At 38.0% G+C, this 269,829-nt stretch overlaps 17 protein-coding genes and 1 long non-coding RNA gene across 27 annotated transcripts; 9 read left to right on the forward strand and 9 right to left on the reverse strand.

The window, feature by feature from the left end:
• Nucleotides 1-17,262: 17,262 nt before the first annotated feature.
• Nucleotides 17,263-150,446, reverse strand: LOC117392261 (MAM domain-containing glycosylphosphatidylinositol anchor protein 1). Its single transcript, XM_033990315.2, has 18 exons — nucleotides 150,010-150,446; nucleotides 149,041-149,130; nucleotides 114,618-114,757; nucleotides 97,839-98,013; nucleotides 68,192-68,388; nucleotides 66,322-66,454; nucleotides 58,919-59,188; nucleotides 57,006-57,335; nucleotides 56,452-56,748; nucleotides 51,039-51,305; nucleotides 50,767-50,915; nucleotides 39,114-39,294; nucleotides 39,017-39,040; nucleotides 37,644-37,796; nucleotides 36,907-37,068; nucleotides 32,522-32,652; nucleotides 20,580-20,688; nucleotides 17,263-18,393 (listed from the first exon to the last, which is right to left on the reverse strand). Exons 2-18 carry the CDS (start codon nucleotides 149,105-149,107, stop codon nucleotides 18,308-18,310), a joined length of 2,871 nt encoding a protein of 956 aa, XP_033846206.1. The 5' UTR covers nucleotides 149,108-149,130; nucleotides 150,010-150,446; the 3' UTR covers nucleotides 17,263-18,307.
• Nucleotides 150,447-167,064: 16,618 nt separating this feature from the next.
• Nucleotides 167,065-174,277, reverse strand: LOC117393666 (AN1-type zinc finger protein 3-like). Its single transcript, XM_033991653.2, has 6 exons — nucleotides 173,993-174,277; nucleotides 171,958-171,998; nucleotides 170,998-171,177; nucleotides 170,176-170,241; nucleotides 168,469-168,678; nucleotides 167,065-167,371 (listed from the first exon to the last, which is right to left on the reverse strand). The coding sequence occupies exons 1-6, from the start codon at nucleotides 174,073-174,075 to the stop codon at nucleotides 167,217-167,219; spliced, it is 735 nt and encodes a 244-aa protein (XP_033847544.1). The 5' UTR covers nucleotides 174,076-174,277; the 3' UTR covers nucleotides 167,065-167,216.
• Nucleotides 174,278-181,605: 7,328 nt separating this feature from the next.
• Nucleotides 181,606-185,717, reverse strand: slc7a9 (solute carrier family 7 member 9). Its single transcript, XM_033989391.2, has 13 exons — nucleotides 185,583-185,717; nucleotides 185,206-185,331; nucleotides 184,844-184,991; nucleotides 183,634-183,876; nucleotides 183,362-183,487; nucleotides 183,193-183,292; nucleotides 183,070-183,114; nucleotides 182,873-182,996; nucleotides 182,689-182,792; nucleotides 182,302-182,398; nucleotides 182,086-182,235; nucleotides 181,839-182,013; nucleotides 181,606-181,741 (listed from the first exon to the last, which is right to left on the reverse strand). Exons 2-13 carry the CDS (start codon nucleotides 185,320-185,322, stop codon nucleotides 181,680-181,682), a joined length of 1,491 nt encoding a protein of 496 aa, XP_033845282.1. The 5' UTR covers nucleotides 185,323-185,331; nucleotides 185,583-185,717; the 3' UTR covers nucleotides 181,606-181,679.
• A 1,123-nt stretch (nucleotides 185,718-186,840) lies between these two features.
• On the forward strand, nucleotides 186,841-189,921 carry nudt19 (nudix (nucleoside diphosphate linked moiety X)-type motif 19). The gene is made up of 3 exons (XM_033989404.2): nucleotides 186,841-187,680; nucleotides 187,767-187,974; nucleotides 188,262-189,921. The coding sequence occupies exons 1-3, from the start codon at nucleotides 186,931-186,933 to the stop codon at nucleotides 188,435-188,437; spliced, it is 1,134 nt and encodes a 377-aa protein (XP_033845295.1). The 5' UTR covers nucleotides 186,841-186,930; the 3' UTR covers nucleotides 188,438-189,921.
• Nucleotides 189,922-192,100: 2,179 nt separating this feature from the next.
• si:ch73-167i17.6 (regulator of G-protein signaling 9-binding protein) lies at nucleotides 192,101-193,186 on the reverse strand. The gene has a single exon (XM_033989414.2). It carries the CDS (start codon nucleotides 192,918-192,920, stop codon nucleotides 192,177-192,179), a length of 744 nt encoding a protein of 247 aa, XP_033845305.1. The 5' UTR covers nucleotides 192,921-193,186; the 3' UTR covers nucleotides 192,101-192,176.
• A 6,770-nt stretch (nucleotides 193,187-199,956) lies between these two features.
• zdhhc7 (zinc finger DHHC-type palmitoyltransferase 7) lies at nucleotides 199,957-205,118 on the forward strand. Its single transcript, XM_033984455.2, has 8 exons — nucleotides 199,957-200,132; nucleotides 201,055-201,143; nucleotides 202,281-202,631; nucleotides 202,718-202,842; nucleotides 203,240-203,336; nucleotides 203,433-203,514; nucleotides 203,699-203,829; nucleotides 203,913-205,118. Exons 3-8 carry the CDS (start codon nucleotides 202,287-202,289, stop codon nucleotides 204,093-204,095), a joined length of 963 nt encoding a protein of 320 aa, XP_033840346.1. The 5' UTR covers nucleotides 199,957-200,132; nucleotides 201,055-201,143; nucleotides 202,281-202,286; the 3' UTR covers nucleotides 204,096-205,118.
• An 827-nt stretch (nucleotides 205,119-205,945) lies between these two features.
• On the forward strand, nucleotides 205,946-210,030 carry terfa (telomeric repeat binding factor a). The gene is made up of 12 exons (XM_033991886.2): nucleotides 205,946-206,100; nucleotides 206,304-206,399; nucleotides 206,880-207,004; nucleotides 207,324-207,410; nucleotides 207,558-207,698; nucleotides 207,790-207,899; nucleotides 208,102-208,572; nucleotides 208,644-208,706; nucleotides 209,382-209,507; nucleotides 209,596-209,666; nucleotides 209,740-209,786; nucleotides 209,872-210,030. The coding sequence occupies exons 1-12, from the start codon at nucleotides 205,956-205,958 to the stop codon at nucleotides 210,028-210,030; spliced, it is 1,641 nt and encodes a 546-aa protein (XP_033847777.1). The 5' UTR covers nucleotides 205,946-205,955.
• A 696-nt stretch (nucleotides 210,031-210,726) lies between these two features.
• nip7 (NIP7 nucleolar pre-rRNA processing protein) lies at nucleotides 210,727-211,905 on the reverse strand. The gene is made up of 5 exons (XM_033984508.2): nucleotides 211,745-211,905; nucleotides 211,576-211,662; nucleotides 211,354-211,492; nucleotides 211,138-211,278; nucleotides 210,727-211,066 (listed from the first exon to the last, which is right to left on the reverse strand). The coding sequence occupies exons 1-5, from the start codon at nucleotides 211,798-211,800 to the stop codon at nucleotides 210,947-210,949; spliced, it is 543 nt and encodes a 180-aa protein (XP_033840399.1). The 5' UTR covers nucleotides 211,801-211,905; the 3' UTR covers nucleotides 210,727-210,946.
• An 800-nt stretch (nucleotides 211,906-212,705) lies between these two features.
• cdc42se2 (CDC42 small effector 2) lies at nucleotides 212,706-215,671 on the forward strand. Its single transcript, XM_033984533.2, has 4 exons — nucleotides 212,706-212,931; nucleotides 213,331-213,426; nucleotides 213,504-213,582; nucleotides 213,983-215,671. Exons 1-3 carry the CDS (start codon nucleotides 212,878-212,880, stop codon nucleotides 213,576-213,578), a joined length of 225 nt encoding a protein of 74 aa, XP_033840424.1. The 5' UTR covers nucleotides 212,706-212,877; the 3' UTR covers nucleotides 213,579-213,582; nucleotides 213,983-215,671.
• LOC117387077 (interferon regulatory factor 1-like) lies at nucleotides 215,639-218,481 on the reverse strand. The gene is made up of 7 exons (XM_033984475.2): nucleotides 218,144-218,481; nucleotides 217,955-218,054; nucleotides 217,080-217,259; nucleotides 216,872-217,003; nucleotides 216,752-216,801; nucleotides 216,570-216,660; nucleotides 215,639-216,367 (listed from the first exon to the last, which is right to left on the reverse strand). Exons 1-7 carry the CDS (start codon nucleotides 218,231-218,233, stop codon nucleotides 216,258-216,260), a joined length of 753 nt encoding a protein of 250 aa, XP_033840366.1. The 5' UTR covers nucleotides 218,234-218,481; the 3' UTR covers nucleotides 215,639-216,257.
• Nucleotides 218,482-218,631: 150 nt separating this feature from the next.
• Nucleotides 218,632-221,998, reverse strand: LOC117387008 (uncharacterized). 2 transcript variants are annotated; one of them, XM_033984404.2, is made up of 10 exons: nucleotides 221,883-221,998; nucleotides 221,725-221,788; nucleotides 221,550-221,652; nucleotides 221,293-221,447; nucleotides 220,788-220,930; nucleotides 220,554-220,713; nucleotides 220,383-220,476; nucleotides 220,135-220,213; nucleotides 219,981-220,054; nucleotides 218,632-219,716 (listed from the first exon to the last, which is right to left on the reverse strand). In XM_033984404.2, the coding sequence occupies exons 2-10, from the start codon at nucleotides 221,774-221,776 to the stop codon at nucleotides 219,077-219,079; spliced, it is 1,500 nt and encodes a 499-aa protein (XP_033840295.1). In that variant the 5' UTR covers nucleotides 221,777-221,788; nucleotides 221,883-221,998; the 3' UTR covers nucleotides 218,632-219,076. The 2 variants fall into 2 exon arrangements, with proteins under 2 accessions (XP_033840295.1, XP_055087691.1); XM_055231716.1 differs by lacking the exons at nucleotides 221,550-221,652; nucleotides 221,883-221,998 and having other exon boundaries at nucleotides 218,642-219,716; nucleotides 221,725-221,780.
• Nucleotides 221,999-222,090: 92 nt separating this feature from the next.
• On the forward strand, nucleotides 222,091-224,195 carry si:zfos-1056e6.1 (uncharacterized protein LOC107988029 homolog). Of its 3 annotated transcripts, XM_033984521.2 has the most exons (8): nucleotides 222,091-222,240; nucleotides 222,654-222,721; nucleotides 223,200-223,312; nucleotides 223,392-223,429; nucleotides 223,501-223,580; nucleotides 223,667-223,729; nucleotides 223,803-223,853; nucleotides 223,973-224,195. In XM_033984521.2, the coding sequence occupies exons 1-8, from the start codon at nucleotides 222,165-222,167 to the stop codon at nucleotides 224,024-224,026; spliced, it is 543 nt and encodes a 180-aa protein (XP_033840412.1). In that variant the 5' UTR covers nucleotides 222,091-222,164; the 3' UTR covers nucleotides 224,027-224,195. The 3 variants fall into 3 exon arrangements, with proteins under 3 accessions (XP_033840412.1, XP_055086457.1, XP_055086462.1); XM_055230482.1 differs by lacking the exon at nucleotides 223,973-224,195 and having other exon boundaries at nucleotides 223,667-223,940; XM_055230487.1 differs by lacking the exon at nucleotides 223,973-224,195 and having other exon boundaries at nucleotides 223,248-223,312; nucleotides 223,667-223,940.
• A 230-nt stretch (nucleotides 224,196-224,425) lies between these two features.
• Nucleotides 224,426-228,311, forward strand: ddias (DNA damage-induced apoptosis suppressor). Its single transcript, XM_033984399.2, has 5 exons — nucleotides 224,426-224,744; nucleotides 224,842-225,003; nucleotides 225,088-225,196; nucleotides 225,277-225,578; nucleotides 225,742-228,311. Exons 1-5 carry the CDS (start codon nucleotides 224,626-224,628, stop codon nucleotides 226,898-226,900), a joined length of 1,851 nt encoding a protein of 616 aa, XP_033840290.1. The 5' UTR covers nucleotides 224,426-224,625; the 3' UTR covers nucleotides 226,901-228,311.
• Nucleotides 228,312-228,488: 177 nt separating this feature from the next.
• Nucleotides 228,489-231,598, forward strand: LOC117393878 (zinc finger and BTB domain-containing protein 43-like). The gene is made up of 4 exons (XM_055229899.1): nucleotides 228,489-228,618; nucleotides 229,350-229,483; nucleotides 229,618-230,577; nucleotides 231,346-231,598. Exons 2-4 carry the CDS (start codon nucleotides 229,350-229,352, stop codon nucleotides 231,596-231,598), a joined length of 1,347 nt encoding a protein of 448 aa, XP_055085874.1. The 5' UTR covers nucleotides 228,489-228,618.
• A 298-nt stretch (nucleotides 231,599-231,896) lies between these two features.
• On the reverse strand, nucleotides 231,897-234,075 carry LOC117387092 (uncharacterized). The gene is made up of 7 exons (XM_033984496.2): nucleotides 234,010-234,075; nucleotides 233,428-233,550; nucleotides 233,216-233,332; nucleotides 233,076-233,132; nucleotides 232,485-232,646; nucleotides 232,297-232,410; nucleotides 231,897-232,143 (listed from the first exon to the last, which is right to left on the reverse strand). Exons 2-7 carry the CDS (start codon nucleotides 233,548-233,550, stop codon nucleotides 232,096-232,098), a joined length of 621 nt encoding a protein of 206 aa, XP_033840387.1. The 5' UTR covers nucleotides 234,010-234,075; the 3' UTR covers nucleotides 231,897-232,095.
• A 263-nt stretch (nucleotides 234,076-234,338) lies between these two features.
• On the reverse strand, nucleotides 234,339-254,408 carry LOC117386989 (phosphatidate phosphatase LPIN1-like). Of its 3 annotated transcripts, none has more exons than XM_055230463.1 (23): nucleotides 254,285-254,408; nucleotides 247,381-247,581; nucleotides 247,211-247,306; nucleotides 244,472-244,568; nucleotides 244,195-244,393; nucleotides 243,276-243,332; nucleotides 243,062-243,151; nucleotides 242,851-242,965; nucleotides 242,557-242,752; nucleotides 242,324-242,467; nucleotides 242,119-242,212; nucleotides 241,811-242,007; nucleotides 241,621-241,714; nucleotides 241,480-241,549; nucleotides 238,461-238,553; nucleotides 238,312-238,373; nucleotides 238,104-238,239; nucleotides 237,139-237,287; nucleotides 236,807-236,893; nucleotides 236,569-236,721; nucleotides 236,384-236,498; nucleotides 236,209-236,312; nucleotides 234,339-236,099 (listed from the first exon to the last, which is right to left on the reverse strand). In XM_055230463.1, the coding sequence occupies exons 1-23, from the start codon at nucleotides 254,357-254,359 to the stop codon at nucleotides 235,940-235,942; spliced, it is 2,784 nt and encodes a 927-aa protein (XP_055086438.1). In that variant the 5' UTR covers nucleotides 254,360-254,408; the 3' UTR covers nucleotides 234,339-235,939. The 3 variants fall into 3 exon arrangements, with proteins under 3 accessions (XP_055086438.1, XP_033840273.1, XP_055086442.1); XM_033984382.2 differs by lacking the exon at nucleotides 254,285-254,408 and adding an exon at nucleotides 248,994-249,181; XM_055230467.1 differs by lacking the exon at nucleotides 243,062-243,151.
• A 5,194-nt stretch (nucleotides 254,409-259,602) lies between these two features.
• LOC129457405 (uncharacterized) lies at nucleotides 259,603-260,066 on the forward strand. The gene is made up of 3 exons (XR_008649240.1): nucleotides 259,603-259,687; nucleotides 259,766-259,851; nucleotides 259,954-260,066. It is a non-coding gene; the product is annotated as an uncharacterized LOC129457405 (long non-coding RNA).
• A 1,176-nt stretch (nucleotides 260,067-261,242) lies between these two features.
• btbd10b (BTB (POZ) domain containing 10b) lies at nucleotides 261,243-266,731 on the forward strand. Of its 5 annotated transcripts, none has more exons than XM_033984415.2 (9): nucleotides 261,243-261,330; nucleotides 261,746-261,893; nucleotides 262,165-262,355; nucleotides 264,242-264,551; nucleotides 264,693-264,795; nucleotides 264,952-265,072; nucleotides 265,149-265,346; nucleotides 265,415-265,525; nucleotides 265,742-266,731. In XM_033984415.2, exons 2-9 carry the CDS (start codon nucleotides 261,793-261,795, stop codon nucleotides 266,071-266,073), a joined length of 1,467 nt encoding a protein of 488 aa, XP_033840306.1. In that variant the 5' UTR covers nucleotides 261,243-261,330; nucleotides 261,746-261,792; the 3' UTR covers nucleotides 266,074-266,731. The 5 variants fall into 5 exon arrangements, with proteins under 5 accessions (XP_033840306.1, XP_033840318.1, XP_055087994.1 ...); XM_033984427.2 differs by having other exon boundaries at nucleotides 261,279-261,355; nucleotides 262,168-262,355; XM_055232019.1 differs by having other exon boundaries at nucleotides 261,297-261,355.
• The last annotated feature ends 3,098 nt before the right edge of the window (nucleotides 266,732-269,829 follow it).

The raw sequence follows: 269,829 nt of genomic DNA on the forward strand, positions 1-269,829 counted from the left end.
CAGACTTGGACAGCAGCGGAAGATGTAAGCTCTGTGGTGTATGTGACGCAGTTATCAGGAGCCACAGCTGTTCTTCTCACTGCCTCTTGTTGCCGGGATCAGTCAGATTTGGGCTGCTGTCATGGTGCACCAAACATGTTTAAAATAAAGAGAGCAGAGATCACAGGAAGCTGCAAGCGTGTGTTGTCATTTCAAATTCTGACCTTCAAAGAGAATAAATTAAAGACTAGTGAAGTAGTGTTATTCAGTTTGGAGTTGTTAGCATATTCACTGATTTCTGATCCTGTTATTGTTTGTTTTCTGATGTTCAAAAAATATACAATACTTACATAGTTACACAACCATTTTTTCTTAAGGTAAATGTGCAATATTTTACAGAAATGTGTGTGCAATAAAGGCTAATCCTAAAGATAATCCTGATCATGTTTATAGGGGGTCTCTCAGGGCAAATGTTTCGATGTGATGTAAACAGAACTGATTCCTGTCTGAACATACAATCTGTGAATGCGCTGACTTTCCATTCTTAGTATTAAAAAAGAAACCCTTTTGAACAGACAGAAACATAGGTGTTACCCTTTCACAGGCACAGTTTAGAAGTCATGTTGTGCCAAGCTGCATAGGTCACACTGTCACTGAGCAGAGAGTGGCTCTGAGGGGGCAGGGACTGGTCTGTACAATACAATGTTTACATCACACAAGACACTTACAATGCATGTGAAAACTCCTTTACATTAGTACTACTATACATTTTTGACTTATTTTTTGATTGTGGGTTCTTTGTTTTAAACACTGTTGAGCTGGACAATAGTAACACAGGTATTTGTAGTTTTCTATGCAATGCAGTAAAGTGCAAGTGAATATGTGGAAGTCCATACATCACAACATGAATTCATATTTATATATCAAGATTTATTTATTTATTCCTGAGCTTCATACTGAAAACTCTAATGTGTGGAAAGCCGTATTGCTTTGAAATGGTTTGTATTTCTGATGCAGTGTGAGAAAGGAGGAAAAATCAATAACTGTTTGATGCAATGTTATTGCAAGAAATTCTCCAAAATATTGCTGTGGAATGGAGTAATTTTGGAGTAATAATGGAAAACACATCCACGTCAAAACTTCAGACAAAGCACTTTAGTCTAGAAATTTTCCATGCTATTCTGTTTGGTCACATTAGGGCAAAGCAGGTGAGCGTGGAATTTTGTCAGTATCTAAAGAAAGTGTACTAATTGGACTGTGATGTTAATGAGGCAGTATTCATCTGTGTTCAGTTGAATGACAGTTGAATTTAGTTGCTCCATAAACACCCAGGGGCAGAGCAGCGTGAAATGAAAAGGTGTCCTTATAAGTTCTACTTGATATCAGGGTGTGATGAGTAATTAAAAATGGAAATGTAAGGCCTATCAAATGAAGTGTAGCAGCGAGGCGGCATATAGAGGTGTAATCAGCGGCCGCTGGTCTGATGGCTCAGATATTACTTAAACATGATTTTCTCTTCATCATGTTATATTTCATTTTAGCATGTACCCTCTCTGCATTAATAAACACTGAAGCAGAAAGCCTCATTAAGTGTATGCATTTGTTGAGTGTAATGAAGGTACAGGAAATAATATAGGTCCTGTTATAAAAAGCACATTGCACAAGCGCAAACATTATTTATTTAGCCACAGTTATGTATTTAATATTGTCCAGTTTGTTGATATATTTAATTTGAGCATGTGCCTTAATAAACACAGAAACATAAAAGCACATTTGTTGAGTATAATAATAATAAAATAATAAAATAATAAAATAATAATAATAATAATAATAATAATAATAATAATAATAATAATAATAATAATAATAATAATAATAATAATAATAATAATAATAATATCTTTTTGCACAAGCGCACAATTTATTTAGCCAACTTAACCACAAAAGTGACAAACATATCAGCGCTGATAAATGATTTAGTTATTACATTTCAGAGGTGTAAGACTCTTGTGAATAAATAATAATTTGTACATCTGTACACGTGTGGCTGGAAACACATGCAGCCCTGTATTGTGAGCAGTCTAACAGAATTGTATATTTATTGTTTTGTTTACCACCGTCAAATAAATCATGCTAATCTGACTGGGGCTGTCAGAGTGGATCTGAGGCAGGGAGCACACGTATCCACAGATAACAGACACAGGGCACACATGCAGTCAGATGGAAAATTGTTTGGGAATGGTGTGCTGTTTGTATGGGAGAGTGAGAGCAGCGTGGCCTGTCTGTTTAAAGGCACTAATCCCTGACACTTACTCTCTCATCTAACTCTGCTCGGCTGCCATTTGCCATTGCACTTGAAAAATGCACCAACCTGACAGGCTCTTTCACCACCCAATACTAAAGGTGCACTATGCAACTTTTGTGGTGGAGGACCCACCACCTGATTGTCACCCTGAAGATTGTATTGCTTTGTCTAGAATGTTCCACAGTATAGAAATAGGATTAGGTGTCTTCATGTTTCTTTATTTGTTTTCTTTAGATAGATTTGTTCTTTTCTCTGATATTTTTGGCAGAATTTGCTTCAGAGTTGACAGAACAAAATGGTGATTTTGTGATTTTTAATTAAGACCGTTGGTGCTGTCTTTTGGCTTTAACATAACAGTGGCACAACTCAGATCACAGTGTAAAAAAGCAGGCGCTTCCTGGAGTTGCTTCTCATTAGAGACACTCCCGGGGCCTCATCAAAGACCTCCCTCTCCCGTGCTACTTCCCTCTATCCCTTCTCCATAATGTGCCGCTTTCCCAGTGCACAGCTCCCTACAGCTGTAGGACATGCTCGACAAACACAGCAGAACTCCTCCCTGTGCTAACTTTGCACCGTCCTTATCCAAAGGCCTGCATGTGTGTTAGCTCATTAATAAAATACTATGATGGATGTTTATGGGTGTTTGATAATGCATCAATCATGGCTAATAAAACATGCTGAAAAGGCTTAAAAGTAGCAGAAATGGATAAAAGATTCTAGTAGGATCTAATTCCAGGTTGTCTAAACCATTTCCATTAAACACAGACACAGCAGAGGATGGGGGTCAGTACACTGAATAATACTAATATGTGCAGCCTAGCCTAAGACATCACACTCGGGCTTAGAACTTCAATAGAATATTGTGATATTGGGTAATAAAGGTGTATTTTTACCCGGAGTAAAAAGTCCTGCTTATGGCAACTTGGACCTGAGGGATACAAAAAATTGGTTGCATTTGGCTCCTAGGTAATGGTTTGAGCATGCCTCTTCCACATACATATAAGTAATCGGCCTGGTTCATTGAGAATGTTCAGGCACCCGCAGCGTGTTTGTTCACCAAGGAATATCTGTTAAACTTGAGCAGAGGAAAAGGATGAGTTTATTTTTATTTATCTTTCATTTAAGGTCCCATTGACCTTCTCCCAGAGAGGATTGTTTAAGTTACTGGTTATAGAATGTTCACCCGGACACCCAAGGGTTGAAGGTTCAATCCATTCTCAGATGAGAGCATTCTGTCATTACAATGTGGATGTGTCTTTGAGCAAGACACATACAAGGATTCTTGTTGGTTGACACATGCATGACTGGGGCATATTAAAATAATCAAAAGCAGAGAATTGTTTTAGTTGTGCCTGCCTTGTGTGTTACGTTGTGTTGTAATGATCTTCAAATTGCTCTATGGGGGAGTGTGAGACAGTGATGCAAAGGCGATTGGGAGAACACAGTGCACTTTTCTTTCTCCTCCCCCTCACCTCCTCTTTATATTCGGCTCCATTCACACTAAATTGCTCTGAGACTCACCAGCTTGTGCTTGGACCCCTCACCTGGGAACTGGCCGGGTGTATGATCTATGCCTCGTGCACTTCTAACTATAAGTGCAATGCCATCAGCCAGGCCAATTAAGCCCCTTGTTCCCCAGCAGTGCTGTGTCCGCCTGCAGCAGCAGTCATTGGAAATGAAAATAAGGTAGGAGCGTTTCTAAGGAGCCACAGGGAATAGGCTCATCAGGCCTGAACTGTATCGAACACATCGGGCTTCTGAAGTGCACCGCAGCCTGGCTTTAAACAGGACCCTGCATATGAATCTTCTCTGTTCTGATCATGTGAGGTTAATATGCATGTGTCAGCTCAATGTCTGGCCTCGGGTGGAGGCAGTCATGTTATACACAAACTTAACCTCAGAATACCAAATTGAAGTCAAGTGCAGAAGAGAGAAGGAGGAAGTGCAAAAGGCTCCTGGTTTTAATAATGTCATCTGGGACACAATTGGAATTCCATTTGTTGAGTGTGGGTCACTGCTCCCTCTGCTCAAATATTTAGAAAACAACACAAATGTTGGACCAAATGCATAATGTATCTTTTATTGACCAACTCCACAGTAGTGCATTACAGAAGTATGGACTCAGCAACACAGAACAATATCATCTAATGGTTTTCTTTGAACTGGGAGAGAGTGACTCAGAGTCAAAGTATAAACAAGTAGACAATTATCAATAGCACATAGTATACTGTTTAATTACTCATTAAAATAAAACGCAGAGTGCCATTGCTTTTAAAATATTTGAACCTGTAACTGGGCATAATTTTCAGAACGCTCACAGGAGTCACAAGAATAAGTAAAATGAAATAACAATTTATCACAAAGGACACATGTAGCAAAATCATTTAGACTAGAGCCTCCATTTCCTCTCATTGTGTTGAAATATTTGCATGAATAAGTACCCTTTATACCTGGATCATGGCTGCAGTATTGGCAGTGAGCAGTGAAAGCTTACCCAGCCGAGCTCTGTGCTGTATCCATTCATTCCCCTGCACTTATCTCCCGCCTCTGCTGTGACGTTCATTTGCACCCTGTAATTAACTCAGCATATCTCTGTCATGATGTGGAAATAAACCGCAATTTAGTTCCGAAAGCAATTTAAGCCAGAGTGTGCGGGTGTGTGTGCAGTGGTAATGGTAAAACAAACGGTACCAAGAGGTTAATGGGAAGTGAATTAAAAGCCAGATTAGACACTGATTAGGTTGCATCGTGAGGCTGAAACCAGATGAAGGAGAAAGAAAAGAGAGGAACAAAGACAAAAGTAAAAAACAAGAATAGGAGTCATGGTTTAAACATGCAAACACATTTGGGTATTTCTGTGACTTAATGATGAGAACACTGCATATAGACCGTATATGTTCAAACAGCACTTTTTGAAACAGCAAACCAAAGACTGAAGTCAGTTTATAAAACATATGCTGAGTCGGATCAACTACAAACAACAGACTGAAACGGAAACAGAACGTCTCCGTTGACAGAAAAGACTGGCGTACTTTTCTGGCAAGCATATACAGTTTTATTAAAAGTGAACTATACAATACCACCTTGTTTCTACTGAGATGCTATTGTTGTGCCTGGAAAGTCCCACAGTATGGCATTAAACCTGTCAATCCTGCATGTATTTAATTATAGGTTTTCATAAATATGCATTCTGACTTTGAGAGGCGTTGCTTCTCCACAGACTTGGCCAGTAACTCTGATGTCACCTGCTTGTCTTCATATAGAGGCAAGAAATAACATCTCCATGGAGACAAGCAGGTGGCGGACCTTCCACCAGAAAAGTTGAATAGTGATCTCTGGATTTTTTCATTTTATTTTTTGTGAGTATTCTTTCCAATCAAACATTAGGCTAAGACTCTCTAATTATTAAGAAAATGCATCCTTTGTAAGTGTGAACTATGACATATAGTCATAGGCGGCAGTGACTCAGTTGGTGTAGTGTTTGTTCACTGATCTGAGGGTTGGCAGTTTGAATCACACGTTCAACATAAACATCATTGGTAGAGTAGTCAGATCCATTGGCTCACCGTCTGGAAGTGGCATTCCTGCTGTCACAGATGCTGTCGTTGTGTCCTTGGGCAAGACACTTAACCCATTTCACCCCCAGTGTCTGAATACACTGGTGTATGAATGTGTGTGTGAATGGATGAGTGGTTGATGGATGTAAAGCGCGTTGAGTACCTTGAAGGCTGAAAAGCGCTATATAAAAATCTGACCATTTCCCATGTCTATATTGTTGCATAAGCCTAATTAGATCTATTCAGGTACTTTATTTTCACCTTTTCACTCAATGAACCCTCCAAAAGTCAAAGTGAAGTGGCGTGCTGCTTCAGTCTTACTCAGTATGCACACAATGTGCTTTTATCAAGTGCATCGGAACACAATCAGCCCCAAAGCAGGTTTGTTCTTCTTATTTTATGCATGCACCGCTCTTGTTTGTCCTGTTATTTGTTGATGGGCTTTCTCTTTTGTATTACCAGAACAAATTTAATTAGAGCTAAGGAATACAAATCAGCGTTCACCCACTAAACACTATTTGCTCCACTAATAAAGGGCTGCAAGGAGGAGGACGGAATTACAAGACGGCTTTCAAGAACTCCATAGGCTCAACACGAAACCTATTTGCTGAATTGCAGATAAACCACTCTGCCTTGTCAGGTGCCACGGCTGAAATCTGTACTATAGGTCAGTATTTATCATGGTACTTTTTCTTTGTACCATTGGGAAAATTGTGGTTATTCTTCTGTACTACATTAAGTTTTGAGCTGTAGAAGGTTGAATTATTAACTTTTATGACTCATTAAAGACAAAAATAACTACTTAAGTGTTGCATTCTATTATATATTTATTGCAGCTCATACGTTTAACAATGTTCTACAGTTAGAATCTACTTTATGGTTTAGTTTTAATATGATCATTTATCTTCTGTATTTACTTCAACAATAAATCACACTTCAGAATGTGACATCGTGACAGGCCTAGAGACTACTTCAACTATAACACAGTGAACTATGTGAAAAATGTGAAATATTCTTTACTGACACTGACACAAAATAAAACAACAAACAAACAAAAAAAACGCATATTCGGTCAGTTGAGTATTTCTGACTTGTGTATCTTGATCCTAGCAGAGAGGAGAGCATGACTTTGTCTCTGAATGTTTAATAAATCGGTTCGGCCCCTCTGCGCTCTCCCTCTGCGCTTGTGTGTGTGTGTTTATGTGTGTCTCCTTTTCTCGCAGCTGCATCAACTCTGCCCAACTCGGCTCTTTCAATTCATTAGCTCCCCACTACCAACACCTTTTGTAAAAATCAACCCTAGCACTTGTTTACAACCTGACTTTTCACAAAACACTGCAGCTACATCTTATATTTTTGTAATTTTGTGACAATTTTAAGCCGAAATACACAAATTGCATATGTCATTGATATTGTATTATTCCTTATTTGGTTGTGTTTTGAACTGTGGTGATTTATTGCCTTCTTGTACTTTTAATACAGCTTACCCCTGTGGTTCAGGTACGAATAATCTTTTTAATATTGCCTCCAGCTCCCCGTCCCTCCTACCACTCCCTTCAATAAATTTGTACAAAGCAGCCAATTCCTCACCCCAAACACTCGACTTCAATGTTTGCAGAAAGTTGTAAAGCAATATATATAGAACATTATCTGAACAGGGCTTTCATCCGCTTGTATGAAATTGTCTTTGTCTGCAGTCATCTACATTTTTCTACTTGTTAGACGCTCAATTTCCTGCATGAGTAGCAGTGAGTGGCTTTACATTGGAAATTACCTCTACTATGTGGCACTGATTGAAGTTTCTGGAATACAAGGTGTCACTGATAGAATAACACTAAAATTAACTGCACTGAAATTGGTATGTTTAGGTCAACCAAATCAAGTTTATATAAGGTGAGGATAAAGGACAAGGAAAGACTTAACAACAACTATTAAGTCAAGCATACATTTGTCGCAAGAAAGTGGTTGATGTGATCTTTTGTGATATAGGGCCGGAGCAGTGGTGAAGTTGGTGTAAGCAGCGTTTGACCAGTGGATTGCAAGTTCAAATCTCATTAAATTAGCTATTTGCCATTGTGTATGGGACTAAACACATCTATCTTGCATTTATTCTATTACAGGTTACAGGTTTTTATTGCGAAAACACCTTTTTTTTTTTTACTGAGAACAGAGTTGCATCTTTACACATCTGACCTATCACCTGCATGCTTGTCTCCATGGAGATACACCTATAGCTCTTCTTAAACCTGATGTTGAATACTGTGTGTTACAACAGTGAGGTAAACTTGTTTCTCTGTAAAAATGCCAAACATGCTTATTGTAAGAATGGACACTCACACTGGAATCTGCAACTTTGATAACGTGATACAGGTATTCATTTTTAGGTTGACAAGAGGTCTTATAATACATCTTTTTAATGACTGCAAGCAACTATTAGCGACGTATTTTACCTCTCTGTGAACAGCTAATTATACATCCATTTAAGACCTTGTATGGACAGTATGTAAATTTAGTTCTTATAGGACCAGTCTTCTATAGATAGTACCTTTCTTGGGGTATAAGTACTGGATGGCTCCTTTGTATGGACACACCAACAAACCAACACACCCAACACACACCAACGTACACACAACACACACAAATATACACAGAACCACACTCAACACACACACAACTGGGGGAACACACAACCTTATACATACACACTCACACACACATATGCACGTGCCTGCTGTCTGTAACTTCATTCATTCCATGAGATAAACTTCTTTCAACTCTCTACCTGAGCTGAAATCTCTTCCTTCATGATTACATCCCGAAAAGTTGCATAGTGCATCTTCAGTGTACTTTGTTGTGCCGTATTTTACTTTTTTTTAACTTTACGTTCTCATTGTCATTGCACACTTTGCAAATTCCAGCAACAACTTTTCAATAACAATTAAATAATCCTCCTCATCGGCGACTGTATTAATGGTTATCTGGCTGTTAGCACAACCGCAGCGCAAACATCCTCAGTACAATCCGCATTTATCTGCCTCCTGCTGATTCTGTCCACATAGTTTAAACTGGCTTTATCTGCTGCCTGTGCCTAGTATTATGCAGAGTGTGAGCAAACACGGCTCTGATAAGTGCTCAACACAGTGTGAATGTGCAAGAGACTAATTGGGCAGTCATAAAACCCTGTGTAATTACTCATACAGATATTAGGCTTGTCACGAGCTGAAATCTCAATAGCAGAAAATCCACCCAAGGTCAGAACTCACCCGCCGCAACAGTTTCTTCAAAGTGTTTTACTTCAGGGTTATTACAAAAGACTATTTTCTCTCTTATATTTAGACTTTGTGAACTTCTTAAGAGCTTCTTACATCCTCTCTAGTTATGTCATGAGATACCAATCTATCAGTGTTGTATGCAAGTTAAGATTTTTGAGTCCAAGTCATTAAATAAAGTTCCAAGGCCAATCGTACCAGCTCATCCTCTAACTATCTTTGAACTTAAACCATCATTTAAAAACTTGTTTATAAAAGCATACAGAGAGCGGCAGTATAAGAACTTGAGAGGTGTAATTAGTCAAATAGTTGGAGCGAGTCCCTTTTCTCTTCCCTGAATCATGGAATTACGAGTCACTACAATCAGAGTCAAGTCCCAAGTCATTACTCGTTATGTGTGAGTCAAGTCACAAATGTCAGAAGTGACTTTCCTCATCTGTGGCCTTTTGATGAGACATATTTATACAATGATCAGGATGGAACTGAACTCTTATTTTAGCGTACTACATTTGCATACACACATGTGAGCCAAATGACATTATTATAAATATTTCATTCAGCAGTAGATACAGGTAAAGTTCCCATTTCTGCTGTTTGTGTTTGTGGAAAAGAGAACAACTGACCCCATGATGTCACACTTAAAGCTACAACATACCTGCGAGACTGGAAATAAAATGTTAAAACCCTATTTCAGAACATTTTATGCCATAGTGTCCAACATTATAGCCAAAGGAACAGCATTTCCATGGAAACAAGCAGGAGGAGGCCCTTGTCCAGGCCCAGTAAGAGACAGGTTTGTGGAGATGCAAGCCTGCTCACAGCAAGGACACATGTTTTTCTATGTTTTTCAGTGCAAAAAACACAAAGTTACATCCTGTGGCTTTTAACAACCCCACACCGCCAAAGCTCCTCTGAGTGAGCTGGTATCTGGGGTGGCCTGAGCTACCCACGATTCTCTGATAAACACCCCCCTGGTTGTTGCAGCTTCTAACTTCCTTCCTGTGTCAGTATTTGAGCCACTAGAAATCGCCATAATAATAATAATTAACATTAAGCTCAAGATGAAAGACTAAAGTCATGGTTCGGATGAGACAGCATTTGTAGCTTCCCTATTTTGCCGGATGCTGCTGATAACTTTAGTACTTCTTTGGCCAAACTGCCAGAAAGTTTTTTCGGTAAATTGCTTTCTGGGGAAGCTCTTGATGATACTGGAAGTGGGACCTTGGTCAGTCTTTTATATTTCCTTTTCATCCGCAGTCTTGATAACTAATAAGGTAAAAGGTTATGTTCAAATCCAAACCTGTTACCATAAAACCCAAATGCACCATGTCCGTTTGTGTCACGTTAAGGCTAAACAGTACAGTCTTTTTTTATATATATATAAATACAAATATGATTAAATGCTCTTTTTTCATCCCTCACTGTGGCTCTCAGATGGAAAGACGAGCTCCTTGACCTTGGCTGTGCGGCTTGTACCAATCGATAGCTGTGATTATTACAGAATGTGAGTCACTTTAATTTCAGCTGGATGCCAAGGTACATCAGTATGCACGAAGACAGGTCATACCCGTCTGTGGGCTCTATACTAGACAAACATTGTACTGATTAGCTGCCTTCCTACAAGTACACTCATATGCCACCCCGGGTTATTGGCTGGGGCTTAAGTACAATACAATACACCGATGTTTTCCTGTGGTGAAATGGGCATATTTGAGTGTAATTTTTGTGTAAATGATGTTGGATGTACGGCATGAAGTGGGCCGACAGTAGCTCAGTTGGTATAGTTTTTGTCCAGTGATCCAAAGGTTGATAATGAAAGTGGGTGTATCCTCGGGCAAGACACTTAACCCACCTTGCCCCTGGTGTCTATGTACACTGGTGTATGAATGTGTGAATGGGTGAGTAGTTTCTTGATGTAAAGCGAGTTGAGTGCCTTGAAGGTCAAAAAAACGCTATATAACCATGCAACGTTTACTATTTACCAGTGAATGTTGTCAGATTTTAATATATTTAACACGTTACATGAATATTTATTTGCAATTACTCACTAAAACCCAAACATTTTGACAATCTTTGAAACGATAAAAGCTACTACTACTACTTTATAATACCATCATTTGTCTGTACTTTTCCAAGCAACGTTTAACATTTATTTAAGAAAATGCCTATCCTTTCGCAGATTTCTTTTTCATAAGGGCTAAATTCCACCCTAATATCATGTATTTGACTGCGCTGAAGAGGGTAAGATATTTTTTGGGTATATTTGTGTGTGTAATTTTTCCAATATCATGTTGCAAGTATGAAATGAATGTTGTCAGTGTTGAATACATTTCTAATAACACACAATGCATAGGAAAAATGCACTTTCACTCACTAAACCCATAAAATAATAATAAAAAACGACTACTACTACTACTACCACAACTGCTACTTCTGTATCTCAATCAAACACCATCACTTTTTTTTGTAATTTAAGCATTTACTGGAAAAAAAAAAAAAAAAAAAAATCAATCCTTTCTCAGATTTCTATTTCATAACGGTTAAATTCCACCCTAATAACATGTGTTTTTCTGAGTGTGCTCAAGTGGGCAAGACATTTTTGGGGTATATTTGGCTGTAAATGTCCCATATTACTACGACTATTCCATCTCAATCAAACATCATCACTTTGTCTGTAATTTTCCAAGCATTTATTGGAATAAAAATGTTGATTCTTTCTCAGATTTCGTTTTTTCCTCATATTTCTTTTTCATAAGGGCTAAATTCCACCCTAATAACATGCTTGTGGTGTATCTTTTGAAGCTCTTTCAGTATTCCTCAAGAGACTGTGAAACATTTATCAGAACAATTCCCAGCATTTTTCCTCCAGATTACTGCCACGGAGAAGGCGTTTTAAAAGAACAGTATTTGATGAATAATGTACAGAGGACAGCCAAAAGGATGTCTTTTTGCTCCAAACATAAAAAAACACATAAGACCTCTGGTGGCTAAATATCAAACAATATGTAGCTCACTTTTGAAGCAGAACAGAGCGTCAATGGAGCGTATGTTATTCCTTAGAGACGTGCGCTTGCTAAGGTGCGTTTAATATTGAAATGTAAGGGCACTTGGCTGAGCGCTTAACAGGTTGTGTGAAATGTAACTCAAATTAAAGGAGCAGAAACCTAAAACTGTGATCCAAATAAATCAAGTATTTGCCAAATTTGACCTTTGGAGCTTGGTCCTTCAGTGTGGCGGTGCTGGTTCCAGGCAGATTACAATCCTCACCAAAGACCTTCTCTGCCAAATGGAGCATGCCTTGGACTGTGCGAGAGAGCTTATCCTGACCAGTTGTCTGTTTGTCTCTGCAAGTCATCCAACCATCTTTGGCCTGTGTATTTTAGTAGTTTATAACATTTTTTGTTGTGGCTTTTTGCTCTCAACTGTGTGTAGTGAGTTGAGATATGTTTGAGGTAATAATGTGTACATATTTTTGTAAATTAGTGGTAGTTGAAGTGGCATTGCTCAGTAGAAAAACACTGAAATCTATGAAACAATACAATTTGTTGCTCAACACCAACCAACGAACCACAAAACTTATTAAATCATGAACTAGTTTTCACAGTGAACACAGCTATGACATGTCTATTTTATATTTTACCATGGAGTTACAATGGATGAATGCTTTTTTTTTAACAAAGGCTTCAAACCACCAGCAGAATCAATTCACAGCAGTCACTTCCAACACGTGACAACCAGTTGACAAGCAAAGATATGAACATTTCAATATATGAACTATTTCAATATTTGAGCGTTTGTCTATTTGAAGAGCGCTTTAACACACGAGCACTTTTGGCAGATTTCAGTTTGCCAGAAAAACTACTTCTTCACGCTTGTAAACAGATTTTTTTTACACTACCGCAAAGGTCTTAAGCAGGAGAAGCCCGGCTGTCAATACTGTCAGCATAAGATAAAACAGTTTTTCTTTCTGCTGTTGGAACAAAGCCAATGCTGGACCTTAGTCAAGTGCCGCGCATACAGATGTCCAAGGGTAGCAGGGCGGACATCAAAAGTGCTTGGGATTTCTGCAGAGCACGTCGCCCATGTCAATAATGAACCTACAGTGTCTGGATACGAGCGGCCGCACATGTACAAAGGACCGCGCACCATCTTCACCGGAGCGAGTTAGAAATCCCAGCTCGCCTTTTTCAAACACAACAAATGAAGTAGAACAGGACTGCGCCGAAGCATTCAGTGGCCGGCTGGCGCTCCTTTCTGAGAGGTGGCTGTGAGGAGAGAGCACACTTTAATTAGCCTTATCTGTACATCTCTGTTTGGGTCGATGGAGAAGGAGAGGTGTGAGTGTGGGAAGGGAGAGAGGTGCAGTTAACAAAGATGGCCCTCCATTCCTCAGAAAAAATGTGCTAAAACATGTTGTTGAGAAATATATTAGCAGACTGTAAATAACAAAGCTTAGGACAGTGATGGTTCATGAAATATTTTGATGGAATGAAGATTAATCATCGCCCACAACTTTTTTTGTAAAATATTCTTTTCTGAAACTAAGATACAGAACATTTAGCCAAAAGTTTTGTTTATTTGGAACTGAAAATAACCATGTGACAGACATTAGTTACTCAGGCTTTGTTGTTAATATTTGAAAAGTCTAAAAATGAATGAGAAATTTGCTTTGAAAACCTCAGCGGGCTTCAAAGTGGGCAGGGATTTATTTGTTTAATTTTTTAGAATTAGAGTCAATTCCTTACACAGGTAATGCCTAAACGGGCCTTTTGTTTATCACGTGTATTCACTGAAGTGTGGCGTCGTGTCTGTGTCAAAAAAACGCTTATGATAAAATAAATCACTGATTGACTGTTGCAAACCTGTAATTATTGTGTAAACATACTCTCCTCTGATCACTTTTAGGGCTCTTTGCATTATTTGTGCATTTGTAAGTACTCAAATATGTTGGTCTATTAATCAGACTTAATGAGGGTGATGTGCTGCAGTAATTAGTATCTTCAGGCACCTGTAATATTGCTGTAATTAGACCCCTGTTGCTAACACGTATTCTCCAGAAAAATGTTACACCGGGCTCTTAGAGTCAGTCATTCATTTGCCTCGAGGAGACGGCTGCATATTATATAACACACTATAGCATGAAACACATTGGACAGTATATGATGTCAGATCAGTGTGATTATTCAGGTCCCTATTCTCAAAAGTAAACATAATGTGTAATGTGTAATGTGTTTTTTTTTTATTTCTTCACTTTATCATTTGGAAAGTTAGATTTCATCAAAGCTGGTAATCTAGGAGACAATACAAATATCAATAATTGTAATGTTTCTTCTCACTTCACACTAAAATTAGACATACAGAGTTACATAGGCATAAACTGATGGACAACCACATTATTTCAACTGCAAACCCAGCGGTTATAAGTAAAAAATTCTACTACCTGAGCCATTGTTGCCTCACCACATGTAAGTAGGTGTCCTGGAGGTAGCATTAATATGAGGTAGTGAGGAGATATGCCCAACCTTCTAAATTTAAGGTTGGGACGCTTATTATTTTAGGTTGAATTTCTTGGTTGAGTTTCGGCTTCAGTTTAATTTGCACAAACCTGTAGCCATGGTGATAACAGGCCCGTGACAAGTGGAAATCAATGACATCTCTGTGTGTCAGATAGCATAACGATAACTTCATTTTTGTTTCATCACTTTATTTGTTCTCCTCAGTCATTTCAAATATATTTTCTTCTAAAATATTTCAGTACATGACACAGTTACACAACAGCTGACACTGTCTTTCACTTTTCCCATATTCATCCCATTTTAAAGGTGCATTTCTCTCATCATGATGCCCTAATGTGTCCGCACATTGTTCTGTGGCATCACTATACTCTTGCCCCAAAACCTGCAAAACCACACGTACATACTGCATCCCACTGTCTGGAGTCAGTACAAAATCATCAGGGTGTGGTACAAAGTTCACTCTGAAGAGCTTAAGGCGTGTCAAAAAACTGTTCAATAGAGAAAAATCAAATATGGATTACTATTTTGTGTTTTGTGGGGCTTATAAGGAAAAAAAGGCCTTTAAGGAGTCCTAACCTCTGCCACCTGGTTGTCTCCATAGAAATGTTATTGTGATGCCTGGAATGTTCCACAGTATTGGATTAAACATATCTTTCTATACTGTGTACTAACATGCATTCTTCAAGTGAGCGGACCCACCTCTCCACAGATCTGACCTGTAACTTCATCTCGTAGCATCATCTGATAACTCCAAGGAGATTGTTAATGTGTTTAAGTGAAACTCTCCAGGCAAAGCAATAACATCTCCATTGAGACACACAGGCGGCGGACCCTCCACTAGAAAAATTACATAAAGTGGACTTTTAAAAAAATACGCCAGCAACTATTGAAACAGATGTGTTGTTTAGTAGATGTCAGCAGAAAAGACTCATGTTGTAGGACGCATTGTCAGCCCCTGCACGTACAGCCACTATTCTTTTCTTAGTCAGAACAATTCAGAACAGTGAAGCCGATGGACAGGTGACAGGTGAGTAACAGTCGACTTACAGTGTCTGAAAACTTAGCTCAGAACTGAGAATGAAAATGACAGCGCGTGGAATGAATGGCTGAAATGTACGCCCCAAAATCCAAACTCATTATTACTGTTTTACTAATATAACATTTTGAAATAAATAATAAAATCCTCTCAGTATTGTATTCAAAAGTCACTGGTGATGTTTTAATTAAAATTTAAATGGGCAGTGTTCCACTTTGTGCAAGCGCCAAGACCTGATAGAGATGTTAAATTGGCAGAGATTTTGTGTGTATGTCCAATCAATATGTGGTTTACATGGTTTGTTGATTTGTTCGGAAATTCAGAAGTGAAACGCCTAAAGTAACAGCATTATATTTTGATTTGCCCTTTCCCAGTTAAAATAAGACACATTACATTCTCTGACTGAAACTCTCACATCTAGGCCAATGTGTGCCACTGTGCAACTTTTATTGGATTTATAAAATGCTCTATGTTTACTTCCAAAAATAATACCAGTCTCTTCATTCTGGTTTATTTATTTGCTTTTTAAACATTCATTTCGCTGGAATATGTCATATTAAAGCATTTGAATTCCTTTTTGCAATAATGAGATACTGAGACCAGCCCGAGTCCATTAAAATAACAAAAATATACAGTACAACAAATCCTTATTACACCATAGAAGGTTATTGTTTTCAGTTAAAACATGCAATGTATTGCACTTTCAATATTGTGTCTCATTTCCATATTAATTTCAAAATAAATTCAAATGTATAATAGAGAACTTTTTGTATCATGGCACAAAGCCAGTCCCAGTGACTTTGGAGCTGTTGTTTACTGCCTAATGTACGTATGTCCACTGCAAATGCACAAATCTTATTGACACAATCGTCAGTTTTAATCTTGGGTGTTACTTATGGCATACACAGCAGGATTATGCACAAAATGTATCATGAATCTAAGAAATAGACCAAAAGACTGTGTTTGGTCCATCTATACATCTGTCAAAACTAAAACTAAGACTGGGACAAACACTGAAGTATCTACGGTACAGAGTATCTCTCTAAGTGAGGTGTGAGGAGGGTCTGGTTGTTGATGAGGCTGTTCAAGTTTTTGTTGTCATGTTGTACTGATTTACAGTTTAAGACAAGTCTTGTACCTGTAGCCTTACAAACCACAGTCCTGGTGTGATATTTGAGTGTTTTCTATTACTGTTAGTCCCAGCCTTCAGTCCTATAGTACGAGATACAAGCATGTGGTTTATGATAATATTTGAAACATAAAGATTAGTACATGATTTAAAGAACATGTGTATAGAATGTAAATATAAAAGGTGGCACAGATATTCTGTCATGATGCAATGTGAAGCATGAAATGATGGTTCTGCAGCATCATCTATAAAAGCATAATGAGGAAACAGACATAACATTGAATTGAAGCCCGATGACAATTTTCATCAAAGTTTAACAGAACCGTAAAACAACCAGTCTACAGTTTATTGTCGATATGTGCAATGGAGTAATCTATACAGTATGTATCAATGTACATAAACAGATCATAATGAAATGAAAATAATGAGTACTAAAAAAAATAAAAATAAAATAATGGGTTTGAACCCCCTTACTGTCATCAAGTAGAAAAATGGTTGGATCAAAAAGCAGCCCCAAACTATTATTTTATGCACTTAGACAATATGGCGTCCATTAGTAGTTGTTGGCAAAGAGAGGATGAGGCATGTACTGAGGTCTTACTGAGAAGTTATTGAGGATACAGAGTATTGGTTGTTTGTTGCCAAAGTGCACAATTCTTCACTTCCCTTTCATACCATAAAATACAGTAATCATTTTTTAACCAATTTGAATATAAATCTAAAATAAAATATCAAAAACACTGAATATGTCAAATCAACATTACATATTTAGTAGGATGGAACTCAAATGACCAGCAGAGGTTGTATAAACATTGTGCTTTTTCAAATAGACTTAACGTCCTGCACTGTCCCAGTCATGTTGCTGTTTAAACTCTCATTATATTTCATTATATATAGGTATATATAGATAAATGTACACGTATATCCGCGCTGAGGTTTGTCTCTTGTAGCAAGCAAAAAGTGGGCTTGGCACTCTCTTGCTTTCTTGTTTCCTCATTTTCTGAATTTGTCCTTTCATTTCTTGTAGTCCATAAGTGATTTCCAACAAAAATAGGAAACAGTGTCCTTGAAAAAGATTCCCAGCGTTTCTTTTCATTCATCATTCTTTTAGTCCTTCAAGGTCCATAGTCATCTTTGGTAGAGTGTCCGACACTTTGGTGTGTCTTTGGAACAGGACTTGGGATTGGGGAATTTGGGATGGGGCGTAGATGGAGACAAGACAAAGTGCATGTGGGAAGGTTAATTGTATGGAAAGTGAGACGCTGACATGGCTGAATCTAATAAGGTTATATGAAGACATTATGAAGTTCTGAAGATCATTAAGATGCTCACCTAAATACAGTTATAAGTGCGTTTGGGAAAAGAGAAGACAGAAAAGACAGACTTATTAAGTATGATAGTGTGCTATGAGAGGCCAGAGGTACATGAGGGGTACAGCATATGATTAGATAGAGGAGAGCAGGTGGAGGAGGGAAAGACAGTCCTTGTTCATATTGTCAGTGGAAACCAGTGCTCATCATCTGAAGAGAAGCGACAGGAGGCAGGTAAGGCCAAAGGTCAGCCAGCTGGCCAATGGGAGAGAGGCAGATCCACCAATCAGAACTGCAAAAAGATGGAAAAGAGCAGTATTCAATATACGTTAAAGTGCCTTCTGTGGTTTATTAGGATATATCTCGGTATATTTTATTTATATATTCTACCACTGCTGTTATGTTGGTGCGTAGGACCTACAATTTGATCAAAATATATCACTTTTCAAACTCTAAACATGTATGTTTTTCTATGAAGACAGGACCAAAAGAAGTTAGAAATTATTTCATGTTAGTGTTATAAAGAATATATCCAAAAAGTATCTAGGATTGCCCCAGTTTGCCCTAAATAATACATAGTCAAACCACCTGAGCACAGCAATGGGAGTTTTACTATATGATATATTTTGATTTTGTGCCTAATAAACCAATTACTTACAAATATGATGTTTGTTTCTAAAGGTGCTGGTATTTTTCTTTTAAACGGGAGCACTAGTTTTGCAGTTTCATATTATTTCGTACTATTACTAATATCACGTCTATTGGGAGCGACAATAAATGAATGCATGAATTATATTTGTGTGCGCAGTTACTGTCTCAGGTAAGTTGCACATAAAAGAAACAGGTGAGATTTATGATGTGAACAGCTTGGATATACTCTCAAAGGAAAGGTTCATCTTCCCTATCCTTCCAACACAAACAGCACAGATATGACAGTGTGCTGATCAAAGCTGATATTGATGTTATATGCTTTTATGTACTTTTGCATTAAAAAACCCACTCACTGTATATTTTAACCTATTTGTATCTCTTTGAGCTTGTTTTTCTGCTGTCATACCATACTACAAGACAGAATTACATTGGGAACGAGGGTTTCTCCACAAAAAGAATTATATAGAATCAAAGTAGTAAGAATATTGCAAATAAATTGTTAATAAGTAAAATGGATATGTAGACTTACTAGTATTTGTGTACATTGAAATCCCTTTTAAACATATTACTACTACATCACTAAAACTACAATATGCAAACAAATTCTACTAATCTTCTACTAATTACATCCATTCCAAATATTATAATGGATGTCACAAATCAAACTTGTACTCTTAAGTTAGTACGTTTCTGGCAAACCTAATTACATAGCCGGTTAGCAAAGTTCCAGCTCTGATATCTATTCGCACATTATCATAATTTCGCTTTAATCTATTCTTTAATCCTTATTTTATGTCTCTAAATCCTGCGTAGCTTAGCCCATAGTCTTGACAGATGTGATTGTGTTGCTAATAGCGGCACAGAGTTTTCAGTCGCCTTTGCTGATAATTACCCATCTGTCTCCACTGTACCAAACCTGCAGGACACGTGCACGCAGACTCGCAGCTCAAGAGCCTTCCTGCTTCCTGTTTACACCTTCATCCATAATTCACTCCCTCCGCCCGCGCCTTTATATGCACATATGGGCTCCAACCTTGGCGTCTCAATATGCACACAAACACCAGACAGACATCTCACAAGGCAAGATAAAAGTACTATTTAATAATTCATGTATTTTTCATTGTCGTTTTGACCAGTTTGAGCGCTGACATTTGCATCAGGTTGTTTTGTACCACAGGTTGCTCCGGTAAAATGGATATAATTTATTATTTTTTTTAAATTATAGTATTAGCCATAGCCAAGTTATATACAAAGTGATAAACAAGATCAATGGAGCCACTGCAGGTGTGTTTCTGATATTCTCTTTCATAGTTGAGCTGCTGGACCATTTCTCCCTCTGTTTCTACATCTACAGTTTTCTCACTCTTCACTGACCTTTTTCCGTCTCTTCTGCAAAAAGCTGTAGGCTACAAGATGCTTCAACACATTTGCATGGACATGAGCATCAGTGACTTGTTACACTCCTGTACCTCAGCCTTAAGGCTCGCTTGGCCCTCGCAAACATTTTACACGGCGAAATAAAGTTCTATATTTAGACAGACACCTTGGTTTGACTTGTACCTTCACGTTATGGTTAAAAAGAAATGTATGGTGAGAGTGGAGTGTGCCCTCAAATGAACTCATCAAGTGGCTCAGTGCGTGTTTGAACTAAATGTTGATGCCAGACGTGGACTTAAAACAAAAATGTCTGTACTACGCAATGCACTATTTATTCACTCATAAAAACATAATCTTAAAGTAGTTATTTGGGACTTTTACTTATGAATCAGGCTGTGTTGGCTCTGAATGCTGTCTAGTGTCCCTCTAACACTATCTTACCTGTCTTACCTGCGCTGGCTACAGTGTTCTCCTGTTTGCACTTCCCCAGGGTAATGGACACATCGTCAATGGCAATGTCGCCCTCAAAACTGGGACCACGGATGCCTTCAAACACAATCTGTGAAAAGACGAACAGACACATTTTAAAAATGACAACAGCAACTTAAAAATTGAGGAAGAGCCCAATGAGAGTAGTCAGACTGTTTTTCATGAGCGCCCTGTTAAAAAGCAGAACAAAAACAAAAACAAACAAAACAAATAACTGCATAAGTCCATTTAAAACATTAAAAACAGGTGCAGGTGTGATTATAAATGTTTATCACCAGATTATTTAAGTGCATTAATGGCAATCCAGTTTTCCGTGTCCTTGAAATGTATAACATTTTTGAGAAGCAAAACAACCAAAAGCTTTAAGTTCTATTGCAGCCAGTTTTTAGACACAGACAATCATGAGATCTTAAAAGTGTCTGTATCAAAATTCAATAAGCAAGTGAGATATTCAGGAAGCCTATCAAGTAGTGCTTTATAAATACATTTTAAAACATAAGTTGTTCTCTTTGGACAGATAACGATGGTCAACATACTTTCTCATAGCGTGTAGAGTGATGGGTTTTAAATTCATCACCTGTTATGAAACGAAGGGCTGGGTGAAAGAGTGAAGCTAAAGGTTTCAGAGAGGCTGAACTCTGCATGTTATATCTCCATAATCTAGTCCAGTAACAAAAGGTTGCTTGAACTATTTCTTTTCTCTAACTCTGTGGGATACATGATTTGTTTCTATAAAACAGTAATTGTGAATTTAAACTGTTACATAATTCCAAGATCTGTATTTTAAAGGATACGTTTTCGTCACGCCTAACTTCAAGATCTTTATATGTGGTGACTCTTTTAATCAATGTGCTATTTATTGTGTAAAGATTTATGGCTTGCACATCAAACAGGATCATCTGCATTTAATTTATGAGACTGTTTCTTTGATTGCAACCAATGGAATTAATACATATAGTAAAAAGTAGAGGCCCAAAATTTAGCCTTGTGGCACTCCTTTGCTTAAAGTTAAAACATTAGATTTAAACCCATCATCTTCTACTGCCTGGGTTCTGTTTGAAAGATCATTTTGGAACCAATCAGATGTAGCATTGTCAAATCTAATGTATTTCAGTCACTTCAATAGGATTTTATGAACTACTGAATCAAAAGCTGTAGTTAAATCAATAAACAGAGATACACAATCTTGTTTGTCATCAAGGGCTGTGAAAATGTCATTTGAAACTTTCAGTAACAGTAGTATGCCCTTTTCTGAAACCTGATTGATAAGACTTCAAAATGGAACATTTATTTAAACAAATTTAACTTTGCAACTAACTTTTCTAAAACTTTTGGAAGACAACGGACAAAGGTAAAACATGCAGTTTTCCATAATTCTGGTATAACTGCCATTTAAACTGATAAATTAAAAATATGTAACAGAGGGTGAATTAAATAGGGGGCAGCTCGTAATGAAAGTTTTGGACCAAGGTCATCAACTCCTGTGGCCTTCTTTATGGAGCGAAGTGCATTTAAGACCTGCATTTAAGTGAATGGCCTTAAAGAGAAAATCTGACCACTATCTGCTTCAGATTCAACATAATCAAGATCAGAAGGATCAATGTTATTATCCAAAGCATCACATACAGAGATGAAATGCCCATTAAAAGCATCACCTATTTCCTCTTTACAATAGCCAAATACAATAAAATATTTGTTGGTAATGTATGAAGTTTCTGAAGATCTCTTACTGTTTTTACATGTTTTGTCTTTCCAAATGTTGGTGAAAATTAATTTATTTTTTTTAAGAAAAAATGCCCAATCCAAATCTGACCTAGTTGTTTGTACGGTTTTCCAGGCAGTATTTCTTTCTCTAATTAAATTTGCGATTTCTGTGTTGAGCCAAGGATCTTTACAGTTTTTTTATTCAAATTTTTCTTTTAGGAGCATGTTGGTCTGAAATTTCATTGAATCTATTAATAAAAAAAGTTTAAGGCCATATCAGGGTCAGGGAATGCTGATGTTAGTCCAATATCACTGTAATACACGTCAGAGATGAAGGTCTGCTCACTGAAATGTTTATATGATCTTTCCCCACCCTGTTAATATTTATATTGCCCATTATTAGGACCTTGCAATTTTCCAGTTTAGAAAGCATCATGAATAGATTATGAATTTTTATCCATTGTATAAGGAGTCACTAAATAGGCCTGTTAGGTGCAGATTATAGTGTTAGTTTGATGTTGTCATTCAACATTTTTTACCAGCCCTATTTAAATGAATGTTATCACAGACAAATAGATTCCTAGAGTTTATTTGTATAACACAATTTGTACACAAAGTAATTCAAAGTGCTTTACGGAATAAGAAAGACATTAAAATCTAAACATAATAATGACAAATAATCATCACAAAATTAACATTAAAAGAGAAAAGTGCAGAATAAAAAACCTTTCAGTCATATACACAGTTTAACAGAACTGTTTTGAGCTGGATTTAAACATTGTTAAAGTAGAGGCCTGTCTCACATCTTCAGGAAGACTGTTCCAGGTTTTAACTGCATAAAACTGTGTAGTCCTGACTCTGGGCATCAGCAGGAGGCCGGTCCCTGAGGTCCTCAGAATGTGAGATGGTTCATATGGCACTAACACTGCAATAACCCTTCAGCCAGCTGTGAAGGTGGCGGATCCGACTAAACTTCATGCCATGACTTTAGCATCGTGTCTATAAGCGATTTAAAGTCACTTTCCAATGCCTCAGATGATTGGGCAGTGCATCTGCAAGCACGGCGTTTCTGCGTTATACTTAAGCTCCAGGGTGGCACTTCAGCCTGTGGGATGGCTACGTGGGGCACCAGAGACAACCCACTGGGAGCAGGTCGTACTCGGTGAAGGACAGTGTTTCCTTACCAACTGAGATCGAGCCGATTGATGATTAATCACATGTTGCGGTGAGACTTTTTGCCCTCTTTTTCACTTTGTAGCATCTTTATGGACATGGGAATTACTCTGATTTTGTTGTCGTAATGCAGGGGATGTCTCTGTGATGTCCCCCGAGGATCTAGGAGGGGATGGTAACTTCTTGTGGCTTGATAGACATGGAAACTCGTTCAGGTCAAGAATGTTAAATCTCTTTCACAGCTCCAATGGCTGCCTTTGATTAGGACTTGTATGACGATGCAAGCGCTTTCCCTGTTATTTACTATTTGTAATGAGGGACCAGTTGTGCGAGGGAATAGAGGAAGGTGGACCCTTTGGCTTAACTGCACCATAACAACCCCGTGTATCATACCGAACAGGGGTAGAGGGTGGCTGACTGCATCCTGCACCAGCAAAAGCGGAATTTACACTGGCAACAGCTACGGCCGCATTTAGTGATGGATGGGCATGAACTGAAGATTTTCCTACTGTCACCACCGAGTCAAGGAGCTGCTCAGGAGACTAGCTCTGGGTTTGAGTCCTTAAGGAGATGCAGCTATCTAGTTCGCCCAGACAGCTGTCACAGCGTGTCAAGACGGTGAGTGGCGCCCCACTGCAAAGGAAGTTAAACTCCACCAGCAAAAAGATCAGATGTAAAGAATTGTTTTTTGAACTTTGTGATCACGTCCATTTTAAAACTTCAAAAATTCCACACAAGGCCCCCAAAAAGGAACGCACTGCAAGATGAGATCCACACAGGATCGACACATTCTGCAGACCACCAGAAGGTGTATGTTTGACACATAATGTAGAAATACTTGCTCAATATTGCAGTAGCATCACAGTATAGGCTCTATATTTCTTGAGCCTGTAACTTTGATTTACTGTCACTGGCTGAGGGATTTTTGAGTAAAAATGCCCTATAGTGTTAAGACGTTTTCGTCACTGTGCTCATAACGGGGAGCCACTATCAGTAACAGTGTATATTATAAATCATAAAAGTGAAAGCATATTACATATGATTAGAGAACACAGAGGGTGAGTAATAAACACATAGAATGCCTAACACACATTATGTAAAGGTATTGGAATTCATTCTTTAGCAATCACTGCGGACCCCAAAACAAATGAAAATCATCAGCTCATGGGAAAACTTTCCCAGGCAACTTTCCCATTTTAGCCACCAGCCATCTGCTTTTGACTGACAGCCTAATTACTGTAGTGTACCAAGGCACCAAAAGCCCACTGCAACCGGCTAATCAAAAAGCAAGCATATTCTTTCTGGAGTATAAGGAGGGAAAAGGCAAAAAACAAGGAAACTTTGTCGCAAAAATAACAGCAAAACTGAGTCCCTCAGCCGTTCTTATTAACTTCAGCCTTTGAAAGCAATACGATTCAAGAACTGCAGAAGTAAAACCGTAATTATTTGTGTTGTTTTTACTGCAAATGCTTTTTAGTAATTCAAAGAGAGCCACACAAAGCAAGGTCCAGGTGTGAGTGTGTTTAAGGAAATAATTAAGCCTTTACATTTGGGTAGCAGGCAGTGTAAAGTACATGCGTGTGAAGACTGTGGAAGTACATGCATGGTTGAGTGGTGCACGCATGAGCGGCTCCACCTTAAACCTCCATCTGCTACCACCAGTACACTGCAGTACAGTTACACACAACATTTAACCAGGGATGCATGGAAAAATGCTGTTAAGATTTGGTACATTTTATGTGGCTCATTGGTTCATTGGTTGGACCAGCAGCATAATGTACAGTACAATCATGACCTAGAATTCACTCCTTCTTTCCTCCATTCAATTCTGTGCTGATAAAATAAAACATACCTTAACCTTATCTTGAATGATTGTGAAAAAGAATAAACACCATGCATGTGCAGTCATCGTCGTATTAATAAGTATAGGTTCTATTTTGTTTATAAATTGCTGTTTAAAGGTGTTATTTTCCTTCAGTCTTGGGAACAGCATTTCATCTCACTTTCAGACCTCCCATCGTCTCCCTAGAGCAGCCTCACCCATTTTCTCTCTCTCTCCTTCCTTCTGCCCATCCTTTCTCTGGGGAGGGCCTGTTTCTTTACAATCAATAATAATGATTGAGCTGTTTGCTGTTGACAATGGGAATTACCTGACACAACAGCTGCTTCCATGGTTGTTGTTTTCAGGCTATTTAGCTTCGCTTCGAGCGACCTGACAAAGATCTGAATGGGCGTGTGCTTTGTTCTATGGGTGATAGTGTTTATGAAGGAGAAGAGGACAGGTTCATATGACCATGCTTTGAGCACGGAGCGGGATATGCATAGGTAATTTAAATCAGGTGATGCAACAGGACAAAGGACGTTACTACATGACAACAGTGTGCCTGTAAATTACTAATATTACTTCTGTGTATATGATAGTAGTAGTAGTTTCAATGCTATAGAAATTTAAAAAGCATATTTCAGTAAATGTAAACCAAACACTGTACATTGTGCTTGTTACGTGTATAGCATTATCACATTTAAACATACAATAATGTTTATAGGAGTCCGATGATGTGCTCTGTAACCCTAGAAGATAAAAGACAACAAATTATACTTATGATGTAGTTTAAGCCTATTTTTTTTCTTAATTCATATTACTGTAACACTTCATAATAACACTTTAATTAGCTCCAATGAATCATGAACAAACAGTTTATTCATAAGGAACAAATAGTACATTAAGAATGACTCAGGCTTAGTGGCAGCTTAATGAATTCAAAAACCTTAACTCCCAACTCCCCTTAATTATGTATTTACTGAGCCTGAGTCATTCTTAATAGACTCGTTCTTCATTATGAATTAAGTCTTTGTTGATGCTTAAAGGCTAATTGAGGTGTAGGAATTATAAAGTGGTACAAATGTTACTAGTTGTTTTAATTGTAATCAAATTTGTCACTTCACAAAGAGATGAAACTGCTAACACAAATGGATTTTTTCAGGATGATTTTTTTTTTTTTTTTTATCTGTTACTTTTTGTGCTCATTCTGAAGTGACCAAAAGGCTGATGTAGGACATGTACCCTCCTGAGCATAGTATTTGGCCACAGTCTTGATCCTCTCTATAAAGGTTAGTGTAATCAGCCCACTGCCTGATCTGTCTAAAGGCTCTTTCCCCAGTGGGCCCATATTTTTGAAGTGCATGTTGAATGACTACATAGCGCTGCTTTTTTCATCTCTTCTTCATGTTGGGGGCATGTCCGTGGAGGGAGTAAACTTTCTGGCCGGGTGCTCCGCTCACTGCCTGCATATGCACTAAAGGGCTTTGAGGTGCTGCCACTCGGCTCTGCATTTCTGCTCGCTTTGTGATGGCTCCAACAAAAGTAATGATGTCTTTGAGAACTGGCTCTGCCTCGCTCAAAGGGGATCTGAAGTATGGCCGCAGACGTGCATTGACAAACAGCAGTGCAACAAGACACATTGAGTTTAAAAGAAATGTGTTTATGGGCGTTAAGTGAAGATTAAACTGCGCTTTTATTGAAAGAGCTTCACAAGTTTAATGCAACTAAAGACACATGCAAGAGCTGTTTGTGGCCCTGCTTACTCCATATATGTCACGAGCAATTGAGCTTTTCTGGGCCGTTCTCGAGTCCCAATAAATAGGGTTGGTTATAAGGAATGCAGAGAAACCCCATACTACACTACTCCAGGGTGACAGTTTTACACTTTGATCACCTCATACTGCACACTGCCTTAGGTTGAGCTATCACTGGTATATTTATGATTGAGTTAAAATCCCATATAGTCATACAAGTAACGCCGAACTATCACAAACAGTAAGTATTCATGTCTACACAGATCTTTGTGCTGCAGTGTTGTAGTGCAGTATGGCGCAGTTGCCTCTCAGTCACTGTAAAATCTGGACGGAGACATTTGATTAAAATATGTTTGAAGATTGTGGGCCAAACCCCTGGACAGACTGTTTGAGGCCGTGTACCATAATAACAGCATGTGACTGGCCAAGAACATCATCTCTGACCTCTACCATGTTCTAAACACAGATTATGTACTGCTACCGTCCCGGGGAGGTGCTGTGGTACTAAGCTAAATGAGGAGCTTAAGCCATAAAATCAGTGATACCATGATGAGCAGAAGAGGTTTTTGTTCAATTGTCCTGTGTGTTTATGTCTATGTGTAACGTTCTTGTATTGTGTCTATGTGATGGAGCTGCTGTTTCATCACAAAACAAATTTTGGATCTGTGATCTGACAATAAAATATTATCTATCAATCTATCTGTGTTTTAGGCTGTAACACGGTGTCTCTGAGTGTGCATGTGGATGTGTGTGAACCCTGGACTGTTGCCAAGCTGCTTCACAAATTTACATAAAAATGTGTGTTGGGGGGTGCAGGGGGGGAACATAAATAAAACAAAATGTTAACCAGGGCTGTGCAGCAACATTGTATAAATTAGACTACCATGGCCTTTTGACCAATTAGACTCTTCACTCTGCTTTCTGCAGGCTTTCCCTACAGCTACCAAGCGCCTATTAAATTAAACAAGCCCTTCCCATAACTAAGCTGAGCAGATCCAACAATCCCGACAGTGGGGATTCAGTGGCTGCGTGTATTTGACATCTTCTAGAAATATGTGGATGATGCTCTCCTCTTACACATAAATTTGTACGAACAAACTAAACCAAAGTCAAGATAAAATGCACCTAAGGCTTTACACTCACTGATCATTATTCTTTACACTTGTTTCCTCCTGAGGTAACTGTCTGAACTATATGTGATCAGAGATATTACCACTGTAGAAATCAAGCCATCCCCAGACAAAGAATGGGCAGAGTGGTAAAGCAGCTTCAGGAGGTGTGAGCCTGAACAGGATAAACACTGGTCCCAAAACTGAAGGAACATAATACGGACAATTATTGAGTAATTAAAAACAACACTGAATCTAGTTATTCCAAACAGTAATTGGCTGCATATTTAAAATGATCATTTTAAATATGTTTTGACCCGTATAATTTGTTTGTTTTTTTTGTAGCACAGCTGGAAAAAGCAGGGAAGGAGACACAGCATGAAACTGCAGAGGACTGGAAGTTTATGTGCTGCAGCTGTCCCCTTACCCACTTATAGTGACATAGCAGCACAAAATAACATTCATTTAATATAGTCCAAGATCTTAATCTGCCCAAATGGATAATATCTATTGATTATCATTATTATTAATATGTTGTCTTCTTATTGGTCCTACTTTATGTAAGCCGATATTGTTAGTACAGTCTAGTTTAGGATAGTTTATATACATTACAACAAAACTAGTTGCTATTATAGTAAGTTGCTAGTTTGCAATTTTGTGTTATAATCACTGTGCATAGACTATGGGAAACTCCTGAAATGTGTGAGCGAAGACACTGCCCAAGTTTTATGATGTAAAGGCAAAATTTTGGTTTCCGATTTGTAAAAGCAATATGTCCCTTTCACATCATTTACAGCCGGTATGTAGAGGCTGAGGGAGAGTGTGTAAACAGGAGGAAGGAGCAGCCAGCACATAACAAAGTGTGTTTATCAGCTTGCCTCCTCTGGCTGTTGCCTGGATCAAGGCTGTGTGCACTATACATTATTTAACAGCTCTATTTGTTACACCACATTGCTTTGTATAAGAAGTCTATATGTTTATACAGTGTAGAAGTAAGCCTCCTGCTACACTCTTACACGAAGCCTGGTTATTTTAAAGCAAGCATACATAAAATGTCTTCAATTCCAAACCAAGAGTCTGTTGAAGCCGTCACAGAAAGAACCATTGTTAACCTCCTCTCAGTAAATGCCACATAAATATAGCTACAATCAAAAGCAGAAAAATAAACTCGTAACCTCTGACATAAACTCTTCCCTCGGCCTCACAAGAAGATAACATGCTCTTATCACTGAATGTAATCACAAAAGGCCCAATTACCTGCCACTGCTGCTATACCTGAGCTCCACTTACCGGGATGAGCACAGCGTTTAGATTAACCACAACAAATGGCCCAAATGTGCTGTGTGAAGGTGGAGTTTAAATGGAGAGAATTTATAAGATACATTATAAAACGTTAGGAAGAACAAGAATTTTAGGGCTTGGAAATGCTATAAACACTTAGAGGAAACTAGGACTTCTTTATCTAGGCAATGTTACATGCCACTTGCTTACACAGACTCTGATAGTTAATGGCACTCTTCTTTATGGTCTAATAGAGTTCACTGTAATGGTATTCGAGCAGATATAACCTGCTCCAACGTTCTTAAATGTTTGACTGGTTTTCCTCTAAGAACCATTGCAATTGGCTTAACTTTCATTTATCAGCAAGCTTAAAATCTGCTGTTTGTGTTAGACAGTGGACCCATAATGTCACACTTAACAGCCCCACAGATGAATTGCAGAGACACAAGTGTAATCTCCACACACAATTTATTCATATTTATGTAGTTACACCATTTGACAATTCATTAAAGACCTACATAATGGCCCTTTATAGTCGTTCACATTTTAGCGGTTTTAATACACACCAGCTGCTATTATTGTACCAGGCTGAGAGGAGGACAAACAAAGTGATCAGACTGGAAGAGGTTGCCAAGGAGACAATTCCTCTTGTACTTGCTCTCCATCCATTCTTCTTCCTGTCTTCTAATCAGAATACAAATAGAGGGTGAATATTTCGCACGCATTAAGTGGATTGATGGCACGGGCACAAGTCCCATGTTTTGGTGGTTCCCAACATCATGTGTGCACCGGCTCCTCCCTCCTCTCACAGCTCCTCGCCCATACATATGCAGAACATGCTTTACATTGCTGTCATCTTTGTGACTCTATAATTCCCATTCATTAGCAGCTGGTTATGGTGTCTGAGGCGATTAGGCTTTAACATAAAATAGGCAGGACAGCGATCTCCCAGATGTATGGCTGCCCCCCTATATGTAGACTATATGTTCATTCATGTACTGTCATGTATATGCGAGTGTACTATATCATATAATCACAGATTATGTTATGTTTGATCTCTAATAATGCATAATTGATCTAAAACAAATCACAAACACTAACCATTTTGTTAACATTTTTTGTTGACATTTCTTTTTACCTTTTTGACCCCGGTGATCAGTCTTATTTTAATATTCACTTGTCATGTTTAAAGTACCCTCAGATTACCAAGTGGGGTGAAAAGTCCGCAATGACATAAATTCTAATTATAATGCTCGTTTTTTTCAATACTTTGCTGTGCTAACTTTCCTTCTTTTTTATACACATGAACCCAATTTCCGTATCATATTTGAACTGGTTTATCTCCTGCAGTCATTCATTACAAGCAAACTAGAACCACAATTTCTCTTATGTGAAGGTCCTCTCGCACTCTGAAGACCTCAGTGTTTCAGTTTTACGCAGCTGAGACAGGCCTCTACTTTAACGATGTTCAAATCATATCTCAAAACGGTTCTGTTTAGGTGTGCATTTGACTGAAAGGTTTTTATTTCTCTTCTCTTTAAATTATAACAATATTATGATGAATATTTATGTTTTAATGTGTTTGTATTGTGATTTCAATGTCTTTCTTATTCTGTAAAGCACTTTGAATTGCTTTGTATATGACCTGTGCTACACAAATAAACTTGCCTTTCCTACATTTGTTGATTGACTTGAAAAAGATGAATATCAGCACATGGAGGGACAACCTCGATTATACTGTGATCATGTTGATTTGAGAATTGATCCCTCAACTTCCTTTCTCAGTCTCAACCCCCGTGTATCAGAAAAGACCGATTTGACAATAAGGTTTAACAATAATCGAGGATCCAAAACTAACACCCCTAAGTAACCCCTTGCACAGTTGAACTAAGAAACAGCTTATTTCTACAACAGACTTCTTCATGGCCTAACTTTGAATGCAGGTGGGCAAAACTTTTTGGTAATCTTGCAATAAACACATTAAGCTGGCCCTTATTGTCCAAGATCCCAGAGGATGTGCCAAACCCACAGTCTCACTCTCGCTCAGGCGTAGTCCCCCTTGTAATGGTGGAAGACACATGCTTTTGCTGAGGCATAGTTAATGAAGAGCAAATGCTGCTCAGAGCCTTCAGCCCACATTCATCATAGATTCAATTTCCCCCATGCACATAGTACAGGGAGTATCTGGAATCATTACAACACAACTAGCAGGCATCCCCTGCTCATAAATAAGCCTGTTAATTGACCTGTCATAGCTAATTGCTGTGGGGGATAGGAGACTGGTGTGGGTTTAAAAAAGAGCTTTATGTGTGTATGCATGTCTGTTTATGTTGTTACTTTAGATGGATAAGTGTACTGGGAGTTAGTAACTTAGAAGTTATAAATATTCAGTATCTTTAGAATAATCTCTCTTCTTTATCAAAAAAGTGTTGCCCTTATAACCTCCTCTACTTCCATATAATCCAAACTAATAATCTAACAAAGACTGGGTCCTCAAAGTCACTCAGCTATAACCCAACAGAATGAGCAAACTACTCATTCAACAGTCAGGGAGCCAGAGGGACATCCAGTGTGTCAACACACTCTAATGATTAATCCCAAATTGCACTATTGATGTATTGCAGACTGTAGAGCGCCCTAAATCTGTGAGGGGAAGTCAAACACACCACAACTAATCTGACATCTGGGCTGTGACTGAGAGCTAGTGACAAAAGTACACAAATAAATAAAATGCAATGTTTAATTTGTTTCCAAGAATTATGATATGCTGTAAATAAGGATGTTTTTCAGCCCCACAGAGTATATGACCCTTCAAACCATTCCTCATAGTGTATGCAATTTCTCAGATTCTGTGGGGATATGATTGTTGCTGACATCTGGCAAAATATGAGCTGAATCTACATTTCAATATGCTCATCTATCAATACTACTGCCTGTAATCAAACACTATATAACATTTGCTGTTAATTTACAGATACACAAACAATGATTCATGGATTGTGAAAAAAAATCTTACAATACGTCTCATATCAAGCTAATAGTCTTTATAATATTTCTTACCTGAAAAGGTCCACTGGGGCTGAGGTCAAAGAAGGCTTTCTTCCAGTCTGGGCCTTGGTGACCAGATTTGGACCATAGAACAGTGTCCACAGACGCGATGCTGCGGACTCTCAACAGAACATTCAGAGTTCCTAAACAGAAAATTAAAAGTATATTTTTTAATTAATTTTAATGAGAATACAAATATTTTAGACACAAAATGTATTTACAGTCACTAAAACCACTAAGGTACTGGCTTTGAGGTACAATTGTATTTTTCCCCCAAACAACACTATTAGATCTTTGTGTTTAAGTTACACACAATTCATCATGGGTTTCGTCCACATTTGTACATTATAACATTTTATGTAAACCTGATTTGTGCACAGATACACATACTATCCTTGCAATGCGCCTGAATGTAGACTATGTAACTTTTCTGGTGGAGGTCTGCCACTTGCTTGTCTCCAATGAGACAAGCAGGTTATCGCCTTTGCCTATTGCCTGAAATCTTGGTTTGTATTTAGCTATTCATCTCTATGTTGTACTTATTCAGTTGTAAACATTTTTTATTACTTAAAAATACCTGCATTATTTCTGATAATAGGCTCTCGACCTGACCTATAACTTTGCCATGGATGTTTATTGCTATACTGCGTTATATACCTGCAAAACAATCACATCTCCATGCAGACAAGCAGGTGAAGGGAACCAGAAAAGTTACAGAGTGCACCTTTAATTGAGTTCGTGCAATAAATATTAAAATGAAGTCCGTAATGAGGGCATAGAGATGGGAGCATGCGCTGGAAGCCGTAGTGAAGTGATCGACTCTCAGATAGATCTCTAAGGTGAGAGCATGCATTTGTCTTGTTAACGACCCTCAGCCTGGGCCTAATTGGAACATTAACCAACCGCCGTTCTCTTTAAACAAATACACAACTGCAGCTCACACTAATATACTGCGCTCATAACGTGGCTCAGTCTGTGTGCTTATGGACTGCCAGAGTGCACTCTACCTAAACATGCGGTTAATTGTGATGATTACAAATGAAAAACAAGCTGCAGAAGTTCATATTACATGATTTAAATGACTGAGGTAAAGACAGATCTGTGTCTGTTTGTGCACACTTTACAGTTTAAAGATGCACTATTTAACTTTTCTGGTTGAGTGTATGACTTATCTCCACTGATACGTTATTGCAGCAATTTGGCATGTTTTTAATTGTATTTGTATGAAAACACATGGCAGGAAATGAATGTCATACTATGGAACATTCAGGCAAAGTAATAACATGTCCATGGTGACATATCCCCCATCAGAAATGTTACATAGTGAGCCTTTAAATAAGAATAGACTTTAAAGCAGTTCTGCTTGTGTACAAGTCTCTTCATGGCCTAGCACCAAAGTACATCTCCAACATGTTAGTGCCATATGAACCATCTCACACTCTGAAGACCTCAGGGACCGGCCTCCTGCTGTTGCCCAGAGTCAGGACTAAACATGGGGAATCGGCGTTTCAGTTTTATGCAGCTAAAACCTGGAACAGTCTTCCTGAAGATGTGAGACAGGCCTCTACTTTGACAATGTTTAAATCCACACTCAAAACCGTTCTGTTTAGCTGTGCACATGACTGAAATGTTTTTTATTCTGCCTCTTCTCTTTTAATAAAAAAATTATGATTATTTGTGATTAATTATGTTTTTATTTGTTTGTATTGTGATTTTAATGCCCTTTTTATTCTGAAAAGCACTTTGAATAAGCTTGTGTACAAATTGTACAATAATAAACTTGCCTTGCCTAACCAGTTTTTCTGTTATATTTAGTTTCATTTAGTTTAGAAGACAGTGAGCACAGCAGTAATGATAACCACAAAAACAAAGACAAAAACAGCAGACTTACAAAAAAACTGAAAACAAAACAAAAAAAATAAAATTTTCAAAAAAAATTATAAAATGTTCTCATAAAATCTCTGAATGGACATGGTCCTGGCAGTACTGATACTAGCTGTACATATACAGACGCTCTTCTTCTCTGCTAAACAAGCTCCATCCTGTCCACTTTGCCTCTCACCACTCCCACCTACACAGCTGCTGGCAGGGGTAAGAGAGAAGAGCACCCTGATAAGAAGTCTATTGATTGGGCTGAAGTAAAACACAATATGCTGCTGAGAGTGTCAGTGAAGCTGCAGACAAGGTATAGCTCTATCAGGGCTGTAGTCATCAAGAGAGCAGGGAGCGGGGATGTCCAACAACACAGACAAACACACAATTACATACAATTAAGCCCATTTGCTACCTCATAGACTTGCAAATAGCTGCTTGCCATGGCTTCAATTAATGTGATTATAAATGAATCAGTGAAAGATAGACAAAGGCTTTATGCTAATTATCAATGAGGCAGTAACAAGTTTTTTCAACATGAGACAAGCATATACCCAGAAAATACGTATTTTGTCAGAGGTTTAAATTAGGTTGTTACAACGTCAAAATTAATCTGATTTAGTCTTGTTTCAGTCGTTTATTTGACACATTTATCAAACATAACATGACTATATTTTCTTTTATTTAATTCTAGCAATAGTTAATTAGCATTCTCTTCAGTCCAGCTTATAGTTACACAGTTTTTCAAGGCATATAATAATCAACAGCCCCATAACAGATCTTTTAAGGCTCTGCACAATATTTCTAATCATTTATATTGCTTAACATTATGTAAAAGCGTCGTTAGTCCTTGTCTGCTCTCAGTTTACTTGCCTGTTTACAACCTGTTAAACCGTACATCAGTTGGAGATGAACACAGTCCAGGAGCCTTGTATATGATTGTGCCAATGGCTATGTGCAACCATGAGATGCTGTTGCAAAATACTAGCCAATGCCAAATACAAATTAATTAAAACCTGTTTATTGTAGCTGCCAGCCAGCAAAAAAAGAAAAAAAGAAAAACTTTTCAAAAGATAAAAAGCAGTATGATTAATTGTACAAGTTTAATTGTAAGATTAATTGTAAGTAAATCAAATTCTTAAAAAAAAGATTAACAAGATTTATAATTTCTGAGTTTTATGTATTTTTGAGGGCACTACAAACAGTCCATAGTAAAATGTCTGCCACTTACTTTGATCCACATTATTTCTGTCTGATAATGTGGGTCTGTATTTCCCACATCATCACAGATAAAGCAGTTCTGAACGAGTAATGACTCAACCTACAGTATAATGTGATGTACACCCATTATATTTTCTCACCAGCGCAGCATGTTGACAACTTGATGCCCAGTGTTGTCTGTCTTTTATCATCCTCCACTCCACCCCTCTTTCATGTTTGCTCACATTCTCACCATTTTCTTTTGCTTTAGTCCTGCCTGTCCCCTTGGCCTCTTCGTTAACCTCATGTGTTTACTTTTAAAGAGCAGGCTGCAGTACTTCCTCCTTCCTCTCCATTGTCTGATCCCGTTTCTTTGTGTCATTAAGAGTCCCCCTGTGTTTCGCCTGCACAAGTGTGTGAGATCTGCCAAGGTAAGGCAATTAAGACGACGACAGATTGGAGCAGACCGAGAGAACAGAGCGGAGCTGGCCAGAACTGTAACAGACTGAACTAATGCTGTGGTACTGGTGTTGCATTAATTATGTCAAACTAAAGCTCTTTTTAAAGCAAATATTAATATTTATAAACACACCGACTAATAATTATCAGTCTTACTTACTTCGATTGATAAGATAGATCAAATTATTTCCAAAGTGTAGGAAACGTGTTGCTACAAACCATCTAACGTGCTGGTATTGCATTGGGAAATACATATAAAAGTTACGCCAATTCTGTGTAGAACTTATATTTGAGACATTTGTAAAGCCCAACTTTTGTATTTAAGAATTTCAGAAGAAGAAGAAGAATATAGCAGGTCATTTACTTTCTATATCTGACAGGCCTATTTTTTCCCTAGAGGTTAGAAAGTGACCACACCTCCTATATAGTCCCACATACTGTATGCTGGGCCACTGTACTCCATTGCTTCTGTGTGTGCAGGTGTGTGGACTACAAGATGTATGCATTCTTGTGGTGTGACAGAGCATATTATGATGAACAGCTCCCCCCAATGACTGATTGTGTCTTGCCACTGCCATAAATCACACACCCACTGCCCCCTTCCAGCACCAAGCACCAGCAGAAATCCAACTTTGGTAATACTCCTCTCTGTGCTCTCCTTTCTAGCTTTTACAGTGTAAACTTGCACCTACAAAACTGCAGAGGACGTGTTCTAGTACAAAGGTCAAAGTTTACCGCCATTCCAAACCCCAGTAGTACCGAAAGGAAGTAGATACACCATTGTCTAATTTCAACACATGTCTGGAGGCGAGTGGAGCTGAAGTTTTGTAGGTTTTAATATTTTTGTGAGGACTTCCAGTGCTTACCTATGTGTTTGCCCTTCATGTGGTAGTAGAAGGACACGCAGTATGGGACGCGGCCAGACCCCTTGGGGCCCCTGACAGAGGTTACATTAAAAAGTGGTGACAGAAGACGGGCTCTGTCCCCTTGTACTCTGGGGCGCGACGCTTCAATGTACATGTAGTAACCTGGAAACAAAAGAAGACTGATTCAAGTTATCTGTGTCAGAAGTAGCCTGGTTTGAAAATACAATGAGAAAAATGAAATTATGATTAATAAAGTTCCCTTTTTTAAATTCAGTTAATTAAAAGTACATTTATTTTTTATAACTTTTTTTTTGCTGTAGGCAATGGCACAAATGTATTTAAGGCATTGAACAAAGAATAAAATGGCATGAATTCATGTGGCAACTGATGTATAACAACAATTACATTTAACAATATTAAGTTACTTTCAAAATATAATGCTGTGATACTGTTACAAATACACAAATATAATTGAATCTAGTCTCCTGGCAAATTATGGATATTTTTACATGTGTTTAAATGTCAGATAATGTACATCTCACATTGACAAATAAACGAATAAAAAGGTAACTTCAACTAAGTATTCACAGCAAGTCTGCTCCACTGTAAGATTTATTATGCTAAATTGTTTCTTGATTTGGTTCCTTAAATTCAAACATTATTGAGCTTATTAACATGTAGCCGCTAAAAGAATTATAGTATAAATATTTGATATCCCACTTGATGTATGTCCTTACCCTCTTTTGTTCCACTGCGGTCAGTCTCTGGGCCAGTATTGGCTGAACGTTTAGGATTCTGTGTCAGGTGATTCTGTCTCGTCCAATCAAACACATCGCCGCGGTCCTGAGAGAAGCCACATATGCGCCCGTCCTCGAAACCACAAACGTGATCTGCAATCAAAGAGAAAGCAACTTTCATGAGTAACTTTGTATATGTTATGCTCCTTATTTCCTTTTATATGACTGTTTGACTATTAAAAACAAGAATGTCCATGTAATGTATGTGGGAGGTTATTTCAATGCTGCATACACAGATGAATTAGATTATTATTATTATTATTATTATTATTATTATTATTATTATTATTATTATTATTATTATTATTATTATATATTGTAATTTGTCAGATAGGCTACATCTGGTTACCAGTTGTAGTTACTAATGCTCTTTTTCATAGTTGATAGTTTTAGCTGTGAGCTGGTTGGAGCACACTGCGGCTGCTCTCATCACTGCTGTCACCTTTCCTCCGGCCCATCTGGAGAGCAGTGGGATTATCAGACACTAAAATGATAATTGACTCAAGTGAGCCATCTTGAACAGCCTGATCCCTGAAGTTTCTGGACTTACACATAGCCAATAGTGTGTTGCAGATGCATATGGCTACTGGTCCCCAAGAGGGCAGCGCGCGCTCTTTGTTTTTCAGACCTAATCTATTACCATTCACATGCCGTTCCAATACATGCGCTGCTTTCAATTTGCACTGTTGTTTTCACAGTCTGTTCCAATCTGCTGTTGTTTTAATTGCCTCACCCTAGACGAGCCAACTGTCATCCCTGCCAGAAAATGCTGTGTGTCTCTTAATGAAGAAGATAGACAAGATGCAATTGAGTGAAGGAGGAGAGATGGTGAAGGAGACAATGAGAGGAGGGATAGAGTAAGAGCTTAGATGGACACAGACAGCACTGACATACAACAGGAGGAGATAGAGCAGGGTTTTTATAGCCTATAATGAAGAGCCTGAGCATGAAGTGATGTGAAGCCAGTCTTCATAAAATAGCTTAAACCCTTCTTCCATCCACGTGTCCTTAACCAGTCTCCTATCGTCCAATTATGACCACTCTTTCATGACATTTAAAATGTCATGGGCAAGCTTCTTCACACATCCTGCCCCTGCTCTGCACACTCCAGTCTGCTCCATAGCAACCAGATTTAATCAAAACCAAAGCTGGGTCACGGCAAAGTTTGTCTTCTTCACTTAGTTGTGTTGGATCTATTTGAAAGATATGCTCTGAATTAGCATTGAAATTAAACCAGAGGTCCTAATCTCCTTTATCATCACTTTGGGGTCACAATAACATGCAGTTGGGCTGTGACAAGGGGAGAGTCTTACCTGAAGGTCTGGGGTATGTGTAGGCTAGAAAATAAGAAACATATCCATTATAATCCAATACAAAATCCACTTCTATTTAAATGAGAAAAACACTCACGTTCTGAATACTGAATGATGCGGCTGACGTAGTCCCCCGTGCTGTAGGTGGTGATGGGGGCCAGACGGACCTCGTAGGACAGAGGGATCCTCAGGTCTGTGATGGTGTAGGACAGCAGCACACCCTTCTCTGGCTCTTTACCTTTGAGATTAATCTGTGTGGACAGCAGGTTCTGCTTGTTCTACATTTAAACACAAACATATGGACATATGTTAAAGTGGTTAGACAGATACATGGACACTATCAGTTTGACTGTGTCATTCAAGTATTGTTACGGCATATTAGTGCCATATGAACCATCTCACACTCTCACACATGGGGAATCAGCATTTCAGTTTTATGCAGCTAAAACCTGGAACAGTCTTCCTAAAGATGTGAGACAGGTCTCTACTTTGACAATGTTTAAATCCAGGTTCAAAACAGTTCTTCTTAGCTGTGCATATGACTGAAAGGTTTTTATTCTGCACTTTTCTCCTTTAATGTTAATTTTATGATGCTTATTTGTGATTATTTATGTTTCGATTTGTTGTATTGTGATTTTAATATATTTTTATTCTCTAAAGCACTCTGAATTACCTTGTGTACGAATTGTGCTATACAAATAAACTTGCCATGCCTACTGGCAAGGTGGGTGATCTCTCAACCGATAACCATTCAATCCCTTCAATTACATGCTGCACAGCAGCAGCAGAACCCTCAGCCACTCAGCCTCTCCATCACCAGGCCCAGTTTTAACTCATGGCTAATCTACCTGCACCAATCGGTGTACAAGTCTCTTGTAAATCATATATAGTTTACATAATATCCATATCTCCTTCTGAATGGTATAAGATCAGTTGTGCCTAATCAGGCCACTGGAAGCTTCATGGTGTTAAAAACAACTCAACAGCTCAGATGGACGAGTTGTTGTCTCTCACCCTGTTTTAAGAGAAGTAAGGTGAGTGCGTTTTTTGTTTGTCGCACTTTTAATGGAGCTATGGTGGTGTTATTCCATCCACAGAGAGGGGGATCCATTAGCTGTGTATCTGCGTGTGATCCCAGCTACTTAAAGACCTGACAGTGAACTCAATCTAATGCATTAGGTCAGCCACTCCGCACACTCCTCAGTACACCCACTGAACACCATTATCTGCTAATGTATGCCTGGCTGGATACTGCACATGGAACTATGAGTGTTTTGTACTTAATCTTGTTCACGTGTTGGAAATGAATAGATTTGGGTTTTTTTTTAAGCTTGCTTTAACACATGCACAAAGAATGGTTTTAAAGCCCATATGCTTTCTGTTTCATTCTGAGGATATAACAATAAGTAAGTAATAATTTCTATACAATAAGTAAGCAACTATATTTTCAAAGATGCGCTATATAACATTTTTCTATAATGTGGCACCAAATGTATCTATTTCCATGGAGACAAGTGAGCAACACCAACAGGTCAAATTCTGACCTCGCTCATGGTAAAAATGCATCTCCTGTTAAAGAATAAAGTCTGGACTGACCACTGCACTGTGGAACATTCCTGTCAAAGCAAAAACGCCTCCATAGAGACCATCAGGAAAGTTACATAGAGCAACTTTAACTGTCATTTTTACTTCTCCAGCAATTTTTGGTGTTTACTACCAACTTATTAAAATGATAGAAAAGCAATTACATCTTAAATACATCAGTTAAGTCAATGTTCTCCTGTAGGCAGCCTTGATATTACAACAGTATTTTTAGCTTTGTCTGCCCTGTTCTGGAATGTTTACAAATCCCCTGTACTCTGACATTCAAACCATAAGCTGTAATTGCCATTGATTGTCCTCTCTCGTCTAAAGCGATCATCTGTATTGACAGACCACAGTGCCTCTCCACGTGGCTGCCAACTGTCGGCTATGTTTGGTCCATCTCCAAATACTGTTGGAGCCCCAAACGCCAGAGCTGGCAGCACACACAATCACATCCTCCCCTCTTCACCAGGCTCCATGCCACTAATAGTTGCTTTTATTTATTTATTTTTATTGCTGGTTGTACTTGTTTCATTGGCAGTCTCTTTAATTGGTCCTGCTTGCACTATAGTTATAAAACATCCTTGTCACTCTTTCTGTATTTTTAAGAAACATATTTACATTTATTTTCATTTTTTTCTTTTTGATTATTTTACTAATACGTGCAGTACAGTGTGAACGTGTGAATGTTACAATACACATAAAGAAAAGTATATGAACACAATTGACATAAAATAAATAAAATGTTACACACAAAATAAAACCAGAGCCTGGAGTAGTTCCCAGAGATCTAAGCATTCGAGAGAAAACATTCACTTATTCACTTGATATAAACATTTACACACAGCTCATAGAGTGTATGAAAAGTGCATAATAATGAGGAGTATATCTGGATGGAGAGGCTAGGCTTATGTAATATGGATAGTGTTTGTGAAGCAGGAACCGCCAAACTGGGGAATAAGCCTGGAGAGCAGAAAAATGAGCTGCAAATTTTGAGTTGATCGTATCACAAGGGGCAGCTCTGCAACACTCAACTCTGCAACATTTAAGAAAAAAGTATGTTTCTAAACAGTAGTATTTCTAGTCAAACATGTTTATCTTTTTCTTGTAATATATTAAAGGCTAAATGATGTGGTTTCAAACTAGGGTTGCACAATATATTGCAATCAAACTGTAATCACAATTTGAGTGATTATTTAATCTAAAAATTATACTTGTGTAAGAAAATGTGTGATCTCCAGTGGTAGGTTTTTCAAAGGTCTTCAGAACCTCACCACTAATAGAAAGTTGCTTATGTCTGCTAAATTCTGACCTCAAGATCATACCTATAATTAAAAAAGCAAAGCCACACCTTCAGGCTAAGGCGTACATAATTATAAAAATGTTTTACATAAATAAGTTGTAGTTTTGTTTTTTCTTTGTCTTGTCAAAACCCAGTTTAAGTCCACTTTTCCTGATGATCCTCTGGGATGACCGACTCATGGAAAATGTACCAATTTGTATATATATATATATATATATATATATATATATATATATATATATATATATATATATATATATATATATATATATATATATATATATATATATATATATGTCGTGACTAGTTTTGACACTAAATTTTGTATCCATTAGTATTTTGTTTTGACACTCCCTTGTCCGTCACACTGCCCTCACCAGGTCAGCGGTTGTAATGCGGGTCTAAGTGAGTCTTGTAAAAGATGAGAGATAAGCAGACGCACAGTGAGTTACACATTTAAAGAGGCAGGGGGTTTGATGGATTGATGTGTGAGTCCATGAAGTATGGTATTTGTGACATGGTGGGGATTGAAATCTTTATACACATACTCACATCATGGGGACCTGCCTTCCTTATGGGGACAATTATCAGGTCCTCATGGTGTAAATTCTTCATTATAGAACTCCTGCAGTTGTTGTCAAGTAATACCAGCATGCACCTCCAAACCCCTTACAGGCAGGGAGAGTGGCCGAGAATTCCCATAGAAACTAATCACATCAGCCGTAATGAACAAACTTTATCGGAGTTTCAGAGATTGTGGATTATTGTTGTGTACTGAGATATACACATTATGAAGGGCACATTATGAAGACAGACTGAGCCTTTTACCGGATATACAAAACTCCAGATTAACGTGAGAAGTGAATTTCTGCAACTAAAGGTTTTATCAGCCAATCATCACGTATATTAATTGAACTGCAAATGTGTTTATTTGGTTTTATTTGAATTACTTAACCATTGTATCATAACAATTAAAAAACAGTATGGCTATTGCAGATTAGCATTAGTCAATTAATTTGACGAAAGAGAGTTTGAAGAGAAATGACCCACTTTGCAAAACGCTGCTCATTTGCATAATGATGCTGAAAAAATAAAATCACAAACCAAAGTCAAACCAGTGTTTTTCGGGGGTATATTTTTCACAAACATTGCGAGGGACTTTTTTGATGATATAGGAGGTTTGAAATAAAGCAGATATCACACATTTAGGGCACAGAACAATGACAAAGAAACCCCAAAAGCGGACTCTGTGCCATTCATTACCAATAATTCTCACCAATTCTGCATCCCTATCAAATTGAATCACATGGATGCAGGAGCTCTATCAGATCAACAACATGATTTAAAGTTAAAGGTTAGGGAAGTAGTAACCATGATTACAGTCAACAGGAAATGATTGTAAGTCAGTGTAGCATTCCCAAGACATGCGTGTGCCACACATATACACACATGAACCTGTGCCAGACACTGTTTTCACTGGTGTCTCCACTTCACTGTCAACAAGGAGCCAACGGGACAAAAAAGTGTGAAAGGGGGCGAGAGAGTGAGATCGAAAGTTCAGCTGCTCTGACAGAAAACGGATCGACAGGCTGCTTTGGACTACAAGAGAAAAATGGTCATGAGAACATGTTTACGTTTTAAAGCAGTTTTTCTACCTCCATTGAGTAGTGTATGCAGTGTATGCAAACACTGAGGCAAGATGGGTTAAGTGATGACCTTCAAGTTCATTATAGCTGTTCAGTAGTGTGTAACTGATGTCCTTTGTATGTGCAGACTTTCCTGCATGACCTGGTGTGATAACATGCTTACATTATACACATCAATAAGTAATAGGTTTGAATTATTGTTATAAGGTTCTTTGAAGTATTCCTGGAGATGAATAAGTAGGACCCCATACTTGAATTTCCACCTGTCTAAAATACTAGAGGCATTACAAAATAGGCTCCAAAGAGTTTTAATTGTATTTGTATCTATCTTTATTAATACAGGGAGAGCCCAATGAGAGTACTCAAGACTCTTTTTAATGAGCTCCTTGTTAAAGCATAGAATGATACAAACAAGACAAATAACTATATAGGTTCATTTAAAACATTAAAATTCTTTTAATCAGTGTACCATTGAAGTGTACCACTTAAATGTTTTTTGTTTGTTTGTTTGTTTGTTTTTACTTAAAAGCATATACATTTTTAAAGATTTATGAATTTCATTAAATTCTTGCTGCCGCTTTAAAATGGCCCAATCAGCAGAGGGAGCACATGCATACAAAACGGTATCATCTGCATATAAATGTATGAGGCTTTCTCCCCAATTGCAACAAATGGAATGAATAAATAGAGTAAATAGTAGTGGGCCCAAAATTGAGCCTTGGGGAGTTCCTTTTCTAAAAGTAAAAAAAATAAATAAAATTGTTGAACCGATCGGCTACTACTGCCTGAGTTCTGTTTGAAAGATCATTTTGGAACCATATAGTTTTAGTTAATCAATAAACCGTGCTACACAATCTTGTTTGTCATCAAGGGCTGTGAAATGTCCTTTAAAACTTTAGACTATGCCCTTTTCTGAAACCTGAAGACTTCAATTTAAAGAAATTGTAACTTGATTTGCAACTAACTTTTCTAAAACATTTTTCATTGTCTCACCTTTATATAAAGGTAAAATGTCTCATTTTCCATAATTATAACTACTATAATAACTATTTAAATTAAAATAATAAATTTAAAATATACAACAGAGGGTGAATTAAATAGAGGGCAGCTAGTAATCGAAGTTTAGGATCAAGGTCAGCTCCTGTGGCCTACTTTATGGAGCAAAATGCATTTAACACCTATATTTAAGTGAAAATCTGACTATCTGCCAGAAAATTTGATTCAACATAATCAAGATCAGAAGGATCACCATTATTATCCAAAGCATCACATACAGAGATAAAATGCCCATTAAAAGCATCACATATTTCCTCTTTAGAATTTACAATAGCGAAACCCAATAAAATATTGGTTGGTTATGTATGAATACTGGATTCTGAGAGGGATCTTACTGTCCTGCAGAACTCGGAACTGTCGGATTTCTGTGACTCTATCAGTGCAAAAATTATCCACAAAAAGAATTCCTAGAACACTGCAGTAACCCTTCAGTAAGACGTGAGGTTGGCGAATCTGACTAAACTTCAGGGCATGGGAAATGAAAATGGACCAGACATTACTGCATTGCATTCATCACTTTAGGACCATGTCAATAAGCAACTCTGGACTGTTGTGGTTTGATGTCATTGGAGCCGATGTGCACTATTATAGTCGATATGTCCGCAAGATTGGACAGTGTGTCTCTGAATATGGTGTTCATGTGAGATCCCTGAACTCAAGGGTGGCACTTGATTTCAGCCTGTGGGATGGCTACAGGGTGTACCATAGACTAAGCGATGAGGAGCTGGGGGCAGGCCTTAATCAATGAAGGACACTGTTCTCTCACCATCCGAGGGTGATGACGTAGGATGTGTGGGGCAGAGTTGCTGATGTTGTGCCCGTGGGCACTTGGGTGGCAGGAAGTGTAGCCTTGGCTTATTCGCACATGTCGGACAATGAACAATCCAAGAACAAGCACTGAAGGGTTTTGGCTGGACACTCTGCAAGAAAAGGTTGAGATCCCGGACACTGTGTCTTTGCACTGATCTGTTAGGTGTGTATATGCTGCGCTCACGCCTGGGCGGCGGCTGAGTGATGATGGAGATTTCCTCCCATCCAAGACAGGCTCCAATTGTAGTAATGATGCAGAGATTCGTAGGACATTGTCATGAGGCATGTATCTCTGCTCCGTTTTTGCCTCCCGTGTGCTCTCCCCCCTCCCTCACCTGGCTGTACCTGGAGCTGGGCGGAGCCCTCGGCTCCTCCCGCGCACACCTGTGTCCCATCAGGGTAATCACCACCACCTTCCGTGCTTAAGAGGAGCTGGGAGAAGACATTCTGTGCCAGACCGTCCGCGTGTCAACGTGATTATACCTGCTCTGTTTTTGCATTTTTGTCTCTTGTCCTTTTTGATGCTAATTGGAGTTTGCTGCCTCCCAGGTTCCGGTTCTCCTGGCCTCCACAGCTCCTGGCTTCTGGCCCTGTTCCTGGCTCCGCGCTCCAGCTCTGGTATTGTCTACTCCTTACCTTCACCTCCCTGTCTTGTCCTAGACCCCGGCAGTACCATGCCGGTTCCTGCTCTCCTGTCTGCTCTGGCTCGGCTTCCTCTGGTTCTGGCCCCAGTCTGGTCTGCGTCCTGCTCCCGGCGGATTCCTGTTCCCGTCTCGGCTTTTCCCCGATGCACCCCTGGCTCTTGCTCACGCTCTGCCCACGGCTCTTGTTGGATTATTGAACTATTATTTGTACTTTTCACTAACTGTAAATAAAACACTGTAAACCTGTCCTGAGTCCTGCACGTCTTTAGTCCACCCCAACCCCGCCGTTATGACAGACACGTATTCATAGTAACCAAGTGAGGCTAGGCATGGCTCAGAGAACAGACCGATTGTGGTGGAGGTGCAGGATGAGTGGACAGTGGGGGAAATGCTCAGGATCCAGAACATTAAATTTGTTTTGGAACAATAACCTATCGGCAGGAGGGGAGCAGGAATCAGGGTCTCTGCATGCCCTCTTGCTGTCACTGGGAGGAGAGATGGAGTGCCCGATTAAGATTAAATGTCCACCAGTCCTGCTGTAACGGAGTTGAGCTAACTGGAGCATTGGGTTTTGCACCCAGTGGATCCAGGGGTTCTCCAGAGAGATAGGAGTTCGAGGACCTGATCTTATGGGCTATGGACACTGCTTTCTGAGCCGTTTCCCGGATATTGTGCTGTGTCCGCTAACTGGCTGCTGGTAGTGGTGGCTGCACTTTGATCAAAGATAATGGCCAGTTCTTGCTAATCCTCCTGAATTTCTTATAGAGATTCTGCAGGAGAACACTGGTGTCGTTATTAGATGTAAGATGAATCCGAGACCTAGCTATATGCTGTTGTTGAAAATGAATGTGAGAGCTCCTGTTATGGAGCCCTCACAGCGATTAGATGGTAAAGTTGGTTTAGTACAAAATGAGCCAAATTTAATGGTAGAGGCCAAGAAACTGGGCCTGCTGTGGTTATTCAGATCCGAGTTGTAGAGAGATGGGTCACCTACACACATACTGCTTAGAATTAAGGCCAGAATGTTCTATCTTAGTCTCATTAGACCAGAGAATCTTATTGCTCACCAACCTGGAGTCCTTCAGGTGTTTTTTAGCAAACTCCATGTGGGCTTTCATGTGTCTTGCACTGAGGAGAGGCTTCCGTCAGGCCACTCTGCCATAAAGCCCGACTGGTGGAGGGCTGCAGTAATGGTTGACTTTCTAGAACTTTCTCCCATCTCCTGACTGCATCTCTGGAGCTCAGCCACAGTGATCTTTGGGTTCTTTTTTACCTCTCTCATCAAGGCTCTTCTCCCCCGATTGCTCAGTTTGGCCAGATGGCCAGCTCTAGGAAGGGTTCTGGTTGCCCCAAATTTAAGGATTATGGAGACCACTGTGCTCTTAGGAACCTTAAGTGCAGCAGATTTTTTTTTTTTGTAACCATGGCCAGATCTATGCCTTGGCACAATTCTGTCTCTGAGCTCTTCAGGAAGTTCCTTTGACCTCATGATTCTCATTTGCTGTGACATGCACTGTGAGCTGTAAGGTCTTATATAGACAGGTGTGTGGCCTTCCTAATCAAGTCCAATCAGTACAATTAAACACAGCTGGACTCCAATGAAGGTGTAGAACCATCTCAAGGATGATCAGAAGAAATGGACAGCACCCGAGTTAAATATATGAGGTTCACAGCAAAAGGTCTGAATACTTATGGCCGTGTGTTATTTCAGTTTTTCTTTTTTAATAAAGAAAAACTGTGAAAAAAACAATTCCATGTTTCTCTGTCAGTATGGGGTGTTGTGTGTACATTAATGAGGAAAAAATGAACTTAAATTATTTTATCAAATGGCTGCAATATAACAAAGAGTGAAAAATCTGGGTCTGAATACTTTCCGTACCACTGAACGTGATCAAAACACAAAACACAAATAAGTTACATTTTGGTAGTCAGTTGTTGACTTATTGAATCTGAGTCCAGATGTATTTAAGGACAAACAATAAAACCCCGTCTATGAAAGGCCAACACAAATAACAGTTTAATGGTGAAAGGGAACAGGATGTACACCTCCCTGCGTAACCTGGTGTGAACAAATGTTTCTCTGATACATCCATAATTTATACATTAGGTTTAATCTACAACTCTAATTCATTGTGTATACTGTATATTTTTAATTCCTCATATATATGATAATAGGGCTGTGTTTGTGTCCCGTCATGCAGAAAGAGAAGCTGTTGTTCGACACGAGGTACACTAAGCTCCCAGTGTAAATGATACAAACAACTCCCATCCATCCAGTAGAGGCAGGTAGAGCAAGACGGGACAACAGAGTGCAGTGAATTAAGAACGCAAAAACATTATGTATTGTTGTTGTTGTTGTTTATGTGCACTACTTTAAGGAGCCTGGTACATGCTAGTAAAATAAGAATATAAACAATGATTTTATTTCTCTATAAGATTCAAATATCTGTACGCCATCTACTGGACCAACTCTATATATTTTAATACAAGCTTGATGATTCAGTGAGGAAATGACCCAAGGTGATACAATTACAAGTTATGGATATCCAACCTGCTATAAAATAAATAGGGCTGAGGACTCTGCAAATAGAGGTCAGCGTTCTCCAAATGCTTAGCTTAGATATGTTGCAGTACATTTTTATTCAGGTATTTGTATACAGTATACATAGTAAACCATAGAAACTAGTGCAACACATGGTCACATTAGAGGTGGATTGTGCGAGGATCCTTTATAGGGCCTGATGTGTTGATTGTCTTTATAACATATTGTGCATTTGTTTGTGTATGTGGGGAGTGCGTGTGTGTGTGTGTGTGTGTGGGTGAATGCGCGCACAACTCCACTGAGACTGTGCATCATTTTGTATGTGCTAAAAAGAAGAGTGTCAGGGCGTTAAGAGGATGAGCTGTGGAAAGTGCAGCTGAAATAGATGGCTTGTGAAATTGAGACAGTATTACATTCAAATGTTCTCCTACTCTATTTAATACTCCAGAGAACCAGTGAGATCTGTTGTTTTTCTTTCATTTGCATCTTATTTATCTTTTTCACACTCTTTTATTCACTGCCTCGCCATCTGCTTTTTGCTTTTGTTTGGCTGCCTCCAATGCATACATAAAAACAGCAGGTAAAATACACGGCAGCTGAAATAGACTTTAACCAAGTTTGAGGAAAATCTTCAGAACGCATTAAATCAATTTTAGTGCTACGACTTGTGGAAAGTATTTATTAGGACCGTTTCAGCGACTTCCAACGCAAAATATCCTGGCTGCTATTGTAGATTGCTTAAAAGACAATGCAGAAAAAAGTAGAAATTGCAGAAAATTGGGAAAAGGAAGAGAAATCTTTTTGAACACATGCTGTCTTATGGCCACTGCTCATTTCTGTGTGTCTCATGAGTCTTACTTAATAAGGTAAGCAGCCAACTCTTAAAGTAGTGTGGGAATTAGCTATTCATCCGCACTAAAGCAAGCTGGCAGACCCGGCATTTCCTTCTGCTCTTCTGTCTCACACAAATGCAGGCATAAACATTCTTAGCCTGCTCTCTGCTGTATTATTCACTATTATCCTTCTGCTATTGTGATTTAAGGACATTAATCTATAAATAGATCTGGGCACAACACAGAGGTGAATTAAGGCTGCTCTGTTAACAGGGGTTTCCAATTTAATGTCAGAGGCTCAATAGGATGCAGTGATTTATTTGGAAGTTTGGTCCAAGAGGAAGAAAGAATCTGATATGTAGATAGAAGACCATAAATGTAAAAGTTCTACACAATATTTCTTTGAAATTAAAATTGTGGTAGTCAGACTGCCAGTTGGCACAGATTGGCAGCCATGTTACCATCAGTGTGTCCAAGAGCAGCTAAGGCTACAGAAGTAGATAGCAGGGTATGGACAGTGAATGAACAATGCATGGACAAGTATAGCATTTATCAAGGCCAATACAGTAATTATATTAAATGTACTCAGTGTTATTATGAATGTAATGTTCCCTATTGCACAAACTGTTTGCAATATCTTATTACTTGCTAAAAGATTGGTGATGCAATATCTACCTACAGCTAAGAGTCAAGAGAAATACAAGAGAAAACCTTAATCTTAACCCTATGGGCTAAACACGGAGATGGGAAGAACAGCAAAAGAATCTGAACAAGATGTACTTGTGAGAGAATGTGAGAGATGTAACTAGTTATTTTTACTCCTACTATTAATTTCATGGCAGTCTGTGAGACAAATCAGAAGTGAAAGTACATTTGAACCTGAGAGACAAAGGTAAGTAAGGTTAGTAATGCTGTGCATTGCGAGTACATCTCTACAGATGTGAGATTATGAGAGATGTGTGAGAGAGATGATAAATTAAACAAACCAAAACAATACAGATGGTCAATGTTCAGTCTTAATCTTGGTCATAACAGTAGTAGTGGCAATAATTCAGACTAGAGAAATGAGAGAAGATGCGCATAGTTGTAATTCAGCAGTGTACAGAGCCATTGATTGGCTGCACACACACTTGACTCTCCCTGAGCTCATAAAGCCATGTGTTTACTTAGCACTGGAGACTGGAGTGCTCACTGGCAGACCACATGCACTTGCACAAAATGAGTTCTCAACCAGACCATTCACCATTTGTACACAGACAAGACAGACATTTGCTGTGATTAAAGTCAGGTGGACATCAATTTACCATTTTGGTCAAGTAGTTACTTTATTACCTTGCGAACATTTATCCAGTAGCCAATGATGCTGTCCGTGGCCTCAGGATCTTTCTGTGTCCACTGCAGATTGTAGGAATAGTTGTTTCCTTTAAGAATTCGCACTGGATTTGGTGTGTCGAAGTAGAACTCTGCGTTATAAGGCTGTGCTGTGAACGTACAGACCAAAAAGCATTACTCTCTAGCAAGCTCTTAAATAAATAAGCAACAGGCAGAAACTGAACGTTAATTACAGTCTTTTTCATAAATTTAGCTTTGATGCTTTTACTCACCAGAGACATTAAAAGTGCATGTGGATGTTCCGGCGCTGTTGCTTACTCTGCACTCATAGGACCCATTGTTGGTAGGTTCAAGCTTTAATTTGAGTTCTGGGGTTTCCTTTAGGTCCGGCATGGGCATCCGGATGAAGTCCCCATTGCGGAACCAGCGGATATCAGTGAGGCGAGGAGGGTTTGCGCGCAGGACGTTGCATCTCAGGGTGACCATCTGGTAATTCCTAGAGCGTACGTCTTGATATACAGGATCTAAGATTGGGGGATCTGAAACACAATGGAAAACAATGAACGCCTTATTTTTATGCATGCTCTTACTTTATATTTTCACTATTATTATTCATTGTTTTATGTTGCACCGTACCACCCGAGTTCCTAGTTTGCGAATTTTGTTAACTGACAATGGCAATGCAACTTTCTGACTCTGAAAAGCTTCTTAAAGGTGAACTATGCAACTCGTCGGGTTGGAAGTCTGCCACCTGTTGTCTCCATATGTTATTGCTTGCTCCACAGATCTAGCGTTCAAGTCGGCATGGCCATAGAAATGTTTCATGCCATACAAAGAAACATTACAGAAAAGTTGATTTTTGAGGAGATATTTTTTCAACAAACAAAGTGTGATGAGTATAAAATTGTGTTATTTGTAGGTAACGTTCAATGGCAGGCTGACTTTCAAATCCAAAAAAATATAACACAACTTTTTTCACTTCCTATTTTTTGAGTTGCAGTTGCATATTTACATTTATATGAGAATTTATGAGCACCAGCATGTATTAGTAGGCAGCTCATACTACTGCCTGTCTATTTCCCGGCTTATCACCTCACGGTACCAGCCCTTATTGCTTTCCTACATGATGTGACACCGAACAAATGTTAATTGCCAGAGGGCCATCTCTTTGTGCTGCTAACCTAACCTAACCAGCCATAATTAACCTGTCAGCGCGACGCATGGCTCCCTAGCTAATAACTGACTAGCTGTTTCTGCCTCCGCCCTGGGGTCAGCCAATGCACAACACAGCCAAATTACTTTGCCACAAATCACAGCCCACACGCTTCACCCCTGGCTAATCATGAAGATAATAGACAAGATGCTAATGGCAGGAGCAGGGAAGTAATGGTGACGAGATCCAGTGTTAAGGCCCCCCGAGGAGAGGCTACACAACTGCAGTCTCTCATGAATCAGGTTCATCAGGCACAGATGTGTAATTATAGACTAATCAATGTTATGCCTCCAAATTAGACTGATAAAGATACGGAAGGATGGAAGGAAGGAAGAGAGATGAAGGGAAACAACAAGGACACTGCTGAAGATAGTGCTGAAGTTTGTAATAATAATGCCTATCTTTTAGTATTTTTTTCCAATTGTTTTACTATAGGCTACAAGTTGTATCTTAAATCTTATAAAAGTCTTGCATAAAACACATACCGACTGTACTGTAACTGTACAGCAACAACAGCAATTGTTACTGAATTTCAGCCTTTTCAACCTTCACATTTAGTTAAGAGTAACAAGAAGAAGTAGTGTACAGATAAAAGTATTTAACATTTTTCCTGATTTGCTTAATTTCGTAATAAAATGATCCTCAGGAAACTGTCTGAACTAATTTACTTGAGCAAGAGAACAATGATTGCAGTCCTATGTTGAAAGATACTCTTGGGGGTGTTGTATTTAACTTATAGAGAGTAAATCTATTCAAGGTGAGTTGATATATTTTTTTTTTACTTAGTATTTACTCATTGACATCCCAAACTATGTTACTATTCTATGTATCAGTGGCTCCTCGATACTTATGAACACCTATGTATATACTATGCATGAACAGTCAGTTTGCTGCCTTCCATGTGACAGGCCTGAGCGATGGTTCATGGTTCATAGGTCAGACTATAATCCCATAGGCTGATTAGTGTGTGGTCACATATCAGGCACACACACACACGCATACGCATAAACATGTGGCTCTGACTTTGAATACATGAGGACAGGAGGGACGTGATAAGGGTTTACTTCGATAAAGCAGCCGGGTCTGTAATCTGCGTAATAGTTGTGCTAAAAAAATGTTACAAAACTTTTTAGATTTGTTGTACTTCCTGACAAATGCAGACTGGAAGCGAGGGCAGTGGTTTTGAGGATAGTCTGACCCAGTTGTTACACCATTATGATCTGGAGAAATTACTCAAAGCTTAATTGGCCGTTTATCTTGTTGCTACATGGACTTTCAGACTAAAATGTCCACTTGGTGCCTAGATGCTTTTAACTGGCCCGAATCTGTATTGTCCCTCATGGCTGTCAACTGTCATAATGTTGTGCTTGTTGATCGTAAATACTGTCTAGTCGTAGTTTCATTCTTGCAATACAACCCCTCTTGACTTTCTCTTTTCATTTTTGTATCCACGTTGTAAGTTCAGACAGTACTCCACTGCAATGTGTCTTAGTCATAAGCCCATAAACCATGTAAAGACACAACAAATCACTCTCATCTAAAGCGGCAAAATGGAATCCGTCCAAGAACACAAGACTGACCAAGGCAAACATTTACAGTATACAACAGCAAAATCAATTTACATGAGGCTCGCGGTGGTGGGGGGGTATGGGGTGGAGGCGAGGGGGGCATCAGAAACACCTCTTTAGGAAGAAAGACAATAAAGAAGACAAATGACAAGGAAAGTGTGGTGTGAGAGAAATGGAAGATGGAGTGCGTGTGGCTGGGAGAGGGGGAAAAGGATGCAGGAAGCAACAAAAAAGAGTGACAAGACAGAGAAGGGTCCTCTCCCATGGCCGGCAACTCGCTGATTGATGATGATGAGAATGGCAATGAGGAAGAACAGTCACTCTGCTCCGAGGGAAAGATGGCACTGGGCATGTAAAGGAGGGAAGGAAAGAAGGAAGGTAGGAAGTGTGGGAGGCATATCCACTTAATTATAATCTGCAATGAAAAATGATCTTATCCCGGGATTGATCAACAGCACTAAGTGGAGGAAAGCGGATGGACAAGGGAATAAGAGGAGGAGAAGAGATGGTCATCACATTACCACTCCCATTTGGAAACTGTGTACTCTTGTGTCATGGGCATGTCTTAGTCACAAAGCTGGCAATTAAGGGCAAATTGGGGTGTTTCTGCTAAGGCTGTGCAATTAATCAAATTTTAATCAAGATTGAGATTCAGTCACTTCTAACTGTCTGGGTCTTTTTAACAGAAAGGTCTACAGCTTATCTTTTGTCAATGATAGCCTGTAGTTTAGAGGTTCATACTTTGGAAGAAGAAATGTGACTAGTTTGTGTTTGGTTTGAATGCAGTTGGAATTGTGTTTTGTTCATGTTCAGGAAATTTGTATTGAAAAATATTTGTATTTGTTTTTAAAAAGTCCAACACAAATCTAAAATTGTGATCAATCAATATGATGAAAACATTACTGTTCTATTTAATGTCACTAATTCACCTAAAACAAGCTGATAGTTGGATTTATAAAAACAAGAGAAATCGAGCAAAAGTACAGGTCCAAATTCCCCAAGAGTCAAGCAATTGCATCAGTCTTTCAGGAAACAGATTTATACAATTTCTATCAAGGCAAAGTTATCTTAAATCAGACCTATGTGCAAAATTGACTTTTTAGGGCTTTTAACCATGTTGTAGTTGTTTCCCCTTATCATTTACCCTCTTGAAGTTGTTTTTGGAGTGATTTGTGCATGTTTGAGCAGTCTTTAATTGCTTATTTTCAAGACGCCATAATGTCGATCAATCCCCGTTTTCACCGCCACCAGCACAAGTCCACTACTCTGTACTTACTTTGTTCCTCAATTTTATTTTCTTAATCAATGATACACAGAAGATTCAGCAGCATTATGTAGTCATTTTGGTACAAATGAAAAAAAATCTACTCGCTAAAGTGTTCTGCAGTTATCCATCAGAGGTGCCAACAACTTCGTGGGTCTCGGTTGTGACGTCAGCTCCCTTTGGGCACTGCAGTTTTCTAACGTGGAAATTAGCAGACTTGTTTCTGTTATTAAGTCGTTTTACATGAATATTGTGATTTAAAATTGTGATCCATGGGTAGTATTTAAACTAGTGTCAGCATTTGATGTAAAAATCCCAAATAGCTTTCAACTTCAACACTAAGATACACATTTTCCTGTCCTCGCTGTATCCTTGTAATTCAATAGATTTGAATAGTTTTATAATTATAGCCCCATAATGATATTGGTATATAATAGTTCATTATTGGACCTGAATGTACACTGCAATCAGCGGTAATAAATGCCTTGCTTGAGTGTATTTTATGAAGTGCTGTTATGACATATGCTCTTGGGCAGAAAATGTTACTCAAATGTTTCATTATTGCTAATAGATTACCTTCTATTTATTGTGAGTCCTTTAAGTGTCCTGAAATAACTGAGCTGCTTAGTCTGCTTCTGAATGTAAAAGCACGGGTTATTTTGAGCTCTTTCAACAGGTTTTCTTATTAGTTTATGTTTTTTTTTGTTTTTTTTAATACAGTTTCAGTGTAAAATATATATATTATTTTCACAGTATAAATGAAAAGTTACTTGTATGAATGTTTTTGACATTACCCAAAGCACAGAGATGGCACGATGTAACACATTTATCAGTTGCAATACACCAACCTCTATTTCCATTGCTTATTTTTACACAGCTTCCCTGCATATTTTGTGTCACCCACTGAGTTGATGTGTTCTTTTTATTTTGCCATCTCCACTCTGTTACTGTCACAACAACCACATTCCAACTTGTCTAAGATCATTAAAGATTCATACAATCACACTAGACTAGATGAAGCTAAGTATTTCAGTTGAATTTCAAAGTCGGTGTCAGTGTTTGATTTCCTGACTTGGAAAATAACTTAGGCTGATATATTTTCATACAAGTACAGTGAGGTGATTTTACTATAGGCACAGGTCTTCTACCTTTCCCCACCAACCATCTTATTGGTCAGCCTCTATGTCAGAGGAAGTATTAGGTGGATTTACATGCCAGCTCCTCCTACTATCTTTTCAAAAAGTCAGAGCAATCTAGATCCCATCTCACATCAAGTAGTTCTGCTTCGTCAAATTTATGGACAACTAATCACAGCCGTTTATCTGCAGCGCAGTTTCAAACGCAGAAGATCTCATCTCAGATATCCTTGTATGATTCAGAGCCGTAGTACTTCTCTCACTTCTATTCCAAATACTATCGCAATCAAACTGAAAGCTATTTGAGAAGGTGTAATTATCGAATCGCAAAGACTGCAATTATTACCTTTTTTTACGTCTACAGTCATGCATTGAATTATTGTATTAATTTAACAGTTAATATTCCCGTCTTCACTGCATGTGGATGTATTTAAAATGAGCGCTCTTTGGTGCACTGTAACACTGTAACAGTAATGAAAGTATGAGTGTGATTCTAGGACTTACACTGAACATTGAGCTGCACATTCATCTCTCGTTTCTTGATGTTGAGTCCGTTGTAGGGCGCAGTCTGGCAGCGGTACACTCCCATCAGGTCTCTGCTCACGTTCCTCAGCCTCAGGCGCCCATCCATGGTCTCCATTTGAGGCCTCCCATTGGGCATCAGCAGGTCCTTCTCCATGCGGGACCACAAGATCGGAGGAGGAGGCTTTCCATCCACCAAACACACCAGGTCGGTGTTACCACCTTCTCGCACGCTCACCACCTGTCCACCAGGGGGCAGAGACAGGATAGGAGGAGTCACTGAAGAAACAAAAAAAAAGAGGAGAAGAAATTAGGATTTTTCCAGCAAAAATATATGTACAAATATGTGTCTGGTTACACAGCTATCTTTAGACACTTTACACTGGATTATTCATTCTCTACATTTGAAGGGAGTAAGCTACAACTATAACTACAGTGAGGATGACTGACAGAGACTGGCTGCCAATCTAAACGCCAACATTACAATTTGTAGTATGTATTTATTTAGTGACAAAACCATGATAAACAGTTCTCACCACTGTTCTGCGAGATATTCATGTCCACTCGGAGCTCAGGCACTCGGCTGCCGGGAAAGTTGGCCACACAGCTGTAAATGGCAAGGTCTCTGAACTTCATTTCAAAGATCTCCAGACTGCTGGTGCCTGGGGCCATGTCGGGGTCAGATTTGAGCAGAGACAAACTTTCTGAGTTAAAGATGGGAGCTCCGTTCTTGTACCAGGTGTAGTTGACCTTGTCCTGGGGAGTGGCGTCCACGTGGCACGAGAGCTTCAGGTCACGGGTCATCTGAATCGACTCCCCGTCTTTGCTAGTGTCAGGCGTGATCTGGAAGGTTAAGTTGCTCATTGCTGAAAAAGGGCAGGATGAGATCCGAGCATAAATCAAATTCTGTTTTATTTATTGAGTTACAGATCATCATACATTCAGAAAATATTATTTATCTTCTCAAAATAAGCTTTCTTGTTGTGGCAAAAAAATACCCCAAGTCTCCCCCATTATCCAAGGCATATTATCACAGACCAAATGACAGATGATATGAATATTTATAGGCAAGGACAAAGATGCACAAGCTATTGTGATAAAACAGAAAGAAGGCAATGATCAAGTGCAAGAAAACATTAAAAATATAAACTTGTATGGGCATATGTAAATAGTGGGCTATGTGTGCTTGTATGAACTTATTAAAAAAGCACCATATTAAGACAATATGTGGAAAGGAAATATAGGATTCAGAGCATGAGGAGGGGATAGTCTCACAAATAAACCCACACAAAAAAAACAAAAGTGAGACAGAAATGGAGGCGGCAGGACCAAAGTGAAGGGGGAAGAGACAAAAGCAGCCGACACAATGAAATAACAGGGAACAGAATCAAGGACAAAGACTAACTCTGCTACTGTCACATTTCATTTGGGCTATCAAAGACTGCGCCTCCCCAACACATCTCCATGTTGAATACCAAACAACGCTCACGTGAGACGGGCCCCAGTGACAACCAGACTCTGCTTTGGGTTTGTTAACAAGCTGCTGCGATAGAGCCACTTTGTCCAGGCTTAAATTGATCCTGCAGCTTTTTACTCTCTATGTGTAAGTCCTCACCATGCTAACCAATGGGGGTGTGTGTGTGTGTGTGTGTGTAGCAATTTATCACACTGAGGGGAATGAAATTTGTATAGCCACTCACTGCATAGGGACCTACGTCGTCTCCATAACACAATTCAATTATAAATATTAAATGAGCAACATGGTTAAGGTGGCTTTAGATTAAAGTTAGGCAAGTAGTAACTGCTTAAGATCAAACTCCAGTAAATTAATCTGTGTATTTATCACATTATAGGGACTAAAATCTGTACACAATAAATAGATAGGAACTTGAACTCCTTTATGGGCACAAAAATCTAGTTGTAACTGGTTATGGCTTGATCAAATGAATGTAAGTCGATGTAATGTCCCAAAGAAGTATGAAAACCTAACATGTGCGTGTCTTCCCACCTGTTCTGTGTGACGATGCGTTCAGGCCCATTAAGCTAACAGGAGAAACCCATTCGGCATATGCTCGCGCAACAGTGTCTACTAACAGAAGACACTGCTGCTAATTGCTTCCACTTCGGACTAACTAATTGGAGTCAATAAAGATGATTAAAGGGGCTAAAAAAAGCTAGAGGGAGGGAGAAGGGGAAAGCCCTGGATTTAATGGCAGGCATTTTGTAGAAAGAACAAAAAGAACACGCCCATTCTGATAACACTGAGTGGAGTCGCTGTGCTGATCACGGCGCATGTACACATAGGTCTAGAAGAGAATAATTGTAATGTTAATTTTTATTTGTTTATTTTTTTTTGTCTATTGTCTTTTGCCATAGCTATAATTAACCTTCTTGAATACTTTTAGATTATCCATGCTCCCATGCATCATGTTATTTTCCAAATACTTACATCTAACAACCAGTTGGACATTCTTGCGTGCTGGGTTTCCCACATTGTTGACAGCTGAACAGTTGTAGAAGCCCGCATCTGCTGGGGTAACAGCCCTCAGGATCAGAGTTTGACCTCTGACCTGGGCACTAAGGGGGAGGGGTCCCGGTGAGCGAGACCATGTTACTGTGGGAGGGGGGAAGCCCGCTGTCACCTCACAGGTGATGATGACGTCCTGCCCAGGGTCCACCACCACTGTGTCATTCACAGACATGCGGATCATTGGAGGAGCTGCACACAAACAAAAGCAGCATTTTAATGTTAAGATGTGTGAGTTTAGTAATGTAACAACTGAAAACTTTTGATTGTTATCTCTTGTTTTGATCGTGTTCTGTGAATATGATATGTGCATGTACAGTTAAACTGACAGCCACATCCTCTATGATAAATAACAAAAATAACAAGTGGAAAAATATTTACAAAATGAAAGATGAAATAGAAGTTTGGCCATTTTTGTGTCATTTTGTGTCTCAGCTTCAACTTGTTTACACATAAGTTTTCTTATTATTTCTGTATCAGGAGAAAGACAATGGATCACACCTTTATCTATTTATCCATTTTTTGATGTATCAGATATTTTAAAGCATTTATTTCAGGTTCATTTGAGAAGCTCTGTACAAAAGCGCGATTAAAGCTTCTGGAGGTTATCCAGAGCTTAGTGTGTCTTGCTGTATGAATGACCTCACAGCACAAGAACAGGATGACCCCAAATGCAGCTGCACTGGGGGGAAAAAATCCAGTCGCAGACAAAGATCGATTCAACACAAAGTGGTTTCAAAATACAACAAGAGCCAGAGGCATGGAAGTAAGGGGCAAGCGTTACAGTTCATACATAACAGTGGACAAGCAGAATGAGAGCGTTTTCCATATAAACTTTGGGTTTGAATGCAGAATGAATAGGCTGTGTAATTGTCTCATGAACAACACTGCAGTGCACACGACTACAGAAAAGGTGGGTAAGATTATGGAAATGTGATTTTTTTCTCATTTTTTCTGAATTATACAATACACATTTGAGCTGTGAAGATTCAACAAAGATTTACACGTCTTTAGCACCTCGTTTGCTGTGATTTCCTCTCTCCAAACTGTGACTCCACTGGAACAACAAAGCAACTGTGCCATGTAATCAGAGGTCGTTTACACCATGGTAACAGATTGTGTGGATTGGCGTGTTGTTTACAGAAAATCGTGTTTATTCATAATTTTAGTATTTCATTTTTTCAATTAATTTCTTAATTTGTCTTCTTCTTAGTAAAGATTATGATGTATATGAAGAACACTTTAGTTTGTGTTTTATGGATTCAGATCTGAACATTCACATTTGCTAGACTTGTTGCTTTATAACAGAATCAAACAGAAGTTTTTCGGGACAGACTCTTACTCCATGAATGTAAATGATATATTTTAAGTAATTGTGCATTTTTCAGATTTTCATTTTAATCCTTAAAATACTCATCTTTTTACAGACCAAATGTAAAAATGCAGTTTAGAAATCTGTCAGTAACATGTTAAAATGTAATTTTGCATAACCTGCCCCGGGGGTAAACGGGGTGAAGAGGATCACTTTGAGACAAATGAGCTTGTGAGCAAAATGTCACCTGTATCAATTCCCTAAATGCTGCTCAGAGAAATGGTGAGATCTAAAGGTTGCCCCCATTCTCATCAGGTACAGTCAAAACACCCAGGGGCACAGCCGCTTAGCTTTACTGCTATACTAAAGAACAGTTTTTAATCCAGAATTCTGTAAGTGACATATCAAAACAATCATTTTAATATTGTATTATTTAATATATATTGACATATAGCAGTGGCATAGTGTTATGTTGGGTTACTTCTTTAGGGGATAAGCAGGACATGGCAACCCAAAACATAATCCTACGTGAGTGACCCAGCTATCCATTCCTCTAATAGACTTCCTGCTCTTCATCCTTTCAACTAATCTCTTTTAAAGTGATTGCAACTGCCAGAATGGAGGAGACATACAGCTCTGTATTGCCGCTGCTCATATTTCTGTAGTGGAAGGTGTCAAAATGTAAAAAACAGAGCACTAAATAAATGAATACAAATCTCTCAACCACAGATAAATACTTTAAGGTCACGTGAGCATCTCAAGGGGCTATCCTCAATAAAATATGACTATTGTTGAAGTGAACAGCTCTAAAAGATGGGTCACTGTGCCACTGAAGTTCCAGTATCTGTTGTCGACAGTGAAATAATGGTATAGTTCCGTGTATCATAACATATTTAATGGTTGCCGTGGAAAACCAGTTCACATTTTATACTATGTGTAATAATAACATCTTCTGAAATGTCATGGCTGTTACTTAAACACACCACGTAACGACAGCACAACCAAAATTCAGCTTGGTAAATTGAGGTCAATTTAGTATTAATCAAACTGATTCAATATATAAATAAAACAAAGGTATTAAAGAAGATATATTATGCTTGTGTATAGTTACAACCTATCACACATGTGGATCATTATTTTGTATTTTGGACATTTTAGTATTTCAATATTGGTCAAAAATGACTTAATTCAATAAACGGGTCCACTGACTTCTAGTCCAAAACTGCAGATCTTATTTGTACCTGCCCCTTTACGATACTAGATGATGCTGATGAATCACTTTTGTACGACCTGCTAAACATATAAAAGATCAAAGAACAGAGCAGTGTCATGATACTAAAACTGATTTCAATACTAACGAACAGACTCCATACTCAATAGTAATTCCAATACTATGATGATAATAAAACAAAAAAATAAAATAAAATCACTTTGTTTAGACAATAGAATATGATTTTCAACATTAAATAATGGCACTTTCTTTCATATTATATCTGTGTAATCCCTCGTCGTTCAGGTAGTGCTCCATTGGTTCATCATTCTAAGGCTATTCAGGAAAGGTTCATTTCTATCCTATGAATGTGACTTTTTTAGTATTGATACTGGCTCAAATGAGTATCTAGTTTCAATGGAAGTTTTAATATCTATAAGTATCTGATTTTCTTAGAACAGAGCAGTGTTGAGCGTTTATTAGGTACCTGTATTTTGAGAGCAATGGTGTCTCAAATACAGGATAATAAAGATTACTCACACGTGCATGAATCACTCAGAATACAACTTTGAATGACTTAATGATACTCATTATAACATGTAAAAAAGCTCTTATAAGTCAATTTTGCATAATATGTCTCCCTCAAAAATATGAACAGGATATAGCAGAGTGTAGTGAAGGTCTAAGCCAAGGCTAAAAAGAAAAAAGGAATAGTTTGAGTGGAGCACGAGAGGAACGGCGGATTTGAAAATTATAGCTTCAATTTCCCAGGGCTGCGTGGGTGACGTTAACGGTGGGATCAGCCAGCGCTCTTCCCAAAGTAATGGGATTTATGTGCAGCACAGCGGTTTACAACCAGGTAACAAATGCCTCTCTCTGGCGCTTAGACACTTCGCTACTCCCCCCGTCCTTTCTCTCTCTGTCATTTTGTCACCTTTATATCTTCAATATCTGTCTTTTTTACCTCCCTCCGCTTCTCTTTCTGCTTCTTGGTGAGTTTTTTGGGGCTGATGACTTGCTTGTTCCTTCGGTATCACGCTCAATAAATCTGTTGTTTTTCTATGGCTTCATCAGATAAAGGCTAAACTTGGAGGAAATGGTGTTGGCAAAAACAATTCCACAAGCCTACTGTGTACTTGCATTGTTTAGCTTTACAGATATACAAATACGTACACTGAACAAAAAAGTAATAATAGTACAATCCATTCCGAAAAACCTACATGTCTTTACACATTCAAAAAACAGCACATCAGTGTAAATACATTGGATTATTTTTCCCAAGGGAGGAAAACTATCTCTCTCTCTCTCTCTCTCTCTCTCTCTCTCTCTCTCTCTCTCTCTCTCTCTCTCTCTATCTATCTATCTATCTATCTATATATATATATATATATATATATATATATAGATATATATATAGATATATATATACACACACACACACACATACACACATATACAGCAGACACTGAGGACAGTTACAAGTATCTTGGTATTCCACGAGTAAATGGCAACCTTGAAGAGGAAACAAGGAAAGCAGCCACAACTGAATACCTCAGATGAGTACGGCAAGTCCTAAGGAGTCAGCTCAATGGTAAGAACAAGACCCACGCAATACACAGCTACACCCTGCCAGTAATCAGACACCCAACACGAATCATAAGCTGGCCAAAGGAGGAGATGTAGACCACAGACGTTAAGACTTGAAAGCTCCTGACCAAGCATGGAGGGTTCCATCCTAAATCCAGCACCCTGAGACTGTAGACGAACCGTACAAACTGTAAGAACGGAGGCCAAAGACCAGTGAGCGTAAGAGCCACTGTCCAGGATGAAACATCCATAAATATATCAAGCACAAGGCCGTCCATCAACTGCTCGTCTCCATGAAGATATTATTGCTTTGACTAGAATGTTCCACAGTACGGCATTAAAAATATCTACTCATTCACAGTGTTTCATTGATAAAATTCAATTCATTTTTGTAAATCCCCAAATTACAACAGCTGTTGCCTCTTAGGGCTTAACAAGATCATTGTCTTAACCAACAGGAAGTTAGACAATCCCACAGTGAAACGGACATGGGTCAATAACAGACAGATTAACCAACATTCATAGAATATCCGCTGTCCTTAGACTCATCTTCTCGCCAAGGAAAAAACAAAAACAGCCCAGTGGGAAAAAGAGAAACCTCAAAGAGAACCACAGTGTAGAAGAGATCCACTCCCATGGATGAGCAGGCAGCAGATGTGTCCAGGACTAACACACATCCATTTAGAAAAATACAGTTCTTGACCTGGTGGCATCACCTACTTGTTTCTAAGAAGAGGGAGGTTTAATGCCATACTATAGGACATTCCAGGGCAAAGAAATACTATCTCCATGGAGACAAACAAGGTGCACTATGTCACAGGTGAACTCTCTTGCAGTGACTTTGGTCACCTTCAATAACAAGCAGCAGCCTCTAAACGTCCACCTCAAAAAGTATGTCAGAGCGCAACATTTCAGTTGAAAATGTGTTTTAAACTTTATTTATATTAGAGAATATTCAAAACTTCAGAAGAGTCGTCCATTCTGCAGTAAAACTTCTGACTGACAATAGACTCCAGAGCAGTTCATTAACCCAGAGTGTACTCAGCCTCTTCACAGCTCCTCTGGTAATTAAAGCAATGAGTTTTAACCATGGAAAAGGTCAAACGCAAAGTCCACACAAGTTCAACCAAGATTCTTAAAAACCTCCTTCACTAACTTCCCTAGAAATGATCAAAGGCGCCTTACAAGCAAATTGATTCTTGCCAGTGGTACGGCTGGATATCCTCACCCTGATCCCTGCACTGGACTGCCCTGGGATAGGGCACAACAGACAGGAGTTTTAAAGTGCGGGAATTCCACTAGAAGGCATGACACCGGCTCGCCCAAGAGACATACAGCAGGAATCAAGCCAGTCTAAATGTTATTATGTATTGTCTAGGGAAAATTCAATATGTTTCTTTCTGATTTGGCCTTTTTCATTACGCTGAAGACATCACATATTTGAGTTATAGTCTGACATAAAAGAGAGAGAACAGATGCTGTCAGCCTCCATCCAAAGTGATTTTACAGCACTAAGGTTACTGCAGATTGGCCATTGATCCTCAACGTTTCTGAGGTAGGATTTACACACGACACAATACAGCCTTCATTGATCTCATCATGTACAGTAAACTGTAGACTATAATATAAGGATATAGAATGTATACAAAGAATGTATACATCCTAAATAAAATAAATAAAATAACATGTAGTTTTATAGTAGGTATAAGGTAACAAATATGAAAAGGAATAAGAAAAAAACACAGCAGTGTTCTAAGGACACAGTTCTTTCCACTCCCCATTTCTTTACAAATAAATAAATAATTAAATAAATAAATGTCTTATCCAACTGTGTAGCCTGCGCCCAGTTGCTTCACTAAGGATTTTGTTTTCTGGATTTTCATTCACTCGCTGCAACCTCCAAAACAAACGGTAAACCCAAATCCCAGATAGGGATTATGATGGAAAAATCAATCAATCCCCTTGTCCCTTTGTAGAGAATACACAGCCATAGCCGGACCTGCTAGGATCAACATAAGAGCTTACAAACATACAGTGGGGGAAGAATCACAAAACTATTACATTAATACTGTGTTGGACCAAATGAAATCTGCATCTATTTATCTGAGCTTCCTCAATCTTGTGTCGCTGGCCCTGTCACACACACACACACACACACACACACACACACACACACATACATATACGTACATACACACACTACAGAGAAGAGAAATAGAGCTGTGTGATCCAGACATCCAGGACCAGGAGAGCTAAACCACAGGCATTCGAATGATCATGGCCACATGGCTCCAGAAATGTACACAGGATATATAAACTATTCAGAAATCAGAATGTATAAAATAACTTACTACTGCCTGTTAGTCGAGCTGTGGACAGGAGAAAACCCTGTACTGCCCAGTCTACTCTCAGAACATTGAATAGCGAGTCCTTGTTTTAGCTGAAAGAACATAACTTTGAGAGTACAAACTCCTGCAAAGGCAGTAGCCTAATGTCGCAATGGTGAAGAATCAATAAAGGTTTCTGGATTTGATCTGGACTCAGATAGTCACACTGAAACAAAGCATGTCATATAATGCAAAATACATTTCATATATCAGTTTCATCAGTTTGACCAAAGGATCATGTTTGCTGAATACTTTAGCTTTGTCCATCTGAGTAAGTCCTGGAGTGTTGCTATCTGCTCACAACGAGGACATATCATATGAGACAGAGAGGAATGAAAACAAGGAGTCTTCAGATTTGCTCTGATGATAAACAAAGGGGCTATGCTTTCCTCTATCAAAGAGCTATAAAAAAAAACAAAAAACTATTGGAATACCAAATGCATACTTGGTTTGGAGAGAAAAATAAAGAAAATAGAACAGAAAAAGAGGTCCTTGTGGCACATCAGTCTGCCTTTAACAAAGCTGTCAGTGTTGTCACCAGCAACAACATGGTGGAGGGTTGTGCAGTTGCAGACGGTGGCGTGGAGACGGACAGAGCAGTGTCGAGTGAATTGGAGATAACAGGGACTGTGACAAGTGAATTACAGCTGACGGCCCCAGGATGAGCTCAGCTACAGAACAGACAGACAGTCAGACAGGGAGGGAGGCTCCACAGCACAGAGGGAGTCAGAGGCCAGAGAAAACACAGAGGAACAAGACAAAACACAGAAGGGGAGGGGCTGTGGAAGACGAGAGGAGGACATAATGCAACCACAAAAGGAACACTTACTTGTAGCATTAGTGAGGCGGAAGGTAACAGAGCGATCTTCAATGTTGCACACATTCCTCACAGACACTTGGCAGGTGTAGTCAGCAAAGTCCTTGGGCCGAAGGTTCTTGAGCTTCAGGACTTTAGTTTCTCCCTGACAGAAACACAAGGGTTAACACAGATACTGTTGGTGTTGTCCAAGAACAAAGATGAGCTTTGATGAGCTTTTTTCTTAGTGACACAGTTGGCACAAGGACTTGAAGACACACTGACTCATTTATCTGCGATGGACAGTTTGTTAAAGCTGCACTATGCCATTAGAGAACTAAAGACATATAGAAATCTGACAAACAACTGGAAACCAACATGCTGATTTATGGTCAAAAGTAGCTAAATGAATTGTATGTGTTTATTTTTGTTTGCTCAGAGTTTGGCCTTGAACTCAAAACCTTTAGTTTCGATGTTACTATGACAAATCGGCAAATATAATTGGCAAATAATATGAAAAGTGCTTTTTTACTTTTCAGTCCAGTTAGAAATGTTGAGGAGTAGAAAGTATATTTGCCTGCTCTCCGATGCAGTGAAGTAAAAAAGTCTGTAAAACTGTAAAACGTAACTAAATAAAGTACAGATACCAAAAGACTGTACTCAACTACAGTCCTTTGACGTTTGTACTTCGTTACTTTCCATCACTGGCACACAGACTCCATAGAGATAGGAGGGCAGAGCACTAATGTACCCTGGCCATCATAATTCTATTGCTGTAAAATACAATTTTCAGGCACAGATTCAACTACCCCTTGACCCAAATAGACAGTTTAATGGATAGTACGAACATGAACAGAATACAGTGCCTCTGGATAAAGCCTTTTCAGTTTGTTTAAACAAGCACAGTGTGTTTATGAAAACTTAAAAGAATCAAGAATAATGAAATTCAAGTGACAATAGCCCAGAGCAAGTGTAAATCAAATAAGTGATTTTAATAACACAATTTAAACAGTGCTCTCCACTATCTACTCATGTGTATTACTTTGGCTTGCCACTCACTTTGATATATACACTCCACAAAGGCAATCATATTCCTTTTATGGCCTCGGTGCTGATTTCTCAGATGGAGGCTTGTTTTAACTGTCTGTCTGTTGGAGTACTTTAGGTGCCGCTGGCTAACAATGTCTTGGCTCAGCCTTGGGAAGAGCCGTACGGCTGGGCTAATTGAACCCAAGAGGCAGCGCTCTGTAGCGGACTGATGCTTTGATAAGAGGAGAGAAAGAGCAGCAACAATTGTGCGACGAGCACGACTGACACGAGCAGCTCAGGGACAGTTTAGCCGGGTTTAGGTGGACTGTTTGACTGCGTCACGGCACAGACATGGTAAAGGACTGTTTAAAATATATAGAAAATATATAGCCCTGGAATATATAGAAAGTTTAAGCAAATGAAAAAATGAAAGCTCTTCTCCGTTTCCCGCCACTGGCCATTCAAGCATTTATTTATGATCCGATGGTTGTTGGATATGAAGTGCTGCTGTGGTAAAGTTTGGTTTTAGGTTTAATTATGACATACTCAACAGTAACTTGACTATTTCTGTTTTCTGTGAGAAGGCCTTTAAAAGAACTGTAAATATCTTACACAAGTGCAGTGGTGAGGGCATTTTAACAAAAGCAAAGCAAAGCAACCTTGGTTACTCTTTGGTAAATAGGCTACTCCTACATGAATATATCATTCGCCCCTCTACAGTAACAGCCACTCCAGTACCTCTAGGAGTACAATAACAAGCTATTCTTTTCATACTGTAAAATAACACAATATTATAAGCAATAAGATGTTCAATGTGAAGAAGAGTATATATGAGTTCAGAGAATAGTGCATTATAGTTTTGAGTTTATAGTACCTGTGTGTATAAGGGCTCGTAGATGTCCACTCCATTGTCCTTGCTTTGCTCAATAAGCATGCTGCCTCGTTTCCAGATGAAGCGCGCAGGAGGGTTAGAGTTGACGGTGCAACGCAAAAACACAGTTTTCTCCTGGTAATAACTGCCCCGCACATCACTGATGGTCTGGTGCACTGTCAGGACAGGTGTGTCAAGATCTGCACACACAAAGTGGATAGCCATGTAAAGACTCAGAGGGTATATGTATTTGGATTGTAACAGGAATACAGCTTATGTCATGAAAAGCTTTAATTATCAGTGAGCAATTGTGTATGCATGAATCTTTTTTTTTCCAAACTGGGATATAATTCTACCTTATTTTGGTGAGTATTACACAAAAAATAAATAGAAGTACTTCATTTGCTGGAATTTGAGCCTTGGTCACTTGTGCGAATTGTCATGAGCAAATATTCACATACATATTGAAAGACTAGCAATTAAAACACACATTTAAACCAATATACGCAGCTGAACCACCAAGTTGAAATTGTGTTGTCCTCTGTTAATAATTGAACCAAATATAAACCAAAACAGAGAAGCAATTGGATATATTTTTATACCTTTGTATGTGACACCATTTTGACAGAGATTACACGTGCCTCTCTGCCCTGAAATCAAACATGTCCAAACTCTGGCATGCATATCACAGCTATATAACAAAAATGGTTTCAATTTATATGTTCTGCAATGTCCTTCCATATTTTCTCATCTTTTTTTTCCACTTTCCCCACTCGCCTAGTTTTCTCAGTGCATTTTTCTAGGCAGTGTCACCCCAGTCCCTCCGGTGGATGGGATTTCTGCCTCTGTCACATTTAGGGAGGCCTGCGTGCCGTTTGTGCCATCTCTCCAGAACCCCCTGCCACCTTCACTGCTCATCAGCCTCCCCTCCTCCTCCTCCTCTTCTTCCTCTTCCTCCTTTTCCTCACTCCCTCTCCTCTACCTCTGCCACCCTGTGTCACTGTGTAATCCTGATTCTTCACACTCTAATTGAAATGATGCGGCCCCTTAACGTCATGGAAACAATTTCGAGCAGTGCCAGGGTTGGGTTGCTTTCTTTCTAGCTTTTTTCTGTGTCAACTCAGTCTCTGGGTCAAGTAAAAAGAACAACAAGGTGAGGAAACTTGCCTTTAAAAGTAAACGGTTAATTTTGACAATGCATGTATACTCGATCTACTGGGAGGTGTGATTGAATTATGAAAATATGAACTATTTCTCTACCATTACAGGTACAATTCATTGAGTTACGCAGTGTTATTGAAAGCATTAGAGGATTTTTTTTACAAAACATATGAGCATTGTAGTTAGCCTGGATTTCAAGTTCAAGTATACAATTGCAACTTAGTACTTTAATTTAGTAAAGATATATATATTTTGTAATAATAATAATAATAATAAAAATACAACAACAACAACAACAACTAAATAAAATTCACCCAGATCGTCTTCATTTCATGTTTTCAACAACAAAGCAAAGACTACTCTGGCACAATGAACGCACTGATTGGCCAGCTAAATGTGTTACTGCACTGGCTTCACTCTGCACACCTGTTCCCATATTTTACATACCCCATAAGAATTCTTACAGGAGTGCAAAACAGGACAAAAGGAGCAGAATGAATGGCCATATTGTATTGTAGCATCTGGCTTTTCTAAATACTTTGCTATGAGCCAGCCGTTGTGTACCTGGCAGCGTTCGCACTCACTGTCAAGCCCCAGGACCCAGTGCCATGTGTCAGTGCGTGTGCTAAAGAGATCTGGCAAACAGGCAAGAAATGTGCCCGCAGACCTTTGCGTGTTTGCAGCTGGTGAAGGTATTGTTGTTATTGATTGTTTGAGACTGGCGCTGGATTTGTGTATGATTTTCACAGATCATTTGCTGCATGGGGAATTCGTACTGTGCAATGCCAAGATGGATGTTCCTGTACAAATGTGAGACAGTTGGACAGGGAGGGAGCCGGGCTATCTGTTGTCACTGTCTGCTGCCTGACACTGTTGTAGGACATGGAGGAGAGGCTCAGAGTTGCATTGAAATAGGGGCTGTGGGTGCAGGGAGATTTAAAAACATTGACAAATTTCAAATCCATTTTGTGTCAATCTAAATTGTGTCTGTACTGATTTTAAGCATGTATCAAATCAAGAAATAAGAAATAGTATGAAAAACAGATGTTGTTGTTTAAAGCCCCATAACGCTTTTGTGAATAATAGACAGAAATAAAAGCAGGGTTTCTTCTTTTTTTCTTTCAGTTTTTATTACTCTGAAAAACACATAAAAACATGCATTCTTACTCTGACCAGCCTCCACCTGCTTGTCTCCATGGAAATGAGGTTGTATATTAATCCACACTATGGCATAAAACTTATCTATCTCCATGGAAATATTTCCATATGCAGGTGACGTGCCACCGCCAGAAAGTTAGGCGGAGTTACTTTAAATGTATTTGGGAAATGAAATAAATCCAATCTGATCCCGCCTGATCTAAAATAAGTAAGCTGGAGGAACAGTTAGACTTTTACACCAGCTGAGTTATCCTATTTGAAATGTCTTGCTGAAAATAAATGATGTTTGGCAATTTTGTTTGTCATTAGGGATGGTAGGGTTGTCAAAATTTGTACCCATATTCCACTTTCCAATTTAGTATACTTGGTCAATTCTACATAAAACAGTGCCTGTACGACACCTTTGTTTTTGGTTTCTTATAAGCCCAAATCCCAGGGCGAGTCTAACTTTATTCGTTTTGAAGTAAATGGAGACACAAGATGAGACTGCAAGTGTACAGAAACACAATATAAAACTTTAATGAAGCCTCTGATTTCCCTGTGGTCCTGCCTTTGCACACTCAACATCACCAGCACTCAGCTGTTATTCTGTTGTTGATGGTGGCCATGTGCTTTTAATATGGATCTAATGGGCCTGTGAATTTGGCGCTGCTTGGACTCTGAGCTTAGATACTGTTTAGTGGTGCTGATACAATAACAGCTGCTTTTTTTTTATTTACACAAGTTAAAGAAAGTCATTAGCTCTATTTAGAAATTTACCATGAGAACACACCCTGTGAGTTTGTTGCTAAGACAAAAATATGTCTTATGTTATGGCTCTTAAAGCTCGGGTAAACGGGCAAAAGACATGACTTGAGGGAAGCCAATAACAGCAAAAGGCTCTTCAAGGTTTCCACTTCATGGGGCAAATTAGTCCAAATGTTCAGCCAAGAAAAATCAAGGTCTTCCTTCTCAAGCTGGTAGTAGAAACATGTGTCAGGTGCTTGTAACACCACTGTCTAGTTACCGATTTAAAATAACCTTGAAAAACTAATGAAAATATGATGAAAATATAAATTTAAAATAACAATGATGTACATAATATTAACTCTAACTCTCTTTGTAACGATGTAGGGGGTGCCAGATCATGTCTCCAGAGAATAAGACAAACTCAATTTACAACATTTTCTTTCTATTAAAACTTCACCTTTACACCTAAGAACCTTAATGGAGAACTTATTATAAACATCTTCATGTAATATAGAACTTAGCATGGCTAGATGCATTGGTGTGTGTGTGTGCCACCTGCCAAAATGTATACATTATACATTTTATATATATATATATATATATATATATATATATATATATATATATATATATATATATATATGGTGAGATACCGGGGGGGGCACGTATGACTCCGCGTATGACACTGTAGTACTGTACGCAGCGTACAGCAAAGAGCAGGAGAGAGCGAACAGATCGTGACACAGGGCAGTGAACAAGAAACACTTTGGCTAAAGAGACACTATGGAAAACATTTTAACAGGGATGAAAAGAAAGGCAGATATAGACGGAGGTAAAGTCACCCGAAAAATAAGACGAGGAAGTCTGATGAAGCGTATTTAGCACTTGTGTAACCCACTTCAGGGTATGCACATGTCTGGACCTCTAGGTTCGTAGGAGCTGAGATATAGCAACAACAACAGACTCAGTACATGTAATTAAATGTGAACTTTTAGTTATAAAAACATTAAAGAAGTGCAAAATACAATTTTAAATACATTTACACATTTGGCCCAAAAACTAAAATAAAAGTATCCCATGGGAATTGTTCATTTCCGAAATGTTTCTTTGCAACTTAGATCAATGTTCAAGTCAAAAAGTCAGGGGATAGTCAGTCATGGAATGTATCCGGAGTAGGCTCGTTGGTATTGGTCAGTGGGACTGGCACAAATCCTACCACAGGATCCGTTGTATGGGATGATAGGGCTCACGATTCGATTGGGAGGCTCGCCATCAAACGGATTTCATCAACGTCGTTATACACCAAGGTTGGAACATCACTTTTCCAGTGAAGTACAAAAACCTGACCTGTATTAGCAAACAGGTTTTACAATCCAATTCTCAATCTGTGCAATTGCAAATAGGTTCATATCAAACTCACATAAGATATCAACATACGTAGTGTTGTACAACATAAATTTATCCTATCAAATGGAAAAATAACTTAATATAGTTAACATGTAGGTAACTACAATTACTTTCCAATTAACTGTCTCATATTCAAATAAATGTCTTATATTGTTAAAATATATCATTTTAACCAGAGTAATTTCAATGGAATTTCACAACATAATCACATTTTACCAATGTGTTCACTTATGTATGGAAAACACATTAACTTGTACAGTATAATGCATATTTATATTTTCTATGTATCAACTCTTTTTAACACAAGGTTTTAGATAAATTAAATGAAATATAACAAAAAATCACAACTTTGCTGGTTATACGTATTTTAGATAACTTAATTAACTGAAAATGACCATTTTTATCTTCAATTCCTTTTAACAATATATTTTTTTATAAAATGAACTTAAAATGTACAAAATACTCAAAATAATGAGCTAGCGTGTTTGCAAGGAGCTTCTTAATACAGTCAATGTGAACATGTGCGTGCTAGTTTACCAAGACGAATATTATTTGGCTCTAACCAGGCGGGTTACACTTGGCTTCACCGTGACTCCGGTGGGACAAGAGGACAGACCAGTGTCTGCTGTGTCTGAAAATGTTGGCAGCGGAAAGTATGAAGCCAAATAAGTTAAGGCGCCACCTCATTACACCTCAGTCACGCTGATAAGACGCTGGACATCTTATTTGGCACGTAAACGTGCCAAATATTGCCAACAATCATCCACTTTTAAATTTCACTTAAAGCAGCAAGCACTGAGCATCATATAAGGTGGTAGAAAATAATTGAGAAGCACTGGTCTAAACACAGCCCCACCTATCAACCTTGCCATCATGAACTTTGGTTTCCACGAATACTGAAAAAATGTACTATTACTCTAGTCTAGTCTATTGTATCTATCTATCTGTAGCTATATCTATCTATCTATCTATCTATCTGTCTATCTATCTATCTATCTATCTATATATATATATATCTATATATATATATATGTGTGGTTGTGTGTGTGTGTGTGTATATATATATATATATATATATATATATATATATATATATGTGTGGTTGTGTGTGTGTGTGTATATATATATATATATATATATATATATATATATATTATTATTATTATTATTATTTATTTATTTATTTTTTATGAAAAAGTCTCTTCCCTGTAACTAACAAAAAACTGCAACAGTTTGAACATCAATCCACTTTAATGCCTTTGCTGCTGATTTGCCGCCTATGAACCAAGAGTAAGCATTGTAATAATGGAAAAAAGAGATTTACACCAAAGCAATCCATTTTAGTGGTCAGGGTTGAGCGAGTATGTTTTTCTAACAAGTTGACCTCTGCCAGGTGCCTTCCCCTGCAGCCGAGGGGCCCGGACTCCAAATCCTCTTTGATTTCCAATAACATGTCCTGTACTCTAATAGCTCTCCACGAGTAACGGCCATTAGACGACCAAAGAGAAGATGACAGGTTCAATTGAGGGTGACATGCAGTGGAGGAGAACAGGGCAGAATAAAGTGCATGCGCGGGTGACTGAGCAATCGTGTGGGCGTGACCGGGACGGGGACGTGCTCACTGCATGTGATGACTGCTGAGCTTTGATTACATGCTATTGTTTGCGTAATCCAATAAACTTAAATGGATTTCTTTCAATGTTGACAACAAAAATGTCAGTGGGCTCTTAAGGTTAACTATGATAGACATTGCAAATAGAGGTTTCAGTGATTACTATAACAGGAAAGATTCTCCCATGACACTACATTCATTACCCAGTGGTAGACTTGGACTTCATAGTATTTTCTTTCAATAGGAGTGCTGAATATATAAAGAAATATATTGAAAAAATGCGATAAGTGTGAATTGATTTGTACCCCGGCTTGTGTAGCCCCATACACAAAGAGCCTTATTTGTGTGATTGTAATGTCTTTCTTATTCTGTAAAGCATTCTGAATTACTTTGTGTACAAATTGTGTTATACAAATAAACTTGCCTTTCCTATTTGTAAGCTCCATTTCACTGTAAATGTTCACTTTTAAGACACTGACAAAAATGGAGACAAGACATAAAACTATCTATATTACGCATTATATATCAAATTATACTAGACACTGCCTGGCCAAAAAAAAAGTCGCCACCTGGATTTAACGAAGCAAAAGATCTGGGGTTGCTGCAGTTGGTCAGGTCTAGGTTCAGCAGCAGTCTGTGCTCAAAGAATGAGGTCAGCTGACACCTGAATATACTGAATGACAAGTTTTTTTCTTCCCTGATGACACGGGCATTTTCCAAGATGACAATGCCAGGATTCATCGGGCTCAAATTGTGAGTGGTTCAGGAGCATGAGACATCATTTTCACACATGGATTGTCCACCACAGAGTCCAGACCTTAACCCCATTGAGAATCTTTGGGATGTGCTGGAGAAGCTTTGTGCAGCGGTCAGACTCTAACATCATCAATGCAAGGTCTTGGGGAAAAATTAATGCAACAGTGGATGGAAATAAATCTTGTGACACTGCAGAAGCGAAATAGAAACAATGCCAAAGTGTGTTTTTGATTGCGACTTTTTTTTTTGGCCAGACAGTGTATTATAACAACATGGGAGAGATATGAGAAACGAAAGAAAATATTAGATTAGAAGATATGTTTAGTGTTAATAGATTACATTGCTGCTGCTTTGCCTGGAACGTTTCACGGTAAAGCATTAAACTTCTATCTATCTCCATGAAGACAAGTAGGTGATGCCACAAGTTTCAGGTCAGATCTATGGAGCGGTGACCACATTCACAGTAAGAACGCATGTTTTTAAATGCAAGATGAATAAGTTTAAAGCCGGACAGTGGAACAAAATACCCATTTAAATATATTGCTAATAATTTTTAAAAGTCCAATTCAGAATGTGTATTAAAATTCCTGACCAGTGATTTTTCATTCACATTGCTTCTTTTAGTACATGGGTCTGTACTATTAGCAGCATGTACACGTTCTCTCACACACACAGAGCCATCGGCAGCTGAGAAAAGCCTGCACACAGAGACACAAACACAAGCAGACGCCGCGTTTGATCCAGCTTCGGATCTTCTCAATTATTCAACATTTCGCTCATAGACATTGCCTTAAAGAGATCATTAAACATGCACAAGGCCCACATTCGAAAATAACAAGAACACTGCCGGTGTTTAAAATGCAATGCAGCGAAGCAAAGATTGATTTAGGCCGATATCTTTTAGGGTTTATTTTACTAAAGCTGCAAACATCACTGGTTTTGCTCTTTTGACCTCAGAATAATACATCTGTAACAAATCAGGCAGCTCATTTAAAACATGGGCTCTGGTTCAAATAATGAGAAAGAAAAAACAAAAGCAAAAAGTCTGAAACGTCTGCTGAATTTTAGCACATCTCATTATCTTGTTTTATGAATCTGATGTTCTTTTAGAGAGAAAAAGCCAAAAATCATAATCAAAACTTACGAATTTAACAATGAAATATAAATTCTGCCTGTAATCTTAATGAATGTGGTTTGCCGTGTGCGTTTTCTACTTTGGAAAATAACTATTTTCCTCATCTTTTCCACGCAGTGACTAAAGAATACAAAATAGTATGCGACACAGATATAGTATTATGCCGTTAAAACGTATTAAAAAAAAAAAAAAAAGTAAGTCGCTGTTACCTCTTTATACATTTTTTTTGTATTAAATAATATAATTTCTTTATTCATACACAAAGCAACTGTCTAATCAGAGCTGTCCTCTCTCATCCCCTCTGAGATTCCCACCATTCAACAGAGGAAATACCCAGTACATCCAGTTTAATGCTTCAGTCAACTGTCTTTCTAATGTGAATGGCAAAGTCTGTTTAGAGTGAGAAATCTGGTCCAAACTAGGCGAGTGTTATGAGAAAAGTGTCCCCCCCCTTCGCCCCAGGTCCAAACCCTCACAAAAAAACAAACAAACACGGCTTCACACTGTAAATCACTGCCTCATTCTGATGGGCAAATGCCTGTAAACAAGAAAGAATACACAAGATTCTGAGGGCCAAAATATCACAGCCTCAAAGAAAGAGGCAAGGTCTTTCCATCGTGAGTGGCCTTTCAAGGGGTCTGTGGGGAGTACACTGGACGCAGACTGTCTTCTGACAAGAAGTGCACTCCTGTGGATGTGTGGCCAGCGGGAGACAGCAGTGAGGAGCTATGGCCAGTGCTGTTCCAGGACAAACACATAGACTCTGCATGGGCTCTGTGTTTATGCAGCGCAAGTGACGTGAGAGTAGTGGACAGATGTCTTGTGCTTGACCCCGTGGCTTGTTGGAAATGTAATTAGCTTTGTGCATTTCACTGCGGATAAAGCTAAAACATGCATGCAGAAATACATGGACAAACAGATCATAGTCCTGCACTACATTTTAATCATTTCAAGACCAATTAAAAATTATGTTTATAAAATTACTACTGCTTAAGTTCTGTATATAAAGATAGTCTGTTTTAAATGATATAGATTTACAACACAATTATATTTTTTATTTTATTATCACATAAAATAATAGATTTTACTAGCAGAAAGAAATGCTTATTATAAATTATAGTAATAATGCATTGAATTTATAACTTTCAAGACACCCAGTGTGCTTTAGACACCTTTATTCATTACTAAACATCAAAATAACTTAAGATCTGATCAATTTAAATATATACTATTCACTGATAATACTTTTTACTGATGATTATGATTCAAATTATGGATGTTGTGTTTGTAAATCCTTTTTTGGGGCAACTGTAAAAATGAAAAGGAATCAAAACATCAATAATAAAAAAAAATGAAAAAGTTAACAGAGATTTCATTTCTTGGATTAATTGTAGATGACAGAATTAGAATGCAACAACTTTAAAACTGAATTAATAAGGGTATTACACAAAGCTGGATATTTAGAGCACATCCGTTCTGTGTCCATGCAGTCTAAATAACTTACACTGAAAGCTCCTGTCCAAAATTCCACAGCCCACCTCATGTATATGGCAAACAATAACGCTCTGCCTGGAAGACACAGAAACTACTCAGGTGTCAACTGAGAGGAGTGGAGCATTTTAAAGAAACTACAAACTACAAGGACAAGTTTCTGTGTCTCTGTGATTTAAAAGATCTGAAAGCACATTTTGTTTTTTTTTAACTAAACATATGTTTTACAGTAATTGATAAGACTCACAAGTCTTCTCTTATGATGTATGTGAGACATTCACGCTGTCTATTAAAGACTATTAACAAAAGGATGAGAGGTCTAAAGGTTCCCAGCAGAATCTGAACGTGTCCTGAGGTTATGCACCTTGAGCCACCTGCTAAACAGCTGCAACCATAAACTGTATAATGTGTATGTAAATGAGTCACTAGTGAAGCACTCAATCAATATTACAGTAATCCAGGTTATTTATGAATGAAAATGATTCTACCACAGGACTGAACATGTGCAGTACAAGAGAGTGTGCAGTTTTCATTATATATGAGTGCATGATGCTGCTGGATCCTGTTATACCCTTATGGCACATTAGGAGTCTCTAAGAACAAATGACAAACAATTAAAGGAGCAGGGCAGTCACATAACACTGTTATTTACTGTGGCCAATGGGGAATTTAACACCTCACGTTTCAAACTCATACAGCTTACAGAGGTCGAAGGTCAGAAGGGAGTCATTTTACAGTAATTTAATATTCTTGATAAATGCCGGATTGTTAGATATAAATTAAAGTAATTTATAAAAAAAAAATAAGTGAGAGATTATTTTAACTTCTTGTCTAGGAGTTTTTTCTACTAAGATTTAGGCCTCTCCAACCACCCACAGTAGTTTAGAAAGTGCTTCACAGCAGTGGACTTGTTAAGCAGTGCTGGAAGGCAGAATTTCCCTATTGCTCCGGGATCTGACGGTTATTGTCTTCTTGCCAAACTGATTTGTGTGGCACTCACTACCACCTGCTCAGCCTCCTCTCCAAATGTGCTGAGGTGGCACGTGCTTAACACAGAACTGAACGCCTCGGGCACATAGTAGATAGATGATACACTGCTAAGCCATTCTCCAGACTTTTTTATTTCCTACCCAACAATTGTTGCTTTTTAAACTCCAAACTGAAACTTTTTTGCATTTAATGTGGAGATGTGTCGGGTTGTTTTCCTGTTAGTGATTGTCAGATATGGTCATCCATTGTTACATAATCATATATTTAAGATAAGAACCCATGCCAACTATTGACTATTGGCACATGGACAGGTTTTTGCAGGGTGTACAAAATGTAAACAACCATACAATTTAACAGTTATTTGCTATAAATTTTGATGATAGATTTAATACTACTACCAATGGGTTTGTTGTTAAGATATTTTAGGTATTACTGCTCCAAAATCATTCGAAGTGAAGATAGTTACGAAAACACTGATACTATACACAGACATTTCCTTGGACTTTGTAGATTCTTGTGTCATATTGCAAAGTGGAAAACCGGTAAATCACAAAATACAACCAAACTTTTAACATTGCAATAAAAAGCCTATGCAGTATTCATGTTGAAGTTGGACTTTATTTGACTGTACTTTAACAGGTGTGAAGGGGAACTCATTACTGCCAGCCCATCACTTAAGTCTCTGCATCTCATCTATTCTTTATTATTTCCTGCCTGCATAAGTCATGTATTAAGACGGTCCTCTAGGGTTGAAGTTTCTAAGCGAAAGCCCCTCTCTGCAGCTAATAGGATCTATACGTGTAAATAATTCCTTGCTCCTACTAACAAGGCTGCTATTATAATCGAGAGGCTGTATTTCTTTACGGTACTTTGAGTTCTTTCTTAAAGCACAATAATAGGCTATAAAAGTGACTGGGTTACAGAGCAATGACTGCCTGCGCTCTCCTAATATTTTCTTCTATATTGTTCTAATCTTTCCTGCCTTTCATGGCCATCTAATCCACTAGTCTCGGGCACTCTGTCTCCATCCTCATCCTATTTCAATTTCTCTGTGTGCGGATACACAGGCTGTGAGCTGCCCCCCAGGCACCTCCCATACTTTATAATAGTGCCTTCATTACCCAGACTGCTGCAGCCCGCCAGAAATGAAAAAAAAGAAGAAAAAAAAAACTCAAGATGTGGATAAAAGTGAGATAGGAAGAATAGAGAAGGCGAGTAGATGGTCAAAATCATAGAGTAAGTTAATTGTGTAAGAATAGTGGGAACAGATATAGTGGAAGTGGAGATTAAAAGTGACGGAATGAAATGAGTGTGTGAATGAAAAGATGTACAGAACAAAAGTGTGGGAGCAGAGCCGTAAAGATGGGGGTTATTGGAGGCTGCTGAAAAATGCCATCCTCATAAAATAATATTAGAATTGGCCTAGCCCTATGGCGTCCATGAATCCAGGCCAGAGGGTGTGTGGTTAAGGGGGAGCAAGCTAATTTGACAGCAGTAAAAAATCTAAATGGAAATAAAATTAAAGGTCAGTGTAAGGATGAAGAACGGAAGGAAATCTAAGATATATAGAGTGGGGGAAATAAATACCATAGTATCCATTTGTATGAGTATCAGTATAAAAGTCAAACTTTTCACCTGCAATGAAAAATGAAAAATTACATCAATTAGGCAGTGGGCCATCCAGCACCTAGTCCCAGAGTAATGTTGTTTCTGTTTAACATCACAATGTTACTGTATTTGAAAATATAGAACCAGTTTACCTGGTAAACTCAGCAAGCATGAGTAATAAAACAAGGGATTTTGTGAAGTTGTAACTGCTCCACTTCACTTGGTCCATGAAAAAGAACAAGGCATCTTACTACCAGTCTTTAAAACAAAAAGGACAGGGACTGCTGCATTAGACTTTTTACATTAGCTAATATAGTACTCTATTTAAAGAAGATGTATTGTCCTCTTGTCTACTATAGATATAATCTATTACACCCGTGCATCATTATGTTCTATTTTGGACAGTTTAAATTGCGATATTGATCTAAAACAACTTAATAAAAGAAACAAGTCTGCTGACTTTGGGATTGGAAAATACCTGAGCTCAGTGAGCGCCCTGCAAGCTGTTGGCTCCTAAGGATAAGAGTTTGTCACTGATTAAGAAAATAAAATGGGTGAACTAAGTAAAGTAAAGAGCAGTGGGCGTGTACCAGTGGCAGTGAAACGGGGGTGGATCAGAGCAATGGCATCTTGAATGCAGGAGAATAAAGATTTCTCAAACATGCACAAATCACACTAAATAAACCTTTGAGTGGATAAATGAGAAGGGAAAACAATTATAATATTAAAATCGCAAAAATTTGATTTTGTATAATAGGTCCCTCTCCTAAAAACAGGGCTGTAACTTCCTGTCACCATGAAGTAGACAAACTGGGAAATACATATTATTGAAATGATTTTCAACACACCTTTATTGAAGTATCAGATCGTTTAAAGATGGAAATCAACAACACATTATTTTTTGCCCTTGCTTCAGTTAAAGCAGTCCTATTATGCAAAATCAACTTTTAGAGCTTTTAATCATGTTATAGTCATTCCCCTTCACCATTTCCTCACCAGAAGTATTTGCAGTGATTTGTGCATGTTTGAGCAATCTTTAATCACTCATTTTCAATATGCCATATTGTCGATCAAACCCCGTTTTCACAGCTACTGCTCTCTACTTACTTTGTTTTCCAATTTGATTTTCTTAAGCAGTGATTTGGCAGTGATGCGTAGTCATTTTGGTGCAAATGAAAAAAAATTCTGCTACTTGCTTGTGTGATCTGCAGCGATCCATCAGAGGTGCCGACTCTTCGTTGTGATGACGTTTACGACAATGTCAGCTCCCATTTGACTTATTTCTTTTATTCAGTTGTTTTAGATGAATAGTGTGGTTTAAAATGTGCAAATTATAACATATTGATCCTAGAGTGTCATAGATTATAACTCCATAGCAGACACAAGCACTATGGGTCTTTAAATTCTCAATATACTGCATATACATAAGCTTAAATGTGGTTGTCTAGTTTATAGCTTCATTGCCTTAGCGCAGAGGTATCATGGTGAGGTTCTACCAGCGGGGGAGATGGTACAGTGTACGATTTATCTCTCCAAACCCCCACCCAGCACAGCAGAAGGACCCACTGCAGTTCTAAACCAGTATAAAGTATGACAGGGAGCACAGCCCACTCTCTCCCGCACTTCCAAACGTCAGTTGATTTTGTCCTTATCCTCCTCCAACAAAGCGTCAATAATTGGCCCAGCGGGAGCACAGTCCAGGAAACTGATGACAGGCCAGTGAGAAGAGGCCGACTGAAATCTGATCGGACGTATTGATCCAGAGATATCGCAAAGACAGCTGGGTGTCTTAATTACTGCATTGTCATGGCATTGGAATTTCTTCTCATCTCAAGTGGGTTCCAAGCTGAAATAATGATACAGTATGATGTAATGTATTTCAGGATATAAATTAGGAACTCAATCCATATGAATGATGTCACTTATTACACTTATTATAAAGCTATTAGTATATGAGAAATATTAGCTCATCTCAGCCATGGAAAGTTGGTTTTGTTACTGATCACATACACTTTAATACTACTCTTTATGTAACTTCACCCACATTGTTTACAGCAGATAGTCACATGCACATAAAGGGTATCATTCATTCCTATCTCCATGTGTCTTTATTGATGTCTGACATTCAGTGGTCTGCACTAGTAAAGAATGATTCTTATCCTGTGCAGTAAAATGATATAAAGGCTGTGCCTTACTTGACTATGTATGAGACACTGGCAAAGTGCCATAAAAATCCACACTCCTCCAGGCCAATTAGAATGATAAAGATAAGGCTGATGGCAGGGAAATAATTGCGGGAACATTTTTCATAAGTGTGATGCCTCTTTTACCACTTTTTACCTTTTGTTGTGCTATATGCAGCTGTTCAGAGCATCTATGAGTTATTCTGTTTACAGCTACAGATATAGTGGGGTTGTGGGGTTGATTCAAGCCCAGTCTTTTACAATCATCCAAATGAATCATGGAGTTTGCACTGAGTGTGTGACCTCCATCCTCCTCCCAAAGACATGCCTGTGTCCCTAACTGACCATTGTCCAGGGTGTTACACAGCTGATTGCCTATAGGCCAATGATTGCCTAACATAATAAGCCTGATGCAATATAGGCATATTCCTGTAGTCACACCATTTTTTCACATACTATACTCACTTTCCACAATCTCCAAATGACGCAAGTTAAATAATTTGGCACAGTGAATGTGTTATACAGAAAGGGCTGGGATGAAGTCTACCTCAAAGTGTTTCTACAGGGGAGAATCTCAGTCTTTAATGTGTATATTACAGCAATACACTGATATATACACAAATACGCCTCTTTTGACTGTGATTTGAAATATTATAGTAAATTACTTATCTGTAAAGCACGTCTTTGCACTGGCCATTATCATATAATATTTATATATATATATATATATATATATATATATATATATATATATATATATATATATATATATATATATATAATATATATTTTTATATATTTTTATCTTCAACATGAAGATTATTATAGACTCAAAATGTATTTGCAGAATCTGTTGAGTAATTTTTCTGACTATAATTACAATCCTGTAAGTGTTTTAAGGCACACTCTGAGATGAGTGTAACTGATGAGAATAGCTTGGATTCCATTGCGCTGGAGCAGTCTCACACAACACGATGGTGCCTGAAATGTGGATAGATGAGGCTGTATTGTGACAGTGTAATTGTAGCACGTCATATTAAGCATATGTCGGGGAAGTAATGGCAGCCTGCAGACTGTGGCGTGTGCTCGTCACCTCCATCTGCTCATCCATCTGCCTGACACACAGCTAAGATTAAGAAAAGCCTTCTCCTCAACACCAGGGCTAATAGAGAACCTTTGATTTGACCCAGTCGAGATGAACTAATTCAGTTCACTTGTTATTATTATGTCTGAGTTGCAGTGACATAAGGTGACAGTGGTGGCTGTACACTACAATTTTCATAAAGAGTGATGTTATTGTGTGTACTTAAGGACATGTCTAGATGATCATTTGCCTGGCAAGTCCATAATCGTACTTCAGTATTTTTTATACAAAGAGAAATCTGTCTGGTTACTACTCCCTCTGTTGCACCTCGACCCAGATTCAGATAGTACCATTCACATTTATTTAATTCAGTGACACGTGAAATGAAAGAGCTCATTGGTCACCTATACTTTTGAATAAAATTAAACTTCTCACCTGAAACTTAAACCTCAGAGTTTACTGCTTCTGTCGTAATCAACAATATTTTACAGTATTGTGTCTTTTTTTTTTTTCCCCTTTCTTTTTTTCCTCACATTTGTTTTGATATGACCAACCATACATGTCTGATTGGCTAATTCACCTGTAAAACACAAAAAGTCAGGGAGATCCACAGCTGATCACATTCATATTTGTTGGAGAAGTGTGTATTTAGGATTCCAGGCAAGATGATCATTGCTCTGTCTGAATTTGTGGTGTGGATATGAAGTCCAATAAAGTAAATCAGGCTGGAGTAAAAACTAGCCCACTAGGAATTGGGCCAAAGCAATGAGATCATCTTGCATTGGGTTGAGGGATAGTGGCAGGACCTAAATTAAAATAGTTCAGGAGAAATCAATGGACTTTTTATGTCTTCAAAAATCCATCCACGTTCTGTTGTTGCTGGAAGTATGACCTCACATCGTTAAGGTTTGATGTTAATTCCTTGATGTAATAATCATTTGGATCTTGAATTCCACCAAAAGCGAGCAAGTTTATAATCTGATTTAACACGGAATTTCTGTCTTCTCTGTTTTGATAAGCAAGTGTCACATGTGGAGTCCTCTTCTTACCTTAATTCTCTACGTTACAAAGGCCCCGGTCTCACCCTTTCCCCTTTATTGAGGAAGTGGCACCAGGCTAATTACACAACTGTCTCCAGAACTGTCAGGGGCTGTTTTTCAACCTGCTCACACTCCTCTGTCAGGCCAAATCAATACCACTCAATACGCACAAGAGTGATAGAACCCACCGTGGCTCTTATAACATGTAGCTTAGTGTTACACCTGCCAATATGAACATTTCACTCCATGGAAAAAAAAGATGACCAGGTACTCGCCAATCTCCTAAATAGCATAATATGGCCACCACTGCATTTAAATCTATCCTTTTAGATTAAGTGGCCCATTTAGTCATCCCTGTGTCAATACATGGCTATGCGGTCGTAAACCCTCCTCTAACTTCCACAGCCCTAACAGGATGGGAGGCTGTTTTCAATACACGCCATGCACGGCCCTCTAGTGGCTCCGTCTGACTCATTGTCCGGGCCTAATGGTTCCTAAGGGGAGCATAAAACGACCTCTCACAAAAGAAAAGCTAGAGCCACAGCAGCGGAATGGACATCATTCTTGCATAATGAACTAAGTAATGGCTGGGACGAAACTGCGCAGTGTCAGAGAGAGGATTAAGAAACATTGTTGCTGATAAAGTCAGCCATACTTGATCAATGTGGTGATTTCTCAACAAGAGGCACTTAGAGATGCGCTTCAAAGCATTATAGTCGTGCGTCTGTTTCAATATGCGATACATGGGTAACTGCTGTCCTAATTAAACATATTTTTAAAAGCGTATATAGGGGTGCAAATGGTAGCCATACATTAACAGCATAAGAGACGTAGTGAGTTGAGGCAGTGAATTTAGCCCATTTAAAAGCATTAGCATACACTACATGGAAATTAGATTGAAAATCAACAGAGCATCTTTGAAGGTTTGACCTATTGCGGTGCCATTATGCAAATAGATGTAATCTGTACGCACAGCTTTATATGAGTGGATGGTTTTATGTTAACTACAATGTCGGTACAAAGCAGCTGAGGTAAAAAAGATTAAAATTTCGAAATGCACTCACATCACTGTAATTCAGATTTTTATTTTTTTCTTTAAAAAGAGAGAAAAAATTGTAAGTATTCAACACAAAGACTGGATTTAATAGTGAAAGTAGTGATTACAAACACGTTCCACATTTAGGGTTTACATTTAAATATATATACTGCTATATATTGAACTGCGTTACAGAAACAGATGCCATGTCAAATCTTAACTATAAATTTGAAAATAATTTTACTAGTACTGTTCACATAGTTCCTCATTACAAAGTCCTTGGTGGAAGTTATCTCAGGGCCCAATGCCCGAATCAAGATCTTTAAAAGGGACAATAGGGTCTATTGTGTTAACATTTAAGAATTTGATGATGATCACAAATTACAGACATATTAATTAAAGAAAAATTCAAATCTGTCAACTGGACAAAAAGTTGTAGGAGTGAAGATGTTTTGCTGCTCATCTAAGCCACTTCTTCAGTTCTGGTCAGATTACTGGTGGACACTGCTTTATATCTGCAGGGAGAAGCCAACTACACTGAAACTCACACATCTATTGTTTATAGTTTCAGTTTTCTGTGATAGGTCTAATGAGCCACAGTGTGAACTGTGCCTGACTCATACTTAGCATAATCATTCAGGCCCCTAATGGGTGCTCTCACATCTATTAGCATACTGGCTAACCCTACAGAGATAAATAAGACAAATGATGGTTAAACAGCAAATTCTGACAACGTTGTGATAGTTTATGGAATCTATAGGATCTTTTTTTTTTTTTGTAATGACTTATATTTCTGGTCTACACTACTACAATAGGTTTATTAGTAGAACTGTTACATAAAAATAGTATTAGTATTTCCATGCAGTACATTTACACAAGCTACTTCCAATGCATTTTGAGAGTAGTTTCTCTATAAAGCTAAAGGGCTTATTATCAAGGCAGACTTCAACCTGACAGGCATCCTGAATATTTTAACATACAAGCGTTTAACCCACAGTTTCTCTCCAGAGAGAATCTTATGGTACAATAACCTCTTTTTGCTTAAATTTTTATGCACTTTCTGTTAGTAACACCACAAAAGCTATTAGCCATACTAATAAGATACAACGTAAAACAAATTATATTTCACTTAAGAGACCCTTGCAGCAAGTACACTGTGTTTTTTACTTTGTCGATCAAAAGAATAGCACGATATGTTTAAGTGCTTTTTCCTGTTCAGTTTGATCTATATTTCCATGGACACAGAGAAGCCATTATCTCTCGCTTCTGCGATGTCTGTGGGTGTTCCTTCGTCAAGGTGACACCAACAAACTTGTCATGGAAAGTACATAGAGCATAGAGCGATATGGAAAATACACTTATTGCTTAGTGTCACACAACATGCTAAAACCCATGCAGGGCCAGCAAGAGGAAGTATTTAGTCTCGGAAGCAATGTGAAGCATAAAAATCAATTAGCATCACTTCAAGAAAATTACAAGCCAATTTAGGAAGGGCACAAAGACACACCCAGCTACTTTGAACAATGCCTTTATTTTACTAAAGCACATCTGTCCTTGAAGTAACTCTCTATGCAAAATGTGCAATTAGAGAATACATTTACCTGTATATGTGACAGGTTAAAAAAGTGAGTCACAGATTTCAAATTTCCAAACTATTGTAAAAAAAAAAAAAAAAAAAAAAATAACAAAAAACATTATTATTTCATGTTATTTTGTTACTTTTAAAAGGACAATTCATACCATTCAAACTAAAAATGGTATTACATATTTACAAGGTTAATTTGTATTGGCTGGCGGACCGGTGTTATGTGCCTGTCTTTTCTTTTCCACAAAAAGCAACCAAGTACCTCTCCTAAACTGCCGGAGCAGAGGGCACAACATATATCCAGTGCCTATGTAACAAATAACCAGGCTTGATGCAGTCCAGTAATATTCAATAGTCAACACTTTCTACTTTGAGACATTCCACAGCTGCTCACAATTACCAAGAAGGACTGAATCAGGGTGTGTTAGACGCTCTGTCGGACTATGAAACGCTATGTTATTTCTATGTATTCAGTCACAATGAATGTATTGTTTGCTCAGCACTGCAGTACAGAGGTTTGTCTTCTTTACACACTAATGTACAGCACAGTTGACATGTGAAACCTTATAGGATAATGTACTGGTCACATTAGAATTTGATGTAAATATAACATGTGCTTTGTACATTTTTTTGTTGAGTTTGCTATTGCTTTGACTGGAATGTTCTAGAGTACGGCATTAACCAATCTATCTTGCATTTGTTGAATTTCTGGTGTTTTAATTACTCAAAAAGACTTTGAAAAACATGCAGTGTTACTGTGACTGGGGTCGTTTCGTCACAGATCTGACCTGTATCTTGGCCATGTGGTTTAGGTTATGCTGCTTCATTTGTTATAAAACAGTATATGACAGCAAATGAATAATAATTGATTTAATATACATCTAAATGGTATTTGTATTCTCACATGGCCAGCCTGTTTAAACTGAGCACACAACAGATGTAATACATTTTGTATATGGATAATAATATGCATAACGCAAATTAATTCAGCCGGTAGAGTTGAATGGAAATCTCTGTGCATCCCTTTTATCCCCATCATTTCAAATATAAAGAGATGAATTTAATCAAAAATATGTATTCATGAGCTCCAGGACAATGGCAGCCTCACCTTTTCATATCCCTCTCCTGACTGTATCTATAAAACATCTCCCCTGCTCCAAAATGACATCTGATAGACGGAAATGTATTATTTTCAGGTGACAATGATTTTCCTGTTGGTGCTTTGCATAGTCACACATACGCTCACACTCTTTTAGGCAAATGTGTTCACCTCAAACTCTACACGCGTGTTAAGCCCATTATTCCAAAAGGCAATGTGTGAATCCATTTTGATGATAAAGTGCACAACAGTCTCCCATCACATTAGTGCTGAGGAGCTGATGAAACAGTGTTAATCTGATTGCAGTGGAGCTGTTAATAATCATATTGTACTCACAAAGTGATTAAATGAGAATATTGAGGTGCACATGTTATTGAAGCAGGTGACATTGAGAATATGGATTAGAATAGTTTTTCATCAAACGGGCTGTAAAGTCCTGAAAATATTTCAAAAACAAGGACATATTCGATTATTAATACTGTTACTATTGCAGAAAATGTACAAGGTTTGCAAGTGTTTTCAAACTTAGGAATAATTTGCCCAGAAGCATCTTACATACCACCACTTATATCCACACTCAGCATAGTTTGAGAAACTTGATTATTCTAATATGTGAGGAGACGCCACCACAGAACTGGTTTAGGCAACTGGATGGCCGTATATATAAGGTTTTATGCCCATTTTTAGGCCTGTTGTCTGGTCTGAGTATTAAGAATTTAGTGTATATTGATTATTGATGAAGATTAAACAATCTTCATCAATAATCAATCAAAAGTGTGAACAAAGACAAAACATAGAGAAATAGGATCATCCATTGTTTTGTTTTTGTGTGTTGGCGGCACGGTGGCTGAGTAGCAACACTCATGCCTCACAGCAAGAGGGTTTGGCTCGATCCCCGGGTCGCCGAGGCCTTTCTGTGAGGAGTTTTTCATGTTTCTCCCCGTGCCTGGATGGGTTTCCTCCGGGTACTCCGGTTTCCCCCATCAACCAAAACATGAACGCCCTTCGAGACAACTGTTGTTGTGATTTTGGGCGTTACAAAAATAAATGAATTGAATTGAATCCAAAAGAAATATGTTACCCCTTGCAATAGGGTAATTTGACTTCAGGAAGGGCTAAAGGAAGAGTTAATGAAGACCTAAGGAGGTGCTACGCACCACTGTGTGATAACTAAACACAGAAAACACACTGTACTGTAACACAAAAATGTTACCCTAACTATGCCGCCCCATGCAGAGGCTTCAGGCCTGGACAGCCTTTACAGAAAAGAGACTATTGTGTTGTATAGTGCTATAGAGCGTATAGAGCGTAACTTTACACAAAACGACAATCAAAGACAAAAGTTGAATCTAACATACTGTAATAAAAAAGTGTAATAATGTAAAATAATGATAGTGACTGTGTTACATAAGGCCTGTGGGAGCTGACCCTGACCACATTAGACTGGTTGAGCGTCTGCACTGAGCTGCCATACATCACTGAAGTGGAACACTTGAGCATTTACCATGAAACCTTTTAGCAGATGCTTCTATTTTTTGATAACATTTTTTGCACAATAAATGTAATCTTTTAGATTGCATAACACAAATATATTTCTTTCTGAACAAATGACAACTTGTTAATTCCATTAGCTATATCATCATCATCATCATCATCATCATCATCATCATGTTTTTATTTATTTATTTGAAATGATTGTGAAATACTTGATTTAAAATAAATTGTGTGCCAACTCAAAATAAGATGAGCATGTGTTTCTAAATTCTGGCACAATTATGTTTAATTTATACGTAAGAATATAAACTAAGATAAATCATTCAAAAGAAGTGCTTTGATTATCAAAAGGATTGCACTGATTAAATCAGAAGTGCACAGCAAGAGAAAAGGGAACTGCGGGGTTAACCTTCATGTGCAATTTGAAAGTGCTTAAATAATGAGCCAGGGAAAGGTCTAATAGAAAACAGGCCGTCTATGGACAGGACAGAATGAGTTTCACACAAGGACATGTATACAGAGAGAGGAGTTCAGTCTTGAGTGCAGTGCCAAGTCTCAAAGGCTCAGACCTTTCTTGAGGCGAGGTTAGGGCTGATCATCGTTCAAGACTAAAAATGTAGCTCTCAAATTTCTGTCTACTTGATCATTGTGTAACATGGAAACAGTATATGCACTTTAATTAACCAAGCAACCTGAGAATTGTTTGAGGGCTTGTGGTTTAAATTGTTAGACAAATGTTCTTGTTATTTCAATATCCATTACCAAATGTGGTTATAGCTATTTTATTAAAGTACACCACCTCCACACTGGTGTAATTCTGTGTGGAGTGGAATCCCAAATGATTCTCAAATCTTCCCCGGAAACTGGAATGCAAATCTAACACCAAACCCCCTGTTCATTCTAAAACAGCCAGATTTAGAAATCTTTCACTATCGTGACTCATAAGCAGCAACAATATAATTTCACAATGTCTGTGCAAGGTGCAGGGGAAGAAAACAAGCCTTTTATTTTGTGTATATGAAAAGATGATGTAAACACTATTACTGTTACCACTGCTCCATGGATACACCGAGTTCACCTCTTTGTCAAGTTTGAGACAATAAAAGTGAAGGAAAAGTTTATAAGAAAAAGCCTTCTGAGACCGGACCCAGCGAAAGAGGAAAAACAAAAACAGATGAGGAAGTAATGAAGTCCCCTACTCAAACACAAACCTAAATGAAAAATATATTGAAAGAGAAACAGTGTAATAAGATATAACATCAGGAGCCAGGAGTTACAAAGAGAATGGGACATTGAGTTTGGGAGTAAAAAAGTTGTGAAGATTTTGAATCAAGTTGAGATTTGAGTCAGCCCTAGCACAACCTGAGACCCACATGTCCCCGGCTAGACCAGAATTTCTGCATTTGTTTTTGACATGTTCTTTTACCAGAAGAGGTCTTTCACACATTTGGGGTTTGATCCAGAACTTTTAAATTCAAACATCAAAAGACAAATATATATATTCTTCAGGCAATATCAGGGTACTAACACTGGGTACATTTACACAGTCGGTAAAAACAGATGTACTAGACTAGAATACTCAGATAACCCAATAATTAAATGTGATTCTGGTGGATGTTTACATGCACAAAAAACTCTGATCATCAAAAACACCTTGTGTCAGTTAATCAGTGGATTTACAGAATAACTGTTGTAAGTGGAAGACAAAGTGTAATAGACTTAAAAAATAACTCTCTTAATCTTTGTGAGAAAAGGTTTCAGAGGTAGTCATCTGGACCTTGTGTTTGAAGACATTTCCCAATCAAGACCTTTTCTACCTTAAAACACTCCTGGACAAATGAGGAATCACACTGTCTCCTTTCCTTTCCATCTTTAACATTTTCTCTTTCATTTTTGTCTTTGCCACATTAGCTTTGCCCTTTTTTGCATAATTTCCCTTATCAAAACCTGCACAGGGGTGAACACTCAGAGAGATTCTAGATTACTCACATCAGATGGAGCTGTTTTTATGACATTTCAAAACTTTGATAAATCAAGAAATCAACGTTCGACTCAAACGATTAATCAAGTAAATCGAGTCATTTGATTACTAAAAAGGCTCTATTCTTATTCCATTGCCTCAATGATTTGTTTACATATTATAGCTAAAACCAAGTGAAACCGTCCAACGACCTCCCCAGTTGAGATCAGCAGTTCTCCACCTGCATTCTAAACATTGTTGGTGAAGCACTGCTTTCCCTCCTCAGGCATCAGATGGTTTGCCAGAATTTCTTTGAGGCTGACCAGTAGTCCCCCTTTTTGGCTTCCCTGAATTCCTCCCAACCCCAACTTTTTGCCTCTGCGATCGCATGAGCTGCAGCTTGATAGGACTCCTTCAGCCTGGCAGCATCTCTTACTTCTGGTGTCCACCACCAGGTTCCAGTGGTGATCGTTTGACAGATCTGACCCTCTCTTCACCCGAGCGTCAAAAGTACACAGTCAAAGGTCAGATGACACGACAACAAAGTCAATCATTGACCTCTGGCCTCGGTTGACCTGGAGTCAGACTAACCCTCCATATTCACAGTAAACTTCATTTCTTCTGTTAGACAGAAAAACTGACCCAGGATGAGTAGAAAACACCCCTGTGAGCAGACACTTGTGGAGCTGTCTGTGCATGCTGTGGACTGAATCTGATCGGTCAATACCAACATGTGCTCTTTGCACTCCCCATAACAGTAAAAAATACAGCTGGACAAGTGTGGCTGTCTCATTTATAAATGAGCCATCTGAAAGGGAGAGCAGAAGTTGCCAAAGGAGTTTAAACGTTGATTTTATTTGTGGATGAAAGGTTATGAAACTACTAAACAAGGAGCAACTCCACAACTCTGAAAGACAGACGAACACAGTAAGTGTCAATGCAATTTAAGGTTAGCGGTTAAGTTCCGAAGTGTAAGTCCTTCATGAGTGCTTTATGTGATGTTTAATGCTGTCAGGCATGATAAGCTGTTTAAATAATAGTGCACTGAGAGCTGTCCCTGTGTATAGTGTGTACAGGTGGTTCGTTGTTGTTAAAAGGCAGGCTGATGGTCTGTGTGTGCTGTGGTACTTTGCTGTCTGGTCTATATGTATTATGCTGTCAAATCTCACATTATACATAAATAATGCTTCTAGAGGGTGTGGAACTCTAGTTTTGTTGAGTTATTCTTTATTTAAGACATTGCAAACATATGGTAGTGCGTTATTGTCAATATTTTTGTACTGTACAATAATTTGGACCAAAATAAGGTCATTTTGGGCTACTGTATGACATTATGGTTTTAAGGATCTGGCAACACTGAGCACTACAAACATAATTAGAATGAATGTCTATGCACAGCACCAACTACACAACAGTGAAGAGAGTGGTGTATTTTAGATCCACGAGTGAGTTTACGGAGTGGAGTTTAGTTGTGTGTGAGAGCAAGGAGGACTGCGATGATGAAAACAAACCAGTTCAATAAAAGACCGCGACGAGAGGAGAAGACATGGAGACTAAAGCGAACGGCACACGGAGCTAGTGCTGCAAAATGATTCTACCTTAGTGCAGCAGACAGAGCACAGAGCTCAAAAAACAACACAGGATAAACACATGTAGATGTTAACTCTTATCTTAGCTCAAGTGAACATTTAATGTGGCCTGTTTACAATACACTGCTAACAGGTAAATTAGTAATAAATCTTCCAGGGACATTTTGATCTGGTCTATCACAGAAGGGAAATCATCTTGATGTGCAATTAAGAATAAAAGTGTTATTTCAAGCAAAAAAACAAACAAACAAACTACTCTTTTGTTTTAACTATGAACCATAGCTTAAAACAACAACAATGAATATGCTTTTAAGGATATTTTACGGAAGGCACAAATGAATAGAATTTATTAATAGCAGTAAATAATCTAGCTGCAGGCCAATGCAGTTAGAGACCTTTTCTACCTTGAAGCAGATTAAGGTAGAAAAACAGATTATGAGATACAATCAGTAGTTCTCCAACATCTACTACTACCAGGTCCAAATACATGAACATATCATGTAGACACTCAGATTATGTTGCATTGTGCCACACAACCACAAGTGCAATAATTAATAACTGAGAGAAATACCCATGCTGTTAATGCAAGATCATCCAGCATCAGGGAAAGATCAAGTGTGCAAGTTCTTTAACTCTTATTACCTATATATACCATCCATTTGTAGATAATGAAATGCCAATACAGCATATTTACATTTAACTCTATTTATCTTAATGTAGCTAAGACCTATAGCACTGAGTTGTTGTGATAGAAGACTGTGGCCAGAGGGGACAGTTTAAAATGCCACCTAGTTTATGACATATATGTGCATCACCACTGTCAAAATCACCTCTCACCAAACGCATACAAATGTCAACACAACAGAGCTGAGACAATAATGATTTGGAATGTCATGGTCTAATTCCTAACTCAAAAGTAATTTAAATGTGACCACTTAACATTTAATTAAATTTCAAATTGTTGCTAATACACCTTTACATGGTATAAAAAATGAAGTCACTTACCTGGTCTTGTCCAACACTGAAAGTTTTCTATATTTAATTGTTTTTCTTCATCATTTGTTGTCTTGTATGGGTATCTGAACCAAGTCCATCTCATCAGTAGAGGCTACTTTAAGTTAAACCCCGCTAGCTCACTAACCCACTGTCTCGGTGGTCATAGTGCCAGGTCAGAGGCTGGCTGGTCCTCACAATGCACAAGTGGAAATACAGTTGGAGGCTTGGGCTGGAGGCGTGTTATTGTTAAATCCAGATTGATAGTGAAAGTGAATAGTCTCAAATCAGCATGTTTTTGCACATATGCCTGTGTGAAGCAGTTCTGCTATTTTTCCTTTTTTTTTTTTTTTTAGATCATGCTGTCCCTGTCACTCACAGATCTTCAGCTCTTCTGGTTTCTCACTCAATACTTGATGTGTGAAGATGTGTATTCTCGTACATGAGGAGACTATATGTGCTCTTTTAAAGGTGACGCATGGCATGTACCCACCACATGACCAAATGCTAATAGAGAATATGAAGGTGACATGCAAATGAAGAAATGAATGTATGTGATGTGTATGGCAATGAATCTGAGTAGAATCGGGGCTCAGTAGACTCCCTGCCTGATCATGCAGTACAAGCAGACGTGTGAGAGGGATAGATCAGTGGAGGATGAAATGAGATGGGTGGGGATTAAAATGACAAAAAAAAAAAAAAAAAGAAAAAGAATACGCTAATAACCAATAAGACTTATGTTGTGCTAACAAAAAAGTTATCCTCATTGTGCGTGTGGGAAATCTGGTAGCACTGCATTTTTTTTTTTTTTTTCTTTCTGGCAGAGGTTAAGCTCCCCAATTATTTTGTCTTAATATTTCTGGTGAGCAGATATGTGTATTTGAAACCTTATGCAAGCTTCAAATGTAATGTTTTATTTGGTTTTGTTTTGTTTGTTTTTCTCTTGGCAAACAATCTGTGCTTTTGTCCTATAAATTAGTTCCCATTAAACATATGTATTCTTGCTCTTGTAGACGGGCTTATCTTTGAGTAACAAAATATGTACAGGCCGTTACTAGTTAACACGTACAACCACTTTTCAATAAAAGCTGTGGACAGATCACTAGGCTTTCTCAACAACTACTACTCTTTCATTTAGCTTTGCCTTACTACCATTGACCTTTGCGTCTCTCTTCATCCTTGGTCGCTCCAGCTAATTGTTACATCGTTCTTGCTCTAAAGTCGCCCATGTTGTAGAAGGCATGGCTGATTGCCGCTGGTGCTAGCTAGCGCAGCATGGGGGGAAGGGGAATTGAACAAGCATTGACTGTCAGAGCTGGTTAGCCTCACAGCACTCCTGTCACTGCTGCACGCCCAGTACAACCTGTTTACTACATACGCCCTTAAATGACTAGCTCCGCAGCAGGGGCCTGAACAGCTCTCACAACTGAGAAGGGTAAAAGCTAAAACAAAGACTTTGTACAAAAGAAATTATGGCGAGTGTGGTGATTGGTGTTTGATTGAGAGATGGATGGGAGAATGTGCAAGGGACTTCACCCACCATGCCTGTCTGAATCTAGTGTTTGAGAGGGTGATAAAAGTGTGCCTTATTCATGGGTTTCAGCTTCCTGTTATATGCTTGCCTGGGATTCAGAATACACACTTCTTCAATACTTTACGAAGATGTGAGTCTGGTCATATCGTAAATAATAAAGGAAAAAAATATCACAGGGAGCTGAAAAACATAGCAGATTTCTGCAGAATCACTGAGCAAAGCACTAAACTCTGTTCATCTGAAGCGAGGTAAATTAGATTTGATTTGTAATTGTTATCACTGAAAAAAATGGATCTGATTGCACGATTGCCTTTGACCAGGCTTGAGACGCAATGAGGACGTGGGGAGCAGACTGATATCAATCTGTATAAAAAACACAGAGAACTAAGATTCTGGATTTGCCAGGGAAGACATATGCAACATCTTGAGGGCTTTTACCTACTCAAAAGATATAATATTACATTTAAAACTATTAATTACTAGGGCAATAGTCCTAATTAGTTTATCATTCTGATATCTATCAATAGTTGTGGTTCCCAACATCAACCATGCAGCTCTTGTCCAGGATTTGCCCATGTGTGATTTCTACTGGAGAAAAAAAAACAGCCTCAGACAGCCTATGGCATTTTAAGAAGATAGAAGTAAGAAGTCCACGCAAGTGCATGTCACCCCAGCCATGACTTTGACCAGACCCTGGCTCACGGAGACAGTGGGGCAATGAAACAAGCAGTGGCACGGGGCCCCTACAACAGCACTGCTTCTCGACCATTGCCTGTTAGTCATGTGACCTCTGGGAGATAAGGTTCAGCCTCTGCTATTACACCATACATGGAGCTAACTGGATGGTTTCTTGGAAACAGCATCGTGTTACAAAATCTTGTTGAAAAACTAAACATGAGATATTGACACTAACCTTGGCTGCATAAAACATTATTAAAAGCGTCTTAAGCATAAGTGATGTAACATGAATCAAGGACACTGCGTTTCCTCTCCACATTTCTATGGCTGTTTAATGAATTAGCCCAGCCTTACAAATACAGTGATAGAGCAGTTTTGGCTTTACTGAGCACTGCACTTTGTCTTGTTAATCCTCCTCCAATGTCATCGGGATGTAGCTTTTAATTTGATTGCAACGATTCTAAAAATGTTATGAATTTCTCCCTTGTGTCCCATGATGACATTGGTGCATGTTAAATCTCTTGAAAAATTAGTGCTGTTTTTATAATTGCAGGTAATGACAAAAAGAGGCTCATAAGATAAATTAGCAAGTCAATAACATTCTTTTGTTTCCGCTTGTATTAATGGATTCAATTTCATCTGGGACAAGCTAAAAGGAGCAACAAATAAAGGTTGTCTCTTAATTATGGGCTGACAATTTATTAGCATGCTATCACAGGGGATATGCAGTCTGGTTCAGATACAGAGGCAAAACAGGCTAGTTGAGAAACAGCGGGTTAGGGAGCCCGTACCACCTGGACTAACTGTATCAAACACTCAAGTTTACCCAGACTCCTCTATACTCCAGGAATATGTGATTCTCATTCTCCAATACACATCTTATAAGCAGATCATTTTGCATTTCACTATTATATTTTTCTATGTATTTAGGTTCAGAAGTGGAATATAAGGAAGATTTGTAGCTGGACTGAACTTGGTTTATATTAACCACCTTAAATATAAACCTATAACATTATCATCAAGGAGATTCACATGTTTTTGGCAAATGTTGTGCTTTGGTGTCATTCCAGACCAAAGAAGAAAAAAAAAAAAAAAATCTTTTGATCTCTCCTCTTTCCTCCTCTCACCCAAACTCTTTATATGAGCCATCACATACTCCTGGAAACCATTCCCACCTGAAATCTCATCACCTCATCTTTTATCTTCCCCTCTGAAATTTTTCATTTTGAACTTAAAGGTGGGAACAGTGTTATAGTGAAAGTGCTGGGGTCTCAGAAGTGGAAGGAGTATTTTGCTTAGTTTTTTTGGTTCCTCCCTTGCCCACTTACACTGCACATCTACACGGATGGACTTGATGGCAGCCACCCCCACCCCGTTGTCGGCCTTGCAGTAGTAGCGGCCGCCCTGCACCCTCTGGATGCCCTCGATCCGCAGCGTCTCGTTGTAGATGGATGTCTCCTGGAACTTGTCTGAAGCACTGCCAGCTGTCTTTGTCCACCGAACCTACAATAAAAGAGAGTTTACAACATAAGAGCTGTGCAAACAGTGTTGAAACTTCAGAATATTGTTACTCAAGTAGCTGGATAATATGATATAGCACAAAGCCAGTCTAATTGTTTTTTTTTAATAAGTTCTAAACAAAATATCATCATAGAATGTAGAATCTGTATAGTTTAAAATTGAGATGGAGAGAAGGTCAGAATCTTATGCAGGAATTTGACCGGATCTTTTGTCCTGCTTTTGTTTTGTTTTTTGTTTTGTTTTTTGGTTGTTGTTGTTTTTTTTTTTTTTTTTTTTTGTTTTTTTAGATCTCTGTAATTACTGGGCCAATCTAGCCAAATACAAATTTCCATGTCTTCTCCGTCAGCACACATGAACTTCAAAAAATGTTGCCTTTATACAACCCCAAAGATGCAGCTGTTAGTGGAAAGAACTTTAAGCCATAAGAATTATATGCCAAGTTGTTTGGAGCCAATCCCAAGCACATGAACATAATTTATTTGAAAATTGTGATATTTATATCAGGGAGAACATTGAGTGTACTTTACCAATGTCAGGAGGATATGCAAATTGATATACACAAAGGTTTTACCGTGCTGATCCCCAAAAAGGAGGTTCAACAAAAATGTAAAAGCACTCAACATAATTAGTCTTCTGATTAAAAAAACAAGTGCATGTCCCATCACTACATTAAAATACATCAATTAGTTTGGGGATTTTAAAAGTTTTCTTGAGTAGATTTTTTTTTCGGAGGCTGGATGGGTACCTTTTGAAGGTTGCGGCCCATGTGAACTATTGTTGCGAATACCGCAGGTTTATTTCGGCAAATTAATTAAAACAAAGTGTAAATGCTTACCTCTCTCAAGAGCACTAGTTGCAGACTACTTGAAAAAAATGAAGTACTTTCTTATAAATTAATCTAGGATTCTTTTGCAAACGTGCTGTAACCTTGAGCAACAGGAGGTTTATTCCCATGGTAATTCTATAAAAGCCTGTCAAAAACTACTTTTAATTTAATTTGCATGTTCTCTCAAGTATGCATTAAAACACAGAAGTGATTTCCCCACAAAGCAAAGCACTAAATTACATCATGTATTAAGCTAAATTGTGAAATGCGTTGCCAGAGTTAACAGCCAAAGAGAGCTGCAGCCCTCCATGTCCACATTACGCCGCAAATTAAGAGATCCGGTGATAACAAGGCAGTCTGTCAGACCAGACAAGAAAAGCGTCACTTCACAGGTCATTAAATTGTCAGGTCAAAATTACAAATGCAGTTATGTCTCCTTTTTATCCTGGAGATAAAATCTTTGCATGGACGAGCTCAAGTTAATGACACTAAAGCGAATCACATGCCCACCATTAATAGGACTTTTGACAAACTCTATATGGCTTTTCCACGCTTCAATTATCCAGTCACGAGGAGGCACACACTACTCTGGTTTTGCCGAGCACAAACACGCACTTGAAATGCTCATTTGGTCGTTCTGGCTCTTGTTGTGCGCTTGTGTAGCCTTGGTGATGGGTGTATGTGTGTATAATGTCCATTAATCCCTATTAACCCTTGTGTCTGATATCAAATCACATCCCGCGGAGGAGGCCAGTGTGCATAATGAGCCAAAGCCACAGATATGGCATATATGCAAATGTTTGGCGTTTACGATTACGCTTCAGTCTGGTATCATGTTGGTGAGGTTATCAGGCTGCACACTCACTAAGTGTGTGTTTGTTAGAAAGCAGGTATGGATTAGCGGATTAGCCTGTGTAAATGTTCCATGTCTGTTTATTCAGCTTGTGTTTGTGGGAGGGATTTGGTCGAGGCGCGATGCCATTGATCAAACCAAGCCAAGGTGAGCAATGAACCACATCACTGTCTTTCCATGCTTCAGTGACTCTGGAGAGCTTATGTATGTGAGGTGTGTTTTAGTGAAAAGTGAGCAACTCCTCTTTAACAAGGATTACAATGCAAGCACAAATCTTACAAATGAGCGGTCATGAAATTGTATTAGTTCACAATGATAACCTCTCCACCTCAAAAGCCTGCTTTAAAACATTTTGTTCTGCCAATGGTTTCTCAATTTTGAGTTTGTATGATTACTGAAAAAGCTTTGTCCTTGAATTCAAAGGAGGCTCCAATACTTTGTGTACACAATAGGAAGAGTCTAATAGAAAAAAAAAAAACTTGCAGTGCAGTGTCCTTATTATTTACTTGAAATACAGAAGCCATTAACATTAATTTATGAAATAATTTGCCATGCCTTTAAACAACATTTAATCTAAAAAATAAAACTAACTTCAAACAAGATGATGTAAAGAATTCTCAGATTCTATGTACTTCAAACAGAAGTGCATAGTTGCCATGGAAAACACTGGTGTATTCAGTACAGTAAAGTCCCTTCCTGGTCTGTCTCATTGTGGCCATCTTTTTGAACCAGCCACAATGAGCTGAGTCCAATCTAAGGGCTCACGGATCACCTTTGACACACACTGCGTTACAACCCATTTTTGTCAGGCTCACGGGTGGTCCACTTTTTGCAAGATTAGAAAATGTATTTCCATGAATGCAGTAGCCACAATAACAACAGATAAGCATCCACTGAACAAAGATCTTGAAACACACAAGTCTAGTCTGAAAGGTTTGAATTACAGGATGATAGAGTAGGTAATCTTGTAGTGAAAAGACTGACACACTTAAATTGTCTCCAGGAAGTGTCTAAAAACAGTTGTCTGTAAAAGCATGATTGCTATGGAAAGAGAATAAGAGTAAAGTGAAGCGCCACACAATGTTGGCACACAGCCTGCTCAGAGTACTGTAGCTATAAGAATAGTGACAAAGGGAATACGCCGGTTTGAGGAAATGTGGGTAAAGGGCACTGCACTAGGTAAAAATAATCTTATATGTATGAGGCGAAAATATACAGATTTATGTTTTGAAGGGAAGAATAAGAGGGAATGATATATGCGGTATTGCTGGCAGAAGTGTGACGGGATAGAGGGAACAGAGCATTGAGCTGGAGGTGCCTCGCTGAGAAGAAGTCGAATACACAGAAGAAGATATTGCCTCTAAAGGTGAATATTGTGACACCAGGAGCTAGAAGCATCAGCTGAAATACTATACCATGACCTCTCCACACTCTCAATAGATGCACTTTACTTTTCATCCACTTTAATCGCTCTGTATATTCCTCAGTTTCACTTCTATGAGCTATTTTCTGTCCACTGCCATCTTTATTTTATTAGACAGAGCAGAAAATCTAAACTGTTGACATCAAAATCAGCCCTGCATGCGTTTGTTGAGTCAGTGTTGATAATAACAGGGCTTACATTTGCTTAGAAGTGGAATATGAAAGGGAAATGTTTGGTCCTCCCCTGGGACGCAGTGTGACATAAAGCGTAGCGAGTTTTGCTCAGTGAGAGAACGCTCAGAGCTGGTCTAGTTTCAACACAAGAGGAGGGGGAATGTAGAACAGGCATGCCGGGAAAGTTATTATGGACGTTGATACTGCAGAGTTTGGAAAATTTGCTTTCATTATGCGGTTATGAAGGAGTGCACTTGTGTCTATTAGTGGCCGCGTGCTGCATCTGTATTACTGGAAATTACATTCACATTACAGCAGGTCCAAAGGCCATTCAGGTAAACAAATATAGAAATTTAATCGGTAGTCTCCAGTGTTGAGGTTATTGCTTTGGCCTGTATGTTCCAAAGAGTGGCATTAAGCGCAGTTAGTATTTATTTAATTACAAGTTTATAATGCGCAAAAATACCTTGAATGACATGCATCTTTTCCATGAGACTGTCACTGTTACTTGATAGATAGATAGATAGATAGATAGATAGATAGATAGATAGATAGATAGATAGATAGATACGTTTAATGCCATATTGCGGAACATTACTGATAAAGCAATATCATCTTTATGGAGTTAAGCAGGTGGTATAACTTTCAGCTGAAAAGTTATGCAGTAGCACACTTAAGATATGATTGAAATTAGGCGAGTTGCTAATTTCTAAATTGCATATTAGGCTTGGAATAGAGTTTTACGCAATAATACTTTTTCATAGACAAAATAAAGGGTGTTATTTCTGTTGTAGTCCAAAAAATGAAATATGTTAAGCCTAGATCTGTCATGATAATTACTATATTGACTTATCATTCAATACAGGATGGTACTTTTTCTTTGTACTAGTGGGAAAATGTTATTTTTTTCTGAACTAGGGTGAGATTTGAGCTGTACAAGGTTAAATAATGAACTTATCTCATTATAGATGCAAACAAACTACTAAAGTGTTGTGTTTTTTTGATAATTTTGTACATTTAGAATTGTTTTTGGGGGATGGTTTGGCTTTTTGGTTTGGTTTCAATATAATCATTTATCGTCTATATTTACTTTATAGCGATATATCCAACTTTTTGTTATCGTGACAAGCGTAGTTAAGCTTGCATTTTGTTTTCCCGTAACATCCCACTACACACTGCAGACTAGTAAGACCTGTTTGAGCGATATCTAACCAGCACAGAGTGGCCCTTGTCAAAGCCAGTCTCTCCCGTCCATGTTTAAAACAGGCTCACTTACTTATACTGCGTGATGTATTCCACCCACAGCAAGTGCCATAGCATAATATAATCAATGTTATTCATCTCACCTTCGCTTGTCACAACATTACAAAATGTGAAATCACGGTGGCTACAATACTGTCACGTCTTTATCGTTCTTTTAAAACACTGCCATTTGCCTTCATTGTGCATTAGTCAAAACACTCATTTATCAGCACATCTTTACATTTCATTTAACACTTAAAACTTTCTGTTCAGTTAATGGTGTTAAAAGTCAAAAAAGTATATTATTTGGAAAGTTTTATTAAAGCACGAGAAACCATCCACTAAACTATTTCAGATTTTAATCAAATCCCTTAATCAAATCAGCTTCTGAATAATAAGTTCTTTTGTAATTTTTATTTTATTTTTTTTACAAATAATAAAGTATTTCTAGTTTCACTGTACCTAAAGCAGGTAAAATAGTATTTAATACATTTATCTAACTAATTCGTAGCTCTCACAAAACCTTGGCACATAGTATTCACCAGGTCTGTCACCATAATTGCAATATCGACTTATCGTTCAATATATGAAAGCTGGAACTGTATTTTTTGGGGATCAATGTTTACCATGTCTACTTTTTCTCTGCACTACGGAGAAATTTTTGGGGTTTTTTTTACCAATATGATAAGATTTAAGCCATAAAAGCTTGAATTTATATGCAAAGTGTTTCATTCTGCTGTTTATTTATTGCAGCTCATCATGATTTTTTGAAAATATTGTAGATTTAGAATATTTTTTTTCTGGTACAGTATAAATCTTCTCTTTGTTTATTGAGTCAGTGACATAAGTGAGTTTCAATATTATCGTTTATCGTCTATATTTACTTCAGCAATGCACCGCACTTCGAAATATGTTATTGCGACAGTCCTAGTATTCTAAGGTAAGATCACAGCTTTAGAACAGATTTTCTGAATGCAAAGAGAAGCAGGGCTGGACCACCATCCCACGGCCAATCCTCTCTCTGATTTAACCATAAAGAACTGCTTTTACAATATACTGTATAAGGAGGGAAATAAGTACATTTACTGGGGTACTCCATCTAAAGGACACGCCTAAATGTCCATTGTAGTGTATTGTTCAGGTTTGTTATTATTAATGTTTGTAGAATACATATTAATTAATAAGCCAGTATTAATCATATAGAGTCGGATGCTATCGCTGCCTATAGACTCACGGTTGCAGATTTTTCATTACCGTAAATCCCCAACCAGTGCATCATGTAAATTCAAAGGGCATCTCAAAGCAGAGGCATGGGACTCCAAGGACTGAGCACATTATAGACCAGTATAGCTCACCTAGACTTTTTTCCTTTTTTTAGCCATAAAAATCATGTTAAAGGAAGTATCAGCATGTACTTTTGCCTTTTTTCACACAGCTACCTCTATTTTACACCTCTATCCATCCTTATTTTTCCTCTAATGCATCAAATAACTGACTGGGACAATCCCGGCGGCACCTGCGCTCTGATTGGTCATCTTCGAGGGACAACGTAAGCACATTACCGTAATGACAGTAACATATTTAATGAGCCACATGCCTCTGCATTGAGATCCCGTTTGAATTTACATGATCGCACAGTTGGTTGCGGAGTTACGGTAATGGAAAGTCCGCAACCACACGTCTTTCGGTGGCAATAGGATCCGACACTATAGGGTTAAAAGCCATGTGTGTGTTAATGAGCCATGTTTGTATGTTATAAACCATATAAATGTCAGTAATGTCTTTTAAATGCTTAATCGCTTATAACAAATTCATAAATATAATAGTTTTCTACTGTCACAAATTCTGAAGCGTTCCCAATAAATGTACAGACTACAAAATGCTCTGTCACAACTGCTTAAGAAAGGAAACATAATACAGCATTTACAGCAATTGGTTGGATGTTTTCTGTGAATGTAAGAATGGCGCCGCTTTTGCCCGTAGGTTAAAGTGCTGCCCCGCCATGTGTTGCTGTCCCTGTGTGTCCCTGTTCCTCTGTGTGCATGTGTCCCAGGCTGGAGTGCGCCTGTCTCTCTCTCTTAACTCTCTTTACTCTTTGCCTCTGTCTCTGCGTCTCTGAACAAACCGCCCCCCCACCCCGCTCCCTTCCCCTCTCAGTGCTGCCTCTCCACGACCTGTCTGTGAGCCTGAGAGCGACACATCACAACAGGACGGAGCAGACACGGTCCAATGGCTGCCGGAGCCCTCTGCCCCGCTGTCCAAACTGCACACTGTCAGCACTGCACAACACAATGTCAGGGACTGTGTGGAGTTAGCAGTTTAGCCCAGGAAGTAAGATGCTGAGGATGTTTACATCTTCTGTTAATGTGTCACTAATATTCAAGAGGACAACTGTAACAAGAATATGAATAAATTGGTATATAATGGTATGAGTTCAAGTTTAAAACAGATATTACAAGTAAAAACGGTAAATACCATACCATTATTTATTTATTTATTTTTATTCAATTATCATTTATTTTGTCAGGAAAGTTCCATTGAGATATAATGGGCTCTGTGCACAACAGCGCCCGGCACGTCACTGTTAGCATCACTACTTCCTGTTCTATTGTATCTCTATGAGGTTTTTGCTGAGTCATGCTAAAATGAATAAAAGGCCATGCACAGGGAGCTGCAGCTGGATGTCAGCGACAAATGTTAAAAACTAAACAAATAAAATGAATACATGACCGGAGGACACTTTTGTCTTTAGAAAGAGGGATGTTTCTGTCTGAATGCTAATGCTAATACTAATTTTGCGGCATACTAAATATTTAAACAGCACCACAAACTGTGGTGAAGTATTCTACATGCAAAAATAACTGGGTAGTCTTTATTTTACCTTATGTCAATAGTTGTTTATTTTAATAAAAGTGACTGTTAGCTCTGAGACACAGTGAGCTAGCTAGTGTGCTACTATCAAGCCCCGGGGCCTAAACATGGCTGCACATTGAAGTCAATGGGCCGTGCTCAATGGCGCATGTCTTAAGTTTAGCCTTTAGCGGCTAGGTACATCCGGTCCTGCCCTCCCCATCGACCATGCACAGTTCAGCTCCCCCCATGAGACTTTGCATGAAAACAGCGAGCGGAGCGAAGTAGGCAAGGTAATAATAAATAATAAATAAATTATAAATTATGATGTTTATACTTCCAGGTGCTTCTGAGTCATGTTCTAAACCTGTAGTTTGTTCACGACAGTCGGGCTCGGTCACATCGCTCACATGCTCGTTCATGTCGTACCACATGACTCGCTCTAACCAATCAGCACTTGAGCTTAGCTAGAGCAGTCATAGAGCGGAGCTGAAGCCAACGATTAAAAAAAAAAATGTGTTTTAAGATAACAGATGGATTTTGAGCTGAGAAAAAGTGAATGATATGAAAATAGGTAAAAATCACCACAAAATTGGACCTATGTGAGAGCTGTAGATGCCCCATCAGCCGAACATGAGCAGTTTGTGATTACATTGCACACTATGAGAAAAATCCTTTCTCGGCAGGAGGGATTTTTTTCGTTGTGGTACCAATGAGTGGCCACTAACCCAACTTGAAACAGTTAAAAGCTAGCAATACCCCATCCAGTTATTTTAATAGACCCATGGCTGCTATGCACAGCGCCTATTATAGCAAGAAGAAGATATAAAATGGTAAATGGTCACATTTTTATATAGCATTTTTCCACCTTCAAGGCACTCAAAGCGCTTTACATCAAGGAACCCCTCACTCATTCTCACACACATTCATACACCAGTGTACACAGACACTGCTTTCAAAACACAATTAAAAGTTTGCATATTAATTTTGCATATTAATTCAGATTCCCCCTCTCCATCCATCTGTTTTTGTTCCTGCAGTACAATGTGTTCTAGTGAATCGTTGTAGTTGCCTATAGTTAAACATGCATGTGTCCTTGTCTTTGTTTCCTTCAGGGATGCCTTTTGTATTTTTTTGAGATCTATGAAAACACTGAGACATGCCTTCTCCAATCCTTCTCCCTCTTGATGTGAAGTCGGCATTATACAGTGCTTTATCCATCCAAATGGCTCACTTACCATCAATAGGCTTAAGATGGTAATCCTGTTATCAGCGAATAGTACTTGGCACCCACACAGTCAGCTCTCAGTCATGCACACAACACAAACGAACCCAGGATACAACACATAGAGAAAAATCATCAACAAAACACTACTTTTCCACACAAACAAAATATGACTGATTAGATGAAGAGCGGATGACATACAGTACATTGCATATTGCTCGGAAATAGCCTTGTAATTATCTGTCAGTGTGAGAACAGATGGGTCTATCAATTATGCAGTGGTAAGAAGACAAAAAGTAGGCACACATGTAAAAGCATTTCAATCATTAACACAGGGCTGCTGCTACTGCTGCTGCTGCGTACAGTGGGTCAGACAGGTTCAAGCACACGGGAATGAAAGGAATAGGTCATGAACACTTCTACTGAGAACAAATCCAAATTTCAGCGGACACCAAAAAATAGTTGACATTTATAATCTATTCTTCTTTCATGTTGAAAAGACCAGTTCTTAAACATGTGAATAAAAATGCTCAAGTCCTGGATGGTCGTCATAAGGTCTACATGTATTTTACACTGCAATGAAGAGCAGCTCAAGTCAAACAGTGGCTATGTTTACGTGTACAAAAAAATCTGATCATTATCTGATTTCTCAAGTTATCAGATTATTGCAATGTAATTCGATACACTAATGTGGTGAAGACAAAAATGAGAGAAAACTGCTAATGGCTGATCTTGCAAGTACAACAGTCACTCCTAAAACCAGGTGTTTTTGATAATCACGCTGTGCTACTATCAAATTACTTGTCAAACACACGGCTCCTTTTTACTCAGAGGAAGGATTTCGTTAACATTGCCAAGAATTTGCAATCCTACAATTTCTCTATTAATTTAAAAGTCAATTATTTTCAGCCTACGCCAAGCAGTCTTTGATTATTTGAATTTCCCCTGAATTGTAGCACAGCCGAAGCGCCGTTGTCACTGACCTGTTTTCCTTTCTGAAGAGGAGTGTGCAGCCTCTTGCAGCCGTCAGAACAGAGATCACACAGTGAAAGTTCAATAAAACTGACTCATTGATATTGAAGCCGCTATCCCTCTCCCTAACCTTGTCATACAATATGAATGCCTTTATCGCTCCCTCTGTCTGTGTAATATAAGAGCACTGATAGAGTTACAGGACCAGGTCATCAGCCCTATAATAATCATATTACTGTCATGATGCAGGATTCAGTGTGTACTTCAGTGTTACCTGAACAAATAGGCCTCCATCATGTCATGTATTGTTGATATATATATATAAAAAAAAAAAAAAAATTCTGTTAGAAAAAGGTTTTTAATATATGCAATGCCAATCCAATGATCTTTCCTTATTACCATTGTGTTAATACAAAGTCATTGGCAGAACATATCTACACAATTCACACAAAGTGCATGTGTTAACAGAGGGGCTGAAGAGAGAGTCCTTAAAGTGAGCAATGTGGGTAATCTGAGCTCCCATTCCTGTACAACAGAAGATCTGCTGAGCTGATTGTCGTGGAGAGGAGGGGAAAACCAACTTATTTTGTGTTGCCAACTATGTCTGAACAATTTATTACATAAAGGTCACTGACATTGGCATTGTGTGTAATGCTCTTCATCACAATGATAAAGATTAACTGTAAAGATAAGGTAGAGTCTGCTATGTTTGTTTTGCATTATTCATGGGCTTCAACTATATATTATTGTTTTATTAATTTCTTCAAAAATCCAACTTTATTTTTAGACCTAACTCACTGTATGCGTTACCACGACACCAGACACTCCAAAGTCACTCCACACACTCCAGTATATTCTCAAGTATACTGGCTTTAATATAGTGTTTCAGATTCGTTTTCTCTATATATGTCGTCATTAGATTTTGTTTTTCTGCCGTTTTCCCTCGGTGTCTCTCAAGTGTTCAAGGACACAATACAGAGGGAAGGGAGGCACATTCTCTGATAGATCTCTCAAGTATTTTGTCTAGTGCTTCACATTGAGTTGAACTGAAGTGAGACAAAAGGCGACGGTCTGTTCTGTTTACGTGTCGGACAAGTGATTGCTCTGAAAAGGTTGGAATTAAGTGGAACCCTTAAACACCTTTTAAAGAAATAGTCTCTTCCTCAAGCTACTTTTGCACTTCGATATGAAGTTTTGTACCTTTTAGAAAATCATTACAAAACCTTAGCCTTGTAAACGTTCTTTTTAGATATAACTGAACCAAACTTGGTTGAGTATATATTGTATACACCATTCACGCAAACTAGTACTGAGCAAAAATAATAATACAACAAATACTTACTCCACCCCGCCCACTTTTTGCCTGTGCTTTCGTTGTGTTGGCACTCCCAGTTTAGCGGAAATCCCATTCATTTCAATGGAGAATTTAAGAAAAGATTCACCACTAAAATATTATAGTTATGTGATTTGTGTAAAAGTAAAGTGATTTGTGTAAAATGTTCTTTTGTAGTCCATATAACTTGCTGTCAAGATCAGCAGCCTCATGCAAAACAATGGAATAAGTTGAACATAGACTTGTATCTATCAAAAGTCCACCAACAGACAAAACTCGAACTTCCAAATAAGTCCTGTATGTTAAGTTCTAGTCACTTTCTGATTCAGATTTCTTTAACAAAATAATAATAATAACTACCAGGAATAGTCTGCTGTTAGCCTTTCAATGCTTGCTCTTAGCTTGAACTGTTTTCTTTCTGTGGATGACTGTGGTTCTGAATTATTGGTGCTATCTTTTTTAGATCTTGAGGAGCAAGGTCAAATCTCCTGACTAAAATGCATATAGCAGATGTTTGATGTGCTTCTCGCATACCTCTGTCAACATATGTCCCCGTCTCCTTTATCATGTCCTCTTTAGCTATTTTTATCCTACCTGCTGTGCTGCCTTCATTCCTCTGCCAACTTTGATTACCTGCAGGAAAACTCTTTAGGGGAATGACAAACAGTTTAGCTTGGGGATGGACTTCTGCATGCTTTGTACACGCCCATATTACAGGTGCAGAGGTCAAAACTCTGACCTTGTTTGCATCCAAGCCACTGCCACCCGATCAGCCTCGCTTTCAGTCAGGCTATCGATCGATCCACTCTCCCCTCAAGGACGGAAATCCAAAACCATATTCCAGACCGCAGCTCTCATCTGCCCCCACCAGCTCCTCCTCCCCCTTGTGCTCCAGCTCTTTACTTTTCCCTTGTATGGCCCTCTCCAATGGAATTCATCACACACAAACTGGTCTCAAGGTTGCAATGACCAGCAGAGCCATGAATAAATAATAAGGAGGTAGGAATCACTTTCAGAAAAACCATTTACTCCCCTATTGTGTTCTTGGAGTGTGTGGGACTGTGTGTGTGTTTGGAAAAAGGGAGCGTTTTGTTAACTAAAAGCCCACAGTGTCTAGAGTTAACTTGAAAGATCCTACATGCTCCTTCTAAGTCACCTCTAGCACTTTTTGCCTTCCGTGTAGCTCTTGTCAAGGTTCACTTCGCTAATGCTTTTTGTGAGAGTGTTTTGGGTATTTTTGGAGACTACAAACTCCCAAAGCAGACACATGAAAATTCACACTTCACACACAGTGGATATATGCTACTGTAACTCAGGATGTGTTCACACTTGTGTTCACACAATATTTGCTGGGACTGAACCTGGACTACATCAGGACTAAATTAGAACAGGACCAAAGTAAACCTACAGCATCATTAAGCTGGGTTAAAAAACAGGACCAAGCCTCACTCCCATGAAACTATACTTACAAGACCCGTGTTTATCAGTAGTCCTATGTACAGCTGCAGCAATTGTTACTGTAGTTTAGGCAGGAGCTCAGCAAAAACTGTGTGCAGATTTCTTTGTGTTATGTAAATTTTATTAATTCAACAATATTATTGCAGTGCTTTTTCTCTATTTTTAATTCCAAATCAGACAACACTGGGCCAATTATTTGTGATTTGCTTTATTTCAGTTCAAGCTTGGAAAAAAAACAACAACTTCAAATTAGGGATAGACAAACAGATTGGCAGATATTTGAGATGTAGTGTACTTTTGCAGAGAACATTTATTTTTAATTTAACCTTATTAAATATGTATGTATGTAAGATATGTATCATATAATTTACGGATGAAAATATTTAGTACAAAGAAAATATATTATCCCTATAGATGAGTCAGTGTCAGAGCTTCCTCCAATCCAATCACAGCTACAAAAGGTAAACAATCAGTCTCTATAAAGGATCGGACCAATCCTCAGTCAGACACATTTTGGCTAAAGCTGTTATTTATGTGTCTGGCTTCACAAGGATAAACTGGTTTGGGAGACGCACATTAAACTTTTGAAACATTACATTAAAAAGTCACAAACACTATAAATGTCTTAGATGCCAATCTCTAATGCATAAAATCATCGCCATTCACAGCTCATGCATCATATTCCTATGATCTTAAATATACCCAATGTAGGACAACTTACTCACAAGCTAGACACAGATTTTAAAAATGTGTTTAAAACATATGTGGTTCATAAAGTATGCAGTTGTGAATGTTTTTAAGACTCTGTGTGGCCTTCACAGTGTGTGTTAATCAATATTTGTAATAAAGCGTAAGCTACATATAGGAGCTTGTATTGTTTGTGTAATGGGTAGAGTGAGTGTTAGGAGGACACTGGTGCCAAACTGGAGTACATGTATAAATAATAAGGCAGCAGGCAGAAGACTAAACCTCCAGAGTGCATGCCAACACCTTCAGGCCAATAGTAAGTTCTCTGACAGGGAGGAAAATAAGACAAAGTTCAGTTTGTCTCCTAACTGAATATATTAGAACGCTCAAATGAGCACAATGTTTCAAACTTTGTTAAACTGGCACAATTTCATCAAAATTTGATCAAAATCTGCTACGAAGGAGTTAATGCAATCACAGCCAACACAATGAAATTGGTTCTTTCTCTTTAAGTTCCTCTGCCAAAGTGGACTACCAAAGTGTATACTCTATTTTTAGACTAGGTTCCCTTCCATAACATCCATATGTATGAGAGTGACTAGGCTGACAAACCAGACTCACATTCTCATTTTATTCCATACATGCATAACAGTATTTGACTATCCTAAAATTATTGATAAATACTTTATTTGCACAGTTTATTTCAATATATTATAGACATCTTATCAATCCTGGCATGACCCTGTTTTTGAGAGGGGCAAGATCTTTCCCCCATCTCATTGTTTTCAAAGCTGCCAGGCTCAGATTTGTCCTTGTGAAAAGCCTGAATGACAAAAGGAGGTATATGTGCCGAAGTGGAGGGTGAGATGTGGGCACTCAGATCAGGTTATCAATACTGCCATGTAGCACAGTGGAAACTCAATCCTCCCAATGAGACCAGAGCACTGCAGCCGGCCTCAGCCCCATATACTCACACAGAGGTCACAGCCCACTCAGTCTCCCACTCCCACTCTACTATAGGTTTGGTGTATAATAAGTCATCAAATGGCAGGACTGTGTAGGAAAATGTACTAATTTGACACCTTGGTTTCAGGTATTGGTTAGGGTATAATTGAGTTGGATAGTGGATAGCATTCTTGAAATCCATTACATCCACTTTCACTATTGTAAAAGCTGCTATTGCTAACATCACTTTGGCCATGACCCAAAGATGGATCCTTTTATTTAAAAATATCATAAACCATAAAAATATGGATTGTTACCATAACAGCAATGACAGCTCAGTGGTATAAATTAGGAATGTGGTGTGAAACCAAAAGTTCAGGGATCAAACTAAAATAACAGAACATTTGATAAGTTCTCAGTGTACTGTGCCAAATGAGGATACACATACTGTAGGTAAGTTATGCATAAATAATGTGTTAATGGAATTTACTTGAAGCCATATTTTAATGTCAAAATACATTTACAGAACAGAGACTCAAGAGGAGCAACACGAACAGCACATTTGGCCCAAGGCACTTTACGCCATTGTGAACATTTGTTTTACATTCTATAATGTCTTATGATATTGTTATTATATTGTTATTTCAAATATACGCTGCTCTTGAACAAGCCAGCACTGGACATCCTTGTTATTTTGGACTGCTCTACAGGGCAAAAAACAAGTTTGCTTTTAATATTGCAGACAAATAAATGAACCGTTTGTTTTCTATTTTCAGAGTGTCTGAGTCTAGTGTAAGTTATTTTCAGGTCATGTCATTCATTCTAATCAAAACGGACGAGAAAAAAAATATTCAAAATAACAATAGTCAATATAGCCATAAAGCTGAGTGCTCTAGACATTGTAGCGCTGTTTTATTCATGTTGACATGATGCCAGTGGACATGCTCCCACCACGAACACTGCTTTTCTCACCTCACACACGTTTACACAAATACACACAGAACTACACACACACACTCTGTCAAGCTCCTCAGTACATTTTACATCAGATGGACAAACACAAGAGACACAAGAGCCAAGAAACCATTTCTTAAAGGGGCCCGCATTATGAAACTGCCTTTTACTGTCTTGTACTACATTTTTTCTTCTTAAACTATGTTATAATATTGTAAACTCATCACGCACATATCTGGAGTTGTGTTCTGTTTTAATTTACACACGGTTTAACGATGCTGAATATTTATTTCATCTCCCTGTTTCAGAATACGGCCTACATCAGCTCATTTCAATGCATGATCTTAGGGTTCACTAATTTGCATATTGATATCCTTGCCTATGAATTTTCTTACACAAAACTTGCATTTATGAAAATCCAATATTGATTTAAGTTCCTAGACAAATACATGACTGAGACTGAACAGTGAAATCAAACACAAACAGAACTAATGACCTGTGAATGCAGCACAGCTCACAGTCCACGGAGCCCAACATACAACACGCACACTCCTCCATTCTTCTCTGTGATGTGCATCTGAGAGTAACACTTCATTTTGTCAAATTTAAAAAGGTGTTCATGCATTATAACAACACCACTCATGTGTTAGGTCCTGCGGCTCTGCCATAGAGGTGAGAGAGGAGTAAAAGCAGAGGAGCTGTCTCACAGCAGCAGCCACAATCTATGGGAGATGAGCCGACAGGCATCAGTCACTCTCATCAAAACAATATTGATTCTATAGGATTTCTAATTCCTGCTATTTCTGTTTATTCTTTATCATCTTTGCCTCTTACATGGCAATAAACTGCACCTTATTGACTCTTGTTGTAAAACTCTATATAGTCTAGCCACAGTTACAGCATAATATATACATAGACACAGTGGACACTATTGAGACGCACAGCAAAAAAGCACAGTATCACAAACAGGCAGTATCTCTCCCAACATTCAACATTTTTATTCAGGTTTAGAAATGTACACAAGCGAGCTTGAAGGGATTATAAGAATTTTATGAAAATTTAGGGTATTCATGGGGTCACAACAAGCAGCTACACTTTCCTGCCTAACATGAGTAGTGATATGTTTTAACACTAAAGTTAACACCTCCATTTACTTTGATTCAAGGCAGATATTAAAGCAGCACAATACATTTCAATTAAATTGAAATTGCTATTTGAGTTGCCACAATGGTCAAATCACGAAGGCCACAGTAATTTAAAAAAAAAAAAGAATGTCCTCTACAAAGAACAAAATATTCTGTCTTTATAAAAAACATTGTTGTACATGTTTTGAAATGCATGTCATTCTTCAGTTTTCTCTCATGTTAATGCTTCTGGAGCTACAATGTGCATTTGTGTCTGAACAGAATCGATTGGACATATATTGCAAATCTAATTGTAAAAAATCAGAAAACTGAAAAAAATTAAAACACTATTTCCAAAATAGTGCAGCCCATGTAGATATTACCCTGGACTCTCCATGGTGCATATCCAAACAACACCTTTGTGAAGTGTAGTTCTAAATATTATTAGTATTTCAGGAAGGTTGCCTTTTACCCATTTGTGGTTGTGTATTGGTGCATGTAGGTGGCAGGGCTGAGCTCACCTGTGGCCGCGGGTGTCCTTTGACTATGCACTGAAGCACTAGTGTGTCTCCTTCTTTGATGGTGTAGATCCTCTCACTGATGTTATCATCCTTGACGTTACAAGCTGCGCCTGAGTGCACGATCTGGGCATTGGCAGGGGCTGAAACACAGACACAGGTAGCCATGAGAACAGGCCAGAGACAGAGGCAGAATACATTATATATTTAATAAGGCGATTCTCCAGGTAACATCAGACGGTTTGCATCATTTAGCCTTCAGTCTCCACATCACACCGAATACAGTAAATGTTCGACTGTACTGCTCCAAATAGATGATGTAAGTTCCCGGAGCAGATACCTGAGAATCTCTATGTCCTCATCTGACATCATCTGCCACTGGATCCCTTTCTGTTTTTGGGAAGTGAGACATTCAAAAAGAAAGGCAAATGCCACAGGGCTCACCTCAGGCTCACCTCGGGACATCGGGTCAAAGATATAGCCTGACAAAAAACAAGTTTGGATACAAATTTTGGCTTGGCTTATTTAACATCTGTACTCGTTTCTACATTGACAATATTAGAAACTTTATCTTGTATCCTGTAAAGAGAGCGTTCTTCTCATGTTGATATGCAGTATACTATACATATAAGGTCATGATGGTGGTGAGGGGGGAAATCGTCAGGACAATACTGTCAGTGTGAGCAACCATGAATGAAACACCAACAGGAGTTCAACTTCAGTATTGACAGTATCAACATTTTTTAGATTCACATTTCAAACACACGGTGCTGCTGAAGATGTTTCTTGTGGAGAAAGTGCAAATGCAGATTGTGTGGGCTACAGACTTTGTGGAAGATGACATTAAAAAGTATTATTCCTAATAGCACATGCTAATAATAGAATACTATTGTCATTAACATTAACAACTGAACTGGCACAATAAAATGAGAACAGAAATTCAATAAACTATTTATGATGGCATATTAAAGATCAGGTGTGCAGTGCACCTTTTTAATATCCTGGTTCGTTTCTTTTTACAGGAGGTCCTAAAACTGAGGTCCAAACTAGACGGCTGAAGAAGAAATAACATGTACATTTATTATAATGGTTAATTATAAAACAGTTTTATTTTTCTTTATAAGACACAAGTTTTTCAAGTAGAGGATTGCTGAGACAAAATAGTTTGGAACTACTGACCCAAGGCTACGCAGTTTTTACACAATAATTCAATGACACACAGTACTTCAAAGCATCATGAAAGAGAAGTGCAGCAGCAGTATTGTGTACACATCCACAAGACTGACCCTGTGCTAGCATGCACGCTATTGCAGTCGCAGATGGCTTGACCTGCTTCTCCACTGAGACGAACCATACCAAAGAGGAGGGGGAGGTAGAGAGGCCTGTCTAACCTCCTAAGAAATGTGCCAGGGTATGGAATGCAGTGATGGGATTAGCATTGATTTACAACAACAAATCTGCACCATGTTCCACAACTGTTTTCACCCAGCGGACACATGAGGAGTGGGCTGCCTGGTCACCTTAGACTGGAGCACACACTGCGGCGCCAAGCACATTCACTCACAGGAAATACATGTCAAAAAGGAGGAACAGGATGTGATTGTGTCTCTGCATGTTTCCGTATGTGGGACAAGTGTAAAACAGCTCTAAGGTTTGGGGACGCGGTGAGTCTGCCTGTCCACTGTCATTTGTATGTTTGAATACCTTGCTTCCTCATCCAAGAGACAGTTCAAAGAAAGAAATGTGAAATATGTTACGCGCCATGAAAAATCCTGGTAAAATGTAAGAAACATAATAATGTGCGAATAAAGTATTTGTCAAAAGAGTCGTTAAAAGTGACAAACTTGATTCGCTTGTGAGTTTGATGTTTTCTTCCTGTTTTGGGGAACAGCTCAGTCAATCATTTTGAGTTAATATTCTTCCAGGCCATACATTAGGTTGACAAAAACACAACACAAAATGCCATTTCTGTGAAACCTTCAACGTTACAAGTAAAGAGTTTTGGAAAACATGCTGGTGAATTTGGATGCCTTTACTTACTGAAAAATAGTAAACATGAATAATAGTTTCTAATAGTATGTGAGTCATAAAATATTACAGCATAAGAATATAAATAACTACCGTGGTCAATGTGCAGGTGCAGGCTTTACGTTAACTGGATAACTTTTAATTTAAGTCTGACTATATAATAATTCTAGCTGGAACCATCATATTACTTATCAGTACTTTCTATAATATTTGTCTTGCTCATACATACACACAAACAAACACAAAAACTTGTCTATGCAGTATTTATTATTGATGGCATCAGTTTATTCCTTGCAAAATTAATGTCATACTTGGAGCGTGTGGATATTAAAATGGGATTATATTCTAAAAGTTGTAATTTTGTTTGAGACTGTGTTTATACATGTGAGGAAATAACTACGCTCTTACAGCAGCCCCCACTGAGAAGAAGATGCTGCGCTGTATAAACCACATGGAGCAGATCCAGAGCTGTGCAGCGCTAACTCGTGCAGACGCAGAGCTGATATAAATGGTGAATAATTGTGTGCTTACAGCTTATTGGCGTGTCTGCATTAGTTTGGCTCTCCAGAGAGGGGGACGTTGGACAGTGCGCCTCCTCTGTCTGCTCTTGCCTGAGGCGCCCTGTGCTCCTTCTACTGTCTGTTCGACTGAGGCGGAGAGAGGTGAGAAGAAAGGAAGAACCAAGATCCAAACCAAGAAGGGAGAGAGAGAGAGAGATGCCACAGGACATGCAGATTCAAAGCAAGGTAAATGTGGTAAAAGTGTCGAAAAGTGCAACTGGGGATTATCAAGTCAGTAAACAGGTCAAGTAGAAATGGTGGCATTACAAAACTCTGGGAATTTTGAAAAGGGATATATAGCTACAATTGCAGTTGACTGACAGGTAGCCACTGGAGAGGAAGGTGGGTTTTAACAAGAGCAAAGAGAAGCAAAACCAATGAATGATGCAAACAACGCAACAGTTTCCACATTATTACACTACAGAGGAATACGCCCGGCCAGGAGGATCCCACCAGCAACAACAACAACTACAAAGAAGGTAAGCAAGGCACATGCAAACAAGCTGCAGAAATACGGCTGTAAAAATATTTAAAAAGTTTAAACTGGACTTACAACAGGGGAATCTGACTGGTTTGGGCAGATCAAGCACAAAAAATAATATAATTGTATTGTATATATGTGTGTGTGTGTGTGTGTGTATAATTCTATACTACAGAACATTCCATCATTCCATGCAAAGCAAAGACATCACCATGACAGCAGAAATGTGACACATTATGCCTTTAATGTGTAATAATGATTGGGCAAAAACCCTTAAAATAAAAGCAGACTTTGTTGAAATAAAATGAAGGGCATGTAAAAGTCTGCATGTCTCTGCACCGATCTCTCTGCGTCACAGCTCCATTTTTGTCAGTCGGTGTAAAGTCTGCTCATCACTCATAGCAGCCTCTGCCCGGACACCAATCTATCTGACTGTGACAATTCATTGATCACTGGAAGATGCTGATTGAAAGTGTTGTCTATGCATTATTGGAAACTTTCTGAAACATTCGATGAGCATTAGTCCTAAGTGAAACATAACTATCGGCAAATGCCCAGACTGATTAATTGATTTGTCACCGTCCGCCATGTTTGTTTTTGTTCAAGAGGCAGGACATCTCTCACTAAAACTAATGGTGAGACTCGAAAGCGGGTGTCAGAATGCACCCATAGTTTGACAGAGTGCTCACTGCCATGCGTGTGATTCTGTGGCATAATGTGCATGTGTCACTGTACCGTGCTTGGTTTAATTCTATACAGTATGTAGCCAGAGGAACTGTGCACAGAATCGGGGTTCCAGTCAAATATGGACTCACGCAGGACAAGATTGATATGCGTAGTTACTTTATCGGAGCTGCTCATGCATGCTGATGAGGCCTGTCTCAATCCACTTCATTCACAAGAGACCATTTAAGCTTCGGCTCTCTTGCTGCCATCCCGACAAGACAAAAAGTGTGGAAAAATCAAGGCATGGAAAAAAATCTGTCCTTATCCATTAAATGCAATATAGAAGGAAGTGTGGACCCTGCAACACACTAACAGCTCTCACAAACACACGCACGTTATGACCAAACTCTGACCAGTTTGTCCCCGCATAGATTTATCCAGAGTTTGTGCAGAAACAGACAGGGCAGAGGAGATCAAATGGTGCATGTCATGACCCTATTCTTTTCATTTTGGCTTGATAGGAGCTCCAGATATCAAAAACATGTTCCAAGTATTGATTTTAGTTTTGACCCTAGTATTATATGGCAGATTTTTTTCTTTTTTTAATAAAAGCACTGACCTTTTGTAACCTTTTGACTGCAATCATGTTGAAGTTGCTGTCTCTATGAAATGATTAAATAAACTGCACCAGTAAGTAAAACATTGTCTCATTTCGAAATGTTATTGAAAATACAAGTTGTTTCTATGGTTTTGAAAGCAGTAATAAACTTGCAAGTGCTTCATCTCTTGTTCGAGTCTAATTTCATTTAGGCTTCAGAGCTACTTCTGTGTTACTTGCTTGAGGCAGAGTTAAATGGTAATAAGGAACAGAAAATGGAAAAAAGGCAGGCTGATTTCCATGCACGCTAATGTCCTCTTAATAGACTTAACAACAAGAGTGCTTTGTAACACCAGCCCAATTACAAGCCAGCGTATCTATAGTCTTAAGTAAAATGGAGCAGATTGGGACAGGAAGGGCATCTGATTTAGAACAAGGCAAACATCTATATTGGTAGATGGTTTGCCGGAGAACTATTTGACAAATAAAGATGATTCGTTTCAGGGAAGAAAAGGGCTAACATCGGCATTCTCTAGTAAATAATACCTGAAGCTTTGAAACTTCGGCTGAAAATAACTGTATGATAATAAAGGACATGCAGCTCTGAAGGGCACAGTACGGAGATGTGAAAGGTTTGGGTACAGGCTGTAATGAAATGTGTGAAGAGAGTAAATTTAAAGTTGAAGTTAGATGGGAAAGTTTGTTTTTGTCAGTTTTACACTGCTCATTCTGCCTGCTCCACTGGACTGTGAACTTCTATGTGACTTTTTGCCTCTGACATGTTGTAAGAGCACAGTCTGTTCCAATTATAGGCTATGTCATATTTGAAATTTGGAAAAACTTCATAGCTGACACGTGACCATACCAGCGTGCACCGTCCTCCATAAATTTAGTGTCACGGTTATCATGAGCAAGATAAGATTAACGACTATATCACGACAATTATTAAAGCTACTGACAGTTTAAGTAATTATAATTTTAATATTATGAATAGGCTCCATATTTAAACAACTGTTACAGCACTGTACTTTGTTATAAGTGACAACAAGACATTTGCGTTCATGTCTGTGTACATTATGTTTTTTAAAGATTATTATTATATAGTAAAAGATATCCCTATTATTGTTCTGTTGGTTAAAATCAAAACAAAATTAAAGCGGCTTTGTTTTTTTGGCAACGTTAATTAAAAGTAAAATTCCTCATTCTAGGAACTTATTTACAAATAATATAGTCAGAATTTGTTTCATTGGCAATTTCTATCCATTGCAATTAACAGTTTAAAGCTAAATAATATTTCTTTTGAATGGTAAAAAGTCCTCAAAATGTTGCGTAAAAGCTGAAACGGTGTTGATATTCTGAAACATGGAGAGTTTGAATTTAAAACCAAACTTAACTATCACATTTTCGTGTTATAGTCTGTTTACTTCCGTGTGTTTTGCTGAGCTGTTTGGAGCATAACACCACAGGCAACATAAATATTGGTGAAAGTGTTGTTTTATAGTTATTCAATATTTCACTGCATTTTGAAGTTCAACAATCTGTGCGTGAACTAAATGGGAAACCCTGTGAACAGCGTTTTAATGTGGAGGCATGCGTCTTCACGAGGCTCATTATGAAGTGAAAGATCTTTGTAAATTATTTGTAGCAGGCGGAGAAATGTGGGCATTTCCAATTCAGAGCAACACTGCATGGGTTTGTTTAGCTATAACTCAAACTCTAAGTGCTGTCTGTAATCTATACTTTTCACTCCCAAATCTCCCACGGCCAAACACAGCCACTGTTACAAGTGAGACAGAATGAGACAGAGACAGAGGAGCAAACATCTGTTCAGTTTAAGAATTACACAAAGCTCTCTCTTATTTAGTGTCTCCGTGTGTGTCCTCCTCCAGCGGACAGAACGCCCTCCACACCACCTCAGGTATAACATATGGTGAGTGAGCCAGTGCTTTTACATTCAAGCCGCATGGATTTGATGATGAGAGACAAGCAGGGCTCCCTCCGGTTTGTATTCTGATTACACACTGATGATAATGTAGAAATCACACGCAACAAAGGACGGACATGAGGTAGACTATCCTAAATTGATCCACTTAAACCAATTTAGATGTAAAACTCTTGTGTGCTGATCTTTACATTGCAAATTACAAAATTATTGGATAAAACCTCCAAGACTACTCCAATTACACAGCGAGATCAAATATATACGCAAACCAACCACAAGGGATAAGAAAAGAAGCATTTTGTTTGCTACAGTAAACCAAACTTTGAGATCCTTAATGTTTCTTTTGCACACACTGCGCAACTACAACAGAGTACACATTAGAGATGCTAAAAACACTGTAACTAATCTCTAAAGCCGACTTTCAGACTCTCCTACTGGGAAAATATAGTGTTACTTATTGCGCAGCTGTACCATGACCACAACACAGTACAAGCCTATTCATGCCCCTCCACAGCCACAGCTACAGAAACACTTGACACGGGCACAGCTTGTAGGAAACCCAGTGTGTTTGTGTGTGCATGTGGGGAGCGCACCTGTGACTCCTGTGTGAAACATTTCCTTGGAAACCACAACCAAGAGGTCAGTAATGCACACTGTCCGAAGTCAGACTAGGTGAAACGGAAGAGGAGGGGAGAGAGGGGAAAGAAATGGTAAAATAAAAAGGTCAAATTGAACACTGGAGATGGGGGAGGGGGGCTGATGGAGTGATGAAGAGTGAGACAGACACTAGCGGAGCGTAGACACAAGAACAGTGACATTATATACTCCATCCCCTTAAACGTGCGCACCAATAAAGCGGTGAAAATTGAAAATCCAAATTGATTGATTGAGAGGAAGCGGAAAAGTAACAGAGATGCTGAGGCAGACGGAAAAGCAGGAGACCAGGACAGATGAAGAAAGGTGCTGAACGGAGAGCTTCTAACAAGAGAGATGTGTAAATCAAAGAAGCACATAGAGCAGATTAAAGATATTAGAAGCTGCTGGGAGTGAAGAACTGATGACAAGACAGGGGAAAAAATGAGGTGGAAGAAATGATTTGAAATGAACCAGTGACTTCAAATGATATCAAAGTGTCAAAATGTATGATGTGTAATGTACATCCAAATAATCTAAACAAAAAATATAAGCAATGATGTAGGTAAATGATCAAGTGTAAATCTTTAATCTGAACATGTAAAAACAGCCTGCACTGCTCTTGGGCATCACATACATGTAGCTTATTAATAACCACGTCACTGTTTTAAATGGGAAGATGCTCACATATTTTATTGACGTCTTCTGTTTGAATATGTACAGGTGAAAGTCCTTAAGTGTGTGTACTCAGGTTAAAAACCTAAAGTGAAGCTGAGGGCTTAGAGTATGATAAACGATGAGTTGTGGGCCTGCCCTGGACAAGCCCTGAGTGTAACAGAGCAGCAGGCTGCATGCTAAAGCTGACAGGGACAGCTGGCCCGGGATAACCTGGATACACCACAAGGTTCAGGTGCCAAATGACCGCTCTGACAAATATAAGCTTTGATATATATATAAGCCAAGCCTGAACCATTACCTTTACACACGCAGTACAATTTATGATCAAATCTATTCAAATCGAATTCATTAGAATAAAATCAAGCAGATATTAAATACAGACTCAAGTTATACATCCAAGTCCAAAGTGTGTGGCAGACTTGAATCGTGAGCTTTGGTGTTCTGTTGTCTATAGAGTTTGTTGTTATTGTTTACCTTAGGGGTGAATTCACACTTGCACAATCATGAAAAACACATCAAAACTGTGACTAAACCTGGAGTAAATAAGAACTAAACCAGGATTAGATGGGGACCAAATCAAGTATACAAACAGTACATAGTCGAATTGGTCCCAAACCAGGACCAAAGCAAAACAAGTGTGAAAGTATCCTAGTCACACAAGTAATGATTAGAAACTTAAAATACTTCTGTCACTCACTCTGGAAGATGAAAATACAGTGATATCACTGACATTCTCTAGAGAAGTATCATATAATGTTTCTTTTAGTTCACACTGCTTCACACTTTTACGGATCGTGGTGAGAACAAAGCAAACTCCTGAGAAACTCTCACAATTATAAAACATTATTATCACTTCTTAAGATAAACTATTAACACAGTTGGCAACATGGCCTATTCAAAGACCAAAGGGACTTACACTTTTAGCCACATTTTGTGACGGAGGTATAATAATATAAAGATATAAGAAACGCACATATGAACATCACATCGCCTTTTTTTCTCCTTTACTTGTAACCTAGCAACCTGAGACAGACCATCTCCCACAACACAGGACAAGTCTCCTCCTAAAGCACATATCAGATCTCTTTGAATGCTATAAATGGCACACTTATTCATGAAACTAGTCATTCAGTACTCAGAACTCATTAAAGCAAAGGTCAATTTTCATTTTCATTTGATTCTAGATGAATTTTAATACAGAAATCTCAGCTAATACTTAGTTTTATTCCAGAAAGAAAGGATGACCTCCCTTTTACACCTTTAATACACGAGTAACAACAAACAACATATTCATAAAAATGACAAAGGTTTTAGTAAAATGTTGCAATGACGCTTTCCACAAATTGTGCCCAGATTAGCAGTCTGCTCTGTAACTGAGGAGAGGAAGGCAGACAATGACTCATCAACAATGTGTTATTTTACATCAGATAAATTATTAACAAGCAGCTGAGGAGAGAGGAAAAGCACAGAGGACAGTAAAGTGAAAGACAATGTGAAAAGGAGCAAAAACACACACACACAAGAGCACACAAATACAGGTGATGATCCAGTGACAAGAACCAAAAAGCGAATCACAATATGTAAAAATTATTATTATGTATTATGTTCAACTGAACCAGGCCAAAACGTTCTCAATAAAATCCTAAATCTTGACAGCAGAACAGACGGTGCTACTGCAAAGCTACAGTAAGTTCAAATGGATCTTGGTAAACTGCATTTTAGGAGTATGCATCTCTAAGAGGATTCTTTACACACTTAAATAAGCCTACACATTTAACGCCTTGTTTCACACCAAAATTCAACTGAGAAAAAGTGAAAAAGCAAACAACATGGAGGTTTAGTTAGTTAGACGGGGAAAAGAGTGCAGATATAGAACTGTGCAGCAGATTTACTTTCATATTGACTGCATATAATTTTGTTGCCACAATTTGTATAATAAATACACAAACAATGACATGGGCGAGGCGATGTGGTGATAAAAATCAAATTGTGATCTGATTCCTGTGACGAAATGCTATTTTCATGAAATTGTCGCATCGTGATTCCCTAAATTTCAGTTTAGTGCAGCTCAATGCTCAAATACAGACACTTTTTCCCTCCCACTCGTTCTTTTGGTCACCGTCTGTAAGCTTCTGAGTGAGTGAGTTTTTGGCATATATATCGGCCAGCCCTACCATAACATTCCTCCAAGATACTGGCTCAAGATCTGGAGGTGGGTCCCTGGGGCTGGACCGCTCCCAACTGGTTGCCCTGAGGGTTGGGTAAAAAAAAAAAAAAAAAAACTATATGAAAAAAATAAAAAACTAAGTAACTTTTCGGGCAGATGGCTCTCAAACTGCTTGTCTTGCTTTGCGTAGAAAGTTTAACAGTGACAATATTGTAACTTGACCATGTTAGTTTGGCTTGATCAGATCTAATCTAATTCAGTTCAGTTAATTTTTGTAGAGCGCAAAATCACAACAGCAGGCGCCTTGCAGGGCTTAACAAAATTGTTGATTTAACAAATAAAAAGTTAGAAAATTTAACAATGAAACAGTCCGTGGTCAATAAAAAGCCAAATAGAATTTTACATTGTCACAAAAATGAGCCACAAATAAACACCTGTCCATTACAAACGCATAAACCTTTCTTTTTCTAAACAGAGGGAGCACATAAAATGCATAGGCCCCTTTTGAGCTCTCTGTGTTGTCATTCCAACACTTCTGTAGTTTCACTCTGGGCTCAGGAAACAGCAGCAAAATAAGACAACAGCGTTTGAAGTGTGCTCTCCCCTGTTTTGTCAAAAGCTTTGACAGGCTGGAGGACGAGGAGCGCGCGGAGAGCAGGGTAAGATGGCTCCTAATTGGCTCTGTGAAGGAGGGGACGACAAGGCCAAGGCAATGAAATATCGAGTGTGTTCGTGCATAGATAAAATTCATCATATACTTAAATTTCACTAACCAATTCTGCTGTTTGCATTTAAGAAGACACAAAGAGTTATGTTCCGAGGATTGATAGTTTTTGGGGTATCTATTTAAAAGGCGTCAGTGTCCTTGTGAGAAAATCAAGGGGAATTTTACAGTGGCCCAATGAAAACAGGATCAAATGTGTTACATGGGCAGAGAGTGGGTGGATCTACCTATTGTTGAGGTTGTTGTAACTATGTTGTAGTTGTGTTCACATACAAAAATGGCATTCCAATGTGTTTTAATCTAATACTTCTGGAGGTAATAATGAAGGGCATACAAGATAAGCATGACAATAGATTTCATAAGAGCACAGTTGTTTGAAAAAATACAAGCTGCTGATTCAAGGTTACATGCAAATATACAATATTGTCAAGTATTGTATACTGCTACAAAGACGTCTCCATGCTCCTCCATCAAGACGTCTGTTTACAGGACATTTTGTCAGTGTTTATAGGCAGATAAAGTAACCTATGTGATAAGGAAATACACATGTGAGTAAAGATGTAGGAGTGTGCAGCTAATAAAACTGCCCCAGTACAATTATATCACTGCTAACTGATTTTTAAAATATATATCTCAGCGGCTATACGAGTAAAAGATACATCACACATTGTGTTATAATATACTTATCTATCAGTAGGTTTGCACTGTTTTGTGTTTTCCGATTGTATTTAAATGTTTGGGTTTTTTATATAATATTTGTTTTAATATATATGTATGTATTAAACCATGAATGTAACCTTTACAAAGTTGTGGCCTCAGCTTGACTTTCATTACCTTCCAAAGAGAAGCAAACAAAAGTTATGAACAAAAAAGTGTCGGAAAGAACAAAATAAATTGAAACAATAAAACAAAACAAGCAGGAGCAAACCTTACAAAGTTTCTTTAGAGAATGAAAGATTGTGTGTGCATGTGTGTTTGCGTGCATACGTGTGTGTGCTTGTGTGCGTGTGTGTGTGTGTGTGCGTGCGTGTGCGTGCATGTGTTCATGTGTGATGCGTGCATGTGAAGACAAGCAGAAAGGAGAAAACAACAAAGACATGAGGAGAAAGTGAGAGTCACTGAGTGAAATGCCACCCGGCCTGTCACATATCTCTACAATATTAATTACACTGTGCCACGCTTCTGAATAATGGAACAACCCTATTTAACCAGACTGAATAATTTAGCAGCTGCTCGGCCTAGTGTATATAACAGAATCAATAAGCACCCAGCACAGGTAATGAAATTCCAAAGGGAACCTCCAGGACTAAAGTTGAGTTCACGCGCGGTTAGGGTCGCACCACACACAATACGGGTTGTAACTGCAATTATGAAGTAGGCTAAAGTAAACTGACATGGTTTATACAGTGAACTTAGGTTATGTACTAATAACTGCTTCCTGAAATATGAATCAATTTAGAAACGTGTATCTCCCATTGACTTATCTTGATCGGCTAACACCAGAATATTAAACATTCTAACTGTGTGTGAATAAACATGTCAACTGAAGTTCATGACAAACAAACTGGATAATAATGAAGATCGTTTAGTGTGTGCGGCTGAGTGTAGTGCCCTAAGATTCTGCAGAGGCAGTGGAGGGCGTGTGCAAGGGATGGGGGGGCTGTGCACGTGGGGGGAGTGTGCACCACATGGATCCTGTCACTGAAATCAGGACAGCCTCTGACCAGCTGCGTCTTACTTAAAACGTAATATCGATTTGAAAAAGTAGTTATTTAGATTAGTACTAGATTACCAGGAAAAACAAAACAAACTCATCAAGTTGCCCCCCTTCTTGTGTAACATCAGAGAAGTAGCCTACAGTGTTACTATTTTCTCCAAATATGTCATACACTAGAGCACCTTAAATAGTCTGATTACTGCTCACCTACGTCCAGGGCACACCCAGGGGAGCGGCCCCGGGAGCAGCGGAGCCAGGAGTCAGGTCAGAGGGACACACATGAACAATGACGGTCTTTTTCTCTCACCATAATTACAGTTGAAACCAGAAGTTTACATATACTATACAACACATGTACCTTTTTTCTCACTGTATGACATTAAATCAGACTAAACCTTTTATGTTTCAGGTCAATTAGGATTACCAAAATTATTACTTTTTGTTAAATGCCAGAATAATGAGAGATGATTATTCTGGCATTTAGCAAATAGACATAATTTTGTGTACGGAAACTTCTGGTTTTAACTGTATGTAAAAAGGCTACATTTAAACAGTATATTTGCTCTAAACAAACATTCATTCATTTCCTAACTGTACTTGCAATAGTGTTCTATAAATCACATAAATCAAGGCAATTGCTATAACCGTCAGCACGATTTGGGAATAATAGTCTATCTGATCGACCCTATGTGACCTGCAAAAACAAGGCCTGCAAAATGATAAAGTGTCTTTGGAGCAGGATATCTTCAAATTTTTAATAATATGTTCCGTATATTGTTTTTGTTGCATTAGGGCTGCACAATGTATCACTATAAAGTCAAAATCACAATTTGAATGAACCCAATTAGCAAATCAGAAAGGCTGCCATTTTTAAAGCACCACAGTTTCCCCACAAATAAACAAGTATTAACAAAGCTGTAAACCCTGTAGTTTAGACCTGTGCAAACATGACCTGAAGTGTATTTTTGTATTAGTTTTGTCAATTCTTCTGGACATTATTAAAACGTGAACTTTGAACAGAAAGTAAAAAAACTAAAATCATAATCACAATGCTAGTTAGAACAAAAACTAACTGACTTTTATATCTGAAAATACTGCTAAAAGAACTGACTAAATGTAAAAATGTAACATAAAAATAAGATAAATGAATAATAAATGCTGTAAGATTTCAAAAAAGTAATATTTCTGCACTTCTGTGGGTAGTTATTTCACATTTCTCTCATACTTGACCCTAAACTAATAGATTTAAATACATGTTTCAGCACATTTAAGTTAGACTGTATTTCCCTGATACTTATATTGTACACATAACTCATTATTAGCAGTTCTATACAATGTGAAACTAGCAGCTGAATTGCAATATTGTCACTACTGGGAGTACTGATTTGTAGCTTGTGCAGATGTTGATTGTTTTTGATTCGTATTCTGTCCTGTCGTTCCCAGAAGACCCCACTCAATAGTCAGAAAAGTGCTGCTGTCCTTCTGGTAAATGGGCCTCAGTATTCTGTGTCTGTGCCTGTCCTTTTCCGAGTGCAGGTGCGATGATAATGTCCCGTGTGTGTGTGTGCGTTTGTGCATTTGTTGTGTGCATGTGTGTACAGTATGTGTTGTAGTGCACTATCCCTCTCACAATTAATCAACCCTGCCATCCTCCACGCCCAGGGAAATGGATGTAAGCAAAAAGTTAAAAGACTTAATTCATAAATAAATCACACAGTAAATAATAGTTGTTTGTGTTGCTAGTGACAGTAGACAAGGCTGTATGTTAGCCCAGGGAGCCGGCAGATTTACACATGTAGTCTACGCCGCGCACATGCACAATGAGAGCCAACCAGAGACAATAAATATGCATTATATGGGGCAGATAGAGGAACAACAGGTACAAAAAGCTAAGGATGAAGAATTGTGCTGGGGAAAAGATGATAAAAGAGAGAAGGAAGCTGAGGATGTAAGGGAAAGCCATTTAATTCGTGGCTATAAGAGGAAAGGGAAGTCGTTGAAAAGCAGAGAGGGACAGATTTGAAGTGACTTATGTTGAGCTAAAATGACCTGTTTAAAAAAGCGTAAAAAGAGCATTAATAAGAACACTTTCTTTACACTACATATTCCCACAATTGTTCAAGTTAAATTTCAGTACAAAAGAAAATACAGCAGTTATTTACCTAAATGCTGAAACTCACTTTAACGCTACGATCAACAATATTTTTACATCCTTAAGAAAGTTTAGCGTTAAAGCAAGTCTATTATGCAAAATCTATTTCTCGTAGTGTTTAACCATGTTGTACTTGTTTCCCTTCACCATTTACTCACTCAGTTGTATTTGGAGTGATTCATGCGTGTTTGAGCAATCTTTAATCGCTTATTTTCAAGATGCCATTCCCGTTTTGACTGCCACCAGTATATTTCCACTGCTCTGTATTTACTTTATTCTCCAATTTTATTTTCTTAATTTGTGATACGCATAGGACTAGTGATCTGCAGCTATCCAGAGGAGGAGCCAATAACTTAAGGGCTCTTTGTTGTGATGATGTTTATGTCAGTTCCCATTGGGTATTGTCATTTTCTCAGAAGTCAGTGGATGTCTTTCTTTTATTAAGTTGTTTTAGATAAACATTGAGATTTAAAATGTCCAAATTATAACATAATAAGTCACAGATGCCACAGAGAAACACAACAGATCTTCTTTAACAGTATGAAAATGCCAATAATGTCATAACAAAGACACACAATACAAGCAACAGTCCACAGCGACATCACCAAATTGACCAAGAAAGAGAAGAAAGAAATTGGCAGAGAGCAGAGGAGTAAAAGCCATTCCAGCCACAGCAATTTGTACAAAGACAAATACTGAAATGTTTTAGAACTGTACCCGCATTTTTTTGTTTTGTTATGATTTTGTTAAATGAATAATATGGTGCACTTCACACCAGAACTCAAACTGTGCCCATCAGTCTCAGTCTCGTTTTGATAAATTTCTCTATTGAAAATTGACAAATAAATCTGCAAAACAGTTCTCGCAAAATTCAAAACAGACTTTTAGTTCTCCTAGGCAAAATGTTATCTCAGCAAAATCCAGTTTTTTATTCAAAGCTGATAAATCTTCCTCCAAACCCAGTGTTCACATCAAAACTCTCAGATTTTGCTCATGTGTTTTTCTGTGCTCTTTCAATCATTTGACACTGCAGCTCAAAAGCATTAGTCCTGCTCTCAGTGGCCACAGAGAAACACTGGTTTAGTACAGTCTGACATTGGGGTTCATACTTTACCCACATGACTTTTGGGCTGAAAAAGCTTTTCTTTTCATCTAAAACAGTATTTTACGTACTATGTTTGTAAATAAATGTACACATTACCCATTTCAGACTAGATTTTGCAGCATTTCATTAAAAGAAATAAAGAAAACTGAAGAAACTGAAAGAATATCAAACACATCAACACTGCTTTTGTACTGCATGTGTTCCTTACATTAAACTAGACGAGACATACATCTCACTAGATATACAGTGTGTGCAGGTCTCTGCTGAGACCCTGTTCAATTTATGGTGCTTATAAATTGTATTTTTTTTGTTTTTCTGTTTGAATTTCTGCATTGAAAGAGACAGTGTTAGGACCAACGTTCCTTTACCATGTGTGAACAGATCTGTAGTATTGAAAAAACAAGGTGAATTCATTGATCATGTGCGTTTCTGAAAGAGAGTTGTGTGAAATGTTCAGAAAAAGACCAAACTTTCCAAAATGATTTGACCAATCAAAGCCCCTGCTCAGATACACGTTTGAATAAAATAATCAAACCAGACCAAACCAAGGTTCAAAAAACGAGCTAAAATGGTTGGAAAAAACTGTCATTAAACTGCCATGATGAAAGTTATTGAATTTATTCTTAAACAGTACAGTTACTATCTTAACTAATTTATGTAGTGTTTCCTGTTTTTTTCAGAAGACTGCTTTCTACGCATTGCAACCTAGTTTTTTGGAGAACACTCAAACACAAAGTACAGAGCCAACCAGCGCCAACACAGTGAAACAATGAAATATTCAGATGCAGAAAGATAATGACATGAGCACGGGCGACTACATCAACCATGCGTTTCAAGGGCTGACATGAATCCTTGCCGGCACTGGGTGAGCTGGGCCTGTTATACCTCTACAGCTTTTCTTTCACCCTCACCCGTCTTCAAATCTTCCTCAAACTTCAATTCTCTCCCAACTCATCTGGAAAGAGGCATCATCATCAGTGTGGTCATTACTTGTGGGAGAAAATGCATTTGTGAGCACCACCTTGAGCAATAACAATCGTGTCCATAAGTAGCCCGTCTTTCATGACCGTTTAAATGGGTAAATTCTAATGCAAAGTAATGACTCTTAATGCTTTCATGGTTACAAAAGCAATATGTCAGCATTTAACCAGCACTGATCTAGGACAATTTCCTCCTCGTCATGTATATTATTGTAACAGCCAAGCAATATTACAAGTGGGAGTAAACACAATACTGCACAAAAACATGAAATTCCTCAACTGTGACCACTTCTATAGAGAACGTACGCTGCACTTTTCAGATCCGTCTATTAATAAGGCTTGTCTTTAGCAGAGACGCAGGGGAGCAGAGCGTCTCCCAGCGGACAGCAAAGCAACCAATCAACATGACCCCGATGCAAGTCCTGACACAAGAGGAGCAAGAACCACTGGGAATGCATCATTCAGATGGTGCACTGGCCATAGCAGGTGGACAACAAATTGTACACACTGTTCACATTACACATATTTTGGTTTCAGCTCTGGTCAGAAGTTGAAGTATTGTGTAGAGAAACTAATACCTCAGGCAGTAACAAATCCAACTACTATAATCTTAACCTCCATTACAATTACTACATGTCCAGCGGTGGAAAGTAACTAACTACAATTACTTATGGTATTGTAAATGAGTAGATTTTTAAGCATGTATTTGTACTTTGAGTAAAATATAACCATGTAATTGTAATGAGTTATATTTAAATTTGCTCAGTACAGCACACGTCCCTATCGGCCCAATCCACAGCTGTCTCACGGCTGTCTCTGCTCTTTTCTAAAATCACAAAAAGCATCGTCTGCACCGATTAACCCCAGCTCAGAGAATATGCAGATTATGGTTTGAAAGAACAAAGTTTTTAGATCACTTTATTAAAATGGCATAGTAATTCACCAAAGTGCATTTCACTCCTATTACACTCCTATTCTGGTAATGCATACAGTCAAATATGTTATGCTACCCTCTATGGAGATTGGCCTTTCCCACATACTCTCTCTTCTATTATTACGCTTACATAATGAGGTCCCTTTTGGCCTCAATAATTACCTGAGTTGCACTGTTTCCATTGGCTTGTCTCTAAATAAGGTCAGGACAACAATGACAATTCAGGTTTATTCTGAAAAGCATCACACAAATCCAATCAGACGGCCTTCTCCTACGGCTCTACAAGCTCAGCTCAATTTCTCTTGACTCTCTCATGAATAGCAACAAGAAAGAGGTGACCTGCAAAGAACTGATTGAATTCTTCCCTAGTGGTGGACCAGCACACTCCAGTAAAGAGGGACAAGTCTGAACAAAATAAGTTTAGTATAAACCACTACCAAGCAAAAAGTTTGGACACACCATCTCATTCAGTGTTTTTGTTTTTTTCCTTTATTTTGACTACTTTCTACATTTTATATACATACAGAAGGCATCAAATATATGAAAAAAAAATGTTAAATAACTCTAGTCAACTAAATATAGTCTTTATATTTTATATTCATTCCACCACCCTTTGCTTAGTCAAAAAATGTTTATTAAATTTTTGAAGAAAGAGAGGAAGCGGCCAAACTTTTGATTGCTATAAACCAGGCTTATTCTGGAACTTTGTAAAGTGCAGTGGATTTGGTATCAATTCTGTCAACCAAGATGTTCCAAAACTCATCCAAATAATCCTAAATAAGGTCCATACTGGCTATTGCTACAATAACTCTTTGGTTCATTTGGCAAAGTGTTTTTCTGATGTTTCCTTCTGACACAAACTTCTCCAGACTGGGGATTACTGCACTTACATTACTCCCTAATGATGTTACAAGGTGGAACAGTTTTGCTTTCTGCAATCTGCTATCTGCACTACATGAACTGATCTTGGGCAGTTTTTGACCCAGAAAAAAGTTTGAGAATGGAATAGACAAATATGTTGAATGAGTTACAGTGAACTTGTTAACCATCCTGTCCAGAATCTTTAAAAAAAACTATAATGTGTTGTACAGATACAGGAAGATTCTCAAAGCCATTATTCATTTACTCCTCAGTGGATACTTCAACAGCCGTAACTGCCCTGGGATGAACTGACAACCTCTGGATTAGCAAGATCTACTTTTCCCCCATGTATAATAATATAATTTTGAAGTTACCAAGACATGAAGCTTGTGACTTTTTAGGCAGTGTCTTAACCTTCTGAGTTTAGCATGATTTTTTTTTCCCTCAAACATGTATTGCATGATTTCCCATGGGTCCTTGCAAACTAAGGTCTTTTAGTCAGTTTATAGACATCATTGTCAATATTAACAGGCTTTGGTCAAGGGTACCACTCATGTTAAAGTTATCTTATTCACATCCAATGTAGGTCACCCATTGGAGAAATATGATGTGTGCGTGAGAATGTGTTTGCGTGTGCACGGAGCCCTGGTTTTACTCCATTTGGCGTGGCTGAGTGTATAAGCACAGCAGCCCAATGAATAATGAGGCTATTACTACCACAGCAGACCACAGAGCACCACCTGTACTCATTCAATAATGTGTGTGTTCCTGTGTGCGGCTCTGGGCAGGTGTGAGTTATCAGCCGCTGTAATCCCAGTCAATATGTCTGATGGACCCTGCCCTTATGCTTTCTGGAGCATTGCGGCTAATTCAATATTCACTTTATAGAATGTGTCCCATGGTGAGTTAGGGCTGTTTGTGTCCAGATATAAACATGTGCATATATAGATTAGCAATAGACTTACACAGACCATCCCTCAGTGTTTAATGGGCTTATGCATGTAACACGGTAAGAAACCATCAATAACTTCATTTAAATGTAACTGTATTAAATATTGATATGTCACAATTAATTACCACAGTATATTTTGTTAACAGGTTTTGATGTGTGTTGATACAGAAATAGAAACAAACAAATACAATTTAAGTCAACCCTGGTCAAGTTCAAGTTCAGTTGTATAACATGAAAAGTCAGACATAACTCAAAAGTGGTATTTGAAGAGTTTTTTACTACAGTAAGTCATACAGACCCTGTCAGGGCGCTCTCAGTCCCAGATACTACATGTGTCTCAGATCAGCTCAGAGTGGTAAGAAGACACACCACTAATCCAGCTTCAAACCTCAACCTTACCGACTGACAGCACAGAGTTACACTTCAGGAGGTGGGTACCGTTTGACTTCAAAGTTAATAGTCAGCTCTGCTAGGTCTGCCATGATAATTACTATATCGACATTCAATATATGAAAGCTGGAGGAATATATTGTGGGGCTCAATATTTATCGCGTAAACATTTTCGTTGTAAAAGTGGGGAGACTTTGGCTATTTTGATGTAATACAGTAAGATTTGAGGTGTAGAGGGTTAAATTAAACTAACTTAATGAACTAACAAATTATTGGTTCATTTTGCTATTCATTTGTTGCTGCTCAGGCCTTTTGAATGATTGGTTATTGTGTCAGTGGCATTAAGTCGTATTAAGTATATTATCGTTTATCGCTGTATAATTCTGTAGCCATATATCGCGCTTCAAAATGTGTTATGTTGAGAGGCCTAAGCTCTACTTAAAAGTTTTGGTACTTGTACTCCCAGGGTTGATATTGGGCAAGTGCAGAGGTGAGAGTGACACTTTGGTATCAGATACATTAAAGTGGGATGAGGGCCTGGGGCAGCAGCAGTGACATGACAGATCCATGTTCTGATAAAGGACTTTGAGCTGACCTTGTGTGGTCGCTCTATCATTTGGGCAGACAGAGTACCGCACATCTTTATAGATGACAAGTTTTGTATTTACTCTCACTTCTCCATGAAGGATCGGCCACTCATACAGTCCACTTTGTTCAAACTTAGCTCAAAGTCACTTCTATAGACAAAGGATCACCCTTGGCACAGTTTTTCACATTAATTTTATTATTCATTTCAATAAATTCTTAATGCCATAGGTCACCGAGTATTGACAAAAGTTATTGACAAGTTTCTTGCCAAGATCTGAAAAAGGAGGCTCGGCCAGTGCATTGCAGTTACCCAGAGCTCCAAACATACATCAAATACAGATTTTACCAAATACAGAAGTGCCTTGAATTCATCTAATAATCCAATGCCTGGATAAATAAAGAGGTCATCTAATTTGACATGTACAGAAGAGGGAAAGTGACTAAACCCTTGTTCTGTCCAAATGATTATGCACACACAGGGGAGCAGCTGAGCGATGAGTACAAGAGAGAATAAAAGAACACTATGAATCTCTGAACGTCATAAAATATTGATCCATGAAAAAGCTTTTTGCTCAAAGTCAAAAATATTAGTGACAACACACCTTTAGAGATTATCACATGCACTTAGTCGTCTCAAACTGATGTCACTGTGATATAGACACGTGAACAGATCAGATATGGATAAACACAAGATTGTGACTATGACGATTTGTTTATTAAATACACGGTCAAGGACAGAAGCTAAAAGTAAAAGTTAACCTGGCATGCATTTCAGAAGGGGAGAATCAACGCTCAGCCAAAACACATTTATCAACAGTTTGGCAGGAAGCCGATATCATGCCCAAGCACATTCATATTGCATCAAAATTTTTCAATTTAATTTGGCATCAGTAATAACATATTTTCTCTGGCAAGGATTAAGAAGAGCCAACTGCCAAAACAAAAAGTAGCAATTAGAAAAGTCTGTCTCATGAGAGAGAGCGAGAGATTCAAATATTCAAATAGTCCTGGACAAATTACAGTAAATGTCAAATCTTTAGTTTGGTGATGTGGAAAATCAACAAGGGTTAACTGTGGGTAACTGAAATCATAACACATTTGAGCTGTTTTATTATTCCCTCTCATCTCAGACCCACCGCAGAGAACAACCAATAAAGTCCTTATAGAAGTCAAAAGCAGGGGAATCGCAGCAGTTAATATATTTTACAATAGTCCCCTTATTCTGCATGCTGAGACCAGATCAAATGTGCTGTGTTCATGACTGCTGTGCACAATGTTGACTGTATTAGCCTGTAATTGGGATCTGCTTCAAAGGCCGTCCATAAAAGGTTAGAGACAAGCCGTACTTTGTCTGCTTAGAGATCTGAACACAGCTAAGACATTCCATCAAGGAAGGGGTGGGACTAGACAGTGGACTAGTCGCTGTGTGAAATCTTTTTTGTGACTTTACAATAGATGCTCCCGTTGAAAGATGTGCTTCATATATGTCAATTTATTTATTTATTCAAGACAATGGAACTCCATGGCTTTGTAGAGAGTAAATAGTCACATATTTATATAGTGCTTTTCCACCTTCAAGGCACTCAAAGCACTTTACATCAAGGAACCACTCACCCATTCACACACATATTCATACACCAGTGTACGCAGACACTCGGGGCGAGGTGGATTAAGTGACTTGACCAAAGACACAACGACAGCATTCATCTGTGGGAGCTGGAATCTCATCACCAACCTGTGGGTCTGATGTTTACATCGAGAGAAGGAGCCAGACCTTAGACCTCACATGACCTTAGTTTGAAATGTGGTAGAAAGTGTTGTTTTCTTAGGCAAGACACTTCCTCCACATTGCCTAGTTTGAATGTGGTGTGTGTGAGTGTTGGTGGTTACCAGAGAAGCCGCATTAGCAGTATAATAATGCATTATATACAGCAATATAAAGTACCTTTTGATTCACTCACATTTCACTACATTAATTTTTACATATTAGCACTTGGGTTACTCACAGTGTTTTCATAAATAAAATGTACCTTTCCGAGCTCCAACCTGAGCTCTCTCAGTCAGGTAGACAATGGGAGAAAGTCAAGCAGCGTATTGAATAATGGTCTGTGTCGGAAAAACATACCAACTCTCAAAAAAAAATGTTTTTTTTAACAAACCAGTAGTGCCAGTGCTATGTTTATTTTATGACATCAACAAGAATCACAATCAGAATAGGTTCCAGTGATTCCACCCAGTCCCTGTGAATCTATTACTGCACTTTCTTTCATCCAGTTCTCCCTTCCCTCCTTCATTCCCTGCTCTGTGGTCCACTTCAATACTTCACCCACCCCTGAGAACAGGTTGTGTTTGCAATGCAGGGTGTTCCAGGCATGAGAAGAGAGGGCATCTGGGCAAGATTAAAAACACAGACAAAAGAGGAATGAGGTTGAAAATGAGACTAAGTGCAAAGATACAAGAAGAATGCCTCCACTGTGAAAACCTGTTGTGAGTAATAATAGTCTGGTGCCACATCACTCACAGGTGAGAAAGAGGAAAGTGTGAAAGTGTGTGTATGGACATGGTTGTATCCGGTATAGAAGGAAGGCCTCCTGTGTGGAAAGAGATTAGATCTGAATCATAAGAGAGGAATACAGCACCAATCTCCAACAACACACAAAAAAGAGTAATACTACCACTACTGTGCTTCACCGCCTCTCTGTGAAGGACAGGTCTACTTTATGTAATGAAGAGCAGTAACAGGTCAAAAGTCCCAGTCCCTTGTTGGTTAATATGTACTGAAGAGAAATGGAACATCTAATAATGTTACGTTGCTCTCACAAACATCATACTGCCAGAGCTGTGTCATTAATGAAAACAATCACAAACATAAAAAATGCAATGATTACTTACACACTGTACTGCTTTCAAAGGGCACGCATGTGATTCTGTGAGTGAAAAAGTTGCAGTAAGTTGAAGCTGTTTGCTAGAACTGTCAGCTTTCTAAATTTTAAGCACAATGATTTAAGTCTTGTGTTTAAAATAAATTTGTTTCTCCATTCTCCTCCCTGTATAGATTTTCCAGAGTGGTTTGTTCCTGTGTTTCTTCTTATTTCCTGAGGTCTGCAGATCTCTGGGGGAGCCTTTCTTCTTTTAGCTGCTCTGCTTGTATATGGCCCAGACCTTTTCGGTGTCACTCGGTGCCTCCTGCTTTTTATTGTGATTGTGTGTATCTTCCTCTGAGCTATGCATCCTTCACTTCTGGATTTTTAAGTACACTTGATAACAATTACTTTGCTCTGTTTCATCAGCTCTCAGTTTAACAAGTAAGTGAGGTCTGCTTTAACAATCTTGTTAAAAAATGCAAATTTGTTATTCTTCCTTATCACAGCTGTGGCTAAGTTAGATGTCAAAATATTTCCTGAGCTACAGATGGTTTCCCTGACAGCACTGAAGAGCTACAACATTCCGTTTAAACATTAGGCCTTCATCACATCAAGATGGATGCTTAGTGGAAATTAGATGCAGTAATGCGCCTGAGTTACAGCCATTACAGTGATTGACTTAGAATAACCTTGAAATTGTTTGTCTCTTACTGGCTTTCTCATAGTATATATAAAACACTGCATAATTAAATACAATAATGCAATAGCAGTATATAAGTAGAATACCTGTACAATAAGATGAATATGTATGTTCATTGTTTGAGGGCGAGTTAAAACAGAGGAACTGTCCATGGTGCTGAAGAAGAAACTTGTTCATTAGCCATCTGGTCTTTGCATATAACTTTTGAAATATCTTACACAAAATTATGAGATTGATTAAATAAACAAACAAAAATGAGCGAAGGGTATCAATTTAGAGCTTGTTCTAATGCATACTGATACTAATACTTGGGTACTAATGATACTTTTTGATCATGTTTACGTATAGACATTTAGTCACTGAATAAACACTATAACATATACACTGTTATACATTTCTTTTTTCAACTATTCATCTAAACTTAAAGCCATAAAAACAATACGTTCAGCGCTGTATTGATGTACAGTTGTACATAAATCAGGTGACAATGCAGTCCATTGTATTTCTGTCTTCCTAACAAGGACTGGTGTCTCCGTCCACCCACCAGATCCCCACACACTTCTCCTCTCTGAGCACCTCACTGGCCTCATTTCCTCCGCTAGCCCACCTGTCTCCTGACTCCCCCCAATATGAGCCTTTCCCCTGCCTCCCCGTGACAGCGCGCACCATGTCCTATATATGCACTAAGTGGAGAGGTAGGCGGATGTTTGCCACTGAATCGGCAAATGATAGCCGGAAAGATGACAAGGAGAGAGGGATTTTAAGAGGAACGTGTTGCAAGTAGAAGTTATTTCCGAATGTTAGTGATGGGATGAGCGGCGGGTTTAGGCTGGAATGAATTGGGTACATTTGATTGGATGACGGTCTTATGGACAGCTAGGAAAGGCAAGAGGATCAAGAGAGCAGTGAAGGAGGCAAGAGCAGAAGGCGCCGGGAACATTTCTTCTGACAGGTACAAGTTTAGTCGCGAGGTGGAGACGAGACAGTAAGGGAGAGAGGAAGGATGTGGATGGGTGGCAGGTAAATTGCTATTCTGACAACATAGGGACTTTTGCAACAAATCCACAAGATTACAGCCCTTTTCTTGTGAAGTTTAAAGGGGCAGACCTGGATAGTATTTCCAACATTTTAAGTGCAAGGGGATTTTTAGGGCCACCAGGAGAGTCAGTTGGATTGAGAAGGCAAGAAGAAGATGTGAGATCTCCCAGCGGCTTGAAGCGCTAAATTATTGAGGAAAACGTGCGTAGGAGTTGGAGATGGATTCACCAGCGCTGATCCCATCTCACTGTCAGAAAGTTTAGTTGAACATGACTGACACGTGCAGCTGCGGTTGTTTGTTTGTTGTTTGGGGTTTGGGGCACAAGGGGGAAGAGAGTGAGCATAGTGGAAAGGAATTAATGAGTTTCTAAAAATTAATTAAAATGAGATAGGATTTAGTAACTTTCTGTTGTAATAAAAACAACGGCAAATCAATGTATGTAAGTAGCAGTGTGATAACTTGTTATTTTAGTGGGAGTCTCCAGGGAAATCAACACACTGAAATATATTCTTGGAAGCTTAAATAATAAAACAACAACTACTTATTATAATGATTGTACTTTTAATAATTGTATTTTAAGTAGAGCATTACTATTGTATTGTGAGCAGAGAAGATATCTGCAATAAAGTTTTCATGAACAGAGCTAGCAAAACACATTTTAAAGAAATACTAGCAAAAACAAAACAAAAGTAGAAAACCTTTCTAATAGACATTTTTCTCAGTCTTGCAGGGCTTGGGACCAGCCCAAACATATGCTGGCCTGTCACACCTACTACTAGATTAAAATGCAGTAGCAACTAATAGTATTTTATTAACTTTTTTATTTTAATTCAATTTCAATTAAATTTATTTTTGTAAAGCCCAAAATCACAACAGCAGTCGCCTCTTAGGGCTGAACAAGAGAAATGATTTAACCAACAGAAAGTTAGAAAATCAACAATGAAAGAGAAACAGACAAACAAATGAATCAACAGAAAACAAGCAAATGGATAAGTGTCACAGGACATCCCCTGTCCTTAGACCCTCCTTCTCGGCAAGGAAAAACTAAAAAAAAAACACTGGGAAAAAGACAAACCTCGAGGAGAAACACAGTGAAGGAGAGATCCACTCCCAAGGGCAGGCTGCAGATATGTCCAGGACTAATGCACATCCATTTGCAGGTAGAGTTCAAGTCTGTAGGGCCAGAGCCCTCTCAACTAAGGCCCACCCACGGCAGGACGGGAGCCACCCCAGCCATGCACTGGGTCATCCAGCAAGGATGTACTTTACTTTATGTGATGTACTTTATATTTGATTCTGTTTGGCCAATAAACCAAAGAGTCAATATAAATGACAAACATTCAATGAAATGAACAGTAATAGATAAAACACTGAACATCAGACGTGTTCTCACCGCTGTTCACAACTGTCCTGTTGCCTTCATGAATAAGTTACCAACCAAATGTTCCCTCCTCTCTCACACACACGCACGATTCCCTTCCACACATGCAGTGACAAACCCCACACTTTAGAGCTGCTCTCGAGGCGACTAGCCAAATCATATGCAGGTAAAACACATCTACGTAATGGTGCCACATTACCATCTCCACTGAATTAAAGTGTGCCAACTGCTATGTGATAATGTCTGACAGCACTACAGTGAGCAGGGAAGTCAGGCTGGCAGATTAGTCCTCCCACGGGACATGTACATTGTATTTGATAGTGGCAACATACCTCATATAAGCTGGGACAGGAGCAACAACTGACTGAAAACATGTAAGAAGAATATCTGCGCATAAAGGGACTGATTAAAGGGGGATTATGTCTATAATTTAAGGGGCTATATACTATGACAGTTCACTTTTTTTAGCCTAATACAGTTGCATAATTTAAAGCCTTTAATGCATCTTTGGATACTTTTAACTGCAAAATATGCTGAATCCATATTTTTAAAAATGTATTACAGTGTCACATAATTTTCACAAGTTATAGGGCTGTCACAATAATTACTATATCCACTTATGGTTCAATAAATGATAGATGGAACAATCATTTTTGGGGACAATATTTATGGTGGTACTTGGAAATGTTTCATTATTGCATTTATTTATTGCAGCTCGTATTCTTTAAAGGTACATAACTACGTAAATGTATGTAACTTTCTTGAGGTTGCAAATCACCTGCATGATTCCATATAATAAAAAGTCATTCTCCATGGTATCTGACAAGTTTTATGCCATACTGTGGAATATTATTGCCAAAAGAATAACATTTCCATGGGATTAAGCAGTACGAGGCCCTCCTCACATACAAGACAGGTTTGTGTAGATGCAAGCTCGTCAAAATAAAGACGCATTTTCAGTGTAATAACATAAAAAAAATAAAAATTAAAAAAAACATAATCAACCAAAATAATTAAAAAACATGCTTTTAATTCAATCTTTTTTTTAGGCTAAAACATTATATACTGTGGCTTTAATGATACTGTAGATTTATATTTTGCTTCAGGATTATTGTGTCTGATAATTCCAGTATTATCGTGTATATTTTCTTCATCAATATACATAACAGCACAAAACATTTTATCTTGAAAGACATAGTGAGTAATGGAGTCGTCCACTGTCACTCCTCTATGTATGTAGGCATTTGTTTAACACTGACTAAAGCGCCCCACTGCACAGAGAGGAGTGTGGGAGAGAGTGAGGTAATAACCTAAGAGTTCAGTAGAAGGTGAGTGTACGCGAGCGCTGCAAGGTGAGGCTGTGTGGGCTCCTGCATGTGAAGCTGTAATTAACATGAACAGAAGAGCGCTTTTTCAGCAGCAAAAGACTCAAGCGCAGTAAGAGGCTCGGGGGGTGAAAGCTACAATAAATTTGGCTGTGACAGATCACCAGGATGCTCGGTGCAATGCAGATAGGTGTACAAAAAAAAGAACACTATGATATTGCTTCTATTCAGCATATATTTAAAATCAATCTTAAATAAATTTTACATATATGTTGCAAAGAAAATGTAAAGAATCCTTAGGGGCTGGGTTATTGCTTGTAAAATGCTAGAATGCGTGCAAGAACGTGGTTAAGTAATGTGAAACCTATAAGCGTTTTGGTAACCTTAGTGTTGACTTATGATGCTTTGGCTTAATTTAAGTCTGGATGAATTGCTCGGTTGGGTAGATTTACTAAAGTTGGGCTTGGATTCAGATTAATTAAATTTATAGATAACACAGAGAACCTGCTTAATAATACACCAGGCTTAGTGCAGTTTAAAAATTGAGCATAACCTTCTGTCCCGGTGTGTGATCGTTTTTTATTTTGCATTATTTGACCACACACTTTCTGACTACTCAACACTAACTTACTCCACTCACAGTCTATTTTGTTCATTGTCACATTCCAAGACATTTCTTTCATAAATGTGTATAAATCAGGTTCTCTTTACCTGTTGCCCCTGCCCATCTTGCCCTCTGAGTGTAATAGATGAACTTTGGCTAATACATCTGCGCTCCCGTGTCATGATTGTGTGAACACTGTTATCGTTTAGCCCTAAGAAGCAAGGGCCACTGTAAACTCTGGTCAACACATCTCTACAGACACAGGCCTATGCCTCCACAGCTGACCCACAGGTTAATAGAATTGTTACCGGCCTGTAACATCCAGTCTTTGTACAAGAAGAACAGGAATTTGAACCACGAGAGAAGTAGACACAAAGGAAGGTATAGGAGGCATTAGAGGACAGACAGAGCTGAATAATCGTTTCTAGAAACAGTTCGGCCTTGCAGTGTGACCCCCATGATAAAAATACCGCTCTTATAATAAGAAAATGAACTGGATGAAATCATATTATTCACAATAATTAAAGCCCATTACAAACTGACAAAGGGGCACACAACAGGCTGAGGTCAAATTGTGTTTAAATGAAATACTATTATTGTGATTTGTTAGGCTTTTTTGCATAACCCTATTTTTTAACAATACTTTCCACTGATCTGAACTTGGAACAGCCACTAAAACCAGTAATATTATGAAGTAACAATAAAAAGCTCCAAATGCCATAGCCTAGTTCATTATTTCTAAACGGTTGTTCTGTGTTTCATTAATGATGCGAAATCCAAAATCCCACCTAATACCCTAGCTTTGTGAAGATTTCATATGTTATTAAACTAATTCTCGAATCTTAATCAAGGTCAATTGCTCAATTAATAGTGACATTGATTGGAGTTTACACAGCTCAAATGAAGGACATGAAATCTATGTAAGAATCAACCAGGGAGCGTGGACTGCAGACTGCAATTATACTCTTAAGATATAGTGTTGCTTCAAACACATAAAAGTGCTTCAGTAATGTGCCAAGATTACTTATAAAGTGCAACAAATAGTATTATAACCTAATGCTGCAACCATTAGTAGTGTCCCGTAAAAGTACTACCACATCTCTTTTACTACCACCATGGTTAGAAGTACTCATGAAATAATTTTGAGTAAAGTTTTTTTTTTTATACATGTGTAAAAGTTCTAAGCTAAGTCAAAGTATCTAGTTACTTCCACCTTTCCTTTGACCCATGCATAGGTGTATTTGAGGATAAAAAACAATGTTGGTGGCGTGTGGGCAGAACTGTAGCTGTCCGTCTGTGGGAGGCAAAGCACTATCAAACACATCTCAGATTAATGCTCCAGTCTCTTCCTATCACCATCTCTCTCCTCTCTCCTTCTTCCTCTCCTCGTTGCCCCAGAGCCACCCATAAATTATGAATGCTTATTAGAAAAGGGCAATATTCAGCATCCAAAATAAACTCTGCAGCAGAAAGACATAAAAGAGACAAACAAAAAAGTGCTGACGTGAGAGGAGGGGAGAGCTAAAGTCACTGGGGAACTTACTGTATAGTGGCCAGGGTCGGTAAACCTGGAAATGTCGTCTTTCTAGGTCAGTGCCTTTCAACCTGGCAGCCGGCTAATGCAGCAGGATGGCTTCAAGCATTAATAAGATCTTCTATGTTGGCTGTTGGGCGTTTGTTTCTACACTAAAACTGAATTCCCAGGCTCACATTCCTCCTAAGGCATCATCTTCAAAGTTATGTTAAGTTTAAGTGCAATTAAGGCATATTACTTCTTCACTTTTTAAATCTCTTGTACTACTTTGTTGCATGGCCAGTGGCGATGCCAAAACTCTCTCAGACTTTGAAACTCAATTGTGTCTTGTTTTCAAGTAAAACTATTTTGACCATGAATGTTTATTTATTCACAAACTTATGACGAGATGCTTAATGTTATTTTGGTTTTTTTTTGCTTTTTTCATTTAAACTTAACACTATAACACTATGTAACTTATTTTTGTATTGCTTTGTTGCTTGAAATGTTCCATTCTGTCTTGTATTTATTCACTTACTTTTCAATCAAGTGTTTCATTGCTCAAAAAGAACATAGATCCCTACTGTGAATGGGCTTACCTCTCCACAGATCTTACCTGTGACTTAATAATGAAACAAGACAAGCAGGTAACCAAATAAAGTAAAGCAGTTACACAAGTACGCCTTTAACCAATTAACTGATACGGTAGCTGAAACAAAGCACTTAGCATTTAACAAATCACGTCAAAAGAAAACAGAAATAAAGTACACAGATATATATGATGTGATGGTAAGAGAATACCCTTAACGAGTATAAAACCACGTTAAGTACAAGCAATGACTTTGGTTCATTAGATTTCCTGTTAACAAGCCAAAAATGAAGCATCACATTGCAGACTGATGCACGTCTACAGTAGCAGCTAATGGTGTGGTGTGACTTTGAGAGCGATCAATAATTTGGTGTCCCTGTGAACTGTGTTGCTTGGCAAAGTGTGATGCAGCGCCAAAAAAACAAGTTGAAGAGACACTTTTCTGGTACGACTTGTTTGTATTGACGTTGCAACTGTCAAATCCTCCAGCAGATAAGTCATATCCTCCGTGGCTGTCGGTTTCATCACAGTCATTTTACAAGAATAAGTGTTCAGCTTTTATAAATTGAGAGAATTACAACAGCAAGGGCATCCGCGGTCAAAAGCTACGCCTTTCTAAAAATAAGCACATGCTGAGAATGCCCTATCAGGTCTAAAATAACCAGTTAACATTTTCGCTGTGGGTTTACAGTCTGGTACAGGCTTTATATAATTACGTTTTATATTTTAATAGCAACATATCTTAGTGTCTGAATGAGAATACAGTGCACTATTAGCCCAAAGTTCTTGTTACCTATTTAAATATCAAAATACCCAACCCAGGGACCTTAAACCTGCATTTCTGACCTTTAATTAACACAATATTATACGTATAGAGTGCATCTACTTTGACAGGCAGCAGGATCTATTATAAAACATTTATTCTCACCATAATTGGCTCAACACTTTTTACAGTATCTTAAAAATAACTTACACTGTTGGGACATATGCTTGGGAACACTACCCACTTTCTGTGCTCCCCCTCATTTGCTTTAAAATGAACATTAAAAACCAATCGTTATCAAAGGGCTATCAAATAGTTATCTATCAAGCAAACTTGTTATCTTCCCATCTGCTTTTGAGGCTAATTTGTCGGCTATCCATTCTCTGTTACTGACACGAGATGGGAGCTTTTTGACAGCCTATCAAAACTCACACAGGCACAATCGATAGCACAGCGCTGCAAGAGGAACAGTGACGGATCTACAAGTCCCTGCTGAGCCAGCAAACTGTTGCGGTGGGAAGAAAAGTGAGGCGGCCACGCAAACACTTCCCACATGCCAACAAACAAGCGAGCTCACAGCATTGGACTCCCTCGTACACACACATGCAATTTTCACATTAACACTCTCGTTCACACACACACACAGAGACACAGACACACACATGAGAGGTAACACCTGCACAAGGCGTCCTGGGCAAACATACACACACACAGTTTTCGAATAGACCCGGGGGCAGCCACAGTAAATGAAGCTCACAGACATAAAGCGCTGACATCAATCAAGCAACACTCGCAAAGCTTTGGCTCCCGATGGACACCGTGTCGCATCTGCCTGCTCCTGCACGTGCTAAACAAGTTTTTAAAAATGAAAAAACAGTTTACACATGTTTACACAGCGAGAATAAGTAGTTTTTTCCCCCCATGATGTCCTTATGTGTTTACTGGAATGGCGGAACACTGTAAAGCGTTTTGTTCTTCCCGAATAGCCCCTCTGATTGCCGCTGATTTGCCGACATAAAAGAGCTGCTCCACAGGTACGCACAGCTGAGCACTACTTTTACAGGCATCGCAGGGGAAATGTGGATCTAACATACTCACAAAGAGCTGGGACTCCCTCAGCAGTGACTAAAAGGCAACTTTGCTCAAGACGACACTGCAGGAGGATTTTTCCTGCTTAATAAACTCCGGGACTACACCACAGCAATGCAGCATCTGATGAGAATTTGTGACAGAGCCCAGGAGGCAAGCATGCATAAATTCTCAACTCTAATCAGCATATTACGGTATTTAAATCAGAAATGAACATGTTTGAATAAGGACTAACTAGAGCAATATGTAACTGCATTTGTAAAACCTTCATACGTTGATTATATTGTAACTACCAGCAAGACAACTCACCACCTTATATTCATTCACTATGGGTCATTTAGATTCACTAATTGATATATTAATAATACACTCCTTGGTACAGTGAAATAGGACTGGGTGATTTGCCAAAAAATCTACCACAAATTTTTTCCCTCATCTTTAAAATCTAATTTTTTGCTTCTATTTTACATTACAAATAGTTTTCAATATAGATTTCATGAAGATAAACGATACAGACTTTTAAATAGCCAAATTTCTTCCTCCAAAATCTGAACTCTGCTCCAGACCACGTGCTTTTACTGACAGAGGAATAGCTATAGACCTGTCAATAAAAAAATACCCAAGCATATTAGTGACAATTACAACTGAATCTCGTTCTCGATTAAAATTGTCTTACAGCCCTAGAGAGAAAGGAAATGTTGAGAGCACACCAGACCACAAGAAGGAATTGTTAAGCGCAAATATACTTCTCATTCATTTCAAAGCACAACAGGCACTCGCCCATGGATGTCTGTCGGATCATTTACGAGCAAACATTTCCCAGAACTGACAACTGATATAAAAAAAAGGTTTAAAAAATTATTACAATTCCCACATTGCATTTTTAAACTGTCTTATGACATAGTTACTACTGGCCATCCTGGCTTTATCACAAATGCATCAGGAAAACGTAAAATAAAGATGATCCCAGATAAGCAATGTCAAGCTATAAAAAACATGTAACGCCTGTTTTATTGTATGGCTATGTTTGACACATAAAACCGATGTGCGTGATGGTTTATATCGCACTGTGTACCCCCTGACCTTATCCAGTGCTGTCGCAGAGAACAAAACCACCTCTTTGTCAAAATAAAACCCAAAATAGAAGTGAAAGATGAGGCAGAAAGGATCAATGTAAGAACTCAAAAGCACAAACACATAATATAATACATAATCAATGGCGGCAGATGGAGTTACCAGCTGATTAGTACATGAGAGATATACTGAGCGAATGGGTGTGTGCGATATGAGTGTGGGCCCACGCGATTGCTTATGACAAGAAGCACTCTGCCACACTACCACTAAACAGAACCTGTTTTCTAAGGCTGCCACATGGTTTTAACCGTCAAAATCACAGGATCAGAACTGACAGATCATTTTGTGAGTTTACCTAGCCCCGAGGGACAGTGCGCAAATCTGGCTAGACGCTTCTATCCAAAAGAAAAGAGACCACAGCACAGCATAAAGTATAAGAATCTTAAGAGAAAACAACTGAATGGTCCTAAAAGTTCTGTATTAAGTATTTTTAAACATTGAAACAGAGAAAAATATGACAGGAAGTGGGGATACAAAGTATGAATAGTAGTAAGGCTGGTTGAGGTTGTGATATGACATCGTTTGCAGGAGTATTTCTATGTATAATCTAATACAAATACTATCAAAGTACTAGTAACTGAAGCAGAATACTGGAAAAACACCTTGATTTCATATTTGTGGAAGGAAAGATTTCAATAGTTTCAATGGTAGTCATCTCGACACTGTTTTCTTACCATGGACCACTCCTGGATTACACTGACTAGTTTCATATTGTTTGGTAGTTTTTCCTTTACGTGATTATTATTCAAATACTTAATTTTTATCTGACTTTTCAAGTACATCCGCCTCTGGTTCTGTATTACAATTATTCTCATTTCAAACTTTTAATGCACCAAAATGGCACTGTCTGTGAAATGTCTTCTGAATCCTGACTATGACTTTGTTTTTGTCTCCTTTTCCCCGTGCGTTCATTATTCTGCCATGAAGATTTATATCAACCTGAGAGTGGAATAGAATTAAATTTACACTAGGTGGGTTCCCCTTTGCGGTATTTCTGGATGTTTTCCAGCCGCCTTGTGTGACTTTCGAAGAATTAATACCTCCCTTTCAAGTTAATTTGCTGTCGATCCTCCCTGAAGCTATTCTCATACTATTTTAAATGCCAGTCTTATTAGCATGTGGCAGTGAAACTCATATGTTCACTAAGAAGCTCTTTAATGAAGGCTACGGGCTAATAATTGAACAAATTAACACTGGAACCCCATCAGGTAGCCTGCGCTTTGATGTGGAGGGCTATTACAGGTCCATTAGTAAATATGATATTCTTACCATAAACTCCTTGTGCCCAGGCATGTGAGCAAATGCAGCAAAATAACAAAATCCAGAAAAAGTCCATGTTCAGCTCAGTTGCATCATAACCTAAAAGAAGCACAAGCAGAAAACAACTTAACTGTTTGGAATCATGTTTTCTGTGCCACTAGATTACAACATTTTAAGCCTTGACAATAATATTACAAAGCAATTTAGTCTGGGCACGCAGCCTACTGTATATCCTCATTCAACCCAAAGGGCAGGTAATTCAATCACAAATCGAGGATTAAGGGAGGGGGCTTACAAGAGCTATGTGCTGCAGAGATTGACAGGATTGGACTATTTGTGACAAAAGTTACCATTGGTTCTCTGAATTAGGAGCAGGTGTGTGGAGAGTGAGGAATAAGGACAGGACATAACACACATGGATTACATGTGTATTTGTGGAGGATTATCAAGAACAAAAGAGATGATCACTGGAGACCAGCACCACATAGATGAGTAAATCAAAAACACTGAGATACATCTTTATACTTGATGTGAACTTGTTATCTTTGTGAAGGATCTTGATAAAAGTAAGGTTGCTTTACAATAGAGGTGCTGGTCTTGCTTCTGTGTCCTCCCATTTCTCATGTCCCTTTTGGCCCCTTCTCCTACTTCACGTGATCTTTGGCACAGAACTTTGTACACACTTTCAAAGTTACAAAATATGCATCCTGAATTAGTTTGGCAATCCACTGGAGGATTTTGTAATGAAGAACTTTAATTAGCATATATAATGTTTAAATAAATATTGTTCCACAAATATCTTTTTTTATCAAGTTTGTTAACTGTCTTGTTTTGTGCAAACTTTTTCCTTCTCCATAAAGGTTTTAAAGAAAAAGCTGTGCACCTCAGGGCGAGCGAAATGGTCTAGAACGCAAAGTCCAGAGTGTGCACGAGGATGGCGCCAAATACGGACATTGGGGACAGGTTTACATTCCGTACCTTGCTCCCGTGTCCTGTCTTCTGGTCAGTGCAGCGCCGAGCCGTGCGCACTCCTCCGGCTTTTCCCAAGACGATTTCTCCGCTCTCCTCCGAGCCTCACCGTCACAGCGGGAATTAAAACAAAAGTTATAAATCTCTCTTAGATCCCGAACAAACTCCTGAGTAGGCTGAAAATGTCAGAGTTTGTGATGCTCCGAAGCCGCTCAATGCATGTCCATTATGGTGAACTTTTTCTCTTACGCGCGGAGAGCACTATTTTCTTTGTTTTTTCCTCAGATATAAAACCACTAAGAACTAAAAACAGTTAGAACGATCCTGGTCCCTTCAGTGGATGTAAACTCTTTGTTGTCTCTTTATTCTCAGCCTCGGACCGGAATCAGAGCCCTATAGTGGAACCCCAGCGTTAACACAATCATGTGCTCTGAAAACGAGCCTCCCCTTTTCCTCCGCTCGTTCAATCAGCGCTGTGTCTGTGGACTCCGAGTGATTGTGGCCAAGTGGAATATGTGCGCAGACTGAGAACGACCGCCCCTGTCTGTGAACGGAGAGAGAGGAGTAGAGATAGAAGGAGGAGGAGACTGGCATACTGAAATACACACAGATGAGCAGCTCGGGCATCACACTTTGGAGACGAACAGGTTGTTGAAGGAGCTGTTGTTGCTTAGTCCCCAGTTCAGCCTTATTCTCTTGTGCGCAAAGGCAGGATTTTTTTTTTTTCCCGAATTACTTTGCATGCAAAACCGTATCCTTGCATGGCTGTATAAAGTTGGATGGTTGCACGGGTCAAGCACCTGGACCATTGGTTTAAACAAGGACAGGAATTTCAATTGCTCATTTGAATATCCTCTCTTTGCGCAACAGGATGTGTAGAAGTGCCAAGAGTCCCCGTGCTTTGTTTAGGGCTTCTTTTATATTGTTGTGCCTGGTGCAGACTTTGTACTCCAGACCAGCATCAAACTGCCAATTAAAATCTCTGTACTTTGTCTAATACCTAACGGAGCAGCCCTTAACTGCACCTCCCCATCCCGCAGGACCAATTATGTATGACGGTAAAACGAGTAGAGTTGAACCCACACGCGCATAGTCTTTTTACACTTCCGAGCGCGTTCAGTTCACATTCTCTCCCCTCGCGTTTCCTCAGACAGTGGAGCCGAGGCGCTGGTGTGGCAGTAGTCCTTGTTACCGCCAGAGGGAGTGTTTCAGTTGGTTCCGGGTGGTGCTGATGTTGTGTGACCTGGCGCAGGCCTAAGAGACGCATGATGCTATGGGTTATGTGTTATCTGACCTGCGAGATATAATATGACAGACAGAAACAAGAGGCCTTTATAAGTGAACGCATTATGAGGGGAATATCATCTTACAACATGACACTGAATAATCAAGCTGCATATCACTTAACCTCTGCACTGAAAGAAAAAAAGTCGCTGGATTTGCGTAAAAAATATAGAAAGCCTGGCGTGTAATACAATTTGGTTTAGGTTTGAAACTTAACTGCGTATCCTTTGCACATGTTCTTTTCACAACACAAGCATAACTGTTTCATGTGGATGTAATGTGATCCAATCTTGCTCAATGTGCTTATGAATCTTATATAACATCATCCAAATTAACCTTTTATTACCCTTAAATTACTCTCATTTTTTATGTAATTTAATTCTCTGTTAACAATTACAGTCTCATCTGTTCACACGCAGCATCAAATGTTTGGTGTCAAAGTAAAATAAGTACAAAAAACACTTTTTCACACTTGTGTATTGTCTTAAATTAGTCAAATAGGAGGTACAGTGACAAACTGTTTGGAGTTGGACAGTGTGAAGACTTATTCCACTGAAGAAGCTCTGGTCTGTGTTTATGGCGACAGGAATAAGAACTGATCGCCATATGATTATCTACTTTGTGCACATTTTAACATTACAGTGTATTACTATAATGCACTAGGACAGAATTATTATTATTATTATTATTATTATTATTATTATTATTATTATTATTATTATTATTATTATTATTATTATATTTTTTGTTGCTTTACTTTGTTATGTGTTTTGGTTGACACTATTTTTAAAATGCTGCTGCACAAAAACACTAACATCAGCTGTGATGTATGTTAGCTTACCAGCAGATCCAGTACAATACTTTAGATATCATCATTTGATACCAAATCTGCAAAAAAAATAATAATAATAATAATAAATAATCTGGCTCAGAGTATGACCTTTTAAGAAACTGTCTCTGAAATTACTATTACTAATTAATATATATTCTAATACTGTAAGTGAAAGCTTATGGAAACCCTGAAAAGTTGTAAAGACTGCTTCAGATTCTAGACATGCAAAGACAAAAACACAGTATGTATGTTGCTTGCAGCTTGCAGCCAGCAGCACTTATCATGACATACAAGGAGTGCATTATTGCTGCTTGTGGCAATGGATCTATAAAGAGTGCTGTTAGAATAAGAAACATTAGCCTCAGTGGTGAGTGCTATTTAGGTGCCCTATACCATGGCCCTGTTCTTAACCTTACACTGGCCTTAACTCAAAGACCTTGATCTCAATATAACAACAAGCCACCCTCTCTGTCACTGTTCAAGTGATGCAATGTGAGCGACAGCATTAGGAGAAACACAATAACAGCTGACAAATGTCAGATTTACACGTTACACTTCATTTACAATTGAGGTATGATATTTATAGATGAAGCTCAACGTAGGCACTAATTTAAATATAGCTTTTTCACGCAAGGCTAAACAAATGTGTGAGGAGTGTGTTAGTTCAATCAACCTCAGACTTTAATAGAGGGGAAGGGGTTTAAAATGTGAAATCCATGTCACAGTGTTTAATACACAGTTTTGGAAGAAAAGGGACAGACTAGGCACAAATGTATTTTCCTTTTTATATATACATGATTTGAGCAGACTTTTTGCCTAGACAGACCCAGCAGAGCTCCGCAGTGTGTAATGCTATCTGAGGAGTTTGGTTAAATCCTTTCTGGTACCGTAATTGATGTTCCCATCAGTGTAATTCAATCATAGCTCAAATGCTGTATATCAGCACCAAGCACTTCCCCACATAGAAAGAGCTAAATGGACAGAAAAGATACACTAGAGACCTACAATAATTTCATTGTTTGCTGGTGTGTGAGTGTGTGGATGACAGCTAGCTATCCTCACTGACAGACAGCAAAAGCAACGCTTTTTTTTTTTTTTTTAATAGAGATGTGATAACCAGGATCAGACATGACAGCTCGACATGGGAGCCACAGAGGCCTGAGAGGGACATACTTTCACCAGTGAGAGAGAGTGACAGGAGACAGGAGACAAGCCTGCAGTGATAGGGCAGCCCAGAGGCAGGCATGCTGCATGTGTGTGTGGAAACAAGAGAAACAATTATCATCTGTTACCATGGCTTTATGAGCGCATATAAAACACTGTTAATTAGTTTTACAAGTAATTGCTTTGGCTTGTTCTTTCAATTAGCATCACTCACCAGCACAGCAGCCAATACACGTTATATACAGGTCTCTTTTTGACAGTGCTCACCGGCAGTGAGAAGACTATGGGGACATAAAGAGACACATTAGAAGTATGACATTAAATACGTCACAGGACAAAGTACTGTTTGCAAAACAGGCATGCAATCAACATATGAATGGTTAATGATGGTAAAATGACAGATACATGTTTGACAAATCACCCTTTATATCAGCTCACTCAGAACAATAGAGGGCAATAACTTTGTTAACTGAGATATTCCCCATGATGCCGCCATAATTTATGTCATTTAGGAAGTATATACCTGCAACATTATTTAAAACCAATTTATTTTGTTGAATACTGGCACATCAAGCATAATACCTTTGATACATTGCATTGTTCACTGCAGATTCCTGGAGGGCAGTGATAAATTGGCAGTCATTTTCAAAACTAAACTAATAAATGAATATTTTATCTTTAGTTGGAAGCATACTCTGAAATACAAACATGTTTTTGATATCTAAACAAGGGAGCAGATTTGCACCCAAGCCCAAAACATGGAGGGATCCCTTTTGATAAATACTGATCCTTGTTTTCTGAGGGGAAAAAAAAGGTTTCATCTAAAGTGTGACATGGTAGACACATGTTGTTCCTGCTCATTGCAATAGGCATGAGGGAAAATATTCTGTAAGGTTATCACTCATCTTAGCTGGTCACAGTTCTGTATCACAGTATGAGTTGATTTAGAGTTTGTTTACATATCACTCAGCCCCAAACATGAACAAATTAAGTAAGAAAAATGCAGATTAAGTGCCCCACAGTCAGACGGAGAGACAGAGGGATCGTGACTGTCCATTATTGTTTGACACCAGCTGCTCTGTGTCAGCCTCTCAGTAGCTCCTCTCCCTCTCTCTCGTCTCACATGCACGCTCACACGTCCGAAGAAAGGGTCATTTTTCATGCGGATAATTGGCGGCCAGGCACATTGCCCTTGGGATTCGATAATTCATAACCTCCTCCCGTCTGATACCGGAATGTGTATGGGAATGGTCTCAGACATGGGGCAGTGTGTGCAGAGGAGGTGGCAGCATCATTAGAGAAAGGAGGTAATGGTTCTTATTGATCCCACCCATCTTATACAACCATTTCATGTTTAAAACAACACTGATCCTCATTATGAAACCACCACTGCGGCTGCACCCTTATGAGAAAGAAAGAAAAGGTGAGGAGGAGAACAAAATAAACGAAAACAAAAAGTGGGCACAGCTTGGGTTTGCTTAAGTCTCGACTCAAGTGGTATGAGTAATTACCTTCATCTTTTAATGCAGTAGTTGTTTAAAGATCTTCCTTTATTTCTTTGCTCATCCCCAATGCTTCACAGTGTGTATTAAGGCTAAAGAATTTACTTAAATACCAACTGTTTGGATCTGTCAAATTATTCTGAGTGTTATCTGCATTTTGCCACTAACACGCTGCTCGTTCCTCATGTTTGGCCACAGGCAAACATTTTCATTATGGAGCAACCAGCACTGGCAGAGCGTGTATCCATTTACTGCGCCTGCTTAGACATTTTTAAGTGGATAATGTACTGCAACAAATTGGTTCATACACATGTAATTACCAAAGTGAAAAAGAGGCTCGGGAGCTAGAGGAGGTAAGAATGTTCAAATCTGGCACTCCTCCGTCATCCACCCCAGGCAGGTTATCATTTATCTTACTTAATACTTCAGGTTTTTCCATAAATACATGAATACATTTAAGAGTTGGACAAAAAACAAAATCTGATCTGGCAATATGCAAATAAAAAAGATAAATATTGACTTTATGTTACTACATCAAGAAGTGTCAGTCTCTTTGTTATATATAGATAACATTTTTTCAGAATAATATAGACCTTCCAAATCATAAAAGATGAGTTACACTTATGCTTTATACCTTCAAATTTAGCTTCATTTAGGCTCTCTTAACCTCCTAGGTAATAAAATATGTAAATATAATTGCTTAAAAAGTACATAATTTTCAGATTCATTTTTCACAGTTTGTTTTATAACATATTTGATCACACAGTACAATCAAGCAGCTATTGTATTAGAGCCTCATTTAGCAGCTAACCACTGAGCCAAATCTCACTATTACGACTGCCTCTGCGTCGTCAGAACTACAATATGGTTATAAGACGTATTAAACAAACAGAGATATCTAGAAGACACCCAGTGTCTATAAAGGCCTTTTAGTAATGAAGCAGAAATCCCTCCTCTCCCAATATTAAAAGCTTTGTCTGTGTAATTCCTCAGTCGTCCAGGTCTGATCCATAGTAAAAGAAACTTTTAGTCTGTCAACTGGACAAAGGTTTTAGATTTAAGATGTTTTGAAGATGTGCCAATTTGTTTTCAGCTTCTGTTTGTTAGATAGGCCTGTTTTATGCAAAATATGACCCAGGGGCAGTTCACATTTAGTGTAGTTCAATAGACCTAGCTAAAAAACAGAACCTGTTTACAAATAGGTGTTAGTTTCAGTGTAGTTAGCTCCTCTCTTCTGACCATGTGCTTCAGACAGATATAAGGCAGTGTCCCACCAGCAACTTGACCAGAACTGAAGAAGCCATTTGGATGAGAGGTGAAACGCCTTCACTCCAAACCTTTTGTCCAGTTGACAGATTTGCATTTTTCTTTTGCCATTCAAAGCATTGTTTACAGTTTTTTATTCAATCATTTTAGTATATTTCTTTGGAACTTTTCTTATCAGTTCTCTCAGTACAGCTCTCATTCAGAAACACATGATCACTGAATTCACCTTGTTTTTTTAATACAGCAGGTCTGTTCTCATGTGGTAAAGTCTTTGCACAATAACACTATCACTTTCAATATAAATGCAAACATATTGGCAAAAATATACAATTTGTGCCTATCCAAAATGAACAACAAAGAATTTCACACATTAATCAAACAGGGAGAAGTTTGAATGGAGCTAACCTACATACAGTATACTGATATTTTATACTTTGTAGTGACGTCACGCTGGGAGTGTTCTGCATCTATGTCTATGGTGGAATGTTCTGCTTTGTTCTCTGGTGTTAATGTACATATTAGCAAATACAAGCCTGATACATTTTTGTCTTCAAACTCAAGAAAAACCAAAAGGTGAGAGTGACTAAACTGTTAGCTAATGCTAATGTTGCGTGGGGGTATGATTTTGAAAACTTAAACTTAGAATAGAATTGTAGCACCACCACTCGAGGAAGTGGCCTCAAGACCAACCATAATCTTAGCTGTAAGGCCCATAGACTGTATATATAAATGTTCAGAACTTGGCTCCAAATTCACCCCATAATTGCTGGCCTTGATAAGATTCCTTTGATTGGAGCCGAACACTATGGTGACGTCACACTCACTCAGTCCACTTCTTTATACAGTCTGTGGTAAGGTCGCACAACGCGTGGATGTTAGAGAGGAACATTAGACATTAGGAATGAGTAGAAAAAGTTAAATAGTGCTAAAATCAAAAATAACAAGCCATGCAAAACTAGCATAGCAAATTATAAATTCAAGCAAAAGAAAAGTAATGCAGCACACAAAACACAAACTGAACTCACAAAATCCATGGGATAGAACTATATTGAAATAAACACTATTGTAACAACTATATTGTATTGTTGAGCTTATATTGACTGCGTTACAATAGCTTTTCCTCTTCAGAACAGATTCTACTAGCCCTCATCTCTAAAAGACTGCCTTCTACTGGAGATAGTGAGCTAGTGAGATATTTTAGGAGTTACTGTTTTTGGGTCTTAATTTTTGTTGTGAGGTAAAATTGTTGTAGAATTGTCAAATTGAATGTTTTTAGGAGAACTGGGGCTCACTAGCTCCTTGTGATGAATGTTTTTTTCATGTCAAACCAGAAGCAATCTCTGGTTGTTGTTAATCTGCATGTTTTCATTCTTTGCTGGAATTCTCTTGGGCTGATTGAAGTCACATTAGTCTCTGGTTCATCTGGAATATCACAGTAAACTCGCATACTTGGTTGATTGTCTCTGCTTTGTTTCCGGTTGTGGTATTGTCACTATTGCACTAGTTGAACACTTGTGAAAACTTTGAAGACTTTGTAGAAAGCTGGAAGAGGCACTCGGCTTTGTATCTTCTGGCTCAGGTGTCATTTCTGAAGTTCTTTGGTGGGGTGATCATTAGGTGAAGTTGTGTTCTGTGGCTGAAGTTGAAGCAAGCTGGGCTTGTACCTTCAAATTCTACCTCTTCCTATTATGATTCCTCCTCTGTTTAGTTGATTTTCTTCTGGCTCAGCCTCTGGTGTGGGTTCCTCAGCTGCTGCAGCAGTCTGAACATAAACTTGGTCAATTTCAGGAACTTGATTGTCCTTGTTGTCTTCTGTCGGAGTTAAATCAGTATTTGTGTTGTCAATGGAAGACTTGTTAATAGAAAACATAAAGGAGACTCATCAACTTCTCTAACATAGATCTTGAATGTGGATCTCCAACAAAAAGTGATTTTGTTCAGCTTTTTAAGCACCAAGTTTTGGTCTCCTCTTTTTCGGTCACACAGAAGGTCCACTCACTTCCATTGGTTCAGGTTTGGGTGTTTCCTGAGTTACTGGTGGACATTCTGAACTCTCTGGTTGAGGTTCTGGTCTTGTGATGACTTCATCTGTCTTACCTCGAACAGCACAATCTAACTGAACACTTGATTTAATGCCTTCTGATTCAGGTGTCAGTTCTCAAGAGGGAGGACCTCTTTGTTGGCCACTTCTGTTGTTGCGCTCTCTGACTGAATCAGTTGAGCTTGGTGCTTCTTCTTGTTACATTTCTCCTTCTTAAGAATTTGGGGCTCTTCCTTTTGCTCAGGTCCTGGGTTGCTTGAGGTACATCAATACTAAGTTGGAGGCCTTCAGAAACCTTATTGTTCAAAGAAAGCTTGAAGAGTAACAGCTTGTTCAAAGTAGACCTCCAATTCTGGCTCCTCACCAGAGATGTCCAACAAAACTCAATCTCATCATTTTTAACATTGTGCTTGGATTTTGGTCGCGCTGTTGGGTCTCACCATTTGTTCTGTTGCCTGTTGAAGACTTGTTCAATGAAAGCTTTAACAAGGATTTGTCCACTTGTCCAAAGCAGACACTGAATTGTGGTTTGTCTCCTGGGATCTCCAAATCAAAGCACTTTGATTTCCTGTTCTTCAGTGAAGGTCTCCTCAGCGGCATCAGCTCAGGCGCTGCTGTTGGGGCCTGGGTTTCTGGAGGCTTCTCAACATGATGTTGGTGCTTTTCTGGAGCTGGACACTCTTTAAGGGTCTTGTCCAGTGAGGAAGATTTCACAGGTCTGCAGATAAATTCCCTTTGTCATCCCCTACCTCAGGCAAAAAGCAATCACCTTGTTAGAGTATGCTTTGGTTTAGGAGAAGAAAAGGTTTGCATTGGCTCAGGCTTTGGCGTTAGAGCCTGAGTTGCAGTCTGAACATTGTTTGGTTGAGGCACCACTTATGTGTTTCAATTTTTTTCAATATTTTGTATCAAATACTGCAAAATCTAGTATGCAATTTTGTGTATATTTATTTTAAATTATATATTTTACAAAATAAAATACAGAGAGCACAGCCTTTGCAGACACAGATTCCTGTGTGTGAAGTCTGAATCACATTTACAGACTGCACTAAACCAGTGGTTCTGTGTCGTCACTGGTCACTAAGAACAGGACTAAGTCTCAGCTGCATTTTCAAATGAAAGAAAGAGAACATAAATGAGAATGAGAAGCTGCATTTTACTGGGAATTGTTTAGGAAAAATAAAATTCTCTTTAGGATTTTGAGTGAGCAGTTTTGCCAATTTTCAATAGAGAAAGCAAGTTCCTTGCACGCAAAAGTCAGATTTGCTAGGTTGCTAGTGGACACATACTCCACCATGAACGCCTGTATTGATGGTAGTCAAGTCAATGGCATCTACACAATTGTCATCCCCACAGTCAATTAGCTGGGAGAAAGGAGAGTTATCTCGCAGATAGTCTAAGCTGCAGCTGGCCCAGAGCCCGGAGTCTGAGGGCACTCAATGCCTCTCTTCAAATGAATCCTTTAGAGGAGACATCAAATACAAGATCATGCAGAAAAAAGACACAACAAAGAAGATGTAAGAAGGTTTAGGGAATATTACATTTATTTATTTATTTATTTGCATTTGGTAGGCCAGAGGTGTGCCACTATATTTAGACAAACAGATAAATGGAAATCTTCAATAAAGGTTGCAACAAGTGACCGGAGCTTTTAGGAACTTGTTGGGAAAATCATACTTACTGATTAAATGCAAATAAGATTGGCTCATGGATATAAGAATGATTATAGATTTTAAGGTGAATGCATTTTTTGGTGGCACCATTTTTGTTTATATGGGCTTAGTACTGACACAAACATCTGACCTTTTTAACATTTAATTCTGAGGAATCTGATGACATGATTATAAGACCATAAATGAATAACCATTTACCACGCTGCAAGAAAATTCCATGCTATACTAATCAACTCAGGACCTACATTAAAATAGCAACCAGTTAGGCCAGAAAGAATAGAGAGTTGATATGAAGAGACTCACATGTAAAGTACCCAGAAGATTGTAGCTTGCACATGTTAATTGAGAGCTACAATAAATAAGCACGAATCAGAGTCTTGGTGTGTTCTGGCACTGATCAGCTATGTGAGAGTGATGAGAATCGACTTTGAGTCCCAATTTCCAATAGCAATCTCAGTGTGACATCTCTCTCCCCAATTAGAGTCTGCCGCCACGAGACGAGATGAATCTGGAGGGAACTGCGGGTGTTTTGAATAAGTTGTTGTGTTGTGGTTATGGCGTCTGTGTTTCCGCGTGTGACCTGTAAATGATGGGAACGCCGCCGAGCCACGAACACAGTGTACAGCAGCAATTGTTTGGAATGGAGAGAAATCAAACGCCCTCCACAGCCAGAGCTCTGTTTAACAACTATTCATTTATTTCAGCAGCAGACAATTAAAGACTTCACTGTGAGCAGGAAATATACAAATAGAGAAGACATTTAAATTAGAAAATGTTTAATAATTGATCAGACTAAAACAGTCTGGAGGATTCCCAAAAATACTTTTTCTTTGATAGGTCAAACATATCTGCTAAATGCTTTTGTATTATTTTTCTTCTAGTCAACATCTACAACACTTTAGATGCTATTAATAATATAAGCTTTTTTGCGATTATTTTAACCCACTTTATGGGTCCAAATTTAACAAATACTGTCTCTCCCTTGGCATCACAGTCACAACACTACAGTGACGTTCCTGCAAAGGAATCCACACTCTCTCAAGAACAAATTTGTTTCCTCACCTGCAGCACAAGTACACATCAGATCCCAGATCAGGGCACATGCAGTCGCTCAGTCGACAATGATCCAGAAATCCAAAGGTTTTTATTAATTGTAAGATTCATCTAAATAATAGGGCAACAGAGTTCCTTTTTGTTCTGTGTTAATTGCAATAATTGTCTTTCATTCTGTGTGAAACCTATTGTATGGCGAGGGATGTTAACTTCAATAATCTAACTCACTCAGTAATAACTATGGGGAATAAAGTGTCCCAAGCACATTAGCACCATAAACCCAACTGTGGACTGGAGTCATATTATAGCCGCTATACAAAGACGTTATAGGCGAGCTAATTAGCACATAGCTCCAAGTGTTGAAAAACACTCTGCAGGTGTAGGGCTTCACATGAAAGAGCAATAGGCTTTATCGTCCTGGTGCTGCACTACTTTAGTGTTAAGCCACTGATTTTGGTATTAATGCCACTTTGTACTCAGACTTTTCTCATATTTCATATTCATGTCTTTTTAGTGTGCAAAATATATTACAAGTGATCTTCATTTATAGTTAAAACACTCCAGCTCATATTGGTAACAGAAGTGAGAGACGGGCAGAGGTTCAATCAGAAAACAGGTAGCTTATGAACAAAAGAAATCCTGCTTCTACTTTTGGGTCCTCATTAGTTTCCAAGGCAACTTTAAACACATGTCAAACAGCACTGTATCACCGGTCACTGAACCATGAGGCAGATGAGTCAATCACAGAAAAAACTAACAGCCAGTGTGGCTCATATACGGCAAAAGATTTATGAAGTTATTTTTACGAGGCGATAAAATGCAAATAAAAATGAAATCATCTAGTGAATACAAGATATAAGCGAATACGTTTTTGAGTCATTATTGTGTCACCATATCAATAAATCATGTTAATGTATGATTGTAAGCTCATGGCAATACATTTAAATTAAACAGTGGAAAGAAAAAGTAGTGTAAGACTGAAGTATATGTATCCTGATAATGTATTTTATATTTCTTATCCTGTTGCTTTAGATTTTTACTCAAAATACATGTAATAGTTTGCTGGGTTTTTTTGGGGGAATGTAATGAAATACTAGACCTTTAGATAAATGCTATAACCAGACAACATCAGTCTCCATAATTCTCTTAAGTGTTCGGTCCACACCAAACACCTCGGCCCCTGTGTCGAAATCGTAACATGATATTAGCACGATTAGTAATTAGACACTATACAAGGATGTGGTCCATCACATTTAGATTTCTGTCTGCGTCTGTGGCAGTGTAATGGTGCTGGGTGTCACTGGTAAATTGTATCACAGTTGAGGTAATGGAATCAAGGGGAGACAAGGGAGGGGTTTGAGGGATTGGGTTGTCAACTACTTCCTGACAGATGAGTGTATAGAATTTTATTATTGGAAATGCTCTAGTTTATATGGAATTAATCTTTTAAGAAAATAAAGTGCCGGAATTTGTATTGTAAAATCAAGTGTATTTTTCTGCAAATGTTACAGTGGCAACTATAAGTCACAGCTTATAGATACAATTGTCTCCGTGATTGTAGTTCATAATGCGGGTTTCATCGTTCATTATTTGGGATTAGACATTTGCTGTGACATTTAATAACATTCTTTACTTTAGTCCTAAAGTAACCACCTTGTAATAATTCAGACATAAAATTGAGTTAACATAATAAAGAGCTTTTTTTTCTATTTGTATTTATATACACGTTTTATTATTATTATTATTATTATTATTATTATTATTTTATTTTTATTATTATTATTATTATTATTTTTTTTTTTTTTTTTTTTTTATTTTAGGACATTTATAATTTTACTTCCTGGTTGGACATGTGCAGCAGATGGGGCGTACATAGAGGTAATTCCATAACTATTACCTTGCAACCATACAGGACCAAAGAATTACACAATAATTCAAAAAATGTTCCTTGTCCATACATTGTTTCTGCATTTTGGATGAAATATTTGACGTTAATGGCATAGGTAGATGTATTCCATTTTATAACTCATCTCTTCTTTCTCTATATCTATCTATCTTCTCTATATTTTTATGCTTCTTTTCTTCTTAACTTTTTTCCACAAACTGCCAATTCAACGTCTGTAAAACTATGACAAATATTTATTACACGCACTATCTCACCAAACCAAGTGATAATTAGAAACACATGCAAACTTGTCATATGAAGTTTAAGGAGAACATTCCAAACTTTTGCTTGAACTATCAACTATCTCTATGGAGTCCTGTTACCAGAATCTTTTATCAGGAGTGCACACAGAATAAAATGTGCAAAGCCTCATATTGAACACATATTATAGGTTAAAACATTGCTATAAAAATAAACACACATATGGAAGGTGTCCATACTGACGTCACCAAAGATGCTTTCAGAGACACTTTGCTCTTGTGGTGGATGTTGAGTGATACTACAAAGATTCAGTTTCAGAAGATGCTTGGATAGGTTTGCCCCTATGAGACTGAAACGTTAATGGACCATAGCCTCATCTGCTGATTGATAAAGCATGTATGTGGTTTCTCTGCTAACCCTTAGGATATGTGACAGGAGCATTTTATGGTGGAGCTGATGTTAAAGAAATGGCTGAGAAAAAGAGATGGTTCATTGGTTAAAAACAACAAAGCAGGCTATGGGTGGAAATACGAGAAAAGGAAAAGCTCTCCCCAAATTGGTTTGTTAAGAAATTTGAGATTCAGAAATCAATATTGGCAGATGGCTCCATGTTAAGAGGTTCAAGCACCACTAAGGTTACAATTCTAAAATAGACATATACATTTCAATACATTAGATAGACAATAGACAATATATTTGCGGGAATGCAATGGAAATTCATTTACAGGCAACTTAAAATGAATTACACTGAATCAGAGGGCCAATAGAATGTGTTATATTTTGTTTCATACATGTGAGACTTGTGATTCACGGCACAATATTATCATAAGCACTAAAAAATAAAAAAAATTGTGAGGCAATTTTAGGAGCAAAAGAAATCTATTTTTCATAAATGTGAAGTGCTATTTTTTGTCGGACTGTTTATATTATTAACTTGACCATATTATTCATAACGTTAGATGTCATGAAGCTAAATCAAGATGTTTTCCACAATTGTAACACTAAAATTTGATTTGACATTTACAAATAACCAAGACAGGTACCAAGGCAAGATTATTTACTCTACAATGCTCTTATTAATCATTTTACTCTTGGTTAAACTTTATAGTATTATGGATTTTAAGCAATATTAATGTTCACTTTAAAGGACAAACATCACCACATCCAAGTACAGTGATAAAATTGTATTTGTGGGTGTTTTATAGCCTGGTACCTGCCCTCTGCTCACAAACTTGTCTGTTCATCTAGTTCATGTGTAAAGCCTCTCCTTCACAGGTTTATCTTTCTTTGATCAAGATGCCGACTGGCTGAAGAGAAGTGTGCAGTCAGCTGCTTCCTTAAAGGTCAGACTGCAGAAAATTCTCCACCTGACAATAATGACTGGACCAGGAGTGGATTTCAGCAGCACTGTTCATTTTCTCTAACTTATTTAAGTTATTTATGCTACGATGGATCAAGTCTAGAGGGATTGATTCTTGAATAGAATATGTAAAAATCGTACATGAAGTCATAGTTGTAGTCTGATCGTAAAACAAAAGTACAAGAAAGTATGTCCGTATTATCAATGGCAGATTTATCAAATATGACTACAGACATAAAGCTCTAACTGAGCGTTTTTTGAGTGTGGAGTAGCTTTTGGAAGTTAACTGGACCTTTATACAGCAAGGAGACAAACCTGATACAACGCATGCACTCACCATTCCATGCATTTGGAGATATCGCTTAGGCAAAATATGATCCTAATGCTCTCTAAGCAGCGGCTTGTGTGAATAAGTAAAAGTGGGATGTAATTACATATATGCTTTTACACTAGTGGCTCATCATCAGTCCTAATGCTACTAGTGCATGAGCAGTGCCTGGAAAGCCCAGTTTGACACATCAGAGTCAGAATAGTCTGAGATCATTTTCCCTTTTAATCTGTGCTTCATACCTAGTAAGAGTAATACATGAGCATTTAAAAAAGTGTTTAGGCAGGATATCTTAACAAAGAAATTGAATTGTATTGAGAACAGTGATGTCACGACTCAAAAAACAAACAAACAAGCAATTAACAAGACAATCTCCAATAAAAAGATGGTGTATGTATCTAATGTGAGTGCCTCCAGGCGCAGACAGAGTGGCACGCTGTCTTGTATTTGTTGAGCTCTAAGCAGATTACTTACCACCGACCACAACGTCTTATCCCCAAATCCCTCTCTAACACTAGTCAGCCTTTGGCAAATCAAAATCTCCTGCTCCTTGTTGCCACCGTGAGTGCAGGCTTGGCACTCCATCCAGAGTGTTAGGATATCATCACGACAAAACAAAACAGGAAAAAAGAGACACTGACAAACAAAGCAAAGTGAGAGGCCTGCGGGGCAGAGATAAAACTCCACTCAAATGTTTTCATTCAACACACAACAAACTCAGAGCTGAACAAGCAGTCTTAGATCATTTTTGTACCTCTCTTTTCACTCATTTAATATTTGAATGTTTCCTGTTTCACTGTCACTTACATGTTTGCCAGGGTTACTGTTCTCACATTTATCAATAAGAAACCCAAGTTAACCAGTTCTATTAATTACAGCAGTGCTGAGAGCAGTAAATTGACTGATTGACTGACAGTGCAGACTCTTATCTTTATTTATACAGGGGGAGCCCATTGAGAGCACTCAGACTCCCCTTTATATGTGTGTGGTTGGGAAAAAAGCAAACAAATTAAAAATATTTTTACCAGGTTATAATCCAGAGTATATTATGTAACATGCCATGTTCTGACCAAATTAACAATCTTGTTACTGAAAACACATCAAAACTTACTTTCAGAGTTGGATTTATTTTTCTTAGTAAGGTAAAGCCACATACAAAATTAGGTTCCCAGTCATGTTCTTATAATTGTAAATAACCAAAAAATCATATATTTAACTTTCTTAAGATTTATTTTTACAAAGATAATTCATTAGAACAGACCATTAGACCATTTTCCATTAATTCATCTACAAAAAATACAAAGATAATTTAGCTCTCATTCAGTCTTTTTTTTCTTTATTTTCACTACAGTCTTCATATATTTGATGTTCATATACAAACAGAAGACATCAACTATATGAAGCAAGATATATGAAATTACCAGTATGTAGCAGAAAAAAAAGTTAAATAACTCTACTACATTTTCAAATATTTTATATTCAATTCCGCAAAGTAGCCACTTTTTGCTTTGTAAAAATACTAAGTAGTTATTTAACTTTTTTTCTTAATTTCATATATTTTGCTTCATATAGTTTTAGTCTTCTGTATGTATCTAAAATGTAGAAAGTAGTAAAAAATAAAGAAAAGAATACACTTGATGAGAAGGTACAGCCACACTTTTGACCGGTTGTGTATATTCTTATGATTGTAGATTTTCAAAGATATACCAAATTGCAAATGAGTGATTAAGTAGAGAGGCCGACCACAGCCTAAGCCATCTGCACATAAAACTGTATTCTCCAGTCAGTTCAGAAGCATAGTGTTAGGGAATCAACAGTCATGTAGCACAGACATCAGTACTTTCAGAAGCACAATTTCACTTTTGTTCCTTGTTATTAAAGCAACAAAGCTAGAGAACCTGAAACAAGTGAGGAAGACAAAAATCTTTAAATGACTTGTGAGCCTTGACTCTTCAAGTCCCTGCAGTGAAGACAGTGATGATTTTCAATTGCATTGTCCAGTGTGTAGGCTATGTTGTTTTCCACAGAGACCCAGCGTGCTAAAGCAGAAAGAGTGGACATCCTGTTGACCTGAGATGGATGATTCTGGATAGGATTTGTCCACAGGTAAGACACTGACTGAAGGTGAGGCTACCAGAGCTTGTTCGACACAGAACAAAACACAGCTGTCTGATTTGAGGTAAAGAGCACACTCTCTAAATGGTGTCTACTCCTCCTATTACTTGTACTTTTACTCTTGTCTGTGAGGTAAAAAGTAGAGTATTTAATAGACTTACTAACAAAACACATATAAACCATCCTTTTCCTGTATTCATAATTTGTTTTGTTTTGTTTCATTCAAGTTTGTTAAGTCACAAACTCCAAAATCCTTAGCTCTTTTGCTCTTAATGTTCTTTGATTTTTTTTTTTTTTTTTCAAAAGACATCATAGACATAGCAGCAAGAAAACAGAAGGAGAAACTGGTGCAGAGGTAACAGCTTAGTTGGTTATAAAGAATGTTTTCAAATAACACAAAGAACCCTTAGAAATGCAAAGATGTCTTGTGAATGACATACATGGACTGCGGCTCAGGAGCACTCCTCCCCAATGCGTTGGCATGAGCGACCCACCTTACGATCCAGCTTCACCATCTTCAGAACTGCTTCCTGGCGACCGTGCCCCATGTGGTCAAACATGCACTCATGTTGCTCTGGAAGACGGTGCAGCATACAGAAGACGTAGCCTACAAAAGGCAGATGAGGATACAAAGACAATTTGAGACATTTAATGTTAAGACTATTTAAAACAATACATACAATAAATTTAATGAAATAATTTATAAGGACTTTTTGTTTGTTGCCAATGAACTGAATTAGTTTCAATTTTTTTTTTTCTTCACTGATCATCAAAAGGCACCGTTACTATATAGTTTATCTAGTCATCAACATCCATAATTACACTGTCACTCAATAATCAGATATTTAAGGTATAGTTTGGTTATAGTTTTCACAATTAAATTAGAGCCAATTATACCTGTACAAATAGTAATATTATTTGTTCAATCTAGTCTAAATATGTATTACTTCATACAAGATTTTTTTATTTTTTTTTATTTAAAGTACAATAAATCTCCCAGATTACAGACATCTTGTGAAATGTCATTTTGATTCCATAATAGGCCAGAATAAATCTGACTAAGATGATAACAGAGATTCTCCACAATCTTTCCTTTTTGCCTGCTTACAGATTGAACCGTCTTTATGCTTTCAACTCATTATCAGAGCTACTTGGCTTACACAGAGACACTCGGCAGAACCATTAGCAAAGTAATCTGCAATTACTGATAAAGTCAGAAATCACTATAATTGCCACAATTTCCCTTTTCAGTCTGAAAGAGTATGTTTTCATAGTAGGCATTTAAGCATCAAGGCATGAAGAGTCATCTATTACCAAGCGCCTTGTGGAAAAAGGAAAGTCAATTTTCAATTTTGAAATGATGGCCTGGGTTTAAACGGATGGTCTTTAAGCAATGAGGGGCTGTGACTTTTTGAGCACTTTAATTTGTATGCAAACAAGCTGATTACCAAGCCCAGTATAGGTTTAAACCTTATTAGTGTTTGTTGTAATTGACTTATGGTTTATGTGCAATGTTTCTGTGCTCCCCAAGGCCAACAGAAGCTTTTTCAGTCATCAATATTCCAGACAACAAACAAACCTGCAGATACCTGTTAATGGTTACTATACAATTACAGCTAATGTTTTCCTGAATGGCTGTTTAAAGAGGTTAGGTCTACCCATAAGTGCCTTATAACATGACTTTAGTGCATTTATCAGACATACCGCATCTACAAGAACCCAACTCCTGTTGGACCAGCTCTAATTTGGTTTGACAGTGGTGGCAACGTTTCTGATACCATTGTTTTGGGCCACTACGTGTCGAAGGTGATGAAGAGGACAGAAATGTCAATGATGATGAAGCTTCTCCATCCTGTGACAAATCAGACACTCTTGCTCGCTTTGTGGGAGAAACAGCACCTGCTGAATCAGAGACTGAAGAAACATGAAGAAACAGCAGGGTGAGGTCCAAAAACAAAACAAATACTACTATATGTGTAGAAAAAACACAAACTCATTTAAGAGTATTAATGTTCACAATTTAGTCAGATTGGATTATTAAAACAACTTGTGCAAGCAATGGAATCAGGACACCTAAACCTAATCTTTTAATACATGGGCCTAATATTTGATTTAGTGGGGTCTTCACTGGGGACAAAACAAATGATGGTGCACTACCAACAAAATGCCTTTATGTGTTAAATAAAAGGCAGTTAGGAGATTAATGTTGCTCTTGCGTTAGCTTATGCTTGACCCTGCACCTGAGACTGGGGAGGCATGCAGAGCGTTGTACTTACCAGCTGGAATTTCAACTCAGCTTTTCTCATCAATCCTGCAACGTTTTTTGTTTTTTTTTCACAGAGCAGCCCAATGCAGATCAGCGTTCAATAAATCTCTGAGAACTAGGCCAAGCTGAGCAGCCCTATCCCCACGACCGACATCGATCCCAACACTGTCTGTGTGTGAGCTTGTGAATCGTTACAGGCCTTCTTCTGCCCCATGTCTGTTATCCTGCTAAATCTCCAGGTCCAATTTACTAAAGCAAACACTTCAATCAACAACCCACAGTTGGGTTAAAAATATTATTTCATTATTTAGATTTATTTAGGAAACATCAGAGCGCAAAGTGAGTCTGGTCAGAAGGTGCAGAGCTGAAAACCCTGTGTAGTAACTGTGTACACATGTACACTTGGCTTTAAGGCACATGTGTCAAACTCAAGGCCCGTGGGCCAAATGCGGCCCGCCACGTCATTTTATGTGGCCCGCGACAATGTGTCTTAAAATGTCAGTTTATCAGAAGGTACACAGTTAAACAGCAATTTTTTTCACATCTATGCAAATCCATGTGCAATATTTGTAACTTGAATAAGTAATAAATATAGAAACGGTTAATTAACAAGATTAAAACGTAGTGACATTTATCTTACAGTTACATCTGGCCCTTTGAGAGCAACCATTTTGTTGATGTGGCCCTCTGTGAAAATGAGTTTGAGAACCCCTGCTTTAAGGGAATGACATGTTCACACAGTGTTGCAAAGCTGTGCAGGAGGGTTTGACTCAGGAAAAACCCATGTACCAGGTGTAGCACTGGGTACCATTAAACAATTATACATATTTTTATTAACATCCAAGAATTGATGAATGATCATTAATTTCGTTAATTAAACCAGTAGAAAAATATGTTCTGAGTTCTATCTTAAATTAACTGAACTGTGTTAATATCATGACAACACAGGTCGTCTTAACCAGATCTAAACCATTAGTGGCCAAAAAAGCACCACAATACATTTTATATATATATATATATATCTGTCTGTGTGTGTGTGTCTGTGGGTGTGTGCGTGTGTGAGTGTGTGTGTGTACTATAATAAATCACTCATTAAAACAATGGTGTTGTAGATAATGATAATAATATAAATAATGATATCTCACCTGATTCCATAGAGCGCTTTGCGGGCATGCAAAGTGCACTGTAATCAGCACCTGTGCTGGATACTTCTGTCAGAGGAAAGGAGAAATACAAACAGGTATATGGTAAGCAAGTGGGATGTCAGAGACAGGACCTAACAGGAGAATAAGAAAATGTCAGAGGCAAGTGAATAAAAATACAGCTGCTAAAATGATATTCTTTTGAAAAGAGTTCTAAATGTCAAGTTTTTTTTTCTTTCATACAATTTGACAAAACGAAATGTCACTGATAAAGTATGTGGAATATATCTTATAAATGACATAAGGAGAAGACAGACCTGATATAAAATAGAAAGGTGAATTTAAAAGTAAACCAAAGTATATTAAGTATTATAGTACCATACTTATAACCAAGGGGCCAAGGATTTCGCACTCTATGGTAACCACTATATTCCTCTAGCCTGGTTTGGCCTTAACAAATAACCTTGTCACTGTAAAGCTATGAAGGATGCCCTGGCAATTGTAGGTGTCCTCTTAAAACCTTCACTTCAGAATACCCTTTCCAATCATTTCCTCTATCTGTGCCATGAGGACAAATATAGCCAGGGCAGGGGTACTGCAGCTGCAGCTCCTTTCCTTAACAAAAAGAAAGAACAGAGTACAGTTCTGCCCTCTTCAAAAAATCACATTACACTGCATTAGGCAATCAAAATGAAACATTCTACTTATCTAAAGTTTCGCTGAGAGGTAAACTGTTAATTCATTAAATATGCAGAGAAATGCATCTTCAGATTCAGAGTTAATCACTAAACATTATTTAAGAAAACATGGTGTTGTTGGTGTTACCATCTTCCGCAGGTAGTGTGGTGGCAGCTGCAGAAGGGTCCACTGATGTGCTGGCTGTTGAAGTTACTTTTGGAGATAAACTGTCATTTGCATCGTTGCAGATGAGGTCCGGTTGGCTGAAACTGGGGTTTGGAGACTTCTTGATAGCACAATCTTCTTCTGAGTGTTTCTTTTGAATATCTGGTAAAAACAAAATGAATATATAAATGCATAAATACATTTATATATGATTTATTTATATATCTGTGATCGGTGATTCTTGAGAGTTGGAAAAAATATGTTTCAATTATTGTCAAGTGACACACAAAACACATGAAATCATATTTATTTCAACTAAACAAAAATGTTTACTTGCAATCTATGCTGTAATATGGTAATATTACAAATAATATTATTTACCACTGTGTCCAATTAAAGTATATCTGAAAACTTCAATTGGAATTTTATCCATTTATGAACACAGAAGTTTAAAAATATTGAAATTTCATAAAATAATTTTCTGTTTCAATGCTATAAAATCCATTTCTATAAAGAATTAACACACATCATCCTATAGATTTGAATGCCCTTTTCAACCTAAACCACATAAAATGAATCACAATAGTCAAGTTTAATTTTTTAAAAATTACAAAAACACCCATGAAATACATGGATCTGACAGAGTTGACAAAAATGTGTGAACACTGCTGAAAACTGAACAAACATGTTTTAATCCAAATGAAATCATATGCCAAAGATGCCACACTGACCATATTCAATTCAATTCAATTCAATTCAAATTCATCCTTTGAAGCGCTAGTGTCATAACATGATTCGTTTGAAGTAGGCACATAATATGCAGTTGAAACCAGAAGTTATATATATATATATATATATATATATATATATATATATATATATATATATATATATATGTGTGTATTTATACACACACACACACACACACACAGTAACATTTACCTGCAAAACATTTGGAACAGAGATTCATAGTTTTTCTTGACCTGATGAAGAGAGAGAGAGAGATAGAGTGTCATTTTACAAATGACTACATTTGCCCATAATGACAAAGCCGATTTTTCAAGACACTGAAATGTGTTAACATTGTTTTGGATAGACAAAATTGTACAACCTTACAAATATTCTATATCCTTCATTTATATGCATTTCATGATGTATACACCATTTCAGAACTGAAATGATAAATTTAAAACATTTTGTTATGGTGGGTCACAGAAGCTTTTTAGATTTCAGGGGCACTCATTTTTGCTGGCAAATGTCTGTGTCTCGTCTCGGATCCCTACTCTTATTTCCTCTCGGTTCAGTCTTCCCTGTGAAAGCACTAAGCGTGACGGTCGCTGCTATCAGTCAGATCCTATTTATTTTGGGTGCCTCGTTGCACACCTTTGTTCCCATTTTTACATGTAGGGTCAACTGCAGGCGACCCAAGGACTGTCAGTCCACTCCTGCCTTCTGAGGCGCACAAACAGAAGTCAAGAGAGAAATGAGGATACTCCTCATCAGGCGCAGGCAGGCAGACAGGAAGGAAGCCAATCAGGATAAACAGCACTTCCCGTTGACAAGACCACATATTAACACTAATCAAAAGGTTAATTAATGAAAGTTAAGGTGGGATGTTGTAAAAATAACACAAATTCCAAACACCATGATCAGTACACTAAGGGTAAAGTTAAATACCAGGGCAAACTGATGAGGTCAGACTCATCAGCTCATTTGTGTGGTGCTAACATTCAATTTCAGCTATTTTCATTAGAGACTTGTGAAATACATGGAATGAACATAAAAGGCCAGCAGCCAATTGTACACTGATCCACATAAAAGTTATTAGTCAAATGGGGCCAGGTAATGTTTGCCTTTGCTGTATCAGTTAATAGGCTATTAGAGATCAAGTAAAATCTTCAACATATGTCTCTGTAGCAGCTAAAGAAGCCCGGTGGCAATGCACTGGCATTAAAGGCCAAGCAAGAAAAGTTTAGCTCAATTTGTTCACCTTTCCAAGTATGGCTCAAAGAGCACTTTATGGCAATAATGGTGGCTGCACTAAGAAGCAATGGGAAAGGACATGCCAGGATTAATTTAACAACTCCAGTTAAATGCCAGACACAATTACAGCTTATGAGGCAAAGAGAAGATCAAGCATTAAGGCTGTGGGGAAGACAAAGGAAAGAATTAGCCTAGTAATAACAATGCATTATTTTCTGAAGTCTGTCAGGCTCAGTACAAGAACAGGTTTAGTTTAACCTTGTTGGTACATAAATGGTGTGTGGATGTGAATAATTGGGAGAAAAATAGACAAAAAAAATAGGCTACACATTGCATCATTGCTATTACATAGCTTAGGCCTGTGTTGTTGTATATTTTATAGTCAATTTAATGATAATTCACAACTAGGCCTAGTAGTTAGTTACTGTGTTGTCCTATTTCTCATTTAGCTCAAGTTTATACCATCAATAGTAGGTTACCGCTTTATCTAGTTAGATCTTGTGGTACAAATAGGGGCAAATATTTTCTTAAGTGGTGGTGTGCAATTTGAGAACCACTGATGTACAATGGTACAATCCACCAAAGACTCTTACCTATTTATTTATTTTATCTGCCCAGACTACAGTAGATAGTCATAGCCACTTGTACAAATAATAAATAGGCTTTACTGAAGTCACTTTACCTTCTATTTATACTTGCCCATATGCTGCACTGTTCATAACCACAGTCATTGCCACCTATTGTTGTTTGCCTGATAGCTTTACTGTGTTGACACAGTATTGTGTCACAGAGGTACCACAGAGGTACCACAGAGGTACCACAGAGCTACCTCCATGCTACCTCCATGCTACCACAGAGCTACACCGGGGAGGGCTTAACAGGGAAAAGCGCTCATCTTGTTCGAGATGCTAGGCTAGTGGCTAGTCAGCTTGCTAGCTTTCCGTGAGTAAGAAAGCAAATAAAGGCAAGACATATAAGACATTGTTGTCCTTACCCCCAGAACCCACAGGGACAGCGCGGGGCGACAGTGTTTACGTTTGCCGGGGGCTTTCTGCCTTCGCTCCCGGTGTCCCCCATGTCGGTGCTGCTGGAGGCGGTCCGTGAGCAGGTGAATCCGGGGAGAGTGTGTGGGTCTAGTTTTGCGTTTTAGATCCTTTACCCCAGATAGACGGGCACCTGGATAAACAAAAAAATACCATCCGGGGTTTCTGTGTGTAAAAGACACCGAAGAATAGAAGAGCCGTCAAGCCCAACTCACACAGTGAGATACAGATACACAGACAGATATAGAGACAGACAGATATACAGTGAGATACACAGACAGCTATAGAGACAGACAGATATACAGTGAGATACACAGACAGCTATAGAGACAGACAGATATACAGTGAGATACACAGACAGCTATAGAGACAGACAGATATACAGTGAGGTACACAGACAGCTATAGAGACAGACAGATATACAGTGAGACAGACAGACAGATACACAGTGAGGTACACAGACAGCTATAGAGACAGACAGATATACAGACAGACAGCTACAGAGACAGACAGATATACAGTGAGATACACAGACAGCTATAGAGACAGACAGATACACAGACAGACAGATACACAGTGAGGTACACAGACAGACAGATACACAGACAGCTATAGAGACAGACAGATACACAGACCGCTATAGAGACAGACAGACAGACAAATACACAGACCGCTATAGAGACAGACAGACAGACAAATACACAGACAGCTATAGAGACAGACAGATACACAGACAGACAGATACACAGACCGCAATAGAGACAGACAGATACACAGACAGACAGCTATAGAGACAGACAGATACACAGACCGCTATAGAGACAGACAGCTATAGAGACAGAGAGATACACAGACCGACAGATATACAGTGAGATACACAGACAGCTATAGAGACAGACAGACAGATACACAGACAGACAGACAGACAGATACACAGACAGCTATAGAGACTTAGAAATCAGGGGTCTGACATTTTCATCTTACGTGCATGTCCACTGTGAGAGACCTAATCTAAAAAAAAATCTGGAAATCACATTGTATGATTTTTTTTAAAATAATATATTTGTATGTTACTCCTGCAAATAAGTATTTGAACCCCTGTCTATCAGCTAGAAGTCTTACCCTCAAAGACCTGTTAGTCCACCTTTAAAAAGTCCCCCTCCACTCTACTTATTATCCTAAAAAAAGCATCTGTTTGAGGTTGTTAGCTGCATAAAGACACCTGTCTACGCCATACAATCAGTAAGACTCCAACTACTAACATGTCCAAGATCAAAGAACCGTCAAAATGCACAAGAGACAAAATTGTAGACCTCCACAAGGCTGGAAAGGGCTATGGGGCAATTGCCAAGCAGCTTGGTGCAAAAAAGATCCACTGTTGGAGCAATTATTAGAAAATGGAAGAAGCTAAACATGACTGTCAATCTCCCTCGGACTGGGGCTCCATGCAAGATCTCACCTCGTGGGGTCTCAATGATCCTAAGAAAGATAAGGAATCAACCCAGAACTACACGGGAGGAGTTGGTCAATGACCTGAAAAGAGCTGGGACCACATTTTCCAAGGTTACTGTTAGTAATACACTAAGACGTCATGGTTTAAAATCATGCATGGCACGGAAGGTTCCCCTGCTTAAACCAGCACATGTCCAGGCCCGTCTTAAGTTTGCCAATGACCTTTTGGATGATCATGTGGTCAGATGAGACCAAAATAGAACTTTTTGGTCTTAATTCCACTCGTCGTGTTTGGAGGAAGAAGAATGATGAATACCATCCAAAGAACACCATCCCTACAGTGAAGCGTGGGGTGGTAGCATCATGTTTTGGGGGTCTTTGTCTGCACATGGGACAGGACGACTGCACTGTATTAAGGAGAGGATGACCAGGGCCATGTATTTTGGGGAACAACCTCTTTCCCTCAGTTAGAGCATTGAAGATGGGTCGTGGCTTCCAACATGACAATGACCCAAAGCACACAGCCAGGATAACCAAGGAGTGGCTCCGTAAGACCTAAACCCTATAGAACATCTTTGGAGGGAGCTCAAACTCCGTGTTTCTCAGCGACAGCCCAGAAACATATATATATATATTATATATATTATATTATATATATTATATATATATATATTATATATATATATATTATATATATAATATTATATATATATATATATATATATATAATATTATATATATATATATATATATATATATATATATATATATATATATATATATATATATATATATATATATATATATATATATATATATATATATATATATATATATATATTGGTCTCATATATATATATATATATATATATATATATATATATATATATATATATATATATATATATATATATATATATATATATATATATATATATATATATATATATATATATATATATATTACAGTTACGATTAAATTACAGGATAAGACAGTGGCCGTGTTTCGTAAAGGAAGTTTAATTAACCTAGGAAGTTTAATTAACTCATGGTTACACTCATACAACTCAAGAGTTTTCTGTTTTACTAAACAGGTTTGGAGCAGAGTTAGAAAACTCAGTGAAAGAAAATCTTGAGGTTAGCAGAAGACACAAGACTTTAACAAAGGATCCCAGAAAAGAGGATTCACTGCTATTTTAAAAGGTCCATGATTCAACGTGGCAACTGTAAATCAGAGGAGGCTTCCATCTTAAAGGGACAGGAAGTCATGTGACTGTGGATCAGTCAGGAAATGTGGAAAAGCACATTGTTTAATCAAGTTATCCTATTTTTAGTATGGAGATTCAAATAATATTACTTAAATTAAAAGTCTTGAATAGATTTTGTTTTATAATTTTTATGTATTTATTTTCCACCCATATAAAATAAGAATAAAAAGGACATTGTATATAAAAAGCAGGTACAGAGAGAGGCAAAAAATCCAAAAGGGCTTACATTAAAACCTCCACCTGATGAATACATAAAACTGAACATTTTAGACATGCAATGCATATGTTGGATAAAACCTTCCCTCGTCATGTCAACAGCCTGTTTATAAAACACATCTAGTCCTAGGTTTTTGGTCCAAATGAGTTCAGATTCAGCATGCCTTATCTGGACATTTTTTGGGATAGTCCTTATGGTTTGCCTGGCACACGCCAGTCAAAAACACCTCCATTTCCATGACTTCTCATGACCACGAGCATTGGCCTACATAGGTCAAATCTAAATAATAACATCATTAGACCATTGCTTCCATTTTTACAGTTTTTGCTCTAGGGTCATCCAAACCGTTCATCCATTCAAAGTGAATGGTGCTGTGACTCAGATCAGGCAATGGAGGGGAAAAGACCGACTAATCTAAACACACCCTCAGGGGCAGAGTGCACCTGCTTAGTCAAAAATTAAGTCTTATAACAGTATTTTACATGGTACACACAAAATGACTCCACAGCACCATCTAGAAGTGGACGCCTATGTGAGATGAGATGGGCAAATTTTGGCTTAAGCTCACAAACTTCAGAGCAGTGATAAAGCTCCATGACACAAGCCTAAAAATGAATTGAAGCACTACCCTATGATGAACAGGAAGTCGGCCTTATTGGATCAAAAATCCATTACCGTTTTGACAACATGTTTATAAAATGTTTAAAGTTGTAGGTTTTTGGTCCAAATGAGCTCAGATTCAGCATGCCATATATAGAGGCACTGCAATAAAAAATATACATCTTTTTTGGGGGGGGGTACTCCTTACCGTTTGCCCATAGTACGTTGGCAAAAAACTCCTTAATTTCCTGTTTTTTAATGACTTCTTACAACTACGGGCATTGGCTGAGAGCTCAAAATGTAACCACTGGTACAGAATTCAGACATGAATAGACAAAGGAAAAAATGCACTGAACACAATAGTGCTCCCTATAGTACACATAAAAGACACAACATTGTCCAATTGGCATGAAACTTGCCAAGTAGCTGTAGATAGTCCATTGGACCTAAGTCGCATTTTTTATCTTTTGGCCATTGGAAGCATCAGTGTCCACTATTCAGATCCTACTGAACTTATACAGACAGACAAAAAACACTTTATGCAAAGTTATTCAAAATTGACACAAACATTATTTAGGCCATTCCAATCAGAAATTTCAATTACACCATAGCTGTATTGTCCATGAGGCTGCTGGTTCAAAGCCATGGACAATACCAGTATAAAGCAATTGGCAGTACAGAACAGTACAGTATAGAAATACAGTGACGGGGACACAGTGTCTATGAGGAAGGGAGAATGGCATATGCCAGGGCGGTTGCAAAGGACAGATGTGCTTGTGGCTTTAACAATATTTGATTTCAGACTTTATATTAAATTAGCTAATTATAATTTTTGATAATTTTGCTGAGAGTTGTGTAGTTCATTAAGTGTATCCTACATGAATCAAAATTTTAAATGTACATAATTTATGTATGATCCACTAAATAAAAATCAGGCTTGTAAGTCATTTGAGTAAAATAAGGGTAAAGTATAAGTGAATATAAGTCAAATCATTAAACTTTTGTTGAGCCTTATTAAGTGCACCTGGTCCATCTGTGACTGGTCAATCAGAGCTTTGCTTCAGGAGCAGATGCTGGTTAAACTCAGGGTTAGAGGAATAAAACCTGAGGGGTCCCTTGTTAAAATGGCCAAGAAATGGCAATGGAATGGTACCATCGTTTTAATGTACAGTACCTCAACAATAAATAAAGTTAAAAATTCCCAAGCTGTTATAACTGGAATAATAGAGCACGGTAATAAAATGAATAAACAAATAAAAGTGCCACACATCAGCTGTTGGTTTGCTCATAGGCTAATCTTTTAATTTTGTCCGCCCTATTATAAAATAGAGTGGCTATAATTATTCTAACTTTTGAGAGTCTGTATAAATTACTCGTAATTTGGTGTTAATTTCTTCTGACTTTTGGTTGCCCTGTATTGTTTTCACTATTGTCAATTTGTCGCTAAAACCTGGGAACCTCTGTCAAAAACAGGGTTATTCCTGTTAATAAAATAGTTTATATAATTGCAGTCAATACTAAAATGCATAATGCACATTCATTGTGGTAACTGTAGTGGAGTGTGCTATAATTAATATAAAACTGAATTACCTATGGTTCCAGCTGCTTATAGACTGTACGTCAGATAAAACCCCTGTCTTTAAAGCATGAGTTATAGAAAATCTATATAAACACTTTTGTCCATAAATGAGATTTTTCTTATCTTTCTCAACTCCCAATAGACACAGACTGTCTGTATTGACTTAGTTGACACATTACTGGAGTGAAGCAGTCAGATTAATATGAAGCGCTATTGCTCATTCAATATTTGTGGTTCTTTGAATAAAAATCTATTTCATTATTGAGTTTTGTTATTAGACTAATTACCGTCACGGTAAGTATTCCTGCAGATAGAAAATATCTTTCTATAGCATTCCTGCAATTATCAGTTAAAAATACTTCCATTTCTATAGACAAAGCACGGGGAGATCAAAACTGAGGTTACTTCTTACTATTCAGTCTTTACAAATGTACAGTATCGCGCTGCAAAAATAATAATTCTCTCATTTGCTACTGTTTTTGCTACTTTTTACAGACCTCACCATCTTGCCTCCCACAGTTCATTTGAAGCCACCCATGCCTCAGGCAGTCGGAGTAGCCTCATCCCCATCATCTAGATCAAAGAGACATTAAACACATGAAACCTCCAGAAGAAGAAACATGCAGAGCAATGCAATTAGTGAGTACTACCACTTTTGAACACGTATCTCACACCACACCCTTGCACGCAAATATCTTTTTAAGACTTCATGTTTTAATTTGTAATATAATTAGATTAAAGAAGTGCATAAAGTCAGCGATGGCTGTAAAATGAAAAGAATTTACTAAATTTCACAGTGAATGCTTATCCACGTGTGCCCTCCACAGGAGGAAAACAGGTCACGTTGAGAGCACCCTCATGTCTCATCCGCACGTTCACTGTGACTTGACATCATAGGGTTTGCTATATCACACTGAGTGGGTCAAACTTTTTACATTCACAAGTTGGACTTGATCACTATATCGTTTTTCAAAGAGGTTGGCCAATGATTGCAAAATTTTAATTGAATGCTAATTTGGAAAGTGATTGGAAAATTCAGTAATGTGATGATAATGAGATGCAGATGAGTTCTCATCAGAGCTGTCTGTTTATTAATGAGCTGTATCTTGGTGCACTGTCACAACTGTCAGAACCCCCCCCCCCCCACACACACACACACACACTCTCACTCATATGTAAGTGTAAAGACTGTGCATATGCACTTTGTAAATTTGACTTAATCAGAATATTTAACATGGTAATATCCAATCAAGCCACACTGGACTAATGTGAAGTTTGATTAAGACATGACAGAAGAATCATTAATAGCCTGGCTAAAGAAACTTTAAGTAGCACTGTGTAGCTCTTCTGGTGGATGGTGTGCTCCCAGCTTGCCTTTATGGAGAGCTTAGCTCTCATCTATCTTGCATTTAATCGATTGCTAAAATACTGTATCTTTAAAACGTGCATTCTTAGTGTGAGTGGGATCTGATCTGTAACTTGGTCTGGTGGTGTCACCTTCTTGTCTTCATCGAAAAGATCTTCATGTTTTCAATGCCATAATATATTGTAGTGCACCTTTAACTTCTTGTGTCTTGTGAACTTGTAAGATTCTGAATATATAAAACTTCAGATTTATCAGAATTATCAGGTTTGTTATACCTCCTCATACACAAAGATAATTTACCTGACCTAAAGCTTGTCTTTTACCAACCAATTATTGAGATTCATTTGTATGAGAAGTCCCTGATGAGGAAATACATATGGCAAATGTGTAAAATTAGTTGATAATACGAGTTTACAGCATACAGTGGTGTGGATTTTGTGCAGCAACTAAGGCCCCAAATGAAAAGAAATGTGTGGAAAATGTTTCTTTCATCCCAGGACATAAGCACATTACAGAGTGATGAAACAAAATGTAACTGCTTATCACTACATTGCAAAGTTTCAACACCAGTTTGTGGTGGTTTTGTGCATTTTTGTAAAATTGTACATATTTTTAAATAATACAACTCATTCATCAGGCTGGAACAATGACATTTTATTTTGCAGTTTAACAGCAGCAGCATTTGCTGTTTTTTTTTTTTGTTTTTTTGTTTTTTTGTTTTTTACATATTAATAAATTAAGATGCTCAAAAAGTAAGTAACTTTTAATTATTATAATAATTGTGTGTCAATATATACATAAACCATAACTTGCAAAATTTTAGAAACACTAATTGCTTTTCACTTTTATCACTGGTATAAGATTGAACTCAAAGTCATGAATCAAATGACAAAATAAATACAGAAATTTTATAGGTAACATATCTCAATGCAGTAGTGTTTTACTGACACCTAGTGGACATATTGGTTAATTAACTTTTTTATTAACGTAATATAAAGGTAATATTAGAACCAACAAAGGTAAAATGCAAACTATTTGCTATTAAAAAGTATATTATACGATATCTTTTTTTTTTTTTTTGGATGAAGCCCAAATACATTAAAATACTTTCTCTCTTTTTAAATGACATCAGTGACATAACTCTTGGTGAAAAAGCTCATTCATTTTTCTCAGGTGGGACTACCTCCATGAGCAACTGTAGATGCATAGTAATGGGTCCTGGAAAACACACACATTTCAGGTTACAGCAAACAAAAAAAGAAAAAAACAATTGAAAAAAATGTAATAATAATGATATTAATATTTCTAAACTTACTCATCATTTTATGTGCCCACTTGACCTTTTTGTAAACAAAAACATAATAGAGGATGAGTCCACTGAGAATGAAAACAGTGCAATAAAGATACTCGATTTCCGGTTTATCAATGATGGGAGCCAGTACCAGGTAGAAAGACACCAGGGTCATGAGAACTGCCAATACAATCGGCACCTTTGGGTAACCAAATAATTACATACACATTACTAATATGTTCTTCATTTTATTTGATATAAAAATAATTACCTTGACTGGCCTGTGAAGTTCCTTTCTCGTGAAACGCATTACAATGAGAGCAAATGCTGTCAGACCATAGAAGAACCACTGAGCAAAGCTGAAGTAGTTAATGAGTGTGTTAATGTCTGCTGGAAGGATGTAAAGTAAGGACAAAAAGCCCTGTAACAATATGCAAAACAGCAATGTTTAAATTTGATTTGACAAATCGGCATAGTTCAAACTTACATTAAAAATCAGTGCAGGTGCTGGTGTGAAGCGTTTGAGGCTGATGTAGGATAAGATTTTAACCATGTGGCCCTCTCTACCACTTACAAATGCCAGTCTGTAAAGAGAAGGCACTATAACATCACAAGGTAACATATCGTTGACTAGTAGAGTACGTAGAGGTGGGAGATATATTGAAAGATGGATAATATAAGAAACAATTAAAGGTTTGGAGGCGGACAAATTACAAAAGACTACAAAAAGAGCACATTAATTTGGTTAAACTGTTTATTCTCCTTTTAGATAATACTTTTATCTCAGTCAAGACCATTTAACACATTTTCTGACCGTGAATAATATGCATATGGTTCTTCGTTCTATCTGATAAAAAAGGATTACATACGTTACCTGCCAGCAGTGAAGCAGCTACCATTAGCCGAACCAAATGTGGAAAAGACAACAAAAAGTGGGACGATCCATGACATAGGATAAAGAACTCTGTCACCAAATGTCTGAGGACAATCAAAAATTTCAGCCCAAAGCTTTTAAACAAAACAAAATGTTTCTGTAGTCACCTGTGTCTGAAACTTACCACAGCCACAGCTGGAGATACCAGCAGCTCACTGGGAGTCATGACAGTAAAGTAAGCCACATTGACCAACACATAACAAACTGTCACTAAAGGGATACCAATTATAATAGCCAGGGGAAGATTCCTATGTGAAAATGTTAAATTTGTTAATTTCAAAACATTTGAAATACATGTTTTCAGTTTCCAGTTTGTTATACCTATAAGGGTCTTTTAACTCCTCCGTAATGAAATTCAGCTGGTTCCTAATAGTAATAATAATAATAAAATACATTTAATAATTTTACATTTCAACTAATATAATATCACTTTTGATAAGTTACCATCCATCATATGCCCAGAGTCCATTGTAAAATGCAAGACCAATAGAACCAAAAGATACTGATGAGGTTTCAAATGCATTGGAAAAAGTTTCAGTTTTTCCTGGGTACATATAAAACACGGTTTAGCATTTTATATTATTATTTATCATGCTGAATGCAAACCTTATACCTTGAGCCAGCAAAACCATGCCAGCCACAGCAATAATGACAATGATCAGAAGTTTGGCCACAGTGAAGACATTCTGCACATAATTCGCCAATTTCACGCTCAAACAGTTGACTGCAACAATCATAACTGAAAAGATAAAACAATAGTTAATGGTTCTTCTAAGGAATTAAAATTTAACCAAACAAATTCACATCTCAAGTACTTTTGAACCTAAAAAGCTGTATCTGCCCATCTACAAACCATTAACCTACACATTTTAAAACACTACTTACACATTGCAGCAGAGGCAAGACATTTAATGACCAGTACTGGAGGATTGCACCCAGGGTAGAAGGGAGCGGCGGCATATTCTGCAAAACTCAGAGTAATGATGGCAAAAGAGGAAGGCTTAAGAACCACAACAGTGGTCCAGGAGTACAGGTATGCCACAATAGATCCAAAACTCTCCAAGAGGTAAGAGTACTCCGCCCCAGATTTGGTGATCATGGTACCGAGTTCAGCGTAACACAAAGCACCTACGAAGAGGAAACAACTGTTGTTATTATATTATCTTGTTTATTTACAGTTCACACAACACAATATTACTCTTTAACAGTATTTTATAAGACTGTAATTTGTTTATTTTTGCCAGTAAAGTAAATGTTCCAGTAAATTGCAACATAGTTATTTCTTTTAACTGCTGACCAAAGTGTACTGTAACTTGGGTGTATCCCTAGGTCATGCCATGGCACTAAGGAACATTTCAGTCGCTTCCATAATAAAACACTTTGTTTATACCCCTTGTCAAAAGATATTATAGTAGGTTTACTATTGGCTATTTTTATGAGTTTGACTATTTTGTTTCGTAATGAGTAGACTATGACACTGAAATAAAAAAAAACACTATAAATTATGTTCATAAGATAAGATAAGATTGATAAGAGCCTTTATTAGTCCCATAATGGGGAAATTCCAGTATTGCACCGTACAGTTAAAGAACAGAAGGAAAATGGTACATGCAATAAAACAAGATAATAGATAAATAGCTTATAATAATTAAAAAATATATACTTAAAAATAAACTAAAAATAGACTCTAATATAACATCTCTGTAAAGTGACTTGGGTATTGCACATAGGTATGGTTGAATGACACATGTTCAGTGTTAACAGTGTTCATTGTACAGTCTGACAGCAGCAGGAAGGAAAGACCTGTGAAACCTCTCCTTCACACAGCGAGGGTGAATCAGTCTGTCACTGAAGCTGCTCTCCAGGGCAGACAGAGCGTCCTGCAGGGGGTGAGACTCATGGCCCAGCATAGAAATGACCTCATAATGAGGTTTTATAGTAGAAATCAACCAGTTAATTGACTGTTGAGTCAGGAAGGGCGTCAGCTGTTAAAACCTTTCTGACCAATATGTAAAGCACATCACTGTGACTGAAGAGAGTGGTTTACACACAGATACATTGAACACACTTTTAGGATTATAGATAATAATCTCACCAAGAGTGGACAGAACTCCACAGGCAGTCCAGATCAAGAGACAGGGTCCCACTGCTCCCGAGTAAAGCAGAACTGATTTAGGAGAGATGAAGATGCCCGAACCAATCATAGTCCCTACAATCAGACTGATCCCACTCAGGAGACCAACCTACAGACAGAACATAACACAAAATGTATTATCACCTTTGGAAAGCTTAGAGTTGGATTGCACAAGCATATACTCAGTAGCAAAAACTATGAAAGACTGCACATGGTACTGCTTGGAACTAAATCCAATCCTTTTTGGTCCTTGTAGGAGAGATGGGGATAATATTTCTGGACTGACAAAATGTATGAATTACTGGAAATCAAAATATACTTACATCTTTTTGGAGCATGGTGACTTTTTCAGATTTCTTGTCTTTTGTTTCAACGGCAATATTGGAACTGTTTGCGCCATTTTGTAACTTATGCTGCTTCAAATCTCTGTTTTTGTCCATTTCTGATTACTGGCAAAGCACAAGGACATGCAACGTCACACTTGATAGAGGAAAGGCATTTTTAGCATTTACATTTATTATTAAATAAAAAATCACTGGACTATTGTCTATATTTGGGTACTCAGTATAATTATGTCATTACAAATTACAAGAACAATGCAGCCATTTGGAATATAGGCTAAATGTTAAGCCTATACAGATTTTACAACAACAGTAAGCAGTAGGGGTTTAAAAAAAACAAACAAAACAAAAAAACTTACCTCAGAGGGTGTTTTTATGAACTTTGAAAAAAAAACCTTTCCTTATCATCAAGACTGCCCAAATTACACTGTCGCAAAGTTAAGCATTAAGTGAACCAGGAATGTCTCTGAAAATGTGTAGCTCTTCTGGTGGGAGGAGCCAGATCCGACTGGCTCTGAGTGCAACAGGGGGAGACAGGGGAGGGACACAGTACCTGAAATGTATAAAACACTGTTTTGGTGAATTAGTTGTACAGTATGTGAGTGTACACTGTTCACAACTATTTGACTAAAACTGGACTGTTTTTTTTTGGGGTTTTTTTTTAACAAGAATCTATTTTTCAACAGAGATCACTAAAGCATTTTCTCCTTAAGTTTACCAGGCTGATTTCAACACAAAGCTTCTTTGATACAGACATATGACACTTGTGTTCCCAGTGTGCTACATTACCTCAATCTTTCTCTTTTTTGTGCTTGTTACGATCTAGTCATGTTTGTTAATGGCTGACTGGCATTAATGTTTCTTTTTGAAATTTAAATCTAAAAGTTGTAATTTTGCATAATTCGCAAAATTTCACTACATGACAGAAGAAAACAATCTACTTGTTGGCCAGGCAGTGGACCTTTTAACACTAACATCTGATAAACTGGCTAACTATCTTCTCGGTTAAGATAAAATGTCAGTTTGTTAAAAAAGGAACATTATTTTTGGGGTTACAGTGGCTCAGTGGCTGGAGCAGTCACCTGCTACAGAAGCACCAAGTGTGGTTTGAATGAATATAAAATATGCCCCTGAGATTTCAAAATGCAATATGAAATGCATTATTATTATTATTTGTTTGTATTCTATAGGGTATTGTATTCAAAGTAGAAACAGAAATATTTTGGACATAATTATAGGGATAAGGGATTTTGTTTCAGACAAGGTAATCTGTCTGGTAGGTAACACATTACGCTTGCACTCAGTCACCCTGAGAACAGTGGTACATTAGCATTCCACATTCACCTCTGTGCCTTAGACAAAAGCTTGCACAATTTATTTATGGAAAAAGCACTCACAATTTACATTACAACTTTATCAAGATGTTGTCCCAGTCCCAGATGAGAAAAAATGTGCACGTGGCTTTGGCGTAGCTCACTTAATGTTCATCCACCTCAAGAGAGAAAGAATTAAGTTGATTTCAAACAGAAGCATGCTTATTATTGAGTGTTGTTCAGCCTTTTGGCCTGAGGGTGGCGATAGAGGCGCGCGCAAACTGGCAATCACGGCCTGTACGTCACTTCCGCCAAAACATAGTTGTGAAGGCAAGTAGAAAACATTCATAGACAACGAACAGAGTGGCAAATAGGCTTATTACGTTTCCTAAAGATGAACCACTCACTAAAGCACTGGAAAGAAGCAGCCACGTTGATTGTAGCAGCAGAACAGCGCCTCTGTGCGGGATCTTTAGCTTCAAGGACGCCGCAGCTGGGCAAACTTGACACTAAACACCTGCCACACTCGTCTTGTTTTGACTACAACATTTTGCTGCTAAAACGAAGTGGTAAAAGCGGATTTATGCCCAATGCTTACGTGTTCCCCGGAGGACTTGTGGACTCCTCAGACTTTTCTAGCGAGTGGCTGGACATTTTCAGATCTTTCAGCAATACTCCCTGTTTGGGTTTGAGACATGTTAAGCAAAATGCAGAGACAAGACCCCCCATATTTGCTACTGATCGGTTAAAGTTAGGCTCTCCAATCCCAGGCGAGGTGGCTTTCCGCATTTGTGCCCTGAGAGAGACATTTGAAGAATCAGGAGTGCTTCTAGTTGTTCCTAAAACTGAGGAGAAACGTGTGCTTAATAATAAAGGGGGCATGATCCATCACGGTATTAATGACATATGTCCTGAAAAACTAAAAAAGTGGAGGTCATTGGTAAACCAGAGCCCTTCTAACTTCATCAGGATGTGCAGAGAGCTGGAGGTCTTGCCTAACATCTGGGCCCTACATGAGTGGTCCAACTGGCTCACTCCTGAGGGCAGATATGGAGGCCGAAGATTTGACACAGCCTTTTTTATTTGCTGCTTAAAAGAGATACCCCATACACTCCAGGACCAAAAGGAGATTGAACTCTTCCAGGTTATTTCAATGCCATAACATATATTTAAGTTAACAAGAAACTATTTGAAATTGACAATATTATTTTAATGCTGTTGTATTTACAGTGGTCTACACCCTCAGAGGTTTTGCAGAGTTATGAAGCCGAAGAAGTCTGGATTGCCCCACCGCAGTTTTATGAACTGAGCCGTTTGTGTCGTTTGCCCTTACTAAATGACCTTCACAAGTTTGCCAGTGAGCGCGCCATAGAAGGCTGTGAACAGTGGATGCCAGTTATTACAGCTGAAGACGACCAACATATTTCACTATTACCAGGTATGGAAATTCAGTTTGAAATGCATAATTTAATATTTTAAGTTTGTTATCCAGCGAAGATGCTGTGGGTGTGAATCTTGTATTGGCAAATACACCATAGATTAACAGGAGCACATCTTCTTAACAAAGATGCTTTCTACTTGTATGTCTATATGTTTGCCCTGTTTGTGACCACCTAACTTTTGTTCAAAGTGTTTTTACTTGTATAATTTGAAGATGTAATATTGCATTTGTATTTATTGTTACTTGCTTTCCTCTCATTTTGATATATCATATGTTTATTCCAGGCGACAAACTTTACCCAGTGAATGCATCAGAGTCAAGTACAGGCCATGATGGAGGATCTGCTCTGCACCGTATGGTGATTTCAGATTTGTATAATATAAGACTGCAGATAACTATTCCTCCCAAGTACAAGCACCTGCTGCCTGTATTACCTCTCAGCTCCAAAAGTCTGCTTTGATCTGGGCCCTCATTTCTTTTAGATAAATACACAAAGTGGTCAACTGTGTTTAAAGGGGTATTTAACATAATATATATTCTCACAAACTGACACTCGACTTGTCTAACAGGTGACAAGTTCCATTTCTCAAAAAGATATGTTATATTTAAATAATTTTGAGGGTGTGTGTTTTCTGTATTTACAACATTGGATTGCTCTGTGTGTAAGTGTATGGCATGAATATGTCGGTGCAAGACTCACTGCTGAGCTGCCAGCCCTCCTCATGATGACTTCCCACTCACAGCAGGGCTAAATGAATAACTAATAACATAATATTGGCAATTAAACTGTATTACTTCTATTAGTATTGATTTTTTTTCCTTTAATATTATTGCTGACTGTTAAAGCATTTGCAATTTTAAGAGTAGTATATGAAACATACCAGAAAGCTGTTAAATCTGAATTTTCTCATGCAAAAGATATTTGAGCTTGTGAGAATATATGGAAGAGAAATACTGTATGTTTATTTAGTGATGCATTCCATTTTAATGTTTAAGAAGATAAAGAGATAATGGTAAAATATTTACTGTTAAAAACAGATTCCAGATTAGAATATGTATATTGTATATTCTTTTTTAATTAAACTATACTTAAATCTACCATATGTAAGTATATTTGATGTTTTTACCAGTAGATGGAAGATGAGAGATCTCTTGACCCCTGCCCTCTCACTTGGCCTTTGTTCAAGCTCAGTTGGACTGTGTCTCAATTCCCCGTACGCAGACTGTGTACACGTGTATTCCCGGGTACAGAGCTGTGGGTGCAGACTCTGAGAATGGACTTGAGGAGTTCACAAACACGCTCTTGGCTCTCAGCTTTTGGGACAGGTGGATTTGATGACATCACAGGAAATAAAGCTCATGTGGCTATAATAAAAGCCAATTGTATATTTGTAACAATTAAACAAACCAAAACTCCACTCTTATCCAAATTAAGCAAATCATCAACGTCATTTTAAGCCATCAGCCCTCTTCATCATATATTAGACTAAATGTTTGACCTATGCTTTCTTTAATCTCTTATTAGTGATAAATAACATGGTGAAACAGTTGGCAGTTTTATTCCTCTGCAGTGTTTCTAAATTATATACTGTATAAAAAGTATTCTGAATACTGTAATACATGCAAGGATACAGAATGCATAAAAGGGTGATACCTAAATTTACTTTTGCATGAATTAGTTGCAAAATTTCTAACTAATAATTATGAATTTAATACTTAAATAAATCATTGAAATGTACAGGCACTTGTTCTAATGCTCACACAAACAAACACATTTTTTGAAGCCTGAAGAATTGAATGTACAGTATTCACTTTTCATAATGAATGGCACTCTACAAGTTTGTTTAAATTGTTTCAAGTCTACTGAAAAGCCAGCTGCGTTTGTCCTCATATTTTAGATGAGGGTTGAGAATTGTTACAAATAAAACCAGTTGATTTGATTGTTAACTGCATTGATTTCTTTGCGCGCTGTACTTTTCCGCTTGAAATATACCTGACCGGGTACAGACAAGTCTCCAATGCATCTCCTTTAATCCGATCGGAGCAAGTTCTCATCCGGCGATTTCCAGTGGACTTGCCCAAAAGCGGATTTTGATTTGGAACATGACTTGGGTCACGGAGCGTAACCTTTTACAACTTGGACAACAACTACAACTTATGAGCACCCAAGTCTGTGTGGATAATATACAAATCCAATGCAAGGTTTACTTTCTTACAAAGGTGCAAAACCTTCTGTTCCCCATGCAGCAGTGGTCATACATCACGCTAAAGGAAGATAACAGCTATGCTCTGGTCATTTTGATTAAAGTCACATTGCTTATCTGTAACCCCCACTATGGGAGGGTTATAAAACACTCATCTTGTTTGACTTTGAGCTATAGAAGGTTAAGGCTAATTACAGATGGTAGCTTTTAATATCCTATACCTATGGCTATAAGGTATATTTTATATTTCTACATAAGCAATAATCATTTAGTACCATATCCCATCACTACTCGGATGACAAATTTGATACAGAGCTTTCTGCTGTCACAATCTATGTTCATAGCAATGTGCTGTGTATAGGACAACCCAGATAAAAGGGGTGAATGCAAATAATGCCGACAAACCTCGAGTGTTTTTTGCAATGGAAGTGCTTCATGGTTTCTATGGCAACCCATATCCTTTTAGAGAAAGTATCTGTTCAGATAAGAAAGTGCAAAGTGTCTCGTCTGTCTGTAAACCAGTCGACAATACACGAAAATAGGCTGATTCATGAATTTTATGCATACTCAGAAGATGTGCATTAAGGGACTGAGGGACCAAAGCTGGTTAAAAACAACAAAACAATGCATTTATCATGAATCTTAGTAGCTGTGCCTATTTTGAGAAGCGTTTTTCAACATTTCCCTTTCAGCATTTCTCTGTCTAGCTTCATCATCAATATGTTTTAGAACTCAACACTAGCCTACTACTTGTAATTTCACACAATTTCACAAATTGACACTTGACAGGTCACAATTGTGATAATTGTTTATACTTCTGGCATTACACCATCTAACTCAGAAGGGGCAAAAACTTCTACAAGAATTGTGTACAAGCAGTGCTAAAAGCAGATTTGCAAAAGCAGAGATATTTCTTTGTGGTCGTTATCAAAATCTACATAGTAATCTATGTTTATTAGAAGTCTGTCTCTGTAAAACTCTTTATTTATTTTTTGTTAGACTGAAATAAGCTTTCACGTGGATTAGTTGCTTTCTGTTATCTTAAAGCATTATCCACATTGAGCCTTTGGCCCAGCCCTCAATTCATCTTGAGTCTATTCTAGGATACCCTTCAAAGTCTCTTACAACTAAAACTATTAGTTAAAGCAAATGAGCTATTGGCTTCTCGCGCTGCTTTAAGCCCTCCTGGTTACATCTAAGACAGTAATCCTCTGCCTACAGGCATCTATTTTCCTTACTTATATTGTAAAGTTTACATGAAGAAGCACCAGATCAACATAATGTGTTATCAGTATAAATATATTTTATTATATGTACAGTACCTGAAACAGCCTTCAACTGTATGTTTAATTTAAACCCTCTATTTAAATGTATTACATTCAATACTGTTTGCAAGAAAACCCTGAAAAGAAGAGAGTGTGTGCTCCCAGTGAAGGGTGCAGTATTAAGACTAGTCTTTCAAGTCCAAAGGCTGCCACGATGCACATAGTGTAATATAGTGGTTAATGGAACAGGCAAATCTTCTGGCTGTGAATTTACTATATTTCAAAAGTGTCCTTGGGAGTATAGGAGGGTGGAGCTGTTATGCTGAAAGAGCTAAAACTGATCCAGTCCAAAAGGTCTCACACTCGTCCCTGTTCTGTCACTAACGCCTGACTTTGCTGCACTGAATTCATACATTTATAGCATCAATCAAGGGGGGTACTTAACAGTAGATGACAGTCACGCCTGGGCTTTTCTACAGGCATAATCCAGTTGGATTACGTTGTTTATATCACTCTGGTGGCCTGACTCAGGCATGTTTTATGCCATTTCCCCCACTTTGTTCCCAAAAGACAGCATCTCCTGGGCAATATTTCCTCAAATTACCAGACTTTCATTCTTATCAGCCCTATACTATCTAATGCAACTTTCCAACACATTCAGGACCCTCAATTTGAATGGTCTTGTCTTTCACACTACCGTTTCCATAGTAATTCTTGGAGCATTTGGATTTCAGGACATGTTGATCACTAGATATCCAAGCACCAAAGCCACACCGACAATGACGATGAAAACCAACACAGCGCAGATGGATCCCAAACCCGAGCCTTGACCCCCTCCGCCCCCGTCCTCTTCTTTGGGCTCCTCTTCGCAGATGGAGATGACGCCCACCGAGGAATTCCCCACGCTCATGTTGGACTTGAGCTCGGCGCCCGCCTCCTGCTTGGCCTCTACCGCCCATGGAGCCACCTGCACCTTCATCTCCATCTCCTCCAGCATCTGGCTCACCTGACCGATCTCACATTGCAGCTCCCTCAGGTCTGCGGTGTCAATGTTGCTGTCTGCCTCATATTTCATATTCTGCACGCTCATGGCCCGCGCTGCCACTGTGGTTGTGCTGCCCGTCATGCCCGTCTGAATCAGGTGCCTAGTGGGCACCTTCAGGGGGAAATCCTGCCCTATTTCCAGAGAGCGTTTCATGTCCACCTCCAGCAGCTCCATGCTACTGGAGAACAGCACCCATAGACGCTCATATTCGGCACGGTCCTCCTTGCTGATACTCTTGTCTTTCAGCAAAGATGTCAGTTTAGTCCTATTTGCCACGGCCAGCTCCTGGGCCTTTTTGCGCGTCCTCTTCAGTTCCTCGCGTAAATTTTGAGAGTCTGATGTACTACCAAGTGCGATCACCAAATGCCTGTAACAAGCGGTGACTTTGTTTAGAGCGTCCAGCATTGTTTTGCACTCTTCTTTTCCCATTGCTTACAAAAACGTCGTGTTCCAAATAAAAGTGAAGAAGAAACCGCGAGCTGTGGCGCCTCGAGCCACCGTCTTAGTTTGGTGCACACAGCTCCAGCTCAAATCCCCTCAGCGCAAGAGTTAAAGCAAATTCCTTTATATCCATACTCCTTCCTGTCTGAAGCAGCGCGCAGAGGAGCTTAAATATTAATACGTCCGTAACCGGCTTTGGGCAACACCATAGCGCCACAGATCAAATCTGAATTCGCAGTTGACACTTGGTGGTGGTCTCCAGGTTTACCTAAAGAGAAACAATCACGGATTATTTTGGGCTGTGGTAGAGCTCGATGTTACAGGTGTTGGAGCGTCTGCCTTACCCGCGGTGCTTATCTCTTCAAAAATGATGTAAGTGATAAAATGAAGTGGACCGCTGCGAACTGACGACGTCTGTGCCAAACACTGACTCAAGCCATGGTACAGTGCCCTTTCTGTCACAAGAGCTGTCCATTTATACATCTAATCGATGATGTTTAAATCGCTATAAGCGCCTTCCAGGTCACATGTGCCCACAAAACACAGCTATTCCTCCATAGGCTGAAGGAGCGAGTCGGCCACTTCGCTCCCATTGGTCATGACGCACCACCGTGAGGCTGAAGACACATCTGCTATTGGCTTCCGTGCCACAGTAGGGGCGGGGCTGTGTGGCACATCTTAGGAGGCTGATAAAAATCACCCTTCCTGCATTTTACAGTCAGTAGAATGGCATCCCTTTGTAGGTCCATTCAACAAAATCAAACTAAGGTAATGGAAATCACATAAACCTGTAACTACACAAACTCTGGGTCTACAAAAATATGGACACTTGGAGCGTTTGGGGTATTTCATTAATTTAACAAATTTCCTTAAAATTTGATTATTCTTGTAATTTATAACTATGACTACTCCATGCAATGATAAACATGTTGTCTTAACTTTTGAAACAACTGGATGTGCAGTTATTGCTGCCACTACAAGGTCAATATTACAGTACAAGTCAATGGGGGACCCTGTGGCTCCTTGTGCGGTGGTGAGAGGAGGGATGTTCAATGTTTGCCTGCTTTCCCCTTTTTGCATTATTGAAGTGGATGAAGCCTAATGATCCAGTAACTGCTGTGTAAAGACATGGGATTAGAGCAGACTCCAAAATGACACTTTCAAAAATAATATTGACCAGAGCATGCATATTTATGTTTTACTCTTCATATTACATGGTATTTAGCATTTATAAATACTTCAACAAAGTCCTATCTTCTTTTGTAAGCTCTCAAGAAAAACATCCTCTTTCCCCTGAATGTTTCCATGGCAACTCTGTCATCTCTTGACAAGTGTGCTTCAGTTTTTTTCCACAATACATTCAATTACCGCTGTTAAATGACTACGGGCTTCTTACACTCATTATCCCTATACTCTGGTCATTGAAAGTGTAGTTAACCTGTAATGTGTCAATCCAGTATGGAAGAACCATCCAGCCAAATAGGCAGGTATTTTGCAGTAAAATGAGTCATGAATGTAGCGGATTTTAAATGTAAACTTCATGTTGGCTGAGAAGTAGGAATAAATGCAAAACCAGTGGATAGATGGGTCAAAAATAGATGACAGATTGAAAAAATATGATTCAAGTGTGTAATCCAGATTCTAAAATTCTTGGGATTAGCACTATAATACCCACTAATGTATCTTTTAATGGACTCTTCCCTCTGCCAGACATTTTCATATGGAATCAATGCTTAAGGAGGAAATGGAGCCTGTCCCCGCCCTTCCACGTGATGGATAATGGAGAGGGCATATAAAAACAGTTTTAGAATCAAACAATACTGAGTGCTGTGCTTTATATATGCTTATATGGTTTAAAAAGTGATTACATGATGCACAGTGAAAGTTGCCAGGTTACATTGCAGTAAGTAAAATTGACATGGTATCTTAAATTCAAAGTTGTTCTATCATCGCTAGATACACATTTCTGTCTTAATCCCAATGTACACCACTAATCATGATCCATTTAACCTTTAGTTTTTAGCACTTGGCTATGTTGGAATCAGACAGGATTAGCACTTGTCTAATCTCTGATCATGAAACTCTGACTTGATGTCTTGTGACTATTTTTGCCCAAGACATTAACTCAGAAAAAGATGCTGGCCATATTCTGTTCTGTGCAGTGAAAACTCCTAAAAGTTTGTTGTTTCTAAAGACGTCAGAAATAGTAAGAAGAAGGGGGCAGAAAAGACACAAGTGAAAGACAGAAAAAGAAGTATCTTTGTTGAATTATTGATGGTGTTCCTCCTCTCTCTGGTCTGTCAGCAGGCAGCAGCAGCAGCAGCAGCAGCAGCAGCAGCAGCAGGAGCAGCAGGAGCAGCAGGAGCAGCAGGGGGAACCATGAGACACGCCTTCTCTCAAGGTCCAGACAGAGACATCTCAGCCTTAAGTTTAACTCACATTTACACTCACGTAAATCAGAACTCCCTTGACTCACTATGACGCTGAAAGATAAGCTTTCCTTAAAAGCTTCATATGAGTTTTGTATTGATTGTAACAAATGGATTTGCACTCAGGAATGCTGTAATGTCTTCGTTTGACTGCACACAGAGCCATCTGAGAGAATTCCTTACATAGGTACATCTGTGTATATGCAAAATGGCATATTTATGTTTTAATTGTAGTACATTAAAGAACACAGTTTGGGTTGCAAAATACACACTGCTCCAATTCTTTACAAATGCAGAGAAATATGTAGGCTGTGAAACCTAGTCAACCTAGGCTTTTATTTCAAATGTCAAAGTGGTGTTCTTTCACCATGTTGTTGTTGTCTATTCCTACCATGCATGCAAAAAACAAAAAACAAAAAAAAAGAACATAACAATCAACACAATAACAATCCAATCAGGTGTTTTTTTTTTTTATATAGGCTGAGGATTCATAATTCTTATATACAAGGAATAATATACATATTTGAAAAGGAGTGGGTGGAAGTATAAAGTTAATTATTCTCACCCTTTTTTCCCATTGTTAAATAACATATTTTATGTATTATTTTTCCTTATGATTTGACCAAGATGTGTACAATCATTCTATTAAACCTTATTCATATGATTATTATTACCCTTCTACCCTATTATTGTTAAATGACTATTACCCTTCTGCATTACTTAACATCTCTGTCTATTTCAAATCCCATAAAGTGTATTTTTTGGAATTTTTTGAACTGCTTATGTACTATATGTACAGCTATTAATTCCACTGGCAAACTCTTCAATAGTCTAATTCCACATAATGAAGCACAAAAGGTTTTTCAATTCAATTCAAGTTTATTTGTACGGCACATATAAAACAACTTCAGCTGACCGAAGTGCTTCACATAAAAGTCAATAAAAAGACAAATATACAAACAACATGGTACATAGGAAAAGTACAATAAAACACCAAGACATCCTGTCCAGCTAGTAATTAAATGCTATTAAATGCTCGGGAGAAGAGGTGGGTTTTCAGTCCCGTTTCAAACTGAGTTAAAGGCTAAGAGGGTCTGACAGAGGGATGCTGTTACATAGTCTGGGCAGAAAAGGCTCTGTCACCTCTGGTCTTGAGCCTGACTTAGGGCACAGCCAGCTGAAACTGGTCAGCTGACCTCAGGGTGGAGTATGCAGTAACTCCTTTAAATAAAGTGAACCCATAGAGTGCACATATTTAAACACAATACTCAATAACATTTTGAATTGCACCGATCTGAAATAGGGAGCTTTTTTAGTTGTCCACATGCTCACTAATTTTAAGTTCATTCAAACTATAACTAATCCTTATACCCTAACCCTATAAAACCCTTCTCTCCCAATAAAAAAAAAAAAAGTATGAATATTTGGTAGGTAGAGATGTATTATTGGCCTTAAATATGAGTTGCAATGTTTGAAAGGCTACTATATTTGAAAAATTATGTTGTTTTGATTTTAGGAATAGCTGTGTGGTATGATCCAGAATCCAGCCTTGTGTTTCCAGCCGTGTGTGTGCAGAGTATTGCTCTTTTGGAGAGTAACTAATTGCAGTTAGGGTTGAGTGATTTCTTGTACATGTTTAATATGTGATTTCCAATTAATTTATTTGTCCATTGTAACTCCTAAAAATGTCTTTCCTTTTACTTGTTTAATGTTTACACCATCCAATGAGATATTGATTTCTGTATTATTCATCTTATTTCCAAAATACATCATTTTAGTTTTGTCCATGTTAAGTGATAGTTTGTTTATACCAAAGTTTTGCTGTATTACATTTTACAGTTACGTCTTGAATTAATTATTGCAGGTCAATATTAGAGGAAAAACAAATTTGTGTCATCAACAAACAATAAGGATTTCAATACAACAGAGACTAGACTCAAATGATTAATACAAAAAAATAAATAGTTTTGGGCCCATTACAGACTCTTGTGGAACCCCGTAGCCAATAGTTGGGCATTTAGACCTGAAATATCCCAGGCTTACATATTGTTTTCTGACACTCAGATAACCTTTGAGCCATTGTAAAGAGATGCCCCTAATCCAGGATCGCTTCAATATCCTGAATAAAATGGCATAATCTATAGTGTCAAAGGCTTTGCTTACATCCACAAAGATTTGGATTTGTAAGTTTAACTGGCACAGAGTAATTTGTGTGGCCTACAGCTACAACAATAACAAACATATTTAACAGTCACCCAGTGATAAGTGACACCAAAAAGCAATACAGAACTACAAATATCTGAAAAAGTCAATGCTATCAACATAAACCAGGTCCAGATCTCATTCGCGACTGTAGAGAAGCTAACAGATTGCCCTTCACACAAAATCCCTGCTACAGGGATAAGCTGGTGAAAGGGTGGAGGCCTTTTCCTCCTCAGTGTGGAACAGGCCTTATGGTCAATGTACAAATATGTCTGCTCTAATTTTATTGCAGATTAAATGACACTTGAGCATTTAGTGAAAAAAATAAAATAAAATCTGGCAGATGGCATACTGTATATGAAAGAATGGATATATTAGTGGGATTAGTCTTGAAAATCCCATTATATTTGAACTTGATGGCAGAAAAAAATACAGTTTTCTAAATGCAAAACCCAGAGACCTGAAACAATCTGTTTTGGGACCTATTTGTAATGGTTCAGTTTTTAGTTTATATGCATATTGTCACAAACCATTACACCTGTTGTTTATTAGTTTCAAAACACTTGCCTGAACATGTTTACCATGTCAAATACAAACATTATTGTTTCTTCTATGCCACTTCACTTATTTGAACATTTTAAAATACTTATCAAAACACTATAAACATCTTAAAGATCTTTAATCTTTCAGAAATACCCTTCTTGGATGGTCTATCATGGGGGCTGGGCTAGAACAGGTGTGCACAGCAGATGTTTTGCATACAGTTACAGTGGCAGCACTTTTACAATCAGATGCTCATCTAGCCATAATGGAGAGAGAGGCAGCTCCAGAAATGGAAAGAGCTCCAGTCCTGCTTCAGCCTTTAAGCTGCTTTAGGGGATTGCTGAGTATTTTTTCTCTGCCTTGCTCTCAAACAGACAGCTGATATTGGCTTTGAACCAGAACAGGAGAGGGCAAAAGCCCTGAGCTTTCACTGCGCAGCTGCAGACGTACGGCAGGAAGGGGCCAAGCTGCTTTGTCTTGACTTTATAATCTACTCTTAGAGCCATGTGACTGCATAGACTGCAGTTATGGGCCGCATAGTGGTACAAGTCAGCAATGTTCGCAGATGACCACTGAATCTATGATGAGAACAGGCTAAACATATAATCATATCGCCAGTTGGGATTTTTGAGATAGCTATAGTTTACATAGTTGAACATAAAACACAAAATTTAAATACAGTATATTTTGTCTCTGAGATGTGAGCATTTAGGCATTTTATATGTATGCCTAATATGTTTTATAGATCTTATAAAAATTTCTCAAATTTAAGAAGACATATAAACTTCTTTAAAAAGTTTATATGTCTGCTCATGCACTCCATTGTACCATTGCCACTGGGCATGAGTGTCCTGCTCACCTTTACACACGGGGGATAGATTACTCTGACAATGACAGCAGAAGAGCATCAGACAGACTGCTGAATCAGAATGAAGATCCAGCCTCCTTAAGCAGTTGCTATTAAAGCAACTGAAGGTACAGGCTTTTATTAATGATAGAGAGCTGCATCTTGCTGTGTGCACAGCTGTAGACTATGGGTACATATCTCAATCTGTACATGAAGAGGGTGACTCAAGTCATCCTTCTCCCATAGCCCTGATTTGTGTTCAGTCAGCCACAGACTTGGGTGTGGAGGACCACAGGTGGCTTACAGTGCTGACCCAGTCATTTTCAGTGCTCCCTCATGGACAACCACTGGTGGCCTTGCCATTTACGCAGGAGCAGTGGTCCTACTAGAGGCACTACTCCTAATACTAGTAGCCTGCTACTATGGGTGGGAAAAGTCATGCCAACATCAATAGTATAGCCTATATCTCGTTATACAAATGTGCAAAAGTGGATAGATCCTCCATTGATGCCGTAGTTCTTCATTTTAGCTTAAATATCACGTTAATTCAGGATAACGTCTTATCACGTAATTTCATGATCATTTTGTATCACGTTTTAACATGAAAATATCACGTAATATCATGAAACTATCACGTAACGTTTAGATAATATCATGTAATTTCGTAATACGATAAGGTAATTTCGAGGTAAGTATCACGCAATTTCGTGTTGAAATGTGATACTGATTTTTAAGTACAGATTTGGCAGTTGTACGTTGCCGTACCTATTTAACTCTCAACTTTATTTAACTCATATTAACAGATCCATGTCTCAAACCCCCGTGTGTAGCCCTTGGTTTGAACCTCTACTCTTGCAGTTAAATCTAGCAGCGCCTCTCAGTGGGAGAATACTTATTGCACATAGGTTTGCCTTGCCAATTCATCTCCTGCCTACCGTTAGTGGGCGCTGTCCCCCTAATAATTTCATCTTCCGGATTCTTCCGAGTATATCCGAAAAACCCCGAGGCTGACCCGGAAGCCCCGTTGGCCCTGTCATTCCGTTGTTACAGGGATGCTTCGTCCTATGATTTTATATCTTGAGCGGTCACACTTATTTGGGAGCTGGTGTTTCATATTTATGGAACACCAACATGCTATAAATGTGTGATATTTTTTAACCATAGACACGGAATACCAAGGTATGTTGTTTAGGTGCAATTTTTACTGTTCCTCACGACGGAAATGTGCACGTTAGCTTGAGCTACTAACACTGGCTAGTTAGCTGCAGACTAAATGTACCTTCTGTTTTTACAGCATGTACTTTTTGTGCCGTATAGAAATCTAGAGTTTGGACTAATGAAGCTTCAGTAACGTTATGTTCTAATGTGTGTAAAAGCTACAGTTCAGTCTCCACTGTGTGCTGTAGCATTGTAAATCTCAGTCTCGTTTGAATCTTGTATAAGCTTGTGTTTGTGTTGACTGACACAAACACCAAATTATCCCAAAAGTGCGATTATTGATCGTGATTTCTGATCTAAACTCTGTTCAAGTTGTATTGATTTTCAGCCCGGAAGAGAGTGTATATATAACAAAAGTCAAGATGAAGTAAAAGCCTTTGGCATTAAGATAACTTACTGAAAACATGCAGCATCGCATTGTTGAATGGGTGTGTTCCCTGTGATATTAAGCCCCTTGCAATAGTATAACACACATAAATATAGTCAAATCATGTTCCAGAAACAAATGTTTCACTGGAGGTTGTTTTGAGTAACCAGGAAGAAAAATGTAAAGTTTATTTCTAGCTCCATCTGACAGCTACCAAATAATACATGTAATCTATTAATTTGATGATTATCAAATGACCTGTAAATATCAGAGTTGTACTTAATTAGACCTAGATAAAGCTAAACTGTTGCTGCTTAAAGATGTCTTTGTAGTGCTTTCAAACAAAACTGGTCTTAAATCAGAAACACTAAGAATGTTTCCTGGGTCATTGTGATGCAAATCTGTTTTAGTCATAAACCCTTTTCTGTTAGAACATGGTACAAAGTTATTCAGTTATCAAATTTGTTGCTCTTAAAATTGATAAAATACATCAAGTGTTTGGTTTGTTTCTTACAGGTTTACACACTCGGAAACACCTGCAATCCTAAATGCTGGTGGAGGAGGTGCACACTACATCATGTTATTGTAAGCAGCAAACAAATTAGGTAGGTTTCCAGTTACACTTTTTCTCTTGTCACTTGGGAATGAAGTGTAAGACTAGAGCTATGCTTTAATGGTCGGAATCAGAGAAGTCTAAGATTATTACCAGACTAGACTGAGGTGAAGAGACTGATGGTGACATGATGATCCAAAAGCAGATTGAGAGCGTTCTTGTGTCCCCTGATCTGGAAGGATTGGACCAGCAGCTAATTGCCATCATATATTTCCAATAAACCAATAAATCAGTACATATTCCTGTACTTTTGTCCTCTTGGTAGTGTAGGAATAGCACTACTGAATGATCTTTTACCATGCCTTTTTAGGAGTGTATTTCAATTTTATGTCAGAACAATCTCACATCTGACAGCTGTTGATTGTATTATGTTTGTATTATTAAGTATTTTCAGCAGCAGTTATTATAGACAGCCACAGTTTCTTTTAAAAAATGGCTGTTTTCATATAATTTATGCTAAGAACATGTTCTCCCGCTTCCTGTTTCAGAAAACATTTTAAATAAATGTTATCTTGTCAAACTGGACCAACCAAGAGTAATGACTAAAGGGCACAAACAGAATATACTGAATAAAGTACACTAGTAAATATGTCTCTAAACACACTGACCCGCATTCACTAAAAAGATTATTTAACTCACTGGTACTAGTCCCCTGTGTAGGTAGGTAGGTAGGTAGGTAGGTTTGGGTTCTCGAGTCTGTCCCTTGTGTCTGCTGTCACAGAATTATTATTTATAGCCCCTTTACCTTGGGTTCAGTTTCACAGATGGACCACAGCAGTCATTGATTTGAGCAATTGAATCTGTGGATTTAGTAATCCCATTCTCTCTGAGGATTGTCGTGTATGACCTTCATATGCAAAATTTCAAACTGACTTTTTCAATTAAAAAAAAGTTTATCATGAGCAGAAAAGAGGTCCATAAATTGTCAAAGCTTCCCACATTACTCAAACGTCAGCAGTGACACATCATGTATGTATAATGTATATGGTGTTTTGCTCTTTTCAGCTGGTTTCAGAAACAACTTTCGATGGAAAGAAATTACTGTTTGCATTCTGTTAATTCTTTGTTCTGTTTATTCTTTGTTCATATATTACATAGTATTCATTCTTGTTTATTTTGTTGTGTGCAGGGCAGGATGCAGTCTTCCAACCACCGACTGCGAGATATGGAGCAGCACCATCCACTGCTTTCTGCCTCAGGTGATGTTGAAGCTGGAGGTCTTGGGGCTGGTGTGATGGTGGGCAGTTCCCATGCTGGCCACACAGGGGGGAATCGCACTCTGTGGTTCATCCAAGATGGCTGTGGAATGGTGTGTGCAACCATGACCTGGTTCCTGGTGCTATATGCTGAATTTGTGGTGAACTTTGTGATGCTGCTGCCTGCCAAGAGCTTCTGGTACTCACTGCTCAATGGGGCTGCCTTCAACTCCCTGGCTGTTCTCGCACTGGCCTCACATCTGCGCACAATGTTGACCGACCCAGTAAGAATAACTGAAGAAATAGCTACTCTAGAAGGTTTTGTCATTTTAAAAATGTAGTTTAATAAATTATTCTGTGCTGCAAATAGGGGGCTGTTCCAAAAGGCAATGCAACCAAGGAGTACATGGAGAGCCTGCAGTTAAAGCCTGGGGAGGTCATCTACAAGTGTCCAAAGTGCTGCAGCATCAAACCTGAGCGAGCACACCATTGCAGGTCAGTCGAGTTTGGACGTTAAAGGAGACATACATGTTGTTCCCTCATCAAAAACATACCTCGAGTTGTATTTTGCTTCATTCCTGCTTGTTTCATTAATCAAGGCCTTGCTTGGAAATTACTGAGAAATCAGTCTGTTTCAATTTAGCTACATAGCTAAATAGCTACAGCACAAGTTTAAATCCGAATATCTTTTGGACTCTCTAAGTTAATAAATTATTACCAGACTCGTTCTGAGCATTTCTGCCATTAAAACTATGTGCATGTATTAACCTACTGGCTACTTAAATAATGCATAATATGTCCATTTTAATGTGTGATGTTATTACAAAATCTTGGTTCAATAAGTTCTTAAGCATCCACTTGTTTTATTTGTTTGTTTGTTTTTTGCTTTCAGTATTTGTAAAAGATGCATCAGAAAGATGGATCACCATTGTCCGTGGGTCAATAACTGTGTGGGAGAAAAGAATCAAAGATTTTTTGTTCTTTTCACAGTAAGTATAAAAACAAACATATTTTTAAAATAATATTTTGTGAATAGATGAGTAGTCACTCTTTTAACATGTTGTATCATGTCTGTTTCCATACAGATGTACATAGCTCTGATTTCTGCCCACGCGCTGGGACTGAGTGGAATGCACTTTTTTACGTGTATTAAAACCCAGTGGAATGGTAAGTCATTTTACACATATAATGTAAGCATATTAATTATTGGACACAAACAACATTGAAAACACTGCAAAGCTCATTAGACTTTAAAGCAAAGTCACCATTGGTCTTCTGATGAGTTGTGCTAATAACAATGCATCGTGATTAAAACCCTTGCTTGAATTGAAAGTTCTTTATTCATATTCAGAATGCAGTAACTTCTCTCCCGGCGTGTCCGTGCTGCTGCTCATCTTCCTCTGTCTGGAAGCTATCCTCTTCCTCACTTTCACAGCTGTAATGTTTGGTACGCAGATCCACTCCATTTGCAATGATGAGACGGTCAGTGCTTACTTAACCTAACTTGTTTTTAAGTAGATTTTATTTAGTTGTCCCATTAAGCTTTTTTTGTCTTTTTGCTGCAGGAGATTGAACGTCTTAAAAATGAGAAGCCCACCTGGGAGCGGCGGGTGAGGTGGGATGGCATGAAGGCGGTATTTGGGAGCCCTCCATCTCTTCTGTGGTGTAACCCATTCACAGGGTTACGCCTGCGACGTTTGATACTTCTGACCTATAGTCGCCGCAGTGGATCAGAATTCTCTGTCTGAGGGAAAAACGACATAGATGCAGCCAGCACTTGGTCATCCTTCTCTAAGACCATTGGTGTCCTGTAGATGTCCTGAGACGTGTGCTCTTAAAATGTTCCAAATCGGATTCTTGTCCCAGAAGACGTGCTACTGTAGGGGTTTGTACACCCCCAACAAACCTTATCATGGTCATACGAATCCAGGATCCCAAACAAAAGGTTGGACTTGTTAATCACTGGAGCTTCTTGATTTGTGTTTTCTAATCATGCAGTGCATTCTCAAGTGCATCTTAATTTATCAATTGCCGTCCACGGTCAAGTTCACAAATGTATACATCTTTTTACCAAGGGACCAGCAGTATATTGTTTTATCTATGGATAAAAAGCTAATAAAAAAGCTCACAATCACATATCTACTGGACTCTGATGAGCAGTTTTAGTTTGTTTGTGCTGTGAACAAAGGGATGGCTCCAAAATGCATGTTGCCCTTCTTGGTCTCAAATGAACTATAATACTCTGAGATTTAGCAGATTTAAGGCAATGTGCCTCTTTTTCTGTATTTGGGCATCTAATATATGTGTTCTTTGACAAAAGTATGTGCCAGTCAAAATATATATTTTTTATCAGCTCTTCATGTTTCACTATGGTCCCTCTCCTTCCAAATAACCAACTGTCCATCCACATTTGGATCCAATGCTGTAAAAACATGATCAACCCAAGTTTCACTTTATTTTCCGAGGATGAAACACTCCTGTGTCAAACTGTTTCAATCATTCAAGTCTGAACTGGCTGCTAAGTATGACAAGATTGAAAGAATGTTTAGATGTATTTTTTTTCTTAACTCTATTAAATTGTAATTATATTAAATTAAGTGTTTATTTAACCGTCAAATCATCATAAATACGGAAAAGTAAAAAATTGTTAGTTGAGTGCTAAAATATGGCTCTCTATAAAACTACACTAAGTTAAACGATCTCAGAGAGGCCTTTGTTTTACTTGCCTGTAGCAGTCACCATGTTAATAAACTGCTTATCTTGCCTTTAAATTGAATTTGATTTTATTTACACTGTTTAAACTGGTTGGTTTTAAAGGGCCTATTTGCACTTTTGAACTTTTAACTACATTTTTAAATACTGACAGAAAGCCAGATGCATTGGTATATATGATTTTTTTTTTTTTTTTTTTTTCCTGTAATACTAGCTTGCTGTCTTTTCTGTTCTTTGGGAGAGCATCTCTTCTGATTGCCTAAATATTCTGCAGAACATTGATTGTAAAACTAGGTTAAGGGTTATGTTTCTGAAGTGTTTTATTTTAGATTCTACCATGTGAACTGCAATTGCTAAAACATTTTATTGTTTGTTCACTCACCTTGCTTCCAATACCAAAATATAATTTTAATCAACATTTGTCTATGAATAAACAATAAAAGTATGTATAGAATGCAGTACTTAAAATTTGAAAATGATGTTGCATGGAGAAGTTGTTTAGTTGTTTATCCCTTGCTGTGTGTTGTTTTCTGATTCCATTGGGTGCTGGTTCCATAATATGGCGATTTCCTTCATTGCTTATAAATTAGAAACATTAAAGACGCCTATTTTATTTTATTTTAAAGCACAAGCTGGCAGTGGCGTTGTGTTGCAGAATTAAAAACTTGATCAAAGGTTTAGACTGCGTGAACCAAAAATATACATTTGTATACACGTCATCATACATTAAATTTAATAGTCTCGTTGTGACCACTTTACTGTCATGAAATTGTCCTTTTTCTGGCCACTTCTCATGTACATTTCTCTTCCCACACGGAAGAGGGCAGCACTCGTGAGGAGTGCGCGTGGTGCGTTTGACCAAACTCTCGAGGCAGTTTCCGCGCCTCTTCTTCATCATGGCGTCTGAGGAGGATGTAAATATTCAGGCAGAATCTGTTGTAAATCGCTGGTTTGTTGATCATCTTCTATTTTTGGCCATCGATTTACTTGAGAAGAAACAATTCAATGACTTTTTTTGTGCTATTCGAAAAGGTCTTGACTGTGAGTATGAAAGTATTTTTTACCTTCAGTTTTGCTTGTCAAAATATAGCTACAACACAGCGTCTGGCTTTTATTTTTGACTCGCACAACAATGGTTTATCATTTATTAATATGATAATGATATTGGTAAATGCGTATAATATACAGGAATCAGGTTTTTCGTTGATGATCAAAACAATCACAAACTGCGTGCTTTACTGCAGATGTTTTGTGTCGTCCTTTGGAGTCCACTGAAACTACACCAACAAAGATCAGAGTTCTGCAGTTTCTCATCTGGATAAACGAAGGGGAACGTCTTGGTGAGCAAGAGCATTTTGTTACAGTAGGCCTTTTACCTGGCTATCTTTTTTGTCCTTTTAGATTTCAAATTGCCATTCCAAAGTCTTTCATATTTGGGTATCATAGATTCAGATGGAGGGCAGGAGTCTTGTAACTCTATGAGGAGGATTACTGTATTTGAAAGAAATATGCAACATTAAAATCCACCCTTGTTGAACCATTTGTTTAGGTGTTGACTCCATATGAATTGCATGGCTTAAAGACACCATTTGTAATTAGATTGGCTGACCCGGCCCTGTTTTATTCACATATAAATCAATACTTTCTACGTTACTGCTTTCAGCCAGATAAATTTGCAGATGGTAGCTTTGAAGTCCAAAAAACATATTTGAAAATTGTTAAAATATCCAAGACACATAATTGTTAGAGCCTTGTCATTGTTAGACTAACCTGTATAACAAATGAACAAATCAAATTTGATTATGCATTTTTATCTGCAGACTTGGCCTCTAAAGAAGACCCCACCCTCAGTCCTCTAGAATCAGCATTTAATATATTACAAAGTATGAAACAGGACTGTCCTCAGGAGGATTATGTGAGGGTGTGCTCCTCACTTAAGGAGATGGTATGTAATGTAGTGCAAATACTAGTATAATTTTGTGCATCAAAAATGTGCTTTTCTGTAGAAACAAGTGGTGGGAAGTTAATCTGATGCACACTGACAGAATAAATTAAAAGGATTTTATATGCTTTCCACTGCTTGTTTTTATGGAAAGGCAAGTTTGTTGTGTAATTTTTAGGCCAGATCTGTTTATCTTCGTAGAGCACCTGCTTATTGTACAGTTTTTCCTGCTCTTTTCTGAAGTTACAAGGTGTGAGTGCTTTACTGGGTCATTGTGTTCTGCTTTAATTAGTGGTATTTTGTGTGTAATGTTACTATCTAGATTGTAAGGATATTTATCATCAATGGAGAGTTTGACAGAGCGAAGAAGGCTCTGAACAAGCACTTCCCCAAGTCTATGGTTGGCAAGGTAAGTTACACATGAAACTAACCATTCCACATTCTGCATTTTGTTAAATGACAAACCATTGGAATCGGTAACAAACAATTAAAAATCTTTTGAATTGTTAGATATGTTTGATACAGTAAATGTATATTCTTGTATTTTCATGTGCAGAAAGCTATATTTATGGGTCTAATTAACCAGAAGAGCAGAGTCCATGATATTATAGACCAAGTGGACTTTCAACAGTTTAGAGACGAGATGCTGGGCTTCTGTGTGAAACTTTGTCAAACTACAACTCCATTTCTAATCAAGGTATGCAAAAGCAAATTTCATAATGATCCCTCAGTTCATCTAAATTACTATTGTGGTGTTTTGTTATTGTTTATTTTTGCATGATACACAGGCAGCAAACCGTCTTATTGTATCAAGACATACTGAGGCAGACTACAGTCATGAGCCTGAGCAGCAGGAGGAGCCAGAGCAGCACTGTAAACCTGTCTTTCTGCTAAACTGGTACGCTTATATTAAGCTCAACATTATCATAACTGCATTTTCAATATCAGCATTATTATGCAAGGATGTACACTGTAGCTACATTTAATATAAATAACACATAATAGTAAATCACCTGTATGTTTAATTAACTTGAAACTATTTTTGATATTTTTTTCTAACTTGTGTTTTGTCTGTCCCCAACTTTCCTTCCTGACTGAAGCAATCGTGTGTTTATTTCAAAGTCCAGACTTCAAGCAGGGGTCAAAGCATTGGCAGATGAGACGAGTTTTGTCCTGTTGGAAAAAGCCATGGAAGAGGAAGAAGCATCTAAGTCGCAGGACAAAGCAGTTAATGAAGAAATTAAAGATCAGCTGTCTTTAAGAAACTCTGGCAGCCCGTTGGAGGGTTCCCCAGCTGATGAACCAGCACAAATGAGTGACGTTCCACAACCACAGACAAGTTCACTTTCAAATATGAAGTCAGTACCAGTCTACACGCGGCATTACACCATTGCTCAGCTGGTGGTGGATCCAGATAGCCCGTTTGAATCTCCAGAATTGGACACTGGACTGACAACAGAAGAAAGAAATAATCTGACACCAGAAATCTCTAATGACATGGACATCTCACAAAGTCCTTTAAGTGTGTGTGAAGTGAGCAAACCTCTACGGAAACTAAAGAGTTGTTACAGGTAAAGAAATCATTTGCTTGATGTTTTTCATGTTGCAGGTATATTATGACTCTCTCTAATCTTTGTTTTAGAGCCAAGTCACCAGCTGGGGAGAAGGACATTTCTGATGCTGAGTCTATCCATAATACTAGCAGGTAAATACAATGGGGGTCATAAATTTAGTATTTCACTGGATAAACAAATATACAACTTAGGTCGTTTTCACAAGTTAGTGCGGTCTTTGGACTGACTCCAGTACACACTAGGTTTAATTCTGTTTACTTTACATTTGGGTCAGCATTGTTCACATACACCACGCATCATTCACCCCAAACATGCACCATGAGCCACATGAGAGTCCATCCACTGCTCATAGAACCTATTTCTACGACAATGCACTTCAAGCAGACAGAGCCTTGTGAATTTGCACGGATGAGAAAGTTTTTGGAACACAGACACAAGCTGGAGGAAATTGGTCTCCTTCTGGAAACTGATATTAAGCTGATCCAAATTCCCTTGTCAAGCAGCAGATCTGGAGCACCTATTCATACAAATAAATATATGTGATCCAAGCACTTTTACTGTCACAGTGGACTGCATAGGTCAGCTCAAGGTCAGCCACATTCACATTGCACTTGCCCCACTCCAGAGTGCAGGTGGAATTGAGACCTCGTTTCAAGCGCTCTTGGGCCGGCCGTTCACAGCGGTCCAGAGTGCGACTGTTGGGTTCACACTGGCCCAAGCGCACAGCTCTGGGAGTGAATGCTCTTTTACGTTGACCTAACTAGTGGCGGTGTGAAAACAACCTTTAAAGATCATTTCTTATACAGAGAGACAGACAATGAAGATGCAATAGTCTTGGAAGGTTTGGATAGATCCCCCAGTCCAGTTTTAAGAACTGTCCCACAAACAAGCTCTACTCCTCACAAAGTCAAATCTTCTCCATCCAACAGATGGTAAGTAAACAGGGTTGCATTATCCAGTAATACTAATTATTAAGGCAATGTTGTAATTTGGACATTTATGTTCAAATATATGAAAAAGGAAACAAGCATTCAACAGTGCCAAGGAATCTAAGGAAGTGTGGAGTGATGAAGATGTGGTTTTTGATGAAGGTACAAAAGTATTTCTATAATTAAGCATAAAAGTGTACTTTTATTATTATTATTAATATTCCATGTTTCACAGGGTCACCAAATGAAAGCCTGATATCAAATTCAAGTCAAAGGAAAAAGGTAATATTTTACTATGCAAACACATTTGACTAATTCATTTACTTTTTTTTTTATACCTTTTTAAGTAATTGGTTTGGTGTTGCAGAAATGGACAGACAGTGAGTCCCAGCGTCTGAAAGAAGGTGTTCAGAAATTTGGAGAGGGAAACTGGAACAGGATAAAGGCATATTACAACTTCAAAGATCGAACAAATGTCAATTTGAAAGACAGATGGAGAACAATGAAGAAACTGAAAATCGTCTAAACGTGAAAACGTTTCAACAAAATGGGCTGCGTTCACATTCTAGGATTTGATGAGGTTATAATTTCACATGCAGGGCAGGGAAGTCATTTTAACTGTCAACAATCACATCTTTCTGAAGAAATTGTAAATGATTTCACTTTTGTTCATATATGCTGACTGAGAATGTTAGAAATTCCATTTCGGTGCTGTAGCATCTGTATCTTACAGCCAGCTCAGTCCTTGTTTTCTTGGCCTGCGACAAGGTCTTGTGGGTTTATGTCGCCAGGTGCTGTGTCCCATACTGATGGTGAATAAATGTAATTTCTTCTACAACAGAATGTCAAAACCTGTGACAGCTGTTGCACATGGATAGGTCCAGTAAATATCGACATATTGACCATGAATGAGGACAAAACATCTGCAGTCAGATCTCTGGACCAGTTTTAAACTTGGCATTCAAGAATGATGTCATGTGAACCCAACCTATTAGAAAAAAATGTAAAGTTTTATTTTGTAAAGATCCTGTCTTTATACTGCTCAATAAATCTCAGGTTAAACTTTTTTTTTTAAATAAAACTAGCATTAACAAAAAAGTGCAGAAATTTAACAAAAATATTTATTACAATTTCATGTGCATATTCATATATTCCATTAAAAATATTTCAATACTAGCCACATACATTTATTACTGAAAGTACAACTCCAAAAATGTACTCAAATGATCTTTTTAAGTATTGACCTTCAATGTTTGATTTTACCACAATCAAATGTGGGGAATGTGAGTTCCACTCAGCTGTCGCAGATGTTTAGTTGGTAAAATACTTACCTGGCCAGCCAAAGCTATGCCCTTATCACAATGTAGGAAGGACTGACTGGCCAGGGTAGGAAAAGGAAAAAAATGCAACAGAAAAACTTAAGTCAAAATTTTGGTGAATCCTTAAGTCAAGGCGTCCTCATTTCTAATGAACTCTCCTACATCAGCCTGGTGGAATACAACAATGGCCATTGGATCCACTCTTCTGCAGTCTTGTGTGGATTTTGCAGCTACTCCAAAGCCCTGTAATCAAAAACATGTTACCACCTTAAACGTCATATCCAGAGAGTAGACAATAGAGCTTAAGTACTTACGAGAGGCACATCAGCCATGGAGTACACCACAACTCCCTGGTATTGCTCTGTGTTCTCAGTGATTCTTCCAAGTCCAGACTTTAGCACATGGTTTCCATACAGAAAGGACTGCTCGGATCCAGGCTTAACCCACACTTTGTACTGAAATAACATGATATACAAATAGTTCAAGCAACATGTCCAGACAATGATTTTGACCGCATGATGAAAACCTACTTTTGCATAGGGAGCAAGAAAGTCTAAAGCTGTGATATGAAGACGAAACTTCTGGGTCTTGGTGAATTTACCAAAACATGTGCCCACTGACACAAGCTTGTCCCTTGCTATGTTGGTTGCCAGCTTCAGAATTTTTTCACTGTTCACCCAAAACAAAACAAATAATTAGGGTTTATTATCTGACATGTAAACAGTTGAAATTATTTTTAAAAGGACAAATACCTCATGTAATAGACGCGATCGTTGTGTAACCTGAAGCAGTAAGTACCATCAGGTCTATCAACAAGAAGTTTTATGTTTTCGCCAATGCTGTAAAGCAGGAGTTAACAATAACCCACAGACAAACGTCGCTGATCTTACTGGTATGTATTAAATTGACAAAACAACTTACTATTTAGATAATTTCTCAAACATTGTTTTGGTCTCTTCGTCGGTGAGAGGACGCATGGCGACTTTTTTGAAGGTTTTGCAAAACGACAGCCAGCTCTCGCAAAAACGTGGGCCCTTCAGTCAGCGGTTACCCTTTCAACCGGAAGTCAACGTATTCAGCGAGGACACTTCCTGTTTTTTTTTTTTCATTCTTCAGATTTGTCATACGCCTTTTACTCCGAGAAGCTGGCTGCCACTAGGTAAGATTATAAATCAAAAATACAATACGTTATTATAAAACTGTCCCTTTTATAATAATATCTTCATTTAATAGCAAACCCAATTTGCGTTGTTGTTATTTTAGGTAGTTACTACATGTAGATGATCGAAAATAAGCGAATTTAGCATGGTTAGCTCTGTGACACTGAAAATACAGAACATTGCCCATTAGCAAAGCAGCTAAGCTAACACTGTTGCACTTAAAAAAGCTAATTTACTACAGGGCAGTGGCCTATTTTTGAGAAAGAATTTAATACAACTCATTCTGGAACGTGTATAGTAACAAATACGAGCGATTTCTTACTGCTGTTTGGTACTTTTACCGCAGTATTCATTAGTTACATAACCCCTAATTGTTTGTAAATACTCATCATTTCGTAATCCGATATTAGAGAAAGAGTAATTAATCCAATGAGGATTACCCCACCCTTTTAAACTTACACAGCACAGCTATATTGTATGTTAGTTTAAATGTGTTTGTTTATGTTTATTACCGTCTCCAAGGTCAAAAAATTGTAATACAATGTTTTGCCTAGTTTTGAGCCATTAGCATCTGCCTGTTTCATCTATGGTCGAATCCTGTCAGCTGTGCTGTCAACCACAGCCCGCTTCATGTTCAAAAGTGTTGTTATTCTATGAATGAATATTGAAATTGAATCTAAGAATCACTAATTATGTTCCCATTCTGTTATTTGCAGTATCTGCTGGATGAGTGGTTGCTGTGTGAAGAGCTTACACTACAAACGCAGCAGTGTCAGTCTGTCCTCAGTTTCCGGCTTGTGTTTGTGGCTCTGATAACGCTGAACAGGAAGACAGCGAGAGAGGGAGACGTCTGAGCTGAGAGGAAACTGCTGTGGCTTCTTCTTTAACCTCAGAATGACTGAGTTCTGGGTTTGTTTTAGCTGCTGCATAGCAGAGCAGCCTCAGCCGGTGAGTATATGGAGATTCAACTCATTTGGTCACATTTGGGTAATATTATTTTGACACTGCTATGAGCTCCCTTTTAAGTTTTTTTTTTTTTTTGTTCTTACAGATACTACAGCTCATTAGATACATTTTATGTCCAACTGTAACATTTATAGTAGTAGTAATAGTATTAAGTACTACTGCTGGCATACTCCTAATATTAACAGATATTTGTAGTTGAATAGAACCTTAATAACTAATCTGATTTTGTCGTATCAAAATGATCAACAACTAATAATACCAGTCCATTGCCTATTACACAAGATGCCTTGTGTGTTTCAAATGTATTAAAAACATCAGGCCCATGAATAGTGTACAATGCCACAAATAACAATAAAATGTTTTGTGTTATTTTTGTTCCAGAAACGACGACGGCGAATTGATCGCTCTATGATTGGGGAGCCAACAAACTTTGTCCACACCACGCATGTGGGCTCAGGCGACATGGGCCTGGCAGCAGTATGTTTATTGTTTGTTTTTGTGCAGTTGTGTTTCTGGTCTTTTACTTATTCACGCTAGTGTTTTTGTCATTAAAGGTGGATATTGTTCAGGCCCAAATGAAATCCAAAGGGGGCTATTCACATGGAGGATCTGAAGGGTCTCAGTTATAGCACGGTAAGACACAGTTTTGTTTCTTTGAATGAGTTTTGTTCAGCTAGTTTGTGTGCTTTAATAACATACATACAGCATATTGTCACATCATTCACAGCAATGCAGCCACATTCTTGTTAAGGAATGTATAATGTGATAATGTTAAATCAATAGTCCTTCTGTTTTCTATATTCACATTGCACGTCTAGCCTTGTTTCTGAAAAGAAGTGATCAGATCTCAAGGTTTAATATTCTACCCAATTCTTGTGTTTCTTCACACCCATGAGATCTAAAATGGTCAATGAACATGCAGAGCTATACTGATTTTCTGCTTGATCTAAAATGCTTTTTCATGGACAGTTTGTCATGACCTATGCTTTCACTTGTAAATGTACTAATGTTTGTCTGTTCCCTGTCTTTACAGCCATTCACTGGTGAAAACTACTGTTGGTTAATAAAAGCAGTTCTGTCTGTGAAGGACACAGGACCAAAAGATTCTACTGCTTTTTAGCAAAATGTATATATTTTTATTTCTCGTTCCTTTTAATGAAAGCACTGCTATCCATACGCTGCCATACTGTTGCACTGTATAGAATAGCTGTTTAAAAATAGATAGGAGGCCATAGATGGAGCATAAACTCAGATGTCTGCTGTGTGTGTGTATGAGCAAACAAAAACATTGCTGTTGTTGCCCATTTGATGCCTGTATTTATTTTCTGATGCTATGAATGGACCTCATGGTGGCTGGGCCACACTGGAGATTTGGAATATTCAGTTTCATGCTTTATTCTCAGAGGTTTATTGAGGAACAGTTGGCAAGATAAAAGCAGCAAGGTTTAATTCTGAGAAATAGTCATGATCTCTGAGTTGCTTTTCAGGGTTAATTATTGCTTTTTCCAAACTTGAATTGAGTAGAGTACACTGGACCATACGTTGTACATGCACACTTGCTTAGGAATTTTTCTTCAATCAGTGTATTATTTATCATCTTTTAGGGTAAACTGTAGTGACTTTGAATGAACTATGAATTTTCTATGTGCTTTCTGTGGTCATTTTCTAGATTTCGTTTGCCAACATTATTTTATTTTTATATTTTTTCCTGTCTAAAACCCATCTGCAAACTGTAGAGAATATGACTTGTTTTGCTAAAATAACTGAGGGTAACAGTATGTACACTCTCTGGAAATTATTTTAATAGAGAAATGGTGTGCAGACATCACTGTTGGATGAGACGTCTGGTTCATGTTTGCAACAGTGTTTTGGGGTTTAATCGTTTCAGTGTTAAAGATGCTTTGTGTGGATTTTAACTTCCCATAACTTGGCCTTCACACAATTGAGTTTCCATTTTGAAATCGCCACGTTTCTGTTTGTGCCAAAGGACAAAGGTATCTTTAAAGGCAATTGGTTATTATCATTATGTTAAAATAGGCACTATTTTAGAACCAAACTATACTTGTACTTATTTCTTCAGAATGGGTTTTGTAATCAGGTGAAATGCAAAGAACAGACCAGCGGGTTTTGGACTGTTCAGTCTTGAGTAGGCAGTGTATTTTGTATGACAAAAAGTCTATTATAGTTGTTGTAACTCCTATTGCTCCATTTATTTTATTTTTATTCCAATCCATAGTTATTAATTGCATTTTAAGATGCAAAGAAGTCTGCCTACTGAAGCTCTGTGTAATTGTACAAACTGCTTTAGAATGTCTCCCATTATAATGCGTTTTGAACTGTAAAGATACTGTCTATAATCTATAGTGTAAAATGAGCTAAGCTAATGTTATCTGTAAGAATTCATATTTTTATTCACAGCAGCAACATTGAAATCCAGGTCTTAGATTTTCTTTTTTATTATGGTGCTTAAAGCCAAGCCATGAAAATGTTCATTTGTATCTGCATTAACTGTGCTGTAACATTTACAGGAATGAATGTAATTGTTATTGGTTGTTGTTGTACTGTTAATGTAAGCGAACCTCAAACTGTAAACCATCCTCCAAAAAAGAAAAACGTACATAAACCAGCAGGTTGTGCAAGTGGACCATTTGAATGTTGGAGATTTTTGTTTGTTCTGCTAAGGACCTGTTTGCAATTTTCAAAATAAAACAAAAAGATCTGAGCTTTTTTGTTTATATATTTGTATTATACAAGACATTTTAATGATATTTGCACACTTAAACTAGATTTTAAAGCAAGAATGTGAAATACTATGTGTTAGCAAAAATCACAATTTTCTATCAATTTGTATTTTATTCTTACAAATTCTGTGGTAGGAACAGTGACCATTAAATAGTTGCTATTCATAGGTAATGGGCAACATGAAGCCACAGCTTTTTCAAGAGGTAGTCACACTAATATAAAAACCCTTGCTACCAACTAAAATATTTAAAAAATCCAAATTTGTGTATCACAGACAAGTTAGTCTCACATATTAAACTTTAGACAACTGTAAATCATGTACTGACAGATCCATAATTTTACCCCTGATGTGACTTCAGTGAACCAAAGATTTGAATGACAGAGGCTTGGTTTGGAAGAGGATCATTTCTTATACACTCAGCACAAACAGGACTGACAAGCAGATGACTGACGGAGCACTTTTACCTCTCAGGTGCCCCTCTCTGGTTTCCCTCCTTCAGTGCTCAGCTCAGCAGGTAAAACAGCTGAGGCATATCACAGTAGTCCAGGGGAATATAGTTAAAACATTACTGCATCACTGTTTGGTGATAGGAAGACCAGTCATTGAGTTCTCTGATATAGTTTGGGAAAAGTTCATTGTAGTTTTCTGTTTGTGGGCCAAAATCCTCTGTAGGCCCTGAAAAATACAAAACAAAATTAAATGACTGCAGGAAATATGAAATGTTAATGTAGAATACTTTTTCATTAGGGAAACCTGAACTATTAGCCATTTTGATGTATATTGTCTGATGCAACAAATGAAATACATGCATTTGACGCTTCATAATAGTCAGGTTAAAAAATCTGAATATTTTTTCCCTGATGATTATATAACTTACAGTGCCAGTGGTTCTCAAGTGAATGTGTTCTCCATGTTCTGGGTTCACACATGTAACTCAAACTGTCGGCGTTATTTAGATGGTCCATTAACTAAAAGTGATACAAGATACAAGAAGAAAGGCCATGTTGACATTTTGGAGGAAGTGAAATAAATGTTTATTAAAAAAAAAATTGTAAATACCTTATAAACAGCTTCTTTCTGCTCCTGCTCATCAGCCTCTGTTGACATGGCTAAACAACAAAAATGTGCCACGTTACACAATTATCTTTGCATTTATTCATCTCAATAGTGTTCACTGACCATGTGATGAAGTGCTGCTGAAAATGTCTTTTTGCACTGGGTCTGGGGTAGATTTGATTATAGCAGGTTGCCAGGGCTGTGTTGCACATTTTTCATTGTCTTTGTTTGTTGCTGACCTGTTTGATCTTTGCCCTGAAGTGTGACAGTGGACATGACTGAAAAACTGAACTGGTAAAAGTTTGTTAGTATTATTTATCTTATTTCTTACCTCTCTTGCGCCTAAGGGTTTGTTTGTTTGGCATCATCCGATACACCCTGTATGCATTCGTTCCTTTTTTCTTGCTGTGCTCCCTCAGCTCACAGATATCAGATAAGGAATTCAGCGCACATCGAAAATTTGCTTTCCATGTTTTTGGGTCTGGTTTGTCCTTTCCTGGTTCATATCGTCCTGAAGAGAACGGAAAACATTATTTAAGTCTATAGTTTAATTTTTCATGTATAGAGTATCAATTGATTTTGAAATCGGATACTAACTGTTTATAAGAGGTTATTGAATTGATTGAAAACAAACCCAACAATTTAAATGGCAGCTATTTCACATCTCCTATACACTCTCCCACACAGCATAAAATGATGTTTCTTTGTATTGTGACAGTAACATGATAGGCCACTTAAATACACTCATCATGCACTTTGCAAAATCAGTTCCCATGATATGAAACATCTGCATTCTTATTTTCTAGGGGTATAAAGAAATGTCTTCTGGTTTGTAAATGTTAAAAGTGATCGATCAAGTTTTACCATAAAGCAAATTGATTGGCGTACTTTAAGAGCTCTCTTTGTAAGAATGCTGCTGATCAAGATAAACATGCCATCATTTCAAGCAGAAAACTATGCAGACAAGTAGCTGCCATGTGGGTTGTTGAAAATGTAAAGTCTTTGTAAAGTAATGTGTTCACCTGTCTCCTCTTTTTTATATCATTCATATGGTGATAGGTTACATACTATTAAAAACATTCTAATGATATAGAATTATTTGACAGATAAAACCATCAATTGCCAAAGAATAGAATAAAGATCTTCGGCATAAGTCTGAATACCATTACCATTCACATAAGTACACATGTTTTTCAATGCTCATACCAGTGTGCATCGCCCAGCTCCTGAAGAGAGTGGCATCCCTGTCAATACTCCAGCCATGACGAGCTGCGTGCTTCCAAGGAATCTGAAAAATCTGTGCCGACTATAAACAAACATACATTTTTATACATTTTTTTTTTTTAGTGTTAAGAGTTTGGTGAAAAATCCTCAACACAAAACATAATAATTTACCCGGTCAAGCCATCTGACCCCTGGATACTTCCCTGAATGTATCTGCTCCTCCAGCCACGCTCTCAGTCTCAGACGACCCTGATGCTGCATGTTATACAAAAACTCTCTTCATCAAAGGCCAACAAGTAGTGTGCCAAGGAGTTTGAGTAAGTTCCAAAGATATGCCCTCTCCAGCGTTTATCCAATCAGTTACATTACACTTTTGACACTCCATGTCCTCTGCCAATGATTGAGTGTGTGTTTTAATGGCTTCTCACATTACAGGAAATGCTCTATTAAAAATATGTAGTAATCTATCTTGTTCTATCATCTTTTTCTCTCTCTTACTACACCCACATAAAAAATCTTCTTTCGCTTTCACTGTTTCACAAGGGTTATTTAAAATCAGCTTAGTAACTATTGTTTGCAGCCAACACTTTACATTTAATAGGCCTAAAGTTTTAAGTATCTCCCATATTCAATCGGAAAACACAAAAAAAGCTCCGGTAATGTGTGGGTCTCGGAAACATTTTATTTACAAATGTGTAGCCATTAATCACATTTACTGGATTTGTGCCAAGTTTCTTTGTGAAAGGTTTGGCAGTTACATTTCTAGAGAAGAAAACGAGGAAGTAATCTTAACCAGCTTTTAAATATGTTGTTGACATGGCAAGATTGCATTTGAGGGAACCAAACGATGTGTGACATTTCTACAAAAAAACAAAACCACTTTATAAAAAACAAACACACACACAGCTATACAAATACATATAGACCATACTGTATGCTTTAGAAAGTGCATTGCAATAGCACAGGCAAGTACAAATAAATACTTTTAGTGTATAATGGTCATCTATTGTGAAATGTAAAAGACAAAAAGTCAAAAGAGATGTGCAATTCTGAGCATCACCAACTAAAATTGATGAATGAAGGTAAACGTTTCTTGAATGAACATTAAACACAGTGATATCCAGGGTCTACAATGATCTCATCAGACACATGTGGGATTCCTACCTCAAAATGGCCCACCTCTGAGGTTTTTAAAATATTTGTCAATCCAGTTAGGAATGACAATGACTGACAATCACTAGTATGTTCTAATAGCACATTATTGGACGGCTCTACTTCCTCAAACGCCTGGTAACCATAAACTACTGGGAGAAAGCTGTGAGAGGCAGGTGACAGACCATTACAGGCGTCTTCTGACAGAGTACAAGGCTGATCAATAGTCAAAACATGAGGAGGAATGAAGAAATCTTGTAGCGGTGGCGCGTCACTTGAATGGTACCCTGAATCACCCGTCACCTGCCTGTCAGCGTCATCTGTAGTTTTTGGACTTTGGGTAAATATATAACTTTTATTCTCAAACATCACTGGACAGGCGGTTGTCTTCGCGCAGTTTTCTTTGGGATCCCTGTATTCCGGGGTGTCCGTACTTGGAATAAACATCGGGAAGGCGTTCTTTAGGGCGCCCAGGACACGCGCTTCGATGTCCGCTGGTTCTGTGTTTGCATAGTCCAGAGAAGACGAGGCCGAGCTCATGCCGCTGCTCTGCCCTGACCTGCCGCTGCTGTCACACAGGGACTCCTCAGACCTGTGGAATGATCCCAAATTAAATAATATATTGTGGAGTTATTAAAGGTGCACTAACGTTTCTGGTGAGGGGTTTGCTACCTCCTTCTCTCCACCAGAAAAGTTAAACTGTGCACCTTTAAATGCTGACATGTTTTGAGAACTGTTATGTCTCTGGTGATATGGTTTGCCATTAATGAGAAGCAGAAGTTAAGTAAGAAAGAAGATATGTAGTCATCACTAGAAATACTAAATTTCAAGGTATCTATACGTATTTTTTACTTACAACATCAGACTGGAATAAGGAATAAGCGGTTCTACAGTTAAAGGGTAAACGGACAGGAACTCCGGTGTCAGAATCTGCATGAAGCATTAAGAAAGTACAAAAATGTTAATAAAGACCTACAATTAGACAAATGTTTTAATTGCGACATACGTACCACTTCCTTCTTAGGTTTAATATTCAGAGGGTTTGGCTTTTCAACCATCGCAGCTCCGTCCCATAGCTTTCCTTTTAACCTGTGAGTAAAAAAAAGTATTATACTGTATATATCTGACATCTCATCTACCCATCCTTACCAAATAACTACATGGGTTCAATAATTTGGTGACTTTAAAAAGGGAAACAGTCCAAAAACGTTCCCTATAATCTGATAAGCCCTGTATGTGCCTACTGTATGTGACTTACTTGATAAAAGAAGCAAAGGACACTCCGCTGATAACAATTGCAATAATACACAGGACTATGATCACTGCGATAAACAGACCATTTTGGGACAAATCTGTAGAGATACAATTTTACTAATTACTAACATGTTATAAAGATTCGTAAAGACTTAATAAATAAATTGTGCGTTACCTGTTGTGAATTCCATCTCTTGGCTGCTGTCACTATAAACATTAAATAGTGTGTAGGTCCTCACACTGACCACATAATCTGTATTTGCCTCCAAAGTGCGACCAAGTATTTCATAAATATTCATGTCTTCCACTGTACTTGGCTTCACAATACTGATATTCTAATTAAAAAGACAACAAAATCCATATGACATCACAGTCCAGCGTAAATATCAAGACACCAAATAAATCTTACCTTAAACGTATCTCCTTTTTTCCAGTATGTCACAGTGGCGGAAAGTTCATCACGGATTGACCTTTTTGCATTTGTTTTCCATTTTATTTGATAGATATTGTTTAATTTATCCACAGAGAGAATGGTTGGAGTTTGGGGTTTTACTGTTTAAAAAAAAAAAAAGGTTTGGGTTGATTCAAATGCACATTCTTTTAAAATGACTCAGTGGTGACTTGGTTGAAGTGGGGAATGATTATGAAAGAAATAAAAGGTGCAGGGTTTACAAAATGCACCTTCGTCCTCTTCCTTTTGGTCATGACAGTAATGACAAGGCACATAACAGTATTTAAGTTAACTGTCTGATTATTTAGTTTTTTTCTTTAAACTGATGCTAACAAATTGAAGTGGCATAAGCAATACATAAATAAACACATAGATAAATAGAAAAAACTACAGTAAACTACAGTAATAGGTCTAGGCCATCTGCTATTGCCCATAAAATAGTAACTGAAAACCAAATACTCACTGGTTTCATATATTTTGATTGGTTGTCTGTACACACGTAGTCCATTTTCATAAACCTCTGCAACAAATTCATTGCCAAGAATAACTGCGGTGTCGTCTATCCATTTGCAGCAGCATCCTCCTGCGCACGGGTCAAACACGCACATCCCCGCGGGCCTATAGACACAAGGCGCTGGTTAGAGGCACTTAGGCCACGTACAGCTGGAAACATCAAAAGGAACAAACACTTTGGGAGCTAAAATAATACTTAGTTCTTACTGTTCAGTGTCGTGGAAAGTCATTCTGAGTTCCGTGCAATTACGCGCGTCAGTGTGACAAAACACCAATGTCTCATAGTCGTTTGTGCAGTTAAGATTCAAACCTGGGTTAGACAATTGTATCCCATTTACATTTAATAGGCCAAATAAGAACAATGTAGGAAACACAGACTTACCAGATGTGTCACACACGATGATCCCCACAATGAGAAAGATAAAATAAACCATAGCGCCAATTTGCTAAAACAAAAACGGAAACCTTACATTATTCTACAGTCTACATTAAAATGTCCTATGTATGATACTGTAATAGCATAACAATAGTTATTATTACCTTATGTTAATCCTAAAAGTATAGCTTCATATCCAGTGCATTTTTGTGCGGTAGAGTTGATCTTACTTTCCGCCCTTTCATGGGAATAGTTCTCTTCCTTTATTGGGAAACCCATTGCGCAAGCTACACTTTCCGTGGAAGGACGTCCCACTCGTTTTATCAAAGCTGCCCCAGTGCTTCACCAGGACACGGCGCTATTGTGCACTGACGCACTGGGCTGAGGGCGCAGCGCCTGAGCGTCTCTTTTTCTGGCGCTGCCGCAGACGCGCACGGGGGACCAAAATGTCCAGTGGAACCTTTGACACTGCGCCACCAGTATCGAAAATCTGGACTGCTTTGAAGCGCCTGGATAAAAATGGTTTGTATATTTGTTGTTGCTCGTTTTCAAGAGAAATGTTTAGATTAGTTTGTTATTATAAGCCTTTATCCCGTTAATTGCGCGTCTGTGTCCATAGCAACAGGTCCTTAAAGCACCGTGAGGTTGTAAATGAACAGTTTTTGCAATTTTGTTCCCACTTTATTAAAAGATAAGCTAACACAGGGTTTCAAGTACATCCAAACAATGTTTTTTTTTTCTTTTTTCCCCCCTTTTTTTGTATGCTCTGCACTTCGTAAGAACAGGTGCATTTGACACAAAGCCTTAGAGCAGATGGGCCCACGTAGGGCTGTGTGCGTGTGATCTGGAAAAAAATAATGTTTGACCCCTTTTTAAATGTGTCAAATATTAGAGAGAAAAAAAGTACAGTACAGTTCAAATGTTTGTTGTTGCAGACAATAGAGTGGTAGCACTTCGTGAAGTACTGATTCCCCCAGGATCTGATTTAGCAGCAGTTATTCAAGTAAGTCCTGCTTTAGTCTATTTTTAAAAGGCCTTTTACCAATGCAGTGCACTGATGTTCACCCATTATCCTAAATAAAGTACATATTCATACATTATAATATAATTGTTTGTTGTGTTTTAGGCAAAATAGGCATGTACCCAACCATTATGTGTTATTAGTGCAGACTGACTTTTCTGTCCCACGGCAGCTGTGACTTCGGTGGTAATTTACCATGTGAAAACTGTATGTGAAGAAATTAGTGTAAAGTAGACTACTTTACCATTCAAAAAAACACTAGTCTGAAAGCAATGATTTATAATATCAATATCTGTGTGTACAGACCAATAGGCACTACTTTAGTTTTTTATTTATTTTTATTTTATTATTTTATATATTTTTTTGCATCTAAGATATAAAACTACACTAGTCATGTTATATGGTTAACAGAGTAAAACTGCACACAAGTAAATTGTATGAGCAAACTTATCTTTTCCAGATTTTCACAAGTACATTTCGACTGAATTCACCAGACCTTATATTAAAGATCAGAAATCATCGTGGCTTCTTGATTCCTTTAAATGGCTCAGTTCCTGTTAACAGCAAACATAAGTAAGTCAGGTTATCTGATGGAGACAATTCAACTTAGGCCCAGTGAACTGTACTAAATGTGTATTATGGTTCATTGTAGGCCTTATGTACTTGAAGTGACCAGCATCTTTCAGCATGGTAAGTCTGGTTTGATAACATCTTGACAGAGTTGACATTTGAACAACTAACCTATTTTTTTATGATGGCAGTGACTGTAAAGGCTCGGACTATTCCCATGACTGTGATCAACAAGAGCATGAAAACCAGGTTACATATCATTGATAGGAGGGTAAAGAAGACCTACTGAACAAGAATAGACTAGACAAGACTAGACAAAAAAAAAAAAAAAAAAAAGACTAACGCATTTTATTGCAGATTCAACGACTGGAGGAGCTGCTGCCTCAGATTAAACAGAGACACAATGAAAAACTGACCCAGGTATTAGCAGGACCTTTACTCATATATTGTTACATCATTTTAATTATTTTAAAACTATATTGGTCATATTTAGGAGATAGAATGTCTCACTCAAAAGTTGAATTTTCTTCACAAGAGAATGCAGGTTAGTAATCATGTTTAACACTATGATTTTTATTTTTTATTTTTTTTACAATACATAATTCAAAACATGTAATGGAGTGTTGGATTTCACTTGTAATGTCTTTTTATTTGTGTTTTTAGATAGCTGATTCTCATACCTGGAAGGGAATGCTGACCAGAGCCCCTTTATGGTGAAACTCTGTAAAAAGTAGATTTATGTCAATTTCTCTGTGTACAGTCCAAAAATGAATAGGCTCTACTTCTAAGAAATAAAACTACACTTGATCTCTCATGCTATATGGTTAATAGAGCCTCTTTATGGTGAAACTCTGTAAAAAATAGACTCTTCAATACACATGTTAAATTATAGCCTACTTTTTTTTTTTTTTTTTTTTTTTTGACTTTTTATTTAATAAAAGGTAAATATATATAAATCCACTGTAATAGTACGATATCATCTTCTTTTCCGTCACTGGTATCTATAAATTAGTAACACCCATATTTACATACACGTACATGTCTAATAATATATTGTAAACCACTAAATATGACGAGACTCACAGATGTAATGACCAATTTTGACCAGTAGGTGGCAGTGGTAAAACATTTAGAGTATTAATATTTGTAAAAGAAGAAGAGGCATTGTCCAATCAGAGGCCGGCTTCCGGTTTGTTCAACTTTTTACATTAAAACAAGATGTAATGGACCTCGTGAATATTTAAAAGCGTAGTTGATTGTTTATAGAAATGCTTATATTGATCGCTTTTTAGACAATGGTATATGCTATATTTTAAATGCCTTTGAGAAGAGTTCTGGTTGAGTGCGCTGTGTTGTCTCTACAAGACTCGTGCGTGTTGTACCCGTACTGCAAAGGCTGCTTTTCAAGAATAGACACTGATTCAGCTGACACAAGGTAAGCTTTAGTTATGGTACTGAATAACATACATGCGGGTGAAGAGAGGAATGTAAGCCGCGAGGAGTTGACTGTGATATCTTTGTGTTTCTAACAGACTTTACTGCTCCAAGTGCGGGTACAGCTGTGCCCGAAGCCTATTGGACTACAGATACCGTCTCTCTCTGCGCGTGGCCCGTGGGAGTAGCTTGTTTGGAGTCACAGTTTTTGGAAACAGCTTGAATCAGTTCTTTGGTATACATGCAAGTGGCTTACAAAGGTCAGAGGCTGTGGATTGTTATCAAAATGTAACAATGATAAAGATCCTAACATATATAATTCATATTTCCTATTATGTTTATAGGTTGGTAGAAGATAAAACTGGACCTTCAGAAGCGTTATCTAAATCTACATTGCTGGTGAAAGCTGTGGAGGAGTGTTTCATTGGCAAACATTTCATCTTTGGCATAAAGGTGCAAATACACTTTATTGCTAGACAACAGGAGCCGAGTGAGGGTCTTAAATATTCATTGCGTGCTTTGTTGTCTTCTAGGTAACTGACAGTGATAATGAGCCTTGGGTGGGACGTTCTACTAGCAGTAATAGCATGGCTCAGCTTATTGCCACACAGATGATCCTTCCTAAACCTGCAGGCCTAAGGGGCTGCACTGTTCTAATTTATTTTGAGGCAATTCTTCAAAAAGCTGCAGAGGCCAAGCTAAGCACAACAGATGCCTTTAAATATGCAAAGCTACAAAGAGAAGCACTGTGGCCAGTTCCGGACAATTCACAGACTAGTGAATTCACAGATGAAAAATTTTGTTCTTCTGATTTCCTCCCTTTGCCTCTTTCAAGGTATGCAATTTACAATGTTTTAACACATATAAAATATATGTTTAATACATATAAAATATATGTATAAATAATGTTTTTTTTTCTGACGTGTCATGATTATTGACAATTCTGTTTTCTTTTGTTAAATAATATGGTGACAATTATTGTGTGTTGTTCATTACAGACCACACCGTCTGGACAGCTCTCTCAGCCCAACTCCGCCCTGGCAGCAGACTCTTGGACTAATTACTTCATCGGCAGAGCAGGAAGAAAGAAGCCAGGATGATACTAACAATCCACCCTTTATGGAAAAGGATGTGCAAAGCAGCACTCCAGCTAAAGCTTGGTTGGGCCTTTCTCCAACTCCTCACAAAACTACTCGACTGACCCTCCCTGTCATGGACTTCACCACTCCGGACATTACCAAGTCTATTTTGACTGCATGTCAGGAGGAATACCCACTCTCTGAGAGTCTTACTGAGTTTTTGAAGGCCAAAAACACTCAAGATAAATTGTCTTTGGAATTAGCTGACCATGTTAAATGTGTGGATAAGAGCCAAGTGGACACGAGCCAAGCTAATTATGTTTGTAATAAGCACAATGAGACCAAAATCGTATCAAGTATAGAACCCAATGAAGGCAGTGAAGATGAGCAGTCTGAAAGTGGTGCCTACAATTGTTCAGCAGATCTCTTCAGCAACTCACCAAGGATGGATCTGAGTCCAGCGGCCTTTGGCAATTCCCCATTTCAAGATGTCTGTTTTCCATTACCTACATTTAAAGGACTCATACATAAACAACCAGTGGATACATATTCAAAACCTTTGTCTGAAAAAGCAGATTTATTTTTAACACCAACCAACCAGAAAGCAGAACAGGGTAAACATAGTCTAAGAAAGAGTTTTCAACTTGGGACAAGTTTTGATTTTATTCCTGTATCACAGTCAACACCTGCTGAAAAAGGAAACTGTGTTCAGTCAAACTTAAGGACCAAATATGTAAGAAAATGTACAAAAGAAAATATTTTAAATGGCGGAAACCAGGCCACACACCACTTCTGTGTTACTCCTACAAGCAGATGCAAAAAAACAAACAAACGCGGAGATGGTTTATGTTTAAACTCAAGAATCCATAAACGCAGGTCAAGTAGTGTTGGAAATAACAATAGAGATAGTATACTGATTGTTCCACCTACACCTGCTGATCACCATAAGACACTATTCAAACCAGAATCAAAGTTTGACTGTAAGTTATATGAATGTGCAGTTGAGGAAAATGAATTATGTTCTAATGCAGATGAAGACTGTGATTGGTCAAGGGATTTATTTTCTGATTCAGTCTGATTGGCTTTCTTTATTTGTTGATGTGGCTGCCAAGTCTTGTTCCCATTTGTACCCAGATTCTGTGGCTTAGAGCTTCTCTCAAGAATTCAGATCCATTCAGATTCAGATTCAGTCATGACCCCCTGTTAGAAGCTATTCCCACATGCCCACAACTCTTGCACTACTAGCTGACATTTTGTCTAGTAAAAATAAATTATCTAAAAATATTGTCTAAAACCTAATGTTTTAGATGTTAAGAAGTATGACATTGACCTCTCTTGAATATTATAATGATTAAACTGTCATATTTGTTAAGGGTATGACATATATTGATTCATAGGGCTCAATGTTTTGTGCTATTATAAAATAAAATACAGTAAATACAATAAAATACATATCAGATGTTTGTGATATTAAATGTCTAGCCAACTGACAAATAGCAGTTTAGAATTATAAACCTCAAAAGAGGAAAGAATGTCCTTGTATGGGTAAAAACCTCAGCACCCCTTACATTTCATATCTCATGTGTGCTGCCCTTGAAAAACTTCACAGACCAGTTTTCAAAATAGTATTTTTTGTGTAAAATAACAGTTGTAACAGTAATAAACGCTTTCTGAGATATGATGACACAAGGTAATTGGTTGATGTAACTTGTAACCAATGTAACTTTAAAGTAATATACTTTTCCTTGAATAATTGTACACATTGTGCTGTGGTACGAACCTGGGACACAGGTGCAAGTGTCCATATTGTACAAGTGGTAGCTTGGATAATTTGTGGCTGCATTTGAAAGTTTGTGTGACTAAAATAAATTGGCTGGGGTGATACCAAGATAAATTTACATTGTTAAAAGTGATACGGGGCCACTATATAGGTGTGTGCCAAGAGTGATCCAGTCTTTTGGAAAAGAATATAATAATAATGACATCACGCACCCACAACCACTCATATGTGCAATACTCTGTCATGTTAAACGCATGATAAAAAAACTGAACCTTCTTATATCATTTTATATTATAAATATTATTTTTATTGAGTGTAGAAAGCTTCTCATCTCAAATTAGAGAGTATTTCCATTGCAGCATTGCCAGTTCTGTTTGGTCACATCGCACGGTATGGAGACTTGGCAGTAATGTTAGAGACGGCTGAGATGAAGAGGCGTGACAAGCACATGGTGTGGAAGGGAGGAGAAAGTACCTTGTAAGGAATAGTCAACAAATCGTCATGGGCATGGAATAGGACAGTGGCCAGGAAAGCCTCTCCTAATCAAACTACAAGGCATTATTATTGAAAATATCTGTAGCTTTTGAAAAATATTTCAAATAATTAATATCTTTTCAGTTATCAGTGGATTTCTCTGTTCATTTTCTATATTGATACACCTCAACTGAATGTACTTGAATGAATAAATAAAGTTAATCTGTTCTCAAACATTTATTTTGTTCATAATCCCTGAGACGATTGCTCAATGCTGTGTCTATATTCCAAGTGTAAGATGTAAGTGTTAATACAGTATAATTCCCAGTCATCCCAGCTAATCTTATTGAGTGGTTTTCTTTGCTCTACTGCTTTGGACCAGTGCTGGGCTGCCTGAGTGGAGAGTGGAGAGTGACATCACAAGTGCCCCCCGTAAGCAGCTGTCCCTCAGCGTCACAGAATGCTCCCGGATCTGACCGTGTGATTGTTTTCCAACAGAGACAGCACGAGCACGTACATGTCCAAGGCTATAAAGTCCACATGTGAGTACTACTACTCATTCAAACTCAGCCTTCCACCCATAGGCGACTCAGACTAAGCTGCTCCAAAAAACATGAAGGTAGGACATTTTTGTACTTTTTATTCTAAAGATTACTAGGTAGGTATTGCATGTAACATTCAAAGTTTATGCTGAGCTTACTCACATAATATAACCCATTTCAACACTATTACATTACATTTCATATATTATATTCATTTTATTCATAGTCCTACTAACACTATAGTTGTTACTACTAACCTATGGGCTACAGCTATTTTTAAGAGGCTCCCTTTTCGATGACAGCTAGTACTACATTCCTTCCACTGTTTTTGTTGTTGTTATTATTATTTATTTATTACTTATTAGTTATTTATATTGGGCAAGTGAGTTAAATTTAAACATTAAATGAAATATTAAAATACTCTATCCTACATTTTGTTTTATATTGCATATGTAAGATATGGTCTTGGGTTGAACCCAATTTAGCACTAATATAGATTTAGTTTGGTGCTTTTCTAGTCCTGGTTTTGTCCTGGTTTAGTCCATGTTTAACTGTGAGGTTAAATCCCAATTTAATCCCAAATTTGTATGATGTCCTGAGTGTGCAAGTGTGATTGCTTTAAAATTTGAATAACATTGCATAACAGAATACAACATAACATAACAGAAGGCAACATCATTAAGTATACCCAGATATTTTCTTGATGTATCTAAATTGACCATACTTCACAGATGGGACATATAACTGAGGATTACTGTACTCGTGCTGCTTCATTGATGGCCAAGTTAAACCACCAGAGAATGCAGGCTCAGTTCTGTGACTGTGTCATCAGGAAGGGACTAGGCCAGGTCTACCCTGTGCACAGGTAAGACACTGGTGGAATATGGCTTCCGCTATAGCTTCTGTAAACTGTCATTATTAACACGCCATTATTAACATGGCATTTAGGCTATAACATGTTTTTCCATGTGGCTATTAATAAATGTAATGTTTTTCCAGGTGTATCTTGGCTGCCTCCAGCCCAGTGCTTGCTTCTATCCTGGATTCTAGTGGCGTCTTAGTGGAGCTGGAGGCCCCTTGTCTGTCTGACTGTATCCTGGGATATTTGCTGGACTACATCTACACTGGCACTTTGCCACAATTGGATTACAAACTTTATTCATATTTGCTTGCTGCTGCTCAATACCTGGAGATGGATGAACTACAACTAACTATAAGGACTAAAGCAGCAGATACACATGAATATTGCAATACAACAGATGAAGCCAATAGATTTACTTTATTAACACCAAGGATAGATTGTTATAAAAACCCATCAGAATCTCCACTCCACTACTGCAGTGATTGTGTCTATATTAAAAGCAAACCAGATGTCACCAATTCTGTAAGTTCAGAGACAGATCAGACATCTGATATTACAGGACGCTCTGACCAAAAGCAACAACTGTCAATAGTGTGCCAAGACAAAGGGAAGAATCAGTCATCTGGAGCTATAAAACCAGAGACTTGGCACAAAAACGAACAGGAAGAGGCCAGATCACATCTATTTGTCTCAACTCAAGAACAAGAGAATGAACCAACCCAAATTGAGAAGACACAAGGTTTTTGCAAACATAGCAACGTTAAAAATGAAAAAATACAATCAAATTCAAGAGAAGGCAAGAATCATAATTCTTCCTGCAGTTCTACATCTGTTATCCGCCATATTAGCAGAGTAACAAGAGTACCTGAGGGCAATGTGGCTATAAAACTTCCTCATGCCACTGAGCCCTGCACTGGCCAGATCATAACAGAAAGAACATACAGTGACATTGCTGAAGACACAAAGGCCTCATATCTCCAATTCATCAACCAGGATCTGGAATACACTACTGCTCAGGACTACAGAAGCTGCAGTGTGAATCTGTTCGGGAATAATAATCTTGACAATTTTGAGAAAGATTCTAATAAAAATGAACAGTTTGAAATTTCTACAAAAAATACAACATGTAATTCAGTTCAAGCTGATAATGTTGCAACTGCACTTGTTGACGAAATATCAGATACAAGAATAAAGTTTCATGAAAAAGGGATATGTGCCAAGAGGAAGCCAAAAGAGGAAAACAGCGAAATATTCCGCAAATCAGCAAAAACTGATTCTTCCTCTGCTGTGACTGAAACAAGCACAGATTATTCCTCTAACGCTGAACAAGACGCAACACTGGAAAACAAAAATACAACAACAAAATTATATAGGAGTCTATCAGAGCCACCAGAAGGAAATAAATGTCAGTCTGCTTTTACTGAGACTCAGCATTCATATAGTGGGCATCTTTTTTACCACTGTGAATCCAGGAGTAGTCACATACCATTTGCACCCAATTTCAGCCCTACATTTTCAGACTCATCCAGTGGAGACAATAATGTGTCTATATTTTCTACTGTTAGTGATCAAACTGCGACATTAGACGAAGGGCAAGTTGTTTTGTTGGATATTAGCTCTAAGTCATCTGACACATTGGTGACCTACGAACGCACTTCAGAAACGCATGCAGCTGGTTCTCTAAATGAAATAAAAAAGGATCATGATAAAACTCAAAACAGTAAAGGGGCTGATAATATTCATATAACAAATTGGCATGAAGAAGGAGGGAATATTGTGACAAGCTGTACTTCTGCTTGTGGTGAAGAGTGTGCACACAATTCAACTATTTCAATGTCTGTGTCTCATCTTATACCTTCATTGAGGACGCCAGCAAATGTGTCAGACTCGTCATCACATGTGCAGCAAGCTTTTCAGTGCTCCCTGTGTGAGCGCTCCTTCAGCCAGAGAGGATCACTGAACAGACACGTAAGGAGCCATCTTGGAGTTCGGCCATTCCCCTGTCCACAGTGTCCCATGTCATTTTCGCGGCAGTACCGTGTTGTAGAGCACATGCGTGTTCACCAGCGCTCAGTCCTCGGGATGGACTTTCCAAAGCCGCCAGCCTCTTCAGTTTAAATTTTCTTCTGTACAGCAATATATACAGTTACAACTGGACTATTGCTTTTTGTGCAAAGACCTGTACCTGCACCTTTCATGCAGCAACACGCTAAAAATTGATCATTCCTAGTGCATTATTTAAAGATGAAATTAACTGTATGTACCTATACAACACACTAAACCAAGTGTCAACTGGAGGAATACGGTAATTATTTTCGCTTTGTCAGACAAATGTCATTATGTAATGCTGGTGCTGAACATTGAACAATTGCAATGAAAGAACTTGACTAAAGACAAAAGCCCTTGACTTGACTGCCAATAAAAAAAACTTTATTAAATGTTGTAATAAATATGATGTATATGGTGTCTTTATTATCATTAAAATAAATGATTAAAAGTGTGTGCTTATAATTATTATTCAAACACATAGTTCATTGCTGGAGTGAAGACTATAAGGGGACTTCAAATTACATACAACACTTATTCATGGTGGATTTATTCTCAATGACTGGCTTCTATTCCGCAGTGGGTTCTGTCTGTGCAGTGGTCATCACTACAATGGCCTATACAACAAAGAGGAAATTAATAATAATATAAAGGCAAATGCTTAATTAAAGCTGAAGTATCAATATCAGTACTGGAACAAAAAATCTGTATTGGTGCATCCCTATCATTATTCTGTTATGTGATAATAAGAATACTAATGTGTATTTTACCTGACTGTTGGTAGAACGCAAGGCAATACCTCCCAGAGTGGACATGACAACAAAAATGATTCCTCCCATTAAGAACTTGATGAGAAGAATTACTTCCAAACTCCTCCCCATGTTCTGAATGGTAAAAGAAATACAAACATTTAGTTTGGAGAATTTTTTTTTTTTTTAAATCCATGAGATACACTTACCTCATATTGTAACGATGTAAAATAATCAGATTCTGTGACATTTTCTTCCATATATTCATAGTGTCTGACATACTGCATATGCGCAAGATCAGGTAGGATATGCAGAATTGTCCACAAAGTCCCAAGTAAGGTCACAATACTCAATGCCAAGGAGATGGTAACCTACAACAATCAAAGAAAACTCCACTAAATCAATATGTTCATGATAATAAGTCCCAATTAATACAAATTTCGATTGATCCAGTCTTGAATGTAAGGCTGCCGCAACTATTCATTCAGTATCTGACTAGCCCGCGATTATTTTTTTAAATTCACGAACTAGTCAAATCTTTATATTTCAAGATTAAGATGGTTTCAATACATTTTTAACCAGATACAGGTGGAAATAGAAATTGACTTACAAATGATTTTTGATATAAAACGTCTCTTAATGTATGTTTTTGAGCCAGTATAGTTCAGATAAAGATTGACAATCATTTCAAACAGTTGATTAGTTACAATTATTCCGATTAACTGTTGCAGCCCTAGGTAAATGCATGAATATTTTATCCTATGTGGGTTCAACAACAGTAGGATAAAATGGTGACGTACTGTTTTCTTTGTTGGGTAGTGCTCTGTTAATATATACAGAACTCCACATATGATGTACTGAAAGAAAAGAAAATAATTTACATATATCAAAATGTTTAGATTGACAGAAGAGTAACTAATGCGCTTTTGAATCTACAAACCAGTGTTCCTTGTAGAAATCCAGGTGGGATGACTGTCGATATGTAGTGCACGTCTCTGTCTTCTACAACCACAGCAGTAACAGTGAAAATAGATGTTCCCAAAACAAGCACAATTATCTGAAAAAAATGAAATCAGTGAATAAAACATTCAAGATTACACAAGTGTCAAGAAAGTTGATTGGCTGTTTGGGTGCAATAAAAGAAGAATTTACCCCAACTATCTTTGGTTGTCCTTTGATGAAGCGGTGCAGTGGTTTGGCTCCTCCTGTAGTGGTGGTTTGTACAGATCCATTAGTGTCTCTTGGTCTTGGTGGTACATGCAGTTCAGTAGACATCTTCATAGCCAGGCAAATACAGAAAAGACACATCACCCTGTTACAACCTTTCTATTTTTATTATGTTTTATATTCATGTGAAGAGTTTTAGCAGAATTGTTGCGTAGGTTGTAATTTACATAATTGATTACAATAGTAACAGTGATACTTCAAGTATCCTTAAGAAGCAACAATATGCTACATCTAATGAAGCATTTGTAGGACGTCAATAAAATAAAATAAGACAATGATAATTTAGGCGAGGTTCGCGGGTGCAAAGAACAAGCGCCAAGAAGAAGCCTGCATACACTTTTACACCAGAGTGACCCTTAAGAACATTCAGATCCGATGGATTCACTGAACAGTAGAGTAATCATCAAGTATCCCAGAACCAAACAAACACACTACATAAAAGATTAGATTAGATGATCCCTAAAACATTCTGCAGCTAATCCCACACTAAAATCTGTAAAGACATACCGTGTTTCACTCTGCGATGTTCAGAGGCTGTGGCTCAGAAGACTCGACCCGCGCACATCTGGAATCAAGTATCTGTGACGAGCACGCGCATACTTCGCCCCGCCTGCCCCGGCCCCGGTCCCCCCGGCCCCGGTCCCCCCCTGCCCCGGCCCCGGTCCCCCCGGCCCCGGTCCCCCCAATGGAGTGCATTGTTGATTTTATAGCTCTGTTTATCCCATTTATTTCTCAGTCTGCAAAATCGTCATATTCAACATGATGCAAAGGGGAAGAGCCACTTGAGAGGCTCTGAAGATTTCCTGTCGAGGAACTCGACTAAAAAAAACAACAACTGATGGTTGGAATCACTTTATTAGAAATGAACAGACTCATTTGCTCAACATATTTGACAACACACTAAGACCAGAATCTTAAACCTATACACATACATGTTGTCAACATAGAGACAGGCAGCAAACTGGTTACATAATTGATCTATCTTTCATTGAAAGAATTATATAACCATCTAAAAGATGATTATTGTCTGAGACATTGTGCATTAAAATAACAACAAGCTAAAAACAACATGTTTTATACTACTGTATGCATGATGTCAGGGCAGTGAAATTAATGAGAAACAGAGTTAGCTCCTTTTGCACAAGTCATAAGAGCAGTGCTACATCAAAAGCAAGATTCCACATACAGCAAAGATAAAGCAAAAGTAGCAACGATCAAGTTGACATAGAAAAATCACATTTTACATGTTTATAGCTGTGTGTGCATGCTTATTAATGTGACAAACTGACATTCAATGCCATTTAGAATAAAATTGTTTTCATGTTTCTTAATTTAAGACAGACAACACCAATCTATCTTTTAATATACAAAAATCACAGCAAAATGCGGTTAGACAATACTAGCACATCACTGACTAACCTGCATCACTTTACATTACAACATAATGATTATTTCACTATTATGTTTGACTGTTCTGGTGATTGAAAAAAAAAATGTATATGTTATTGCATTATGCCATAATTGTATCATATAGGCAAATCTGGATGTTAGTGACTGTTCAGGCAATAAAAACACCACTGGTTCAAAACTGAACAAACATTTTAACCAGTGCAAAATACAGACTTAAAATAATATAGCTGTCCAAGAGATACTCAAGAAAAGTGGTTTTCCCTGTTAAAAAGTTTGATTATGCATACAAATGCAAACAAATTCAACAAACACAATATTAAGAGTGGTTACGAGACTGATATAAAATATAATATAATCCATATAAAATCTACATAGAGTAAAAGCCAGAAAATTAAGTTATTTTCATTAAACATCTATAAAAGACTGAAGACTTGAGAACATCTTCTCTTTGTTTCAACTGTTGACATATAAACTTGAACTTGCATTGATAGGCATTACAAAATGTATATAAACTACATTCAAAATTTGTGTACATATTGAATCTATGCATAACACAAAGATGAAATACATATGCACTGATCTGCATTCATCAGTATTAGACCCGGTTAATACTAAAGAAATGAAACCTCATGTTTCACAGTAGAAAGGTCAAAGTGAACCTGAAAAATGTTTAGGAACATTCTGTGATATCTTTGCATTATTTTTGCGATGTGCCTGAAGTGCTTTATGAAATAAGTTACTGAAATATAACATGAAAGTGCAATGTCAAGTATTTTAAGTATTAGTGTATTTTTAAACGGTAGTAGCTACTAATTTGCAATACATTAATTCATTGGTTATTAGCAATTTCTCACTATACTGTATATACTACTTTACTACATTGTTCTTCTGCGTACTGTGTATTGTGCTGCAAGAAGCTTGTCAATACTTATGTTCATTTGTTAAAAATACATATAAAATTAATTTAAGCTGCAAAAAATAACGTGAGATTAAAAACTAAAACACACCGTTCCTTCCATTTTGTTCTTTAACTGGTCTCAATGGTCTGTAGGCTATCCTCTGCCTCATCTGAGTTCATCTCATCCAGTTGTTTGCTCCACTGATCAAAGTTCTTTGAAACGTCGGCGCCACCATCTTGCAAAAGCACAGGGAAGACGTGGTCCACCATTTCACACAGATGGCCAAAGCTGTGTGGAGAAAGCATTCACTTTTCAGAGTGTGGACAATAAATGTACTCTACAGGTACCTGAAAATGATTCTATGGAAGGAAGAAACAAGAACAGCTCAGATTCTTACGAGGAAATGTTGGTTTTGGCATGTTCTTGTGTCAGCTCTCCTTTGGGGTTAACAGTGAAAATCCTGTTGAGAGGAACACCCACTTCTTTATAGGAGTACACATCCTAGAATAACATTTGAATAATTAGAAAAATAATGGATTTTGCAGCATGTTTAAACATCTTTTTGTCCTTACTGTGGCTCTGTTACCAAATGCAGCATAAAACGGTTCAGTGTTTGGGTAAAAAAGTTGCTTGATGTCTGTAAGACATTCAACCTTAAACTTTTCAGGTTTCTTCTCAATCACCTCTCTGTGCAACAGAAGTACATCTTCCATGTATTAAATTGTCTTTGTTAAATTATACATTTGTCCCACATTACCTGTGCAGTGCAGAGAACAGACTGCTTGGACTGAGCAGAACTGGACCCATAGGCAGCATAGTTCCTCTCTCATTGACCCAGTTCAAATAACCCCTGGTCATGTCAGCCATGCCAATAGCCCTCGCTGAGCAGTACATGAACTTATAGCCATTCCTGTAAAACCATGAATGATATTTCAAACTTCCATCCCCTCAAGTTATTACAGAAGATAATGTTACATTATGTCACTTGTACTCACAGGCTAACTTTGTGGTAGAGGCGTGCAATACCCTGATGAGTCCAGTCTTTACCTAGTGTGGGAAGAATGTGACCTAAGGTGTCGGACCTGAAAGCCATCATTAAAACAAACCATGACCAAATGAAGACAACAATATAACCTAACCTAAAACTAATAAAGCTTTAATGTTTATATGAATGAATGAATGAATGAATACATTTTATTTTGGTTGTTTACATTTTTCTTTTTTTTTGAAAAAGACAAAAACAAAAACATTTCTTCATTAATTACAACCAAAAAAGGATTGGGCTGAAGCCACATGCTTATATAAGCATATATAGTTTTCACTATACCTTGTAATAGTTCCATCTATATCTGAGATGACAATCTTATCATCCCAGCTCCAAAGGTAGATGGTGCCATTGCAGCGGCAGGTCCCTTGGTATTGTGTGGTCACACTAAACACCACATCATTAGGTCCCTCCCTTAGCTGAAGGCTAGTCTGTAAAAACACACATAAAATATAACAAATTACTGTTGGTTTGCATGGTAGTTCTGAATAATGTAAATAGTTTTCTTTGAAACCTTGAAGAGGCAACAAGGAAATTATCTACAGCCAAATACCTCAGACGAGTAAGGCCAGTCCTAAGGAGTCAGCTCAATGGCACGAACAAGACTCAGGCAATAAACAGCTATGCAATAAACAAGTAGTCAGATACCCAACAGGAGTCATAGGCTGACCAAAGGAGACACAAACCACAGATGTTGAAACAGGAAATCTCCACACCATGCATGGAGGGTTCCAAGATTCATAAGTACATCAAGCACAAGGCCCCAACAGATGACAAGCTCAGCAAATGTCTCAGACAGCGGAGCGCAGAGGAAGAGGTGCTGGAGGAACCATCATGGGAGGATAAGCTCCTACATGGGATGTACCACTGGAACATAACTGAAGTGGCTGATATCAAGAAATCCTACCAATGGCTTGACAGAGCTGGTCTGGAGGACAGCACAGAGGCACTCATTCTGGCTGCACAGGGGCAGGCCTTGAGCACCAGTGTAAGATACTGGCAGGGAAAGATTACATGGAGCGGCATAACCAAGTGGCGGGCATAGTGTCCAGAAACATCTGTGTAGAGTATGGACTGGAGACCCCAGGGTCCAAATAATAATAATATAATATTATATATATATATATATATATATATATATATATATATATATATATATATATATATATATATATATATATATATATATATATATATATATATATATATATATATATATATATATATGCACACACATATATATTTACCAGTTGTTCTGAAGTGAGCCTAAGCGTCTTCTTGTAGCAGACACTGCTTGATGCATCCAGAGGTTCAGGCTGAACAGATCCTGACACAACATTAGATGATCTGTGATCTTCATCACTGGATGAGTCATCTTTCACCCTGAAAGAAATATGACTTTCAGGATAAGGTCTACTTGCATTAAATGTTTGTTTTGTAAATGCACAAACTAACCTGTCTATTGGGGACATGGCAAGTGATGGTTCTCCACTATCTGCAGCATCTGCCACAGACTCCTGTAAAACACAGCCATTGACAGTGACTTAATACAAGTTTAGTGAAGAGAGGTAGAAATGGTGCTGTAATTCTGCCTGAGAACATACTGATTTGGAGTCATTGTTTCTGCTTCTCCATGAAAACCACCAGCGTCCACCTTTCTTTGGCATTCTTTCCTTCATGATGTTCTCCACTGAAGCCTGAGGACATGCACATAACTCAAAACTGACTGAAAATGAAACATAAATATTACAAAGACAACAAACTGAAAAACATGCAACAAAAGGTGTAATTAGTGTAACCAAAAAAATAGGCCTATTGCATGTCGATATGTGAAAACATGCAATTAATGTAAGTTGCAAGAGAAATACAGAGGTAAAGGACAATTGGTCATACATGCTCAGAAGGGCTGGGTCCAAAAAGACCCGGAAAGCAGTATGTGAAGAGACCAAAAACAGAGAACACATAGCTCAAGCACCAACACTTTGTCACACAAATGTAAGATGAATGTGAGGCAAATAAAATGGGAATAAAAACAGGAGAAGTGAAAAGAAAACATTATTAAAGTGAGATTTTGATTGAGTATGAATTTCACTGTGGTTTCACCATTACCAGTCAAAAAGTGTAACTTTAATTTCATCTGTTCATTAATTTTCCCTATGATTGAGTAACACTGCTAAAAGTACATTTTGAAATTAATCTTAAAGATTGAACCAAAGTGAAACTGTTAATATTTTTTTTCATAATGCAACAAAATAGCACAACTGTGTTGACTTCTCAAAAGTTTATCTTGTTGCATTAGTCTGTTAGTTAGTTTTGGTTATTTATTTTATTTTATTTATTTATTTATTTATTTTAATTAGGACAGTGCATATTAATCAACATGTCAACAAATAGCATCAATGTAAATATGCCGGAATTAGCACAATAGCTACTTTACACCCGTTGTCCTAAGGCAGGTCAAAAACAGGAAATTTAAAGAAACACAGACAAACCAAAAGTGCACATAGACATGACAACAAGTGAACCACAATAGACCATATTCCGAGTTTAAGATGTCCCAGGAAAAAAAAAAAAAAAAAAAAAAAATAATAATAATAATAAAATCTACATGTGTGAGCATGTTTGATTATTTTTCAACCAGTGTTTCAGAGTGTTCTTGAAGGTTGAAAAGGAGCCACAGTTCCTGACATGAGCAGGTAATGTGTTCCATGACTGTGATCCTCTGACAGATGTCACCATTTGGCCAAACCTGGTCCTGCGTCTCTGTACGGTACAGTCTCCTCTGGTCAATGCTCTGGTATTAACTCGGTCAGTCGTTTTTTTACTTATAAAATCCATTAATGGTGGAGGAGCAAGTCCATTTAAAACTTTAAAAATAAGGCAAGCATCCATAAATACCTGATAACTTTCAAGATCCAGAATGTTATACTTACTTAAGATATTACAATAGTGATACTGTAGAGGCTTTTTATCCAGTGTTTTCAATGTTTTTTTGAAGAGGGACTTTAGGGGCTTCAGGATGGCCTCTGATGTGTGAGACCATGTGGTATAGCAGTAAGACATGTGACTGAATATCATGGCATGCATACACGCCTTTGCTGATTCTGTCGTCAGATAAGGTCTTATGTGTTTGAAGTTTGACAGATTTAATTTAATTATATAAGAAAATTTTTTAACATGCTGTTTAAAATTTAGGTTAGAGTCAAAAACTACCCCAAGGTATTTAAATTGTTCAACCACATCTAATCTCTCCCCATTGACCAACACAGATGGTTGCTCACCCCCTGCTGGCTGTCGAGAGAAAAACATGCAGACCGTCTTTTTAGTGTTGAGATGCAGGCCAGAGTCATGGAGCCAGTAGGACACTGGTACCATGGCACCGGAGAGCACTGCGGCAGCTTCATATTTTGTTTTTGCATGAGTGTACAGTACAGTATCATCTGCATATAATTGCATTTTTACACTCTTACAAACATTTGGTAAATTGTTGACATATAAGCTAAATAAAATTGGACCTAATATTGAGCCTTGTGGGACTCCAGCTGAGCAAGTGAGTAAGGTTGATTGTGAATTTTCAATTTGTACAGCTTGTTTTCTGTCCGACAGGTATGATTTCATCCAGCAGAGGGCATTGTTAGAGAAGTTAAAATATGTTAACTTGTCAAGAAGAACAGTATGATTGATAGTGTCAAAAGCACGTTTCAGGTCAAGGAACACAGCACCCACAAAGCCGCCCTGATCAAGTAGATGTTTAAGTTTTTCTAAGAAATAGCAAGTGGCTGTCTCTGTGGAGTGATGCTTCCGAAACCCAAACTGCATAGGATGAAGAGTAGTTTCACTGTTGTTCAGGTGTTCAGTTAGCTGTATAGCAACCCATTTTTCAGCTATTTTTGAAATGACTGGCAAGATACTTATTGGCCGATAGTTCTCTGGTTTTGTTTTGTCTCCTGCCTTAAGTACTGGGGTAACCCTGGCAGTTTTCCATGATAATGGCACGATTCCATGTTTAATGGACTGATTTATTATATGTGCAATTGGACTTGCGAGTATCTCTTTGTGAAGCTTTAAGAAGTGACTTGACATGCCAAATATGTCCCTGGCTTTTGAACTTTTAAGAGCTGTTATTGTTTTTATGACCTCAGGGACAGAGATTTCTTGTATGTTAAACACTGGTTTACTAAGATCTAAAGGATAATGTGGAATGTCAGAGCTTTTTAGGTTCATTTTTAGATCTTCAATTGAGCTAATGAAGAATGTATTAAATATATTGACAATTTTGCCTAGGTCATCAGTCAGTGTGCCCTGTACTTGAAGCTGTAGATTCTTGAGATGATGATCTCTTTTACACCCCAGCAATTTATTTAAATTTTCCCATATTGTTTTACCATTCCCATTAGCCCCTTTTATAATCTCAATATAGAACATAGCTTTTGCTTTACATATTTGCTGTATCACTTTATTTCTGAGTGATGTAAAAATCTGGCGATCACTTGTAGTTCCTGTTTTCAAAGATTTTTTAAGTGCCTGGTCCCTTTCTTTCATCAATTTTCTACAGTAACTATTAAGCCAAGGAAGATGTTCCCTAGTTTTTTTAACTTTACCTTCTCTTGTTGGTATAATTACCTGGGGCAGGGGTTTTTGATAAACCTGCATAGCCAACATGACAGGAGCTGCTGTGTTCCAGTTGTAGTATCTACAATGAAAATGAGTAGGACAAATGAAATATACATAATTTCATTGTTAAAATGTTATACTAAAACCTACTTGTTTCCTATTTTCACTACCAGGTTGGGATCATCAATAATGGAAGGATTTTCAGAAAACTGCTGATAAGACACTGCCCTTTGCTGGAATTGTTCTGTAACATAAACAATAATAATTAGCAGTATAAATATTAGTGGCAACAAAATTCTGATCCAGTTCATACATATCTATCTACGCTAGTTTGTAGTACCTCTTGTGATCTCCTTGTTATCTGTGAGGCCCCCACATAAAGAGATAGCTACATGAGGCAGGTCGCTGAAGTGGTCTGGTAAACTGTCCACACCACTGTCCATCCCACTGCTACCCACAGACTGTGGGGAGTGGTTCTCACTGCGCACACACATCATCATGTCTGAGTCCAACTTCACTGAGCTGCTGCCTCCATCACTGAAAACGGACAACAAAAACAGACATCAAAGCTGATGAAAGGCAGAGAGAATAATACATACCAAAGTCAAAGTTCATCTAACAGTTTAATTCTGAAATTTATAATATTACCTTTTAGGGAAGTAGAGTGCAGCAACCTCAGGCTGTAGCGCTGTAATATCATCCAGGTAAACACCATCTGTGCCCAGGTGCTGACTTCTTTTTTCTGAGAAAAACAAACAAACAAACAAACAAACAAACAAACAAACAAACAAACTAAAAACTCCATACCTATGATTTAAAATAAATATTTCATTATATTTAAAGCTGTTTTTACCCTTTTTCTTTGATGGTGAATCATTTCTCCTCATGGGACTCCCACTGACTCCACCTCCATCCAGATGGTCAGAAAGACTTCTGGGAGACATTGAACAGGCCTCCATTTCTAAATATGACACCCCAATGCTTTCTACCACTCTCCCTAAAGCAAAATAGAAAACAAATTGTTTAACTTAAATTATAATGAGCGCAGTACACTTACTTCCATCACTGGACCAGACTTGTATTTACCTTGCACTGCAGTATTATTCTGTGCAGTTTTCATAGTGATTTCCTTGGTGTCCTGTGACTCGTCTGTTTGAGGGGCATAGACAGTGAGAGAGGGGGCTTCACAGTGATTGATGGCTCTGAAGTGAGTGCTGTCAGAAACACGGATTGGCACAGCTGAGGTAGAGTCTTGTTTCTGGTTCTCGGTGAGAAAGGACGGCTGGGGAAAACATAAATGTGGCAGACAGTAGTACAGATGAAGAAACACAAAGGAAAGATATTTCTGACTGTGAGTTTGAACATGATCGTTGTAATCACCTGTGCAGCCTGTGGCAGCTCTCCCCAGGTCCACAACATCTCAGGGTTGTCTTTCTTCTGGTTTGAGATCTCTGAGTCACTTTTTGGAGTTGAGGATTGCGAATCATCCGGACTGCTGTTGAAACCACATTTATGAAAAAACTCTTAATGAAATAAACAATTTTATATATATGTATGTATAAATCCTATAAAAGCAATATTAAAAGGATACCTAATAGAGGGTAAGTGAAAGGTCTGTTGAGGACAAGAGATAGAAAGGCCACAGGGCGGATGGATGGACAGAGTATCCTTGATTAAAGTACTAAAAGAACAGACAGAAAGAGAGAAAGGATCCAAAGGGATGTGCATAAAAAACTGTTAAATGTGATATGTACAGTGGCAAGATCAAGGAGGCATTAGGCTTGGAGTCATGTTAAATTAATTACCTGTCAGATCCGCGTGTACTTTTGTTTTCACTGGCAGTAGATTCACAAAACCCAGTCCTGACAACAAAGAGGGCACAAGAGTCAGTAAGTGCTTTAGTGCAGCGCCTTGTTTCATGCTAGTACCAATGAACATCCATCTGAGGTGACTGACATAATGGCATACAAAATGTATTAAAAAAACTATTGATGATTTGTGTGATTTTAATGTCCTTCTTATTTGGAAAAGCACTTTGAATTAATTTGTGTATGAATTGTGCTATACAAATAAAGTTGCCTTGCCTAAACTAGAATTATATTTAAGAGCTTCTGAACTACTCTTGAACCTAATAATTACAGTATTTCATATTTTATAACTAAATATAAATATTCCCCACAAACCCAATCTTCCTACAGTGAGGGCAGATTAGTGAGTTATAAACTAAAAGAAACGGAGAACACTGTGAGAACAGGACAAACCCCTGGACCTAATCCAACAGGGCATTTTCAAAGCACTGTACACACTAACACGAACATGCACGTACATGCATGCAGCTGATTGCATTCATTATTCCTGTGAAAACACTAATGCTGAGAATGAATAGGGCAACCACTCAAGTTGGTTTTATTCAAGTGTTAACCACATCACATTTATGGTTTTAATAAAAGATGTCAGCTGTAATAGTAATAGTTATTATTTGTTCATCAGTTCAGGAGGATGGGTTTAAACGCATTTTTTATTTGAACTTAATCCAATCTTTTTATTTTTACACATCTTTAAACTGTTGTACTTTCATTATTGCCTATAGTAAGGATTTAAATTTTGCTTTTATTACACTGAATTTCATGCTGATTTTCTACATGTAACACGATGTAAGATGATTATACTATAAATGCTGTAATCTAGCATTTAACTCACAAAACTGGGCACACTCGAATATACCTGGTGATGTCACTGTCCTCATCTGAACTCAGGTCGATGGTGAACATGTCCTCGTCTTCTGATTGCTCACTGTCATTTCTCCTGCCTCCTCCTCCGTCAGGCCAGACTCTCCTCCTCCTCTTTCTCCTCTTCTTACTCATCCCTCCATCAGTCTGTGGGCCCAGGTTCTGTACTGGTAGAGAGCTGCCAAGGATGATGTCTGCACAAGAGAAAAGCATTATGTAAATAAATAGACAATAGATTTTGGTCAGTTGTTAACATTTTATGAGGTGTTTACCGTGTCTTTGGGAAGGGTTTCTGTTAAGCTGGGACTCCATTAATTCCTCTCCCACTGACATAATTGGGGATGTGGCCAAGTAGGATGGAATTATTTCCTGTTATAGAGAAAGAGGATTTACATGAGTGCACACAAGGATGGTTCCTTGTATTAAATTAAACAATATATATATATATATATATATATATATATATATATATATATATATATATATATATATATATATATATATATATATATATATATATATATATATATATGAATGCAGCAGTGACTCATCTGAAAGATAAGATCATGGCCCAAATGAACACAAGGCAACTCCGACGCCAGTTACAGAGAATTGAAAGACCATCTGAAAGTCTCCTAGAAGATGTGAACTCAACCACCACAGAAACCAATGAGCTGATATACACTTCAGCAGCAGTGATTCTAGAGATACTATCAGAGCAACCATGGTAGGCAACAGAGCAAAGCCGTTGTGGTGGACATTGCAGTACCAAGTGATGGGAACATTAGGAAGAAGGAACATGAGAAACTAGAAAAATACCAGGGGCTCAAAGAAGTGCTGGAGAAGACCTGGAAGGTGAAGGCATCAGTGATGCTTGTGGTCATTGGAGCACTCGGGGCAGTGACCCCCAAACTGGAGGAGTGGCTACAACAGATCCCAGGAAAAACATCAGACATCTCAGTCCAGAAAAGCGCAGTACTAGCAACAGCAAAGATACTGTGCAGAAGCTCCCAGGCCTCTGGTAGAGGACCCGAGCGTGGAAAAAGCGGATGAGAACACCCGTGAAGGGAGAGGATACGATTTTTATTATGATGATATCAAAATATTGTAGATATTGAGGCCGGAATTCTGTATTTATATGGTGTTTTTGTAATTTGATGTTATGACCTTGGATTAGAAAAGTAATTTTGTGCATGGACAGACACAGTAAGAAGGATAGAAATGATCCCCAATGAGACATGCCTCAGAGTGCGCGTGTCACAACTCCGTCCAACTAACCCAGCCCAATTCACTTGGAAATAGGAAGAAACATGTTATGAATGCCAACAGGCCAAAGCTCATATGCTCTCAGCTCAGCCCTCACTTAAAAATTCATAAAAAAAATACTGTATTACATTAAATCACTTATTATTATTGTTATCACCTTAAAGCACTGAAATTAGCAGTACACCATGTCATTACACACAATAACTCTCTGACGACATCTTTTGTCACAACACATGTGAAAAGAGTGTGTTTCGTTGAGGTCTGCAAATCACGGTGGTGACGCTGGTTAATGTTTCACATGCAGGATTTATTTGGCAACGCACAAGTCCAAACAAATCTGCAGTTTTTACACTACATTCTGAGGCACTTCATGGGGGATGGGTGCCAGAGATAAAATAAAACAGGCTTCAGGCCAAGTATTTCTCAGTACTGCTTTTTGTTGTTTTAAGGTAACCTGGCTTTTGCCAGATTGACATGTGCAGCCCTCTAAATTGAGCTCTACACATCAATCTGGGATGCTTCTTACTGAAAGTGAACCAATGATCAGAGTGTTCAAGCAAATACTTCACATTGATTGGTTGAAAAATTAAAATTGTGTTAAATCCAGTTGAGAGAAAAATCACAGGTTGCTTACCTGTCCACAAATGCACAAGGTGCTTCCTTCTGCATGTTTTTCAAAACAAAATAATCTGTATTTCTACTAATGCAGGTCAAAGGACATTGGTCAGCATTGCCATGTTTGTTTTGGTCCGTTGCATGCTGGCTTCCACACAAACCACAGTGCTGCCCTGTGATTCGTCACCACCAGTTGTTCGGTACCTATCGCATGCAAACAATTAACCCAGAGCTGCTCAAAATCGATTCTCAAGAGTTTGTGAACTTACAAAAATCATGTGAATTCGTCTTGCTGGCAAGGCTGCTATTAAGGAGAGTGGCATTAAAGGCTTTGTGTTTTTTAAAAATGCCAGTGTTAATTATTCCCACAGACAATTTGATAAACTCTATGACCCTGACATTATGATGGTACGAAAGAAAACACCAGAAGCAGCAGTCATAACTTCTTATGTGACCATGGCCAGGAAAGCTATAAATAGCTCTGTGCTTGTCCAGTCTATTCTATACATAGAAGTTTTTGTAATTGGAACCGCAAATTGTCCCTACACAAATTTTCCACCACTCTGTATTATATTTTCTTGGGTTTATCTACAGTTTTACCTTGTTCCTTTTGTGCATTCAATCTTTCACATACATTAAATAATAACTATTTGTGTACCCTGAAAGTATTGTAGTTTTGCAGTCATCTAAACTTGTTTTACTTTGCCTCATATGCTGTGATGCTGCAAGTATCATTTACGTGGCCATAAGAAAATGCATTTAAAGTCAAACCTTCCAGATAGATCACTCACAAAGCTTAAAGGACTTAATCAACTTAGACATAATAAAAATGTAATGGAAACTTTAGGTTTACTCAATGTTCTGTTTAAAAAATAAAAGGGTCTGGGCCAGTTATAATCAAAGAAGGGGTTAATCTGATAGTAGAATATTGCTCTAATAATTAATACTCAATCTAGTATAATAGATTGATTTAATATTCAATCCCTAGTTTGTAATGGAATCACAAGACTAACACAGCTCACCAATGTGTTCACCATGTAGCAGCAGAAAGAGGATTCACTACAAAACAAATAAAAGACCTTTGGATTTACCTGCTCAAAAACAATCCCATATCATCATTGGCCACTTACCAGAGTGTTTTCAGTCTCTTTGACAAAGAATGCCTCTCCATTTTCACCTAGTTTCATGTGCAAGCTCACAGGCTCTCCATTGATTTCTATATCAACCTGCAGAAAATGGTATATATTAACACTAAATTCAAACACATTAAACTATGAGAGCATTAAAAAGTGTGCCTTACCACTTTCTCCCGGGACCGCAGCACCCCCATCTTGCCAAAGCGAACATGAAAAGGGGAGCACTGCAAGGATCCATCAGGCTGGCGAACCACTATCACATCAATACACCCGGACAGTGTGGCAGGGTTAAGCCCCCTGTACAGCTCCTTCACCTGCACGAACACCTGGCCCGCCAGCTGTCCCACATAGTTCATGGTCTGCAGCTACAAATGGGCAGAAAAAGAGTGGATTTACTTGAAAAAAATAAAGCACGCATATGTGTCAGTTAAACATTGGCAGAAGGGCTCAGGACTGCAGATAGAAATGAGCTAGAATTTGGTACTAGCATCTTTGCACTTGAGTATTAAGCTTAAGGTTTACTTTATTGTCTCTGTAGGGAAATTTGTCCTCTGCATTTGACCCATCCCTCAATCCATTTAATTGATTTTGTTGCTAGGCTTGGTCAGGACTAGCTTAACTGAAGGATTTTAACTTCTGTGCATGATTTGGGTTGGTGGGGGAGTATACAAGAGCTTGAATACAGTAAAATAATGTAAGGCTAAATAACTAACATCATGTGATCAATATCTCAAAAAAAAAAACAAAAAAAAAAAAAACAAACATATTACAGCATTGCTGCATCTCCCTCAATGTCAGTAACAAAATGATCACAATCCTACTACATTGAGCATAATAAAATAGTATTGCTTCATTACAAAACTGTCCTTCCAAGAAAATTGTATTCAAGCAAACAAATAAATACAGCTATTGCTATATTGCTGTATTGAGAGTCTGTTCTGGGGAATATCACCTAGATGGTTGTACAATCATTATGTAACTTTCTGACCTCTTTGTGGAAGCATTTTTATTGTGTTTTGGTCACAACAGCTCACACACATGTGAACATGCTTCAAACTTGATATCATTGTCAACAGAGGCCACGTGTGAACAGATAGGACCATTCATTAGACACACACTGGAGCAGGACACTTCCCACAACAGCCAATCACAACTCTGCATTATGTAATAACCAATCACAAGACACAAATGCTTGGCCATTCATTGCACTTGCTGCATTGTTTACTAAAATTCCAACCTCTGAAACGCTCCTAATGCCTCCAGGGATGTATCGAGCTGTTGCGAAATGTAAGGAAATACTTCCACATTTATAAACGTGGTTTATTTATCCAGAGTCTATGAAAGGTGTGCAAATAGCCTAGCTACTCTCAGGTTACTACAGCATTACACAGTAAGCACCACAAAATGGCTTATATCGAAATAATTGTACACATTTCAACCTCCCATTTCGCTATACTCAAGTCATTATCTTAATGTCATAAAACAGTAAGTCATTCATATTCTGAAATACACTACCAATTTTTCACTAAGCATTGTCCAATTGTCATTAAATTCTTGCTCATAATTATCTGTAAGCTTAATTTTCATAGTGCCATGTTTGGCTTGACGCAATAGTCTATGTATACGCTAGACTGCACAGGGGTCAGGCTCTGTACCCTGTGCCCATTTAGAGCGCAGCACATCGCAATAACAAAGCAAAATAACAAAGCAACCACGACCCACAACATTAGAACCAGCAGCTTCATTTCACAGCAGCTCAGTGCGGTTTCCCACTTACATTATTTAGGCCTATTTACGCCGTGCTCTTCTTCTCGGTTTCTTTTCGCCATAAAATCTGTCTCCACCAAACGTCCTTCAAGTGTGTACTTCGTCACTTGTCATTTTTCGAATCGCATAACATGGCCAGATGCTAGTGACATTCACTGCGTGAAAACGCCACACTGATAAATGACATGGGATCTTCTCTGGAGCTTGTCTTTTCTATTTAAAGCGCAGCCAAAATATTCCTCCCACCGCGAGCGCCACAGCACGAGCGCGCGCGCTATTGGCCGCTGCGTCGTGACGTTGCAGTTGAAACATCTCAGAGGAATAGGAGTAACGCAGCGTGCACTTCATAGAAAAAATATACATTATTATCACTAGTAAGTAGTAGCCTGTAGGCCCCATAAGCTTTATGAATGATAGGCCTGGGTGTAAGATGTATAAAAGAGGGTAGTTTGAGCACATAGAGCAGTAAAATACACTAATAATTGGAAAGCTCAAACAAACGTCTGAGTGCTGCTCAACAGGTGGGATCTTTAGATTTAGTCTTAGGGCAGTTTGAGGAGAATAAGAGCCCTCCGTACAAAACTGTCCCTCCTCTGTGTTTTCTGTGTCTTGTAGCATCACAACAAGAAAGCCTCTTCTAAACCTGACTCTTCCATTGCTCTGTTGTTTTGACTGGTGATCAGACAGGCTATTCTCTCTTGCACGGCTTCTTCCACACTTGCTGTAGAAAGCCCGTTGCTTTAGTGTAAAAAAAAATTGTAACCTTTCAGAGCTAGCTGGCTAGCATAGCTATCTCCAAACAGGGTTACTATGGATACAGGATAAACAAACTGCTCAAATCTCACAGTCCAATAGTCCTTAACTTCTATCCTTTGAACTGCACAAGCTGCCTTCCTTACTTGGTCAAAATCAACTAAATATTAAGTTAAAATGCAAAACAAAAACATTTAACGTGTACATATTGTGCAAAATTAACATTTTCAAGACGCCATATTGCCGATCAAATCCAGTTTTTACAGTCCCCGGTATACACCTACTTCTATGTACTTACTTTGATCTCCAATTTAATTTTTATCTAATTTATCATGATGCATGTAGGATTCGGCAGCATTGCATAATCATTTTGTTACAAATGAAAAGAAATCCACTGTTTGTTAGCATGATCTGCAAAATCATTTTAGATGAATATTGCGATATAAAATGTCCAAATTATAACATAATGATCCACAGCTGTCATAGATTCTAACTGGGACCCCCGTTGTTCAATCTCTACATGCTGCTGTTAGGCCAGTTAATACGCAGCAACAATGTGTCTTACCACAACTATGCAGACGACTCTCAGATCTATGTCTCACTAGCAGCAGGTGAATATGGACCATTGAATTCACTCTGCCTCTGCATCCAACAAATCAGTGTGTGGATGCAAAACAACTTTCTCCAGCTAAACTCAGACAAGACTGAAGTCATCATCACAGAAACACAGAAACATAGAGAAAGTGTTAACAGTCACCTCCAGTCTCTTTCTCTAAAACCTTCAAATCAGACTAGAAATCTAGGGGTAATAATGGACTCAGACTTGAACTTTAACAGCCACATCAAATCAGTAACATCTGCAGCATTTTACCACCTAAAAAACATTGCAAAAATCAAAGGTATACTGTCAAAGCCAGACTTAGAGAGACTTGTCCATGCATTTGTCTCCAGTAGGTTAGACTACTGTAACGGCCTGCTCACTGGCCTCTCCAAACGTGCGTTAACACAGCTGCAGTACATCCAGAACGCTGCTGCTCGGGTCCTGACTAGAACCAGGAAGTACGAGCACATCAGTCCTGTGCTCAGGTCTCTGCACTGGCTTCCTGTAGCTCAAAGAATAGACTTTAAAGCAGCTCTGCTTGTGTATAAGTCTCTCCATGACCTAGGTCCAAAGTACATCTCTGAAATGTTAGTGCCATATGAACCATCTCGCACTCTGAGGACTTCAGGGACCGGCCTCCTGCTGGTGCCCAGAGTCAGGACTAAACATGGGGAATCGGTGTTTCAGTTTTATGCAGCTAAAACCTGGAACAGTCTTCCTGAAGATGTGAGACAGGCCTCTACTTTGACAATGTTTAAATCCAGGCTCAAAACAGTTCTGTTTAGTGGTGCATAATACTGAAAGGTTTTTATTCTGCACTCTTCTGTTTTAATGTTAATTTTATGATGATTATTTGTGATTATTTATGTTTTTATTTGTGTGATTTTGTGTGATTCTTATTCTGTAAAAGCACTTTGAATTACTTTGTGTACGAATTGTGCTATACAAATAAACTTGCCTTGCCTTGCCTTATATAGCAGTCACAAGCACAATATGTCTTTTTTAAAAACTACTCAGTGTGCCAGCCAATCAGCTGCAAGAGCAGCCCACCACAAATAATAAAGCCTCATATATAACTTTTCAGGTGATGGTTCTGTCACCTGCTTGTCTGAGATGTTTTTGTTTCACATGGAATGTTTTACAGTTTGGCATTAAACTTATCTATCTGCATGGAGACAAACAGGTGGCCAGCGAAGTTACAAGTCATATCTGCAGAAGGATGAGCCCACTCACAGTCAAAGAGCATGTTTTATATTTGTATTTTCTTCAATAAAGGCATCTCAGATTTAATATATAAATATATTTAATGCCGCTGTGGATCATTCTCGTTAAGCAGAGCCTCCACTGGAAAAGGTTACATAGTGTACACTGCTACACTAGTGAGCGCTGCTATGCACATACAGTATATTTTGAAAATGTAATATGTATTGAATGCAGAGGCAGGGACAAGAATAGCAGTGACATTCAGTCTGCACCAAAGCATCTTGTGCAATGAACTAGAGGCCTATTATTTGTTTGTAGTATGTACATCTAAAGTCACCTGTTCCATTACAGTCCAGCTATTTGATGTGATGGATTTTGTAGTCCTATTTGTTTACATTTGCTTATGTTGACCAGGTTAGTGACAGGCTCAGGCTCAGAAACATACAACATTAGAAATATGAACTAGTCAGACTTTGCATAAATATTTTCTTGCAAGTATAATGCTTGCTGTTATATTCAATTAATATATTGACTCATGGCAGTTTTAAAGTTTTATAATATCCTTTCTTGTCCTGAATGTGTGTAATCAGATTATAGTGGAGTTATATAAGGTGATTTGGCGCATAGTTCGCTGAGTTTTGGCTTGTCCAGTGCACCACACACAAAAGATTTCCCCCACACACTCTCCCTCAGCAAACTCTCATGTTCCCTCGGATTCGAGGAACTGAGCAGCCGTCACAGCCCACTATGCCCCCCTTTTTGTTATTCTTGTCTCGTTGCAAAACTATTTTCTAGTGCAAAAACCGTGCACATGTTTACTAACATGCACTGTTAGTAAATGGTCACATTTTTCTACTTTTCCACCTTCAAGCCACTCAAAGCGCTTTACACCACCAGTGTACACAGGTTAAGTGTCTTGCCCAAGGACACAACAACAGCATTCATCTGTGTGAGTTGGAATCACACCACCAACCTATGGATCAGTGGACCTGATCACTCAACCAATGATGTTTATGTCGAGAGCAGGATTTGAACTGCCAACCTTCGGATCAGTGGACACTCTACCAACTGAGCTACTGTCGCCCCAGTGAGTGTTGCTGTTGACTTCAAATTACCAATTGTTCTCCTTATCACAAATCACTTGGCCACAGTTCATAGCAGTTTGGATCATTTTCAGCTGTCAATCACTTAACTGTACAGTGCATACCTTGTGCATCATGTGACTGTTTACCATGATAATGGCTACACCTATTTACAGTAACAAACAGGCAGTCACATATGGAATGAGGAAAGAAAGGAAGCACGTGTCAGGGGTTTCTTAGAAAACCCTTCAGGGAGGGTCAGAATTCAACAAGAGGGGAGGCAGAGTGAAGAGGTGCTGTAAGGGGAGCTTTTCAATTCAATTCATTTTATTTTGTGGTGACTGAGAGGGAGAACTGGCTACACTTTTTTTTATACAGTGAAGATGCCTCAATCTAATACATTTACATACTTTTCATTGCAACAGGAAGAAAACATATTAAGCCCCTTTTCATTTCCCTTTTGCTATTTAACATTTTAATGCTGCATGGCCTGAGACCATGTGAGGCATTAGCACACTGTCTTGACTTTAATGATATGTGTTATGCAAAATTTAGGTTGTTTTTACTTCTGATGCTCCTCCGGGTGCCTTTTTGTTTATTCATACTTGTGGCTAAGGCAAAGAGTCATCGACTATTTAAAACATAGATTTATGTACACAATATTTAGTCTTAGACAAGCAGAACTTCAACAGTATTCCTTCATGTGTGTAGTCCAAGAGTGTTTGCTTGTGTGTTTGTGTAGTGAGCATTCATTTTGTTTATATGGCTTGAGTTATTGATTTCTGTGCTTGTCTCATGTCAGACACGTGAGAGGGAGAGAGGAAGAAAGAAGGTGGTTTGCTGAGACGAGGCTAGCCCGATCTATCCCAGGAACTCTGGGGTCAAGAATGCAGTCATTTCGTCACCATGGTTATGTGGGTGTCGTGGTGGGATGGGCCAAAGGAGCCAATCAGAGAAAAGCTTGAGGCATACATCACAAGTGTACTGTTAAACCCACCCCAGTATGGAGAAATACTACAGAACATGCTGAGCTGTTATGAAATTAAATTGACTGTTTTTTGTGTGAATATAAGGCACAGAATTCAGCTGTATTTGAAAGTGTCTAACTATTACAAATTATTTATTCATTCAATATGATTGGCTCTAATAGGACTGATGATACCTGACCTAATTTGAACTGCTATTTCCACAAAATCTTAAATTTAGCATATATTGAATCTATTGTTAATATCTGTATTGAATAACATCATCTCTTGCTGTGACGTTGACATGTCAGACAAAGGGATTCTTGCATAATAGCTTTTGATAATCCAGACAGGAGGAGCATTGATAAAAAAGTTAAACGAACATTAACAGCAGTCATATTTAGGTTTTAAGGAAGAGAACATGTTGGGACCCCACAGATGCAATAACTAAATGGCTCAGTATGGTGCTTTTGTCATATAATATTTCTGAGATGTGTGTCTGGCCCATGGCTATACATACAACACCTAGCACAAGGTAAAACTTGATCAGCGTGGGATGGTGGAAGAAAGCAAGATTGCATATAATCTTAAATGTCATTATATAAAACTACACCTGTATGACATCTGCATTACTAATGTTAGCATAATCATGAGTAAAACAAACAATATATTTAGCTATGTAGCGTGTTTTGCTTACCCAGGACCAACTTTCACTGGGACTGTCATCTTCACTCTGGCTGCTGTAGTCATCCTGATCTTCCATATGTGACATGACTTCATACTACTGTTCAAAATTCTTCTTTTAAAATAATGTTTTGTTCTGCAAAAAACACAGTTGTTTATAATTTTTAGTAAGTAGTTATTTTTTAAAACCTAAACTTTTTGTCTCCGGGGGTCTTGTATCTTGCAAGTGTCTGAGCATCTACTGAGAGGCAATGCGTGTTTCAATATATGCTAGTAGACTAAATTTATCAACGAGCATGTTCTGAGAAAGCAATACTTGGAGGAAATTTGAGCATCTTTAGTTGCATCGGATCATCCTGTTTCTTCTGGTCTGACGCCAGTATCTCGCAGGGTCCTACCAAGACCACACACAAACACAACTGGACATTTGACATCATAAGCTTCATCTTTATCATTACTGTAATGCTATGTCTACACAGAACTGTGACAGCATTTGCTAGCGTAAACAGATTCTTATTATTGTTGTTCATTCTATTTATTCAGGGACTGTGCAAAACATTGTTTTGTTCTTTGTACCAGATGCAGAGTGTACACCGTAACACATTAAAAATAGCAGAAGGAACATTGTGTTTGTCTCCAGTAGGTTAGACTACTGCAATGGCCTGCTCACTGGCCTCTACAAACAAGTGGTAAGACATCAGCAGTGCATCCAGTACACTGCTGCTCAGGATTTGACTAGAACCAGGAAGTACAAGCCCATAAGTCCTGTGCTCAGGTCTCTGCACTGGGTCCTGTGGCTCAGAGAATAGACTTTAAAGCAGTTCTGCTTGTGTACAAGTATCTTTATGGCCTAGCACCAAAGTACATCTCCAACATGTTTATGCCATATGACCCATCTCACACTCTGAAGACCTCAGGGACCGGCCTGCTGCTGGTGCCCAGAGTCAGGACTAAACCTGGGAAATCAGTGTTTCAGTTTTATGCAGCTAAAACCTGGAACAGTCTTCATGAAGATGTTATCATATAAAAAGTGTTGGGAGGTTTCTGACCTTATAGCCTAAAATAAAGCTGCTAATTTGGGCAGGACATAGAGGGCTAAAGAAAAGCGTAAGGGCGAGCCGGGTCTAGGTATATGAAGTGTAATTGGCCTAACTGGTATCCACACTTCAAACTCCACCCCTGCAGCCAGGTGTTTCTGATTACAACACCTGACTGTAATCAGGGTCAATGCGCTTGATGTCACCAACTACCAAAAACTGCAGAGGCCACTGAAGGCAGCAGTTTACATTAAAGTTGGCAAAAAATTACCAGGAACACTAGATCATATTCTTAAAACACCATATGCACTGTACAGTAGTGAAAAAGGTGGATTTAGTGTTTAGTTTCACTTAGAGAGAATCTTTATTCGTCTTACAATGGGGAAATTTCAATATTACAACACAAAGAACAACATAAAAACTATTCAGAAATGTAACAAAAGGTGTTCTTAGATTTGTATATAGAATATAATGTTGTAGTTGCTGTGAATAGCAGTGTATTGTCATAGATGTTTTTGACTGAAAACAGTAGGGTCACTTTAGGGCAGTACAGCTTGTCCGAGAATCATGTCTGTAATTTGACTCCCACTTTAGCTCACTCTCAATCGAGACATTTGAAATTCACAGTCACATTTTTGTGACTGTACTCAATTTCAAAGAAATTTCATCACAGAACTTCTTCGGAAAATGCATTTCAAAATTGAGTGCTCTTTAGACCCTGAAGACTCTCTATAGCCCACCAGCTTCATGATGAAGATGTTTTGATTTGGAAAATGCTCCTCGTGGCAGCCTCTGGATGGTGTTCTGGGAAAATACAGTCTGTTTGAAGATCTACACCTGTAAATGTTCCTCTCCCTGTGGTAACTCCATTTTCTGAACACACAGAACATTTAAAGTCAGGGCTAGTGTCAACAGCCTTTTAGACTTTAGTGAACTCCACTGAGCAACTAAACAAACGAACAAACAAAAAACGATTTACTATTTCATTATAATCTATGCTACCCTCTTGGTAAACCTGAAAGAAAGACTTGTGTTCAACACCAGTGCACATGAACTGTTACTGTAAAGACATTAGACATTGGACCATGTAGATCATCTTTAGTAATAAGAAATTTGAGGAAAATAATGGAATAGGCCTATACAGAAAAGGGTCTGTAGATATTTCTAAACACCAAAGTGCCTTTGTAAGTCAGGCTTATTTTCATTTAGATAAATTCCCTTTTTCCCCACAACAGGGCAGTGTTGCAGCAGTAGCTAGAAACTAACAAAAAGTTCCTGGGCTCTGCTATGGGCTCTGCTGACAGAGGATAACAATCACATTAGGAGAAAACTTTCATTCAGAATTATTCATAAAACAAAACTATAAACAACTATAAAACACCGAAGCAAGTTCGTAGTTTATGAAACATTGCTGATTAACAATGGCAATAAGCATTAATCTGATTCTAAATGCACGTCTCCGTGAAAAATGAACTGCACACACTTGATAATATTGTGTGTACCATCACCTAGTGGAGAAATAGAGGAAATGCAACCTCGAAAATTTTTTACTTAATTCTAATCAAAATCCAGTTACAGTAATTTAGTCCTATGTCAGAAGCAGCTCATGCACCTCAGTTGTCCTCTTTCCTCATTACATTTGTAGGATGAATAATTAATCCTCTAAAAAAAAACAAAGCAACCAGAATGGTCAAATCAAACATAGTGCATTGCTTATGTTTATTATGTTTATAGTGGACAAGGATTGATGTCCACAGACTTCTGAGTATGAAATATGAATTTATGAATAACATTAAAGAGAAGTACCCTGCTCAGTGCATGCACCTTTAGCCTACTTAATTAGAAATAATGTATTGTAATGCCTAAACAGCAAAATACTTGGCAAAGAAGTTACAAATGCAGGGCATCAGCGAGGGCCTGACAAGGGGATAAGCCCATAAATGCTGTAACCTGTGTTTTATACTGGAAAACAGGCTACAACTAAAGACGCAAAGAGCTTCTAGATTTCGAAAACTCACAATTTGTTTAAAATGAACCAACACTCCGCTTACAGTGTCCTCTAGTGGGAAAAATGAAAGTAGTATAGCACAAAGAACCCAACTTCTGAAGGACAGTATCTCAATTGAAGCAAACCCAACAATCATACCCATTTTCTACAATAGCACTACCGTATGTGACTGATGTGCTGATTTTTTTAATCAATACTCTCAATCATAGTTTTGCATCATATGAATGTTATTGGACATTATCTTAACTATTACCTGAATATGCATTAATAAGTGCTTTATAACCTCTACGTAATACCTGAATACCCACTAACATAACACTAACACTGTTAACTAACTACCTAATCATTTTCATTTAGTTAGCAACTGATATATGGTCCTTAACTAAATTGTTACCAAACATTTTATTATGGAATAGAATCATCATATTATGGGCATATTTGAACCTTTGTCATTTCAGACCAGCTTTTAACACACACCTGTGCAAAGTAATAACAGTTTGTGTTTTATTAACCTGATAATGACAGTAAATGATGATAGTTTAAATCTGGTAACTGGAGTATCAAAGCATTTGACTCAGCTGTGAATGTGTTAGATAGATAGGAGGGATTATGATTTATTATATTGTGTGTTTGTTTTGTTTTACAAGCAAAGGGATGATGTAGCTCTTCTAAATATATATACTATTTGGTTACGCGATATGTTCTTAACGGGTGACCTCATTTCACAAAAAAGTAAGTCCATTTTTAGATTTCAAGGAACACATTAGACAGCTTGTGAGTTTGACTGATCTGGGCTCTCCAGCATGTATTAGCGTAATACTGGAGATGCATGCATTTTAAATGCTGCTAATAGGACTCACTGTTGTTTGACAGGTGAACAAAGATAACTGTGAGTAGTAAGAACTCCAAACAATGTGCTTTGACAGCATTAACAGTTTTTAAGAGGAGAGCTATTTGAGGGCAATACACTTATATATAGTTCAAAGTGAGAGCTGTTTTTTCTTTGTGACATGGGGGTGACCCATGTTAATGATTTGCAGGCAATTCTTCCCATCAGTCCCTGACAGGTCCCTCTGCACCCCAGCAGCATGCCATTTCAGAGATGACTGGCATTGTGGGTGCATGAGGTAATGACAGTTGCACTGTGAGCAGACTCCGCGTGGACACAGAGCTGAAGTCGCAGGTGCAGTTAAGTGCAGGTTAGGAGCTCAATGCTGTGAGATGGTAAAGACACAAGTCAGCATCAGCTACATGCTGCTACACAATCACTATTCTTTTGGTACATGGGTTCCATTAACTCAGTGCTGTTTTAACAATCAAAAACCAGTGCAGAAGTGTCACTATGTAGTAGCCTTTAAAAGGGGTTTAGTTTGATTTGATATATTTGCATTCCTCTTTGAGGAAAGAATTGGATTTAAAATACAATTTTTTAATGACAGAAAATCAAACCTTGTGTGGTACCGTTCCTATGTCGGAACACAGCCATTCCTTTTGCCACATTTAGAAAATGTCTTCCTTGGTTACCTAATGTACCTCATGACACTCTGACAAGGTTATCATATCATAACTGAATAAAAGCAAATGTCACTCAAAAGAAAATAAGCCACTCACATCAATGCAATCAGTCGAACAAGAAAACATTAAAACTAAGAAATCAAAAATAGCTAATTGTTGTCACTGATGTGCATGAAAGCATAAAATGTGTTTCTCATTAAACAAGATGAAAAGTTACAAACAAGACTCCTGCAAACAGAAGTCTTGTTTGTAACTTTAACATGCTCAGTTAAAGAGCATTATGGGTAGAATGTTTGGCCATTGAGTGCATCTGGCTTAGGAGGACACTTGCCTCAGTTCAGTGTGGCCTAGCCCAGATGCACCTCTACTTGACCTTTAGATGCATGCAAGAAGGCAAACCATAAAATAAATTGCATTGCCAATAAAACTGACAGTCATTGCCTTTTCAAAGAGTATATGTTTTCAGTGCAGTCATGGTGCATGAAAACATCCAATTAGACATATTTGGAGCAATACTGAAATATGTAATATATGTAAAATATGTATGTTTTGAACCTGTTATTCCACCGAAATAAGGACAAAAACAATGTGACACACAGAGAGGTGCGCAGGGTGTTGACAGATGAGTTAGTGAGAGGTGGTGTCATGCAGATGCCAGTTCCCATCGATGGATTTGAAAAGTGACATCAACATCAAGAATGAAACTGGCATTGATGACCAGGGGAGGGCAGGCCATATATAAAGGACTGAACCCTCCTCACGAAAAACACACATCAACAAGTTAGACTTCTTCACCAGAAGGTCACGGGTGAATGTTTTTCTTTTTTTTTAAACTATTGGATTCAGGAATACAATGGTATGTATACAACTTTTGTTGATAGTTTTATTTGAATGCTTTTGATATTTTTTTTATAACTTGGACTCTTATTTTTAGTCTCAGAGGTTTTCATTAAAGCACATGGGAATAGTGTTTCTGATACTTCTTATGGCCAGTTTGCAAACCATAGCCAAACCTTTGAGGTAAAGCTTGATTTTTAGGGTATTACATTTAAAGTATTTAAGAATCTTCTCCACTTACCATATTGTGAGTCCTTTAGCTAATCTGTGCCTTTTCCTCTATAGAAAAAGAACCATCAGTGAAGTGCAGCTTATGCATAATGTCCAAGAACACAAACAAGTGGGAGAGCGACAGGACTGGCTTCAGGAAAAGTTGAAGGACATCATTGTCACGAGTGTCAAACCTCAACATGTTCGGCCAGAAAAACTCAAGACCAGAAGTATTTTAGGGACATAGATTTTTTTTTTTCATTCAAACCAGACAAGAAATGTTTATCATTATTTAAATCAATTTTAAAATGAATTTGAACGTTAAAATGTTTTTTTTTTTCCTTTAGAGTTTTTATTTATTATTTTTTTTAATTTATTCATCTTTATTTAATTTGTATTAATCTCATTTTTTACATATATATTTTAATGGTTGAACTGATGAATTTGGCCTACTTGAGCTGTATCCTTTACAATAAAAATTGTATTTTCAATATTTAGGCTATATTATCATGAACCACTGAAAATGTTTTTTATTGTAGTTATTTTATTTATTTTTGTTCTTCAGTACAGCTGTTATGCCAAGGGACTATTTTAAGTGGAAATTTAAGTTATTATTCATAGAAAGACTTCTTATAACTAGTCAGACATAATTAGTTTCTACTCAAGCTGATTTTCATGACTACTAAGTTTGTTATACATTGACTATGAGAAGTGTTGGGAAGTAACTGCACATTTACTCAGAATATGTGTTCTGAATACTAATTGTGTACTGTACTGTATTTTGTAAGTGTATTCCGTTACAGTTACTTTTTCATTCGGTGGTATTCATAGTAGAGTTACTTTTCTAGAGTGAAATAAAATGCATTACGGTATTTGATCATATAATTTAGGCTTCAAACTCCACATAATGAAGAAAAATAGACAACTCTGGACTTGCGGTGAGTGCATGTGTGATTTTTCCTTCTCTAATTTGTGACAGGAAATGCTTTAAAAACGGTGAAACAAATATAAAGTTGTTTTTAATACTATGATGCATCGTTACACTATAATTTAAATGTAACTTGATGTAGAAGTATTTTGTGTATTCAGAATACAGTACTCTGATTGGACTGTGTATTGGAATACGTTACAAAATACATGTTAATGTAGGTATTCAGTATTCTGTAACTAAATACATTTTCAAAGAATTCTTCCCATAACTGACCGTAAGCCACGGGTGAAGGCTGGGGTAAATTTACTTAGGCTACACTTTTAGGGAATATTGTCGGAGGCAACTGGACACATTTCATTTTAAAATGGTCATTCACATGGCACAGGTTATGGTAAATTCAAAATAGTCCTTTCTTCAAAATCTCACGTGACCTGACGCATGACGTCAAACTGCATACGCATTGTACGTCAGAGTGAGATGTTTTGAATGTAGGCTACATGGCTGGCTAACAGTATTGGCGAGTAAGTGAGATTTACACCTCGAGAGGTTGGTTTCTTTATTTGTTAATACGTTAGTCTTATTCGTTTTGATCAAACATTCTAACACATTTTAAATGACAGTCCTACGAAATAATTCTTCGTTATTTTATCGTAGAATTGTGTGTAAGCTAAATGCTACATCTAGCTAGCGCAAAGATGCTAACTGGCTAAAATCATATCGCATGCTCTCAAGCAGCAACAATGGGAATTATAGTTTTACTTCATGTTTTTAATGGAGGCCAGTATGTTCATGAGTAGTTTATTTGTCTTAAAACCGACTGGTGCAGTGGACTCTGGAGCACAGACAAATGTCAAGCAATCGCTATGTTACACAGCATTTATAAAAGTAAGTAGTGTTGATCGCTGTTTTTGATTTATTGATATCGCTATTAACCAGATTATGAAAAGTGAAGGATCCAGACAGGACCCCCCGTTGTTCGGGTGATGGCAGAGCGTCTGCAATCATATGACAGCAACTCCAGTGACACCGATAACTGGGATCGAAAAGCAACAAGCCGACCTCGTAAGCTCTGTAAGCATCTGAGGTGAGCTACAATACGATAAATACAATTGTTTTATACCGCTGTTTCCTAAGCTTTACAAACGTCAGTCCCAATTAACCACATGTGTTTTGAAATGTGCCTAAAATATAACCATGTAAATTAACACAAATCCGTGCTTTTTCAAATGAGAGGAAACCTGGTCATCCGGTATGACCTGTTGAGATATGTAGCTTTACTATCGTCTAACCATTGTGTAACCACTAAGTAACAAGCATGTAAGAAGGCTAAAAAAGTGTAACTGTTATTGTAAAAGCAGCAGTCAGGCCCGTGCATCCCGAGTGGAGGCTGAACAGAGGAAGATGAGCTTGCATGGTGCCAGTGGGGGCAGTGATCGCTCACGAGACCGCCGCCGTTCAAGTGATCGCTCCCGAGACTCGTCACACGAGAGAGAGCTCACCCCCTGCATCCGCAACGTCACCTCTCCTACTCGTCAACACAACTCTGGTCAGTGTGCTTGTTTGATTTCATGTGTTCTTCTAATGGTGCTTTCACATCTTTTAATATTGCATGTTTTGTTAAGTCCCCTATTGTATTTGTAAAAATTTTTGAAAAATCGCAAAAATCAAGCAGTAAACAACGACTTACAGACAAGTAACTAGTCTAGTGAGCTCTAATTTTCAGTGACAAACCCGAGAAAAAATATTGAAGGTCGGCTCAGTAGCGCCACGTCAAAAATCTATTTACTTTTTCCCCAGCCTGGCCTGGGAAATTTTCAAGGTAGACAAATAAAACTTAGCATAAAACAAATCATGTCTGAGCATGAAAAAAATATATATTATGGCCCTGCCCTAAACCCTACAGGACGTTGGCCATATTGGAAACCCCTGACATAATCACACATCATAATCTTTTGACATCTCCTCCTGCAGTTTTCATCAGAAGCACTTCAAATTTGGTCTAAAGATACAAAACCCATGTATAATAAAAGGTTACCATTTCGATCTTAAATAGAACGTTGGGCGTGGTGATGGTGATTTTTCAACAAAATTTCAATTTCAGGGAAAATAAATCAATTTCTATCTTTCACAAACAGTCGGATTTAAATGGACCCAGAAGCACTAGTGCAAATTTGTGAGCTGGAGGTAATGATATGGAAATTAGGGATGCATTTTTTTAAGATGGCTTTGTAGCACCCCCTTTAAATTTTATAAAAAAATAAATAAATCATTAAATCCAATACGTTGTCGTGGACTTGTAAAAGAATTTAGAGAGGGGCTATTCATAATGGAGAACAATGCGACAAAGTCACGTCATTGTAAGTTTAATCGTTTGAATGTAAAAAAAAATAAATGAAAGGAAATGTTAATATAAATTATTATTATTATTATTATTATTATTATTATTGTTGTTGTTGTTGTTGTTGTTGTTATTATTATTGTCCCTTTCCACCAAATAAATCTCTCCTGAGGGAACCAAAACCTACTAAAGCCCCACCATAAACCACACAAATTTCAAATTTGAGATGTCCAAAATCTAATTCTCATACTTAAATGTACTTTTCCTACAGTTTTGATCCGACAGACTCCAAACTGAGTCAGCGTCATCAGGACATATCTGGGATCAAAAGTTAAAATAATTTACATAAGTCTCAGGCTGTGGTCATAATGAGCTCTTAGTGAAGTAGCTATTTTGAAAGCTTAAAAAATTCTTATAACTTTAGCAAAAACAGTTGGATCCGGATGGACTCAATGGAGAGTTGGTTTATTTTGATGACCTGGGTATAATGAGATGTGATTTAAACTTCTATCTTTAAAAATCGCTCTCCAGCACCCCTTGCAAAATTAAAATGAGACAAATATATGTGGCCATATTTCCATAGCCATGTCTTTAAAAAGTCAACGGAAAAGCAAAATAAGTTTGTTGTAGTCCAGTGAAATCTGGTACACACATTGTTAATGCGACCCTGAGCAAAAAAGTCCATAGGACGACACCCTATCTAAAACTTGAAGGCAGCCATTTTCTATCAAATTATGCTATCAAATTATGCTAATTTGAAAAATCTAGCCCTTGTACTTAAACAAACTTGTCCTAGGGTTTTTATCCAACGAACTCCAAACTGAGGCAGTATCATCAAGAGATATTTGGGATCTAAAGTTGTTCAAATAGTCTCAGGGTGTGGTCATAACCAGGTTTTAACGAAGAGGCCATTTTGAAAGCATAAAAATTTCTGTAACTTTTTCAAACGTCATGGAATCTTAACAGACCCAATGAACCATTTGTGTATTTTAATGACCTGGACATAATGAGATATAAATTAGACTGCTTGCACTTTTAATTGTGGTTTTGTTCTTTTTTTACCCTGATTTCGTCTGGATTGTATTTTGTTTTAGACCGTGATGGTGGATCTTCATCTAGGCCCAGTAGTCCCCGGCCTCAGAGAGTATCTCCCAGTGGCTCCAGCAGCAGTGGCATTATGAGCAGTCGTAACAGTAGTTTGTCCAGCACTGAAGGCACTTTCAAAAGTTTAGGGGTTGGAGAGATGGTTTTTGTCTATGAAAATCCCAAAGAAGGAGGGACGAGTGCCACTGTCGGAAACAGAAACATACGGACCTCAGAAAGAGTCACTCTGATTGTAGATAACACTCGCTTCGTCGTAGACCCCTCCATTTTCACTGCACAACCCAATACTATGTTGGGCAGGTATTGTACCATTGTCATTTCTTTAAAGAAATTATTTAGTTATCAGTAATGTGAAAGGTAATCACTACTGTTAATAACAAATATTACCTTGCATTCATTGAATTGAATAGTATAAGTCATTCTCGTTCTGTTTTTACTCAGAATGTTTGGATCTGGACGGGAGCATAATTTCACACGACCAAATGACAAAGGGGAGTATGAGGTTGCTGAAGGCATCAGTTCCACTGTTTTCCGAGCAATTCTGGTATGTTTCAGTCACATAAGAATTTACTATAACTTAATACACAATGCTACTTAATCTATTGAACGTAACAGTACTTCAATTATAATAAATTCATATACATACACAATAAATCTAACATTGTTGAAGTGTCATGTTTAACTTCCTGATCGTTGACAGGATTACTACAAATCGGGGATAATCCGATGCCCTGATGGAATTTCCATCCCTGAGTTGCGAGAAGCGTGTGACTATCTATGCATCTCTTTTGACTACAGCACCATCAAATGCAGAGACCTTAGTGAGTGTCTTTCTGATGACTAGTGATGTCAGATTCATATTTCTAATATTTCCTTTTGTTTCTTGTCTATTATTAGGTGCCCTGATGCATGAGCTGTCAAATGACGGAGCTCGAAGACAATTTGAATTTTATCTTGAGGAAATGGTTCTTCCTCTAATGGTTGCCAGTGCCCAGAGTGGAGAAAGAGAATGTCATATTGTGGTCTTAACTGACGATGATGTGGTGGACTGGGATGAAGAGTATCCTCCACAAATGGGTGAAGAGTATTCACAAAGTAAGTATATGACAAATGGCATAGTACGTGCAAACTCTGTCAAAATCTGACTGTTTATGTTTTTGCAGTTATTTACAGCACAAAATTGTACAGATTTTTCAAGTACATTGAGAATCGAGATGTCGCCAAATCAGTCTTAAAAGAAAGAGGATTAAAGAAAATAAGACTTGGAATTGAAGGTGCAGTATAATAATTCTTTTTATTATTATATTAACTGTATATTGTTTATTATATATTACACCATGGTTGTAAAATAGCTGTAAAATTATTACAGAGCAATGGTGTCATGTATCTTCATGTGCAATTTACAATATATTCAAATAAATATAGTATAAAAATACTTATGTCATGGTCTACATAAACATGCATTAATTTATACAATGTGCATTTGGCAGGATACCCCACATATAAAGAAAAGGTTAAAAAGAGGCCAGGAGGGCGCCCGGAGGTCATCTACAACTATGTGCAAAGGCCCTTTATTCGCATGTCATGGGAAAAGGAGGAGGGGAAAAGTCGTCACGTGGACTTCCAGTGTGTTAAGTCCAAGTCTATCACAAATCTGGCAGCTGCAGCAGCAGATATCCCACAAGACCAGCTTGTGGTGATGCACCCCGGCCCACAGGTGGATGAACTTGACATCCTTCCCAACCACCCACCTAGTGGGAACCACTACAGCAACAACTACAGCAACGAGCCTGACCCTGATGCACCTTCACCTGCGGTCTGAGGACACGCCTCGCCCCTCTCTCCTCCAGTCCACTCCCAGCATGCTGCAGCATGGACCGCTAGGGGCGCCATAACCATATTGCCTTGACACCTTCTTTGCAGCCTTAGAGCCTCAAGAACATGGTGGACTGTAGAAAAGGTATATGAAGAGGGCCATAAGACAAAAGAAGGAATTCACTGTTATTTTAAAAATTGTTTTTTACTTGACCAAAGGATTTATTTTTCTTTTTGGAATACATTTAGTAAAATATATATGACATTATTATTTACAATGTTATTATGATATCTTAATTTGGTGAATTTGGCTGAGCTCAATTCAGCACATGTCATTTGTTTCTCTCTTTTATATTTCTCTTTATTTAACTGATTACATACACATCTCTGGGGTGGCCTTTTATTACTAAGGGGAAACTAGAACTAGACTACTTTTATGAAACAAAGCAACAGATTGTCAACTGTCACCATTTAGTGTTATGATCTCCAGATGTTTTGATCTTGTTCTACGGTCTGTAGTCATTGGCTGGGTTTGATTATGTGATGTTATGCTCCACCCACAGCCAATATTAAGCAGAGCACTAGGCTGTTGTGGTCAGAAACTTGTGAGAAGCTTGAAATATTGTTGTTGATAAATACAAAGTAAATAAAAGACTTCAACAGTTTCTATAGTTTATGATCTCATGTTTTGATTCAACATTTTGAGAAACAAAATAATATTACATCCTCTAAAACTATAATTTCATAATGTATTTTTCTAATCCCTCCTGACATAGACTTCTCATTCAAGCCACTGTTAATAATCGTCTTAACTAAGTAGTAAATATAGGCAAGTAGGCCTATAACTTATATTATGATTATATATTATTTATGTAATTTTTGTAAGTTTAATACCCCTTTAAGCACATGTTTGCTTAAAAAATCTTTTTGCTCTCTGTTTTGTGTGTAATTGCTGTATCAGACCACCATCTGATACAGATTTAGGAGCACATAAAATCAGCATCACCTCACTCTACTGCTGGGCACACTGACCCTGCTGGGTGTCAATATGTCAATTACAGTAGTGTAACATGATCTCAGTCAAAGGGCCTTGTGTTTCAAACCTCTTTTTCCTTTCTATATTGGATTGAATAAGTGGTTTGAGAATTATAGGGATGAGCTCCTGTAAACTATAGTTTACTTCTCTATAGGTTATCTGTAGTCTATCAATGAATACCTTTGTCCAGGCTGGACAGATGTTTTTTTCTTAGTTTACCGTATTAGCTCATTTTACTCTCTAAAATAACAGACTGACATTACTTTTACTTTGGCGTTCTGAATCATCAGTTGCGGCCAAACATTTTGTAGTAAATACTGATCCTCTGAATTAAATAAATCCAGCTGAATCTGATCAGGTCTACTCATACACATAGGTAAAAAGTCCATAACAGATCCAAAGCCGTCCAGTATATATGTCTCAAAATCTATGCAAATAAAAGCATGGCCACTGACCAAAAAATTCTACTGCGGGAATAACAATATTTTGATGTAATATCGATTTGTTCTTGGTTAATGCCCAAAGTTTCCACTAGAGGTCTCAACTGCTCAGCAAGTTCACCTTAGACCTACCTTTGGGCTGTATGGGGCATGGATCTAGTTATGGTGTCACAATAAACTAGCCTCTCATTTTATTTTGCATGTGTATTAGTCATATGCATACACTGTGAATGGAAGTAGTGATATATAATTATAACATACTCCTCTATTGACAGCTGGGCCTCATCAGGCTCTGGTGTCCTCTGATTTAATCAGACTGTGTCTGAGAGATGTGAACATGAAACATTATATATGTATTTAACCTACAGTCATGTGGCCCATCTGTTGCTTTTGTTAGTATCACTGTACCATCCTATTTTTTTTTTTCTCAAATGTGCCAAGTCTAGTGCATCTGCTGTGTCCTTTGAACCTCGGAAATTGAGTTGAGAGGTCAATTACCTTTTTTTTAAAAAATATAGCCCACTAACTTTTTGTTTTATTTTATTCTTTTTTATTCAAGGTATCTATTTTGGATTTTCAAACAAGGCTCAAATGAAACTTTACTTTTGCCATGTATGCCATTCTTACCCGAGGTCTCTCATCACATAGAGACTTTGAGCTTGAGGCCTTCTTTCTAATTCTTGGATGAAGCACTGATCTCACAGATTATCATGGCAGTGTTTTCTTAGTTATAAAAGGATTGCTGAATGGATAAATACATTTTATGAAATGCAGAATTGTAAATAAACGGACCACTACCTGGTTTTATGCTGTCATAAAACCACCTAACTATGAGCATCATGAAAGTGCAAATAAGATGGACTACAAAAGCAGTGCAACACAATCCACCACCATTGTGTGAAAGGCCAAATGCTCCCATTGGGTGATTAGGAGGGGGTTCAAGTAATTGTCCTACAACAAGATCTTGTTATTTTCCCCCCCGAGGAGAGTCTATTCTCTTTCTATGGAGAGGAAGAGAGTGAAGGAAGTTCAGAAACATCTAGACGTCTTCATGGGTTTTTTCTGAAATGGATATTCTCAGCACGCCCATCAAGGTACAGTTACTACACCAATGGGACCTGTGCATGTGTCACTCCAGTGACGAAATGATCTGCATTAAAGGACTACAGTAAAGGACTGCATCTAACACTCTTAACCTCATTCATACAGGCTTTCTCTCAAGCTTTTGGTCTATGTATGATAACCCATCACAGAATGCCTCCTTTACCACAATATATCTTCTGATACTAGCAGATATTCCTCTTAAAATAAGTGACAACAAACTATAGAACAATAAAGAACAACCTTTAGAGTCAAACGTCATCAGCATATCAAAAGCAAACAAACAAAGCATATTATTGTGGTTTGTTGTGCATAGCAAAGGTGTAGACATTTCCATTTTCATATTTTCTTTGTGCTGGTGCCTTCTTACAGTTTGTCCACAGTGATGGTGTAACTATCCCCTTTGACTAATGTGAGTGAAGTGTCCTGCAAGAGCACAAGAAGCAATTTACCTCTAAACAACCTCTCATCCTGTTTTTCTGCCAACAGTTATCGTCAATACTTCTCCATCTGTGAACCCCATAGTGGATGTCAACATTCACCTAACTAAAGCACACTGGCCCTCTTCTGCACCACGTCTGTGCCAACAGTTCCTTCATTGGTGACTTCCTCATGGCAGGTCAGTCTTGGGGACAAGCTTAAACTGCAAGGAACCACAGGAACACATCCCAGGGATTAGGGACCAGTGCAGATAAAAATGCATGTTTTGGTGGTTTTGGCTTTGACAATGTGAGAAAAACAAGTGACTTAGTAGTTCATATGCTTTCAATACAAATTTTTTCTCAAACCAGAAACCAAGAAGGTCGCCTAGAAATAAAAATCAGCTAATATCTGACTGCTGTGTGATGCTTCTCTTTCCCACAAACCCTTACCCTCTGTTCCTCCCACCACAGGAGGTCCTGAGTGCAGATGTCCCATGAAAAAGTCCTCTGTGTATAATTTTTTGTCCAGAGCTCACCTTCAGGCTCTCCTGGGTTGGTAATTTTAACCTCTTAAATGGCCCCTACATTTAAAGGATGGGAGCATTTTTTCACTCTGAAAGATTTGTTTTTCATGTTTTATTATGTGCCTCAGCAAATATACCATAAATATATCAACTGCCAAATGATTATTGAATTTCCAAATAAAAGTATTTTTCTTTTCTTTTCTATTTTTCTTTTTTCTTTTGAAAGCACTTTATTGCAGG

Source organism: Periophthalmus magnuspinnatus, chromosome 3 (assembly GCF_009829125.3).
Source record: "Periophthalmus magnuspinnatus isolate fPerMag1 chromosome 3, fPerMag1.2.pri, whole genome shotgun sequence".
NCBI classification, from domain to species: Eukaryota; Metazoa; Chordata; class Actinopteri; order Gobiiformes; family Gobiidae; genus Periophthalmus; species Periophthalmus magnuspinnatus.

Coding starts and splice junctions, on each gene's coding strand:
- LOC117392261 (XM_033990315.2), bottom strand. CDS start 149,107: ATGGACTTTTTCTGGATTTTGTTATTTTGCTGCATTTGCTCACATGCC. Junction 51,306..56,451: donor TGTGCAGCTCAATGTTCAGT/GTAAGTCCTAGA, acceptor ATTGTGTTTCAG/ATCCCCCAATCTTAGATCCT. Junction 20,689..32,521: donor GCCCCAGTGGACCTTTTCAG/GTAAGAAATATT, acceptor GTCTTTTCACAG/ATTGTGTTTGAAGGCATCCG.
- LOC117393666 (XM_033991653.2), bottom strand. CDS start 174,075: ATGGGGGACACCGGGAGCGAAGGCAGAAAGCCCCCGGCAAACGTAAAC. Junction 171,178..171,957: donor CTGTTCCAAATGTTTTGCAG/GTAAATGTTACT, acceptor TGTTTTTACCAG/ATATTCAAAAGAAACACTCA. Junction 170,242..170,997: donor CACACTACCTGCGGAAGATG/GTAACACCAACA, acceptor TTCCTCTGACAG/AAGTATCCAGCACAGGTGCT.
- slc7a9 (XM_033989391.2), bottom strand. CDS start 185,322: ATGGACAAAAACAGAGATTTGAAGCAGCATAAGTTACAAAATGGCGCA. Junction 183,488..183,633: donor TCTTGCCTCTGCTGCAATGT/GTAAGTAGTGTT, acceptor TTATCTTTTCAG/TTATGATTGTTGCAGTCAAC. Junction 181,742..181,838: donor GTGGGCACATAAAATGATGA/GTAAGTTTAGAA, acceptor TGTGTTTTCCAG/GACCCATTACTATGCATCTA.
- nudt19 (XM_033989404.2), top strand. CDS start 186,931: ATGAACCACTCACTAAAGCACTGGAAAGAAGCAGCCACGTTGATTGTA. Junction 187,681..187,766: donor AGGAGATTGAACTCTTCCAG/GTTATTTCAATG, acceptor TTGTATTTACAG/TGGTCTACACCCTCAGAGGT. Junction 187,975..188,261: donor ACATATTTCACTATTACCAG/GTATGGAAATTC, acceptor TGTTTATTCCAG/GCGACAAACTTTACCCAGTG.
- si:ch73-167i17.6 (XM_033989414.2), bottom strand. CDS start 192,920: ATGGGAAAAGAAGAGTGCAAAACAATGCTGGACGCTCTAAACAAAGTC.
- zdhhc7 (XM_033984455.2), top strand. CDS start 202,287: ATGCAGTCTTCCAACCACCGACTGCGAGATATGGAGCAGCACCATCCA. Junction 202,632..202,717: donor GCACAATGTTGACCGACCCA/GTAAGAATAACT, acceptor TGCTGCAAATAG/GGGGCTGTTCCAAAAGGCAA. Junction 203,830..203,912: donor CCATTTGCAATGATGAGACG/GTCAGTGCTTAC, acceptor TTTTTGCTGCAG/GAGATTGAACGTCTTAAAAA.
- terfa (XM_033991886.2), top strand. CDS start 205,956: ATGGCGTCTGAGGAGGATGTAAATATTCAGGCAGAATCTGTTGTAAAT. Junction 207,005..207,323: donor GCTCCTCACTTAAGGAGATG/GTATGTAATGTA, acceptor GTTACTATCTAG/ATTGTAAGGATATTTATCAT. Junction 207,900..208,101: donor CCTGTCTTTCTGCTAAACTG/GTACGCTTATAT, acceptor TCCTGACTGAAG/CAATCGTGTGTTTATTTCAA.
- nip7 (XM_033984508.2), bottom strand. CDS start 211,800: ATGCGTCCTCTCACCGACGAAGAGACCAAAACAATGTTTGAGAAATTA. Junction 211,493..211,575: donor GATCGCGTCTATTACATGAG/GTATTTGTCCTT, acceptor TTGGGTGAACAG/TGAAAAAATTCTGAAGCTGG. Junction 211,067..211,137: donor CCATGGCTGATGTGCCTCTC/GTAAGTACTTAA, acceptor TTTTGATTACAG/GGCTTTGGAGTAGCTGCAAA.
- cdc42se2 (XM_033984533.2), top strand. CDS start 212,878: ATGACTGAGTTCTGGGTTTGTTTTAGCTGCTGCATAGCAGAGCAGCCT. Junction 212,932..213,330: donor TAGCAGAGCAGCCTCAGCCG/GTGAGTATATGG, acceptor TTTTTGTTCCAG/AAACGACGACGGCGAATTGA. Junction 213,427..213,503: donor GCGACATGGGCCTGGCAGCA/GTATGTTTATTG, acceptor TTGTCATTAAAG/GTGGATATTGTTCAGGCCCA.
- LOC117387077 (XM_033984475.2), bottom strand. CDS start 218,233: ATGCAGCATCAGGGTCGTCTGAGACTGAGAGCGTGGCTGGAGGAGCAG. Junction 216,802..216,871: donor CAGCAGCACTTCATCACATG/GTCAGTGAACAC, acceptor TTTGTTGTTTAG/CCATGTCAACAGAGGCTGAT. Junction 216,368..216,569: donor ACTTGAGAACCACTGGCACT/GTAAGTTATATA, acceptor TGTATTTTTCAG/GGCCTACAGAGGATTTTGGC.
- LOC117387008 (XM_033984404.2), bottom strand. CDS start 221,776: ATGGTTTATTTTATCTTTCTCATTGTGGGGATCATCGTGTGTGACACA. Junction 221,653..221,724: donor CATCGTGTGTGACACATCTG/GTAAGTCTGTGT, acceptor TGTCTAACCCAG/GTTTGAATCTTAACTGCACA. Junction 220,055..220,134: donor TTAAACCTAAGAAGGAAGTG/GTACGTATGTCG, acceptor TGCTTCATGCAG/ATTCTGACACCGGAGTTCCT.
- si:zfos-1056e6.1 (XM_055230482.1), top strand. CDS start 222,165: ATGTCCAGTGGAACCTTTGACACTGCGCCACCAGTATCGAAAATCTGG. Junction 222,722..223,199: donor ATTTAGCAGCAGTTATTCAA/GTAAGTCCTGCT, acceptor TATCTTTTCCAG/ATTTTCACAAGTACATTTCG. Junction 223,581..223,666: donor TACATATCATTGATAGGAGG/GTAAAGAAGACC, acceptor ATTTTATTGCAG/ATTCAACGACTGGAGGAGCT.
- ddias (XM_033984399.2), top strand. CDS start 224,626: ATGCCTTTGAGAAGAGTTCTGGTTGAGTGCGCTGTGTTGTCTCTACAA. Junction 224,745..224,841: donor ACTGATTCAGCTGACACAAG/GTAAGCTTTAGT, acceptor TGTTTCTAACAG/ACTTTACTGCTCCAAGTGCG. Junction 225,579..225,741: donor CTCCCTTTGCCTCTTTCAAG/GTATGCAATTTA, acceptor TGTTCATTACAG/ACCACACCGTCTGGACAGCT.
- LOC117393878 (XM_055229899.1), top strand. CDS start 229,350: ATGGGACATATAACTGAGGATTACTGTACTCGTGCTGCTTCATTGATG. Junction 229,484..229,617: donor CAGGTCTACCCTGTGCACAG/GTAAGACACTGG, acceptor ATGTTTTTCCAG/GTGTATCTTGGCTGCCTCCA. Junction 230,578..231,345: donor GATTCTAATAAAAATGAACA/GTTTGAAATTTC, acceptor ACCTTCATTGAG/GACGCCAGCAAATGTGTCAG.
- LOC117387092 (XM_033984496.2), bottom strand. CDS start 233,550: ATGTCTACTGAACTGCATGTACCACCAAGACCAAGAGACACTAATGGA. Junction 233,333..233,427: donor GACAACCAAAGATAGTTGGG/GTAAATTCTTCT, acceptor CATTTTTTTCAG/ATAATTGTGCTTGTTTTGGG. Junction 233,133..233,215: donor GATTTCTACAAGGAACACTG/GTTTGTAGATTC, acceptor CTTTTCTTTCAG/TACATCATATGTGGAGTTCT.
- LOC117386989 (XM_055230463.1), bottom strand. CDS start 254,359: ATGTCACATATGGAAGATCAGGATGACTACAGCAGCCAGAGTGAAGAT. Junction 243,333..244,194: donor GAGGACAGTGACATCACCAG/GTATATTCGAGT, acceptor CTTTGTTGTCAG/GACTGGGTTTTGTGAATCTA. Junction 241,715..241,810: donor TAACAAGGAGATCACAAGAG/GTACTACAAACT, acceptor TTTATGTTACAG/AACAATTCCAGCAAAGGGCA.
- btbd10b (XM_033984415.2), top strand. CDS start 261,793: ATGGCAGAGCGTCTGCAATCATATGACAGCAACTCCAGTGACACCGAT. Junction 264,796..264,951: donor CTGTTTTCCGAGCAATTCTG/GTATGTTTCAGT, acceptor GATCGTTGACAG/GATTACTACAAATCGGGGAT. Junction 265,073..265,148: donor CATCAAATGCAGAGACCTTA/GTGAGTGTCTTT, acceptor GTCTATTATTAG/GTGCCCTGATGCATGAGCTG.